The sequence below is a fragment of the Gavia stellata genome, chromosome 1, assembly GCF_030936135.1.
Source record: "Gavia stellata isolate bGavSte3 chromosome 1, bGavSte3.hap2, whole genome shotgun sequence".
Lineage (NCBI taxonomy): Eukaryota > Metazoa > Chordata > Aves > Gaviiformes > Gaviidae > Gavia > Gavia stellata.
The window spans coordinates 130,891,517-131,179,874 of record NC_082594.1 but is presented as its reverse complement, the minus strand read 5'-3'; the positions used below and the strand labels follow the sequence as shown (position 1 = coordinate 131,179,874).

Here is a 288,358-nt window from a genome sequence, read left to right as displayed (position 1 = left end):
TCCTCACAAGCACATAATACCTCTCCAAAATGATGTCAGCAAAACCAGGGGTAGTCAAACACTATGTTGCTGTGCACCAATATTTTAAGCACCTTTCCTGACCATTGGAACTACAATGGCTTATTATGCTGAGCTACACAGAAAACTGTATGCAATGAGGAGATCAGCACAACGGGACAAACAGCAAACGTAACAAACAGAACAACCAGCAAGCACAACATGGAAATCATCAAATAAGAAAAGGTGCTGTAATGGGAAAAACAGGTATTTTCAAGTTGAAAACTTCGGACAAGATTTCTTTTCAGTTCAATTAATGCTTCCCTACATAAGGAAGTTACACTACATTCCTTTTCGTATATTTTTTGCATGTTAATCCTTTTTTTCCACTTGATATTTATTTTTCAGTTCAGTTTTTCCTTTCTTTTTTCCTTTAATTATCTTTTCATTCTACGGTTTATTTCAGCATAGTGGCATGCTTGACTGGCCAGCCTGGCAGGCATGTAACATTCCAGAACTGCATTTATGAAAGCAATGGATGAATTGGTTTCCCTGCTCACTATTTTTTTTTTTCCAGTTGTTGAGGATGCACTAAAAGACATAACCAGGTTTTGCATTTTGATTTTTGTAAATTTGTCTTTTGTAAACTTTTTTGCCTTCTAATTTCTCACTCCTGATATTCCTGGTTTGATCTGTAGGCAGTATTGTGGTCTTCTTCGTCAAGTCTCTAGTAACCATCATATAATTTCTCTTGTTCTTGCTTCTTGCTCAGATTTTATTCTCTTCTTCATCCTGCATTTGAGTTTCATCCTTGTACTTACAAGCCTGACAGAAGGCTTGGACCTAAAGGGCCCTGAACACCATGCCCCCACTTGAAAGACGCACCACAGCAAGTGCTTGGAAGATCTGATCCCAAACATACGTGTGGTGTTTTCTGTACAAGAGTAAGTCCTTGGTTTGCTTCTGATCACTGTACTCATTTTTCTTGAAATAGTTTTGAATCTCAGTTTCTGTAACCTCCCTTCTGCATCCATTAGAATTCTCTTACTGTGTTTTTTCCTCAATTATCGCAATTTTCTCCTTTTTTGTGGTCAGTGCTGTTTCACTTTTGTGTGGGCAGAAAAAGAGGTTTTGTGCTGACAATGTTGATTAATCAGTATGGCCACATGTTGGGATATTTTTAGAGAGGAAAAGAACCCCAAGTTTTGAAATGTTTTTTATGTGGAAAAAGAACAAATAAAAGCATTGCAACCAGAGTTAATACTTAGGTAACCATTCTTAAAAGCAAATAATTATTCAGTGTAAAGGATGGATGAAATTAAAATAATTTTGAAATTTTCCTCAGCACTTATAAAACTCCTTCGGTTCTGGCTGTTTTAAAATGGTTCTGGTAATGCAGACTGGAAAGTGAAGGAATGTATACAGACCATGTAATTCTCTGTGAAAAGAGAGAACAGTGAGGCTGATATTTCCATAGCCTGATTCCTTCTTTAGAAGGAATTGGAAATGAGTTTTCAGGACTCAGCCAACTTACAAATTATAAGCAAACACAACGAAGATCCCAGAATGCAAAACCTATTTAGGCACGTAACATCCTCATGAATGCTAGACAGAAAGGGCAACTAAGTGAGACTTTTTAAATTAAAGTGACTTTTTAAATGAAAAATCTGAATTCTCTGAACTGAGAGCTCTGACTACAGACTGTAAAGTGACCGTTAGCTAAAAGCATTCTGTTTGCCAAGAAGCTTGGGTTTATGTAGCCCTTAAGATCCCGGAAATTTAGCAAAGCCACCTAACGTGGACAAGGGTCAGTGTCCCAGCCAGATCTTACACTTTTGATTGCACTGTCTGCATGGTTTTCCAGATGTTCTGCTTGCAGCTGGCTGGCATGGCAAGTCCTCATCACCTGCTAGCCATTCTCCGCAGTCATGGGCCGCTGGGCTGCTCTACCGGACCAGAGGTCCAAAGGTGGCCAATGGTCTTGGCGCATGGGCTTCTGCCAGCCAGCTCTTCCCTTTAGGGAGTCAGTGCTTCAGGTTTGGCTGTTGCAGGCAGGTCACCAAAACTGAATCGCTTCACTTTGCTTGTGCTGCTGGGGCTTCTGGCACTGTTAAATTGGACTCCTGCATCAAGAGACATGGTTTGAGGATAGCCAGAGAATTACAACTCCTCCAGATAGACTTTTTGCACAAGAAAGGTGTACAGCCCTTTTCTTGTCATACCTCCTGCCTTGTCAACCAGAAAGTCACAACTCAGGGCTGCGTTTCACCATCAAATGCAGAGCACCCGGAGGACAGCAACACCCTTTCGGTCTTGCATACAACATCCAAGAAGGGGTCCGGAGACTCCCAGCAGAGCAGGTGCGTTGGCACCCTTTTCCTACTTTTTCTATTTCATCATTCAGGACTCAGAGAAACCTCTTTCTCCCTACAATTAGGAAAGTCACACAGATCCTAGTGAAATAAGAACTGAGTAGGGAAACTTTTGTAAATGCATATTTGAATCATCATAATCTGCAACCTTAGAGCTTCTGACAAAGCCTTTGATCTCTACCAACAAAGCTCATGGGTTTTTGTCTGAGTGACTGTCTTCCACAGTCTACATTGCTTCACAGATGCAGTGGTGGTGGTGACACATTGATCCATGATAACTACTGGGACACCGCAAAAATGCCTCAGAGCGTGTTTTCCAACATGTCCTGAAAGACTGGGTCTACCTAAATTTCTTAGAAGAGACTGAATATAATCCCCTCTGTAAACATAATGTCTATCTCCAACTCATTCAAGAAAGACTGTAATGGTGCAATAATCTGGCTACGCAGCCTACTCGACTGAACTTCACATGCAAAAGTCACATGCACAGCAAATGTTATCTTAAGCAACAAGATTATCCTCTATTCAACAAAGCAGATGAGAGAAGAGGAAGAGACTAGGTCCTGGAAAATCCCCAGGGTGATCCTGGTATTTCCCAGTGGAATGAGGAAGCAGCAACATTAAACTTTGTACAGGTGGGCTTTGGAGTTATGGGAGAACTTGGGCTGATGCAGGCTGAGGGAAAATAAAAGCTTTCACTGGCCTTTTCAAAAGTGCCTCTGTGTTAGCAGCTTACATTGCATTTTCAAGAGTATTTCCAGCCTGGCTTTCTGAGGTTTTGAGGTGCCTGCAGGTACAGAAAGGTATTTCTTGAGAATTTCAACAACACCCTGTCACATTAAGCACTTAAATTCCCCTGAACTCAAGAGGCACAAGGTACCTAATCTTTTCAAATGCTGGTAGATACCTGTTTGCATGTGAAAATATGATCTAAGTCAGCAGGACTCCCAGATCCCCGATACGTTCAGTCGCTTAGATGCCTAACTCCCACTGATGTAGATATTGGCAGATTTACTTTTGCAAGTGGCACCTAATCCATGATGGAGTATGTACAGCATGCTTCCCTAGGTGCTAGTGGAAGCATAAGTCCCAGGAGAAGGTCGAGTGAGTAGGGGAAAGCATGATCTAAACTGCAAAAAAAATGCTTCTGTTGTGAGGACTTGAAGACTTACTAAAAATATCTGCCTTAATATAGCACAAATCATACCGTAGAGTTGGAAATAAATTGGAAATAAAAAGGAGGAAAACTGATAGGAAGAATAGATACCCAGAGACACTGAGCCAAACTAAAAAATATGCTGGATGCATTAGAAACAAGAAGGCTCAAGGTACAGCAGGGAAAGATGGTGGTGTAAGAGCAATTTCCAGGAAGCAGAGGAGCAGCAAAGGACTTTAACGAGTTCTCTGTACGTTTTTATCATGGAAAACAATGGGGAACTTCTTATTGCAAGGGTCCTTTTATGGGAAATGAATGCAACCATAAAAAGTGTAATCTGCAAGGTCAAAGTTTCAGAGCCATCTGAAAAACTCAAGTGGAGTAAATCACTGCGAGCCGATGGCTCTGTGAAAGGGTTTAGAAGGGAAGAAAATATAAAATTGCACAGGTATTGGTAAGGGTGTGGAGTTTATGCAGAGGTATAGCAACTGCGTCTGAAGACTAGAAAACATCTTGCATGTTACCTTGTTCAGCTTTTGAAAGGGGCCAAGAGTGAGCTGGGGAACTGGAGAACACTTACCTACTTCTGTGCTAAAGAAAGTAAAGACTTTCTCCTTAAGAGCAGACAAACTTGACCGTATCACAACACAAACAAATATTCATTTCTTTTCCTTGGGGAAGGTGGGTTCCAACAAGCAGGACATATCTTTTGCAGCATTCCTCTGAGATGAGAACATATCAGCATGACCTTTTCACCACTGTTTTTTACTGCAGTACTTCAGTGAAAATGGTCCTTACATATGCCAGGATAAACCACAAATTTTCTGCATCATAGATAAGAACAAACCATAATCTGATTTTGACAACAAAAATCTCTGCAAAAATTTGGCCGCTGGAACGCACACATCTTTACAACGTTGTATGTGTTCAAAACATAGATTGCAGAAGACAATTCCCAACTGCCTTTTCATCTGTTTTTCTTCTTCAGCGTTACTTGCAGCTTACTGTTTGCAGCAAGATAACTTAGTTCACCAGATCTGTTTCTAACTTCAGAAGGCCATAGTGGTTGTACATCAGAAACTCAAAGTGGAGCAGATTTGATGCATACAGGACGTGGCAGAACCACATTGGACAATCATGTATTGAAAAAGGCCGTTATTTTTAAATAGCCGCAAAGCTATCCTGAACCTTAGCAACAGCCTTAACTTATAAAGGCCCTACAGACTCTCCAAGCTTCCTTCAGTGATGCTGCAGGCACCAATTCATATTCATAGGCATTGAGTGTATAAGCAGGCTATCAAACTTTGTTAGGAGTCAAATAAATAAGCAAAGATGCAGCCTCCATACTCGCATTTCCTGACTTGATGTTTAATGAGTAATTAATGATGTTTAATCACACAACTTAAATCACACAACCTAAATAGTCACTTCAGAGATAGTGGTGGTTTAAAACACCAACACAGTTATCAATGATCCATTGAGCAGGTAATTCCAAGATTATTTTGTTGTATTCTAAAGCCTACAGTTAATCATGAAAGTATATAAAGGAAATAAATATGTACCACGGTCTTTTCAAATGTTAAAAAAATATTCACTTATTAATACCAATGTACCGTAAAGTAAGCATGGTGAATAATGGGGGGATTCCAGAGGGAAGAGGGTGTCTGGGCACCGTGTGCGAGCATGCTATTGCAGAAGGTGTTGCATGTCCAAAATACAACCATCTGAAATTCGTTAAATATTCTTTTTGGTGAAGATTCAAATTACAAAAAAATGTGTTGGTAAAACTCACAGAATTTTACTTCACATATACAAACACACACACTCAAACCAAAACTTTTGTTTGTGATTTTCTTGAGAATAACTACTAAGGGAGAGAAAGAAGAGGTCTTTCTATTCTGCAACTACTGCTTTCTGTCGTTGTCCTGCTCTTCTTTTTGGTCCATCATTTTTTGTCACCCTAGATCTCTTTTGGCCCTGAAGCCTGAAGAATCACAGACCCTTCCCTGCAAGTCTTGTATTTCTCAAGCATACCCTTTTGCAAACCTTTCATCCTGTTTGCACTATGGCAAGAGATACCTGTAGGTAGAGAAGAGAAATACGGGCTACAGCCATCTTCTCTTTCCAGCCACATACCAGTCATCAGGTTGATACAGCTGCCTCATGCAGACCTTTCTCTTCTGAGCTTAGAGCAGGTCCCAGCAAGAGCTGTTTCCTGGTCCTGGAGAGAGGTGACTTGACAATTTGTTATGGTCTAACACAGTGGAAGCACAGAAAAAACCTTCACCTCAAAATTTGCGATAACAGTAAGATGCTCGAGTGAATAAAATGAAGAATTTCCGCAAAAAGGACTGTAAGTGGTTTTATTCCAGCTTTGGGGGTATCTCTGAACACCCTGAACAGTAGAGCTGACCTCTGTTTTCTAGTGTCTGCACACAGAAAAAGATGAATGAGAAAAAAAAAAAAGACATTCTTTAAAAAATCAACTCCTTTGCAACTTAATAGGACTCTGATCACCCATGTAAAATGAGTCATGTTTTATTACACTCTTCTCTAACCCTGACCTCCTCCACTCAGACACACCTCATGGAAAGAGAGGTGGAAGCACAATTTCAAGGGAAAGAAGCAGGTAATAATATTAAATGGCCACGGTGGGACTCCAGCAATGGATTGAGCAGATTGGATTTGCCCAGTGCACCAAAATGCCCATTCAGCCCTCACCTCTTTACAGGCTGCCTTCCCAGTCCCTCTGTGCTATATTTCATGGTCAAATTCAGGTGATGACATGGACAATTTAGTGTCTGAGTTCTTTCTAACCCAGGACATGGTGTTGTAATTACACGCTCCAGTGCCGGCCTGCATTCCGAGATAACAAACAACCTTGTAAAAGAGGAGAAAAAAAAAATCCTTTAACAGAGTGCAGTTCCCTTCTGCCTGGGCTGAGAAACCAAAATGGCAAAGGAAATTTCACAGCATCACTGAGCACCTGGAAGGGCCAATCGGAGTGCGCCCAAGTAACGTCAGAAATTATTCTTCCAAGAGCTAATGACCACTAAAAGTATAGTTTCTTCCTTCATCCTAAGTGTTTTGCTATAGGCTTAATGCACATGTAATTTCATAAGCAGCTTTTTCCCAGATACATTACCTCTGACGATACTACTTCAGTCTCTGGTCTTGCTCAAAACACTCCTCGTTGAGCATCAGAGGCTTGTTCCATAAAGCAGTTTTCATGCAAGCAAATTACCTCCCAGCACGCACTTGATAAATCTACACCCAAATCATCTGCATTTCCATGCTTTGGCCTCAAGACAGTGGTAAAGGACTGCGGGTTAGGACTGCAAAGTAATGTGGGATGCAAATCACAGGAAAAAATACCCGTGTATCGGAAGGCAGAAAAAACAGGAGAGTAGAAGATCACAGAGTTTCTCTTGAAGATATAATTAAGGGAGACGCGGTAGGGGCAAGATGGGGCTTGTAGGTAGCAATATCATTACATAGCTGCTTGAAAAAGGTGCCAGGTTTTTGCCAGGATCAGTGTTAACTTACATTAAAAAGTTAAAAATTGTTGCCTGATCCGTTTGTTGAAAAACGTATGGTTACCACTGCCTCAGCCATAGGGTCAGTCTCTTCTTGGGTCCTTCAGCTCTCAGCCCTTCACCCAAGTATGACATATCAAAATACTTCCATTTCTAGACTGGGTTCTCAAAGGTTATCATCCTGCCATTGACTTTAACAGCCCTTGGGTATTTCTGTTCTTTAATTTGAGCCCCTTCCTGCTTGGTCCGTCATCCCCCCCCGCCCCCCCTTATAGTCTATTTATACACATGAATGCATTCACAGCAAACATCCCAAAAATCCAGTCAAGAGACAGTATTCGTGCATTGTCATAGAGAAGACCCCTCCTTTTCACTTACATTTTTTCAAACTCTGTCATGAACAGATGTTACTTTATCTTCAGGCCAGCTGGAACAACAGCTCTAAGAGGTATGAACTGTACCGTTCATCTCAGCACGCTGTTAATTCAGGGTTGATCTATACATAGGCTGGAACTAAAAAAAGACCAGCCCTATAAATCATACCTGCAGTTCAAGTGTATACATGAATATTTTGGAGGCTCACCTACATACTGACCTGATTTGGTTAAATCACTGCCAGAATGGGGGATAGACAAACTCCTATATTGGCTCCAGTGTCTTTTGTGCAAATTTGGCGGAGACAGTCCCTGTGCTTAAGAGGAAAAGGCCACTCTGAATGTAAAAGCACAGCGTTGTCACACCAAGATTCACTGGTAAGTTCAGATTTAAACCCAAGTTGCTATTTTGGTTCCAGTTTGGGTGCACATAAGCCCTCCAATGCCCAGAGATAACAGCTTGAATGTCACTACAATTAACCTTTTCATTCCTGATCACAGGTCTCCGTAACTTATTTGCTGTGCGTCACTCTACTGCGACATACGGACAGGCATAGGAGACATAATGCCTTATGTTTCTCCTTATGTTCCTCAGTGAAGAACCAAACTTAACAGAGCCTTGGGCCCTCCTGGGATACATCAAACTCAGGGAACCCAGGAAAGCCCAGAAACACTTTGCATCATATATGAACCTCTGTACAACCATGAATAAGGGGGGGAAATAATTTTGCAGCCGCTGTCCCTTCCTGCCTCCTCACCTTCATGTCTTTTCCACACGGTTTTGGCTCTGTTGCTACCCTGCAAATGGATTCATATGGGTGCACACAGATAGAACTGACAGACATTGAGGGCTGTCAGGGATCAGTTTGATTCTCCTGGTTTCAAGCAGCAGCATGTAAAGCTCTTTTCCCCCTTTTGTGCCCTTAACAAGGTATCTCTGCATTCTGCCATGTGCTGCTGGCACATCCAAGCTGGCTTTAGGCTACCTAACACAGGTACAAGCGGCACATGTGCTTAATATCAGGTGCAAAATCCAGGCTAGGGATTTGGCGGCTTACCTATTGCATCTACAACTGCCTCGTCTAAAAGCAGCCGAGCACGTGAGCCGAAAGCTGGACGGCCTGGACACGGTGCACTCAGAGCAGTCACGAGAGAGTGGATAGATAGACACACCGGTGAATGGCTCAGCTACTCCCTCAAGCTGGAGGGGCTGCTTGGGGCTCAAAGGGATGCACCTCCCTGGAGCCACCTCTTCTTCTCCCTGGGCAGCCCCCAGAGAGAGACGGACAAAGAACTTGGACTTCCCCCATGCTCTCTCCATAAACCTCTCTCCCTTTCTCCTCTACAGCAAATGTTGGGAGAGGAAAGACGCAAAGCTTTTGGGGTGCAGGGAGGAGGAAGGTAGTTGTGGGCAGAGACTGGAGGAGGAAAAAGAGCAGAGTGAACGTTCACCGGTAGACCTGAAACAAGGCGACAGTGCAGCAGGGCAAAGAGGCAGAAACCAGGCACGTAGGAAAGGATCACTAGGAGTTTGGGGATGCACAGCCCAGAGGGAGGTGAGAAGACTAAGGTGGGGAGGAAAAGAAAATCAGTTTCTCGGTGAAGATAGAGCAGAGAGGGAATGAAGATGAAGCAGGGAAGGAATTAACTGGTGATGACAAAATGCTGGCACCAGCAGAGATTTGGCCTCACACTGGTGGCGATTAATTACAGTGGCATTTTTTAAGCACAGGCTTATTCCTTTTGTAATACAACAATGCATAGTTTCAGCATATGCAGGCTCTGAGAATAAACGTAAAAAATGCATCCTCACCCACGTTACTGCAAACGTGGCTTTAGCACTCTATGCAACACCGGCTCTGTGTTTTATGGGCGCTGAGCCTCAAAAGCGGGCTTGATACATAGCGGGACGTTATTTAAAGGCTGGGAGAGTAAAGCTACTAGTGATGTATACAAAAATGTTTACAATATTTATTATGTGATCTAGCACGTTGCATAAACACACCCAAGCTCTGTGCACAAGCGATCACTGATACATTTACACTGTGGCTCTGGAGCCTAAGTGCAAAAATGTACAATAAAGCAGTAGACTGAGGCTTTCAGGCATGAGGGAACAATCAAGTACCCTGTGATGAAACAAAATTGGAAGCTGTTACATCTCCTGGATTCTGAAAGTAGGCTTTTTAGAATACTTTAGTGTTAAATGCTATTTTGAAAGGCATCGTAAAAACTTGCTTTCAAATGAAAGAGGATAAAAAATGGATCCTTCCCTTTTGAAATGACAAACATACCTAGGCACTGCACTTCACTACAGAAGTTTCCAATGACAGCAAACAATATTGCATTGGTAAGCTCTCAAGTGGCAGGCTGCATTGCACATCAAAAACTGCTATCTGATGGTGATTTCACAGGAGGAACAAGCATCTCTTATGCCAAGTCATTATCTTAAGCCTATGATACCAAAACTGAAATGACTGAATATAAAATGAACGCTAAACAGCAGGGATAAAGTAAAAGAATTAAGTTGGACGATGACCTTACAATTCAACTAGCAGATGATTTAGATAAATGTGACTGTTTTTCCATTCATTTCGATGAGCTCATTGATAAAAGGTCTGTAATATAGCTACACACACGCACAGAGTAAAGAAAAGAGAGAGTACTATAGCTATACCCATATATCTACCAGATGCTGAAATAAAAAATACACTAATGAAGTTGCCTAACCTCAAGGGCCAGCTGAAGTTTAAGATGTGTGTACAGAGCTGCAGTGAAGTTAATGTCTGAATTGATATTGATATATTAAAAGTTTTAAACATCACTACAGATGTTTATGAGATATGATTGCCACAAAAGTCAAATTTGAAAAATCAGTTTGATACCGACTTGTGGCCTCACATGTTACTTCATATAAAGAAGCATTCTGGGTGAACAAGAATAAAAAAAAAAAGGAGAGATGGTAGTGAGAACTTGAACAAATTTGTGTTGCTTCACACGGGTTGCCTTTTCACCTAGGGTGAAGAGGGTGGTTAGCATCTTCTCCTAGGAGCATCTAGGTGAAGACGTTCCTAGAACAAGATAGCACTCAACAAGTAAGATCATTGATTTGTAACAGCAAGCAATGCCTTTGCTAAGTGTTTGGAGAAAACGAGTCCATTTCTGATCTCCACAATTGTTCAGTGACTATCATTTTTTCACTGCAAGCATCAAAACAGTTGAAGATGATGATTAGGGACGCTCTTCCAAGAATGAGAAAAACCAAACATTATCAAGCTCTGTCCTCATCTTCCCTCTTCCATAGCCTCTTTTTGCTTCTTCTCAGGCCTTCTGTCCTTTGCTAGTGCAGCTGTCTAAATAGTCTGGGAGAAAGGAAAGAGAAAAAAGTTCCTGCCTTTCTTCTTTCTCTATACCACAACACTTTCTCATCTTGAATTGCAACCACAGCAGTCTCCATTTTTTCTGGCCTAGTCTCCCACAAACTTCTCCACACTAAAAAAAAGTCACTAAAGGTAAGTTTCAGGTCCATAGTTTTGGCCACTAACCAGTGATGTGCTGCCTAAGTTTTACGAAGAGGGCCTCCCACTCCTGCCAAACGTTCTCCATTTCAGCCGGGTATATGTGACGTACAGGCTAATCCCAAATCATGACCCTCACTCCATCAAGGAACTCATTTTTAATCCCTCATGACTCTCACAGACACTGTAAATCTCCCACCTCCAGCATCTATTTCTCCTCTGTAAGAAAAGTCAGCACCGGCGTTCCTCTAATACAGCCGCGCTGCGAGACTAACGGAGCCGGTGCAACTGCTTAAGGGTCTGTTTGCTCAACTTACAGGGTAAAAAAAAATCAAATACAAGAAGCCTGTTACAAGAAGTAATTACACAGCCTCATTTTGCTATAAAGCTGTGGCCACCCAGAGAGAAGAGGCCCCACTCCTCTTGTTCCTCAGTACGTTCCCACATTTCCCCAATGTCTGCTAGCCCCTGAAATGCAAGATGTCCTCCTCAGTGCACTCAGACTTTTCTTCTCTGACTTTGTAATTTTTTAATCTCATCTTAAAATAAATGGCCTTGGCATCACTTCCTAGATTCATCAGCATTTATTACCCCATAGGAAGGTCGTGTGAGTATGTGAGATCGTCAGGAAGCAGAAGAGTGGGGCTGCCAGACACGGGAGGACAAGTGGGGAGCCAAGGGTGATCCCAGCCCAGGCAGGGACCTGGAGAGGAGCTGCAGAGGGAGGACAGTGCCGGGTGGCTGATAACCATGTCTGTTGACACCCCCAAGCAAGGCAAGGTGATGGGTCATGTCCAGGGTCCATACGGGGAGCTCAGTGAGGAACAGAAGGAGAAGGGGGCCAGAGATGGGACTGGATATGAGACTATAACATAGGTCTATAGGTTCCTGAGCTGAAGCAGAGCCCAGGGCCCATGGGCAACGTGGGTGGGTGGAGTGACCTTGCTGCTCAGGCAGCAAATATATCTTGGTAACTTAGGGTAGAGTGAATAACTTCTAAAATGAAGTCTCTGGAGGAACTCCCCAACAGTGAGCTCTAGTCCACAGGCTGCAGTTTTTGTACCTCCCACACAAAGCATCAATGAATTATTGGAGACGCAGCACACCACCCTCAGTAATAATAACAACGATGATGTATAGTCTCTTGTGTGGTGGACTGAAAGAGGCAGTCACGGCTCAGGACTCCTCAGTGGAGAGTGGTGGAAGCCAAGAATACTGCCGGGGAGGGGAGGGATGATCCTGTGCAATGCTGGGATGCCACAAAGATGAAAAAAGAAAACTTTTCTGTACAATTTTTGTGGGTTTTTTTGTTTTTTAAAAAATTCTTACTGTATCTCTGAGCTGAACTATTCCTTTCCCTGCAAGCAGATCTAATTGACTTCAATTTTCTGAGGCTTTAATGCACCTGACGCTTTGCAGGTATGTTAACTTGTGATATCTTCTGCATCTCAAGCTTGGTATTCTACAAAGCTCTTGATTTTGACATGTAACCGCTGTAAAACATCTGGACTGTAAAGAACCAGTTTCTTCTCTCACCAAATAAGGAACTGTCCTACATTTAGAGGAATGTCATTACTTTTGTTTTCTCTCTCACTGACTTCTCTAAGAAACTTTCCTGACCCCTTTCCTGTCTCTCTTCTTTGCAGGGTTAAAAGGCAAGAGACTCTTACGCCCCTGCTCTTCTAACCCTGACTTACCCCCACTCCTGCCACGGATTAACCTTTCCGTGGACTCACATCTCCCTTTGTCTGTGATCCCACTCACGTGGGATCCCTATTCATCCTTAGTCTGAAAGAGGACACAGGTTTTTCATCTGAACATCACACCGAACGGGCTGCAGGCCAAGGCAGTACCCCACGCAGGGCAGGCAGGTAATGTTGTACGTTGACATCACTTTTCTGAGCAGCAATCCTAAGAAACATTTATTTGCTTGGTTTCTCTCCCTGCTTATTTCGCTTTGACACATATCTTTGCTGTATCTTTTTTTTTATTTCATACAGTCTTCATCAGTCCAGCTTTTTCTCTTTTGCAAAACCTGATGAAATTTTCTCCAAGAAAGACTGTGTTCGTAAAAGGCATTTACTGCACATTTTGTCTTCCCCTTAAGGAACTTATTGACATGGGTTGCTTTTTTTCTTTTTTTTCTCTCTATTTCTTTCTCTATTTTCTCATTGCAATTTGCATATTTGCTTTGTGAGTTGCTTTGCTTCTCCAAGGGTGAATCCATATTTTACTTCGATACTCCTTATTTCCCCTTAGCCGCCTTGATCACGGCTCCTCACGGAAAAACAGACTGTCAGTACTTTGTTAAGGCTGATTCTAGCTGGTTCATGTGGCTCAGGAAAGGAGAAAATAAAGGTGAGGAACCAGATCAGTAGTGGAAGAGGATATGATGTTTGGAGAAGCATGTTCCCACCATCCTCACTGTTGTGTACCCAACCACTTCCCTGTGACATCCTGCCAACGCTTTTCGTGTCCAAATTTGTCACTTTGAAAACCTGGAAAGCCTGCTAGGGGAGGACAGAAAGGTGGAGGTGGAGGTGTGGTGGAGAGGGACAGCCTCTTCCATTAGTTTCTGCCACCGGCTGTGCAAGATGAAAGACCCTGGGGTTTAGGACACGGAGGGTGTATCTGCAGGGATAACTGAAATTCAGGCAGAGGAAGACGCTTCCAGAGGCAGCAAGGCGCAGGTCTGCATATTGAAAACAGAAAACGGGTGTCAGATGATACTGATTCCTAGCTGTCCCTCTCTCACCCGTGTATTCTTCCCATCTGAGCTCCACTCACATTAGGAGGGGCCAGTGTAATCTGTCTTCCATATGTTGTAAAGGGAAACTGTCTCTTCAATGGCAAAACCATATCAATTGTTCCCTGCCAGACCCCTCCCCGCGGCTCGTGATGAATGGCCCCAGCATGCAGCCTGCTCCGGGAGATACGCACTTTGCTCACTGGAGATTGCAGCCTTTCTCCAAACCTTTCAGCAAGGTTTAACAAGTTCATATTTCTTAACCAGACCCTGTTCACAGAACTCTGTCAGAAGTGGATAAATCAGGCTGGAGAGTTACAAAGAGGCATTATCTTGTCACTTGGGCTAAGTTTCTGATCGGTACTTGGGAACCTGACTCCCACTCGCACTGCAATCAATAGCAGAGAGGTAGTAAGCAAGCTCTTTGGGACTCTGGGCCTTAGTGGCCAAAATAGATTTGCTGCATATCAGGATTTTGCTGTTGTATTTTTATGCTGGCAAGAAACTATTTTTAATCATCAATATTTTTTGTGAAATCACTACGTGCCGTTATCACTATATTTTTAATTGAGGACATTATTCAGTTCCCTGCTTAAAAATCTGGTTTTAAAAATGAGTGGTTTGAGTTACCACAGTTTGGGTCCTACAAAAAGCTCAGCAAAATCTGAAATCCTGTACCAATATGTAACCTCTCGCCTAAAGAGATTTCACATATTGAAAAGCACAACTTTTTTGTCATTGCCTTGTGGAGCTGTAAACACCAGTTACCACAATAGCAGGAAAATGTTAAGTATCTCAGGTCAAAGCTCCTGAGCAGCTGCAGCATCCCTGGCAGAGTGGAATCAACCGCACTGTGCTCGTTGTATGGGTGTCTATAACATAATCTCACCCAAAGATGGTGTGGTTGGCCCTAATCCACAGTGAAGACAGCAATGTTTGGGTAAGAGTGAACGCGAGGGGCACAGTGTGGCACAGAGGGGGACAGAAGGGCGAAGTGCTCCTCTTCACAGGAGCACCATGACCTTGCCTCTCATTCCTTAGCATCCTTCCCCTTGTCTACCAGGCTTCCTTTCTCTTGCTGTTCTCCCCACCTCGCTGAAACCTTTGTTTCTTCTATTACTTCTTTTTTTTTTTTATGTTCTGCCATGCTCACTCACCGCATCTGAGAGTTTTGCACCCGCTGCTGTCTGCCCATGCCCTAAGAAAAGTGCTGCCCCCTCCCATCAAAGCCCTTCTCCTGGGACCAGAACCTTCAATCAAACTAGGCAAAGCAGTTGCATCAGCAAAGACTCCCAGAAAGTCATCGTCCCTGGCTTCCTCCTCCGACAAAAGTACATTCAGGAGGGTAGGTGCTAGCGCATCCCTCACCAGCAGGTCTGAGCAGTCACTCGCAAAGGAACGGGAACAGAAATAAGACAGGAACAGCAACCTGACAGCAACACGACCAGGAACAGAAGGCAAGTCTTGCTCCCCTGCCTGAGGTCCTGTGGGTAACGGTGGCAGGAACGAGGACGTGCTACCATCATCTGCGTGAGACTGACAAAAAGGCAGTGTGGTGCTCCTGAGCATGGCTCGCTGAGGGGCCCACAGCCCGGAAAGCAAAGGTTTATAGGATGGCTTCCCCTCCGACAGCTTCAAGCCACATGAGTAGCAGGGACACTCGGTCTGTCGGGCTGCAGTAATTCTAGTACAAAGCCAAGCCCCCAAAATATGTACAGTGTTGACGTAGCGGCCTTGGCACAAGCTTTTTTGATCTATTGGTTTGCTCCTCCTGTGCCACGCTAGTTGCTAACATAGATGTAAAGATTTATAGGGGAAATACTGCACTGGTGTGTGTGGAGTGTGAGTGACAGTGCACCGGTACATGGGCATCAAAAGACAGGGCAGAGCAGGAGTCAAACACTGCTGATCGTAGAGCAAGTGAAGAGACTGAGACGCGCTGTGAGACCCAGAAAGACTACAAATAACACAAAGGAATTGGGAGGCACTGGATGGAGAGCTGACTACAAAGAGGCCATCACAGAAGTGGAGCAACAGTAGTGTGATACAGCTCTACCTCACCCTGAGCCTTCCTTATCCGCAGGGATACAATCAAAAATGACAAAAATCACTTAGTGATGTTTTAATCTCTTTTCTCCTTTTTTTCACTGAGTAAAATGCAACAGCTAAGACCACGTACCAGAGTGCAAGCTTGTAACATCCCCTAATTCACAGGGCCATGTCAACGCTGGAATTACCAAATAGATGCGTTGGATTCAGAAATAAATGTAACGTGTAGCACCGACTAGTTCAGCCACTAGCTGCAGGCACATCAAGAAGCCAGGGTAATGGCTTGGCAGCCCAAATGCCTCCTTTCCCTCTTGAAGCAGGGCAGGCACAAGGCAGAAGGAGCTGAGGCGAGCGCTCCGTGCACAGCTCCCGTCACTGCGACACAAAGATGTAGCTGCCAGCGGGAGCATCTGAAGGTCTCTGTTCTCACCATGTATGTGGCCAGGTGCAAATTTTCTGAAGGAAGGCAGTGGGGGGCAAAAGGAGCAGGGCTGTTGTTGCTGCAGGCCATTAACACCTCCTGGAGCTGTAGGACTCCAGGTCATGCAACACGGGTCTGGCCAGGCTACACAGTCCTCCCTCTCCTGCCAGCTCCGCTCCCTCCCATTGTCCATGCACGCGGAGTGTTACACATACAATAAATTTGACGTGCCCGTCTACCCTCTCCTTAGGGAACAAGGGGCACTGACTACACCCATAAGATTATGAGTTTAAAACTGAAGAAGTGGAGTGGGGAAGATCGGGGGTTTGTTGGTTTTCTCGGTTTTAAGCACGAATGCTGAACCTGTGGGATTCACTGTATCACTGAGGTCAACAGTTTGTTGCTGTTCAGAAAGGGATTAGGGATTTATATGGATAATGAGAGCATATACAGTTTTATTAGACAGACTCGGAAAAAATGCTTTGAGAGGAGATCTAAGTCCTACTCAGGTTTCAGGGCATAAGCCAAACATTAAGTGATAGAGGCTGGAAAGAAAAATGCTGTATTCAATAATCGTCTACTTCATCATTCCTTTCTGCCTCCTCTGATACAGCGGGCACTGAAAAGAGACCGTGTACTTCAGATCACCCACCGGTCCTTCCCAGGTCATGCCAGGGCTGTTCCTAAGGCAAGGACAAAAGCAAGGGTCTAGAGCTTTCCTACACAGCAGTGCATGTGCGACTACCCACCCCAACAGGGGCAAACAAGTATTCATCCCTACCCAGGCACGAAATGCAGGTCTCTTAAAAATAGGCACAGCGTTTCCCCATTTTTTTTACAGCAGGATGTTGTTCAGTTTGTGGCACGTTAATTACTATTTACGGGGCTGCTATAAAAATTAGTTACCTTTTTATAACAAAAGGCCCACAGCCAATATTTTATAGACAACACACAAAGAGGTTTGGAATTGATGATTTACAGATCAGGAAATAACACTTAATCAGCTTCCCTACCTTCCCAAGCGGGGCTGCGCAGTTTTACGCCACCTTGCTGTTTTCAACTCATTATTTATTGATGTTGATTGCTTGACATTTCACGACAGGATACGCTTGTTCTGAGAGGTGCACTCTGGGATTTATCCCGACGTGGCAGAGAGGTGTGGGTTATATTATTTTGCCCGCAAGTCAGCTGTATCGTATGTCCCAGCACATAGAGTGGTCTCCAGCGTTTATGTCACACAACATAAAACCCGCTTTCACGGAGGGCGACCGCTTTCCCTGCACCACACACGGAGGGAGCCCAAGAATGCGAAGCGAATACCTCATTTACACCATCCCCACGGCGTGAAAAGCACATCACCGTCCTGCCAAAACACCACATCTGCTTACCGCCGCTTACTTCTGTAAAATCTTTCATCGGACGATCTTAAAGCTCCTTACCCCCATGAATCAATTAACTGCACACTGTCACTGTGATGTGGAAAGACAGGGGATAGCTGTAGGTAATTTATAGATAAGTAAATGGAGGCACTTCTTATGATCAGATTCCATCTTAAGTGCTACAAATCACAGTCAGTTGATTAATGTCTGGAAACCACTCGGAGTGGCTTGCGCTTAGTGCATCACTGCTGAAACCCTGCTGACGTGGTTTGGGCCATTACGGAGCGGAGAATAGCCCGATGTGCCGCCGGCCGCAGCAAGAGCAGGCAAGGACCTGCTCGGTGGCACGCCTGACGGCTCTGCAGAGCTGACAGTAACGCCATGCAGGGGGACGTGTTACCGCTGCTCTGCCCTAACTACTCCGCATCCCTCCCTTGCTGGAGAAGATACGGAGGAAGAATAATTAAATAAAAGCCTACAGTCTCTGGTCCTGCAGACTGCCACCTGCACTGAACACGGGATTACAGCGTGATCAACCCTACCTAGAGCTCAGCACTCCGAACACAGGCAGTTTTATCTTGGGAGCTTCCAAACCACAGCTGTCAGCATCTTTTGGGAAATAGTCATTGTAAAAGGACGTCTGTAGCCCAAGTTAATCCAAAGCAAAAATAAAATAAAAAAATGCTTCTACTAGTTCTACACTCTCATGCAGGCTCATACTAGGTTTTGCAGCTACATGTTGTCCTCTGGGAAGAGTGTGATTATTCTTGAAGTAGGCACAGCTTTACATTCATCTCTGTCATACATGCTGACAAAGCAAAGTATGGGACCACCGCTCATTCCTTTACCTGAAGTTAGTTTTTAAAGTAATACTACTTTATGGCCAGCCAAAAGATAAAGAGTCCAGGGATAGCTTATAGACGTATTTTGCTAACTGTGATTTTGAGAAGAGAGCTGTTTTTCAAATTTGACTTCAGTGACTTTTCTTTTTACTAACCAGGTGAAAGGATTATTTTGCATTTGTTATTTTATTTCTATTTTTATTTAAAATTATTTATAAAACTATTTCTTATTTGTTCACAAGTATTTTTCTAAGACAAACGAATCAACACACATCTTTATGAAGCAGTACAAAACTCATTTCAGCAGTTTATATGTTACAGCTGGTTGAATTGGAAAAAAGGCATCTGCAAACATGCCAGCAAACTCCCCTCCTATGACGCAGTCCCACAGCCTGTCCAACCTTTCTAGTCATTTTCCGTCATCTAGTAGTATGCCAACTTTTTGTTTCTTTGAATGCTTAACCCAGGGCACGCAGAGGCCCAGGCATTTGTTACAGCTTTTGTTTGAAAGCACTTAGCACCTATTTAAACTCCACTTCACATGCTTGCACAAAGTAATTACTCACAGTTCATCTCATCATGAAAAGGAGATAATACAGACATGGAAAATGAAATATACTGTAATCTACAATTGGTAACTTTCTGGGAAAAATAAATCCATGAATGTGCCTGAGCATGAAACAGATAAGAGAAAATCTTTAGGAGCTGCAAGTCATGAAGAGAAAATGTATGGCCAACTCAGTTCAGGTTTTTGACACCTTCACAGTAAATGACATCCTGATTTTCAGTGAATGTCATCTATTTCATTAGCAAAGACTTCCAGTGACACTGAGGTGGGAGCACAAGTCTAAAATCCTGGTGAGCCTCCATAACTGGACAGAAGACAAAAGCTAACGAGCATGTTAAATCAGCAACTAATATATCTACAGGAAACATTTAGTGGACAAAAGGAGGTGGTCTGCAAGACTTTATGAAGAATGATAAACCATTGCGTTACACGGGAGCGTGCAGTTTCTGGTGCCCCCACTTCAAAAGACCTCTGGAAAACCTAAGAGCGTCTATGTGGTGTATGTACCGATATAATGAATCTATCTGAACTCATTAATGTTACAAAACTCGAGAAAGGAGTAGCAACAGTAATTCCGAGGTAAGATATTTTAATATCTTGGAATACGTCTATTCCAAGACGTCTTACTGTAAAAGCCATAATCAACATGGATTATCCAAAATAAAGTTAAGAGCTGACTCGATTCACAACCTCGGAGAGCTAAAGAGCATTTAGACACATAATTGTATCTCGTGGTTATCAGAAGATCTTGAAGTTCAACCCTATGTGTTGCTCATTAACATACATGTCTAAAGACAGGAAGACATAGAGAGTCCCAACATTGTTCCTGGTAATTTGTAATTACTATCTTTACTAACAAAATACATGCCTATTTTCAATTTGGGTTTCATAGAATCATAGAATCATGGAATAGTTTGGGTTGGAAGGGACCTTTAAAGGTCATCTAGTCCAACCCCCCCTGCCATGAGCAGGGCCACCTTCAACTAGGTCAGGTTGCTCAGAGCCCCGTCCAACCTGACTTCGCTTGGTTCCAGGGATGGGGCATCTATCACTTCTCTGGGCAACCTGTGCCAGTGTTTCACAACCCTCATCGTAAAAAAGTTCTTCCTTCTATCTAGTCTAAATCTCCCCTCTTTTAGTTTAAAACCATTACCCCTTGTCCTATTGCAACAGGCTCTGCTAAAAAGTTTATCCCCATCTTTCTTATAAGCCCCCTTTAAGTACTGAAAGGCCACAAGAAGGTCTCCCTGGAGCCTTCCCTTCTTCAGGCTGAACAACGCCAATTCTCTCAGCCTTTCTCCATAGCAGAAGTGTTCCATCCCTCTGATCATTTTTGTGGCCTCCTCTGACCCTGCTCCAACAGGTCCATGTCTTTCCTGTGCTGAGGACTCCAGAGCTGGACGCAGTGCTCCAGGTTGGGTCTCATCAAAGCAGAGTAGAGGGGCAGAATCTCCTCCCTCGACCTGCTGCCCACGCTGCTTTTGATGCAGCCCAGGATACAGTTGGCTTTCTGGGCTGCGAGCACTCATTGCCAGTGAATGTCAAGCTTTTCATCCACCAGTACCCCCAAGTCCTCCTTGGCAGGGCTGCTCTCAATCCCTTCATTCCCCAGCCAGTATTGAGTCTCATTCTCATTATTTGCAGTCTGTACCTTTTCTTCCATGATCACTAGTCCTCAGCGAGCTTCTATAGACTAATTTCTATGTCTTGAAGATGGAACTTCGTATCTGAACTGTGTCTGGCTGGGATGGAGCTAACTTTCTTCATGGCAGCCTGTATGGTGCTGTGTTTTGGATTCGTGGCTGAAGTAGTGTTGATAACACACTAATATTTTGGCTATTGCTGAGCAGTTCTTGCACAATGTCAAGGCTTTCTCTGTATGTCATTCTGCACACACACACAGAGCTCCCAGCGAGCAGGCTGGGGGTGGGCAAGAGGTTGGGAGGGGACACAGCCAGGACAGCTGACCCGAATTGGCCGAAGGGACACTCCATACTATATAACGTCATGCTCAGCAATAAAAACTGGGGTAGATGAAGGAGTTGGGGGGGTGGCTGTTGCCTTCTTAGGAGGCTGTTGCTTGGAGTCTGGCTGGGCATTGGTCTGCTTGTGGGAGCTGGTGAGTGATTGCCTTTGCATCACTTGGTTTGTTTCCTCTTCGCCTATTAAACTGTTTTGCTGGAGAAGAAAAGAGAAAACTCATGAGTTTTCTCAATTTGGTCTTCCTATCCCCTCCTCTGTCCCACTGGGGTGGGGGAAATCAGCGAGTGGCTGTGGGGGTGCTTATGTGGGGTCAGCCCACAGCAATATTAGATGAAATACCTTTTGTGATTAAAAAAAATTACACGTATTTTTTGAAATGTTATTGATACGCAACTGCTGTCTGTTAAATACATGTCCCGAATTGAGGTCTCCATAACAGTGTCCTGATAAACTCTGTTGTGTCACCCATGTTAATTGCATCAACTGGACTGCTCAAGAGTTTATTGTATAATTGATCTATACGCTTAAAAGCCTCCCTGTTAAATTCTACCTCTCTCCCTGACAGGGAGGAATTAATCACTCAAGGGCTTCAAACAGTGTATATCTGTGAGAAGATATTTGATATTAATTAATCCAGCAAATGAAACAAAATCCAGTGACTGTAACTTGAATTTAAGCTAGGGGGAACATGCAATATTTAACCTTTGGAATGAGCATAGGATGCAGAAGACTCTCAGCTCCTGAAGTCTTTAAGTTACTGCTGCATTTCTTTCAAAAGTACCTGACACAGTTCAGCGCTGATCCATGGAGCACCTAAACAATTCAGCCTGCTACAGGAATGCCTTGGATGGTCCCCTCTCCTGAGTATGGGGTAAACTGGTGGTAGCTGCCTACTCTAGATGACCAGAATGACCCCTCCATCACGTAGTGGGCACCCTGAACCACATGATGAAGACTTCCGTCTCATCGGGAGGTTGATGTGGGAGAACCCAATGGTCCTTGGGGAAGAAGTCACCTGGGAAAAACCTGCATTGTTTCCTCGTGCGGCAGAAGTCTGTTCCCAGCCTGCACCTTTGCCAGAGGCTCTTTAAACTCAAGGAACAGGCAACGAGCAGGAAAGGGGTGCATAAGCTGGACATCTGAACTGTAGGGAACTGTAGGACATGTCGTACCTACAGAGCCTGCCCAGCCCAGCTCTGTATGATTCCCTGCTCCTGGAATAATGTTTGTGACTTCTTTGTTCAAAAAAGAATGGGCACCTCTAGCCTATTTGAGCCTTAGGTTATTCGCTCAGTGCAGAAGTTACTGCTGACATTCTCTGGCCAGCGCTACACAGTGTTACGTGCAGGGCTGGCACTCTGACTTTAAAGTTGATGAATCAACTGAAGGAAGACTAAAAGAAGAAATATGTCCGGCTTGATTCTGCTGCAGTGATGAGATGATTACTAGCAATCCCTCCAAGGCTTCAAAGAGTATAGGCAGAAAGTAGCATTGCTGAAGGTGACTTAGGTGGATATGAGTGAAAGCAAGGGGATATATTGAAGCAAATGAAGGGTATTGTCCATCCTGCCATGAAGGTGTGTCAAGCAGTGATCTGATCTTCTTTGGGGAGAGTAGGAACTCCACTGTCGCTGGCTTGTTAACTGGCAAAACACTGGAAACCACCGGAGAAGCTTGCCCTGTCCAAAGTCTTGTTTGCTTCTCATTAAGGATCCCAGAAGAAGCATGCCTCAGGTCCTCCCCACTGCTTGTGTGGTGGCAGGAATACCTCTTCCCTGAGAGCTAGGGCTGTTTGCTCCCAGCCAGTGAGTGGGGTCCCTCTTCAGTCGCCCTTGCACATGTGCACTTCATTGTACTAAAGCTATGTAGCAGTGCTGGCTTGATTTATGAGGGCTGCATTTCTTCCAGTGATCCCTGCTGGTACAGGACTCACTACTTCCCTTTTATGTGTCTGTGTCAGAGGGCAACTGGCAACCAGCTGTTGGAAACTGATTTTAAAAAAAACAACAAAAACCTTTATTATCTTCATGATATTATTTCAAGTCCCAGTACCTGCCTATAGTCTGTGCAAGGAGGGCAATGGAGACTGTGGCTGCAGGCTAACTTTATCAATGGTGTGAAGAAATTAACATTAAATCATCACATTTCCCACTGGGACAAGTCATTGGAGTTAGTGAACCAAAACACATTCCCTGGGAATCCCACTGCAAAGCGACAGTGATTCAGACCGAGAATGTGTTTTCCCAGTAGGGTTTATACTCAGAGACCATACAATATACATATTTCCCCCTCCTAGGTGGTTGTTAATTATGGGGATATCAAAAGCTCAGGAACAATAATTATAGTAATAGCATCCTTTTGTTGAACGTAACTCTCCCCTCGAACACCCGATCCGGTCGATGTATCATGCTGTTGTACACTGTGCAGATGCAGCAGTGGTGGAAAAAGGTGGGTGGTGCTCAGCATCAGGGATAGTTCCAGAAGCACTTCTGCCTTCTTCCCTTGCCAGGCAAACGCAAAGCTCCCGACACTCCGCAGGTGGGCCTATGGCCTCTGCCCTCTTCGTGTGCACCCACCCCGGTGCCTCTCCAGGACTGTCCCCGGTTCAAAGAGTCTCGGTTTCCAGCTGTGCCAGAATTGCTGGGGTGGCTGGCCGCGGAAGTTCGGGATGCGTAGACAGAGACACCAGCAAATGGCCCAAGCATTAAAGAAATGCACTGGGGAGAAGCAGCCAAACCATCAGCCTGAATGTTCTGGCCTCAAATGAACTTTGCAGAAATGTATATCTGGAAATCCACACATGGTGTTTACAGAACACCCTTCAGTCTACTTTACAAAGTAAAAAGGCTTTGTAATTGCAGTATTCGTCCTCTTGAGCATGTCAGTCCCTTCCTAAGACCGGCTGAACTTAAAGGACAATTGCAAGTGAATTTGAGGGAGAGTCAAATGGCTCTGAGGTTAAGTTCCTTAAATTTTTTTGAAAACTGACAGCTGAGTAACGGAGAAAGGGCTGCATTAGTATTTTCAGTAATGGAAAGGCATAGGAAGGAGCTGGGGCTATTGAGGTTGGACGGAGGGAATAGGGGAAGGTCCAGGAGAAGCCAGGAAGACCGGAGGGAGTTGGCTTCTTGCAGCAGCAGAATAAGAGAAGAGCTACAGGGATGCAGGGTACAAATCCATAGGAAACCAGGCTTGGTGAGTTCAATGGCTTTCGGATCCTACCAAAACTCTGAAAAACCAGTTTGCTAAAAAAAATCTACCTCACCTGATCTTCTCTACCTCTCAGTGAAGTATACACAGGGCATTTCTGAGAAGTGCTGTGCCACTGTAGCACAAGCGAGGAAGAACTGACAGGACAACTGAAGAGATAGGTGATTGACTTGAGATGGGCGGCAGGAATCACCTGGGTGCCCGTCGGACGCAGCCCCCGGGGCTAACGCTTTGCACGCAGGCAGAGCCGGGGGCTCTTGCAACCGCCTCGAGACCCCAGCTGAGGGAAATCACCCAGGAGCTGAGCAAACTCACTGTATCTTCCTTCCCCATGCAAGGAAGGCACCCAAAGGCAAAGAGCAAGCCCACCTCCTTCGTACTGCCCAGCGCCCTGTGCCTCCCGAGCCGTCCCCGTCCCCCCGCTCCTTGCCTCCGCTCATGCCAGGTGACAGCCTGTCTCAGGAAGGTATTTATTTTTGCATTATTGGTTAGCTTTGCTTTACCTCCTGAGCAAACCTTCCAGTATTTATAGCCTCGCCTCCGCACTTGTAGTATATATTAGCCTTTTATGCCTTCTCTGTCACCTGTTGAAATGAGAACTCAGGGTCTTCAGGCCTCTGCGGCCCTTCCCTTACATTAACTTAAATCACACCAGATGTGGGCCCTTACTGCAGAGGAAGACTAATTGATTTCGCCAGTCACAATATGCCTATTGTTTTTTAACACAAATAAACACTGTGGTGTGTGGGGTTGGGGTTTTTTTGTTGGTTTTTTTTTTTCTTTGCCACAAGAGCCAAAGGTTATTCAATTAAAGGACTCCAGAAAGTGTGACTAATAATCCACGGGCAGGGTATTTCTACAGTAAAAAAGGGGGGAGAAAAAAAAAAAGAGAGAAGAAAAAAAAAATAATCTCCTCGCTACCCTGAGAACAGCGGCCTCACCGGGGCCGGCCATAACTGTGATGGATGGCTGGTGTGTGTAAGACGTTATTATTTGTTATGTGAGTGGGGGGAGATGGCAGGCGCATTGGGTAGTACACCTGCTGGGCTCCGAGAAGCAAGAACAGCTGTGTGCATTGATTTAGACGCTTGCTACTTGGGGCTCCAGGAACGAATCAAGCGACAGCTCATAAAAAAAGAGGGTTTTATGATTTTTTCCCCCTTCTTTCTGCAAACAAACGGCCACATCATATGTTTTCCTAACGCTGCCATAACTCAAAATTAAATCCCAGCCCAAGGTGTCAGGCTGGTACCATGTCAGAATTGTAACGGCTTATTTTAAAGGTCGTTATGGATGTACCAGGGAAACACTGGGGGTTTCTGCACAAAGGTGCCATTTCGTTTTGCTGGAGCTCAGGCACTTAAGGGCAATTAGCTCCACTGTTAAAAAATGAGCTGAGAGTGTTTTAACTGGTGATTTTATGCTAATAACAACTACTAATTCATATTGTTAAAAGAGAAAGTGCAGGCTGCCAAAGCTGCTCCAAGCAGCATACTGTATGTATGGCCCCAAAGCTTCCCCTTATCCCCCGGTCCTTCCTCCACCAGAAGGTATGCTGCACGTCGAGCTGTGTATCTCAGGGTCAGCAAACCCCTTCCAGAGCAAAGGAGACCAAAACCTGAGCACAAAAGCTGCAGCAGGGACAACTAGGACCTCTTTCTCCATCCTGCAACCCTGCACACCTCCGTGTTGGTTCTGGGCACTACAGTGCTGTAGATGCTGCTGGATCCCACCTCTCTGCACCAGGGAAAAGCCACCGTCCTTCCGGAGCATCATGCAAGGCTGCAGTCTAGGCTTTACTAGCCCATGCTCATCGGGTCTCGTGCACCAGGGTGCCTGGGGGACCACAGCAGTTAAAGAATCATAGAATCATTTAGGTTGGAAAAGACCTTTAAGATCATCAAGTCCAACCATCAACCTAACCCTGCTAAGTCCACCACTAAACCATGTCCCTAAGCACCTCATCCACACGTCTTTTAAATACTTCCAGGGATGGGGACTCAACCACCTTCCTGGGCAGCCTGTTTCACTGCTTGATAACCCTTTTGGTGAAGAAATTTTTTCCTAATATCCAGTCTAAACCTCCCCTGATACAACTTGTGGCCATTTCCTCTTGTCCTGTCACTTGTCACTTGGGAGAAGAGACCAACACCCACCTCACCACAACCCCCTTTCAGGTAATTGTAGAGAGCAATAAGGTCTCCCCTCAGCCTCCTCTTCTCCAGACTGAACAACCCCAGCTCCCTCAGCCGCTCCTCATCAGACTTGTGCTCCAGACCCCTCTTCAACAGCTTCGTTGCCCTTCTCTGGACACGCTCCAGCACCTCAATGTCCTTCTTGTAGTGAGGGGCCCAAAACTGAACACAGCATTCGAGGTGCGGCCTCACCAGTGCCGAGTACAGGGGCACGATCCCCTCCCTACTCCTGCTGGCCACACCATTTCTGATACAAGCCAGGATGCCGTTGGCCTTCTTGGCCACCTGGGCACACTGCTGGCTCATATTCAGCCATCATGCCGTTATGCCCTCAGGGACACACCTGCATTCCCAAAGGCAGCTGGGGGTCAGATGAGGTGCCGCCAAGGAGAGCTCAGCAAGTCGCTTGGCTGCTGCCTCTGGAGGAGCCGGCTCCAAGCGTTTCTCTCTTGGCTGTGCTGGTACTACTTGGAAGCAAGGATAAAACTTTGCCATAAATGGTGCATCTGTACCGAGCAGGTAGAGCTCTGACATGCAAAGGAAAAAGATCTGCATGAGCTCTCTTTACACAGATGCTCTCCAGGACAAAAACATACTTTAAGCAGTGCCCTAACACCCGTTCCTCCAGGTAGGTGCAGAAGACGACATCTGAGAGGATCCTGTTCGTTGCTCTTCAGACACCCTTTTTCTCTCCTTCACTCTGTTACTGATGCAAAAGATCCCAGCCCTAAAATCATGGATTTTACTCAGTGCATTACGCTTGTGATGAAGAACTGTGCAAAAGCATGTACGACAAATAGGCACAAACGCTTAAACAAGGAGAGCCTTATAGGAAGACTAGACCACATGGCTGGGTTATCCAAGAAAATGCGATTGGTTTTGCTTATCTTAAAGAGGGAAGGAGATAATCAGCTTTCAGAATTGGGGGAAAGTTGATCTATTCCCACTAACTGCCAAACAACAAGGTGCAAAGCCATAAAAATGATACAAATGAAATTAATCTGAACATTGTAATATTATCCAGTCTGTTACACTTTCAGCCTTGCCTTTCAATAGTGAGAATGGCAACAGTGAAAAAGAACGAACGTCTTCACAAATGTAAAATTGCACTATGGGGGTTATTTATGAAGCTTCTTCTCTGACCTGCCTTATAACTTTGACGTGGCAGTCAGCAAGTCGAAAATTTGAAATAGAATAGGAATAGAATAGAAAATAGTCTAACAAATAGAAAATTTTATCACTTTCAGAATGAAATTCTGAAAACAAAACAAAACCCAATAGATTCTTCCCTTACATAGAGGTGAATCACAGAATCACAGAATGACAGGGGTTGGAAGGGGCCTCTGGCGATCATCTAGTCCAACCCCTCTGCCAGAGCAGGTTCACCCAGAGCAGGTTGCACAGGAATGTGTCCAGGCGAGTTTTGAATATCTCCAGAGAAGGGGACTCCACAACCTCTCTGGGCAGCTTGTTCTAGTGCTCTGCCACCCTCAAAGTCAAGAAGTTCCTCCTCGTGTTTAGATGGAACTTCCTATGACCAAGTTTGTGCCCGTTACCTCTTGTCCTGTCACTGGGCACCACTGAAAAAAGGCTGGCGAATGTGTATGCTGAAGCTACCACCGAGCAGCAAAAAGCCTCACAGACCTTTGCAAGCAGCAGGTGAGCCTTTGCTGCTCCTTGTTCAGACATGACATATTCTTAGGTCTTTTGGCTGCACTGTCTGCACTGCTTGGAGGTACCCTCACTCCCCAGGCAGAAAGCAACGCTGTTTATTTTTATCTCTGAGGATCTTTCTGTAGTGCTCAGTACTCCCCGTCTGAGCTCTTTGCCACCTCTACTCTAGCCATTCCTCGAAACAAATGGGCAAGCTCGTACACCTGAACCTGGGTCTGCAGAGGCTGTGGCTGGTTTCTAGTGCAACCTCTTCTCCCTGCTGCCAGAGGCTGCTCAGGTAACATCTGTCGGAGCAGAAACGGAAGATGCTCTCTGTTTTCTCTCTCTCTGTGCTCCTGTTGCTGAAGCCCAGCAGGGTTATACGAAGAATCAAAGGGATTCTTCACTCAAATGCAGAATGGATGAAAGTGGCAAGCTGTGATTTGAGCAAATAAAGTGAACCGAGATGTTGGGATATTCTGAAAAACCAGCATCCGAAGCTGAACTTCTGCAGCCAGTGGGCATCCTTGGGAGTCCTGGCTCTACCTTCTCTACATCATCTCCATTCAGCTGCTGGCAGGCAGCTCTCAGGCTCCCCTCGCCTTTTGCTGGGAACATAAAATATTGAGCTGTTCACAGAAACACCAAAGAAAAGCCAGGGAGAAATCTCAGTTTTCTATGTTGAAGGTTGGATGACATAAATCCTGGGACCACTGTCTGGATGGAGAAAATTCTTGCAAATATAATGAATGCCCCTTGGGGCCAGAGCTGAGGTCCTTCCAACCCTGTAGCCATCTCTGGCAGTGGCAACAGGATATGCAGTTTGGGACACCCAAACCTAGCCACAACCTGTGGTCCTCAGGATCCACAATCATTGAATTAAGGATGCTAGAGAGTACATTCCTTACTAGCCCTTTTATTCCATTTTATGTACCTGCTATCCACAAACTTCCCTGAATTCTGAATTCTGTCTGTCTCTACAACCTCCTGTGGCAACAGATGACAGAAGTTTACATCCATCGTGTAAAAAAAGTACTTGTTTTATGTGTTTTAAAACTGTCTGCTACTAGTTTCATCATGTACCTTGGCAGTTTTTAGAGTACCAGTTCTCAATTCATCTTATCTACCACTGACATGATTTTGTGTGCTGCTGAGCAAGGGAAAATAACACAGAGGCTTTCATGGAAATACAAAAATATGTCAGGTTACTGTTTAGATACAGATTTCAAACATCAGTCAACAGTTCGAGGGGGAAAATGGTGTCATTTGGATAACAAATGCAACTCAACATAATGAACCCCTATATTAGGCTGTAGGTAAAACCTTGGAGGAACATTGAGCCACGAGAGATGTCTAAACCTTGGGGGTTCAGAAATCTCTCTTTCTCCTTCACAGAAACAGAACAATAGTCACAGTACCCTGGTGCAATACATCACTTGTTCTGTTGTTAAATAATAAAAAAACACTGTGGAGCAAAACCTCAACTGTTTCAAATTGTCATAACGTCACTGTCTTTGATAATATAATGGACACTATCCAATACCTTTTTGTTTTAATAAAAAGAAAAAATAAAAAATACATAAGGCACAAAGCCCACCATGGTCCTGTGAACCTCAGTGTTCTCATAGACTCCAGAGTTTTATTTCTAACTTCCCTAAAAACAGGTACTAGAATAAAATATGAGAACATTCTCTCAGCCTCTTTAACAATGGCTAGACTTCTTTTTGTGTAACTGTATAAAAAATGCTAAGAAACCTGTATTTTTCCTGAAAACCTCCCCCACACAGAGAATACCTGTGAAGTGTGGTCGGCTCACGGAGTCCTTAGTTCTTCCGACGTTCTCATGCTTTTTCCATTCTCCTACCCAACTTAACAACAGGCACATGAATCTCTCCCTAGTTTTTTTCTGTACTGTGCAGGACTGATGGAAGCCGAGAGCTGCGGTAAAAGAGATAGAACGTCACACTTAGGGGCACTGTCGACACTATTTTTAAATTGCGCTAAGTGAATATCCTTATGCAGCTCTGGTAATCTGCTAGGACAGAATCCCACTTCTCAATAATTACACGTTAGATCTCTGTATAAGTATTGCATCTTAGGCATCTCTTTGCTTTCTTAGATATCTCTGACTTTTCAGGTTATAATAAAGCCTGGCGAGGGAAGGGAATTGCAGCAGCAATGGGAAAGGATTGAGGCAACTCGAGCAGCTAAAAAAATCTAAAAGTGTGTGAAGCATTTTTTGTTCCACTACTAAGACGAAGTGAAGCACAAAAGGTAACAAATTACTCTCTTAGAGAAACTGTCTCTAAGTCCTGAGCTTACCTGTTACGCAAGCAATGAAACTGCCATTTCCCATATGAATTTAGACCTGAGGTATGTTATTCCATATAAGTTACATTGGTAATCGGTATGGTTTTTATTCTATTGATTTCAGATTCCGAGAATCAACCCATGCAGCCAGATTATTACATATCATGTTATTACATAAATAGGGAAGAAGTCCCTTAATATTTTAAGTCATCCTAAAGCTGATCCTGTGTTAATTTACAGATGCCGAGAATGTGTCTCACAATGATTGCAATAGGGAAGAAACTCATCCTAAGTCTACTGTCCATTTAGGTTCAGAAAAGTGCAGCAAGTACTTATGTTAATCTGCTAAGAGCAACAACAATATCCCAAAGCAGCTCTAAACTGTGGAACTCACTTATAAACACAGCAGTACTTTTCTAGAAAGCAATCCAATAGATTTTAATATTTGTTTATATTAAAATTGATCAGTATTTTTTTGTCCGAACTATTCTATGTTTTATTTTTGCAGCAAAGACAGTATAGAAGCATAAATAAAATGTTAGCATTTAAAAACTTGAAATATGATAACTTTCAAGCATGTGAAAAACAAGTAACTTCAAGGAAAGCAGAAGAACTACAGAAGACATGCACTATAATGCGCGTACAACAGCCACAACCTAAATTTTATTCTACGCACAAATAAAATGACAATATACATGTTAGACAAAACAGTTACTACCTGCACCTCCTGAAGGACATGCTTCTCTATTGTTAGAGGCTCTAGGAGGTATTCTATGAAACACCACACTCCTTTAAAACAGTGTAGGGTGGAGTGAAAAATCCCTAGTCCTATTGGGGTAAAATCAGAAGATGAGATGGTATCAGAGGTAAAATTTGACTTGCAATTAAGGTTAATATTTTAATTTTATCAAATAGCTCTGTAAAACCTTCAATGGTCCCACTTTTTTTAGGATTAGACATTTTCAAGTAATAGGAACAAAATTCTTCATAATTTCTTTAATTGTCTGCTATGAAAAAACTGACATCATTCATCAATCTTATTTGCTCAGAAGTAGGCAGGAGATGTGTTTTATGTCTAAATTGAGAGGGGACATCTCCAGGAACCCTACTGCATTGGTTCTTCACTTCAAGAGGAGCATGGTATCTTCTCAGCTTCTGATATCTTCTTCAGATGGTCGTCTTCTAATACCTCAAGGTTTCTTGGAAGCTCCCTATTTACATGGTGACCCTAGCCTGTTTCTTTTAAGGATGCAAAATCTGATAGGATCATAGCACACAGAAGAGTTTATTTGTTTTAAAAATATGTGCTGGTTACCTCCTTCCCCTTCCAGGGTTTTGCATAGGGGCAGGCTGCCAACGTTTGACAGGTTCCAGACGGATATACAGAACGGCAGTGCAGGTCAGTGGTGCCTTGTTCTGTGGTTAGACTTCAACACAGGAGGATAGGAAACAATGGGGAAAAAGTAGAATATTTCAGGCAAAGTGTCCTAGTTTCGAAAGGGCCACGGGCTTTTTGTACATTTACAAGCACTTTCTCACATTACGAGCTGACGGGTTTCTACTGAAGCCTGTGTCAGTCAATCTCTCTCTGTATTTCTCCCTGGTGTTCTGTTAAAGCCAAATAAAACCTATTTGCCTCTGCTTGTCTCTCTTGTTGATGTATGTAACGCTATCAGCTTCTCGCAGGTGTCTGCTTCTTGCATTTGTAATGACAGTTTAACAAAAAAATCAACTAAACCTGAGGCCACAGAAAAGCCTTCACAAGAGGGGTCAAAAGGGTTTCCTCTTCTGCTAAAGGTCTGCTACATTATTAGCAGTGCCGTGCTAGAGATATTTACCTGTTGGTTGCTTTTCAATTGATTCAACATGTGGCTACAGGGAGGTTGGAGTCTTTAGATTAAACCCAATTCAAGTTAAAATCTTGAGATAATTCCGGGGGAAAAAAAAAATGACTGCTTGTCCTGCTTGGGCTCCATCGCGACTTTTCTCTCTGTTTAGCCTCAAATAAAAGAAAACAAGCAAACAACAAATAGCGAAAAACAATCCCAAACAATTAGGCTTTTGACATCTAAGAAAGCCGATGTTGGATGAGGTCATCTCATCACAGCCCATAAAGCTATCTCTTCCTCCCTTTGTAACACACATGTTCCAGTCCAAGTTCCTCCTCAGCCTTTTTGTGGCTAAAGTGAACGAAACATCCCAGGCAAAATATGTGTCTGATTTATTGCTTGTCTGGGAGAATTAATGCTACAAATGCAATAATGTCTAATTTCAAATCAAAAGGAAAAACAAACCCCAAAAGCATAGACCTCCCCATGAAAGAATTAAGGAACTGATTCATGGTTTATCAAGCCAGAGGGGAGCAGCCTGCACGTCGATCCTGATCTCCAGGATAGCACAGGCCAGACCATTTCTTCCCTGAATTACTTCCTTTTGGAAGTAAGGCACACCTTTGAGAGAAAGAGTCAACCTTAATTTTCAAATTGCCAGTGATAGAGAACCTTGGATAGCCACCAGATCTGTTCTTTCGATGATTAGCTGTCATTCACTGGTAAAAATATGTGTGCCTTATTTTTGGTCTGAAGTCACCATATTTTTATTTCCAGCCATTGGATCTTGCAATGCCTTTCTCCAGTAGATAAAAAAAAACAGAACAAAACAAAACAATGTTCTCAGTGCAGGTAGACAGGGACAATCATCTTTATAACATTCTTTAAGAGGCTAAGCTCTTTCGGAGTCTTTTACTCCAGTGTAAGTTTTCCAGCCTTTTAATTATCCTCTTGATTCTCCTGAGACTTTTCCTGCTATTCACTATCCAGCTTGGATTGTGGACGCCAGTGAATATAGATGTTATGGCCACATCGTCACGAAATACCATACCTGTATTCATTTTTCTCCTTTCTAATTCACCTCTGTAACCCTTTCCGGAGGTTCTCGGGGAGCTCCTATTTGGCTGCATACCTACCGTGGTCCCCAGCACCCTCCAGAGTACACATAGATTGTATTCTGTCAGTACCGCCTGGTTTCTTTTTTCCCCAATGAATGCCTTTACTTCCTAATGTGTTGCTTGCATCTGTTTCACCAGACAGTCTGGTCTGCATCACTGTTTTATCTTCTTATCTTTTTTTTTTTTTTTTTTTCACTCCATAATCTTTATGTCATATCCAGTCTTTGTCAGTGGTAACTGCATATTTTTCCCGGTCATCGACGATAATAAGAAATAGTTTAATTCTGAAAACTGACCCATGCAGGACTCTACATAAACCCCACCTATTTAACAAGGATTCCAGATTTATAGTATTGCTTTCCAATTTATCAATTAATTTTTAAAACATTTAGCATATACTGCATTAATTTTTTATTATGCCAGTTTCTGAATGAAAACACATAGTGACACCAAATTAAATTCCATACTGTAGGCTATTTTATGGATATACTAATCTTTATGCATTGTATTTAGAACTTGATCTCCCCTATATCTCAAGCTACTTGGACAAGATCTATTTTACATAAATCCACTCTGAACATACTAATTTTTGACTACAGAAGCTCTGTCTCAGCCTCCACTATTTTGCCTACCAGTTCTGGACAGGCATCTAATCATTTCAGTCACCCTACTTTCCCTTTATAAGCAGTGTTGTTGAAAAGCTTTTACACAGATACATACATATTTTACATTTTAAAGACTGCCAGAGTTTACAGCCCTGTTCTCAAAGTCCAAAATTCTCCCTTCTATCTCCAAGGCTCTTTACTGTGGTCCTTTGGCCAAGGAGGGCTTTTTGTGTCATTTCCATCTTGATGCAGAGCACAAAACTTCAACAATCTGGAACATCTGTATCGGCGTTTGAGCACCAGCATGTTCGGTGAGTACAGTGACCAGAGAGACAAACATTCCTCTTTTCATATCTATAAAGTGCATTTCAGGTATATGAAGGAATGGGGAGCTAAAATAGCAAAAGCAAGGCCTAGAAAATAACTGAATGAGTAGAAATATGGGCAGACAGCAACCCACACAGTCTCCAATGGCATCTTTAGCCATCCTCCTTTTCTCAGATGTGCAAGAACAAGCAAAGGAGATAGTCCTGACAGCCTTGTGAAGGGAATGAAGATACTAATTTTGATTAAGCTGTGTAACTTGTGTGTATTCTACCGTTGATACACGACAGGCAGACCCTGCTTGAGCTGCAGACACTGCTTTTGTGCCATGTTTCTTACCTCCAACATATAAACTTTGCCCTTAGGATACCAAAGAACAAATATCCACTGCAGCCAGGATAAAAAAAAGAATTGGCTAAGGAGTTTTCTGAGCCACTGACAGAACTTTTAAATAAATCTTAGATTCCTGAGGATGTTCCACAGAACTGGAGAAAAAAAGCCAGTCTTGTGCCAGTAATTATAAATGATCAACAGGAAGACTCAGGAAACGATAATCCCCTAGAAACTTGGCTTAGCAGCCCAGGGTCTGGAGCAGGTGGAGAGGAAAGATTGGAAGGGATACTCGTCGAGAGAGATAAGAAGATGTACATTTCCCAGTGGCACATCTAACATCTCCCTGTAGTATTTTCTCTTCTCTTCTCTTTGACTGAAAAGTGGAAAATATCCTTAGCTAATCATTTCTGGAAGAAATGGGAGACTCAGAGTTCAACATATGGAGAAACCCTTTGGTTCCAACAGTCTACTTTTCATGTGCATGTCTGAAGCTGCCAGACACATGCTTCCTTCACATCTAAAGTATTTCTTCTGACCACTGGTCTTCCTTTGCTTTTTCTTCCCTTGAGACTGGGCTGTGGAGGCAATACTTCATTACAGAGAGTGGATGTTTTGTTTGCCTCACACTTTTTATTTACTCCAATCTGCTGCGTATAATAAAGTCTCTTATTCAACTTGTCCTGGAGAGTATTTACCAGATATCAAATATCATAGTCAATTTGATGTGGGACTTTAATCTTAAACCACCTGCTTTGACCCTGTTTTGGCTAAATTGCAAGAGGCATTAGTCTCGGTGCAGAAGTGGGTATTTTTGGAAAGAAAAACGTGAATTTTCAAGTTACACGATGTATGGCTTTTCTGAATTGTTTTTTATGCGCTTGTTCTAAAAATATGCTATTTTTGTTCCTTCATAACTGAAGAACATCTGAACTTTGCCAGCTGAAATTTCCCAGGTGTTTACTTCATGCTGCTCTCACATTGCAAATAAACAAGTTATAATAATGGAAGCATAATCCATTTAACACGCTTCTATGCATGTTCATATTCCAAAACCTCTTTAAAATGAAAAGAGGAGACTCGGGACTCCTAGGGCTATTATGTACCTCCATGTTATCGATGATAATTCATTCCAGCATTCAGACCTTGCACAGGGGTGGTGAAAATATGGGGAGATACGTTACGAAATCAGCATAGTTCAGGAGTTTTTAGCTGCTGCTGCCATTTGGTTGCGGCTGGCCCCACTGCTGTTCTAAGCAGACTGTGACACTTCTTGGCAGGGAGTTTCAGACTGGTGAATGGAAAGCTGATAGCTAATAGGTCTCACGGATTTAATCATGAATCATGTACTTGGTTTTGCTCAGTAATTTCTCTCTAGCTTGACTGAATAGTGGGGAAATTTAAGCAGTTATAGTTCAAATGAAAAGGGTTTCGATTCCCCTTGTGTTTGCATGACAGTTTTCAATAAATATCTGAACTGCATCAGGATAATCAGTGCATTAAGCTTCAGTCCAACGATGCATCTGTTTCGCTTTTTCATCTGTGGCAGCAGTCAATATACAGGCTTATTAGGCAAAACTTGCCAAATAAATAAACAACAACCTACAGGAAACTTTTTCCTATCTTTGTTTGATTAGGAAATGAGCTTACATTTTGAAGTAGTGAGGTACGCACCCATTATCAGCTTTTATTTATTTGTATGTTATTTTTGGCACATTGTTTTACCTATGGAGCTTGGCATCATGGTGGTTCCGCACTAAGCAGTGCCCGTGACAGAACTACCTCCACTTATATCCGCATTTTTTGTTATGTGCATAAAATGGATTTACAGCTATAAGGATGTCCGCTGATTTCTTCTGTTGTGCACAGCTTTCTTCCAGCACTGAATGCTTCCCGTTCACTGAGAATTCAATGGCCATGGATGTAAGGAGTACTGGATGCCCATTCTTCAGAAGCTTCATTTTCTAACGCTTTCTTAGCAGAACTTCTGCCCACCCCAGGGAAGACCTGGGTTTCCATCCATGGTGTCCTCGCAGTGGTCGTTCCCCTGGGAGGAACAGCAGGATGTGATGCAGCAGATGAGTGGAAGCTTCCTAGGTGGTGGGAGATGCATTTTGCTGTGATGCCGTAGGGAGGCTGAGGCTGCAGCTTCCACCAGGGACGGGCTCCCGCCGAGGCGGGCTGGAACAACCACCCCTTCACAGGCAGAGCCTTTCGTCCCAGCAGAAGCTGAACGTGCTGGAAATCTGCCAGGAATTACCCATGTGAAGATTATAAATAATTGAAAAAAGAGATGTGGAAATGGCAGGAGCGTAAAAATCTGGCGTCTCCCTTTGTGATTTGCAAAGCAACACCCGGAGTCCAGCTGATAACACAAAGAAGATCCTTAGCTTTGGCTTGCCAGAGGCAGGAACCAGCAACCTGAATTATGTGAAGTCCGGCAGGTGCTGGCACTGGTAAAAAGAAGAGAAATTTCAAATAAATAAGGTGAAGTGGGCAGGCTTCCTTAAAGCACATGTACAAAATTTCATTATTGTTAAATGAGGGAGCCAAGCACAGCTTTTCATTTTCTGATCCCTGCAAGATTGATTTGACCTGTATTTAGTGAGGGACTTCAGTCTTTTGTAGCCACCTGGAGCAGGGGACAGGCAAAGGCCAAGGTATTTCTCTGTCCAGGTGGCCCTCATAAATATCTCAGTGGAATTTATTTTCTTTCATTTACTTTGGCATTGCTTGGGCACTGTTTGATTAAGGGGTGGTGTGTAGGAACTGACATGCCCAGAGATAGACAGCCACATCTGCTAACCATTTGGATTAATTATTACACCTGTACCATAAAACACATGTTAATAAAGGGCTGGTGAACAGGTTCAGGTTGCAGTTTTAAAAAGGCCCAAAGAAAGAACGCTAGCCATATAGAAGAGTGAGCCAGACCTTTTGCTGATAAGATGCTCCAACCATATACAAGGAAGAGGCAACGTCAGATACACACAAAAAATAACACACAGGAGGAAAGTGCGTATCCTGGCAAACTATGCCTTTGTAGTCTATTGGTTAGAAGGTGAACGACAGTACACGTTCTTTCTTTCCTTCTTTCTTTGCTGTTAGATGTAAAAGGAAAAAAATCATTAATCACTCTGCAGGATACAGCACTTAAATGGGTAAAGTTGCTGAAGGGGTCTGGTTAGCATCAGCCGATTTTTCATTTCCTTTCAGTGGGGACAGTGTGGTGCTCTGGAATCCCTGGAGCCCAGGAGCATGAATGCAGGTATTGAATTTTCAGGAGGAGACAATTAAGACCAAGCATGTGAGATACAATCGTATTTAAATTAATTCAGGTACCTCAGCTGAATACCTAAACCCTCTGCCTTCCTCCTTCTTTGGGAAGCATATTTGGGAGTGCTTTACTGGGCTGGCATAAATCATTAATCATATAAGTCTTGTGTCAGTTGTGATGGAACACAATGGAGCTCTGTATTTATTATTTCTTCCACTGAAAAGGTTTACCATATTCTTTCTGCCGGTGGAAAATCATTTTGCTGAACAAGCTCTTCAAACAGCCTTTGCCAGGTTTTCACAGCCCTTTATTCTGAGATTCCCTGCAGCTGAAATGAAGAGAATGTGGGCCCTGAGCCTGGTGCCAATTCTTCGTGATTTGTTTGATATCTCCTGACCAAAACCGGCTTCCATCATAGTCTGCAGGTGGGCCGAAAAGGAAGGATGCTGGTCTTCTTCTGTTGTCTTTAAGGGTTCCTTTGGCAAATTATTAATCACCGCTGCAAATATCACGAAGGAAGGGGCACATCAGGCTGCTCTGATGCCCAGCACCACTGGGCAATAATGCGTGGTTAAGGAAATCTTTCCAAAGGGAGGATGCCAGAGCACGCACCTGTCCCTCAAACCTGCCCAAACAGTACTTCATGGGCAAACCAGACAGTCCAATACATTTGGTCCTGACCTTTGCAATTTCTCTGAGAAGCCATATGATCCAGATGAACGCTGAGGTCTGTGCTGTGCCACTGTACCCTGCAGAAGCCATGGGATCAGCTGGAGAGCAGCTGCGTGCTTGACAGGTTGACCATGGCTTATGAACACCACTGCCAGGTTTGAGGCTCTCCAGTCACCAGTCTTTTTCAAGCCCATGTCTTCCCAGAGAGAATGGATTCACCACCTTGTTGTACTGTGGAGATAGCAAAGGCATCTGTGGCGGATGCTCCAGGATGCTCCTAGGAATGCTTCCTAGGCTGAGTTTCACAGAATCACAGAATCACTAAGGTGGGAAAAGACCTGTAAGGCCATCAAGTCCAACCACCAACCCAACACCACCATGCCCACTAAACCATGTCCCGTAGTGCCACATCCACATGTTCCTTGAACACCTCCAGGGATGGTGACTCTACCACCTCCCTGGACAGCCTGTTCCAGTGCTTCACCACTCTCTCAGTAAAGACATTTTTCCTAATTTCCAGTCTAAACCTCCGCTGGCACAACTTGAGGCCATTTCCTCTTGTCCTGTCACTTGTCACTTGGGAGAAGAGACCAACACCCACCTCTTTGCAACCCCCTTCAGGTAGTTGTAGAGAGTGATGAGGTCTCCCCTCAGCCTCCTCTTCTCCAGACTGAACAACCCCAGCTCCCTCAGCCGCTCCTCATCAGACTTGTGCTCCAGACCCCTCACCAGCTTCGTCGCCCTTCTCTGGACACGCTCCAGCACCTCAATGTCCTTCTTGTAGTGAGGGGCCCAAAACTGAACACAGTATTCGAGGTGCGGCCTCACCAGCGCCGAGTACAGAGGCACGATCACCTCCCTGCTCCTGCTGGCCACACCATTTCTGATACAGGCCAGGATGCCGTTGGCCTTCTTGGCCACCTGGGCACACTGCTGGCTCCTCTTCAGCCGGCTGTCGACCAACACCCCCAGGTCCTTTTCTGCAGTGGAGCTTTCCAGCCACTCGTCCCCAAGCCTGTAGCGTTGCATGGGGTTGTTGTGACCCAAGTGCAGGACCCGGCACTTGGCCTTGTTGAACCGCATACAGTTGGCCTCAGCCCATCGATCCAGCCTGTCCAGATCCCTCTGCAGAGCCTTCCTACCCTCAAGCAGATCAACACTCCCGCCCAACTTGGTGTCCTCTGCAAACTTGCTGATGGAGCACTCAATCCCCTGTTCTAGATCATTGATAAAGATATTAAACAAGACCAGCCCCAAAACTGAGACCTGGGGGATGCCGCTTGTGACCGGATGCCAACTGGATTTGACTCCATTCACCACGACTCTCTGGGCTCGGCTGTCCAGCCAGTTTTTTACCCAGTGAAGAGTGCACCTGTCTAAGCCACAAGTCACCAGCTTCTCCAGGAGAATACTGTGGGAGACATTGTCGAAGGCTTTACTAAAGTCCAGCCTATTTGTATGGAAATAGGACAACCTGCAGGGGATGAGAATATAGCAATAAGAAATATACTGTGATATAATTTTGAGAGGTAGCCCATGATAAGTCTGATAAGACTATTTATCTTTATATGTGTGTTTTATTGTCTGAAGGTTATTTTCCCCTACAGCCCCAGTTTAAGACTTTATGCTCTTCACCTGTGTATGTTGGCCAGTCTGTTCTGTCCGCAATACAAAAATGCAGAGAATTTCCAGAAGAGAGGTTATGGCTAATGACATATATATGGCTAATGCCATGCCCTTACAGAGGATAACATTAGTTTTGCTGCATTACCTTTTTTCATTGCTATGACCTTTCCCAATTGATATCAGTACATGCAGAGGTTTTAGCAGATGGAAAAAAATGAATGTTTCTATATATTTCTATCGTAGTCCAGAAAAAAATGGCTTGTAGCAGAGTGACATTAAAGTAAAGGTAACCTAATAGATGGAAAGCTTCTGGGTCTGATTTTGGTTACTTCAGCTGCTGGTTTGGGGTTGTTTTTTTTTTTATTTTTTAAATATCTCTTGCATACAATGCAGGTTAAAGCTTCCTGAAGAAGACTTTAACTCAGGGTGACATGCACATGACAGAGTAACTCTGTTTAGAGGCCCAAAGACATGCATATACTTAAACACTTTGGAGGAGTGAACTTAAAATTAGCATTTCATTTTCTTTATTTTCAACCCATACTTTTTCAGTCTTCTTTGTATTACCACTATATTATTCAAGAACATTTTTCTGGCTACTCTGATCATTAGAGTTCTGTCCAGGTAACAGATGCCAGCTTTTAGCAGTTGTAGTATCTGAACTGCAGTGCACAGAAACTACTGGTGCATCAACCACGTTCATTCTTCTGTACTGGAATAATCCTTGGAATGTATTAATTGCCAGTTATTGTTTAGATTTACTATCCAGCTCCACCTTCTGGTAAATTTGTATTAAATCTAACTTGTTAAGTCTCTTGCTACTTGCAAACACTGAAAACAAATTCTTTGCTTTGTAACTATGCTACTGATCAACATTTAAGGATTAATTTAGTGACCTGTGTTAACCCTGCCAATCACTGAATTCATACCCCATTATCTGTTTCAGGGATACACGGAATAAAAGCAGCACTTTCAGAGTAAGCAATAAGGGAGATCATCTGCATTCTCAAGTCACTGAAATTTCTGATTCGTGACATCTTTTAAAGAGTAGCTCCTGGGCTCCAAAATTATGAAATGGCTTCCTCAGATCCATGCTGCCACAGCCCTTTTAATCTTAGCTGTTCCTGAAAAAGAATGTGCAAATCTATCCAATGAGGTATCCATTCATTCTTGCATGGTTTCTCAAAAAACATAAGCATGAATACATTTATACTCAAAAGTGAGCATTGGGTTTACTTAAAAATTGCTCCCTTATCTCTTTGCTTCTTTTCCCCCTTTGGAAGGATTTTATGCAATCAGACTGTTAGCTGTCAAGTTCAGGGAACATCCAGTATTATCGATTTATGAAGCACCTAGGAGAGCTGCATTCCTATCTTGGGCAGAGCATGGGGACACTATGCATTTCAAAACTAGCTATTTAATGAATCCATTTATCCAGGCTCTTATCTACATTTTTTTTAATGCGTACACCTTGCCTGTGAACTTGCAGTTTTCTTTTGCATCCTCACCTTTTGTATTAATGTGCTTCTGGTGTATATGGCTACATCTCTACTAATAAACTAAACAGAGTTCATCACATGCTCAAGAACTAGTCAACAATCATCCGTCATGTTCATTTCTAGCGCACTCCTTGACAGTTTCCCCAAGCCAGCTGGACTGTCATGGACAAAGCCAAGGCACAGCCTAAGGGACGGTGCAGGCCAGTGAGTATTTCCCATAGGCATTTTGGGCAATGGTAGGTATGCCACGCTCCTTCACTTCTATTTTTTAAGACTGTCATAGTCTACAGCTCCCATTTTCTCTTCCTGAGAACACAGAAGACTGACAAACTGGTCCATCATGTGGCTGTGCAGGAGATGCATCAGGACATGCAGTCCTGGTATACATCTTGTGCAAAGCATGACCAAAAAGATGCCGTTTCTTTTCCACTTAGTCCCCATAAGCACACCACCTTTGTGTCTGGCTGCTGCTTACAGTGTGCTAAGAATGTGCTCTTCGTTATGCCAGTGTGCAGCTAGCACGCTTTTCAACATGCAGAAGGCTGAGGACAGCATATATTTTATTTATTTTCTCTTGAACGAAATCCTTAGCTCCTTTCCATCTTTCTACTCAAGCAGCATTCAGCTGCACTATAGCTAATGGGAATTTGCCTGAGTAAGAGCTTAGCATTTGTCGTCCTACTGAAGGAAAACATCGTATTGTTTCTTGCTTGTGTTACCGTAGGGCATAAAATGCCTTTTTTTAAACTGAAGTCCCATAGGTCTCAGGACAAAAGGAAAACATAGTTCCGCCCCTCAAAGTGATCATAAGACAAAAGACAATGGGCAGCTACAGGCAGATGAACAAGCACACAGACACAGAGAGACAAGGCTGGTCAGCGCGATGAGCTGCAACCTAACCATTGTCACCATAGGCATCACTGGAAGAAAAACAATTGGAAAGAGAACCGAGCCAAGAGAGGCATTTTGTTTGCAGAGGAATTCGCATCTCAGCACTTGGTGACAGTCCAGCCAGAACAAAAACCGGAATTGTCGCAACTTTGGGTGGGAGGGGGTGCGGAGCCCCCACCGGGGACCTTCTCCTGGCAGGCTGGCCCCGCGCAGGACTTGCACAACCTTCCAGTCGCAGCAAACCGGCCAGCAACGTGCCAGCAACCACGAAAACACTTCCGTCACAACTTTTCCAGCCAGCCAAGCCTGGAGCAGCTTTTGTCTATGATTACAGAGAACTCCTCCAGGAATGAGGGACAGAAAAGGAGAAAACATGGTCATTAGATCTGAAAATGTAACATGTGGGCATTATGGTACAGCACCATAGGCTGGCCAAAGATCCAATATCTTCCAAGTGAGTGAGAGATGCTAGGTAGTATAAGAATTGACTGCAGACAGCTAGAAAGGAAAGTCTAGCTCCTTGCATTTAATGCAGGAGGTGCAGAAGAAGCAGAAGAAGTTTGCAAAGAAAAGGTGACATGATCACAGTGGCAGGCTGCGAACACAAAATGCAAACTGACAGAACTTGGGTGAGAGTTTAGCTGTGTACATGGAAGCTCACATCCCTGTCACACTGTGCAAAGTGTGTATATGGTCTGGATGGGATTCACGAGTCACAGGCTCTGCCTACGTAGACTTGTGATCAGCAGAATGGTGATGCTGTCCCCAAGAACTGAGGAAGTGAGCTTCAGTCAACCTGAATTTGAACTGTTAATTAGCTGTATGTAAAGAAGTGCAGTCAACGCAAGTGAGATTTTGACTTGGAAGAGAAAAGGATTCTTCTCTAGAAGTGACGTGAATTGCCTACATGGAGTTGTCTGTGTGGAGGCAGGCGATGGATTTGTGCTGGTGCCTGACTAGCAGTTTGAGGGATTTTACATTGAAAGAGGTGTCAGAAAGGATCAAGCTCATAAGGAAACTTGAGTCTGACTGGGCTCTGGCCAGAGGAAAGAAAAATTACCTCTGAATTCAGTCATCTGCAGGATAACTCTGTCCTAGGGTGTTAAAAATAGCACAGAAGAATGGTTGGCCACCACCACCACCAGACTGAAATGGCGAGGACGCTTCCTCTTCTCTGAAAGCTCCTCTTTCCCTTGGGTGGACGGAGACGGACCCAAAAATGCCCTGAAAGATGGTGAAATGGAGACTGCTTGGCTACAGTTTCTCCTTACCATTTTGTGTTGTTTACAGTCTCTTCCTCTGAGATATCTGTCCTCTTTTTTTAAATCTCAGTCCTGGCAAGCAGTACTAAGAAGCTTCACACCCTAACCTAGACGGGCAGGGATGTGTCAGAGGTACAGGTGCATCAGAACATCAAGGTCGTGTCTCTTCTGGTTGTTGGAAGATATTTACTCGAGAAATCTAGGAAGAGACCACAGTTTTCTTTCTAAGTCCCTAATCCTGTTCTTTTCTCACCAACCAAATCAGATGTCCTCTGCAAAGGTTTTCCCTATTGGTCTCATTTTAGCCTATATGACTTTGGAGGTCAGTAGGAAAGCTGTTTTGCTGACCCACAGTTTTATTCTCATTGATTATTCAGTGCCTCACTTGTTTTTTGGACTATAATGACAATAGTTACCAGTCTAAAAAGTAATTCATCTTGCTTTTTCTTGCCAGTTGAGTTCAAATGTCTTACACACTATGTGGAGACCCACTATATTTAATAATTTTTAATTCTTTTCTTCAAGATTAAATGGAATTTCCACGCCTCTAATGAGTAACGGGACACAAAAATTATAACTGTGATTAAAAAAACACAACTCGTAGTCTGTCACAGTATTTTAAATTTATTTGTATTTAGATACTCAGTTCAAAATTGCACATGCTAGACCTCTTAGTGGTTAGGGAAAACAGTGGGGAGTTACTAGTCTGGAGCCAGAGGGTGTCTGATTTTCGTTGGAAGCTGGAATATCCAAAGCAGGAGTTGGAGGAGCCAAAAGTCCTTCAGAATAATTTTTCTGTTTTGCAAAATAAACAAAGGAGGATTCAAATTAAAGCAATGCTGAGACAGATTCCCATAGGAACACACACAGCATATTCTGGTGGAATCCTGGGGCTCTTTTCTGCTTTGATTTATATCAGCAGCATAAACGCTCTTTATCATTTACCAGCTGCCAAGTACCAGCAGAACCTACAGGAATAATATGATTCAGTAATCTACAATACAGCTCTTTCTTGGTTACCTTGTCATTCCCCCATCTCTGTGCTCTCATTTAACTGTCCCTGTGCACGTGATCTGGCTGATTTCTTCAGCAGGAATAATAAGATCCAGTACAACGTCCTGCCTCCTGTGACTCTTCTCTCCTTCTTCAACAAACATATTTTATAACAGCCAAGTTATGGTCCCTATAGAGCAGATAGCTACACCAATGCCTTACACCGCTGATAGTCTGTGTGTGTTCTACAAGAACAAGCTGTACCAGTATGACATAGTTGTACTGGAATAACTGTATCCACAGTCAGGGAGTGCTCTACCAATTGAATTGTGCTGAAATAATTCAGTCAGTGCCAACTGCACATTCAAATGTGTTCTTAGAAACCCTAGCCATAAGCAGGGAGTTGCCTATTTCCTTAACCCCTGATCCAGCTTCAGAGGAAGGTCTCATCTCCAGTCCCACATCTGCCCTGACATCCATTATAAATGGCCAGCTTAGATCAGCAGGGCAGCTAGTGGGAATTGGTGGTTTTCAGGATATTTTTCTGGTTACAGAAGGGTCCTGGGTCAGCACAAAATCCCACTCCCGCTCCCCTGACTCTCCCTCCTCCAGCCTCTCCACCTGCATGCTATAACCATGGCAAGCAACTAGGAATCGAGAGTTGAACGGACTTTGTTCATCTTGCATGACAGCAAGACTCTGTTCTGCACTGAAGCCTCTGCGCAATCTCTTAACAGCATGTGATTGTACTGTCTTTTCCACTTATTTAAGTGCTTTGCGGCACACAGGGAAGGTACACTGTAAAACGCAACGATGTGTACTCCTTTCTGTGTCTTTTAAGGAAAAAACACATAAAGGAACAATTTTTTTAAAAGGAGAACTGCTTTTTCCACTTATGTGTTGCTTCAGCTACTTTTAATTATTTTTCAGGATTAGAATATACCATCCTTGGCTGTTTAGAACAATACTTGAAGTAGGATATTTGTTTAAATTCCTTCTGCCAGGTACTTTAGGCTAGACAATGCACTGGTGCCAATAAGTCACTTCCCACAAATGAGAACTATTTGCAAGGTCATAGACATCAAATACCAGGATAGACTCAAGGTCTTCTATTCTCAGCTCATCATTTTACCCTGCACAACAAGAGAATGCCAGAAAATGGTCCTGAACAGGACCTCAAGAGATCATCTCCGTTCCTCTGCCTCACAGTGTAGCAACTCCACTGACGGCATCCCCAGCAGCCTTTTTTCTCTCTGTGCAGACACAGCAGTGAAAGGGAATACCGCCTTTGTTTCTTCTGGAGCCAAGAGCATTGGAGATAGGCAACACTGGAAGCTGTGAATATCAGTGAATGGAGAAAGTGCTTACTCAAAAGCAAGATTTCCCATGCAAAACATAGATGATCAGAGATTTAGGCAAATCCGTGTTATGGCCAAGTCAGTCTGCCTAGCTGCAACCGAAAGGCATTCATCTCTTGGGTCCTAGTTCCCTTTACTGGCTGCACCGGCCCCAACACCTTGTCACCTACCCTGTCGAGGTGCTTACCCGATCCCACTGGAGGCTGATGCACACAACTAGCCCAGCAGTAAGGTCAGTATTAATGTGTTTAAACTCCCTGCAGCACTGTGGGATCAGACTAGCACCAGAGAGATGTAAAAGAAACAGCAGGAGCACGGGAGTGGGAAGATGTTTATGGCATGGAGAAGAAAGCGGGCCACACAAACACCTTCCCCGACTGCTGTGTCCTAGGCTTAGCTGCAACCTGGAATAGCAGCATCAACTTGCTGTTGATGCTTTTGGTGGGCATAAGCTACCGCTGCTGCAAAACCATCAACCCCATTGCCAGCTGCTAAATCCTTCCTCCATCCTGCGCCCCTCCTTGGGCTACCCCGATGTATCTGTGCACCCACATGAGGAGCCAGGCAAAGAAACCAGAGCGAACAGTTGTCTGGGTATGAGGAAAAGGACCAGGCAGGACCTGTGCTGCAGGGATGAAGGGAGGCCGGCTCATTGCCTGCTTATAAAGCGAGTGTGGAAGCCATGCCCCAAGCTGGGACACGGGCATGCTTGAAGGACATCTGCAGCAGAGCCGTAGGCACATGTCACACCTCCCAATGCGACTGCCATCCCTCGTGAGCACCCTGATAATTAGATAGCTTCCTTTCCAACGAACACTACTTGTGCCTTGCTTGCCCCACCATTAATATGCCTCTCTAAGCATCTTTAATATGAGATTTTAATGAGGAGCGACAGGAAAATGGTTTTTTCGCCAGCAGCACGGAAAACATCCATCTATTTTATCTACAGTGTGGCACTGACGACTCTCATCACCCATGGCTGACGTCCGAGCTAAACAACCCAGGTGTGCAGGCCAAGGAGCACTTTGTGATTTTTTTAACATTCATTTAAAATGAGGCCAAGAATGGAGGGAAAAGAGAAGCTGATATGCTAAAGTCATCATTGCCTGCCATGCTTGGGGATTTCATGGGAGGGATTTCTGGAGACAAACTGATCAGGGACCAGAAGCTCCATGGTACTTTGTCTCTGTTACTTCCATGTTAGGGGTATGGCATTGGGAGGGTTGGCGAGAAATAACACCAGCCCCCCATTGCTCACCCGCCTCTGAGGTCTTGCACTGCAAAGACACTAGCTGTAGATTCACCGTTTTCTTTACCGTATAGCATTGTTTCTCCCTGCGATGAGGTACTATGACATCCTACAATCACAGTGCAACAGCATTTGTCCAAAACGTTACCTCTCACAACAGCAATTGCTGCTGTTATTGTCATCTGCAGACTAATTCTGCAACACTGACAAGACCAGAGCTATTTCCCACGGCAGCTCCAACTCACATTACCTGCTCCAGCATTATCTCCTGCTTGTGCTCAGGGAACTGCATCAGCAGGGAAAGCTTTACAGATTATAACTCTTCAGTAACATCTTGGTTCCTGCAGTGGCTTTTCATCTATTGCCATATCATCCGTACTGCACAGAGCCCAAAAGGAACGTCAGGCAGTAGGATGCAGGGGAAGACTGAGCATCTGCAAACATTTACCAGTGGCAAACTGAACTGCCCAGCCACTTCTGTTGACAGCCTGCGATACGAAAGAGCTCGGTGCAAACAAAAAGTGTGGCGTAGGAATGTTGTGTTCACAGGAAAACGCGTTTTTCTCTGTCTCTGTGAAGGCGCCGTGGCCTGGAGGATGAAATGCTACTGCTGAGTGAAGACCACCCGTCTGAGCCACAGTCTGACCGAGTGCTCCACTTGCACTTGGACATTCCTTGAACCACAACCCTGCATGAACCCCAAATTACCCTGAGAAAGAGAAGGCACAAATGAGGTGTTTGTGGTGAGACAGTCTCCATTTAAATAAACCAGAAGTGACAAGGAGTTTTCTGTGGGACTGGTGAAAAGAAGCCTTGTGGGGCAAGGACAGGGAGGTTGGGGTGACCCAGGAGGCAGGCTGCATGGGACGCTCGGGGAAGCAGGAGGGACAGCTGAAAATAGCCAGTGCTGCTGTCAGTGTCTTGGAGATGGGGACATAAGCCATGGCCTGAAGCTGGAGCAGAACTGGCTGTTACGCCTCCCAGCCCTTGCTCAGACCTGGGGGAGCGTGTCCTTGGTGCTACGAGAAGATCAGAGGGCTGGAGCACCTCTCCTATGAAGACAGGCTGAGAGAGTTGTGGTTGTTCAGCCTGGAGAAGAGAAGGCTCTGGGGAGACCTTCTAGCAGCCTTCAAGTACCTGAAGGGGCCTACAAGAAAGCTGGAGAGGAGCTTTTTATAAGGACCTGTAGTGACAGGACAAGGGGTAATGGCTTTAAACTGAAAGAGGGTAGATTTAGGTTAGATATTAGGAAGAAATTCTTCACCATGAGGGTGGTGAGGCACTGGAACTGGTTCCCCAGAGAAGTTGTGGATGCCCCAACCCTGGAAGTGCTCAAGGCCAGGTTGGATGGGACTTTGAGCAACCCGGTCTAGTGGAAGGTGTCCCTGCCCGTGGCAGGGGGATTGGAACTAGACGATCTTTAAGGTCCCTTCCAACCTAAACCATTCTACGATTCTATGATTCTACCACAAGGGATAATTCCGAGTCCCCGCCTCGACCTGCAGGCAGGAGTTCTGCCAGCTGAACGAAAACAAAACCTCTCCGACTAAGTACATAGAAACCGTACTCTCAGCTGGAAATGGCTTTCTGCAGTCCCGGGGCCTCTCTCAAAAGCCAAGTCAGCATTTTATGTCAGTCTGGGTACCAGAACTACGGTCAAATTGCACTGTTGCTTGTTGAAGAGGTCTAGCAGAACTATTTGCCATCGTGGAATTAATTTCTTTGAAGTGGAATTGTTTCACAAGTCTGTGATGATTTCACGGAGGTTTTCCTTCAGAGGTAAGGCTGGAGGAGATGGTCTAACACTTATCAAAAGTCCAGGGTTTCTCTAAACGACCTTGAAATTACTTTCTGTAACATTTTTCTTTGTAGTGTATGTATAAATATATTTAATATTTTTAGAAGAGTGTGTCAAAAATTAAATGTGTCAAGCTATCTGAAATGAGCGTTTTCCAGAATATTATTTCAGAAGGAGTGTCTATATTTCAGAGGCAGAGGAGTGGATCCTCGCTTATTAAATTCCTACATAAATAAATACAAAAAATACTCCATTTTCCACATCCCTCAAAGCTATTATCAGTCTGAGCTAAAAATCTTTATTTTCTCATTCTTCTTCATGAGCGTAGTACTATAGCAAATACACAATCCTCCTGAGGAATTCACTTAGTGGAAGCAGTAATTCAGGAGTGCCACGTCTTCCTTGGGAACGTGTCTGAATCTCCCCAAATATTTGACCTCCCTCTGATAGCCTGCACAAACACTAATGACTCTAATGCCTCTCACGCTCTGTGCCTAATGACAGCAACTCCTGTTGCCAATTAGATGAGATTAGGGGAGAGCTGTCTTGTGCATACTGTACATGACAGCCTATTCCTAGAGCCATATATTGCCTCTAAATTGGCTAATGCCGAATTCAGGATGGAAATGGAAAGCTATTTGTGGGAGGCTTGTCCTGAGTCCCCAGCAGGGTGTGAGAATTCGTACTTAGTGCTGATGGTAGGGTTATGCTGCATTGCTGATGGATGTAAAAGAGGGCTGCCAAGAAGAGACTCCAGAACCATTTCCTAAATAGCAGTGATAAAAATTACCCTTAGAGCCTAAATCTGCACTGTTTTCCTGTATTCCAGGCAACTCCGAGCTGCCTACGGGAGCAAGGACATAATTCTCCCTCCGAGTATCATTATGTGAGTTTTTGTACACTAAGCTTTTTATACCCACCTCACAAGAGGGAAGACCGAAAGGGAAAACTTGGCAGGAGAGTGAGAAAGGAGAGAGTGGAGAAAGAAGAAAAACAGCCGAGCGGGCTCACCAGGACCAGAGGCTGTGCGAGAATACCATCACGTCAGACCACATCGTATCGCTGCGTGGTCGGAGGTGTCTTATGATCCTGTGAAAAAACCTGTACTAGAGCAATCAAACCAAATTTTCATGCATTCAATTTGCTTTCTGGAGTCTAGGTGGGGACTGGTTTTAAAATGCAAATTTTGGAATAAAATATCCTCTTTTGATTTCCCTTAGCTATTTTAAACATGACACTAAATTCTTGCAGAAGAATTCTATTGGAAATTTGTATTGCAAAAAAATAACCCTTTCTTAGAAGCAGAATTTTCTTTCAAAATGTCTCTCTCAAGCAAAATGTTTCAAAATCCTGGAATGAGAGTTATAATAGACTGGATTATATGTAGAGCTTTGTTGATATTTACTTTCTTCAATTTTTCAATATTTACTTCTTTTTAAATTGCTCATAGTACTGCAAAAGTTACAGAAAAAAACCTAAAACTCAGCTGCTCTTTTCCAAAGCTGATGAAGCTGCATGTTAGCAGTTTCAGTTTCTTTTTTTTTCCTTCATAAAGCAGTTTATAAAGCAAAATTAAAAACTAAAAAATGAAATAAAAGCACTGACATTCTCAGTGGTATTTTCTTTCAGTGATTAAAAAACCCCCCAAACCAGTAAAAATAAAATTGTATTTGGGAAAAACAGAAAAAGGTGTACAAACATTAAAAACTGGAAAACATTCTACTTTTATTCACCCAAAGGAGAAACAATTTTGTATTTGGGGATTTTGTGTGAAATAGTTCTGATTTTTCTAACAGCTTTAATCCACGCATATGTTTGTGGAGTGAAAAAAGCCAAAAAGTGGACATTCAAAGCTACTCTGTTTTTCTCCGGTGTGAGTGGAAATTGTCCTTCCTGATGCCTATAGCAGATACACTTTTTTATTGCGCATATCTACCCCCGCCACACACACACATGCACTTCTTTAAATAGGGAGGGTTTTTAAAAAGAGGAATGTCCATAATAATGTTAGAAGTATATAAGAATATAAGTATATAAGAATCAATTCTCCTTCAGTTTTATTTTCACATATGCTGAGTGGCAAAGCCATGCAACAGACAGGTCATATTAAAAAAGAAAGAATATATATCTGCTAGCATATTCTCATTTATATTTTTCTATTTACACAATCTCTTGCAGAGTTTTGTGTTTGGCAATCAGATCCAGTTTTAACTTTCACCCTCCAGAAACTATATTTGTCTACAGTCTGTCCCGCTTGTTGGTCACAAGGAAGAATTGCTTTTCAGGCAATTTTTAGATCCCCTCTGCCCTCCTGTTGCAATTTAGTTATATCCTATCAGGAGGTTCAGACTGACATCCCCAGGATGGCACTCCTCTACCGGGTGGAAATGTCAGGATCTGATATTCCCTCCCCTTTATCTTCAGCTAGAGAAAAAAAAAATATTTTTAAGAAAGACTGCAAGATATATTCTTAATTTTGGGTTACCCCATCATGTTAAGATCAAGAATGCATTGATTACAATCTCAAGATTATAAAGAGGCTGATAAAATAAATAATCTCAAGAATATTCATCCCTTCATCTCTTACCTCTTGGCCACCTTTACTGTATTTGACATTTAACCATTCTGAAACATGAAACCATTATTGAGAACTTTTTTTCATTTTCCTGATGATGTTTTCCCTGTATCCAGATTCCACTCTTTTCCATTACCTTTTTCCCTTTTCCTCTCTAGTAGGCTGAAAGTGTTGTGTAGGACCTTCACCCAGAGACAGCTTTTGCTGTCTATAACCAGGGGTCTTGAGACGCTTCCTCATGAAGTTTTATTGGTGCATTCGTTTAAGGAAAAATGTTAGCCACTTGATCTTACTAGCTGTGTAGACTAGCAATTTATGTCATAACCACTGTTGCAATCTCTATCTTGCTAATTAATTTACCAACCTGTTTCTATTTTATCCCAGAAGCTCCCAGGAATACTTCTGATATTCTATAACGTTCAGGTTTGTTTCCTGTGGTATCCTGAGCCAGGTCTAAGGAATAAGCATGACCTGCCGTTGTAACATCTCTAGTTTATCTCCTGTGTTGTGATTTACGGAGGATTGTGATATGAAGATTGCAGAAATCAATATTTCTTTTGGAGAACTCCTTTGCCTCCCCAGCCCACGGCTGTGAGATCCTCGGGAAAGTCACACAGCAGATCAGATGCTGGTTCATCTGCAGCCAGTAACAGAATATTTTGGGCAAGTGTATATCCCACCAGGTCAGCTGCTAATATTTCGCTCTTGCTTTTCAGCGAGGCAGGCAGGCATGAGATACTCTGACTAAGACCCAACTTGCACATTCCCACTAAAGCTTAATTTGGCTGCATCGCAACATCTGTGTTGTGCTGAGTCCAGTATCTCTCAGTGCTTCCAGGGCCAAACTCATCTATCATCACAGGCAGCAGTTTGGAAGATGGCAACTGCTGCTGCTGCTGGTCCCAACTCACTGACAAAAAGAAAAGAAAAAAAGGATTAATTCGTATTTTTAAAGGTGCCTAATAGCTGAGGCTACCCCTCTAGGCAAAATCAAGCTGGAGTTACTCCCCACTCTTCCCACACAAAAGGTGCATACCCTTGAAATTTAATAAAAAGAGTGAACAACACCCCATAATTTTCATCCCAAGCACTGACTGAAAGGTGACATTACACAATAAGAGTAAATCTCCCGCTCCGCTTATACCAGCCGAGTACCCAGAGACATTTCTGCCATAACTCCCAAACCAAAATAGCAATTGGTGAAATACAACCTGCGTGCTGTTGTCAAAAACAAGTGCGAGTATTGTAGTTAATGCTTGGCAGCAAGCCGGGGAGCCAAAGTTCACCGGAGGGGCCCTGCTGGGGATTCCTGGAGGGACTCTATAAATCTCCGCTCCTCTCCCCGCCACCGGCAGAGGCTCACGACACGCTGTGTACGGGAGCACCCCGAGAGGTATGCCCCAGGCCGCCTGCAGCAAACACACGTCACAGCCTGAAATAAATAACGTGAATACACACGCCCTACGTGGGCAGAGGAGCGAGGGGCAGTTCTTCGTTTGACACAAACAGATAATCTTGATCTGATAATAGTTAACTGATCATCGAGTCTCTCATTCATTTGGCTCTTACTAGGTTTTTATATCTTGTAATTGTGGCCTGATCTTTCCGCCTCTCACTGGCTCGGCACGCGCCATGAATCTTCCCCCAGTAATTCGTTTCTGACTCAAAAACTCAAAGTCAATCCGCAGCACATCTTTTAGGGAACCACGCAGACTTACTTGAAAGTTTCTGAGTGATGCAGGATTTACCTTATCTATTGCTTATCTGTCCCGAAGCTTAAGTACATCCACTATTAAAAAATTTGTATTTGGTTTGAATTGTTCAGCTGTCCGATCTTGTTATACCTTTGTCTGCTAGACCAAAGAGCCCTGTAATATCAGATATCTTCTCCTCACATAAGTAATTATAGAACATGATTGAATCGTTTCTTAAGCTCTTTTACAAGTGAAACAAATAGATCCCTTCTAATCTCTCATAGTAAGCATGTTTTCCAGGCCACCAGCCGTCCTGGCAGGAGTCAACAGAGTCAACTGAAGTCATTGGAGCTACACCAGTCCTCGCTTGCTTAGGATCTGATCCCCAAAATGCTAACATGAATATTTACAAACTAGAAAGTGTCTAGGTATGTAACTAGACACATTCTAGTTTCATACCTTTTATTCAGCTCACAGAACGTATTCACTGTGTTGACTGCAAGTGCTCCCATTAAATATAGCTTATTCATACACCGACTCAAATACACAGACTACCTATAAATAAAAAAAACCCACCTAAGCAAAATTCAGAATATTTATCCAATAGAAAATGCTGATATCTCATCTTCTTATTTTATCCCTGCTCATTAGTTGAAATGCTAACATTTATCAGAGACAGAAAATTACTTTTTTACAAAAAATGTCAGAACTTTGCACTTTCATATTCTTCAGTGTAGACATATCAAATCAACATTGCCCAAATTAAAACACTTCCATGTGGATCAATGCTGTTGTGAATCTACTTTGCCTCATCGTTGTAAATTGCCTCGCAGGGACTGCAGGTTGGTACCACAACGTCCTCGGTGCTCTGTGAAGGGCCATGCTCCCTGATGAGACCATGCTCCCTCTCCCTGGCCAGCCCATGCCTTCCAGAGCCAAGCAGAAACTGGGCAACAAGAAACCTGCAATGGCACTGTGGGAAACGGGGATTTCCAGGGAGCTTAGCTCCGGGAAAAGGTTAACAGGCTAAGTTATAACACCAGCATTTGGCTTAATGCTGTACTGAGCTGCTCTGAAACATTTTAGATAAGCGGAGCATAGCGGAATTGTCTGATCCGAGTTGAACGAAGGCTGAAGTATTTCATACTCACAGTATGCTCTGCAAAAACTACTGCCAACTGCTTTTCATGCAAATGTATATACACAGACATTTCACATGTGTCTACATACATATTGCACATACAAACAGAACTGCCATATGGACTCCAACATATATATATAAATCATAAGCAAACACACGTGTCCTGAACGCATGCAGTCAGTATACCTAAGACTTAGATGGCTAGTCTAAATAGGTGTCTTGTCCAAAGTGCCTCCACCATCAGAGGAGACGAATCTTAGGACAGGATGAGTTGCTTGCTTTGAAAGTTTCTCTCTACTTACTCTGAAGTGCGTAAGTGGCTGATTTAGACTAGAAGCTAAACTTTAATATGGCTAAAATGTACATTATGCACACCAACATGTGGTAAAAGCACATAAACATTTAGTTATCCTACAGATGCATGCAAGCACAAAGCATGAGTATATAGTACAGCTAATACAAGCACATACCCAGATGTCTACTCCACAAACAGAAACAGAAACCATTTTTACTAGCTTCCAGAATTTCATGCAGGTCCTGCTATTTTCTTCATGCCTTTTCTTAAACCTCAGCTCTTACAGCCAAATGATCACTGCAGAATCAGAAATCTACGTTTACAATGAAAATGTTGCTCTTCTATTCTCAAAGCTGTAAAGATCAGATTGAAAACATGAACCTGATAAGCTAAGGAAAAAAAAGAAAAAGTGGACAAAAGAAACCAAAATCTATCATTTTCCCCAATCTTATGACTGACTTACTCAGTCTTGCTCCGTTGTTTTTAACACTGTTGGCAACACTGCAACAAGCCCATGCACACTAAAAACACATTCACAAGGAAAACCTAAAAACATAAACACATGTAGATATTACTGGCCTGAACTCAACATATGTGTGCATATCTTACGACCACTGTGCAAATGTGGATGTACAAACTATACGGATGAGGGTACATTCTGCAAAATGTATTTATGTGTAACACCTGCAAATACTCAACACGCATCCTACACAATACAGTCACACTACCACAATTATGCACACGCAAACATTGCAAACCCACATACCTGCAATTTTGGAAGCACGAAATAGTCTGACTTTCTGAGGAGAAGTAATGAAAATATTTTCATTTGTAATTGATACTTTGAAAGTAAATGAAAAATTGTGTTTTGGTTCAAATTAAAATGTCAATTTTTGGTTAGAAAAATAAATGCTTTTATGTCAAAATAGCAATTTAAAATGACAGATTTCCTTCGGTTTCAATTTAAATTGTTGTTTTGTTTTGAAAAAAAGAAAAAATATTTAACGCAGAAAGAAAACAAAAACGAGCATTGTGTTTCAATGGGCCAACCCAAGACAAAAATACTGCTTGGAGAAAATGAAAACCAACCGGAAAAATTGTAATGAAAAATTTTCATTCAGGTTTTCTCTTGGGAACCTTTACTTTCTAGGCAGTGGTAATGCACACGTACAACTCCCTTCTTATTCCACATACACATATGCTCTGTAAGAGTATTTCATAAGGGCACACTCTGAGCACTTTACACACACACACTCACGGGCACTTTGTGTTTGTGCTTTTGGCATGTGTGCAAGCATCAAACACACGTTGGCCCGCAGCAGACACACACATGTGGTCTCTGTTAAGAAACCCGAGAAATAAAGCCAATTTTAGATCAAGTGAGCTGTGGTCCCCTGGCTCAGGTTCTACTGCAGGTGATTCTATAAACAAAGTTTAGTGCCAATGTGAAAGAACAAATACGCTATAAATAGTTCATGACTTCCAAAACCCCTCGTCTCGTTCCAGTCCCTGTTCTAAACCAAACCAGCAGATGGGCTGAGAGCACTTCAAACCCACTCCTTGAAATAAAATGCTGGAAATAAAGGAGAACAGCATGAAGGCAGTAAAACAAAATAGGAAAGGGGGGGGGGAAAGGCTTTAATTTATTGGGGAGAGCGCTGGGAATGTAAAAAAAGCAGGAGTGGAAGGAAGAAAGGGGACATCACCCTGCCTGATTGCAATTGTCATTAACTTGCAGCAAGGGTATTAAATTGCAGCGTGGGTGCAAGTGCACGCAGCCCACCTCCAAACCAAACCTCCTCGGCATCTGATTCTTCTCTGCACTGAGTGATTTAATGCCCTGGCCCATGCGGTTTATTTACTGCCTCTTGCTCCATTTAATTGAACCCAGGGGCCTTCACACCCGTACGGGTCAGTGACGAAGCATTTGTTACCTGCGCCAGGCAGCACACCAGAGGCAGGGGAGAGGGAGGGGATCAGCCATTCAAGCACAAAAAGCAACAGTCGGAGTCTGTTGGGGGGGACGTGGTTCGCTGTGGATTCTGATTAGTTTTACAAAGCAGGAGGTTACTCTGACATCTGGAGGGAGTTTGCGAGGAACTGAGACAACACGGGGCTGATGCAGCAGACTTTGCACGTAATGGGCATTTACACGCAGATGGAGGTGTTAGAAGAACTTGAGAAAATCCCCAAATTCTCCAGTGCAAATTAAGTGCCCTAAACACAGTTAAGGAGGCAATTGGTTTAACTATAACCTTTATAGCTGCTGAATGTCAAATAATGACAACTACTGTCCATTTAAGAGTAAGAAAATGAGAGCATTAAGGTATTTACCTACATGGTAATTTACCTACACAGTAACCTACACCTACACAAAAAATTGGTGGTTGCAGCAACTAAACAAGGTGAGACAGCATTACTATTAGGTTATTAAAATTAAGATCTACTGAGATTAAAGAAAACCGGAGCTGTACGTAATTCAGTATTTCCATGTGCTGAAGTATAATTCTGCTGGCTGAAGGATGAGTCTTCAGCGCTGCTGGAAAAGTCTCCACAGAAGTGAAGCGGCAGTGACAGAGCGATAGTTAGTGGATCTCCAGGAGAGGTCACTATAATATGATAACATGTAAAATTTAGGGTACACACAGAGCAGACAGCGCCATGGAGAGATAGCGAGGCAGGCTCCAGAGACGGTCACTCTTGCATTAGCACAGTGCTCCGTGCAGCCGCATCCGCTGCGCTGAGAAACTGTGTTACGCCAGGGCAAGCCCAGGGCTGCAGGACTGGCTCAGTGCACTGTGCTTCGCAGACACAGCTTTAGGAAATTCTCTTTTCAGGAAGTGTGCTGTGAAAGGAACAGTAGGGCTGGGAACACATAACTCAGGAATAGAAACAAGTTGGTCACAAATGCCGTACGGTGGATAAATACAACTACAGGTACCAGAGACCTGTTGAAGAGCCGCAGGCAGTGTAAGAAAACAGTTCAAGTAGAAGAAGAAAAAAAAAGGAAACACTTAGTATAGTCCTGAGCACTGTGCTAAAGTAGAAATGGATTTTTTCCACAGGAATCTATACAAGCTACGTTGCTACCGTTAATTGCTACATAGACGTCTAGCAGCTAGATGGACTGTCAGACATTACAACAGTAACTATCAGAGATTAAGCAAAGAGATTCAGCAGGCATGGCATACTCAAAACCATAAGACTTCGATTTTCTTTCAGAAAGGTTGTGGCAATTATCCATGAAAAGGAAGACCTCATCTCCATCACACAGCCAATCAAACAGGGACACTGTTGAAATTGCTAGAATTCTTTCAAAGTTGCAGAAATTACTCACTACCCTATTCCAAGGCAGACAAATGCCTTGGAAAGGCACTAGTGAGAATTTTTGGTGCTTAGAGCTTCAGCATAAGCAAAGCCAAGGACAGTGAAAAGAGTAATAGAAAAAAAAAGAAGAAAGAGAAAAGCAAAAAGTTGCCTTGACGTGTGTCCCAGAGGTGTGATATCTGAACAAGGAGTGACCCAAATTAAACTGTTCTCTCAGGAGAAATCTCATCCTGGGGAAAAAAGTCACAGGTGTCAAACAGATAAAACTTTGTTCATAACTGTAAGAGTGGATAGTCTTTTTTCCCTGGAAGCACAGATAAACCTGTCCACCTCAAACACACATTCAAGACATAAGAGCAGAAGAAAAAAGCCCATTGCACTTGTCAGCAAGAAGCGAGATGAATTTAGCCTGGCAGGTTGGCTGTATGGAAACATACTGTCCAAACACCCACACCACCACAACAACTGAGGGCAAGGTGGTGCCCTTCAGTTACGAGAACAAGTTACATTTACACCTTTATCAAAGCACTCACAAACTATACACAAAATTCCACACCTTTTAAAGGCCTGAAAAAACAACCCTTCTTAGCCAAAAGAAACCTTTTGCCTTTGCCCAGGCAATTTTACAGGGAGCTGCCTTTAAAAAATCCACATTATGCCGTATGTCAGCCAATATAGGTTTTATGGGAATATCACACAATGTTAACTAAGTAAACAGATTATCCTCCTCGTGTTTTGTTTTATTCTAAATAAATGTGCCAAAAAAAAAAAAAAAAAAAAAAAAAAGACAGGACAATAAATTATTCTGTAGTGGGACCATTTATATAAAAATTTGCACTCTAATTCCAGATGACAATACTGAACATTACGTGGGCATGACTGAATAAAACCTGAACATTGCAGTATCTTGGCATGATATCACACAGAATCAAAACACATACCAGAAGGGTAGGCAATTCCAGTCAAATGTTTTGAGAGGATGAAGAATGACATTGGAGTTGCTGGGTAAGAGCAGAAAACTAACAACACACTCATCTGCCACTGGTCTCAAGCTTGCCTGGGATGGTAAGGACTCACGGTGCTTCTCAGGCACGCCTCAATGAGAAAATCAATATAATCTTTGCTATCAGGCTGGAAGCAAGATGAGGATGAAAACAGAAAAACCCTGAGCCACTACTCCTAAATTTTAAAACTTTGAACCATAGTACATGTAGGGTGGTTTAATGGCTGTATTACCAAACATGTGGAAAGTTTCAAAAGGAATACAATCTGTAAAATCAGATCAGTACCTAGGCAAAGTTGACAGCTTACCACACAAACTTCTTCAGTCCTTCAGGGTAAGTTCTCAGCTTTAGCCTGCAATAGTACAAAGGTGCTATACTTGAAGAAAGTGAATCGCAGGGAATAAAGGTAGCTAGGAGGTAAGATATGCTCAGTGAGACCTTTCAAAAACCATTCTAAAAGCAGAGACAAGCGGAATGTCTTTCAACACCACAGGAGATTATGGGTTACATACACAACACTGTTTAGACATCTAACTGGCTTTAGAAATCTGTCCCTGTGCTCCTCTGAAAAATAAGGAATGTAGTTATGTAGTGTCTTCCCTATAAGACTTTTTCATTACAGAAAGAGAGTACCCCGTGACAAATACTGCTGAAAAAAATGTAAAATTGAATGGTTTTGGGTTGTTGTAGAGCTGAGGAAAAGATATTTAATAATGAGTGAACCTGGGGGGGTGTGGGGGTGTTCAGTTATATTGCACGCTTGATTAGTAGTGTTGGGTGTTATTTGCAGGGTGCCCAACCATAGCTGGTTTTACCAAGTGAAACGATTTCAACTAAAGGGTCTTCTGAATTTTATCAACTGGAGAGAGAGCTGAATATAAAACATCAGGCTTCAATTGCTTCAGAGAGAAAATCTGAGAGAGGGATCAGTGATTAGAGAGAGTTGCCAGGAAATATTTGATAAGCAGCAGACCTAAGGAACTGTTATGTGTCCATTTTCAAAATCCCCTTCTTTCCTGGTGTGCAAAAACAAGAGCACTATTTGGCTGTGTGTGAACCACAGAATATGAAACATCTGGGGGGGCGGTTTGACAAAAGGAAGGACAAAGAAGGAAGCATGTATGTATTCCTGTTCCCTCACCAGAAAGGATATTTTTCTGCGATATGTGCTCTGTAAGTGCTGGGTATGCTGCAGCATGGGGGAAAGAAAGGGGCTTGATTCTACCTAAGTGTCTGTTGAGGACAGCACTTCAGCTTCAGCAGAGCAAGTGGCTTTGCAATCACTCTGCATGTGTAGTAAGAAATATACTTCTGGCACCAGACCAAATAAATTAAGAGAAAGCTGTCTCCCTTGGATTCACAGATTTACAGCAAAGACAAGAGAGATGAAAAAATGGGAGAAAGCAGGTGCCAGACACTGCCCATTAAAGCTGTTCTCACTTTGGCTGAAATGGGAAATATCCATGTAATGGAAGTCCACACCCCAGGTACCAGTCAGAGCTCCCTGTGCCATCGGGCTCCCTAGGCATTCAGCCTGCCCTGGAGCTGGCAGCCCCAGAGGGACAGTGTGCACTCACTTGGGCTTCTGCGGGATGCATAAGGGTTTTGAATGTGTTCACATGGTAAGATAGAACAGTCAAGGCTGCCATGATAGTATGAGGGAGCATCAGGTAAATGTTTTTTTAAGTGCCTTGGTTTACTTTTTTCTGACCTTACCAAACAGCTCCCTGTTGTGGTAAAAATTAGGTGATTTGCTTCCTCCTCCTTCATCCCACAGAGCATCCTTCTGTGAGAAATTATGAGACTTGCCACCGCCCTTTCCACCTTGTTGCATCCATTCACTGTTCCTGTTAATCAATGGGGTGGCAGCTTTAAGCAGCCAAGCAAGCAGTGAGGAGCAGAGGAAAGGAAACAGACTCTAAGTGGTGGGGTTTAGCCCTTGAGGACTCCTGCGGAGAGAAATCTCACAGGAGAGAGCCTCCCTTGGTAGCTCCTCTTGCACCACCTTTGCTGTGGGTCTGTTCCATCAGGACTCCGCATGTCACTGATTCTCCAAGACAAGACCTGAAGCAGAGCAGGAGCGATTGGGAGGTGGCCACCAGCACAGATCGGTCAGCACAGAGAGGTAGGAAAGAATAAAACTTGGTGAGATCCATAGGGAAGGACGCTCACCTTGCTCTAAGTTGCGAAAGCCACATAAGCCTCTTCAACAGAACATTCCCTGTTGAGGGGGGAACAAAGGATCAAGCCCCAAACAAATGCTGTCCTGTAAACTCAGATTACAAGCTATGAACAGGGTACAAAGAGAGACAGACAACAGCTTTCATTATTTACACAGAAGGGGGAGGGCAAAGAGAGGTTTGGAACTACTGCCTGCATACTTTGGGAGTAGGAATCTCTCCCACGGTGTATTGCCTCAGATTTGGTGACTTGATGTATCACAACAACCCCTTCTACTGACTGCTATTGATTTAAATCTTTCTATGCAGCTCGCAGATAGCACAGTATGTCTCATTACTGACTCTCTGGACAGAATACTTTAGCTTCCACGTTTCTGGGTGTGGGCTCAAGGTGGGGTTTCCTCACATCCCCTACAAACTGGACCTCATGCTCATGTTTGGCACTATATCCATTTCCCTCGAGTCTTTTTCTGATGACAACATGACAGTAGGAGAACCAGGGAGAGAAACGATGCCCTGAATGCTAGGTTTGACTCCTGCTTGCTGTACCTCTGCAAACAATCTGTCCTGCTCTGCTGCTGAGGTGGAGACCTGGGATAGCTGTGTCACCAGCTGCTACTGCCAATTTAGGTACCATGTCATTGAACCATGCTTGGAACAAGTCTAATTGACATGCTGCTTAAAACAGTGGTAGCAACAGATTTTCCTCCATTTACACAGGGCTTTAGGGGCAGCAGGAGTGCCAGCCCAACACAGGTGGCTTGTAACCTAGTGTCACAGCTCGGTGCTCGAGTGAGGAGGTGTAACCCCACTCTTCGGGGGGCCTTTCCAGCTGAGTGTAATGGGTCAATTATTTGTCCCACAGCCAGCAGGGCACAGTAGAAGAGCTGACCATAGACCCTCACGTCCCATGCCTTGCCTGTTGGGTTTGGCATAAGAGAGTCACTAAGCAAAGGCAGTACTTAAAATAGTTGGTATAACAGGTGAAAGGAGAAGCAACTTCTATTCAGACTATACAAGATTATTTTCTATTTCATTTTGTCAGATTCCACCTTGTGGAAGTGCTCCATTCATCAGCCCAGAGAAAAGGTCTTTAGTTAACAATTCAACATATCTTTTCTATTAAGAATTTTTAATTAGCATTTTTAGGTCTTTCCAGCGAAGAATTTTAGCAAGCATGAAAAACATGACTTGCATGCATGATATTCCTAAGGTTTAAAAAAAAGCAGTAAAACCCCAAACTTCTCTGACTAGACATCTTCAATCGAACACTGTACTAGTTTATAAACCTTGTAGACTGATACTCTACATAAAATGGAATTGGAGGGACATAAGATGTCACATTTTTTTCCATACTTCATTTCAGCTGTGTTACAATGATGTGTTCTACATTTTAAGAAGCCCATGAACAGATTCAGGTGCTGTCACCACAATAGCACGTGACCGTGAGAGCAAGATGAGGAAATACAGACTACATGCTTTCTCGGCTTTTGTGAACCAAAAGCATCCTTAGCAAGTGGCATGGCCATTAAAGGAACCAAAACCACACAGGACACATCTCTTGTAGTTGCTTGTACAATAAATGAATGGAAGAACCAGCCTCTGAGTCCCGCATTCTTGCTTCCCCATGCCTTTCCCTATGCCATTAGCCAAGGGAATTCAGCAGGGAAGAAGCCTATAGGATTAAATGGTCATCAGTAAATACAGAAATTAATTTGCACTGGCTTTGGTGGGGTTTGGGAACTAAACACTGTTGGGTCAGACCCATACATAGCATGTGCCATCAGGATGTGAAGCACTGTCGAGTATGCTAAGTTTCTAGCAAAGGTGCTTCAGTTGATCAGCCAAGACAGAATTTCACTGTAGCACTGAAAGCCACATCAGTTATTTTCCTCACATCATACCTCAGATCAGGTGAGTTCTAGGCTGTGATGAAAATTTCCAATAAATGTTTAAAAATTGGAACTTTCTCTCTTTCCTGCTCCATAAAATGGATGCTGCTTTCTTCAAAAAAACATCCTATGCAAAGAGTTAGATCTGAAAAGTTATGGTCTAAAATGTCCTCTGTTGAAGTGAGTTGAACAATTCCCATTTCCATGACCCGAAGAAGGCCTTCATGAAGGAATTGCCCAGCAACCTGGGACTGGCCTGGAAAGTAATTTTAAAATACACATACATTCTCAATTTGAAGTTTCCAGCCCATTACAAATCTAGATTTTCCCTTGCTAAAGTGACTAGTGACAGGACAAGAGGAAATGGCCTCAAGTTGCGCCAGGGGAGGTTTAGATGGGATATTAGGAAAAATTTCTTTATGGAGACAGTGGTCAAGCATTGGAACGGGCTGCCCAGGGAGGTGGTGGAGTCACCATCACTGGAGGTGTTCAAGGAACGTGTGGACGTGGCACTGCGGGACATGGTTTAGTGGGCATGGTGGTGTTGGGTTGATAGTTGGACTTGATGATCTTACAGGTCTTTTCCAACCTTAGTGATTCTGTGATTCTGTAATTATACTCCTGGTTGAGAAGCTGTACATTTTTTCAAATTTGCATTTTTCTAATCTCAGTTTCCAGAGGCCACATCTAATTATATCCTCATCAGCTAGATTAAAGGGTCTCAGAATGACATACATCTCCTTTTTGGAAACATCTACCAATCATGATTAATTTACCCATTAATGTTCCCCTTCATGGGCTAAGCAAAATAAGCTCTTTTAGTCTTTCATTTTAAGGCAGGTTTTCCAGACTTCTTCTTCCTTTCTATTCTTCATACCTTGTCAATATTCCAACTTTATTCTCTGAGTCAACACTGAAATTAAACACAGGTCTTAAGGAGTTATCTTAGCAGTATCCTACACAGAGGTTTTGTCACCTCCTTAGTAAAAAATAATTTGAACTGCTTCTGTTTTTCTTCGCAGACCCACAGGCTCCTGGTCTGCAGTCCCCTCGAATGATCAAAGTCTCTGTATTAATTTGCAAATCCAGAACTTAGTCACTGAGAGGATTCAGGCTGTGTTGCTTTTTAAAACGGTTTCAGCTACTACACTACAGGTAAACACTCTGATCTAAACTTGGTTTAACATTAAGTGTTGGTCAGTAATTTTACAAAAGAAAGATACAAAGGATGTTACAATTAATCATTAAAGTGAATGGAGCTAATAATAACGTGAAGATCACACAAACATATTGAACACTTACATTCATACATTTCAGTTCATAGATTTTTGAATAAATGTTCCTGTTTAGAAATGATTCTGCCGTAAAGATCTGTGGGAGCACAGCTTAGAATAAACACAGGGGATTGTTTTGTCAAAAGTGTGAATAAGCCATTTTGCAAATAAGAAACATATACAACGATTGTTGAATACAGTCACACGTACGCAATAAAAATTCACAGAAACAGGCATACCCAAATGTGAGGTTTTATGTGATTACATGTTGCATAGTCTCCGCTACTGTCAAACAATATTTGCACTGACATAAAGAAACTCAAAAACGTACAATACCATGAAACAAGTAAGCTTTTCAGAATAAAGAGGGACTAATAAAACACTGAGCAGGAAAAATCTTTTCACTTCAGAATGCCTCATCTCTTTTTGCCTTGGGAATAAAAAATCCCTTTACAGTCAGACTCGCAGCAGCTCTCTCCAGACAGGCTACAGGGTGTTTATTTGTAACATTCATGTTTGCATAAGGCAGTCCGTTCAGTCAAAGATTTAAAAAAAAAAAAAAAGGCAGCATACATAATCCTTTTTTGCACTTACTAAAATCTGCAATTGTTCCCTAAAGTGATGTGTTTCTGCAATTAAGAAGCTTGAGACAAACCTTTACAGGCAAATCTAACTGATTTCTTTTTCACTAATTAGGCTAATCCAGGAAAGAAGTGTTTTCAGAGCCGTCCTGATTGTTAAAGAACAATCAATTGACAGCAGTATAACCTGAGAGACAGTCTTTCTTTCCACTGTATCCGACTTATGGTCTCATTTAGTTCAAAAAGAACCACTGTGATCAGCCAGGAAAATACATGTGCACGCACAGGCAGAGCAGAATAATTCTTTATAAAGGAATCATTTCTAGTAAACCTGGAGAATAAATATAGATGTCACGTCAGTCTGCAAATGAACTTTTGGTGAATCGTTAAGTGGTACTAATTTGTTGAAGTCAGAAGTCAATGAAGAGAGTGAAGTCATGAGAGAATTGTGTTCCAATGATTAGATCACTGATTATCTCATTTTAATGTCTATGAACCAAAGCTATCAGGTTGTCCCAGCATTCGTGCAGGACTCTTTATGGAGTATGCAATAGCCAGTGCCAAGGCTGCCACTGGCTTTGAGATCTGTTCTTTGCTAACTTTTTACCCGTCACTCATCATTTCCTACATATTTTTTCCAAACGGTGATAGGAACATAAGGATGAGAGGAATTCAAATGCTCTGAAAAGCGGGCTGTTGAACAAGCCAGGAAAAAAGGGATTCGGTTTCTAATAGATAACAGTTACCCTAGATACGCTTCCATCTCAAAATACCATGTGTACAGAGAACAAACATGCTGATGATGTGGTAAGCCATTTGGCCCAAAAAAGGAAATTACATTCAAGTACAAAATATTGAATCACTTGGATATGGTTTTCTTACTGAAAAAGAAGTTATTTTTGCTGCAATTGGCTCTAAAGAAAACAGTTTTTAAAAGGCCTGTCCTTGCTGCTTTTTGTAAACCGCTGTAGCAGGTCTCCCTCTGAGGGTGAGGAGGGCACTTTGGGGTGGGAAGGAGGAGGAGGCACGCAGCAGCACGGGGCTACCAATTGCAAGGATGGACTTCATCCAACTCCATTATGTCAGCCCAGGAGTCCTGATGTTAAGGATTAGTTCTGCTTTGTATGACCTCCTGAGTTTCTAATATCACATCTGACAAAAATCACAAGATGTTACTAGGTCTCTCAACTCTAACTGGTACTGATCTACGTGAAAGTTTCTGGTACATGTCGGTTAAGACAGTCTCCCATGCAGAAACCAGTTGTGAACATGAAATGTTACCACTTACAGTGAAATACCTACCCATTTCAGGAACTACATGGGTCAGGATTTCTTACAGTTATTGGTAAACCACTTACTACGCTGTCTTTCAACCTACAGTTATTCTACGGGAAGAGATATTACATGTCACCGTCTATGACAATAAGCTATCCATTGCCACAGCTCTAAAGTAAGGGAGAGTGCAGGGTTTTATTTCTTTTCAGTGACCCACTGTATCGCCTTTAAGAAGTTCACTTCTCTCTCTTGAAATAATGTTCATGAATTTTGTATGAAGTATGCTATTTTATTACAGGGAAAAATTCTTTCAAGCTCGTCGTGTTCTTATATGATAGCACAGATGTCCCACCCGATCAACAGCCATTACTTCATGCAAACCCATCAGGACAATGCTAAGCCTCTTAAAAGCTTTCCTGTATGTGCATGCTACCTATATGTAAAAAAAATATTAAGGCTAGGAGGGGTTGGTAAGTCATTTGTTTGATTTATAGACTAAAGAAGAAATGTCCAGAATTGCATATTGGCCACTGTTATGTTATTAAATATTTTTTCTGGGCCATTCTGAGCTAATCTGCTGTCACACTGCCAGGAAAACAACAGTGCTATGCTGTCAGATTGCTCGGGGTTAGGATAACTGATGACATCAGATGGATTTGCAGCAGACTCGAGTTTGAAACTTTGTGGTGCATAAGAGTGATTCTCAGAGAAATTATCAAGCCTCTCAGATCAATGCAAAAGGCACAAACTAAATAAACTCTTAGGTCAGTGGGCTGACAAGCCTAAAAAATGGCAGGGAGGGCTGACACAGTAGCAGGAGGATGTCCTGTTGGCACCCAGTATCACCACTCACATAGTTGACTGCATGGCGCTTCTTGTGTGGTGGATTCCAGTGGATATGGCTATCTTCACCACCACAGGAGAACAACGTTGTTCACTGGCCAGTACCGAAGACTGTGTGTGTCCATGAACTCCTGCCTTCCCAAGAAGCCACTTTTTCCATGATGTGCTCAGAGAACCTTCAGCATTCAGTCTTCTGTTCTGTCATGTAGCAAGTGTTGGCAGAGAGTGTTGCGATGAATTACAAACTTAAAATTGCACATGCTTTGAAACAGCTAATGACTTAAAATTGTAAGTGGTTGCTCAGACACTGGGAGAATACTGGCTGTTGCTGGAAAAAATAATTTTCTGTGCTGGTTATGCTGCACAGAATAAGTAAGAAAGAAAATTCTACAAGCACAATGGAGGAAGCAGAAACCACTTATCAGAAACTCAGATAAGAACAAAGTTGTCAATCCTTGCCCAAAACTTCAGGCAAGCTCCTGGGTTTACCACCGCAGTGCTTCATTGATGTTGTCTACCCATACCTGCTTTCCCCTTTTCAACAGCATTCAACTGCCTGACCTGGGAGACTATGAAATCTCTTGTCCACCTTCCACTATCTATAAGAAGTGGGGCCCAAGTTGCATTGATATACCTCCTTCACAACATAATCCTGATCAAGTCCCTAAGCCCCCTTTATTTTGTGCACTGAATGTAGCAGGTAACCTGCAAAAAAGTAGAATAGCAATTAAGGTAACAAAGCCAACATCATAACACACTTCCAAAAAAGGTTGAGCTAAGCTTGGGTGGGCAACTTTAAACCTGGGATTTCTTAACTTTTGAACACATAACTCCTTAGGCTTTTTATTCTTTCAATATTTTTATGTGATGTGGCATACAGAGGCATAACAAGTATGAACTTCTGCAAAAGAGGTAGCCATATAGCCACTTCTGACAGGATTAACTAGCTGCAGAAAAGAAAAGATGTACTCCCTGCCTGCTGCTCCAACCGTGGCCAGCACGCTCAGTGGACAACCCACTGGAGTGACACATCTTCTAAACCTCGCCCTTCTCACCCCAGCCTGAATGGAGCCTGCACCTAGCTACCTGTCTGAAAACCCACTTGCTCTCCCAGTGATAAAACTGTGTCTACTGCATCTCTTGCATCCATTTGCGGGATTATTTTTCGAACTGTCCCATTCAAGTCTAAGTATTTCACCGCACTTACAAGAAGGGCAAACATAGGCTCAGCCTGCCCACCACACGTGTGTAAATACCAGCTAGTGCTTGCACTCAGAGCACAAGGCTGCAGCCTGTAAGCATCCATCACATCCTGACTCACACCCGGGGCTATAAAATGCATCTTGAAAAAAATAGCATTAGTTCTGTGCTTTTTGAAGGATGGATTTTAGTTTAGAGAGACAGACAGGGCCCTGGGGGTGCGTTCTGGGCATTTCCTGCTGGACTATGCAGCTGTAAAGATCAGTCACATTATAAGGCTAACCAACTTGACAGAATCCCTTTAACTAAATCTGCAAATGAAGGCAACCCCTGATGGGAAGGAAGGGCCACTGTGGCTTAATTAACTGTTAATGAAGAGCCTGGGCCTTTCCAATACTAGTACAGGACAACTTAAAGTAACACAACCAGTTGGGGATCACTTTTGGAAAAACAAAGATTGCAGCCCCCTTCACAGAAATGATACTTCTCTGCCTTTTAGTGTTTCTGGTGTGCCCAGCAAGCCTCCAGAATATGAGATGTAAGGCACAATTTTAACCGACCATTGCCAATTGCCCTCTTATCCTACCCTGCCGTCCCGCTGTCCCCACATCAATGTACTAGCCATGCTTAAAGAGTATTCTGACCTAGAAATTATCATCTCCTGTAAAATACATTGTTAAGTGCAGAAGTCACTTAAAGTCTGTCCTCTGAATCTCTCTTACCATCACCTTGAGTGATGGCCTCAATTCATTCACCCAGATAATTCCTGGATATCAAGCAATGGTTAGATGTTGTCAGGTCCTCAGTTGCAAACCTTCTGCCTGACAGTCTCAGGTAGTGACCTGCTGAGAGACTGAGTGATCAGTTTCTCTGTCTTTCCACAATAGTCAAGTAATTGATGATCACCAGCATTCACTGATGTACTGTGGCAAATGAGATGAGGAAGGAGAAAAAAAATCGGGGGTGTTATCAGCTTCCACACTACTGACAAAGGTTCACTACAGGGATCCAAAACATGACCATACCCATGGATGTTCAGTCATCAGCAGTAATTTTCCCATGAGCCAGCTCTTCATTAATATTCTCCAGATTTTGCACACTGTCATAAAAATCACGGGAGTAGAAGTGGAAAAGTCCATTGTTTTAATAGTCTGTTGGGACCAAAGAAGGCACACTCCTTTTGCTATATTCAGCAATTCTGTACTTCTTTTAAATGCAGCACTGTTTCAAATGACTCAAGAACTGGCTCTCACCATCTCTTGGAGACGGAGTTCCACAGCTAATAAATGTCACTGAAAAGGGGGTTTTTTTTTTCCTCAGTGGCCCACCTATGTTTTGGTTTCTTTATATTTATCTCATTACTCAAACTGTAATACTTTACCCTCTTTGGCGTTTCATGCTGGAAGTACATGTGGATGGCTCACATAGATTTATAGAGTCTAGAAGGGAACTCTGTGATGATTTAGTTTGACTTCTATATAACATACTAAAAAAATTTTTGTCAAGCAGTCGCTTCATCTCAGCCATTAATTTGTGGCAGAATCAAAGCATACCTTTTAAAAAGACAATGAGTCTCCATCAAGAGACTTCAAGGGGCAGAGAATTTATGACGTCCCTGAGTGAATTGCTACAATGGTTCATTATTCTTATGGTTAAAATTTTAATTCTGAATTTTAGTGACCTGAACCCTGAGCCACCAACTCCTGTTACAGCTTTCACCATTAAAGAATTCTCCATTTTCAACTCTGCTCGAGTAATTTCTTAGTTTTCATTTAGCTTATACTAATTGTGAGAGTTTAAAGCTGTCTGACTATGGTATTGCAGTCTTCATAGAAACAGAGGCCTTGAGATTACTCAGAACTACCCAGCCGAAGTTGCTCAATATGATTGACAGAGACTCCTCTCTCCCCGTATCTTAAGAGATCTCAATCTTTGTGCCTCCTGTCTTTCCAGCCTCCTGTCTTTCCAGCAAAATGACCAAAAAAAGAGAAAAATAATTTTGAGTGAGTAATTATTACCACTTTTTCTGTTCTACCTTTGTGGTACTTTTCATCCAGAAGATCCAAATTATCTGTGCTAAGGAGAACAATTATATGCAGAGTTCATTTTCATGGAGAGTGGGAGTTCACTTGTTATTAAGTGAACTTGTTATTATAGAAACTTACATATGCCTGTTTCATGCTAATGCCCACTCTGAGTAAATAGGAACTTGGCTTTTAAGGATCCCTCCCAAAAGCCTTTTCACATGCAGAACAGAAGGGAATTCATCCTAAGCACCTAAAAAATATTGACCATAATAATAATCTTTCACTGTGGTTTACACATTTGGCCTTGTTGGGCACACATGTCTGTACCAGCATAAACTGTTTTGGTTAGAGGCTTGACGTTATTTTTATCTTTGAATTATTGCCTCAGCTGTGGATACAGTCACACTTTATACTTATCCCAGTAGAGATTATCTTCCTCTAGTAAAGGACTAAGCTGCACCAGTAGAAACAGGTGTGGATTCACTCACCATAGGTGCCCATGGTGCCCCCAGCAGCACCACCTGCGGTCTGTGCTCCCCTCGATCACTCCATGAGTTGGTGGCCAAGCAGCTGCACAGCTGCCTCCTCCATCCACCCTGCCCAACTGTTAGCACCCTTTCTTGAGCCTATTAGCATGGATACAAGTGAGTAACTTGAGAAAACTTTAACTAAAGCAAGAGAACAACTACGTCTAAGTAAGAGGGTTGCATAATAAGTCCACTGTTCACAGAGGGTCTTTTGGATACAAGCAGAAATTGGGTACCCCAGCATGAAACAATACAATGATCTCATATGATGATGTTAGGTTCATTAGATAACTCCTAGTGAAGCAATGTTCCCCTTGCAGGCTCCTCTGCCCTGCTGCTCTCTCTGACCTTATTCAGAGATCTTACAGGTAGTTGCTTCCCTTGGCTTGTTCTTGGCTCCACCGTTCAGCTGGGGCTCTACACACAAATGCACCTGCCTCGGCCTGGGCATTTGCCAACACATTTTTAGTGTTTTGGTTAAATAGATTTGTAGAGGTCTGGGAGAAACAATGCAACTCCTTATCACCTATGACCAAACTCTCCAGGAAATTCAGTCGCTCAGGCAGCATATGTTTTACATCTGACTCTGATAAATCAGATGTGGGCTGATTATTCCCTATCATTTGGCATCATTCAAATAACACCCTTATAATTAAAGACTTACAGACTTTAATTTCAAATTCCAAGTACTGTCCATTTTGGGAACTGGTCAAAGTGTAGCTGGTAGCTCACCTCCTAGGCTGATTCAAACTCCATTTTAAAGGGAAGTCATGGGAACATAAATGTAAATTCACAGAATTGAGATCAAAAAGCAATTAGGCCATTTTGTTCAGTCTCCTACAGAGAATATTGGAAGGTTTCAGCCTTGCTACTCTTCTACAGAATCCAGCAATGTCAGTTTGACTGATGCATATCAGCCAAGAAGAGGGGTGTTACAGAAGATTATTTGTTTGGAAACAAAGGGAGCAAAAGGGTTTCCGATGCCACAGTAGCATGACATCCAAGTAAAACTGAGAAAAGACAACAAGCACAAGCCACTTCTCCATCTGTAGCAGAGTAAGAGAGGGAAAATGCTCCAGGAGAAGTCAACAGGACTATTTTCTGTAACGCAGCATTTTCAGCACATTATACATCATCAAGAGCTGTGCACAGCCCACTACCACCTACTGACTGCAACACCTACCATCTTTCTCGGACACAAGACAAAATCCAAACATGAGGCCATCTCAGCTCTGCAGAGATAAGAACTAGTGAGTTGGCACTTTGTGATGGCACATCTCAGGTAACTGAAATGACATATCAAACCTACAGAAAATCTTGTTTGGTGGCTGGGCTGAATAAAACATAAAGCCCAGATTCTCTGCCACAAGGTGATCTCTACTCCGTACTGTTTCAGGATTTCTGCAAGTCTTAAAGAGCTATTTAAGTGAAATAAAAATAACTTTTCATAAATAAACAGTTTACTGACCAAACTTGCCAAGGCTGCATCTCCCCAAACCTCAAGGGAAGAATTGGCTGTACTGAATCAGCTACACTGAGAAAGGTCCCTCTCTTCATGCCTTCAACACCTACAAATCTTCCAGGGCCTGCCAGGCTGCCCACAAACTGACAGCATTTCTGCAATTAAAATAAACTGGCCCAGAGTCAATTTTACAAAAGGAAAGTGCAGGATTTCTTTCCGGCTTATAGGAGAGAAGGCTGGGGGAGAGGTCTGCCAAAAGATAGGGTAGGAGGTACAGAGTAGAAGCAGCGTAGCAAAGGAGAGACAGGGTGCAGTTGCAAAAAGGTGTCCTGTGTTGCCCTCAATGCCTAGAATTAGTTGAGCTTTGGCCACGTGAGAAAAACACAAGTCTTTCCACCTAACAAGAAAAAGATTTTTTTAGCCTTTTTTTGGGGCGTTAAACACCTTGTTAATTTTTCAGCGATTAACAGCCGTTTAGCACATGGAGAGTGCGGTGGGCAACTTATGTAGACGAATAAATTAAGGCTAAGAATGCACACTAAGATGAAAATCAAAGCTGTCTGTTTTATTGGAAAGGCATCTGCAAATGAGAAGGGAGGAAATTGGTATCTCATTAAAAATGGGAAAGAGAGCGACAGCAAGAGAGAGAGAGAGAGGAAACTGAAATCTCGTTAAAATAACTGGACAGTCTGTCCTAATTATACGTTTCCAATTGCTAACAAGAGGATATTTGTTAAAGGTTCAGAGTGCTTTTCTTCCAACCAAAACAAACAATATTAATGGCATTATTCTGTCTCCTTGGTGCAGTAGCAGTGACAGAATCTTTTTCAAAATAAACACTTCGGAGCTGGAGATCAGCAAAGTTAACACAAGAAAAAAGTTCAATTGCTTTTTCTCTTAATGACTAGTTCGAGTGTTGTGGCCTGACCTCTAGCCCGCTGCACGTAAAGTGGCAGGTAAGGCTTAAAAAAAGGCAGCTCAGCTTAGTAATGAACTAGTCCACAGGGCAGCAGAGGCACCCTTGCCCTGAACTACAAAGCTAACAGCTCCCTTCAGCCTCCCCAGGTGCCTGCGTATAGCACTGGAAAACGGTGAGACTCGTCACTCGCCTCTGAACTCAAAGATAAGCCATCGTGTCTAGCAAACAGAGAAACGGACTGAACACCAGGAATTTGTGACGTTTATTCCCAGTTCTTCCACTGGCTGATTCAATGACTTTGCAAATGTAGCCTCGCCTCAGTTTGCTCCTGTATAGACGGAGGGTAAAAATACTTTCCCATATTATTTCAAGATCCCAGTAGAAGTGAAACAGAAATACAAAGTTCTACCACAGTGCAGAAGGAAACCTGGAACCTACTTTGACTGCTGGACAAACTGCAGCTCAGCTTGGCTGCAATACTCCAGATACAAAACTCCCTCAAATAGCCACAGTCAGGTTTAGGAAACCCATCGCAGGCCATAACAGGGCCTATCTCAGATGTGCCAGCGAGAGTGACACAAGCTCCAGGCGCCAGTTGGACCACTTAACTAGGACTGAGTCTAGCCCCAGTTAAATGTTTACTTAGCAAAAGCCATCAGCCTGCTCCAAGCAAAAGTGAGAAAGGCTCAGTTTACACAGCATGGAACAAGGAAGCTAAAACACACTAGAAATGGATTTACATGGCTCAACTATGGTGAGCTGGTTGTCATGACGTGCCTTTGCTCAGGACCCCTCTAACAGATCCTCAAATCCAACCCAAACCACAGTGTCCCTGTGACACATGTTCACTTTCCTCCTTTTCAACTCCAAGAATTATCCATCATCCAAGCAACACTGCCTTGCAGGTCAAGAGGCTCTCCACACAGTGAGCACTTAGATAACTCCCAGTAGATGGGGGTAACACTTGATTTGTCATGCAGGACATGTTTCAGGCATAAGGATGGTGGAAGGGATGACCTGAAACAGCACAGAATTCTCAATCTAGAAATTATTAACCTAGCGTGCCATCACCTGCCTCCAGCTGAGGAACATCTATATTCTCTGGTGTACTATCCTATCCAGAGCTCTTCTCCAGGCTATCCAACCTGGTCTGCCAAGTAGCAAATCTAGACAAGGCATCATCCTACAAAGCTGCAAAGTTTGGCTATGGGATACAGGCATCTCAGGAGGTTCCTGGTGAGCAGCTGCACAGTGTACTGGTCTCCAGACAGTATCTTTGCCTGCACATGTGAATCTAATGAAAGCTGAATACAGCTACACCTTCATTGCCATCTCCTCCCTATGCCAGCACCCTACAATAACGCACTTAGAGGTAGTAGGTGATGAGGAGAGCTAGCCTGCCTGCGGGAGTAATCCCAGGCAGAAGTAAAGATGGAGGATGCTAACTGGACGGAACAGAATGAATGCTGGGAGAAAACCATAAGGAATTCTTAGCAGGAGGCAAGAGGATGGTCACACCCCTGCTCAGTATTTTATCTTCCTCTCCCAAAGAGCTTGTGGTCCTTCTCTCAGGAGGGACAAGCTGTTTGTGTCCAAGAGGTGTCTTCAGATCCTCAGGCAGCAGAGCCCTCCAGCCCAGCTATCCTGAAGGAGCTAAGACCCAAACCCTCAGAGAGGGCAAGAGGTGGAGTGGTTGTGAGCACTGCCAGGAGCACCTCAGGTTTTGTCCAAAAGACCCCAGGTGTCAAGTGCCGTGCTGTTCTGATGCCAACCTTGGTTTTCATGTGCACAGACAGCATCACCTCAGCATCACAATGTGTACTCTCTCCCTGCCCCATGAGCCAACCAGCAGCAAAGCCAAGTTGTAAATAGATGGACCGGTGGCTCAGCCCTGATGTTCTCTGCTTGGAAAAAGTAGCCAGGCTTCTCACAGTGGGTAGTTCTAGAGGGTTCTGCAGCATGCGTCTGCTCCCAAAAGTATACTCCACCTCTGCTCTGTAGGAGCTTAGGGGCAAAGTACAAAGGGCATATGGGTCTGTGTGGTCGGGAGACAGCTGCATGATTCAGGGCAGCAGGTCATAAGCAACATTCCTTAAATCATAGGGGGGGTACCTTGAGGCCATGACGACTGATGGGAGGACAGTGTGCTGGCCTGGCCATGTCTGTCCCAGGTTGCATAAGAAAAGTTGTAATGAACTGAGCTGTTGTAGCTGGTGCCAGTGGCCATGGGTCGCCAAAGTAATCCAAAATAAGTTATATATTCCTTATGATTAACATGATCACAAGAACATCATGGGGGCAGCGTGTGGGGATGTGAATGCTATCCACTACCCCTCCTACTGTGCTGCTGTGAAATCTTTTTTGAGTAAAGAGAACCATTCAGTAGGTCCTGGCCTGGAGCAGAACGGCTGAAGGCCAGCTTGCACCACTTGGCTAGAAGACACAGTTTGTTCTTTTTCATGGAGAAAAAAAAAACACCAGAAAACCCCAAAACAACAAAAAAGGATGTAGACAAAAATCTCCCAAGGTAAGTCTAGGTGGCACATTGCATGAAACTCACAGGCATTAGAAACAAGCATAGCTACCTCAAGGCAACACTTCACCAAAACCATTATCGTGCTGCCCAGAAGCAGGAAACACTAGCTTGGGGCGATCCTATCTAATAACTTAGCTATACTGCTCTTGAAGCTAGTTTTGAACACGGATTCTCATCTGTCTCTTCCAAACTGTGTACTGGGCCATGTAGGCGTATACTTGGGTCCTCCTGCCCTGTCTCAAGGGAAAGAAAACGTATGTGGCAGACTGTGAGATGTTCAGACATTGTGAGTGGGTGAACAGAATCAGGCTCAAGTGAACATCACTTCAAGCTAGTAATCATTTCTGACTTACAAGGAGCAAACTGAATGCAGATATTGACTACTTAGTGACTTGGTTTGATAATGTTACTAAAACCGATGTACAAAATAGACATGTCAGATTTTACTAGAAGGAGCCAACAGCAAGCCAAATTCAGTTTATGATCTCTTAATTATAAAACAAAATCCACAAGTACCTTCCCCACTGCTTATTGTTTTTATAGACTATAGCCAACCTGTCATTAAGCTGTATGTGAGTCTAACAGGGAAGGCTAGCTCTAATTTATGTTGCTATGAATCATCCAGTAGACTTCTGCTATCGTATAAATACTTACAATGGTAAGTACAGACAAGGCCTTGAGTTACTTCACTCTGTTCAAAGAAACTCGATGAGTCTGTTCTAGAAACCATGGGGAGGCGAAGGAATGCACTGGTTAGAGCGGATGAGACTGCCCATGCAAATGCAGTGTGAGCCTCAATCAGACGACCTTCCTTCCAATTTCCTTTCTTCCCTTCTCCACTTTTTTTTCTTTTTTACAGGCGATTTCTCTGATAATCCTGCATGCTGGTATTACCAGCAGCACACAAGTGTGTCTAAAACCTTGACGACAGTAATTAATGTATTCCATCAGCACCCATGTCTCACAGCCAGCTGTTTTGTTGTGAAATCTGCCAAGGCCTAGAGGCAGAAAACTGTGCCCCCTCCTTTCACTGCATACAATGTCTGGTGTAACTTTCACTTAACGATTAGTGGCTTTATTCAATCCATCAGCATAGGGCAGGGGTTACACTACTCTCAGGGGCATCCAGCAAAACCTGATCTGATAGAAAGCACTCTGCTGAAGGAGAAGTGCCTATCAGAAGAGTAGCTGCAGGTGGAGAAATGAGAGAGGGAAGAAGGGAGGCCTTTTAAGGAGAGAAATACCACTTCTGTTCTGCTTAGTTGTCAGAGCATATACACCAGGATGCCTGGGGAAGAGAGATCTCGGCTGTCAGAGTAGGCAGATAAGATAGGAACTATGCTTGATTATTGCAGGGCCCACCAGACTGTCCATCTGGGCTTTCGGTCTTATTCTATTCCAAGCAAAGCCTGAGTAACCTGTTTTTTTGCTGTCAAGCCCCTGTAACTTCCTCGTATGGAAAGCTCCTTTGTTAATTGCACTTAAAATACAAATGGATCATGTTTATATACCATACATATTTGCCAACCTGCAAGTAGAAAAGGAACTTCTGATCATCTATAAAGAAACGCACTTGTTCATCCAAGATTGAGAGGAGCTAGAAATGGAAAACCACTTTCAGAAATCCTCTTGAAAAAAACCTTTGCACTGACTAATGAGTTTATGAGTGATTAAGGTTACTGTTCTCCTTCTCTAATTCATGGCAAGAATGTGCATACAAATGAATTTTCCATTACTATTGACTCGGGTCAGCGCTACACTGCCAGATGTTGCCGACAGCAAATGCTTTCTACCCTTGTGAGGCTAGATGTTTTCCTATGCTGTTGTCGTCTGCTTGGAAATATCCTGAACTGTCCACAGTTAGGAGCTTTGTTTCTCATCTCCCAGGTTTTTTTCATTCCAGGACTCCCCTCTTTTAGCCAGACTTCGAGTCGTCTTATTCTCTGTTATCTAACACATAGCAAAGTTAAATTACTGTCATAAAGTCATGGGGGTAAAAAGGGAGAGCAATAACTTTCTTCTTTCTAGCAGAAAACTAAGCTTGACACTTCACTGTGAAACGACCAGTGATGCTACTGTGTGTGTGTAATTTTTTTCATAGACTTTCCAAGTTTCCGGAGGCCTGGACCACTTTGACCAAAAAGCGTGCAACCCCATTTGATCCACCCCTCTTTTCCAGAAAAAGCAGACATCAGCCCTTAATGATCATAATTGTAGGTGACAAATACCTTCAGCAGATAGGTGCGGTATTTAAATATAGGTAAAGACTCCCTCCTGTGGAGCTTGTGAACTCTGCAAAACCCTAACAGGTTTTGAAACTGCTCTGCAGGGGAAGTTGTTATTACTAAGCAGTGTTTGGGACAGGCATTCATTTTGGGGACAAATCCCTAAAAAGATTTAGGCAGTCAGTCTGAGTCGGTGGCGTCTAAGTCTAAATTTGTTAGCCTGAAAAAACAGATTCAGCTGCTGCCTACGTCAGTGGGCGGCTACAGGGTGGTGGCTGTACATCACTAAACCATTTTCAGAACAAAAAATGACGGCTGCGATGCTGTCCGTCGCCACATGCCTGATCTCACGCTTTTTGCACTTTTGATGTCATGAGAGGTGCAGGGCTGCGAGAGCTGGGGGCATTTGTGGCTCATGGGGGAACTTCTGCCCCATGTTCACGCTTCTGTCGACTGCTTGGGCCTTCACGAAGACCTTCTTCCAGTCAACGGGCGTGAAGAGCAAAGAGGGCACCTGTGAAAGGCTGCGTGGATGAAAACTGGGGGTCTGGCAGCTGAAGTCTGAGCTCCAGAGAGAGCTCAGGTTTTAACACCTGAAGTTTCTCAGGTATCTCCACGTGTGTGCAGACCCTGCTCCGGCACAGCCAGCGTGGCTCAGTGCCCACCTCACACCGAAGCCCCGCTCCGGCTCCAGAAACCAGGCACCGCTCCCCACCTCTCCCCCAGCGCCGGGGCTGACACATCCCCTCGGGTGGGCTCCGCTCCCACCCCGTGGCGGGGGCCACCGAGAGGGGACTAGCAGGCCCGGCCAGCGTGTGGAGGCCGCTGTGGCTGCTCTCCCTCTGCCTCACCCCAGGCTGCAGAGAGCCCTGGGGCCGGAGGAGCTGCCGCCACCTGCCCGTCCTCACCCGGCAGGCCTTGGCAGCCTGTGCGGCGGCCCCAGGCCTGGGCCTTGCCTCTGCCCACCGGGGCTGCTGCCTCCTGCCTCAGCCAGACTGCTTCCCCCTGCCCTGCTGCCATGTTGCCCCAGCAGGCTGAGGGCAGGGCCGCTGCGGGGGCAGCTGGAGGAGAGGGGGATGCCACCTCCTTGCTGCCCCTGCTCAGCCTCCATCCCTCGTCCAGGGAAGGCCACAGTCCTCAGCTCCCTGAAGCCCAAGCGACCCCCCCTCAGGCCGCTTATCCCTTCGCCGCCGTCCCTCTGCCACTGCAAAGGTACTGCTGCCTCCATGGCATGAAGCCCTGAGGGGGCCCCGGCACATGGCAGCCTGGGGGGGCTCTGGGTGAATCAGCTCAGGTCCCTGCAGGGCAATGGGCAAGGCGGCCAGTGGGCAGAGGCACAAACACATCGCCCATTGCTGAGCAGACTTTGCCATCAGTTTCTCTCCCATCACAGCCCTGGTTGGTATTTGAGAAGAAACACGGGATGGCCACAAAGAGCTGGATGTTGGCTGAGGGGAGAAGGCCTTGAATTAGCCAGGGCTCAAAGCAAGGCAGGACGTGAGGGTGGGAAGCCCCCAGTGGTGCTCGGTACAGCGGGGATGCATTTGAGGGTAGTTCAAGACCAGTAGCAAGTGCATTTCCGCAGCCCAGAGGAGCCGGCTTCTTTAACTCCTTCCTGATCCAAGCCTGGCCATTTAGGCTTCCCAGAGGCAAAGGAGGCCTTTGTGCATTTTATTTCTCCCAGAAGATTTGCAGTCAGCTCTACCATACACCTGCCACCCTGCCAAAAATAATGCAAACAAGGTCCTTCTGTTTAGTCTGTAGCCAAGAAAATCTCTGTATATTTTGAACAACTCTGGCCCTGATGATCAGGGTTTTTTCAACACACCTTTTTTTTTTTTTTCTTCCCTTTCACTTCTGCTGCATTTAATGGCTTGTAGCTGGTGTGTTCTCCTGTATTTATGCTTCTACAGGCCCAGGGTCAAACTCCAAAGCATGGCTCAAAGGACTGCAATACTGCATTTAGGGGCATCCAAGTTTGAAAGCAAAATGTGCTGGATACACTAACAGCCCTGCAGCAATCTTGGTGCCTCATGTAGAAGACCTGTGTAGCTTTGTGAAAAGAGAAGGATGCTTTCACTGCTTCCTTCAGCTACCTTCTTTATATAGACAGTTACGTGCTGCTGAGGAAGGGAAGTGAACCCAGTAAGTAGAAGGCTGAGTTTTAAAACATGATAATTGCTTTTGCTGCAGAGAGTTATTTTAGTATGATTTAGGATTAATTTCACATTTCAAAATTCCTCTATTTTGGTTTTTTTTTTAGTATTCCTTGAGCAAAAAGCATCTAAACACATCATATAATGGAAACTTTCTTCACTTGCATAACTAAGAAATAAACAACAGGACTGTGGTCAAACTTTCTAAAAAATTTTACCTCCGGAGCTGAGACCATGCACTGAAATGGGAGATTATAATAAAAGTCCAAACATAACCTTAATGATAGGTTTTGCTGTTTTGAAAGCTATAATATAGGGTAACTACTTGTACCAGCCCAGCATATGGGGGACTTCTTTTGTCTCTGACACTTACAAAAGCTTCCTTTGAGCTAGGAAAACATCTTTGGGTTCCTTAACTGAATCACCAAAAGAAAAGAAAAAATGACAAAAGAAAAAGACTTATTGACTCCTTCTAGTTCAACAAGCTCCCAAAATAGCAAGAGAACTCTGCCAAACCTCTAATGCCACAAGGTTCACTCATTCCCTGACCTGATCTTGTATTTTTCGTTCTACACTGGGATAGAAAATGTCACTAGCACCTTCTGGAGCTGCACGTCTTGTCATGTGTTGTCTACTCTTTCTGCACTGGGAACACCTATGGTCATAGAATGATAAGAGCAATGAAGAAGACCCAGAGGAGGGAAAGACAGAGAAGAGGATGGTTATGTGGAAAAGCCAGAAGACAGGAGAAGCTGAAGGGATACACAAATTGAGAAGGAAAATACAGGAGATGGAGAAGAGGGGAGGAAGGTGATGAGAGGAATAGAGGTGGCCCTCAGAAAGAAAAGGAAATTATGGAGAGATATTTTTCTTTCCCATCCATCTGTTAGAAGGAGAGAAAGCCATAGAACTGCACTCCTCATTTCATTGTGCACTCGGTGGAATTCTCCCATCTGGTTTGACATACCAGCTGAATCTACAATCCACTCTGTAGCCTCTACAAATACGTCAATCAAAATGACCTGCTGTGAAAGCTGTGAGAAGGCACTCTTTTGTGTTATCCTCACATGCATGTTAGACGCACACAGAATCCCTGCTGTATCTCATTTTCAATCACAGGACGTTGGAAAGCTCCTGCAGATGTTATTTTTGCCATGCAAGTAAAGGAATATTGCGATGTGACTAAACCATGAAAGATGAGGAAAAGCCATGAAATGGGGTCTGGTGTGCGAGCTAGCAGAAGGGGATCAGTCACACATGGGAGGTTCTGACACAGGACAAGCTCAGCACTCTTTTACGTGACTCATTCTGGAACCATGGAGACAACGAGCTTTGCAAATATTGCTAGAGAGCTGATGATGAAATTGCTACAGTCAACCCAGATGTTCCTATAAAGAAGCTCTTCAAGAAACTCCTGAAGCATCAGTGATGGCCAAAGAAAACTTCCCCATTACACCACAGAGCGATTGAAACAAGTTTCACCATCCAGCTGCAGGAGCTTTCTCGGGGTTCTGGTCTTTCTTTTGTGCATCTCAGATGTTCTTGGACCCACAAAGTCAGTTTGGTGATTCGATAACAGGTCTAAATCCCTCACCTCACAGGAAGTTTGAGGAATAGCTTCACTGTATTGTAATGTTAAGTTTAGATTTAGTTAAATTCTGAGGAAGCTGCCAGACTTGGTCTGCCTGCTTGGTCTGCCATTGCCAAGCTGCGCTTTGTCTGGATACTCACAGTTATATAGGCCAGTCCTAGAGCTGGCTCTTACTTGTGTAAGTAGTACTTGCAATAGGTAAATGCAAATTGTTCAGGTTTGCACATGTCTATTCAAATGACATATACCCGGACTCCCTGTTGGTACTGCAGATCACATGAAACTTTAAGCTATATGAAAGTAATTTGAGGAATTTGCCCTGTAAAATGTCAGATTTTTTTTTCTCATCTTATGACCAGGCTTCCAAAGGAGAGACAGAGCTTTTCTGCCTGAATAACAGCCTTATGTTTTCTTAAGATCATTCCATGCTACTACCTTTTCATCTTCTACCATATGATTCCTTCGCATTTCCATTCCCATCAGATGTAGTGGGACAGAGTCCTATCTTTTTTTTTTTTTAATTTAAGCAAATTATGCAATTAATTCTAACCCCATGCTGTAAACTGACCTCAGGTGAGAAATTCTTGCATTTCTGTGAAGGGGACCGAGTCAGTATTTTCACATTTCTGGTACACAGTGGCATAAGTGAAATCAGAATTATTTTGTGAGCATGCTGAGGGGGAGGATTGCAGTAGGACATCCATCATCTCATGGAGCAGTGGCAGCGTGGAGACCAACAGGAAAATATATAACAAATACATAATTAAGAGGCATTATTTGTCCCTTTTTCATAGACAGATAAAATCAGGAACATAGTTTTCTTGGAAGTCCTTCATACTGACTCAGAGAAAAGCATAAATGCCTTACTCCCACCTCCTAATTCGGAACATCAGATGCTGATGCCTTTTCATTAGTATCATACTCCTGGTATGTGGTCTTCTGCAAAAACAAGGTGGCATATAGGTCTGTTTAGGGCTCTCCTGTGAAGAAAGGCACATTATTTCAGAATAACCAGAACCTTACCAGAGGAGGCCTTAGGAAACGTTGCTACTATTTCCTTCTGACAGGTAGTCAGAACTTAAATAAATGTGTCTGGGTGGAAAACTGATACAGCAGTGAACACTTGTGTATGATCCCTGATAGAGTCCTTGGATGCTTCACTGATTAATTCATTTCAGCTTTAACTGAGTTGCTCTACTGGCCCTGCTGAAGTTAGTTAAGTTTTCAATTGGCCTGCAATTGGATCTTAATCATCCATCTCCAAGGTATGGGGAGACAATTTGAGCCAACCTGATGACTCACTGTCATGCTAAGCAGGTCACACTTGTCCTAAAGGGTTGCGTAAGGGTAGGGGGAGGGAGTTCACTGGGATGAAGCTAAACTGATCTATGCTGATCTCAATCAAGCCTCCGTCCAGCAGTAAATCAGATCCTGTGACACAAGTAATCAAAATAGAAATCTGATGTGCAAATGTCTTTGTGAGCTGAAGACTGTTCCTTTCTTTAGACAGCAGACTGGTAAAATGACGCCTCATGTAAACTGAGGTGGAAACAGTTTTAGTTAGGCCTACTGTATCAAGCAGATTTTCTGTTCATAGTGAGAACATTGAAAGTACCACAGGAGTTGGTTTTGCTGTCAAGTTCTGATAGAAGGAATGCCAGCTCTCTCACGCATGTTCTGAGAAAACCAAGAGTCTGTGTTTTAGAAGCAATAAAGAAGAAATGAGAAAAGCCGACTGGGGTTCAGTTTGTGCTTTCTGTATTTACATTGGGTTCTTGAGCATTGGATAAATAGATTTTCAAAACCTAAATAATAAGCAGCCTCTTGACCTCTCCTCCTGGAGGATGTTTCCCTACAGTATCTTCCCCAGGAGCCTTCCTTGCTACCCTGCCTCACAAAATTCCACTCTCCATCCCCTATCAGATAACCAAGGTGAAGTTTTAAATAGGGGAAGCCTGGGGCCAGCTACATAGCCTCATATGGGAGAACTGCTCTGCCTTTCCTCTTTTCCTGTCATATGATCAGATGCAAGGCCACCGCGTGCCAAAAATGCCGGCATCCCACATCATGTGAGGGGCACACATGCGGTCGCATAATGGGGAATAACATTCAGCCATGTGACCAGCTCACTCCTTGTCACTTGATGGAAGGAAGGGCTATGGGGACTTCAGAAAAGATAGCAAAGAAGAAACTAACAGAACAATTAATCCAGCCTGCAACACGCTCCCTCTCCAGCCACCTCCAAAACCACTTTCAAGTGACACTTCCTCCTACTGATGGGCAGCTGGAAGGCTGTCCTAGAAGAAAATGCCTTGGCCATGTCTTTGTCATCACGTGGCTGAACTATAGCAGTCTCATAAACTTTGGGAAGAAGCCTTTAGCCCATAAGAAATTCCAGCTCCATACAGAGGGGAACAGGCTATCATTTCATCCGTACAGATTTGCAAGACATGATGTCTGATCCACCTGTGCTGTGGGTGTGTACTCAAAAGACATGCAAAACAAGAATCAGGGTATAGGAAATTAGGATCAATACCTTCTTTACCATCTGCTGCTCCACATACCTGTCATGCTTTTTGATATAGTCTTCTCTAATATAAACACATAGCAGTATTTTCTTCTAACTTTTTAAAATAAACAAAAATGACAATAAATGTGTTTCTCCCCATGAAGCAACCTTTTCCCTTCCAGCAGCAGCTTCTTCCACTCCTATGTCCACTGTTTTGGATCACATCCTTCACCCATGCATTCTCTGAGCCATCTCTGGTACTGCCTATGGCACGCCTCCTTGGATTCCCATCCCTTCTGTGCAAGGAAAGATGATATCTTCATTTACACTTTTCATAGTAGTTACAGGTCCTATCTGATCAAGGTGCAAGGAGCTGCATAAGCAATAAGCGGTATGGTTGATGCTAACAAAGGGGAATGCACCTCAGTAAATCCCCTCCTGAAATGCCTCATCTGGGTTCAGATCATGTGATGGCCTCAAGCTTAAGATAACTAAAGCATAGATAGGAAAGGTTATATATTTGACCATTCAGAACAAATCTTACGTAGCAGGCTATGAGGACCAAGAGAGAAGCCTAAGCGCATACAACTTTCAGGTAACAAGTCTTTGCATCAGATAAGACCACTTCTCCTCCCTCCAGTACCTTGTCTCCATCATAATTTTATCTGGAAGGGGACTATTTTGTGTTGTTTGTATGACACTTAGCATAGAAAGATCTCTGTCCCGTCACAGAGGCCTCTGAGGTAGTAAGTACAATGATGATAGTGATATATATTGAATGAAATCTATTGTGCCGGTCCCATTACTTCGCATGTCCCTGGACAAGAAATGGGAGATGTTTGGGAGCTGCTGCTTTAGCAAATGGCAATGCAAGGATGATTGCTCCTTTGGGGCCTTGTTTTCTATAACTTTTGCCGCCTCAGTTGGGTAAATTTTTGAATTGCGTTCCCCTATCAGACCATTGCTTCTTTGAACTCACAAGTGTCTGTCCTGTCAATCAAATTCCCTATGAGCTACCTTCCTCTTCATGTCACAGCGTCTCCCTTCTGACCAAAACCTTATCCTGGGTTCAGGCCGACAGCTGCAATCCAGCCACTGAGCTGCACTCAGAGCTGTGAGAGAGGGCCATCAGCCGAGCAGCTCCCCAGACAACATGTGCTTTAGGGGGGGCAGAATTCAGCGTAACGTGGGTTGATGTTTCACAGAACGAACCAGGTCAGTGCAACAAACCAACCCCATCAATTTGAGGGCAGGCATCAAGGTTTTTGCTTGGTCAAGATATTAAATAAATAAATATCCACTCTTTCTGAATGGCCTTTTTTTTTTTTTTTTTTTTACAGGAGGCGTTTTGGTGGTTAAATTTTTCTGTTTTGATTTGGAAACAGAAATGAATGTTGAAATATTAGGATCTCCCAGAATGTCACACAATGTAGATACCTCTGGTGCGTCATACAGAGTCCAATTACAGTTCCTTCTGATGGGAACTGGTAGCAACTTCATCAAATGAAGCCCTTGTGCTTGCTGTACTGCTGGATTTGCGTTCCAGGAGAGTCATCTGATCCCCTCAGGTGAAGGCTATTGCCAAGATATTTCTGTGGTTGGCCTTCGGCTTTGCAACACAGATGTCTTAGCCCTCTGCTCAACTGGCAGCATGTGCCTTTTTGTTCCCTGACATCTGGCAGAACTCTGTGATATAACTTTGTGCAATATAAGTGTGATTGAACACTAATAAAAGGGGAATTTGGGTTTGTGATTATGTGGACATTCCAGTACTTACTTTTAATTTCTGCACAAATGTTTGGACTGAGCTGAGGTATGGTGCTTCCAATATATAAGTAAAATACACCTGAAAAATTCTAATTAATTTGTTGACAGTGAGAACGGCCTCTTGATATTTATAAGCTATCCTGACATGCTGACCTGTTCATGTTAATGATAATTATCTGCATATAAAATCAACTGAACAGTCGGAGTTTATATCAGTGCTGAATCACTTTTCTATGTGGCACTTTGTGAACCACATTTCTTTTCCTTAGCTGATCATTCTTCTCAACAAATTTTCCTGTGATTTTTTACAAAGAAAGTGGAAAAATCTTGATTTGAAGAATACTTGCATCTCAGCTGATCAATCAAAACTAGCAAAACCAAAAATGAGATCACAGAATCACAGAATCACTAAGGTTGGAAAAGACCTGTAAGATCATCAAGTCCAACCATCAACCAACACCACCATGCCCCCTAAACCATGTCCCACAATGCCACGTCCACATGTTCCTTAAATACCTCCAGTGATGGTGACTCCACCACTTCCCTTGGCAGCCTGTTCCAAAATGATATGTTCCAAGAAGCTGTATATTTTATCATTTGATTCCATTATCTGTAAAGAATTGTCTTGTTAAAAAGTATTCACAAAAATAACTTTTGGGGAAAAAACCTAAAATGGTCTACTTCAAACTCGTAAGCCGTTTGCTATTAGCATTTTCCATCTTAAGATCAGACTTATGAGAGCTAATGTAGAGTGTATTGAGATATCTTAAAGGACAGTATGACAGAACAGCAAAGTAATATTTCTTTCCTACTGGGACACTAACCACAAACTGATTGAGTCCAAAGTATTCTCAATGAGCTGATCTTCGAGCTGGGAATGAAACTTCAGGCTTCTGGCTTGAAATCCACCGTTTGAACACTGTTAAAACAATGAATACAAATAACGAAGCAATAAATAGTACTGTTCCTGTGCCAGGCATCCCCAGATGATACTTGCACTCAGCAAAAAAGGGAGACATTTAATTATATGAAGATTTTCTGCATTACGAATTTCAGCCCTTGATAGCATGAGTTTCTGAAGACAGCAGCTGTGGAAGCAGCAGAAAAATTCACTCTCTGCCTCGATGTCTGATCAGAAAGAATTCTTGAAACATTGCCTTTTGTGAACTGCGCAAGAGGCTGAGATTCCTGAAGAAACAATTATGTGTCCAGCACTTGAAAGCCTGTGTTCCAGAGCATGTGTCCTGTGAACAAAGCGAGGTACATGCAGGTATTGAGATATGGAGATACCTTTTGTGGGCACCAGGCTGGGAAGCTAACAGGCATTGTCCAGGTGTCTCTGTTTCACATGGAAATGCCACCAGCACCTGAACAGAGCAAGTGCCTGAAAAAAGGGCATCAATATTCTGAAGAACCCCATGAATGAAAGAGGGCAGCACATGACTGTAGACCTGACTTAATACCATGAGTATTTAAACCTCTGGTTTTTCTGCAGTAAAACTATTATTATCTGAACTCTCCATCTTGGTTCCAAATATCTGGATTTTATCAAGTTCACCTATTTTTGAGAAATTACAAAATAACAAAATCCATTTAGAAGGAGACAAGGAATAAAATCCTTGAGGAAAGTAACAGTTCCCTTTAAAAACCTGGAATGAGGCTCCGATCTGCAGTGCCAGATTGCAACAATGGCAAAGGAAAAAGTCATCAAGGAAAATGCTGACTTCATATCACACCTGATGGTAACAAACCCAGCTGCAATTTCAAGCAGGGGAACGGTCCTTCTCCCTCATCACTTTCAAGTCTGCTCTGTTTTAAAGTTCCTGCTAAATTTGACAGTTTAAAGGGGCATTTAATGGAATTGCTCCTTGTACCTTGTGTTATGCTTTAGCTCTGGAAGGAAAACTTGCCAGTTTTGCTGAAGTCATGCCAGGAGTGTGGCAATGTGCGCTCTGCCTGATCATCCATTTGGGACAGAAGCGAGATGGTCACTTGCACAGACCTTTTATAGCCATCTGAAGATCGAATGACCTGCTGTGGTTCTAATCAGGGCTCAGCTCTGCGGGAACTGCCAAAAGGAAAAGGCCAAAGGAGAGAGAGAATTCAAAGCTCACATCATAACAGCAATCAAGCGGGGCCATAGTTACAGGCAAACCACAGAAATGAACAGGGTAAAAGAATTATCCAACTATCACAGGCACATTAACGCTGGTCGTGTTCCAAAGCACTCATTACAGCACTCCAGTGTGGCTCCCTGTACAGCTGGTCAAATAATGCTCATCAAATAAACGATTTGACAAATTTTGCAGAGTTTCAAAAATAAATTATCCAAAAAAGTGTGCTTTTTTAATTATTCCCACAGCTGTAGTCTTGCGAGTCTAGAAATATATTCAAGCTCGCCTCTTTCCCTCAGCTTGCTCACTCTCTACATTTTCTTAATTCATGCTCCCCAGTTGCACTTTCCGAGCAACCCCGTTAAAATAACTCTCTGGGTGCACATTGCAGCCTTCCTAAGCAACTCAAAATAGCAATGCAGCATACCTTGTCCAGTCCTCCCGCGCACCCCTAAGTTTTAATAATAAATCAGCATGTCAGTATGCATGGCAAAGCCCAGAGCCTTGAGGGTTTCTCCCAGACAAGTCAGGCATCCAGTTGTACTTCATCAATGCTCCACTGAAGTTAATGACATCACATTGATTTACACTGGGTGAGGACCTGCTCCATCATCACAATGACTCAGGTCAATGCACATTTGAGAAAGGGTCTTGCTTAGCTGTCTGCCTGAGTTTGCTTCTCTGTTGTCTAGTAGGCTGGAGTTTGTAAACACATACGATCCCGCAAATTTATCATTTCCCCTGATAACCTTGTTTGGAAAAAAAAAAAAACCCCAGAGCATGTATTTATTGAATTTAATTTTTTTTTTTTTTTTTTTTTTTTTTTCCCCCCCCTCCCAGGTTGGACTCGATGATCTTACAGGTCTTTTCCAACCGTACTGATTCTGTAATTGATTTTTTCCCTTTTCTTTGTGGAGCCATCAAAATGGCTATTTGTACTTATCCGTGTATACTAAGCATTTCTCCCAAATAACTATAAAATTAACAGCTCAGCAAATTTCTCCTAGTTCTTCTCAGTGACTTTAAATGACAACCACGTTTGTACAGCCAAGATTGTGCTGTCATCCCTGAATGCTAGACCTGACTGATTCAGTTCTCCACAGCTCTCACTTGGAGGCCCTTCAGGTGAGAAACATGTAGGCCAAAGTAATTCATTTTTTTCCCTATGGTTAGGAACAGAGACACAATGGCAGGAAAATAGTTTATTCCCTATAAACAAACAGAATTTAATTTTCTAGCCCTGCTGGACCAATGCCTTCAACAGCATTAATTGTACATTTAATTAACAAAAAGAAGTCAATGTAGAAACAATTCAAAACTATGCGGATACATTTATTAAATTGCTTGATTTTGATTGCAGACTCAAAGCTCTTTTACAAGAGGTCCCAGATACCTGGCAGATCAGCTCCTGCTCTTGTTTCTAACCAAAGCTTCCTTCTCTTGAACAGGGAAATTGTCCGTCGATAGAGGGAGGCTTCTGACCATGGGAAGCAGGAGCCTGGCCAGGACCGGGGCCAGGCAGAAGAATTTTGCTGCCTGGTGAAACAAAAATGAACATTCAGTTTCACTACTTTTAGGATTAAATGCAAAACCCACCTGCTTGGAAAGGTTTGCCTCTTTTTTTTTATTAATAATACTCTTATTGTGATGCATTCGTTTAGAAAATCAAGCCAAACTTATCATTTCCTCATAGCAAGGGAAGAGGAGAAAAGTTTTTATCACTTACTCACTGCAAAGGATGTACAAGCATCAAGGTTATTAGCAAAATTATATTGGAACATCATATTTAGGTTCAGAAAGACCTTACCACTTCACTGCTAAAAAATGTGTATTCTGCACATGCAAAACATACAGCCTTTCAAAATTTCTCATCTCTTTTTGACTACTTGTTTTTAAATTTGACTTGATGAATCAACTTTGGCTCAGTGAGGACAATGGAGAGATGTGCACTATTTCTTTAAATCCAGAGCAGGGCAATAGTAAACCTAGAGAGCAGCTTTGGAGATAGATCGATTTTCCTTAATCTAATAAAGTTAAGGGGCAGGGGGAGGGTGCCTGTACTGATCCATATCATTCTGGTAGTTCAAGCCCCTCACAAATCCTCTATCAAAATGGGTGTTAAGCAATGTTGCAGTCTCAGTGGGAAATTAAGTTGTGGATTGTTCTTACGATTAGGACAGGAAGAGTGGTGTGTGCTGATGAGGGCTGTGTTGGTGATTGTAGGCACACGGCCAATATATATTTGTTAGGATCTGGACAAGATGTGCCAGTTCACTCAGTAAAAACTCCTGAGCAGTCCAAGTAGTTCGGTAAAGTCAGTGGAAAATTAAGCATAAGGAAAAAAGGGTTCAGAAACAGAAACGAGTAAAAATGAAAACGTGTCTCTAAAATGGAATCAAAATGTTAAAAGCAGAAGTAAAAAACAGAAGAGCGTTTTGACATGTCTGATTCTGTATGCATTGCAAGAGTTCTTAAAACACAAAATCTTACGCATTTTACCTTTCTTTCTCTTTCCTCAGTTGTGTATTTTTTCACCTTTTTATATCTTGCTACACAGGAGTGGGTTCCAACAGCATTTTTATGATCCAAGGACAAGCTTTCAATTCCATCAGAATATTCAGTCTTTAAAATATGGGAGAGGGAGGGGAAGGGAAAAGGGTCTGGGAGTGAAAGATGCCAGAAGGCACCAGACTGTTTTTTCTCCAGACGGAGAATTACCATCTATTTTGATTTTTATAGGCCAGTCTTGAAACACAAAGGGTGTGCTTGCATCCTACAGGATTGCAATTTGGGACCGTTAGACTTGTAGATCCAAAGGTTGCAGCCCTTTTGCTGGGCTCCCTCATCTTGCTGTTCACATACACGAATCAGTTGGATGTGGGCCAGGTAGGTCTGGGCTCAGGTGTAGCTGACAGGCAGTGTCAGGAGTCTTCCCAGAAGCCGAGAGCAGTGCAGCAGTGTTTCACAGAATCGCAGAATCACTAAGGTTGGAAAAGACCTGTAAGATCATCAATCCAACCATCAACCAAAAAACACCACCATGCCCACTAAACCATGTCCCACAATGCCACGTCCACACGTTCCTTGAATACCTCCAGGGAGGGTGACTCCACCACCTCCCTGGGCAGCCTATTCCAGTGTGTCACCACGCTCTCAGTAAAGAAATTTTTCCTAATATGCAGTCTGGTGGTTCTCAGCTAAGTGGTAAGTCAGTGCAGGTACAACAGCTGCTGACACAGCTTCATGGGCGAGGAGGGCTGTGAAAAGCTTTCCTTCCCTCAGCCACCTACACAAGTCCTAAGGGAGACTCAGAGAACAGAGTTGGAGAGACACTTCTGTGGGGCAATGAAGGAGTCAACAGGAAAAGAAGGCAAAAACCCATGTCAAAGGTAAACAAAACAGAGTAGGCGTGAGCACAGATGCTAAAGAGGTTGTTAGGGAAGAAGACCCCATCGAGATACTAAAAGGGCTGAGAGATAAGTGAGGAAGAAATGGGAAGAAGAGAAAGAAACTTAGAGAAAGAACTATAAGAAGGCAGTGCTCCACAAAAAATGTGCCGTAAGAGCAGCTGAGTGGGTGAATAAGGGCATTGGGCCAGCACTGAAGAGGATGAAAGCAAAAAGAAAACTACACTCAGATCAAAACATAACTGATGCAACCAGTGAAGTCATTCAACATAAGGACTGGGCACCATAGGGTGAGGGAGAAGAGGTGGACGGATAAAAAATTCAGAGAAAGAAATTAGAGAGGTTGGAAAAGGAGCAAGGAGGAGGTCCATTAACAACAATCAGCCACAGTCCTCAGTGCAGAAGTTGAGTCAGTCTTGCTATCAGGAGAGGACTTGGTCTCAGTGACAGGGAGCAGGACCAAAGAGAGACTGCAAGGTCTAAATCAGCATTTTAACTGCCAAGCAGGGATTTGGGAGGAAGCAAGTGGAGGGAAGAGGTAAGAGGCATAAAGCTGGACAGACTACGTCAAGGAGAAGGAGAGGGTGTAGCGAGAGCCTGGTATTTAGAACCTGTGTATTTCTTTCTGGAAACAATGAGGCAATTTATTTTGGAGAGATTTATACTTTGTGGAGGATAAAGGGGCTGTAGATGATCTATCTCATGCAAGTTACATTTGAGCCGTCAGTGTCAAGTGGCACAGGAAGGGTTAACTTGAAGTCCCACCAAGCGGCTGTACAGCTGGTGAAATGCATCTGTCAACAGAACTATTACTGTCATCCCCAGATCAGCACAATGTCCTTGACCCCAGAGGTCAACTGAGAGGCATTAGCTGTTACACAGACAGAGCTGTCATGCTCCGGTGGGAACAGAAAGGTTGCAAGACCAATTGGATCAGCCCAAGAAGTAAAACCGCCCCTCCTTATCCAATAGTGGCTTAGACGTGCAGGTGAAGCACAGCGTGATGGGGTTGCTCCAGCGCCTTTTCCCTTTGGAAACCTAGATTTAACCACTCCCTTTCAAACAGGCAAGGAGAAGGACTCCGGTTATCGTCCTTCATAGTCCCCATCTATGCACATCACAAAACTGCCGTGTAGTTTGCTGTGTGCAAAGCCTGCACTAGATATTGAACGGCTCAAGGCTGGAAGGGGGTGGGAAGCAGATTTCGAGGGGGGGGATCCCAGGGGTGGCACAGCTGGGGGGAAACAGGCAGCACGGGACAGAGATTGTAGGACTTCAACAGTGAAGAGCTGCAGGACAGGATTAAGAAGTTTGTGCTTTTTACCATAAGAAGATGACCACAGGCATTACAAAGTTCTCCTTTTTGAAGTAACTGGTGGCATTCCCATTGACTTCAGCAATGCTTTTTTATCATTTTGTTTACAGTGCAGTCACAGTAACAGCTTCTTGGTCATAACAGAGGTAGCGGGCTCTTAATGTCACATTTCTCTGAAGGGATGTGAAGTCTTAAACTAAGATTTCATTAGTGAACAATTTCATTAAACCTCCTCTGATGATATATATAGACATATAATCCAGTGCTGTTCAATTGCCAGGACTGGCAATTACATCCTAGCTTAGCTGAAATATTATCTACAGTGCATTTTTAAACGGGTGATTGACAGTGGAATGGCAGCATTTCCCTCAATCACAGAATATGGCAGCGTGGAAGGGAGATGAGAGAGCTACGGAGAGACACAGGAAGCAGAGAACAAAGGTAGAAAAGGTGAAAGGAAAGGGAAAAATAATCAGGTTCTCCATTTTTTTTGTAAATTGATTGTAAAGTGTTAATCGGGCAGCACATTGTTTAGCCTGTAGAAGTGCCTCCCCTCTTCCTCCTCTAACTTACCCCCACCCAAGTATTTTTTTTTCTTTTGAGGCAACCTGCTTTAGCAAGACATTTGTGCATTACTTAAATCGGGGACAACCTCCCACTGCGTGCCGCGCGGGGAGAGGACTCTACCCTTTTTTTTTGTCCCCGATTTCTGCAAATCCTGCAGCGTTCGTGAAGTTAGCTCGGTACTCGCAGCAGGTGGAAGCTCCCAGTCCCACAGCAGCTGTGCACAGCCTTGATCTTCAGGTTTTCACACACAGTCCTCAACCTCCCCTGCCCAAGCCTCCTTTCCCTGTTTTTTTTTTTTAATGCGGAAAGCAGTAACCCTCTGGCCCGGCGAGCCCCCCGCTATCAGATTCCACCAGAGGAATTCTGGGCACGAAGCTTCACAGGGCAAACAGGTCTCCTGCCCTCTCAAAATGTCTCTCCCTCCCTCCCTCCCTTCGCTGTCGCTGGGAATCCACCCTTATCCACTGCAGCGGGGATGATATTTTTGAATTGTGTTTATTTGTTGGCACCCTGGTGTGAAAGCGCTTCCCATCAACTGCATATTAATCTTGTCAGCAGTTTGTGAACATTTTCCTCCCTCTCTGCCCTAACTAATTTATGACTTTTGGGTCTCTTGCTCTCTTCCATCCCCACCTCGCTGTAATTAAAGAGAAATTAATCATCCTCGTTTTTGTTAAAGTGACTCCAACCATGTCAAAATGGTAAGAAAGGGACTACTTTAGCCCTAGGAAGAGTGAAGTTAGGAAAGCTGTAAACTGACTTTTAGAAAAACCTAGGAGGTGATGCAGGTATCTAGCCATTACACTTTCACACCATATTGAAAGTCCTGGGTCATTTGTGCCTGTACATTTCCCATTGATCTATAGCCACTGGTTGGAACCTCTGCTGGGTTTTCCTTATCCTGAAATCCCCAGGGACACTGCAAATACCCAAGACTCTGTTCTCCATTATCCTGAAATCTTTGAGGCCATTAGTTATATTCATTCATACAGCCTTTTATTCATTATACCCATTAATACATTAATACTTCTGTTACTTGATTATCCAAACACACCTGGGCATTTTTTGCAGTCCCAGACTCCTGGTCCCTATTTCTTGGGTACATAGCCCACAGTGATTTTTATTTCAGGGCAGTTTTGGGGAACTGAATTGAACTTAGTTGCACTGAGCAGTCTTCTTCAGGAAAAGGCACTATTAAAAGCTCTCTGGCTGATGGGGGCAAGTGCAAATGGTGTGATGCTGTTAGTGCATGGGAACATTGACTAGCTGGAATTAGAGAGGAGGTGAAAGTGCCCACCGCACAGGGAGTGCACATCCCCCCCGAACCTCCATCAGAGAGAAAGGAGGTCCCCCCACCCCCGTGGCAGGGTGGAACTAGAAGAAACCCTGTTCCTTTTTTTTCACTCATTTGATGGTCACTTCTGATGAGCTGCTCCAAGCCTTTCACTTCCTTGGGCTAGTGAAGATTCACATGTCCACATCAGTATGGCCCCACATGGGTCCTGGACCCACTACCAGAACACTCAACTATATCTAGGATGGGTACTGCCAGCTTGAAATAGCTGATTACAAGTGGAGCTGCTTGCTTATATAGCACCCCAGGCTACATTTACCATCTCATTTTCCCAGGAAGAGCTAAATAGCCCAACCAAAAGCAGAGCTTCGGGCAATACCTTCCAGTTCCTCTACAGTAAGAGCCCCAGTCATCTGGAAAACTCAGCACATGTAGTCTCAGCCTTCCAGAGATAGGCATAATTCAGAGAAGCCTCTGAACTGTGCCGGTCTGTGAGCTAAATAAATGTCTTCTGTAGCTGTTCAGCATTCGTACGATGGTAGTAGCTCTCACCCTATACCACCTACATCAGGATGTGACTTTTGCAGGGACCTAACCACTGTGCCATTACAATTCATACTTCCATTACTTCAGGAGCAGATCACTGTTATGTGCTAGGGAGGGGGCCATCCTTGAAAAAAAATCTGCAGAGATGGGAGCGTGAAGTGAGTACTTGCCTTGCAAAGGAGCATCTTCCTGAGGCCACGTGTCCCCAGGGCCCTGGGATTTGTACCACATGCCTATTAGACTTCAACTTTTTCCCTTTGGCCCAAAATAGCCAGGACCAACCTGCATGAAGCATCCCCTCTTCCCTGCATCCTGTCCCCACTGAAGCTAGGGAAGGTGCTTTGACAAATCCAGACTCCCTTGGAGTATCAAGAGAAAGATCATGCTAAGCACTGAAAAGTGCAGCAAGGTGAGTAATCTACTGGTTGAAGACTAGAAATGCAACAGGCAGAAGATATGTGACCCTCTAGATGCTTTAAAGTCAACTAATTCCATAACTCAGCCTCTTCCTGCATAGATTTCATTTGCTTCCTGCCCGAATACTCGTCTCCTCTCTCTGCTAACAACTACAACCTTCCCTTCTGAGCTCTGATAGTGTCTCTGCTAGCAAATTTACATCAGTTGCAAGTGTGCCACTTCGTTATTTATGTCGGCATCATCCTGGCTGGGATTGATAAGGCTTTGTGTACCCCAGGGCTGCAGCTATTTCTCTTATTTATGTTAATGAGTCCTGCATAAAAGATTTTGCCAAAGTCAAAAAAAGTGTAAAATTGATGACATAATCGTGGGAGAGTCTACGGGAATATTAAGGAGGATTAGGATACTATCAACAAATCAGGTTTTAAGTATTGTTCCGCTGGGCAAGGAGTGTTTTCAATTAATTTGTAATTAAATAAGGGAAGCAATTTAGTGAACTGAGAGAGATATTCCAGCAAACGGTTTATCTCATCAGTCTGAACCTCACATTCCTCCAGAACAGGATCATTGTTTAGATCTTGGGCATGTTATATGATCCGACCTACAGGAGTAATTTAATAAAACATCAATATTTTCCTTCTATTAACCCTCAGTGTCATGCTGAATGGAGAGAGCTGCCTCTGCCTCCCTTCAGAGTCCCCATTAGATCTGCACCCTCTCTAACTGGTTGGACAGGTGTTATCACTAAGCACCCTGGGGCTTTCAAACATCAACAAAACAGACACATTCTCCAGCAAATTCGCAGCACGGCGGTAATATACGGAGGAATAGAGATGAAGCAAGGGAGGGACAGATAGAGAGGACAGAGACCAATGAAGAGGAAACACACCCGGCTTTCACAGTGGAAAACATAGTGTCACTTGAAGAGATTTCCAACTAAGATGATGAGATCTGCTCATATTTTCCCAAAATGTTCTTTATAAAATCATTTCTTCAATCAGACACAGAAGTATAAGGTAGTTTAAGAGGACCTGAGAAGAGATGAGCAATTCCAGATGGGGTTCTATGCATGAATATATTCAGGGCAGGCAGAGCAGGGATTTGTTGATTGCTTAAAGGGCTTAGTGCAACAGCTGGGCACATTTTGTGTATGACCAAAAATAAGAGTACAAATGAACACTGATGTCCAGACATCTGGCCTTACAGATATTGTTCTTGGCTTTTTTTTTTTTCTCATAGTCAGAGTTATTCCATGGAGCAGATTGAGGGGGGAAGAAAATTATGACATGAGGGAAAAGGAGCCAAGAGAAGAGATTTAGGAGATAATTAAGAGGTAGAGTAGGAAAGAAAAACAAACTTAGGTGCAAAGGGAGTATAAGGAGATAGAGTAGGAGATGAAACAGGTACAGAACTGAAGAATAAAGATGTTGTGGACAAGGAATTAAAGAGGGGAGTGAATGAAGTAGGAGAAGACAAGACAAACAGAGGGGTGAAGAAAGCACTATATCACAACTATGTTGTTAAAGACTTACTGCAACCACTGATAAAGAAAAAAAGACATAAACACCTTCGGTATAGATTTCTTCCTTTTCAAGCCTCCTTTCACTTAGACTTCTCCCACCCTTTCTGTCCCTAGCTTACCCTGGTCATTGTCATATTCATGATAAAACACTTGTCTAGAAAATTCAACTTAAAAAATTTAACAATTTAAAAATTTAAAAATTAAATTATGGACCTTTTCTCTTTTTGATCATATTGAACACGTTCCGATAAATTTATTTTAGAAGCTGTAGTGGTACTAAAGTTCAAAAGGATAGTGTGGTGCTGTCAGAGGGAACGGCTTTTGAGTCCGGAGTATTCCTCTTTCTCTCCTTGTGAAAACTATCAAAGCTTGGCCAAGTTGGAAAGGTCTCATTTTGACATGCACAGGTCAAAGCTGTGCAGCTGAAGTCACCAAGGATTTTGTGCATGCTTTGCATGCATAATAAGTCAAGTAGGTTGCTTCTTACAGATGCTGCTCCTAGAGTTAATAGTGGTAGGACAGACTCCCTCAGGATTGCAATGATCTGCAACTGGCACTCAGAAAACATGGTGGAGAGGACCTGCTGAATGGAAGTGGATGTGGAGGAGAGAGGGTAAGAATAAAAACCAATTGATACAGAGCGGGCGATTGACCGGAGCACAGAAATTGCAAAGAGGAGTTGTTTGGCTAATGCTCAGGGCAGGGTTCTGAGGAAAAGGGAAGGCCACATTCAGAGGAGAAGAGGAGGAGGAATCTGAGGAGGAAAGACTCAGCTTGAGGCGAAGGCTGGAGCCACAGGCTGCATTGGAAATCTGTCAGATGAAGAGGTGTGGCAGGAAAGAGATCAGTTCTAGCAGGAGTTGTGTCCAAGGTAAAGGACTTGGTCTAGATAAACCCAGAGGCTGGAGAAGGAGCAGAGAGTAAGGAAGGCAGAAAAGAGAGTGAACGCCAAGGGTGAATGAAGAGTCTGAGAAGCTGGAGTGGCACAGGGCAACGGAGATTGCGAGAAACGCAGGTAGGGAGAAATTACTGTAAACTCAGAGCAGCAGAGAAACAGATTGATCAGGGAGCGAGTCAATGCTGGTGACACAAATCAGAAAAGGGAGTCAGAGACAAGCTGAGCCAAGAAACTGGGGCAGGGATGGGCAGAAGGGATTGAACTATAACATGTGTCTAAGTACGGGGAGAAGATAGAACTGCAGCAAGGACCAGGGAACAGCGATGGGGCACAAGGATTTGTTTGGAGCTGGCAGAGGGGATCCCCTTTGATCACAGTCCCCATTGGAACACGGTCCACATCTCACCACTCCTTCATTGCCATGGAGTCTCTCTGAAAGCCAACAGTATGTGGTAGTAAGAATTGTATGACCTCATCTCTTTTTAATGCTCATTCACCTACCAAATAGCAAACCTCTGCTGTTACCAGTTATTCCAGTTAGCTCAAGTGACAGGGGCTGCTGAAAGTGATCTTAAGTTACCAGTTGTGGAGTTAAGGATGTCGGTGTGATCCTACATAACTGGTTTATTTTTCCTCAAGTTCACCTTTCCTCTTTGAGGCCTAGGAACATAGACTCAGAAAAATATTTTAAGAGAATACTATTAAGCTGTTAAGGTCAAAGACTTTTAAGTCAGCATTGTGAGGCACGCATCATGTCAAAAGTATGAGGTTATGCTACTGTAAGAATTTAATGCTGTTTTTCTTACAAATTCTCCTGTGATGCTGTATTAATTTCTATTTTTTATCTAACAGTAAAGTCAATGTCCAGTTTGATTTTTAGTACCCTGAGACACAGTGTTCAGCATATCTGGAAATGGTTCCAACAAAAATATAATTGTCTGTGCCCTTCTTCCGCTACACATCCTGCAGAGAAAATGCCTATGACAAGAAACATCTCATATAGCTTTCGGGGGTTCTCTCCTTCTCTAGAAACTCCTCCTTTCCCATTCCAGCAGCTCTGGTTCACCCTGTCCCTCTCAAGCTCCTAGAGGTAGGTCCCTTTAAGCTATACAGTGGCCTGGGTACTTTAAAGTTAAATACTGCTTGAAGAATTGGATCATATTTTCCACTTCCCATTTAGTAGTGGCTCTTTATCAGAGTGTGGCTCAAGCAAGCCCAGCTTCTCTGCCCATACCTGAAACAACCATGTGCTGCTATGTCTAATTTGCCTCAGGAACTTGGAAAGAGATTGCTTTCCTTCCAGAGAGACCAGGCAGGACTGGGTTACAGAGCAACGTGAAACTTTGGGCACATAAGAATTGCCTTGGTTGCGGTGCTGGCGTTTTGTATTTATAGGCTGCCCAACTTCAGGCGTGGAACGCAGCCACGGACTTCGCTTGTTTATCTTTGTTTTGGTTGCACCAAAACCTATAAATGAAACAGGGTTTCTGGGTTTCTGAGCTTAACCGCTGCTGAGCTTTTGCCCGGCTGTACAACCTCTGGCTTTCCCTCAGATAATTATGGAAGGACCAGAGGCTTGATCCTCAGTCATATATGAATTTTCTCCTCTGTGGAAGGGGAAAAAACAGTTCTTAAGAGAGGCTAAGCAAAACCAGAGGATGTGCTGTAGGAAACAACAACACATGAAGCCCAAGTTATGGATTAGGCATAGCCTGGCTGCATCATTCACTTCCATTACAGATGATAAAGACAGAAGAAGCCATTGTGATCACCTGCTCCAGCCTCCTGCATAACACAAGGCATAAGGCTTGCCTAAATTAGCTTATCTTAGAGCTATATTGTCTGTTACTGGAGGAAAAATCATCCAGTCTTGCCTGGAAGCTTTCCAGAGAAGGGCATTGATCACAACGCTTGCTAATTGTCCCCAGCCATTAGCTGCATTCCACGTTAAATATGTGGGGCCTTGCCTCCAGCCTGAACCAGTCTGTCTTCAGCTTCGCCCACTGCGTATCATCATGTTTTCATTCGCTGTGCTGAAGAGGTCCAGTCCTCAGTCTGCTTCACCTGTCGTGCTTGAATGATAGGATGACTCCACTGAACGGAGTCACCTTAGCAGTGTTGCTCCGTGAAAGACCGTGGACTTGAACACCAGTCATGAACGACCCTCCGTCTCCTCACCGAGGGTTGCAGAGCATGGCTGAGAGAGCCTGTTTCTTTTAAAGCCCACGGGGACTCCTGGCGGGGAAGGCACGATGACTTTCAAAACACTGAAAAGGGTTTATAATCGAAGTGGTCACTTATAAATAACTCTCGCTCGTCGTCGTGTGGCCAGCTTAATTAAGCAGTGCCGAGCGTGTGCGGTCACTCACCTCATAGAAAAATCTCTATTGGGCCTTCGCCCTAATGCAAATTTCCTGACCTGACAGATGGGGATTGAGTGTCTGTTTATGCCAAGAGGAGTTTGCTAACATTTTTCCTCTAATTACTAATTATACCAGTGAAAGGGGCTTTACGGCCGGAGTCCTGGAAATGTGAAACTCGATCATCAGAGATTTGCAGGAAAGATGGAAGATTGATGGGTGACATCAAACAGCTGACAAGGAGGCTGGGGCAGCCAGACGGACAGCAGCTGCTCCAAGGGGCTTCAGGGGTGGGGGGGGCAGCTGCCCAGGGGGGAGAGGGGTCCGCGGGGGAGCAGCATGGAGGGGGCTGAGCCATTTTAACAGTTCGCCACCCCCCGCCAGTCATTTCAGATATGAATGGGCCTAATCTCCCCGGGCTCGAGGCTGCGCGTGAGAGCGCATCTACCAACAGGTGGTAAGGCAAAGCAGCGGGGCCGCAGAGAGGGCGATGGCAGAGGGCTCCACAGGGCGCTGCAAACACCGGACGGAGGAAGAGGAGCTGGAGGATGTAAATCAGGTCTTCTGGGCCTCAGGTGTCCCAGATCCAAGCCTAAACATCAGTGTGTCTGTTCCCTGAGGCCCCAGGAAACCTACCTTCCCACCCAGCTATGGAGTAAGCCAAGGTCACTGCGAAGAGATCCCCGCAGGGCAGTTTCCTTCTCTGATGGAGAAAGGAGTTGCACGTTCTTGATAAGCTGCATTGATTCCTGTTTAGAGGTCCAAAACCAAATCAGCGTGGTGGTCTCTGACTCGATGGTGGGACCAGCACATTGCCCGATTCTCCGAAAGATGTTTGTCCCAGGCTGGGCTGTGCTAGCCCTACTCCGTTAGCATCCAGCAGGCTGGAGACTGGTGCTGCATGGCGGTGGTTGTACAACCTCAGTCTCCAGTGGTCCTGCCACGGTGTACTTCACGGGGCCTCCAAACCACTGGTTTCTTTGGCATTCTTGGGAATGCCAAAAAAACTCTGCCAGAGTTTCCCCCACACGCTCTCTTGTCTAAACCGCAGATCTCCTCCCAATTACAGCCACTCTGCCAGCGTGACTGTCCAGACGGCGACTCCCATGCTGACAGGAGGCCTTCGTCTGCTGGAGGAGTTAAACCACCATCTTGAATGACATTCCGAGTGGACATAAGAACCCTGGTGCTGGGACAGCTACTCTTGCTCCCAGCATTACTGCCTGCTCGCCGGTGCCACGCTGAAGGGGATTAATTATCATGCCATAAGCCCAGATCACTACGCCAGCAAACTGCAGCCCATATCCTGCCCAAACCCACTATTGTAGAAAGCGAGCAGAGTCGCCACTGGACATGCATAAATTGGGAGACTACTGGGGAGCTGAGAGAAAACAGGCTTTCACTGTCCTGGGGCAGCAGGCATCTGGTTGATTTGTATAATGTTAATTAGAACTTTATTCTTGAAAAGGGCCAAGCAAACAGTGTTTGGTTTTGCATTCCATGAATGTGAAAGAAGCACATAGATAAATAGTGAGCCGTCCTTATGAAAATTGTGTTTTGCTGGATGTAAGAGAGCACACAGCAGCGGTAGAATAGGGATGAGCAGATTTGTGGTAATAGGAACTTTTTCACCAGTACAATGAGCTAAATTTCAAGCTGGTATAGTAAATAGTGCCTGTGTATTAATACATAAATAACCTCTGCTGCCACCTAGCCAATAGTCCAGCTAGCTACCACAGGCTCCATCTCAGACAACAAGTCTGCCTTCCAGAAGATTGCCTTCCAGAGATTTGGCATATGTAATATTCTGCCTTCCAGAGATTTGGCAGAATATTATAATAATTATGAGTGTTTTCCAGAGCTCTAGGCTGCGAGTGTAAGTTTGAAACAACCAAATGATCACATGGGAAATATTACAGTTTCATGGTTCAGCATGTACACTCTCATCCCACTGTTTCTTGTCCAGGTGGGTAGCCTTCATCTGAAGTGCAGTGGGAGGGACAACACAGGGGATAACTCTGTAACACATCTATTCTCTTCCATGAATGACCCTAATTATCTATCCTACCTAGGAAAGGCTGTGATCTCCCACACTGATGTTCGCATTTCCATGCTTGTACTTTTCTTCTCATAGATAGCGAGTACTGAGCATCTGTTAGCTTAGAGTAGAACAGCCTTCCTCTTTCACTGTGTGAAGAAAACTGCTATCAAGAATCTAGCCTGAGTTTTGCAGCTCCAGCTTTACAAATGCATACAGAACCACACTGAAAATATGGATATTTAACATTACAACTAGCTTTGTATTGTCTTATTCTATCTTTCTTCCTTCAAATTATGTTTTAGACATACTACTGTACAGAAGTGTCCTACCTTCTTTGAAAAAAACAAAAAAAAACAAAACCAAAAAACCCCATATGCTTTTTGAAGCACCATCATCAAATCCTCATAAATATCCCATAAAGCAGATGGGAAAGACATCCTCAGCTTGATCTTTATCAGACTGATAAGCTGTTCTTTTAAAAAGTCTAATGCAAATGATTTCCAGGGCTTCCCGTCTAGGTCAGCAGCCTTTCAAAACTCGATTAAAACAGTCTATTTCCCCTCTGACTTGAGGATAACAAATGGATGAAAGTCTGGGCATAATGTTTCCCCCCTTCAACAATTCTTTAAATTCCAAATATATAAGCGGAGGTCTAGAGCCCAGTGTGGGAGGATGGGCAAACAAATGGGTTAAGGCAGGTCATAGTAGCTCAGTTTAAAAAGACATTAAACACATAGCGCAGTCCCTAATGGTAATATTGCCATGCCCCACAAGCAGTGTATTTGCATGGGCAGAACTGGAATTATTTTCTTCCAGCTTCAAACGCCCGCCTTTCAGAGCCTTCTCACCCTCCTCACACTTCCAGCTGCATGGACTGCTAGTTTGTGTGTAGCAGCACCGATGCAGCGTGCCCCAGTGTTCTCGTTTTGGGCTCTGTCACTCCTTTGTTCTCTCCATGCCTTCACATCCCCTCCACAGATAAAATCAGGAACAGGAATGTAGTCATTCTTTCAGAAGAAACACACTGTTCCTGACTAGTTGATGGAATAATCGATGATAGCATAAATGCAGCCTTGAGGAATGCCTCCCAAGGCCAAGCTGCATCATCAATAGTCCTTTCTCATGAACACTCAGACAAAGAATTTGGTTTACGGCACTGTGAAGCTTTCCATCATTCTGCCATATTTCTGAAAAGCAAAAAGGATAGCGCTTTCTACAGGGAACTCCGCTGTGCTTGGCAGTAAAGATCTCCAAGTCTCTGATTTGAACAGCATCCTAGTACATGTAGCGGATCAACTGACTAATGTTTCATTAAAGTCTATTAGAACCACTGGATGAGAAGCGCTGCCAATCGTGTCTACTACGTGTCGCTAATCCACTTATTCTGGGCAGAAAAGAAGGCTAAGTCAGCTCAGTCTGCCCTGTTTCACCCTATTAAACAGCCCTCTAATGAGATGTGAGTGATCCAGGATGTGTGGCCGAAGGTGTGCGAGCCAGGTACATAAGCTCAGATGGTGCAAGGTACCTGGGGAGCTAACTGCCTACAGATCTGGGCCTCAGCCTGTTGTTCAAAGCATCTAGAATTACTCGAACTCTGACGGCAATGTCTGAATGAGGTAAGCGTTGAGCTTCAGTAGTCAATATTCTCCTTGCTTCAGAACTGATCAGCTTTTCCCACAGCTAACTTACTGCCCCAAAATAACAGCAATATAGTTTCACCAGCTTGGAATCTCAAGTACTAAGCTCTAAAAAGGAAAATAAAGTGCTGATTTCACCTTTTGTGCAAAAGCTACATTATGATCTCAGAAACAAAATTCCACCACCTCTGAAATGAAAACTACCCTAGGAGCGATTCAGTTTCAGAGTAGCCTTTTATTACACCCAAACTCTCACACTTCTTCGTGGCATAGCTCTGTCTTTCTAGCGTTGTCTAAACATCATTAGACCAGAAGACGGCCTTTCAATTTCAGTTTGTTAATTTTCTGTCCTGGAAAGCAATAGTTGGTGTTGCAAAAGCCAAAAAAAAAGTTCAAATACATCTTGCAAATGCCAGACTTCTTTTGTATAAGAGGGAACCAGACAAATTGCACTTCATTGATCCACGCTGGTAGTAATGGCACTCAAGGTTTACTGATGGGAGTTTGCAGTAAAAAGATCTAATTCCTCAGTGCTTTCTTTAAATTGTTATTGCTTAGTCATCACAGGATTTTGTGGGATGACGAAGAAAAGCAAAGATAATTCAAGGCAAATGGAAGACGACGTGTTCACCAAAAAAAGCTTTCTGTTGGCATTTAACATATATTTTAAAGAAAGCTAAGAAATTCTGCTTTTTTTACTTTGTTCACAGTCTTACTTTGTCATACCTGATGACAGACAGTCAAAATGACTTTATGATGTTTGTGTACTCAGAATACATCCGCACAGAAGAGACACCACGGATGGTATATTGGGCCAAACTGCTGAGCTCAGCTGTTTATATCAAATCTCTCCCCATTATCACAGAATCACTAAGGTTGGAAAAGACCTGTAAGATCATCAAGTCCAACCATCAACCCAACACCACCATGCCCACTAAACCATGTCCCGCAGTGCCACGCCTACACGTTCCTTGAACACCTCCAGTGATGGTGACTCCACCACCTCCCTGGGCAGCCTGTTCCAGTGCTTCACCACTCCCTCAGTAAAGAAATTTTTCCTAATATCCAGCCTGAACCTCCCCTGGCGCAACTTGAGGCCATTTCCTCTTGTCCTGTCACTTGTCACTTGGGAGAAGAGACCAACACCCACCTCACCACAACCCCCTTTCAGGTAATTGTATTTTCAAAGGCTGACTAGTACCACTCTTAAAAATCGGAAGATGCAAAATAAGCATTAAAGATGGCATGGTCTGAAAGCTCTGGCACAGGCAGGTCAATACACCAGGAGCATGGCCAGATTTTAGCTAACTAGCGTACCTGGTCCATTGATGGCCCTCAGCGTCTTGCAACCCTGCCACAGCAAATGTTTTGCTTTATCTGAAGTAATGAGCTGGCGAGAGATGGAAAAAGGCCTGGTTTTCATTCTGACTGATGTTACTGTGAATTAAGGAATTGGGCTGATGGGAATTAGTGCTAATATAGTTTGTTAACTAAGAAAAGTGCTAATTAGAAAGCCTTTTAAACTTGACCAACGTAATGATTAAACACAAACACTTGCTGCATTTTATTTGCTTAAAGCTTATGAAACCCATATAAATGGATGGTCATGGCAGAAGCTGTACTATGTTGATGATAAGGTGCTAAGGATTGTTCTTTGCAACTTTTATTTATTATTCAACACCTGTCAGTAGTAAGTGGAGCTTTTACATTAAAGCAGGTGTTAGCATCTGATAGGGATGAAAATATTGTTTACCCTTCCTAAAATTACGTCATTTGCTCTTTAAATAAAGAATTAGTTTTCTAGGAATTTTAGATTAAATCTGCTCTCCTTCAAATAGCTAATTTAAGAAATGCAGGAAGTCTGACAGAGCCTTGATTTTGCTGTCATTTGCAGAAACAAAGACAGCACAAATTCTTTCAACTTCCCATACTGTTAAGACTCGCTGAAATCTTACACGTAGGATATACATGCAGACTTTCGGGGCAGGAAACTGTCTTTCTTTGTGGTTACTTTGCATAGCTGCACAGTATCCATCCAAAGAAGCAGAGGAATAATACACTGTTACAGGTAATTCCACAAAGGTAAACCACCTTTCATAATACTTCCCATCTGTCACTTATCTCGGTAGGAGGGTGCAAGATGAGGCCCTGGCAGGCAGAGACTGCTCATCCCCATCATCGCTGGTTTTCACCGTGCTTTTCCTAATAATAGCGGGCACTACAGCACTTGCAGCAGGCATATATACGGTCCTGGCTAGATCCTGATGCCGCAGGAATAAGTAAATTTCCAAATTATTTGAGTTTCTAATAGGATGGCTGACCAAATTTTAGGTTGTGGACTCAACTCATTAGCTACTGCATTACCCATTCTTTCATATTCTTTTATTTCATATGTCACCCGGGAAATGGTGGTGGTGGGGTGCTCGATGAAGTGTGAAGGAGGAGGCACTCCAGCACAGCTGATGAGGGGGAGGACCACCGAAATACTTTTGTTGGCGTTGGCTGGGAAGCTCGGCAGGTGTATCGCAGCTCACAGGGACCGGCTGCATCGAAAAGCAAGGACTGGCAGGAGAGAGGTGCTGGTCCTTCAGATGTGAGAGATCTGCTCCTGCCTCTGCTGGGAGATGCTGGCGTTGGGGCTTTATGGAGCCACAGTCTGCTGAGACTGCGGGATGGCTGGGAGGAAGAATTTCAGGAGGCTGGGGTCCAGCTTGAATTTTGGAGATGCAGAATGAGGAAAAGTTTGTGAAGTAGGAATGATGCAGGTGGGAAAGAGAGAACCCCAGGACGCTGCTCTGGTCTAGAGATAAGACGACTATTAGTTAGACTTCAGGTTTATGGAAGAGTAAAGGATTTAGTAGATGATAGAGTAAAGTGTGGCAGTGTTTTGGGATACAGTCCTAGGACTGGGAAGTTTAATCGTGGTTGTTCTATAAAGCAGATTTTAGGCAGAAGTGACCGAGAGAGACAGGTGCCAAAATAAGGCAGGAAATAGCCATTACGCCATGTACTTCTTTCCAAAACCTACTCATTGAACTAGATCTACTGGGGAGTGTATGTACGCAGGGAAATAGATTGGAAAGAAAGGAGGGGGAATTAAATTTGAAGCAGCAGTTTCAGAATAGCATATATTTTTGCAATTTAGTTATTCTGCAATTAGGCATTACCCTCAGAAAATTCAGTTAAAAACCATCCGAGTTCACAGAATTGGGATACCAAAGCCAAAGAATTATGGTTCTAGCCATTTAATTACTTCAATTTCAGTTCAGAATGCAGGTATTTTTATAAATAATCTCCTTTAAAAAATAAACAAACCTATCATGTCTTTCCACCACTTATGGTCACTATTTTCAGTGCAAACTCCAGCATACATCTCAGGTCTGTTTACCCTCCATGGTGTTAACGTTTGTTTTTAATGGATTAGAAACATTTTAATTTTTGCACCAGTAACGGTATCATGTTTCAAATTCCACTTATTTAGACTTTGCTTTGTTTGGCTGTTGAGAAAGGTTAGTGCTCAGCACTACTGTGTAAGACTCCCTTTCTTGATGGTGGAAGGAGTGGGGAGTGCTGCAGAAGATCTCCAGGGAGGACCCTCAAACCCTGGGGAAACCACACCTTTTGTGCCAGAAGAAAGCAGGCAACGATACAGGACTTGAAAGTGTGGGAGAATGGGGTGGGGGTGAGGAGTTTGGCTTTCTGCAAGGGTGGGAAAATGTTTTCTTTGGGTTTCTTTCATTAGGGAGAAGAATAAAACCTTGTGATCTGTTTTGGAAAGGGGCAGGAATAAAGCCTGAGATATCTGAAATTGGACTTTTTTGCTGACTGGCAGCACTGAACTGCTTCCAAAATTCAGTTACCTAGAGACAGGAGAACTACAATACCAAATGAAGAGGGAGTCTTTCTTTAAAGAGACTTGCACAGCATCCAGCTGGAATTTGGAAGTCATTTTACTGACAGATGATAATGGATTTCATTTTGAGCTTTGCCAGGAATCCTTATACCATTGGCTATAGAGAGGAAAAAGCATTCTCCTCGCACATGCATGCACGTGGGAGAGAGCAGACTACGAAAGCATCTTTTCAGAAATTAAATGCAGGGCCTTGTAAGGTTTTTTTTTCGCCAGTAAAACAAAGTTGGTGGAGACTCTTAAATGTAAACTTGTTTGTATGCATAAAGGAACTTTGATCCGTTCTGCATGTTACGCTTGTGATAAACAGCAGAGGCTACATACATTTGTAACTCAGCTCAACGGGAAATATTTGAGCAAAGAAAAAACAATGACTGGCCAGGCCAACACTAAATGCTAGAGCTCGAGGGAGAAGGGAATATCTACAACTTGCTTTGGTTTTGGCCACGTTATTAGACGGACAGGCTTAAATAGGTTAGTTCTATTGATTTTTGCATGCAGTGGCCCAGCATTTGAGGGCAGGCCTTGCCACGTGGCGGATAGACTTGACCGAATTGTATTACTTTTATAATTTACCTGTTCCCTTTCTCTCTAGCCATCCCTGCATCTTCTCACAGTTCAGCAAGCATCTAGCAACCCTTATCTTATTAGGAAAGCCTGTTACAAGCTGAGGAGGAGAGAATAGTTTATTGTTTCACTATGGTTAGAACTCAGTCTAATTAAGAAATTATTGACCTTTGGCGCTAGAAAAATTATAAACGCACCATGCCACATTCAGAAGGGGAGTTCATTAATATATTGATGCTCAGTTTAACCTTTGTCCCTTTCAGGGCATATGCACTTACAATTTACTGATGTAGAAATAAGCTTTCTGGATCCTAAAGCCAAGACAGATATTTGATCCTCATCCACAAGGCCAATGCAGTCCATGTGAGAAGCTTTATGCAAATTATATAAATGAATTTAGAGACTGAGTAATAAATTATAAGGAATCATTTGGTGACCAGAGCAGCAATTGTAGGCAAAGATCTCCTACATCCAACTTGGTATGTAAGAGTTCAGGGAGGCTGTGGAAACACATGCCATAGCTGCCAAATCTGTGTAACTTGTGAGACGGTTGTGTCCTGGGGGGTTGCAAACTTCAAGCAAAAGCTGTTCCCAGCCCAGATGCTGCAGTGCTGTGAAACTGGAAAGGAAAGCAAAATGAGTTTTATGTTCCTCCCCTTCTTCCTTTTTGAGGGGGGGAAAGGACTGAACAGCATTCTCTTAAAAAAAAAAAAAAGTGTACTCTTTTTTTTTATACCTTCTTCTTCTTTTAGAAATATAAGGAATATGAAGGACTGTTTTCCTTCGCAGTGCTGAAGGCCGTGTTAACTGTTCTAGACAACCTTCTGGAAAGTTTTCTAAAACGGAAACAGCTTTCTGAAGCCATAATTCAGGAAGCCTCCCCGTTTAAGAAACATTTAAATCTTATGAAAGCAATATAAAGCAATTAAGTGTGTTCTTAAGGACTCAGGCAAAGAGGACTCTCTGCTCACTTCTCAACTGAAGGCGAGAAGTTGATGGTTCTTACTGAAAACTGAAAAGATCATTTTTTCCAAATATTTGTCAAGCACTTAAAATAAGCACTTTGGAAAAAAAAAAAAAAGCAAGCACGATTAAAATTAATTCCCCTCTTAGTCAATCAGGCTTTAATTATTTAAGATCCAAAACCTTTACTAGTTCTTTAGTCAACTGTAGTCTTTCAGGAAATATCAGGTAGAGAAGACATGACTTTCACAGCTAGTAATGCCTTTCCACTCCCCACACTTTACTGGAGAACAAGTAAGTGCAAATGTTCTTTAAGTCACCCTAAAATAAAAGGCAACCAATGGTTCTTCTTCCTGAAGGAGGTAAAGACTATACCTAATTTTTAAATATTCCTTATTATTATTAAAAGTGTGAGCACAGGAACACGTTATTGTGTCTAGCTGCTCCGCAGTATTAACCACACATGCTTTCTTACCCTACGGAAGACCCTTCCATAAATTCAGAATACACAGAGTCATTAACCCCTCTCCCAGGGAAAGGCAAGCTACCTTCTATTTACACAGAGTATTATTCAGAATTGCAAGTGTATTGTAAATTCACGGCTTTGGTTACTCCACTCTCATTTGTTCATGTATTCACACACTGTGTTTTCTAACAAGCCAGAAAATAAAAGGCTGACTTTATGATTTTTAGGTTGCCACTCTCCCTGAAAATGTCACCATAAACATTCTTGTCATACACAAAGCCATCACAGATTCGCCCATTAACTCTGGCACTAATGGTAGACCCATTTTCACTACGTGGAAATGTCAGGCTTACATGTGCGCATCCCTTTTTTGTGCAGAAGGTACCCCAAACTGTGCATCGTCTCTCTGGAGCCTTAATTTGACTATTCTTCTCATCTGTGGCTTATCAGAATAGTCAAATCACATTCATTTTTGGTAATACAAGTTTTAAGACTGCAGCAATTTCATCTTTCAGTTCTCAGAAAGAAGCTGGAAGTTTTTGGGTGGCTCGGAGACAACTGGGTGTTTTGTAGTCCAGACCATTTGGAGGAAACAAAGGCTGCAGTTTCTCCGTATTTTCGATTTGTCTCTTTTTTCTGTTGGAGGATTTAACCAAGAGGGTTTCAGTGATCTGGTTTACAGCTTGGCCTACAAGCGTCTTTGGCAGCACAACCGAACAGACAGGGACAAGAAGCCAAACAGGAGACGTCTTTAGCTGACTTCACTGCTGGAATACCTATTGTAGGACTATACGCTAGGGCCCTTTGTAATAGGGAATAAATACAATTTCTTTCTTTCCTTTGTTCGGGGGAGCAGTAGAGGTCATTTTAAATGAACTGGTAGAAGCTCCTAGTGATTGGCTGTCCTACTTCAGCTTGACTCGCTATGTGCTACAGCATCCAACAACAATAAACAGCAAGTTATATAGATGCGTTTACTAAGACGGTAAGCAGCAGAACAAAACGATTTCCTTCAAACAATCATTATTCATCCAGGCAAACACACAATAGATACAAACAGGCCAGTTCATGGTTCTCACAGCTACTGTTCGTGTTCTCAGAGTTGTTTGTAGGCTGACATCAGTCTTGCTGGTTTTTTAACCTTCCTAACGACACTGAGCATACAGATCCAGGTGTGGGCATAATTAAGCAGTTGTCATCTCCTACGGATGTCACGGCAGTGCGTATTTCCAGCCATACCATTAGGACCTGGGTGTGCAACCCTCTCCCGTTGGTCCTCCTGAAGCTTACACCCAGCCCTGAAAACCGAGCCATGAAAAATCAGAAGGGTGGTTCATGATAAGGATAATTGGCACCATTATCTGTGCATTCTGCCCCATACCTCTGTCCTGTTCTTGCATCCTGCCCCATTCCTCCTTCCCGTACTCTCTCAGTGCACCTCAGCAGGCACAGGCTGTGTATCCAAGACTTTAATGAAGAACAAGGGTATGGTGGGAATGTCACACTGCCTGTTTCTGTGAACAATTGAAGTCTGATCTTTTTCTGGACAACAAAAGAAAACCTCAAAAAGAGAAAAATGGACACCAGCCAAGAAACAGGGTGGGGGAAAATCTTTATGGATTGTTGGCAAATCTACTGTGCAGCTTTCCCATGTTATAAACTACATCACTGTCTGCAAACCCGGGGAAGATACCCTTCTGCAAACTAAGATGATATGAGACCTGCCTGTTACGTCCCCTATGAACCTAAATTCCTACTTCTCCACTAAAACCGTGTAGTTAAAGGTGTTTTATTCAGCACATGCACTAGGTCAGCATCATCCCAGAATGAAATTCTCACTAAAGCAATAACGCGCAGCACAGCAAGGCTTTAAGGCTCCGACAAAATTAAAATACAGATTTGGAGGCTCTGAGCAACCCTGGTCGGTATAAGCGGGTGGGGGAAGGGCAGCATGTGGTTTGGGATATTTTCACCAAATGTTAAATCACACAGAATATTTCACTCGTCTCCAGTGTGAGATCACGACATGACTCCTCTGTAATGAATTCTTTATCTTGGCAGCTCTCCTGCTTTCTCCCAACCGTGCCTCCCTCTCCCCTCCTGGTCCCAGCGCCGTAACATATGGTAGTGTTTGGGGAGCCACTGCGGCCTGGGAGCAGGCCTGGCTGCCCGCACCTGCCCGCTCCCCCGTCTCGCTGCTCCGCAGGCGGCCGCGCTCAGGTCACGCTCCTTCGCCCTCCTCCCCGGGCACGCCGAGAGCTGCCGGCAACTGGTTTCGTGCCGCCCTTCGGACGTGACATCGAATTCGGCGGCGGTGTGACTGTGCAGGGCCCGCTGCCGTCCCCCCTGCGAGGCCCGAAGCCTTCCCAGGCGGCCTCGGCGAAGCCTCTCCGCTGAGGGCGGCTCCAGGTGGAGGGCGGCTCCGCTGAGGGCGGCTCCAACGACGGGCAAAGCTCCTGCCGACCCACCAGAAGCCCCGCTAGCGCGCTGCGGCAGCGGCTAGGCGAGAAGGGCCGCCGCCGGCCCAGGAGGGGCCCGGGCGGGACACGCACACCCAGTCCCACCGCGCACGGAGGCTCCCGCGGGCGGGCCCAGGAACCCCCGCGGAGGGGCCCGGCCGCTGCCCGCGGGCGGGCCCAGGAACCCCCGCGGAGGGGCCCGGCCGCTGCCCGCGGGCGGGCCCAGGAACCCCCGCGGAGGGGCCCGGCCGCTGCCCGCGGGCGGGCGGCACGTACCACACGAGCCGCCCGCCGCCGCCGCCCGGCCGGTTGGCGCGGCCGGAAGGCGTCGCCCCGCGGGAGCCGGTCGCCACGGCGACGCGTGGGGCCCTGCCCGCCGCCATGGGCCCGAAGCGGCCCAAGACCGGCGGGGTCGCCTCGACGGGGGCCGCGGCCAAGAGCTGGGAGGCCGCGCTGGTGTGCGCCCACCTGGCGGAGGTGAAGGCAGCCGAGGGGCAGGGCAGGGGCCGCGGCGGGCCGGGCGGGCCCCGGGACTTCGGGGCGCGGGAGAGCGGGCCCCAGGCGGCCCTCGCCGCTCCTCAGGCCGGGTCGTGGCAGTGTCGCTGCCGGCGGCTCCGCGGGGTCCCCAGGGTCGCCCCGGGGAGGGCCGTGAATCGTCCCGTCGTGCGGCGGAGCTGCACCCCCCCCCCGCCCCTCAGCAGCGGCCCGGCGGGTTTCTTGCTTTTCCTCCTCGGCGCTTTTCTTTCGGGGGCTCTGGGTGCCAAGTTTCGGCTCGGAGCGAACTTTTTATAAACTGCTGAACAACGAGGTTTGATGGAGGTGCTGACACAGCATTAACTGCAGCGTTGAAAATGTGAGGCTGTAATTTTCCTGCTTGAGTGTGTGCAGCTAAAAGGCACTTTTTTTTTTCCTCCCCCCCCTTCTTTTACAGCGTGTGAGGATCTAGAGGCATATTTAGGTTTCCAGGTTCTCTGTAAGCAATGTAATTCTAATAAATCTTGACTTGCAAGGGAGAATTTGGTTTCAAAATAGGGTAGTAGTTTAGCAAACAATAATATTTATCTAGCATGTGTTTATCTAGCGCTGCTTCTGCAAGTGAGACAAATGACTTCCACGGCTTCCTTGTTTGGTGGGTTCCTGTTGTGCCCCATTACAAAAACCAAGGGTGGTGGCTGTTGTTGTTGTGGTTTGGGGTTTGGTTTTTGTTTTTTTTCTAACACGCCAGCAGTTCTGGTTAAGTATGAGGACTTTGGAATTCAGGAGGAGGCTTTTCAACTGGCTAATCGGTTTTCCCGAAAATGCCACAGATGTCCAAAAATCCCTTAAATACTTACTTGCTTTTACTTTTATTTGGTGGTAACCATACGGTAGAAGTTCAGCCGAACAAAATCACTTTTTGAAGTAAGCTGCTCAGCTAAGGCTGTTTCCCATTTTACCCTAGAAAGTAGATTTTTCAGTAGAGTTCAAAGGCCCTTGAGCCTTTTCTTGCTTCTGAATCCTGCCCCGACTCTAGGAGAACCTCCCTGAAGCATGAGAAGGGGTGGAGGTTCAATCTCCATCACCTCCTCAGTTCCTGACCTTTCTCCCGAGCTTATTAGCAAGGTGCCAATTAGTGATTTATTTATTTTTTACAGTGGTGTTTATTGCGGTTGTGGATATTGTCCAGTGAATTCACTGAACAAAGTGCTTTGTTTACTCCGCTGCTTCTACATGTAATTTATTACATTTGTTAAATGCAAACCATTATATTGAAGATTTTAAAAGGTAGGAAATAAAATGCTCAAAATCTAGGAAGTGCCAGAATTAGGATTATTCAGGACCACACACTGAGGCAGACAGAAAGAAACGTTGAATATGTTCACTGAATGGGTCAAGAATTCCGTAGGAAAAAATACGTGATCACCTAATTAAAGATTATCGTAATGCCTGTACCCATGGGGGCTGAATTAAGATTCCTTGGTTCCTTAATTCTGGTATTGTCCAACTGTTTTCTGTTCCAGTTAAGCTAATTCCGCTTTCTCTGTCTCGCTGTTAGCAGGCAGAGCCTTGAGAACATGGGAAAAACCGTCTCCCTGCTGCGGTCAGCTTGAACTCGGGCTCTGTGATGCTGGGCAGCCGACGAAATTTCTTATTGCAGGAAAATTCTTGTTCAGCTTTTATAGTCGTGGGCAGGAGCACACTCGGTGCAAAACTGTCAAATACCAACAAATCTCTTCTGAGCATGTGTGAATGAAGATTCATCAAGTATGGCCAAATGTGGGTATACTTAATGTAAATAAACGTGCTCTGTAAAAGCACATCTTTGACACAAGTATGGCTGTGCTGCCAAATTTTAGTTCCTTCCTCTCGAGCACAGAGGGAATTGAATATCTTAATTACTTAATCACATAGGGTATTTTATTAAAGGGTAAAGATGATTTTTAAAAACCAAATCTCATTCTGCAAATAGTCTAACCACACTATCCTTCCCCCCCTGCCCCAGTAATCTTACAGCACAAGATTTAAACTTGAATATATAAAGGTCAGGAACTGAAAGCAGCCTGTAAAAGAGAGTGCTGAGCAACTTTAATTGTAGGTGTCACCAGACAGACTGCACAAAATTATTTCGTACTCTTCCTCAATATTGTATGTGATATACCATATGAATCTGAAATTATTTGGGAGATGAGAGGAACTCCTATCAATTAAATCAATTTCTCTCCTGGTAGTTCATGTATCATGAATTTTAAAATCTTTTATTTGTGTCAATTTAGAGACTCTTCTTTCCCTTTAGTGGAATCAAAGGGAATTTACTAGAACTGGGTTTAAATTGTACCAGATAGACTGAGCAATGAAATTTCACATTTTAATGTGTGTTTATGGCTTACAGTATTTTATTAGCCTGATCTGTGAAAAGGAGTCATTTTACCAGTGGTGTTAAGATTTTATGGATGGGTATGCTAACTAAAATATGATTTAAATGGTATTTACTAACCAAATAATTGCTTTTACTGAACGCGCTGTGAAAACTGGCAAACAGACAACTTAGAAACATGTACAGAGGAAATACGGATTTTGCAGAGCTTCACATTGTAGTTTATATACATCTTTTTTGTTTCTAATGTGCTACGTGGAAGAACATGGAGCTGCAAGTTGTATTTGCCTTCAGGTATTTATCAATATATTTTGATTGGGTTCACTGCAGAATTGAATTACAAAATATGAATTAAGTTTCTTAGTTTTAAACTGCATGCTTTAAGTAGTTAAAGGGCAGTATTTGCTAAGTGAAAGGTGAATCCTGGGCAAATACAACCCTTAACAGTTGAAATAATTGTAATCTACTGTATCTTCTTATTGGCTAGTGTAGCTAAGCATAGCAACTGGAAGCAACATTCTGCTCTGACTTTCCATCTGTATGGATTCTCTCATTTTATTGGCGTTTTAGGGCCTGAAAATTGGACTGAAATTAAAGCTTGTAAAACCGTTTTTAAAAGTTCTGAATAAGATGGCTCCGCTTTTGATTACTATTCATACTGCTTCCTCTTTGGAGAGAAATTAACATTCAATTGAGTTTTGATACTCTCTCACCTGCCCAGATTATACAGCGAAAGCTCAGTCTCTTAAAACCGGAATCCGTTAGTGATATGGGTGTGCGTCAATCAGCAGATAATGAAAGTGGACTTGTAGATTTCTTAGCAGTGATGCCCTACACGTTAGGGCTACAAAATTGCCGATGAGCACCCTTTCCCAGTAATGTCGGCTGTATTTAGTGATTTACAAGCCCCCTCGTTGTTGAAAGCAAAGAATGCTAGAGGTAATATTGCCCTAGGTGTTCATAAATCACTAATAAATCTCATTATTTCTGAGGCGTTACTTAAAAATCTGGAGATTAAAGAACTCTTGCTGTTTGATGCTGAAGTGTCTGGAGTTTAAGTTTTCAAATGTTTCTCTTCAGCCATTACAGTTAAATTTGAAATTGTGCTGTAATGAAATGAACCTACTAGTTGTGGCCCTAAGAGAAAAAAAAAAAACAACAAACAAACAAAAAACCCCCCATTAAATACCACAAGAATAAGTGATGATGCAAAATGACAGATACTCAGGTTGCCTGGAAAGGGGACGGGGTGAGATGGCTGCTCGATGCTTTTCCTGGCCAAAGAGTTCTAAAAACTGGTACTGCAAAAATAAACAATATACCTGATTTTTTTCAAATGTCTACTCTAGAACAGCTGCCCTTTTGTGTCTAGGAAATGAAGCAGAGGAAGCAAGGTGTGTTTAAAAAGGAAACAAAATTTTGTGAGCTACGTCTGATTTTTTTCTTCAACCTGAACTGGTTAGAGGTTTTTTTAACATACCTCTGCTATTGCAATACTACTGTGACAAATAAGATATGTAGGCTATGTGTGCTGGTTTTTAACAGTTGGGAAAAAATCACATTACAGGGGGACACAGTGGAGGCTTGAGAACCAAATCAGGAGATGATGAGACACCTTCTGTGTTTTGTGAAAACAAGGATTTTGGAAAACTGCTAGCTGCTTACGTGGAGTTTTCCAAGTTAGGTGGCCTTTGCTAGGATTGGAGCCTCTTCACCTGAGGGACATACAAGCTTCCCACGTAGATGGTTGTTTCTAACACGGAGCGAGACTTTGGTACATTTCAACTCTTGACATGGCCAAGAGTTTTAAAACAGGGGGACAGTGTCATTCATGACAATGATTGTCACTGGATGTTTTCCAGCGAGAGTGGCCTGGCCTCCCTTTAATTGGAGCTCGTTTCAGATTGTTTAAGGAGCATCCAGTTACCAATGCCACATTTCCAGCTTCAATTTTTTTTTCATTCATGTTTGAATCAGCGTTGTTGATTCTGTAGCCTATCTACTCCTTGCATTTTGGTCGTCTTCGTTCACAGTACATAGTGCTTGCGTTATACTCTCAATGGCAGCCTCCCTAGACTGTTTCCGTAGTAGTTATTTTTATGGTTTTCTCTATTCTGTTCTTTAAGCTGGGAACCTCATTTGAAGTAGCCTTAGGGTCACTAATCTATCCTCTTTCAGATCCTTTCTCAGGTCTCACGTCTACAATAACATCTGAAAGAATTAAACTAAGTGGAGGAGCAGTTGTATATTGAGGGAGAAAATATTTGTAAAGTAACCATATACATTTTACTACTTTTCCTTCTCATTTTTATGTTGTGATTTTAGGTGGTGAGCTGTAGAAGCAGGGTCTGTTTCTTCTCTATCCTTTCAGTGCCTTGAACATTAAGGATACTGTTACAGTATTGATAATGTAAGAGCAATATTGCAAAAATAATGGATTTTTAAGGTCAGAAAAGAGCATAGTCAATCAAACACCTTAAACTATGTACTAGCGCTGCACATTTACTGCCTTTATTGACTTCAGTTGCTGTTCTCAGCGTTCAGCTTTTCTGAAAAATGATCTTCAAGGGCTTCAAAATTGGTCAGTCTGGAAATAGATGACACGCTATTAGTGACTCTGAGAATTCTGGATCGTTATTCCTTGTTACAGTCTGTGTAGCTATTTCTGGTATTTATCCAGCTTTGATTCCCAAGTATTGCACCTTTTTTACAAAAGGATTTTTTTCTTCATTTTGCAGCTAGAGAGGTATGGGCTATCTCTAATACTGTTTAAATTTTTACGCAAAAGACCTTGTATTGAATCGCATATACTTCTGTAGAATTAAGTAAGGTGGGGTTATAATTTTCACTACCAGTTATCTTGCAGACGCTCATTCCATGTATTTTATTTTTAATATATTAGCCAGTGTTTTGCCTGTGCTATAAATATTCTCATAGCTGTTCTGTGGAGAAGCTTTAGCAGCTTGTTTCTTTGAAGCAAAGAATTTAGGCAGGGAGAAGATGTGCCACAGTGATGTCAAGAGCATGCTTATGTCAACTGTTGCTTTCTCCCATCCCAAGTCATCAGATGCTCAAATTACAAACATTTAGGTAGGCTTTTTTCAGCTAAGAGAAGAAACAAATGAAGAAGGGTACAGTAAAACTGGAAAAAGAAACTTCTCCTTCTACTATTTACATCTAAGAGGTTTTTTGGAACAGTCCTTTCCCTCACTTTACCATCAACTGAGGTTTTGTTCCTCTTTTCCAAGGACTTTGTATGTAATCTACACGTATGAAAATATTTCCATCAAAATCCTAAAGTTACCACCCTCTCTTAAATTTGTCTTTAAAATCTTTCCCTGCTATGATGCACACTGGACTGGTATGTGACTCTGCTTAGCCCGGTCCTGATTAGCGTGACAATGTCTTGGGACTAACTTGATCTTATTGAAGATATTTCCATAAATATCTTTCCATATTTACCTTTATGCAGCTTTATTGATATCCTTGCAGTTTACACACGCAGATGCGCAATTAAAAAAAATAATTTGCTGATTCCTGAAGAGCATACAGCACAACCATTGGAAACGTTGATGGTTCAGGCGCCACTGATGCTGACAGAGAACACTCTGGAGTGAGATGTAGGTGTGCTGGAGGTAGCCGTTGACTTTGTGAAAGGCATTCTGGTCGGTTAAAGCAGAAGAAATGGAAGAGTAACCAGTAAAAGTTGCTTAAATGACATCGTTTTGAAGCTTTTGTGGATGTATATCACTAAATAACGGGTTCCAATCTTTACTTGTTCTGCATTTCTTTAATGTTGAAATCAGATTTTTTTTTTCCACAAAAATATGTGTATTTTACTGCAAATGTTTGAAAACTGCTAGTGTTTTTCATTTGTCAATATTGTAGTGAAATATAACTTGCCATTGATAAATATTTTTTCTAAGTTCAGAATACTTAGTGAAACCGTGTAAGAACCATGGTATGCATAAATATATCCTCATAAAACTTCATCGGAAAAATGCTACAACTTTCAGAAAATAGTATCTGGGTATTATCTAATTCCCAAGATGAGGGAGCTGAAATTTGCTTTTTTTTTTCTACAGCAAATAATCACAATAATACATACATTCAATGACAAGAATACATATATTCAAAATGCACTTCTTGTTTGCTTACTGAACTGTCACATCTGTAAATGACATTTCAAAATTACTTTATTTTTGTGTGATGCTAATGCAGCGTTTGCCTGCGAGGAGGTTTGTAGAGGTTGTTAGTAGGCATTTGTGTTTTCCATAGCATAATGCTGCCACCCGATGGCAGAAAGAATTGGGACAAAGTAGTATGTGCTTTTTCGGGTTGTATATAGTTTATTTTGGTGTAATTAATACAGTGATGTTGAATATGTCTTAAAGTGATGTTGAATATGTCTTAAAGGGAGTAACCATCTCTACAGGATTACTCCTTGAAACTGCAGAGAAGTGCTTTTGCTTGCTTGTGTTCTAATACTTTAAATATTTTATTTTGGAAAGTAGGATGACTGGAAACCTAGCATCGCTTTCGTCGTCGGGACCAAAATTGAGGATGAAATCCACACCAAGGCCCTGTCTCTTGCTGTGCAGGTGCCACAGCGGAAGCTCTTCAGCGTGGTAACACGCGAAGACATTTTCAGACAGGTATTCCAAGAATGGAACTTTTAGTAACAAACCAAACCCTAGATCTCACATCTAGCTATTAACTTCTTTGGTCTGTGGTAACTATAAATTTCGTATTCAGTTGAATCACTCTGTGGAAGTTTAAAAAAATTACACTAATTCATAGGAGTTAAAAATGGAAAAAGAAAAGCTTACTGTATAAGTTGGTCTGCTCCCTGTAAATAGTGAGATTTTGTTACAGACTTTTCTTCAAGATGCTGATCACAGAAGTTCCCTCCCTAAGGTACAGGGGTACCGTAAGATGATTCCTCGCTATTTTGGAGTGTGAGTGTAGTGTTTTCAAAAGGGAATAACGAGTTAAATGATTTGTGTAAACTTAAAATCTTCTGACAGGAGAATGCTTTATTTCCTTGCAGATCAGAGAATCTGGGAATCAAAAGGGAAAAAAGGTTAAGGATGTGCCTGTGTACTATGAGGTAGGTTAAAACATACATTGCAGAGTCAGTGCTCTTTCACACTGAGGTAAATACAGCTGAGTAGCTGTGTTATGCATACCTGAGTAAATGCAAATCTATGGGATGTAGCTGGTAAAAACATGTAACCATCTAGGTACTCAAACTGCTTTCTTTTTGTGATACCAACAATGTTCTGTTGGACTTCTAATTAAGTGAGAATCAAGATGTCCTTTTAGGGATATGAGTTCTGTTATGCTAAGAATATGCTATGTGGTCATATTTTGATGGTGATGTCACAAATTACAGAAAAACGATTAGACGCTGCTCTCCCAGATGCTCCCAGTAATTTAGACTTACACCTTCATTTATGGGAATGGAGTCCCATAAATGAAACACCGCCTCTGTGTGTTAGTATCCATTATAATCTCAGTTTGATGTTAAATTCTAACCTGGTTCCTCTAGTGGGGTATGTCAGCGGCATTAGGAATCACGCTTAGTACAAAGAGGACTTCCTTCTCCCTACCTTGTTAATGTTTTACTTGCAGCTTGTGAGAGGTTATAAAATCCCATGATTAATTAGAAGATTGTTTAAAATTTTCTCAGGTAGAGTTTTATGGCCCTACAGACCTGGAGCATAAAGAATTTTGGATCCCTCTAAAAAGATCTTGTTTGCATTTTAGTTCTGCAATGACTAATAAAGTTTTTATGTGTCTCAGGTTTTGGTGGACTTTATAACAAGTCTTTTTAGTTGCAGTCTGTTTTTCAGTAATGCCAGACTACTATCTGAACAAGTCCCTTTGGAATTATTTACCACTGACATGACTGTGAATTTTATGCAATTAACCCTCTTCGTTTAGGACTAGCCTCCCAGGCAAACTCACCCTTATATTACCTGGGATGTAAAACCCCTTCAGTTCTACTGACAGAAGGATTTTGAAGTCTGGCTTTAAGCAGAAGCTTTGAATGATACCTGTATTTAATTACTAAGAGCAATTTTCCTTGTGAAGTGGATACTTATTAAATTCCAGCTGTCAGTGCTGTGTCTCATTAGCTACTTACTTTACTCCTCAAAGACATTTTTTTCCTCCCCTCCTTTAACAGAGAATATAAAATGCCTGTTCTGACCTTTTCCTTGGACTCAGTTTCCGTTCTGGCTGTAGCAAATTAAAAGATTGATCATGTTGCCACAAGCGTTAAGATCCTGCCTCTCTGGGCAGAATTTGCTCCTGAGCGTTCGCTTAAAGTCCAAGTGCCGTTTGTGCGTTCAGAGCTTTCGCTGCAGCAAGGATAAACGAGTTCGAGGTTAGCACAGAACACAGGGTTGTGAAATGTTCTTCTGAGAGGAGCATTTCTATCTTCACTGCTTACGGTTCTCTTCTCTGTGGTAGGATTCAAGACACTGGCATTTCAACAAGCGCATATTCATTTCTAGGGAGACTGTAAATAAGGTTCCTGACGTTTAATGGTCTTTGAACATGTGATGTGTACATGCGTGTGAATTTGGGACTGATGACATGCATAGTAATGTGGTTATTAATGGTATTAATAGTAACATTGTTACCCATGTCATTGGTCTTGCACATTGTGTCTACTGAAATGCAGGGGGTTTTAATAAATTTCAGTCCAGCAGTCTGCAGTGCCTGCTTTAGGTCAAGAAATGTTAACAAACTGCTCTTGGTATGTTGTAAGCTAATGATATACCATATTAAAATAATTCCATTTCTCTATTCTACATTATTTCCCTTCAGGGTTTCTATCATCTTACTGTGTTTTATTTCCTATCACTCTTCTTGTACAAAGTGAAGACGATCAGGGCAGGGTTTATGAATATGTAGCTAAAAGATTTCCAAATCCAGGAGAATTAGGTGTCTAACACCTTTTCTGTCTCTTAAGTGACTTGATGGGATTAGGAGTCCTGATTTGCAATTTCGTGCTAATTCCAGCACTTAATTAAATCATATTAGGCTGAGTCTCTCATAAAGATGCTGTGGAAATTATTTTTTTTTCTTTCTATATGGAAGGGAAAATGTTATGCTTCCTGTAAAAGATCAACATATTTTATAATGAATCAGATTAATTTATCAAGTACAATTTTTCCAACAGACAAGACCTAAAATTACAGTATGTTTGCATAAAATATATGCATTTTATAAGCAAGGTATGTGTCTTTTATTGTTTATGTACCTGCTTGTTTTGTCAACTTTCTATTGAGGTTGGAAGGTCATGTGTAATTAAGGTGCTTTACCACTACTAAATATGATAGTGTTTTAGTTTCCAAACTTTGAATTTTGAAAATCTATCCAAGCCTAAATTTTCCATACTACATTTGTTGATGAAGCTGATTTTTTTTTTTTTTTCCCTCCTTGAAAATTCTGCTGAGATTGAGTTCAGGGCTGTATGGATGGAAGGGTTTTTTTTTTCCTTGTAAGTGTTGTTTTCCAGTTTTGTTGGACTCACTGGGACAGGGTCAGGAAAGTTGCCTTTACGTTAGCCGGGAAATTTTGAGAAGGATTCTTGTCCCATGCTCATAAGGGAACAAGCTGGAGCTGCGGAGTAGTACCATAGTGAGAAAAGGTTTTGAAAGAAAACGGAGCCTCATGTGGTCCCTTCATGCGATAAGACTGGAAGTAGATTGATGGCGTTGCTGAAAATGGACAGTTGAATAAGGGATGTGGCCATGAGAGAGAGAGGGATGGAAGAGAGAGAACCACACTTCTGTGGTTCTCTCGGATAAGCTGAGATTCTTGGGATGAAGGATTGTGGAAAGATGAAAAAAGCACGAGCGGCAGAGACCAGAGCAGTTTTATTTGGATGTGGATCCCAGAACACTGCCTTCAAAATGTGTCCTTGTGCTTTTGAAACTTGTGAAGCAAAACTGAAGTCTTGTAACAGCAGCATCCTTCCCCACACTGCTCTGACTCATCTCCTGGGCAAGCCATCCCGTGTAACCAAAAAGGCTTGATTGCAATTAAACATAATAATCTTTATTCCACTACCTGTCAAGACTTAATATATTAATTCTGCTTTCTCACAGCATGGCTCCTACCTGTAGTTGTCAAACTGAAAAATATTGTCAGATCAGGGGCCAAATCTAAATCCTGGCCCATTCTCACGCTGGAATTCTGTGAGACCGGAGTGGAATAAATCAGCTGTGAATAAGTATTTCCCAGCTGTTAATCACTGGATAGATCGCTCGCTCTACCGGTGTCTCCTGCATTTTAAGGATGAGAGGCGGCATGAGCAGTGTGCGCTACACTCCAGAAATCCTTGCTATACTTATGATTCTTTGAGGACAGGTATAGGTAAAACAAGTTAGAAAGGCTCCTAGGCACGGCAGAATTTTTACACAAGTGCAGTGAAGTCTACAATAGCAGCAAATCCCATAACTTGCAGCGGGTGCAGGGAGGAGGTGGTTGGAGAAGGCATTCATATTGCAAAGGAAGAGGTAAATGGACTCTCTGGTCTTTGGACCTCCAATGTGGTGGAAGCATTTGATGGAGTTGAAAGGAAAGTATCCTGCAAGTGATCTTTTTTTCTGGTCAGGTGTGAAAACTTTGGACTTCTTTTTCAAGTGTAAATGTGATCTCTTCCCAAGAGACCATGGTGAATGCTACAATAATATATATATATGTGCACAAAATAAGATCACTAAATTGATTTGATTCTTCTTTTTTGGTGAGAAAGGATACTAACAGGAAAATTTGTAAACAATGTAGCCCTGGAGTTGGCTTTCCTACCAATGCTGCTATCACCAGTTTGTTTTACGTTCTGTAAAATTAGTAGATAGATTCGATTGGCAAAAGAGACGATTGTGACCTGTACCACTGGTCGCAGTACTTTTTTTCAACAAGAATCTGTGTGTTGAAGTTTTTTAAAATCAAGATTGGATGTTTTTTCTAAATAATTAAAAACAATTGCTACAACTTAATTTGTTTCTGGGGACGACCTTTCCTGATAAAAGTTACTTCTAGTTTCAGTGTAAATGTCTGTTTCAATGGATGGCTTACAGCCATATTTACTAAATTAGATAAAATCTTGCAATTAATCTTCTCTGTGTAGAAACTTTGAGATTGTGTTCAAATTGTCCCATAATTTTTCTCTCTATTTAGCAATGTGTAATAAATTCTTTCATGTTTTTTTTCCAATTCTTTAATAATTTCTGTGGATCTTCTCTAACAAGCATTTACAATTCACTCTCTTTATTTAATTGTAGACACCGAATGGACTTAGTGTTTTTGTTGAATACACATCAAATACAAGCACAACACAATGCATGCTTATTGTATACAAATACGAAGATTGTGTAAGTTATCTTGGCTGCTGCCTTGTGCTGAGAGCTAATTTTGGGTTGATTGGGTCACCCTTGACCAATGAGTCCTTCCCAAAGTCACCAGTTTACAGGTTCTCCATCCTGTAAATTTGGCCTGTTTTCTTCTGAGATATAAGTCTTGTAATTTAACAAAATCTAATCATATTGCTTTCTTGCACTATACTAACTACATTGACCAAATTTCTGTGTATGAATGAGTTTTCCACTACATTCTTTATATCTCCCGTGGTTATTGTGTCTTCTGGAGATCTTGCAATTGAAGACTTTGTGTCTTTTCCCAGATCACTGACAAACTTTTAAATAGATTAGTCTCTATATGTTGTATGCTTCAGACCCACAAGAAACTCAACTGTTTGATGATGACTCTTGGTTTGCAATTGCATTTTCAAATCTCTCAGTTAATGAGTTTTAATCTTTGTTACTGCTTTACTAACTATAGAATGCTTGTTTCTAAATCAATAGTCAAAGAATACTTAGGGAATTGTGCTTTTCACTATATCAGAGTTATTATCTGTTTCAACTAGAATTACAGTCTTAGCAGAGAAAGCTATTCTCTTTGTGAAAAAAACACCTTTTTTTTTTCCAAAAAGAACAAAATTGAATTTGTTGTTCATTGAGTCCTCTGTTAGGACATTAAGGAAATAATATCAGCTCCTCTGTTATTCTGCAATGATCACCATTACATTGCCAGTACTTAAAATACATATGTTATTCTAGTTTCCCTTTTTTTAAGCATTGGTGTGACATCAGCTTTCTTTCATTTGGTTTAAAACAGCCCTTGTTCTCCAAGAGTTGCTTAAAGATTATATTCATCACGTAAAGAGCTCCTCAGCTACCTATTTTTAATACTTCTTTGATTATGTTGCCCAGGTGTGCTGGTTTTTAATATGCCTAGCTTTAAAAGCTGCCTTTTTGCAACTTTCCATTGATAGAGTTGGAAATAACTGCTTATTAATGAAGTGATACAGCCAGTTTATCTGTTGTTTTTCCAACTGTAAAGCAGAAAAATCACTGATTAGCCCTACTTGTACTGCATCTTTATTGACTCTTCTACCATTTCCATTTAATACAGACCAGTGCCATGTTAATGATACTTTTTTCCTGATACAGTTTTTTTAAAAAGTAAATCTGTTATTGTCCTTATCTGTGCTGGCATACATTGACTTTCCCTTGTTTTTCTTGCTTTTCTTCCTTAAACCTGAATTAGTGAGGACTTTAAATCAGGCAGTCCAGGATCTTGTTACCCATCTGATTGCACTGAATTATCTCTGTTTGATCCTTGCTTGTGACAAGCAAGAAAATATTAGCTTGCATGTCACATGCAGAAACTGTTAATATTTAAACAGAAGAGAATATAGAATTTTGATTACAGGTTGTTCTGCTTCTTGTCATTGTTGGCTGAACACAGGATCTGTTTGATTCTCCTGTTGACTTGCTTCCAGACCTGCATGGTAAATGGTTCTCCTACAAAACCTCAATTTCTTTTACCTCCTTGCTGACAGGGAAGGAGTATCAGCTCAGATACTTCAAACTTAAGGACTGATAAAAGCAGGACAAGTGCCAGTTTTACTATCTGAATCAAGATACATAACAGTCAACCCATATCACCAGGCACATTGTGATATCAACCTAGTTGTGCAGTTTCAACAAACAAACCAGAGAGATCCGCAAATTAAATCCTTCTACTGCGAAGCATAATACGCACAGTTTTGCCATCCAAATCCAGTTCAGTTTAGTGCGTGCATATAAATCTTAATTAATTCATGCTTGGTACAGCTCATTTTGAGGGCTAAAAGGTTATTGGTTAGAAATAGAATCTTGCGTTGTTTTAAGATTATTTTTATGGTACATGGGCTTTTTTCTTTGGTTTGTTTTTTTCCCTAAGATTGTATTGTCAGAATCCTTGCGAAGTTGTGTAATGTTCACAGTACTTCTTGCCTTAATAGGCAGTAGGCTGTAGCAGAGACAGAAGGATCCTTGGGTTTTCTAGGTGTAAGTGAAACATTCCTCTGCTATCACTTCCGACACAAAATACATAACCCAAGATATTCAGAACTTCTGTAGGATGGTAAAACATAGCAATGAACAAGCTGAAGTGGAAAAATTTGAATTAATTTAGCCAGGAAACAGGGATTAAAGGGAGTCTTTAAACATTTCTGTGAATTAATGCTTCGCTACAAGTGTGTAGAATGTAGACTTATGAAGTGAGGGTTGCTGCTGGTAAGACTATTTGACGTGCTGGTCATGTCATGATGTGAAGAGAAGGTCCACTTTGGACTGGAACTGAGCATGTAAATCCTGGGATAGGTGCTCTTACTGTATTATAAAAGTTTATATATATAAAAATATTATGCATGTAATTTAGTATATATGATTATATTTTATCTAATTACATAATTAGATAATAAACATATTTTAATATGTATTTAAAACATATATGTGCATAAGTATTCAAAGCTACCTTATTCTATTACTCCCTCACCCCAATGGCATGAATTTTGTTCAAGAAACCAGTTAAGAATAGCTATTCTGTTTCTAAATAACTTTTATATCCTCTCTTCAGTAGGTCTTAAATACCTCGTATCTTTCTATTATCTTACACCTTTCTATTTTCTTCTGTAACTATTTTTTAGATTCTCTCATCATTGTCTCTAACCATATCTTCAGTAAAAAAAAAAGAGGGCAGCACTAGGGACAAGGAGCATATGTTTATTTTGTGTCGAGTATGTTATAGCAAATTCCTAGGGCAGAAAAATCAAAAGTTTTGGGTTTAGCTTGATGTGAAACCAAAACTCTTAATGTCACAGACATAGCACTTGTGGCAAGGAGTATTTTCACCCAAGAAGATACAAGCTGTTGTGAGTCGTGTGGCATTTGGAGGAGAGCAAAGACTGGTTAGTAGCCAGAACAAGTTTCAGAAATAATATTAGTCAGGAGTACTTTTAAGGAAGCCTTTTGGTTTCTTGTGGAAAGCAAGGTCAAATATTTTTGTGGAAGTGTGTAGATTTTGAGAAAACACCATCAGAAAGGTTGCGATCAAGAACAAGCTTTCTCAGAAGTGGAGATAGTCATACTAAAATCCATCCTTCTCAGTCTAAAAGTGTATGTCAGTAGAATTCTATTTTGTAATAAAAGTTAGAAAGATTTTGTTTTCATTCTGCTGTAGACCAAAATTCATTTTGGAAGTAGTTGTAAAATGGAACAGTTCAGGAGCCAAAACTTGTCTGGTGTCATTGTTTTGATGAGAGAGTTTGACAGTAAAAACAACTTTGGCAGCCACGCTGAATGGTCAGAAGGATAGAAAGATTTAATTTTATTTTTCATTCCAGTACAGAGCAAAACAAATACAGCAGTCTTAAATGTCGTAATAAAATGGAACAATTCTCCAGTCAGCCTTTGTCAAGTGCTATTGTGTGGATGTAAGAGAATTTTATTGCAGAAGGACTTGGCCCTTACACTGGATATGCAGAGGATTAATGCTCAAGAAACAGTTGGGAACTGTCGTTAAATGACGATGCCTTTTAGGGAGGTACTGGCTCCAGGGGAGGGTAAGAGACTTTAAATCCTGCTGTAGGCACTACCTACTGAGCTGTTTTCAGCTCTGTTGTATCTGTTACCGAGCTCCTACCAGGTACATCATAGTACAGAATATAGTATTTTGTAAACGATCCCACTGCATGAGGTGGTACATTTACCCGAGATATTTGTTGTCTTGTCTTCTGAGGAAAGTTCCCTCCTGGGTCCAAGTATTTAGGTCAGTTTACTTAAAAGGATGTTAAGGAAAAAATTTGTTACCTTAGGTTTAGCAAGTGTCGTGGTTTAAGCCCAGCCGGACTAATCACCACACAGCTTCTCACTCACTCCCCTTCCTCAGCTGGACAGGGGAGAGAAAATATGAGGAAAAGGCTCGTAGGTCGAGATAAGGACATAGGGAGATCACTCACCAATTACCATCATGGGCAAAATAGACTTGACTTGGGGAAATTAGTTTAATTTATTACCAATCAAAATCAGAGTAGGATATTTTTTTTTTTTTAGTTTAATTTATTATCAATCAAAATCAGAGTAGGATAATGAGAAGTAAAACCAAATCTTAAAAAGCAACACCTTCCCCCCCACCCCTCCCTTCTTCCCGGGCTCAACTTCACTCCCGAACCTCTTCCCCCCCGAGCGGCACAGGGGGATGGGGAATGGGGGTTGCGGTCAGTTCATCACATGTTGTTTCTGCCGCTCCTTCCTCCTCACACTCTTCCCCTGCTCCAGCGTGGGGTCCCTCCCACAGGAGACAGTTCTCCACGAACTTCTCCAACGTGGGTTCTTCCCACGGGCTGCAGTTCTTCACGAACTGCTCCAGCATGGGTCCGTTCCACGGGGTGCAGTCCTTCAGGAACAGACTGCTCCAATGCGGGTCCCCCGCGGGATCGCAAGTCCTGCCAGCAAACCTGCTCCAGCGTGGGCTCCTCTCTCCACGGCTCCACAGGTCCTGCCAGGAGCCTGCTCCAGCATGGGCTTCCCACAGGACCACAGCCTCCTTCAGGCATCCACCTGCTCCAGCGTGGGGTCCTCCACGGGCTGCAGGTGGATATCTGCTCCACCGTGGACCTCCATGGGCTGCAGGGGGACAACCTGCTTCACCATGGTCTTCACCACGGGCTGCAGGGGAATCTCTGCTCCGGCGCCTGGAGCCTCTCCTCCCCCTCCTTCTTCACTGACCTTGGTGTCTGCAGAGTTGTTTCTCTCACATATTCTCACTCCTCTCTTCTCCGGCTGCCTCTTCCTGGTTTTTCAGCCCTTCTTAAATATGTTATCACAGAGGCGCTACCACTGTTGCTGATTAGCTCAGCCTTAGCCAGTGGCAGATCCGTCTTGGAGTCGGCTGGCATTGGCTCTATCAGACATAGGAGAAGCTTCTAGCAGCTTCTCGCAGAAGCCACCCCTGTAGCCCCCCCTGCTACCAAAGCGCTGCCACGCAAACCCAATACAGCAAGTTTCACAACTCCCGTTGGTCTTCAGCAGTTTGTGAATATCAATATTAATGAGCCTTATGAAAGACTACCAGTGTCTGCCTATTGGCTGAGGTTAGATTTACCCCCACTTCATCTCACAGGAGACCTTTACAGGCAATTGTTTGCTCTGCTGCCAACTGAATAGGGACAATTTATGGCTGTGCCAAACTATTCCAAACAGACACTATCACACCCCAGGTCACAGATCTTTGGCATCATTAGATGAACTGCATACTTAAGTTATCTACATTCCTCCTGGATAATGTTAAGGTATTCTAGGATTTCCTACCTCTTGAAGATTTCACTAGAACTCACTGAGAAAAAGCTACACAAGCTTCTACCTGTCCTGCTCACCTTAATACTTACTTCATAATGCCTTTCACTGGTGGACTTCTTAGTGCTTGCTGAATTGCTCAGACAGACAATTGCCTTGCTAGCACCAATATACAAGAGAGCACAATATCATTTGCAAATGCCTTTTTAGAACTTGGCCAAATGGAAACAAAAGAAAATGTCCTGAGAAAAGAAAAAGCATTCACCTGGGTTCAGCTGCCCTTCCAGAACATCAAAGATATCTCCTAGTTCTGTGTTCTATATGCCAGTCCAGTACTGATGTCTTAATGCCCTAGGTCATCCTCATGGCTTTAGAGGTATATGTGTGATCTAAGCCTCAGATAACAGCAAAGGGATTTTTATTTCAAATATAGGAAACCCATGCCACCTAAAAATAATAAAATATTACCCAGAGTAAAGACATACTACCATGTCTTTGCATCAGCCTTTGCCATTGTCAGAGTATCCGATGCCACTGCGTGATCATCGGTGGCACGTGTAGTAGTCCTTCGAGTTATCAAATTACATGCCTTCCATTTGGGATGTATTTATTTAATGAGACTGAACTGTTGTTGCTATGACCCAGTCAGTCCTAGGAATTGTAGTTTTTAATCAATTTCTGAAGTCTCTCCAGTTCAGTATCCCTTTCCAGGGACCCCTCTGAGGACAATATGTCATGTTAAGAAGCACCAGGATTTCTAAATGCTGAAACTGGGGCAAAAAGTCTTGAGCTCCTGCAGGAAAATAATCTGTGTCTTCTAATTTTCTGTTTCCTAAAATCTGAAAGGTCGGATTCTATTATTTACATAAGACAATTGAACATGTTCATCTTTTCTTTCCATTTCAGAATAGCGACTCTTCTTCATAATCCTGATTCTAGGATTCTAGAAGCAGTGCCCTCCGCATGTATTATTATTTTACTACTGTTAGTTGTAATTATTTGGCCTGAGTCCATTCATAAAACTCAAAATTGCTGATGATTTATTTTCTAGGAAAGAAATTTGATACCTTTTGAAATTCATCTATCTGTTTAAAACCTGCTTTAGAGCACTGGTGAGACCTTGGTTTTGCTTCCTAGATTACAAGGTTTCCTGGGTGTGTGCAAGTTGGTATAAAATTTCCTGCTTTTTCTCTGCAGGTTTTGTTGTAATCCCCGTGTAACTAGAGCAAACAGCAATTATGTCTGTAAGAATGTCGTCCTTAACTTGGTAGAGGGTCCTTCTGGAGTAGCCAAAGGAAGTGCTGTTCTCTGTTGTGTTGCATTCAAAAATTTCAGGTGACTATAATTGGTTAATTAAAGACAATAGAGTGAAAGAAATTTTTCTCAAGTAGAGCAACTAATCCCAGAATCCTTTGTCACCAAAGGAAAAAAAACAATTAAAAAAAAATGCCCAAAGCCCTGTTGCAAAGCTGGACCAAGGTGGAAAGATCCTGCCTAGGAGTTTTGTGGTGCCAAGCCTATGAGGCCGTTGGGACTTCCTGGCCCACAAGTTCTGAGGCAGCTTAGGAAACTCTGGCAAGAGGTAGCTAGATGGGTTCTGCCAGCACAAGGGTTGATGAGACAACTTTGCTTCTTAAATCTTTTTGTTCCACCTCTGACTGGGTTCTCTTCCTAGCCAGACGCAAAGTTAGAGAAGCGTGACTAAATCCTTTAGCTTTGTAATGTTCACTGTGTGGATCCAGTTGGCTGGAATTACTGGAGACAATTTACTTCTTGGGAGCGTAAAATATTCTACTCCACAATGGAACGACTTGCTGGGCAGATTCATACCACTGAAATGTAAACATTTCATGATTTGATCATAGCAATATATCTCTTCTTCTGAGCACAGATCACAGCAGACTGGCCTGTCCTCTCTTTTTTAAAAGGTCTGGGTTCTGTAGGAGTTCTTGAAATCACTTAAATGCTATTTCAACTATCTCCCCCCAATCAGTGTTAAAAGGAAACAGGTATTTGAAGAGTCACATGAGAAAACCTTCCCTATGCATCAAACTCCTTCCTGAGATAGCAATGCTAATGACTGATCTTTAGAATCACTGGATATTCATATTGTACTTTGTCTTCCCTTAAAGCAGTTCGTTTTGGTAGCAGTTAGGTGGTCAGGAAGCCATAGGAGGTACATGTCATAGATGGTGAGAGCTCTTGTATGAGCTCTTTCACAGAGTCACAGAATCATCAAGGTTGGAAAAGACCTGCAAGATCATCAAGTCCAACCATCAACCCAACACCACCATGCCCACTAAACCATGTCCTGCAGTGCCGCATCTACAAGTTAATAAAGCCAAGGTGAAAAGTCATCCTCATTTTCATGTAATATATTTTCTCATTTTTACTTCAATTAGGTTATTCACCTGTTTGTATTTCTCTTAAAACATTATTGAAGTACTTGTAACACTAAAACATGTACGCTGTACACGTCTTAGAAAGTTCTTATTCTGCATTGCTGAGATTAAACCAGTTAAGGTATGCCCTCAGGTTGCACATTTTCTGTAGAGAGAGGTTTAAAGAACAGACCTTCTTACAATGGATATTTCTAACTAGGTTTCTGCTAACCAGATCAAGCTGTGTTGTGATTTGGCAAAAACCAGACTCAGTCATATGAGTGACAACGTATTTTTCTAGCACACAAGCAGCCATTGCTGCTGCTTTGAGAAATATTCTCAGAATAAAAAGGCAGATATTTAGTACCTGAACAGCATATGTATTTGCTCAGTATTGCTCAATAGTGAAAGTGTCCTATTCTTATTTTAGTAGGTTTGTTTGAAAAGGACTCTGAGGGGCAGAAGGAGTCGTCAAATACACATTTATTTTTTTCAGTTCTCTGGAATACATGTTGGTAGAGTCTTCATTGATTAACGAAGATGATTCATTGGCTTAGCTTAAGTTTTACAGTCTACCTTGTGGATACATAAGCTCTGTATGGAGCTCTGTTCCGATATGCAATTGATTTACTGATTTACATGAGTCCTTAAGCTCAGTTTGAATTGTGAGTCATTAATTCACCAATGAAGGATAATGATTAAGCAGGTGATCTTTTGACATCATAGTTGGGAAGATGTTCTGAGAGGAAAAATGAAATTAGATGAATGGTCTGATAGTAGAGACTGAATTGCCTTTCAACGCACTGCAGGTGTGATCTGAAAGAATTTGTTTCAGGCAGCCCAGTGCCTTCCTGGTATTCTTCCAAAATGATTGATCGTAGTATGCTATACTCAATGACACAACATCAGCAGATTCAGAAATATTTAATAGTATGTGTAAAGAAGTCTCTTTGAACAAAAGAAATTTGTCAGTATGACACATGCAGCTTTTGTTCCCTAGTCTGTCTTGAAAGCTGCTTGTGAGGGTTTGCAATACTGATGGCAGATCGGAATAAGCGAAGATTGCTTTTTTCCCCCCTGCTTTTATTAGCTTGCTCAGGAAAATACATTTGAACAGGAAATAATAACTTGGTTGGTACGTGTAATCCATATAGCCTCTTGACTGATGGCTCTCCTGCTTCAAATTGACTTGAACTGTGTCAGCTACTAAGGGATTTGAATTACTGAGGAGTTCTTCTAGGAGCCATTATGTTAATTTTAGGAAGTGTTATGTGAGTCTGAGGTATATGCGATGGCCTGCATTTCTTACAGTTTCAAGAACAAGAGGGAAGACGGCTTTAGAAAGCTCACCCTGGATATGGGAGAACTACACTGTGAAATGGGCTGACCACTGTTCAAAGCCAGTGATGCGACTGCTTCTAGGTAGTGATAAAGCTGTGAAAGATGATAATGCAATTTATCACTTTGAAAGCTTTTCTGATTATGATTTAGCAGCCACAATGGTTCTGTATATTGAAGAGGAGGCATTTCAAAGAAAGATACTGTGAAGGCTCTGGCTTTAAATGTTTTCCTAACTTTTAAGACCCGTCTCCTATCTCAATGGCACTGGCATCTGCCAATAGTAGAGTGTCACCTACAAGCACTCAGGCAGTGTTTGAATGGCTTGAAATACATGCCCTTTGCACCAGGCAACTAAATCTCTGCGTGGTTCACACTGCCACCATATGAGATCAAATACTGCGTCACTGAAGCCTTGCTGCACTTCACAAATGTGACCCCCCGCTGTGTATGGAATGCTAAGTTTCCTCTTCCTTTAAAGGAGAAGAGGCCCTACCTAACTGAGTTTGTCCATCCAAGTTTCCATGGTTTCTCGCATAAGAAAAAGGTCATCACTGGCAGGATGAAGTATAGCCAATCTGAAATGAATCCACCTCAGAGTATCCCAAAAAATTCCTTCTGTACTCCTACCAAGTCTTTGTCTTCAGCTTTTTTTTTTTTTTAATTGAGGCTCTGTGGATTCTTAACTGTTTATGCCAGGTGCCTGCACAATTCACAGGGCCACAAATGAAGTAAACATGCATAAGTGTAATAAATTTTATTTCTTTTATCTACTGTGCCTGGATTGATCTATGTTTTGTCTTCAAACTAGCAGTGATGAGGAATTGGGGTTTTTTTGCTTATGCATAAAGCAGATTTTACATTACTGTATGAAAACCTATTTGCTTTCTTTGTATTTTTTTATTTTTATTTTATCTTTGTCTTATTTGTCTGATCTCCCTCCACAGTCATGGAATCTACTCCTGTTAAGTAGAGTTTGGTTTGTACTTCTCAAATGCCTCACGTAAGAAAATTTGTCCTTCCCACCCACTCAGAGTTGTCCAGCTCACTATGGACCTTGGACAGGTCTCTTCATTTCTGTATTCTCTATCTAGAAAATAGGAATAATCATGATGCATTGCTTGTGACTGGTAAAATGCTTTGAACTTCTCAGGAAGAATGAGTTGTAAAAGAGTCTGAGCGTTCCTTCCTTCTTCCATGAACAATAAATCAGCAACTGCCATTGAGCTGGGTTACTATATATACACTTGTCAGGAATCCTTCCAGAATCCCTCCATTTCCCCTCTATTGTGTTTCAAGAAATGTGCAACTCATCTAGATTAGGCAGTTGGGAAGCATCCCTTCCCATAGGCTGTTAACACCACTTCTGCAAAAAAAACCTATATGAAACTCTTTCTCTCTAAGGGAAATTACTATGATACTTCTACCAAAGTCTCTTTCTTTCAGAGCACAGATTTTTTTGTAGCTAGTTCTGGGTGACTATTTTTTGTTGGAATAGCTAGTAGTTTCTGGTGTGCCTACAGTCTGTGAGAGTTTTTAAGGCTGTTCTTAACATACCCTTGATTTTTCTGCTGTGACTCTGAAGTCAATGGGAGTCTTTCCAGTAAGCCTTCTATGGTTGGCTTGTTGAGATAGCGACCAGTAAGTAGTCTTACTCTGAATACGAAAGATGTGAAGCAGAACTGATCTTAACCATGATGTATTTTCCTATGTGTATGTTAAGGAGATCATCAGGTTTATTAGTGTTGGAGGGGCAGGATTGTTTTGGGAGGGTTTATAAATGCAAATATTTTGATTGTTTTGTCTCCGTGTTAGGTGATTCAGAAAAATATGAATTTTAAGAGATTTCTTTTTCTGTACTTTGCTTTCATTTGTATGAAACAATAATTTGACTTATAATAGTCTGGATTCCACTTTGACTTTGTTTTATTCAGAGAAGCATTTTTAATGGCTACATTTGCTTGCCTGGGTTTTACTTGAGAAGTGAAAATTTCTAAGCTGGGCGAGAAACTATGAAAGCTCCAAGCTAATGGTGGTGTTTGCGTTAGACAAGACACAGTTCAGTGAGATGCAGTGTGCACCTTCATTGTCTGAATGTTAGCAAGCAAAATTGACACCATATGTGCCCAACTGTAATTGCTCCAAGAGGGGAAAAGAGAAACATGTCAGAACATTTGAGTAACACCTAATTCAGTCCATGGTTATAAATAAAGCTGATGGTTGCTTAAAAACAAAAGTAGGAAAATATTATGGTTATATTATTCCTCAGCAGCGCTTCCTACATAGGTGAACTTTATTACAGAGACAACACAAGTGAAAAGAAACATGTAACAACTTTTTATGGTATTTTTATGTTATTTTATTTTTTTCGCAGTAAATAAAGTGGTTATGAGGCTCCAAGGAAAACGGCCCAGATGTTAGTGAGTTGTATGAAATTTAGTGGAAACAAGCTGTAAAAAACATAGTCATAAAACAGCCTGTCAATGCCACACATCTGGACAATGCAGCTGTATGTTCCCGCTGCTGTCATCACCGTAAGAAAACTCAATAGCCTTATTTCACCCCAATTAGGCTGCATACCAACGGAATCAGAATTACACAGGGAGGGGGTGTATTTTTGCCAAGACAGACCCTCTCAAATTCCCTTCAAGAAGTTTTTATCTTTCATTCAGGGCTAGAGCCTCAGACACTAGTCACTTTGTAAACAGTACTCCAAACTATTCCCCTTGATTTGATATCTGTTAAATGCTTTTTAATTTATTACTTTATAAGTAGTTGCTTAATGTTGCTTCTTTGTTTAAAACCTAAAAAAAATTACATTTTACTGTGAGAACTGTGTGTCTGTTGACCCTCACATCAGTCATAGAGGTTTTCTCCATTCTAGTTGTATTTCAAACTATAGCAGATATAACTTCATTTGAGGTCTTAGGAACCAAAGAATAGCTATGCGTTTTACTGATATGTTGTTTTTCTGAAAGTGTGGCCATTTTGACCCACACATTGTACAATGCGAGATAGCATTCCTCATTTCAGCATGCAAAATGTGTCAAATGCAATATTAAAATTATTTAAGTAATAGTTATTTTGTTTTTTTTTTCTTTGCAGGTGATAGAAGTAGCCAAAGCCATTCTGGATAGTGGTGAAGAAATTCCCGTAACACTAACTGGAAAGCTGTTGAAATTTCAACTGCTTTGTCTCAAACAGAAGGACCTTCAGAGAAGAGAAGCTGAAAAGAAGGTACTATAGTATGCCTTAGGGAGGATGCTTAATTAACTTTATGAAGACACTTCCATTCTAGTACTGTTTGCATAAATTCAGCTTTCTCCTCATCCTTAACTTCCTAGATCTGTAATTGAAGAGAAATGTGGATAGAAATTTATCTTTTTAAGTTAATTAGATTTTGGAGAAGCAGCTGTCAATTACTCAAATGCAGGTGAGACAGGGAAAAAAAAAAGAAAAGAAAAATATTGTGCAAGAACTATTTGCTAGAGTAATAGGTAGTAATGTTTTAGCTGAGTCTTAGAACCAGTAGAAAATAGAGCTAGAATCTGGCTTCAGCTGAATATATCTCTGCTGAAGTAAAGGTAGGAGAGGTTATTACTTGAAAGGTATCAAGGATACATGCAGAGCAGCACTATGAAGAAGTTATTATCATGAATCACCTCTCTGGAGGAAATTTGGAGAAGTTATCTATTCCATCCTCTGGCACTAAGGCAGGATAAAATACACATTAACTATTCCTGGCAGATGTTTGTTGAACCTGTTCTTAAAACCTTCCACTGCTGTGCTTTCACTTTTCTGCGGCAATCAGTATTACTGCTCAACTAGCTCTGCAACATAGCCATTTGGAAAAGGTTTCTAACCTTATCAACTCTGCTCTAATTTAAACCCATTACTGCTTCGCTTCTCACTGCGTATGGGGGCAACAGTTCTTACTCTCCATTCTGCAGAAATCTATTATATATTTAACTAAACAAATCAAAATATATGTTATGGTTTCTAGTTTTTGATTATGCTTGTTCCTCTCCTCTGAACTCTCTCCAAATATTTCATATCTTGAAGTCTGCTTCTCAGAACTGGGTACCACATATTCCAGTGTTCCCAAAACTCACTTCCACATATTCTCCAAGATCATCACTACTAGCTCCAAGATTGCCTCAGGCAGATTGCATATGTGTTCTAGGAGGAATTTCACCAAACTTGCACAGAATCCCAGTCAGATCAGACCTCTAATTGCTTTCTAACATCTGTAATTAAAAAAAAAAGTTGTCAGTGGTACATTTCAACAACTTACAGAACAGTTGGTCTTTGCTATAGTCCTTTTCCAGCAAACATTCATGCAGCTGAAGACCATTACCAGAAAGTCATATAATTGCTCTGATAGTTTACCCTGTTAATTGATCAAAAACTATAAAGTAAAATGTGATGACACAGAGACCTAAGCATGTAGAAGATGCAAGAAGAAAATGGTTTTGTGGATTTTGTATAATTGAAAAGTCTGTAAATTTCTTTATCAAGGATTCTATTTGTGGGAATAATTGGTGGATGAAGTATAACGCACAAGCACAAGAACACTAAATGCTAGGTGATAAATTAAAGTTGTGTCCTGTTCCCACAGAATTCAATTGCAAAATTGATTAGCAAATGATAATGTAAGCCACAGAAATATATAAAGAATCTGAGAAAAAAAATGCATTTTCAATCTGAAGAGAAATTGAGAGGCTGAAGCTATAAAGCAGATTTTTTTGTAATGAATGGAGAAAAAAATTACTTTTCTGTTAGATATCAGTCAGTGCTCATAAGTAAACTGTCAAAAAAAATTTTGAAGTTTAAAGATTAGGCACTTCAATATTAAAATGGAGTCTTTAGCTTTGATTTGGCAAAATTACTCTTATAAGTATAATTTTATTTCCCTGGAGAATCTGAGGATAGTCAGTATTGAAGGTTGAAGAATCTCTGGAACTTACAATTTCTTCTCTGTTTTAGTCAAGCAATCTGGACAAAGTTGTCAGCTCCTCTGGATTATATCTATATCAAAATGTGACAGGCAAACATGAGAGCAGCAGTTGAAGGACAAAGAGTCAAGAATTGGGAGGGCTCTTGGCTATCAGGATGCTCTGCAGTACAGAACGGGCAAAGACTAGCTTTTAGTTTAGAATTCTAACTCTAAATTGTCTGCCGTGAAATTTTTAATCCTTTCCAACTAGCTTGTACAGTACAAGTTCCATTGCCAACAACTCGGGGGTTGAAACCAGGATTTTACTAGCAGATGAGTTCTCAGAAAGCCAACGTAACTGTCCGTTGTTTTTTAGAATAGACATCAATTAATTGAATGAATTGGCAGAAGAAAAACAGCAAGCGAATAATAAAAAAAAAAATTATGAAATTTCTGTATTTCAGTAGGAGCAGAAACTTGTCATAAATTGACAGGTGTATGCATTTAAACTAATATGCAGAAGAGAAGAAATACCTCTAAGTTAGAGAACTGTTTGAGGCAGTAAGATTCTGTAATATGAAGCTTAAAATATCAAAATTACAAAATGTAAAGCTAATGGAAGATTAGAAACTCCACAACAAGCTGCACTTTGTAGGGAAAGGGAGATATGATATTGAAGGGAAGAGGAAAGAGTCCTAGAAAGGAGAAGCTTTTACTTCCTGAGGTATAAAGGTCAACTAGTGTTCTTTGCTGGAATCTTGGCAAGTTCAGAAATGTCTCTGCTTCTTTGAGACTTAATTACATAAAATGATGTGGATGCAATAGATAAAGCTGATTGTGAACTTTGTAGCCTGATGATTGTATCATCTGTTTTGATGTGTTCATCAGCTTAGAATCAAAGTAGTACTATCAAAATCTTTGTTTTGAAATGTCCAAAGGGGAATAAATTTGAAAGAAAGTCATGCAAGCATCCAAATCCCCCATTTCACAGCACAAATAGTTTTAAAACTCTCTTGAAGGTGTTTCTAAATTTTACAGGAAGGAAATGCATGAAGAAGGGAAAGCAGGAAAAGATTTTCTCCTTTGGTTTTGAATTTAAACTAAACACAACTTCTACAGCTGCAAAGTCTGCTTTTCCAGCTGAATCTAGGGAAAGCAACTGTGTAGAGTCAGCTGCCCCCTCTCATTTGCATGGAGAGCTTTTCTCATTGCTTTAAGAGCCTTTAAAGTAACACCAGCAGGATGGTAACAGTAAGTTAAGTTAATATGATTTTATTGTATTTAATTTAGCTTTACAATCCTTAAATGTCATTCTTGCATAGTTAGTGCATAGTCCTGCCACTGGGTAGAAATAAGGTGAAGGTTTTCTTGCTCTTACAGCACCTCGCTTTACCTTAATATATTTTGGATTATTTTAATTTTAGTCTGGCTCTGAGCTTTCTGGATTTATAGTGTGAGGCTTTGGGATACTTACAAAATCTTTTTTCATTCCTTACTCTTAAATTACTGAGCAGAACTTAATGTAGGTGTTTTTGTTTGAAAATAATGAGAATGGTCGAGTAATATCCTGTGTGAAATGAGCACAAGACTCTTGGTTCTAGTTTATAGTAGACAGATATTTACATCAAAGAAAAATAGTGCTGGTACTGTTTTACACCATACTCCAGAGTGTTAACAGAGATGCTAAAGACTTAACAGAAATTGAATTTTTGTCTTCTTTCCCTTCAGTCCAGGGAAGGTTTCTGGCTGATGCAAGTGCTGCAGTGGCAGTAACTGAAGCACAGGGATTATTTACTTGTCTTTCTACCAGTTTTGTAGGTATAATGTCTACCTACTTCTGACAGTTCCTTTTAATGTGAAGTCTTAACACTATGATGTAGTAAGAATATGATAAACTGAGTGGTGTGTTTGATAAGGATAAAGCAGAGTGTTCGAGATAGCTTCACCACATCAACATTATAGTGGCTGAGAGGGGAAAGTATTCAAAGAAAAAAATGAACCACTAAAATTTTACAGCAGTCTGCCCTTTGTTCTGCACAAAGGCTATGATGAGAACTTGGTTTCTTCATCTTGTCAGGCTGAAGAAGAGCAACAAAAGCAAAAAGATGGAGGGAAAGAGAAAGCTAAACCTCCCAGCAAGAAGGAGAACCTCCCTAGTGCCAAGACAGCTGAGAAAGAAGGGAAAGGAAAAAAGACAGAAATAGGCCCTCTAGCACCAGTCACTGTTAAAAAGGACACCCAACTGAAGCGACGGGGAGAAGTGGAAGAGGAAGACAAATATATTGGTATGTAAAAAAATGTAGATATACTCCTGATAAACTCGCTAGAAATCTTGCAGCCTAGCTTCTAACCGAGTACTTTGTTTTGTTCCATGTTGAAAAGTCAAGATTTATTTGGCAATATTAAAGCATTGCCACTTTGTGTTTGAAGAGGGCACTGTGTTCTGCTCAGTATTAACATAGACTGTACAGTCCGAGAAATAAAATACAGAGGAGGTATATGTAGCATGTCGACATCAAAATGTTTTAGCATGTGCAAGACTAAAAGAAAGTGGCTAAACAAATCCTACAGAAAACCTTTCTTACAGAAAGATTTCGGAATAACTAAATGCATTTGTATCACTATCCAAAGGCAGCTTTCTCCTTGTATTATAAAGTATAACAGAGCTGTCTACCATTGTCTGGGGATGAAGCCAGGTTCTGTACAAAGGGCAATACGATTTCATTTGTTGTAAAAACATGTGGATAGACCTGAGACCTGAAGAAATCTACTCCAGAAATGAGCTATACAAAGTAAGGAATAATACACTAACTAGTGCTGAGAAAATCTTTATTCTTAATATATAGCACCCATGGTTACAAATTTCAGTGGAACAAAAAATATCGGAGAATGTGCATAGCTCTCCTCATTAGATCACAGTTATATTGAATTTGGACCGTAATATGTTTGAGCTACATCAACATAAACAGGATCTCTCCTGCTGGAGAAGCACTTGCTGATTTTTGGATGCATTACGTGTACCTGCTATTCCCTAGTTGAACTGCTGCAGGCTTTCCCCACTCTTTCATCAGACCTTTGTCTGCATCTCATTCGAGATCAATGGCACTCTTCAAGCATCTAAAAAGCATCAGTCCAGGTGTTTAGAGCAAATCTTGAATCTTAGTGAAGCTGACAAAAGTACACAAGAACAGAACGGTAGCTATCTGTGTATAGCTCCTCATTTTTTTCAGATAAGGCTTGGCTATAACATCATTCTTTTGATAATTTTAAGGTTTTTCAGGGCCTGAAAGAAGTTTTCAAAGAAACATCAAGCTTTTAAGAATCCAAGCTAAAGTGAAGTAGAGAACTCATGTCATCTTACTAAAATTTGTACAGAATGTACATTACAGAGTGGCTTTGGGTGGGTATTAATGTGCTTCCAGTAGGCCCCGTAGAAACAGTTCTACCAACTCCAAAGTTTTTGCTCCCTACTGCCTTGAGAGGTGGGCAGAAAACATGAGGTATCTGTGTAAGTGCTTTGCTGCCTTGTTAGTCACAGCTAATGAGAAGACAAAGGAAAATACAAATTGCCTCCAAAAACCAACAGCCATGAAATGTATCCTTGTTTAGTCTGCTTAGTAGCTTTATATTATGAACTACTAGCACTGTTGTTAAACTATGATTTTATTGGCTGGGATTTGTGTCATTAGTCCCAAGGATATTTACAAAATAGCAATAGTTGCAGATTGCCTCCAAGCAGAAGTTGTTGAGGTATTTTGCGCTTGGTCACTTGTGCTGTGTTTAATTTTACAGTCATAACTGTACTGAGCCGAAGCGATTCTGAACAATTTACCACATCCATTGTGCATCCACACAGTTGGGCTTAATAATAAACAAATTGGTTCTGACTTATACGAAAAAAATTGTGTTCAGTGGATTGATTTCTAGTCTGAAGACAATAAGGAACTACCTAACAATGGGAAAGGTAATCTGACCTTGCTACTTCCTTCAGTCGCGCTGAGGAAGAGAGTGAGGAGGAACCTATAGCCCTAAGGAGGAACAGCACCCCGCAAACCCTTCAGCCTAGGCTACAGGAAAAACACAACTGTTGTTTTATGGAGAGGGAATTGTTTCTTCATTCTCCCTGATGATTCCACCTAGAAGTCCATACCAAGAGAAAATTAAGTCAAGTATTGCTAAAACTTCTGGAAACCATTCTAAATGAACTTTAAGCGTGTGAAACAACTGCATCAGGAATTTCTATCTTTCCTCAAGAACATGGCAATTAAGGTTCTCAAGGACCTCACACTAAAGCTTTGTTTTGTGTCTTGGGACAGAGTGGTGCCAGCTCCAGTTCTCAGTGTCAAGAACATGTAGATCTATGAAACTTTTCTACCGAGAATATAGTACTCTAAAAATCTTCATGCATATTCCATATTTTACAAGAGTCTGAGCAGAAGACACGAAGAACCTTGATTGATCCTTAAAGTCGATACAGTGAAAATATTTTTTCAGCACTCTTGGCAACTCTAATATAGCTGTATCAAGCAAAAAAACACCAAGAGAGAAAAATGCCACAATTTTTACTCGAGAATAGTCTGAGCTCTTGCTTATATATGACCATGTCTTGAACTCAAAGAAAATCTGTATCTGTTTCTAGTAGCTAACAGTCATTTTATCATTCATCCCTAGTACATTATCACCTTTCTGAAATGGAATATTTCTGCTTCTGAGTAATCTTGAGATTACATGCATTGATGTCTTCCATCATTTAAGTATGAACCAGTCACCGATTATTAGAACTGACTGATTATTATCAACTTGTCATGATTATTAGCATAATCAGAATTATAACTGTTGAATGGTAGGCAGTCTTTCTTTTCAGCATGTATGCATTGGAATTTTTGGATCTCTGTAAGTTACTATGCAGACATCTGTCTTCTTTGTTAGAAATCATTAATGCTCAGTAATTGCATGTGCTCATGCTTTTTCTTGCTGCAGTAACTGAGGCATCAAAATACGTAGTTCAGTTTCAGTACTAGCAGTGATATGATGGACTAGTTTTTTCTTCTGGTTTTGGTTTTGCTTTATGCAATATAGGTACTGGACTGTGGTGGCTGCTTCCTCAGTCAGTCTTTCTCCAAACTCCTAAGTTCTTTTATCTTTACCTATATTACAAGAAGAGGAGAGACAACCATGTTGCCAGCCTGCTGCTCCAGGTAGTAGCAGCATTTGCACAGCCCTGGCTATACACCTGAGCACAGGCAGGTAGGAGTCAGTACCAGGCTCCATTTTTTTCCTGCCCTTTTTTCTCCCTTGGATGAATGAGTCCTGTGAGCTGAGGAGTGGCCAAAGGACTTTTAAGTGTGCTGTGTTAGTAGGCGTAGGAAAGAATCTTAATGCTGAATAGAATATAAAACTGTGTTTTGTTGTTAGTGCAGGATCTGTGTTAATTGTATGTGTTCCATAGTTGATGGAAAGATACAGGAATGTCAGCAGGCAGTTTCTGTTGTCTTAGGATAAATAACCATGCTGGATGAATTCAATCACCTGATAACTGTCTGAATACCTGTATTTCTGCATGGGCCATAAAGGGAATCTACGCAATTAACTTAGACTAGAGTCAAGTTTCTAGAGGGCTCTTTTTTACTTAATGCTTAACCTTTTGCTTTAATACTGAAATGTTGCTATGCGTATTTCTACAGAAGTAATAAGCCCAAACAGAGCAGGCACTCAATGAAACTTCTCATCTGTACTTTAGGATTAACTTGGATGTACCCCTTGCCAACTAAGAGGACTAGTGTGAGCTGGTATTACCAGCTGATGAGGGTTTTGATGGGCAGTCCATCTAGCAAACATGAACCTGTTGGGCCAGCAGCAGTCAGCAGTGAGTCAGCTAATACCTGCAGCTAATCCTTCAAAACTATTACAGCTAATACCATCTCTCAGCTAAGACACAGTAACTTATTCTGTGTGTGCTCCCTGGCCAGCTTTATGCAGGATGAAATAGGATAGCTTAAACTACCATTAGAACATGTAAGTATGTCCTGACACTAAAGTTCTTCTTAAAGAGAAGCTATTACAGAAATGTTGCTACAACTACCATTCTGGTTATAATCAGCTTCTCCAATTTTTCTCCTGGTGCTTCTCCAAACAAGTTTTACTTCTGACTTGTATTCTTCCTGCTGAGTTCTAGGTGGTTTGCTACAGAAGACTTCAGTCTAATGCACTTATATGTAGTTATCCCAATGAGGTTATAAAAGAACTTTTTTCTCTGACCTTAATTCGCAGTATCCCTATATAGTCAAGAAAAAAAATTAATTTTGTTTAGCTGTTTAATGTCCTTGCTCTAATCTGGTTTTGTTGTGTTTTGAACAGATGATGAACCAGATGATGGTGCCCATCATTACTTTATAATTTTGGATTTCCACAACCCTCAGCTGTTGCCTGTGATGTCTGAGCTTGGGATTAACATTTCAAGTGTAATTAGAATTTCTTCAGAGAATTATAAGCCGTTGCAGACATACTTGGAAGCAACTAAACTTCAGAAACAACCTTTACTTTCACCTGAAGGTAATCTGGTCATAAGAACAAAATTTGTGTGGAAAGGAGACTATTTTATAACCAAGTAAAGACTATTCCTGCTGTGGTTTTCTCCCTCTCTGTGCCTTGTGTTTGTGCATATTACCTGTGAGCAGCTGTGTTTGCCAGTGCAAAAATGATGTTGCCATTGGTTTGGTCACCAAACCAAATGGTTTGCCAGTGCAAAAACTTGCCTCAGCTGGAGGGTAGAAAGAGGGACTGACTAAGCAGGCAGCGGTTGCAACCATAATCTTCTGCAGTAGCTGCCAAAGAGCAACATTTTATCAAATGCATACTTGTATGAATCATTAGCCAGGAAGGTGTGTTGCTAAGCAAACTTGGCTCATTTGGTAATTTCAAGGGAAGTGCACAGCTGGCCACTTTGGGACTGTGGCCCCAGCCAGAGAAGAATATGCCACAGAATAACACCCTGCAATTGTACCCAGCTGTCCCCAGGCTGTAACACCTCTCTTGAACTGGGATCCTGGTGAACAGCAAGCTAAATATGAGTTGTCAATGAAAGCTAACCATACTGAGCTGTAGTAACATAGCCAGTAGATCAAGGGAAGCGGTTATTCCCAGTTACCTGGCTCTCATGAGACCAGAGTTCTGGGCTCCACAGTACACGAAAGATTCTGATAAACTTGAGTGAGTCCAGCAGGCAGCCACCCTATGAGAACTGGCTGAAGGATCTTGGCTTGCTTGATCTGGAGAAGAGAAGGCTTACGGGGCACCTAATAGCATCCTTCTAACACCTCTGAGAAGGTTACCAAAACACAGAGCAAGACTCTTCACTGAGGTACTTGGAAGAAGAAATAGACGTTGTCATCATGAGTGGCCTTTGAAAATCCCAGGCCCCAGAGACAAGGGGAAAGTCTGGAGCAAGGAAGACATACCCTTGGTGGAAGAGGATCATGACAGGAATACTTAAGCAAGCTGGACATATGTAAGTCCATGGGACCTGATGGGATGTACCTATGAATACTGAGAAGGCTGGCTGGGATGTCACTGTGAGGCCACTCTCAATAACTTTTGAACGATCATGGCAACTGGAAGAGGTGCCTGAGGACTAGAGGAAAGCAAGTGTCACTCCTGTCTTCAGAAATGGTGGGAAGGAAGACCCAGGGAACTAAAGGCCGCTCAGCCTCATCCCGATCCCTGGGAAGATGATGGAACAGCTAATCCCGGAAGCAGTTTCCAAGTACATGAAGGACAAGTAGTTGGTCAGTCAGCATGGATTCACCAAGGGGAAGTCATTCTCACCAAACTGATAACCTTCTATGATGAAATGACTGGCTTGGTAGATGAGGGGAGAGCAGTGAATATTGTCTGCCTTGACTTTAGTAAGGCCTTTGGCACTGTCTCCTCATAAAGAAGCTGTTGAAATATGGGCTGGATAAGCAAACGCTGAGATGGATTGAAAACTGGCTTAATGGCCTGGCCCCGAGGGTAGACATCAGTGGTACGAAGCCTAGCTGGAGGCCAGTAACTAGTGGGGTGCCCCAGGTAGCAATACTGGGTCCAGTCCTGCTCAACATCTTGATCAGGACAGCAGGGCAGAATATACCCTCATCAAGTACTCTGATGATACAAAACTAGGAGGAGTGGCTGAAACACTGGAGGGTTGGACTGCTATTCAGAGGGACCTTGGCAGGTTGGAGAAATGGGCTGGCAGGAACCTCAAAATTTAACAAGGGGAAGGGCAAAGTCCTGCACCTGGGGAGGAATAACCCCATGCAGCAGTTCATGGTGGGGGCTGACCGGCTGGAAAGCAGCTTGGCAGAAAAGGACCTGGGGCAGGGTCCCTGGTGAACACCAAGTTGAACATGAGCCAGCAATGTGCCTTTGTAGCAAACAAGGCTAATGGTGTCCTGGGCTGTGTGTCAGGTCAAGGGAGTTGATCCTTCCTTTCTACACAGCACTAGTGAGGCCACACCTGGAGTCCCGTGTCCAGTTCTGGGCTCCCCCGTGCAGGAGAGATGGGAAGCTACTGGAGAGAGTCCGTCAAATGACCGCAAAGATGTTTAAGGGACTGGAGCATCTCTTATATAAGGACAGGCTGAGAGACATGGGAATGTTTACCCTGGAGAAGAGAAAACACAAAGGGATCTCATCAATGGGAGAGCCGTGGAGTTGTAACAGATGCCCTCCAGAGGTCCCTTCCAACATCAAACATTCTGTGATTCTGTAATTGAAATAGAAGATTCTGGTAAGATAGAAGGTGGGGGCAAATTACCCCAAAGACAGTAAAGCATTGCAACAGGTTGCCTGTAGACATTGTGGGATCTCTGTCTTTGGAGATTTTCAAGACTGAGCTAGACAAAGCTCTAAGCCTGTTGTCTGAATTTCGTGTTGACCATGCTTTGAGTAGGAGATTGAGGTCCCTTCCAACCTGAATTATTTTAAATCTCAGTCAAAGTCTGGTGATAAATAAATGTAGGTGAGAAAACTGAGTTAGTACCCATAATTGTTCATACATGTGTTTTTTGGCTAATAATTATGGTTCTAATTATAACTGTGCATATTGACTTGCTGCAATGTTCTCTGTGGTGCTGGGAAATCCCTTGTGATGGATTCTGACACTGTTGAAATGGCACGAGCAACCTGGTAAATGAGAGGAATGGTGTCCTGGGTATCTTGGGCAGGAGAGAGGGTTATGAAGGTTGTTTATGTTGGAGTGCTGAAGGACATGAGACGGGATGGTGTGATGCGCTGCCATTCTGACCACTGATGAATACAAACCATTTACCTATGAGTGTTGTGAAGGCTGAACTACCTCAGCATGCTATTCCTTCCTTCCCATTTGTCTTGACAAAATGAGATACTCATATTGCCTCATGGCAAATGCTGCAGGTTAGATTGTGTGGGCACTAGGGAATCTGTCCCCAGTGGGGCCAAGGGGAGCGAACATGAATCATGTAGATTTAGCCTTTAAGACTTAGGCAATCACAGACTCAAAGCAACAATGCTGTGTTTGAATTTGTTTGATGAGCCATCTTATCTCTGGGAAAAGAATGAGAGGAAAACATAATTTCCAGCTTCTTATAGAATCATAGAATCATTTAGGTTGGAAAAGACCTTTAAGATCATCGAGTCCAACCGTAAACCTAACACTGCCAAGTCCACCACTAAACCATGTCCCTAAGTGCCACATCTACCTAGTTTTGTTAGAACTTGTAAAATTTAAAGGTAATGTCTTACTAGAAAATAGTGCAGAGAGCAGAAAGCATTGGGTTTGTTTATTTTCATTTTATTTACAACACCTGCTGGGGGTGAGGGGGCAGGGGCAAGTTTCCCCAAATATTTCCAAAGCTATATTATCTTTTCTTTGTCTTGTATGTGTAATAGCAGGAAGACTTTAGTAAACTTAGATAATTAGTAAGTAAAATTTGTGAGAAAACTTTAAAGGGGAAAAAACCCGTAAGTATAGGTGGTAGTATCTTGTGTAAGTAGTATTATAGGTAGTAATGCAAGTTTTCCCCATTACTAAGAAAGGATAGGTTGCATAGTAAGAAAACAGCTTGGCTAAACCATGCATTCTTTGTGGACCTCAGATATAAGGAAGCATTTAAGAATTAGAAATAGGTTGGGTCACTAGGAATGAGAGTATATGTTTTTTATGAGCCTGTTGGCACAAAGTCAGAAATGCCAAGATACAAAACGGGATGCGGGAGGAGGACCAAGGAAAATGTTTGTCCGCCGCTCAACAAAGCAGAAGAACTGTCAGGAGGTGATCCTGAGAAGGCTGGCAGCGGTTGATATTTGGGGGGGACTTTTGGTACTTCTTGCTGACATGTGTTTTGGGGGGTTAATCTGTTTTCACTACAAATACCATTGCAGACAGGTGATAGTTATAACTAACCACAATTAATGCTGGCAGCAGAAAGGTTCAGCTTCAAATTGTGGAGGAATAGGTAAAGTAACTGAGGTTAGGTAAGGTAGAGAACTTTTTAGGTCAGCTGATTCAGATTAACTTAAGCTGTATTCTGTTTAAAGATCCGCCTGCCATTCTCATTTATATTTGAGAGCTCATAAAGAACAGGTGAGATAGTGGAAAAAGAGCTGTGAGGAAGAAGGAAAGGAACACAAATAGCCAAGGCACTGTAATCTGCTTAATTTCTGTGTCTGGAAAAATGCTGGAACAAATAATTTGTAACCACTTAAAAGAAAAGTGAGGAGGTGAGTAACAGCTAGTGTATGCTGTTCAAGAATGAATCATGTCAGACAAGTTTAATTTCCTTTCAAAATGAAGTACTGGCCTTCTGAGCAGAGGAGTGGTCAGTGTTGTATATTTGGGTTTTAATAAGGCTATTTCACATGGCCCACAGTGAGCAAGGTAGGTCTAGATGAAAATAAATATTTAGTAGGTGGAGTTTTATTCAAAAATCTTGGCCTCTGTAGAGTAACTGTTAAAAGTTTACTGTCAAATAGAAGGATGCATGGAGTGGACTCAAGGGAATTTGTGCTGGCTCTGGTATTATTTGGTATTGTTATGGGTAGTGGAATAAGGGGGTGTGATTCAAATGCAGAATGTTCTTGACAGAACAGAATATTCTGGAAAAAAAACTATTCTGTTTAATATGGACAATATAGTATGCTTATACAGGAATAATTAAATGTACAAATAAAGGCTAGGAAACACATCGCTAGATGACAGGTTTGAAAGATAAGCTATCATGCTGACTTCAGAAAATGAACATAAGTCAGCAATATCACTATGCCACTAAAAAGCAAATATCATCTCCAGTTTATAAATGAGAATATGTCCTTAAAAAATACCTGAAATATCGTGCAACTCAATAATGAGGTAAGACCTTCTAAGACATGTGTGCCAATCAGAAAAATTCCAAATGATGAAAAGAAAATTTTTAGGGATCTATAATTCCATTTTTTTCCTCATAGGTAAAATTTTCTTAAGTTTAAGAAAAGAAGGCTGAATGATGTAGTGGAGAAATGGTACAAGTTATTTCAAGTTTGTAAAAGGCTAGAATAGAAAATGAAGAGTTTAAGCTGTAATAGAGAAAATACAATTTAGCAGGAAGAAACTTTCCACGGGTGAGGCTAGTGAGGTACTGAAGTAGACTGAAGAGGAATATTATTGAGTCTTTGGGGCTTTTAAGGTTATATTAAGACAAACATTTCCCAGCAGCAATACAGGTATAGTTAATTGTGCCTTGGAGCAGGCATTAACTCAAGTATTTTGTAGTTGAACGACTTACAAAATAGAACATGGTTGATCATTTCAATAATGTACGGAGATACTTTTAGAAGGGAAGACATTAACCTGTAAATGCAATCATGTTACAGTGTTTCTGTTGTTCCTGGCATGAATGCACGTGAGTCATGGGTTAGGGACCACAGCTTTCATGTTCTTTTCCTCCCCAGGTGTTTGCATCCCCTGATGGCTTTCATTTTGTGATGTTACCAAGCCAAGCCCTCTTAGTACCCTTTCATATGGTTACTTTTCTGTTCCTCTAATGGCTCTAGTAGCTGTGCTACTACTAATTCAGCTTTTCTGAGAGCTAATGAGAGAACTCAGACCGATTTCTCAGCCTGACAAAATGGAATTCAGTTTTCTCTGTTTCTGCTGGAAATGTGTGACCTGACACATCCTAGTGATTCTAGGATTTCTGTTTTCACAGTGATGGATCAAAATTGCTATGCAACGTATGAGTATATACTAGATGCTTTTCTTCCACTGTTATATGATGATAACAGGTTATTATTTTTTTTGTTGTTGTTCCAAAATCATGTAGTATACTGCTGGGTACTGTCTCATTTCTATTACTGAAGACTTCAATGCAATTCAGTTCCTCTGTGAGGTTGTGCCGAATCTCTTCTGTATTGACAGTCTCTCCCAGCTCCTGCACTTTCTTTTGGGGTTACTCATGAAAACTTTAATTCATTCTGATAGGGTTTATGTGATGAAAATATACTTGAGGAAAGAAAAGCCTTAGGACTGCAGGCAAAAGAATTAAGAGGGAAGGCAGTAGTCAAGGGCAGAGCATCTAACAGTTGATCCTGGCAAGCTGTAATGTTTCTGTGAAAGGGGAAGCCTAAGTGTCACACACATTTTTGTGTGGGGCGGAGTTAGTAAAATGGTATTATTCTTCTATTGTAAAAGAGGAATGTCTAGCTACAATGTTGTTAGCACAGTGCCATTCACCTTTTGTTCAAAAATGCGAAGAGATGAATCCATTGACTGAGCAGCCCTCGATGCTGTTACGCTGCTGAGATGTGCTTTCAAAGCTGAGTTTGTGAGGGGAACATTGCCACCGGTGAGGTATTGTCCTGAATTAGAGGATATCTTTCATGAGCAAATGAAAAACAAAGAGAAAGGATGACTCTGTGACTGAGATGAGCTGTTAGGAGCATAGAACTGTGTAAGATCAAGGGACCATCTAGGCCAGTGATCTGCCTCCAGAAGTGCTCATAAACTGATGCCCAAGGGAGAGTAAAGGAAAGGAATGGAAGGAAAAGAGTAGTAGGAAAGGCACGTATGAAACTTCTCAACGCATACATCACCTAGCCACCAGTTATTTTCAATTCAGGGGATTTTCCTGATCCTGATTTGTTTTGTCTTTTTAGTAAACCTCAACGGAGTTAGTTTCTTTGTTTTCTAAGTACTTGTTCTGTCTCCCCTTGAACTCATGAGAATGTCGTATACCTACAGAATCTTTTGGCAGAATTACCAGTCTTCTACCCAGTTTCTGCAGTCGCTTAATGGGACATATCTTCCGAATCATGATAAAACCATTTTAAAGTTAATTGGCAAACACTTCTGATGGCTGCTACAGGAGGCATATATTGCTTGGAAAACCTTAAGGAGATCAGCATTTTTGGAAGAGTCCACAGCCTCACTGAGTTGTTTTGTTTTAAACTTGTGGGGCCACTAGAATTACACAAGTGAGGTATTTGGGCCTCATACTTAGGTTTTAGAAGTGCTGAGCACCCATAAGTCCAAATGAAAGCAAGTCACTGCAGGTTTAGTGTCCTTACATCCTCTTAAATTAGGTGACAAAAAGTATGGTTGATCTTGGATTCCAGAGTGTGATCATGAGGTTGGCATTAAGAGAGAACTTTTTTTTTCTCTGTAGCTGGAGCACTTTTAGAAATTGATCATTACTATGCAGTAAAAATGGAAACCATACAACTTCTAGGCTCGCTATTTGTAGTCATACTGTACCTTAATCTCCTTTTACCCCAATTGCCACACTAATAAAATTGTGATAATAAGGCTTGCTTACCCTATACTTAAAGAACAGCTTTGTCAAGGCATGTGTTGGCAGCTTTGGGAAAGTGCAACCTGGGATTTTTATATTTTCTATGTTTCAGACGTTCTCTGGTGTTGTTTAGTTGGGGGGGGAGAGGTAGCGGGGTGGTTCTCATTTTGGGGTTTTTTTGTTGGGTTGGGTTTTTGTTTGTTTGTTTGTTTGTTTGTTTTTGAAAGAACTACCATGCTTTGCTGAGGCTTTATCTTCCTGGAGTTTTTTAATCCCAAAGCTGAGTGTCAGATTTTTGCTGAGACTCTGAGGATAGGAATATTTTAACAGTACTGATGGAAGACTAATATGTGATTTGTGCTTTCTGTAAAAGGGAGACATTGTACCATGATTTATCTCACACTCATAAATTTTAGTTGTAGAAGCAGAGAAAAGAAAAAAAGATGAAGCTATCAAAGACCTGGAAACATTCTGGAAATACCTGGAGCCAGTTCTGAACAGTGGAAAACATGGATCAAGTCTCTTTGATGTTGCCAGACTTCATCACCTGGTTAAGGAGAGTGCCTTTCCCCCTGATTGGTCTGACAGAGAAATGCTGGTCAGTAGATTCTGCTTTCACAATGCATGGCGTGCTTTGGGGTTTGTAACATTTAAGACCAATTTAGAAACGACAGGAATTTTAGCTTCTATGAAACAGAACCAGAGTAGTCAGTATATTTGTAATCTTGAAAAAAATTATTTCCTATGTATCCAACAAGTTTATTCAGCATGTATTCACAAGGAGTCCTTAGAAGAAAAATACCTGACTTGAAGTTTCTTAATATTGTAGGCCACAGCAGCGGAGTTTTAAAACAGTTTGATTTATTAGATTTATTCAGCATGTTTACAAAGACCCAGTTTGGATCTCATTAGAGAGTCAGATGTCAGTACGAAATAACACAAAAATTGTGGTTTTGTCCTCATAACAGCAAGTCTACTTACTGTACCTCAGAACCGTCACATGGAATGCAAAAATGCTTTTTGATATAAAGTGTTATTTTAGCATACCCAGTACCGCTTCTTTTTGTCCAACCTAAAACATGGTTCTGGCTTATTACTCATTATAGCCTGCTGAGTCAGGTCTATTACTGGGCACTGGAAGACAAAGTGAACCATTAGAATTTTTTTCCAACCTAGGTTCTCAAGTCTAGTGAGGTAAAAGGGTCTAGTATTTTTCAATCCACAACAGCAGCAGTAAAAAATATAAACTGCTAAAGCAAAATAAAGCAACATGCCATAATTTAACCTACTTTATTTGTGGTCTATATTATTAGGGTTAAAGGACAGACTGCACCCTCCTAACACTTATTTATAGTACATTAAATCCGGTATATAAACAATCTGGTGAGCTAGGAAGTACTCTTGATCCTGAAGGGATGAGAACCGAGTTTGGCTAAAACTAAAAATGCCTCAATTGTGGAAATGTGTAGGCTTACTACTTACAACATTACTTATGATTATTCTCTTGATCTAATCTTAGACTACAAAGCCTATTTTGGGAAAGAAGTTGTTTAATCTTGTCTATCTTCCCCATAATCACATCTTACAGGGGACTGTTGATACTCATGAATATCCTGCAAGCAGCTATATTATAACTGAAATAAAAGGAAAATGATTTGTCGCTGAAATTGTTCCAGCAGATTGTAGTTGTAATTTCACATTCTTCTGTATCTCAGAATTCAGCAGAGCTCTAAAGAAGTAGGAACATTTGTAAGTTTTTAAAGAAACAGATGGGAAGAATATGAGTTGTGAAATCATAGGTGGACAGAGTAAGTCTGTTCTAGTGGAATTCCTGGAGAGTCTCCGAGTCCTAGCTTGCTGCATCTCAGAAGTCCAAGATACACAGAAGGAAAACTGTTGTGACAAATTGTTAGACATTGATAGAAAAATGATAGAGTATTATATACAGCAGGTAATCACCACTTTCAGATTTCAAATATTTAGAAAGGAAAATATTTTCAAAAATTTCTTCCTTTGTTGAAGAGACGCTAGTGGTTAGACTCGGAGGACTTTTGACAAGCATCTGTGTCTGTCCTGAGAAGAGGAAAGAGCAAGTAAATTGAATCACAAACCTGTGATTATACATACAGTATGGTTATACATGTAATGTGGCTAAACTTTGCATGTGTCTCATTGAGTAGAGCCAGGTTGTGTTACTTGTAACTTTTTTAAACAAAACAAGAATTTACAGGTTGTGCATTCAAAACACTCCAATACTTTACTTGAAATTTTCATGTGCTCTAGTGATTTCTTGTAAGTAATATATTAATGGAAGGTTTTTATACTAACCCATTTTTAGAAGAGTATTGAGTTGGAAAAACAAAGGTGCAAGAATATTAACTCTGAAAATTCTGTTTTCACAAATAGAGCTTCTCTCCCAAATACCTCCTGTAGTCTTTAAACATTATGAAAACCAAGACGAGTATTCCATAACTGATCAGTGATTTGGGGTGGTTGTTTTGAAGTGCCATAAAGAGGGTCTGAGTTGAAGAAAGCAGATGCTTATCACTTCTTAAGGGTCAGTTAATGTATTCAGTGCTTAATGACAGTTGTGCTTCTTCACCATTTTTCATTTTAGGAAACTTAAAATTGAGACATCCAATGTTGATAGCCACCTCTTAGAGGCAAACTTCTTAATACAAGAGACTTCCCCTGCTTTCACAAAAGTGAAATAATCACTCAGAAAAGGGCTGTTGACAGAAATTATCTAAAAATTATAATAATTTAATCTTTTCCACAATGTCTAGGATTGTACAGGGGAAGAATACTCCCAGTAAAGCCACTGAAACTTGAGTATGGCATGTGTTCTCAGATAGGTTTTTGGTATTTGTACAAAAGCATTTCATATTTAAAATAGCGGTTGGTATTACTCTTTTTATTCCTCCCAAGCCTCGGTGAAAACCACAGTACACCACCTCAAGAACCTTGACTCTTTCCTTGTCAGAATTTTGCAGATAGAGCACTCTCCCTTTGGGCATTCGGCTGGTCTGCTGACATTCCTTTGTTTGCACAACTATGGAATTCAGAGTTCAGTACTTGAGGCTTTCTTTGTTTTAAAAAGGCAACAGAAAGAAAGAAAATAATATGAGATGACATTGATTAGTTGGTCAGGGTTTTTTTTTTTATTATTTTTCATCCTTCTAGGGCAGGAGACTAGTTGACCTTGCAAATATGCTGCAGGTTGATCACCAGTAGAAACATGCACATATGATATAAAACAATTATTTTAAGTTACCTCTCCTGTTCCTTCCCATCCAAAAAAAGAACTTAAGTTCCACTTGCAAGAGAGCAGAGCTTGAATGGTTACTGTTAAGACAAGTTAAACTTCATAACAACTAAAGCAGTTGGGCAATACTCAGTCCATACTGTGGTGTGGCAGTGTTTAGGCAAATAAAGATGAGGAGACCTTGTTTTCTTAGAATAACTCTATAAAACATTTTGAATTAGTGGAGAAAAATATCCTTTGGAAGATTTTTAAATAGTTGTAGACCTGCTGGTTAGAGAGCTGATGACTCTTGTGGTAAGTTACATAACACTTCTGTATGCAAACTTCATCCTTTGTATCTGATTTTCTGTCATAGCTTGCATTTGGCACTGCGCTGTTTGAAAGCATTGCCTGTTTAATGTATGACTGCCTGGACTGGAGAAGACAGCATTGTAACTACTTGGAAAACACCAACTTTATTAATGTGCCTGCATTATCAGAGAGCAAATCAACACAACCACCTGTAACTGAGGCAAGGATCCTTTGAGCTTTACCATGCTTTTTGTAGAGAATAACCAGTTACAGGCTAGAATTGCCTGTCTTTAATTCTGTGCTCAAAAATTCCCCTTGGACCGTAACTCCATGAGTAATTTTTTGTGAATGAAATTGGGATTTTTGTCTTCAGCATTTAAAACCTAAAAAATGGAAAAAAAAATAGCAGAGCATTGGGGAGCAAAAAAAGGAAAATCTGAAGAATCATACAGGTGCTGGCATAAAGTACCACAGGTGTAAAAATTACTTAAATAGCTTCAGATGACACCTTCTTGTGTCTGGAAAAATCACTATGCCTGCACGGAGCTACTAGGTCTTGTTGCAGATCTGTGAACTATCCAAAAAAGATTATTAGTTCTATCCAAGATCAGTTTCTTTATTTTGTTCATGGTAGACGAAAGCTTAAGTGGGCAGAAGAAAGTGGCTTACAGGGCATAAACTAGTGTCAGGGAGAAAATGGGCTTACTCCATTTGTAGCAATACTGCTGAATGGTCATTTAAAGCATCTATAAAACTACATTCTTACTATCTTGTTCCGTTCAGTTGGGTGGGATTTGCCTCCCCTAATCCCAGTAATTTAAAAGTTTAGCATCTAGTCTAGCGTAAGTAACTAAAGCTAAATGAAATTAATTTCTCCCATTTGTTCCACTGTTTTGGAGGTTTTTTTATCTTTATTTTTGTTCCTTCAGGTACAACCAGCATCACAGATTACACCTTCAAAGAAAAAAGGGCAAGCAGAAGAAATTCTGCCAACAGTAATTTTGTCACAGGGTATGTCTAAAGGATTAAAGGGCTGGTCTGTAGCTGTTTGCTCTGTAGTACCGTTCGTTCATTTGACAGCACAAATCCTTGAAATTATTTGCACACTAAGCTGGAGATGTGATTTGATGTTGTGAGAGTAGTTTCTTGGTGAATACATTGTGAAAGTCTCTGGAAACTGCAGTGGTGATAACTAAGTTCTTTAGAAAATCACTTTTTCTGTCTGTTCCTAGTCACAGTCAGATTTAAGAGCTCTACAGTAATGGACTTCGTTAGTCTTTGTTAAGAAAAATTGTCTGAAGGTTGAACTGGTTGGTAATATAAATGGGCATTTCTGAAGAAATCGATCTTAATGTTTTATCTCTTATTACAACAGAGGAAGAAGCCTCTATTTTGGCTACTTCTGTGGATATGAGGTATTACAATGACTTGCTGAGTCAGATTCCTGAGGAATACTTTTCTGTACCTTTAATGCTGAACTGCATGTTGGAACAGGTGGGAATATTCTCTTTATAATTCCTGTGGCTAATTCAGCTTAGACCTAATACAATGAATTCGTCAAAGATCAATAAATCCATCTATTTCAGCCTAAAATAAGAGACTGTGCATGGAGGCACTGACCAAGGAGGTTCAATACGAAGGAATCACAACTTGAAAGTGGCTTCTTTTGGTTTTCTTTCATGTTGTGCTTTTACCCTGTATATACAGTGTTAGTCCAAAATATTTTTTTTCAAGAGTACAGATCCAATATAATCAAATATGGAAAAAGGTGTAATTTTTTACCTAAGTCAATAACAAGTTTTCATGTCCTGCAACAATGTTATTGATACCGAACTTCTACTGTTTTACTCAGTACAAAGGTCTTAGGGCAAGCCTAGCATAGGAGTGGTGTATATCAATGCTAGGGCTAGACAGGTCTGACTTTTGTTGAGTTCAGCCACGATCTACGAGTTAGCAAAGACCCATGGCATGATTTGGAAATCTTCCTTCTTTTAGAAATAAAATTTCAGAGCAATCTTATTTTTTTACTTTTTGCAATTTAGTCTGAAAATAGATTCAGGCAAGAATACTCAAAAGAAGGTCCAACACCTGATACACAATCAGTTTTTAATTATCTATGTTTGTTAACAATTCTTAACATTTCAAGTTGGAAATATTTTTCTTCTCATGCTTCCAAAAGTGAATAATAGGAGAAAACATTTAATTCCATTTTCCACAATCTTTGTTTTGGGTAGGAACTAACATGAGAATTGCATTTTTACTACTTGTAGAAAAAAAAATTACGGTTTTCTTTCCTGACAAAATTTATGGATGTGTGTTTAGCTTATAGCAGGATCTGCTTGGTAGTTTTAATGAAGTTAAGCAGGAGTCACACTGTAATGAAAGCTAACATCTATCATATTTGCCAGGTTATTGCAAGTGAAGAAGACCTTACACCACCTAGTCTGCTGGTGCCAGGGCCCCGGGCAGATGGGCTACATCAGACCATTGCAGATCATATAGCATCTGTCCTTCCTTCTCTTCCGCTTTCTAAGAGCGAAAAGAAGGTTTGTGTTGTCTTTTGTTCATTTCCTAAAATGACAAATAAATCTGATTATTGGGGTTTAATACATCTTTCTTTTTTAACAGAATCTATATGACTACTTTTCTCCTAAATACAGTGAAAAAAAGACTGTGACCCCCAAGTACCCTCTCTTATTTAACTACCATGACACCCTGGCTCAGCGGTTGCACCTGCTGAAGGTATAGTGCTACCTATCATATATAAACAGTTCTAAAGTCCACAGGTAGTGAATACTCAATGCCCTAGAAAGGATGGAGTGGTGTTTTTACAAAGCAGAACAGTATAGCCTAGATTTTTCCTGCTGAGATAGATAAACTAACACATGTGTTTAGTCTGCTTAAGAAGCAATGGGTTACTGCTGCTGACAGAGAACACTTCACAAACATAGAGCATTATATTGATTTTAGTGATCTGTTTGCATTATTAATAAGAATGTTTAGCCTTTGGCATAGATGAGAGATATTACAGAACTCTGTTGATTTACTCTAGTCAAACACTGAGGAAACTGTGGAAAATTAGTTACTAACTTGATAACAGTGATTTAGCGTGTAGACTAGATTAAATGCTAAGATGTAGAGAAGTATGAGAAAAGATACAGAGTTTGTTAGTGAACACAAGAAGTGTGCTCAGGTTGGCTAAACAGTTGGGGCGCAGTGCATACCCAAGACATTGCCAAATTCTAACAAAGGCAGAAGGGTTCAGAGACTGCAAGGTTTGGGATTATTTCAAAGTAACAGTTCCCAGACTTTCTGAACGAAAAAACCACTATGAATTCCTCAAATTCTTCCAAAGCCAGGGTGTAGTTTTACCATTAAACTTTGAAAGGCAATACAAGTGATAGTACAGTTCTAGATTTCACAGCTAAGGTGTGTCTGCCTGGCTTCATGAATTACAAATTGTCTGTGGAATACTTTGGCAACCACCCATTAAAACAGTATTCAGAAACAAATCGAGCTTGACACGCTGAAGGTACTCTGCAGAAGGCAGGACTGAGTAATCACCAAGAGAGATGCTGTTAGCAGGCATATGCATGATGTATATAATGTACTTGCTGCAGAGGAAATTCAGGATATAGCACAATGTTTGAGGAGTGGATGGAGGAAAAAGGTTTGGAAGATAAGGTCCAAGAAAAGGGTACTGTAAGTGCGTAATACTAAAAAGAGCGAAGCTGAAAGGTACCGGTAAGTCTCAAAAGATAAATCCTTAAATATATAGGGTTATATAGGCTGAGGAACGAGTTTACAGACTTCATTACTATGAGAAGTAGCACAGACCAGCTGAAAGATATGTGGAAGGTACCCGCTGCCTGTCTGAATAGATCAGTACATATTTCTGTATTCCAGAATTTTTAAGTCTAGCTAGCACAGGCAAATATCTTCTAACAAGTGTCTGTTGTTATACTGTCAGTTATTCTCTTATATCTCAGTTTTTCTGCCTAAAATATCTGACACCATGATTCAATAACACACTGTGAGCACATGCTCAAATTTATGTTTATGTCCAACTGACTTAAGCACATGCTCATGTCTTTTGCTATAAAGACTTCTTTATTCGAACATAATTTTTAGAAATCCACTGGTGTGAAAGTTTACTTTAACTATGGTACTTTGGGTTTTGTTCCAGGTCCAGGAGAACTTAAATCCAGAAAAGATTGAACGTGAAATGATGGATAAACTGCCTCTTACAGAACTTATCCATTTCACCCTTCCTTCAACTGAAAACAACACTAAACGCTTGGCCAGAGTTCATGAGCTCATGCATTACTGTACAAGTGGTAAACTGATTTTCTTTTTCGTTGATATAACTTCCATTTTTTTCTTCTGGTTGATGATCCTATTAAATAGCAGGAATTTTGGGACAAGGTTTTTTCAGCTGCCTAAAACCGTTGCAGAATTTCCAATTTTCACATTCTTGCTTGTACCTTAGCCTATGATACAAGTTAAGGCTAACTTTAGACCTCAGTTTCATGGTTAATGGGCAAGGCTATGTGAGTATTAAATACTGTGTGACTAAGAGCTGGAAGTATGTTAGAACTCATGTATTTATTTATATTCACAAACATAAAAACACTTATTAAATCTGAGAAAAAGAAATAGTTGTACAAATTTATTTTTTTATCATAGGGCATAGAATGCATTTTGGGAAACGCTGACATAAGCTGTATGTTTATTTACCAACACCCTTTTGGTGGAGGAGCACAGGTGTCTTAGGCAGAAGATTTTTATTCGACAATAAATGGCTTTCAGAATGTATTCTGTGTAAGCTGTTGGTGTTAATAATGAAATGGCTTCTATAATAGTCTCTTTATCAAACCAAGAATACATTCACTTCTTCAACCATAATCACTTCTGCAGTTACCTTTTCTTGGAGTGCGCATACCACCATGACGTACACTGTGAAACAATCCCAAAGACTGCATAAATACCCTTAGGTAGTTTTGAAAGTTTGCACTAGACTTCTAAGAAATATAAACATCCAAATCCCTTTGGTTACATTTATGCTATCATAGAAGGCACAGGATTTGAAGGTACTTTCACAGCCGTTCAGTCCTGAAATCCCTTGTGTTGGATTAATTTACGCTCGCTGTGTTGTTTCTAGTTGTTGGTATGTTCATTTTGGACATTAAGTTATTAAGGTATCCTGTATTGCTGTAGCATTCCAGCTGATGGGTATCAGATTTGGTGGTCTTCACTGGACCATACTATACTGCCAAACTCTCCCAACTGTTAACTTAGCTAGCAATGTCTTCACTTCTATCAAGAAGGTGATTGATTTGAACAGGAGATGAGATATCCAACATCTTCAAGATGTGTGGCATGCTTGGGTGTTTAACTACCGTAAAGAGAAAACATTTCAAACTGAAGAGACTCTTCGTATATTTGGGCACTGAACTACCTGTCTTAAAAGTCAGTCCTTCTTGTGATTATCATTGTTACATGGACACCAATGCATACAATCGTAAATAGGATTTATTATTGCCTTTGCACCTTCCATACTTCTGTACAAATTATGTGTAAAGTTTTGTCTGAAGAGAAGAAAACGTTTGACGCTTGGTTTGAGAAGCTATAGATAATAAAAAAGCCTTTTCATGAACTGAAAATAACTAGTTGTTAACTGGTTTGATAAAGTCTACTCAGTATTTTAAAATCAACATCATTTATATAAAGTTAATGAGCCAAGAGGTATTCAGATGTAGGAAACACTTCATTTAAGACGGATTAATAGCTAGGCGTATCGTTTTGCAATTTGGAAGCATTCAACTTTGAATGCAGCGTAAAATGTAGCTCACATAATTTGATCCAATACCATTAAGGAAATTGTTGTTGGCTTTTGCAGAGTTGCCAAGAACAATACACTTTCATAGTCTTCTATTTATCTTCTGCTGAGCCATAAGGACATTTTCAGTTAATGATTGTAATTCTTTTCTAGAACTTCTGAGTTGGGCTGAAGTAGAAAGAGCCTTCAGAGTGTTTACTTTTGAAAGCCTGAGGCTGACTGGGCTGAGTGACTCTGGTCTCCTGGAGAGCTCTGGATCTATGGTTGGAGGTGATTCTGAAGTGCCTTATATCCCTTGGGATAATCCAGCCCGGTTTGCAAGACAGCTGAGACGACTATTCCTTATGGAAAAGAAGCTTAGTGGGAAATCTCCAAGAGGCTCTGGTAAAAACCTCTCTGTTTACATTACTCCTGAAGAATTTAAATCTGCTATTTATTTTACTGTATCATTTGCTATTTCAGGGCTGTGATTTTTCTTACTTGTACATATCACTGAATTTCAAGTATTGTATAGTCTGTACATTGAGTATCCATGTAGGATTACTAGATAAAGACAAAAGCTAGCTATTTTGTATGTCAACATTAACAGCTTATTTAAGCAACTCTTTAGAATAATATCTGTAGAAAAGTATGTACTAGAAAACTGTTTTATTGCTTATGGCATCAAATGTATTTTAGAGACATAAGACGTGCTTAAATACCTTTCTGAATACAGGCTCTTGTGAGTTCTGATGGCAGCCAAGTTTTTACACACTCAGCAGCAACCACGGAGTGAAATCAAAAGTGATGTATAAGGTTAATTAGATGATTACTAGTGAATAAGTATTAGGAAGTGGTAAGGATATATAACTTACACGTGAGGACTCTAGAAGGTGATATAAAAAGTTGAAAATTAAAAAAAGGTGTGCTATATGTTGTAATTACACATGCATACATACTTTTTCCTGTAAATTTTTTTTCTTACTTCATTTGCAGTCTGTGCAATTAGTATCTCTTCAGCAAGTTACTGTGTGACATTTGAGCCATTATAACTATCTCATTCATGTTAGAATGGGAACATTTTAGATATAAAGATCGGAGATGGAAATCTCTTGTAGACAATACAGAGTGAATTTTCTGCAAGTTCTACATCTCCTTCTGCAGGTTCTAGCATAATGAAAAGTTGTTGGCCTGGAGCAGTGTTGGAGCAGTGTTGGCCAAAAAGCAACGTTAAAAACAAGAGATTATTTTTTTGGGATGTGAGAAAAATAGAAATTAGGTCAGTTTAAGCTGCTATACCTTTAGATTCATGACATTGCCCATGCTTTCCTAATATAGATGCCTAGGCAACCAGTTTAGATGGGATCCTTTCCTTAGAAGGTTGGAGCAGACAAAATGAATCCTGCTTATCTGCCTCTCTTCCAAATTTTGGGAACCTTTTTTGGGTGTTAGTTTATTTTACTTTTATGCTAGTCACGATACTAAATATTGCAGTTACAAACATAGCCTCCAACATTTCATCACTTCTGCAACACGAAAGCAAATACCAGGAAGAGAAAACTTTTGCTTTCAGATTTCTTAAGTCTTCTAAAAGCAGTCAGTAAACAGATATATGTCTGGAAGCTGAGCTGGTTATGAGCTTCTTACAAACAAATATCCTCCAGAGTATTTTCTCCCAGGCAGACTATTTTTCTTGTACATGTGAATTTTGATCAAATATTAGTGACCTCTGCCCTAACTCTGGGCATAAATAATTCTATTAAAAGGAAATTATTTTAAAAAATTATGAGACCATTGAAGTTAGTCTCTGTGTGATCCTATTCATATCAGGTGCCCATTGTAACGATACTTTATCAGGAATGACTGGTCAGATCCTCAGCAGAAGTAACATTCTGTCAGTAGCTTGTAGAACTCTATAAATCCAATTAATTTGAAGTTTAAAATTCTGGATTTTTCAAAAATACCTGAAAACATAAAAACAACTGATTTTGCCTTCTTTTTTATGTCATTTGTGCAAAGGAATGCTTGTTATTGATTCTTTTGTATAGTAAGCAGGAAAGTGGTTCTTCATATATGAGTCTTGAGGACACTTCCTAAAGTATTGTTAATCTTCCTCACCATGCAAGACCAGCATAGGACAAATAACAGGATGATTTAAGTGGGTCTTATTAAAGAAATTTTTTTTTTTTTTTTTTTTTCAATGAACTGTCTGGCACTTGTCCCTGGATTTTAAAGTGCTCTATTAGGAAAGAAGTGTGGCAGAGCTGATCATATATTTACTGGACTGGTGTCATAAAAGAAAGCTTCAACTTGATGGCAATCTCATCAGGGAGGCTAAGGAAATTGCATCACTCTAACCTTAGTGTTTAGGGCTGAAATTTCTGGAACGCTTCTTGAAATTCTGCTTTCAATTTCCAGGACATACAGAAACAAATGGCAAAGATGGAAGAGATGGTCTGGCTGATCCTGGTTTGAACAAAGAATTGGATCTTTTCATTTCTGATATGGCAAGTGTGAGGAATGGAAAAAACTGCTCTGTAGCATGAGACAGCAGAAGATACTATTCAGTGCCAGGACATGTTACTGGAGATTCCTTTGCAATGCTGCATACAAATGCTAGTTTTGTGATATTTGGCTAATAGTGCCATAAGCACTATGAAATCACTTTCTTTGAGTTCTAAGGTGATGGGTCTTGGTGAAGCTACTAATGGCAATTCTATGCTGGTTTTACTGAATACCAGGGGTCCAATAATAGTGTGACAGATTGAGAGAAATTGCTAAATCGTGTCACACTAATAGACTGTGTAGTTTGGCATCTTCAGAAACACCTGCCTGCCATACAGCCCTGGATAAATATAGCAATTTTAAAATTACTTCATAGGACATGTTTAAATATTCATAATTGCTTACAGAACTCAAAAACATATAACCTAATAATAAAAATATTTAGATTATGTTTGCAATAAAAAAGCCAAGACCAAAAACCTTTGGGAGTAATTGTGTTTTTAATTAAATAGCGTCATACGGGTCTACACATGTGCAGCATTATGCAATTAACTGTGATGCAACATGGGATGCTGTCTATTAAGTCAACAAGATTATAGTTAATTTAATACAACTGACACTGAAATGTTGATATTCTTTATTTTGTTCTGGTGTATTTTGAGGTGAGTCCGGAGAATTATGGCCTAGGACTGAACTTAGAAGAAATAAAAAAGACACAGAGGCGTTGTTTAACAGACTGGAGTTTCGCTGAGCATTTTCAACCCCATGTTCTTCTTCAGGTATCTGTGAACTGACAATATTATACGTACAGTCACCCCTCAGAATGCTGTAAAAGAATTAGTAGCAGAGTACAGGGTATTTCCTTGCTAGATAATTAATTCAGTTTTATCTCTTTTCCATTTTTACCAAAACCCATTGTTCTTTAGCTGCTTTTCAGTTTCTTCTGTGAAATTTAGTTTGTAATGGGTTTTTATTTCCTGGTTTGGCCAAACTGCAGCTGTCCTTTTTGGAAGCGAGTCTTTTAGCTAAACGTTTGATGGAGACAAAATGATCTTGCCCTTAGGGGTGATCCTCCCTGGCAGTTACGGCACTCATTAGTGCAGTGTATATGAAAGCATGCTTTTCAAATACCTATTCAGTATATGTTTTGTGGGCAAATAGAAAGTTTTGTTGTAATGGTACTTCACCCTTTCAGGGCTACAAGCTTCATTTGTAGAAATCTTGCAAGCTAAAGACTAAAACTCATCTTGCAGAAAGACAGAACAACAAATGTGAAAGATAAGTTCAAGTGTAGATGGCTTAAGTTGGTAGGCATCTTCTTGGGAGGAGTGTATTATTAGTTCCTGCGCTGCCTTGAGCTTCATATGCTGCAATTCTTATTTCATCCTGACACATGTTGCAGATGGGTGAAGGGAAGGCTGCTTGGAGTTTTTCAGCACCACTTTAGCATCACAACTTTAAAATCTGTTCATACATTTCAGTACATGGGAAATTCCTTCTTATGTAACATAAATAGCTAATACTAACTGAACTGTCAGTAGTTAGTGAATCTAGTTAAAAGATTCTGATGGAAAATAACTGCAACAGAAAATAACATTTTATTGCAACAGAAAATAACATTTTGTAAGAACATTTCCATAGTTCCTTATATTACATGTCACATCTGAACATAATTTTTGCACCAGCTGATATTAAGGTTTTCATGTTTAAAGAGAATATTTGTTGTTTGGAATGATTTCAGTTTTACCTCAGTTGCATAGTTCTGTAAAAATAATAGTTTCAAAGAAGGCTTTCTTCTAGTTATAACTACAAAATAAGTCTCAGCCTGCAGACAATGTAAACATTGAAAACGGGGCAGTACAGATCAGAGTGGAATAATGTAGAACACAGTAAATCTCAGAGATGTACAGGTCATAGTATAGCAAATTATATTATTAGTATATATTACATTATAGCAGGTAAACTTAACTGAGCTAAAAAAAGTGAATTTGCTTTCTTTTTACCTGGTATATGATAGTTCTACTTTTATTTACTATTTATTTATTTAAATACTTTATTAGATTTGTTCAAGTATTTATTTAATATTTAAATTTATTTGTTTATTATTTAGCCAAACTTTTTCATTTATGGTCAGTCTCAGAAGATGGAGCGTAGTGCCTGCCTCTTCTCAGTATGAATAGGGGTGGAGTTTCAATTTCCACCTGCCTGAACACTTGAGATTGCTGGAATCCAAATGCTTTGTGTACATCTTGTAGGAGAATGATGTTCTGAAGCCCCTTTTGCTAAAATCTGCACATATGCTTCTGTCTGCAGGGAGGATGTACCTTTTATTTCTTTCCTTTTCAGGTTCTTCATACTGCATCCCAAGAATATAGATGTATTGATTCCTTTTATCATACCCAAGATAACTCTTTGCTAGTGGTCCTTCACAATCCTATGAATCAGTATCGGTTGTGCCAAGAGACTTGGGATATTGCATTGCACTCTAATGTTGGATTCAGGTAATTGATTTTATCTTTTGTGTCTCATTCACAGTCATTTTCAATTAAAGCCTGCATGGCTATGCTTGGGGCAAAGCTTTGAAATTGAAAGATACCGTGATGTAACACATTTATGAGAAAGCAAGTCACACAGGTGGAACACAGTCCTGTATCAAAAGAATTCTGTTGAGACAAAGTTTTTCCAAGTGAGGAGAACTATGTGGTAACTGTCTGTGACTCCTTACCACAAACTATAAAAATATATATAATGCACACATACATGCAAAGTTATATTAGGGATAGCCACATCAAGGAAATTATGTTGAGGACACTTCAGGTGAGGGAAGTTAAAAAGCAAATTCTGTCTAAGAATATAATTATCATGTTTTTCAACTATGTATACATAAATTCGGTGAGTGTCCCTGGGAAAATTTTTCGAGAAAAGCTAGAAGCCCTTTATTAATATTAGAGTAATTTTTTTCACAGAATACTACATTCTTCTTAATTCCTTGTCACTATCAGCTTACCAGTTAGAGGTATGCAAGTGGTTGATGTGTCCACTATTAGAGCTTTTGTCAGTGGACCTATTCATTTTGGAATACATTTTTGCACTGAAACAGCGATATAAATGACGTGGATCCAACTGCTATTCCAAATAATTGACCGAAAATAGAATATGTGTCCATGTACTGATATGCAAAGAAGTTACAATGCCATGGAGAGACAACTGAGCTATATTTAACTATGTCACTCTGGTGCTCTATGGATTAATTAGATTTGATTTAGCAAACAGAATTTCAAGCAAATTATCCAACACCACTGCCCCCCCCCCCCCCCCCCCAATTTGTCTGCAGACATCCCTTTCTAAGTTCAGTGCCTCATTTATCAGAATATGGGAATCTTTTAATGGAAACTTTTGTTGGTACCTCTATATTTGAACAGGTTTGAATGCTAAATAGGCAAAGTGTGCCTTCCTGAAGACATATTTTGCATTGCATTTCATATCTTTACTCTCAGTCAAGGGACTCTGTGCGAGTCCATCTCAGCTTCCCAGGCACTTGGACTTAAATTATTTGCCATGAAAAGAGGCTGTTGTGATAAGCACTGACTGGGACCAGAGCCAGAAGAGATTTACCAGCAGAAACACAAAGTTTCTTGGAGAAAATGCTGGCTGTTTTGTGGTTGTTGGGCAAATCCACTAAATGTCTGGTTAATCAATTTTTTTGCATGTATGTAACAGCTGAAGTCTTCCTCAAAAGATAGTGGAAGATGGTGTGTTCAAGTAAACCTGGGTCTGGCATTCAGATAGACCCAGGCAGAGGGTCAGTGGTCTCAAAATCTATTATACAAGTCTACTGGAGCCCAGAGCTGTTTACTTTGCCAGGTATTCTCACTCTTCTCTGGGGCATTGGACATCAAGGGCCTGATTAGAGTTGCTTAAACATAAACACCTGGTGTATCTGAGATGTCTGCACAGGGCTGACACATATGGCGTGAGACCCATACTCTTTTGGAACAGACACTGGAGACCAGGTCACATACCCTAGTACATCTAACATGTCACGTGGTGTTTACATACACCGAGTGACACCTCATCGCAATGGCATATGTTGTTGTGTTGTCTGTAGGAGCAGATAATGAGGAACCAGACCTCCGCAGGAAGCATTTCTCCTTGAAACAACAACTCTTCATCTGTGGGGTCCTAGAACAATTTGGCTGGTCACCTTGAAAGGGCATTGAAATAGTCAGTTCAAGGCTAATTGAGAAATGGGAAGAGCTCTTGATACCTGCAGAACAAAAGTTGCTAATTTTGCATCCAAAGAAGGAATGAAGCATGTTCTCCGGTAGATGTATTATAATTCAGTTGAGGATGAAATAGCTATGTGTTTCCTCCTTCTTACTCTTCCACATACACTGGAAACAAGGCTTAGACATTAAAGATATTTTCTGCTTGGGCATGCTATCTTTGTTCAGTGACACTTCATCAGGTTCTGTTTTGAAGCGGCAAGGAGTTCCTAAAGCAAGTGGCATGAAAGCTAACAAGGAGGTTTGGCTTTGCTCTTGTTTCATAGAAATATTCAACTATCAGTGCTACATATGCTACTTAATATCTTTGAAGAGCTGTGGGCTCTCATTTGGTTCTGTTATGTGGCACCTATACCTGCCTTTTCTCTGCAAAATAATCAGCACATTTTCTGACCTTATTCAACCTTTTTGCTAAAGATAATTTCAGATTTCCAGACAAAGTATCATAAATATTTGCTAGTGTATGTTTCCAAGCAACATAACACTTCTGTGGAAGACAGTCTTTAAATACCTGGCGTGCTTCAAGCTCTTGCCTGCAATTAGCTTCCAGATCCTGCTGAGTTGCCAGAAACAGGCACAAACCCTACTTACTAATTAAGTGGTAGTATTACTAGTTTTTACCTTTGTAAAACTCCTGATGAGTTTACTAACAATTTATTGATTTTCCTTTTATTAAAATTACTATCATTCTAATTTGGGGGATGTATTTAAGAGTCACACTTTCACTGCAGGAGAGTTACAAACACACGACAGATGCTGTGTTTGAGAACTAACAGAGAGATGGTCTACCTGTGTTTACTTATTACTTCTTATTGTGACATCTTGTAGACTACAGACCCACTTTGTAGGGTTGTTCCGTAGTTGCTGTCTGGAATATACTTCTGTTACCTGCTAATTGGTTGGTTACAGTGCGTCCTGTTACAGCAAATTCTTATGCAAGGGGGAAATTAAATTTCTTACGTTGCAGCAGCTTTTGCTCCTGGAGATCGCGGTTACCCTTCCTTCTTCTCTATGATATATCAGGTCCCGTAGTTCATGTAGAACATCCAAAAAATTCAGGAATTGTGCTATTCAAAGGGTAGGCAGCAGGAGGCTGCGTGTGAAATCCAGTGGATGCTACTGACTAAGGGGATCCAAAGGCATGGACACATGTACCTGCAGTGATACGTGTGTATAAAATATTTCAACTCTGGTTAGGATAAATGGCCACTCTATCAGGAAGCCAAATGAATTCAGACATTATCAAAAGTATTCTTTTGCTCAAAGTTAATCTTAATGACATTTGTTTACTGTTTCATAGTAAACACATTACACAAGTTACTGGAAAAGAATAATCCTTTCTGAGAAATGATTCTGAGTCAGACGTTGGCAGTAGTGACATCAGAATACATATTAATAGAATGTGTATTTTTGACTTTGAATGACTGTTTCATTGCCCTAAAATATTTTCCATGTGAATAATCTCTTTTGTATTTATAACGTATATTCATCTTTGAGTTATTCCAGTACTGGCAACTCTAGGTTCCAGCCTAATTTTGCCTTTTGTTTTCAACACCTTTGTTTTTACATCTTCTACGCTTTTCTTCAGATACAAGCAGAGTCACCTTGTCCCTATTGAGTATATGATCAACAGTTTCTCCACGCAAGTTTCCCAAAGCAGGCTCCACCTACATTGCAGAAGCTGGGAGAGATTCGTGTACATGAACTTTATACATCTACAGTGTGTGTAGATAGCCTACATATTCATTCTCTTGGACGTACAATGTAGTGCTGCAATAAGAACTTTAAAACTGTCACGAGGTCAAGAATTGGTTGTGCTGCCTACATGTTCGCAACCAAAAACTGTAATGCATACTGAGCTTTTGAATACAACTGAATCATCTTGAACTTATAAATGCAAAACATTATGAAGACACAACAACTGAATCTCATGCATTCTTTAACAGCCCCTTTTAGCTGGGTACACATGAAGAATTTTACTTAAAGAATTACGGTAACACTCCAAACAAGGGGTTGAGTGGCAACTGCATGTAAGACTTCCAGGCTTCATCCTACCTTGGAAGCAGTTGTTCACAGTGAACTATTTTAGCAGTCATTTCAGACACCTTTGGAAGATAGACAATGCAACTACAGATACCAGCTGCAAACTCTGGATCAGTTTGTCATTCAGTGCTCACTTCAACTTAATTGTTAAATGTGAATATTCTTAATTTACGTAAGGCTACGGTGCACTGATTCTCTAATCTGGATTTGGATGACAATTTCCAAACACCTTTCTTGTCACACCGGTAAAGAAGAGCTATAAATTAAATAGAATAACACCTCAGTTGCTGAACAAACAAATTAAGTGTATTCTGAAAGACAATATCAATCAAGAGCAACTAAGAAAATAATTTATCCTGGTGGTAAAACAGTGAGGAGGAGAATGAGTCTGAACCTTTCTTAAACTGAATGTCTCTATGTTTTCTGACTTTCTGGATTTTCTTTGGGAGCAGGCATTCTTTGGAAGACAAGTTTCTAATACCTCTTTGCAGAAAGGGTGACCAGAATCCCAAATGTAGGATATATTAAGCAAATACCAGCAGGCAAAAGTACGAGCCCCTGTAAAAACTGAGAGAAACCCTGTCAAACGCAAGCCTTCTCTCAAAGGTTATAGAATAATATTTGTATAAGAAACTGAGAAGCCAAGTGATCTCGTTTGACCTGAAATCATATTAGTGAAAAATGTATTATGGTAAATAGAGGAATGTTGTGCTTTTCAGGAACTATCTCGAGCTGGTGGCCAACTCAATTGAAGACTGGGTGAAAGAGGAAGAAGTCAAATACCAGGAAGAGAAGAGGGCTAAGGAAATAGAGTCTCTTAAACTGGAAAAAGCCATGGCAGAAGGACCTTTTGAATTGTCTGCATGTGCTGTCAAAAAAACTGGCTTCCCTAAGAAAGCCAAAAGTGGGTATCTTTTTGTTTTATCCTAGAAAATTCATTTTTCATGTTGAGTGCTGGGACCCAAAGTTGTTCAGAGCAGAATTGCATGTATTTTTTCATAGGGTAGCCTTGTTTTGTCATCTGTATAGACATAAATATAGACATCTGTATAGACAAAATTAATTAAATACACGTATTTAAATATTCTGCATCATCCTCTGTTCTGAAAACTGAGACCTTTAATGTCAATTTACACTTACAATAGCTGTGTTTATTTAATGGAATTACTTTAAGGACTACATACAAATATGAATCTCTGTTTAGACAACTGAACATATGAAGAGATGAGTGGTAGTTAAAGTTGTCAACATGGTTCAGGAAAATTCCTTTTTAAAAGGGCCGGATAAAAGCTGGAAGTCAGAAGCTGTGGGCTGGAAGCTAAAGCTGGAAACTGGAATTGACTAGACTGCAGAGCAAACTTTAATTACAAGCAAAATTTTGGGTAGCGAGAATTGTAAGCAGTTCACCCAGTAACTGTTGAGCAGGCAGCAAAATCTGAAAACCCCTTTTGACAAAAGAATTTTTGTCCAGATTGTCTATTTGTGTATTTAAATGGCATCAACAATGATTCGTTGTTATTTAGCTGTTGCTTTGTTCACCTTGAGAATGCACTTTGAAACCTTCTAGTACTAGCAATGAGCGTTTACAAAAATAGGAATGTTATTTCTCAACTCAATTAATACGTCTGATCATAGTTTGGAAACCGAAAGGACGGTTATGACTTCTAAATCATAATTTGTACCTATCTAGCTGTCACAGGAGCTAGATTTAATCTTGCCCATCTGGTGCCTCATGAGAGATATGGTTCATAGAGAAGTTCACTTGCTGAAAGAAGATGATCACCTCTAGCTGGGATGTGCAGATGGGCCACAGTGTCTTCAGGTGATTTCAGTTTCCCTGGCACTGCTGTAACCCACACTGCAATTTCTACTTTTTAATACAAAGTAATTTAACTAGAAGTTTCTGATAGTGTACTTTATCTTTTCTAGCAGGTAAATATTGGGTATCCAAGCATGATATAAAACCACACACCTAGAGAGATACCCTTTTCATGTGTCATAGATGCTATAAAGCCCTAATAGTAAACAGGGGATATGGTAAGTGTTTCTTTAGTGAAGGTTTGAAGGTTCAGACAGCATTTATTCACTTTTTTGTCATACCTATGACTCTGGTATTGAGCTTGTTCTGGCGTTTGGTGAGCTGGTTAAAGCCCTGGGTCTGAATTCGAGAACAGTGATACTAGCAAAAGTAATAAATACTGCTTATTGTTTATTCAGCGTTGCTTATATGCATTAAAAAAAACTTGTTGCAGGAACAAAGCCTTCAACAGCAAGAAGCAGAGAGTCAGTCTTTAAATATATTGATATATTGTTTAGCATAGTTGGTCCCCAGTTATGACTATCAAGTGATACTAGTTGTCAGATAAGTTTCTTCTAACCTAAACAGACTTTCTATTTTATCTCTAAAAATATTTTAACATTTTCTTTATTCTACTTTTATTCTTCTACTATTTTCAAATATATATTTTTTATTTACTTGCACTTATTTTATTTTTATTTTTCCATTTTTTTAATTATTCCATTTTCATATATTTATAACCTCGTTTATTCCCCTTTCATATCTCAAAGGCAGCACATCAGGACCTGCGAGCGTAACAGACACCATTCCAGAATCTCAATCCAACAATGAAAAAAGTCCTTTTATCAGAGAAGGTTCTCTAAAGGTGAGGCAAAAATATGTATGTTTCTGAAATGGACTAAATAACACTGCTTTCCCAGGGAGGTAAATCTTCATTCTTACATAGGCTTGACTCAGTCTTCTTAGTTTTTCTGCTCTTGGCTATTTTTTGTATACTTTATTTCCTGTTTTCTTTAATTTATTCCTTATTGATTCAGTTATGTTCTGTTATTTACTTAAGGGAAAACTGTTTGGAGTTAGACTAGACATTCCAAAAGCAATTCATGATTGCAGTACTAGGAAATGAAAGTTATGGATAACATCCTACTTCTCTTCGAAGTTTTCTGATTATAAAGCTATGAAAACGTAAGATCCAGATTCATGGAAGTACATTTATACCCAACTCCTACGTTCACTATCTACAGCTCTTTGAAATTAAGGAATGTAAATATGGTAGCTCAGAGTTCCCTTATGACAGAGAGTCCCATTTTATAGATGTAGACCATGGTCATGCACTACAGATGAATTGACTTGCCTAGGTTCAGACAGTAAGTTTCTGGCTGAGGTAGGAGTTAAGCACACGTTTTTAAGTCTTAGCATTGCCACTATCTGTTAATCTGCCCAAACCTAGCTTAACTGATGTTGTACTCCCCTGGGTTTTTTGAATCCTCACAGACATCGTATGTCTCATATTTCTTATCATGTGTAATGCTCGGCACTTAAAGTACTGATACTGGAATGTAGATATGAAATGGTGTTAACCAATTCCTGGGTACTCAACTTGAGCTGGCACAGCTAATGCCTAACTTGTAACTGTGAATGCTTACCATTTCTTCCACAGAAATGCTTGTGCTTTGGTATGCTTAGAATATAAAATGCTACAAAGCCCTAAATATTCCAGAAAATCTCAGATGTCTTCCTGATGCAAGTTGGTCATTCTGGCATTGATACCTCATTCCTCTTTCTGTAAAAGAATAAAATCATTTTATCTCACAGCTGCATTTTGGGAATAAACTAATACCAGTGATGCATTCTAATTTGGTGGTAAACATTGTGGAAAAGTGCGCAACAAAATAATTCTTTTATGACTGAATGTGTAAGATACAAATAATCATCTGATGCATCTCCTGTGGCCAAGAATGACTGATCCTGTGGAGTGAATGAGTCAGTAATTTCACGCAAAATATAGTGAGTAATATTGTAAAACTGTACACACGTTTGGAAAACATGTCTTAGAGTGACTTAGAGTTACTTAGAATATTGGTTCCTTTGAGTTTGTTTACTTGTACTCTTTTCAGCATGCACATATGAAATATCTTGTAATACAAAGAAAACCACAGTCTTTTGAATTCCTAACATTAAATGTAGGCTTGGAAGGAGGAGCAGGACCGATTACTAAAGGAGAAACAGCTTCAGGAAGAAAAAAAAGGGAAAAAAGAAAATTTGGGAGGTAAAAAGAAAGGACAGGAGATCATACATGAAGAAAGTAAAGGTTCCAACAAGAAGTCTTCCAAAGAGAAGTTTAAAGATGAGCCAGCAAAAGCCTCTGAACTTGAGGAGGATCCCAGTATCCCAGAACCACATTCTGAGAAAGCTTATAAGGTAAGGAGTCGTGTTATTGCACCACATTAGGAAAGTGCTAACTATTTATATATAGAGTCAAGATTACAGCAAAGCTATTACCCATTGTGAAATTGGAGTTCAGGGCAAATTAAGCCTAACTAGGTCTTGTTTAACTCCATCATTTTAGCAGGGGATCCTTTCCTAAAAGTTTTGGAAAGCAATTTCTGATGTTTATTATACTACACAAGACTAATTAATTAACTTGGATGGTTCTTAGCATATATGACATGAACATGAAGATAAGGTGATTATGTTGTTGTGCCCATGGAAATATATTTATGGGATGAATTTTGCCTAAAAATGTGACTTTAGTCTAAACTTGCTTGAGTACAGACTTCAAACTCAGAGATATATAACATTTCAGTCTGAACTTACTTGAGTACACTCACCTAATTTTTGTCAATTTGTAGCTCTTTGGAAGGCACAGCAATCTAAGAATCAGACTTACAGTGTCTGAATTCCAAAATCTAGAGGGTGGAAAGCTGAATCTTTATCTGCCCTTTATCTGATCCCACGGCATTGTACTTTGTCTCTTTGTACCTGGCCAGAATTCTTGTTTCCGTCCCATTATATGTTAAACAACAGTCTACTTGTTACTCTTCAGTTTCCATGGTGGCTCCATACCACTGAAGGACCAGATTCTGCTCTCGTGTGTAACAAGTTACTTCAGTTAGTAACTGAAGCATGCTGTGTATTTGCTAAAGTCATTATTACATGAGTTAAATATCTAAGCAAAAGATGTTGACCAGAACAGTGGGATCCTGATGATCTGTCCTTCATTTACCTCCTTCATAGCTTCTGCCTTTCTCATTTATGCATAATCTAGAACTTGTTTTTGCAGTTTCTTGGCTACAATACAGGGGAGGATCTCATTCAAGTATCAGGAACCAATCAATATCTTTTCCCATCTGATGGAGGACAGATTCAAGTAGAGAAGATAGAGTTTGTAAAAGGTGATTCTTTAATTCTTTATGCTTTGCCTTGACTCAGTTACTAACTGATGGCATGATTTTTTAATCCATAAATGTTTTTTCATGTCTCAGTAGTAGAAATTTAGTTACAGACACTGTGAGAGTACCATGTAATTCCATATTAGCCTCTATCACTACTAATGTTTACATTTTCCTGTAGTATGTTAACAATTGGTAGATAAATAAAGTACCAGGAAAATTAGAAATGGAGAAAAATCAGTTCATATTTATCTGTTCAATGGCAACCAATGCATGGTATTTCAAGAATGCATGTTCCAATAATTTGTCCAGTCAAATGCAGTATATCTAAGCAACAGGGTTATTCTGCAGCCTCTCAGATCTAATTGTCAGGAAGTTTTTGAATATTTAGTCTAAACTCAGCTAACCTTAATTTTGTCGTCTTGGTCTTCTACTAAGCAATTCAGTCCACTTCTGAGCAGTTTTCTTTTTTGTGTGCTTTGTAGTTGCAGGTGCAGGGTTTTTTTGGGTGCGTAGTTCAGAAACCTGGTGGGAGCAATAATAGTATTCCACTGCTTTGCAGGTCTAACTTTGGTAAAGGTGAAAGTGATAAAAGACAACCACAATTTCTTCATTCATATCACAGACCCCAAGAAAAACTTAAAAGAAATCAAAGTGCAAGAAATTAATGAAGAACAGAAAATTAGATCAGGTTAGTGGATTGACATGTCTGATATAAAGAATTAATAGTTTGACATATTTAGTAATTGGATGCAAACCTTATCAACTAACAGAAAATAAATCCCTACTAATAGCAGAAGGTAAATAAGATCAGTGTTCTGTAAATAGAAGTAAAAATCCAGCTGGCTGACTTAAGCACCATGTAGAGAGATCTTACCAAGATGTAGAAGCACTGTACAGGTCAACAGGTGCAAACCAGTCTCTTATCCAAAGCAAGGAAATCAATGAAAAGAGTCACCATTCCTTAAGAGAAGAATTCTCTTCTTTAGTGGACAACTTCTTCAGATCTCAGTGTGGCCTGAGGAAGCCTAAGAAGATGCAAACTGAATCATGTCCATTGTGACCAGAATAAATGTCCACCCTTGAAAGGGTGAGTTTCCCCCTTTGAACTGGACCTCCTTTTCTGGATCAGATGACCATAGCATTAGTGCCTTCTCAAGACCTTTGCTGTAGAAACAGATCTTTCTGCAGTTCAGCAACTTCTACTGCTGGTTGACATGTTGCTTAAACTCAGAAGGCATTGAATCCAAATCCTTTCTGAACCCAGGTGAGAGTGTTTCCACTCTGACGAAGGAGGCCAGTCTGTAACAATTTGTGTGTGTGTTTGCCAAAAGCGCTATGGAATTGCTCTCACTGAACTGAAGAGTATTGGAAAAGTATCTTTTTGTAGGTGTGTTAGCTCTTTTAATCTTCATCAGTGTTAGAAAGCATCCTGCTCCTCTCCTTGGCTTCAACTGCCACCAGTGATGTAATTTTAGGTTGACTGAATAGAAAATTTACGTCTCTTCAACAAATGCAATGTTTCTTGTCTGCCCTTCTGAAAGTAGACCTGTATCATTCTGGGGTCTGCCAAATGGTACTTTCAATCACCCATGTGCTAGCATCTGAGGCAAGCTGCATGCACTTGGCACGAGTGAGGCTTTCCTCTTGTGTAAACAGGAGTACCTTATAGAAAGGCAGTAGGGAAGAAAAGAATCAATCCACTCTGAGACTTGGCAGTGGCTGAACGGTACAATGGTAAGCTTTTAATGCAGTCAAAACAGCAAAACAGCATCCTGCCGCTGGTACTCACTGATCAACATTGCAATGACAGGCGGTAAATAGGAGCAGATGAGGTCTCAGCATATGTGCCTTGTTGATGAAAGAACTGGGAGATGGCTGGGTGTTGGGTGCCTGCCTTAACCTTCTTTTGTAGTCTTCTCTGCTGCTCCTCACAGTTCTAAGAAACTGTTCCCCATATTGGAAATCCCAAGAACATTTCTTTAAGGCAGTAGGAGTTGAACTAGAGGCAAGGTAGGATCCAGTGTCCTGTCTCAGAGGTGTTACCTTGCATAGTTTATGTGGTTTTCAAGGATGACGTACTCATCACATGACGTCATGTCCTGCACCTCTCAATGAGCTTGTCTCCTGATCCACTTTCACAAACGCCAGACATCTTTGGATCTAATGTCTCAATTTTTTCTCCTTTCTTTTACTTTCTCCTCAAGGTATGGTCCCTGTGACAATATCTGAGAGACAGTGACTTTTATGAGTGCCACATGTGATACAAATGAGCAGTTTAGCATTCTTGTCAGCCAAGGAGGGAGCAGAAACAAGGATCCTTGACTCCAGAACTAGGAGTTAAATTCACAAAGACTTTTCACTAGTTGTTGCTATTAAACCTAGCTAATTAGAATGCAATTTCTAGATGAAAAATCACAGCTATATTACACAAAACTGACTATTATAAACTACCCTGTGAATGGAATGATAAAGTTTTCCCCGACCTCTATTAATCTATTTTACAAGTTAGTCATTCACATTGAGGTCCCACTGTTCATACCAGTCATTGGTTTGCAGGTCAGGTGGTTCTGGTATGTGTTGCTATCTTTAAAATTCATTCTAATTTTTTTTTAAAGGAAAATTGAAAAATCAAAAGAAAGCTGTGAGCAAGTTTGGATCTTTTTCAGCCACCTTGGAAAATGGAATCCAGCTGTCCGTGAGCTATTATGGACCTACAGGGAAGACAGCAGGTAAAGTAAGCAAATAGAAGATGATATTTGAGAACCATGGGGGGAATTATTTTTTCTTTTTTTTTCTTTTTTTTTCCTTCATACACTCCTTAACCCAATAATTTGTTGCATGCAATTCTGCCTTTCTCAGCAGCTGTTACCACATGGTGGGGAATTTTCAGCAAGGCTTGAGATGAGATTACATTGTCAAGAATATTCTATGATTCGAATTTCAAAATGGAGGGAGGTCTCCATGCTTTTTTACTTACTGTGAAAACAGAACAGTGCAGGGAGAAACTTGCAAGTATTGTTATTAAGTAGCCCAGCAAAATCAGCCAATTAATTTGAGCCAAAGAAAATGTGATTTGTTGAGGAGTCTTCTTGGTTTTCCAAGAAATAATATTTTTGTAAACTTATATAGGTGATTATGGAACTTACCTTAGGAGTTGGACTTTGGGTTACAGTTGTGCAGACATAATGAGGGATTTCTCTCAGCCTTTCAATAAGCACATTCACCAACTGGAAGTAATTGCTTCACAAAACCACAGTGAAAATAGCGTCTGCTTTTACCAAGAGCTTTTTGTTTCCATTACGTTTGAAAGGCCACTGAAACCATCATACGGATAAAAGTGAAACCCTCGTCTGATCAGAAAATAATCCTAGTACTTTTCAGCTCTTAAAATATGAAAACATTTAATTGAATGCATCTTTGTGTGGACTGTGGTAAACCATTCAACTATACACTCAGTTTTAATTATTCAAATACATTTTACAAATTAATTACTAAAAAAGGACTTTTTAAACTTGGGCCAAGAGAGCATTCACAATGTAGTGGACTGTGAACACTTGTATTTTGGCATAAAAGACACACGTCTGATTAAACACCTACATGTCAGCTTTTTCACATCTACCATAAGCATCCTATTCTACATTAGAATAATCCTTGCTGTGTTGAGCTTTAGTGCAGCACTGCTGACTGGCATTCTTTGATTGCAGTTTTTATATGATCACTTGCTTATGCCTAATTCCCCTTGTGGGTGTTTGTATTGTAAGTGCTCAGAAAGATTCTGACCAGAAATATTCTGGCTTAGACTATTCTCATATGCCATCCATCCCTAATGTAGAATGATATGCCATGTAATCCGCAGTTTCTCTCCGCTGATTGGTTAAATTGGGTGCAAATTACTCATTTTCCTTGCATTACTGAAATAATTTTCTGGAACCTCTGTAATTCTCATTTTTCTTACTGGTTTTCTCATTTTATGTCTTCCATCTTCCTTTTACGGAAGCTAAAATGACAGAAGGCCTCAGGCTGTTTGCCAGCTTTATGCATCTCTTTTATTTCTTGGTTAAATGCTAATATTTGTTTAAGTTTTCAATTATTTGTTTTCTCTAGTATGACCAAAATCTGACTTCAGACCACCTTACAGCCAGGCTTAGAAGTAAGCTCCTCATCGCTTTGTGAATCTAGCACTGCTTGAGCACCTGCAGAGGATATTGTAGAACCTTTGCACTTGCTCTTTGTGCCTTGGCGAAATTATGAGAGTACAACTGCAAGTGCTAGAAATCTGCATGTCTGTGCAGAAGGAAGGAAACCTTCCTTAATCTGACAGTCCTCTGGAATTTCCCATCTCTCTCAAGATTTCTAAAGACACTTTCCCTCAATCTCAACAATCCACCCTTTTTCATTGTTACCCTCAGATGCGATGTTCTCATTTTTCAGGGCAACCAAAATAAGAGGTAGGTGAAATTTCCTTAGGGGTCAAGGACCTATAACAACTTCTATTCCTAAATTCAGCACTCTGGAAAGTAGCGTCATCTGAAACTGTGCATGCTCCACTTCACAGCATGGGTAGCTGTGAGGGATAGCTCCCCTCACTATGTATAAGAACTTGCTTATACCCAGTTTGCAGTGTTCACATGGATATTTATACTCACCTGACAAGATGGGCCTACCTTCACTAATGATTTTACTGGACAGTTGCCTCAGAATCCTTCATTTCGGCTGTCCTACTTCTCAACGGACCCCATGGAGAATTTTAAAATCCTAAAAAATTAATTAATTTTTACACTTCCCTATTTTATACAATTAACTGAGAATTTCTCTCTCGCATATTACAACTAAAACAGATTTGTTCGCCTTTCCTCGGACTTCGAATAAGCTGTAAAAGCCACGCAGCATAAATTTCAGTACATGAAAGGAGAGCCACCTAACAATGCATCAGATTCTCATGCATTGGGCATGCATCAGCTAATGAAAAGGGGGATTTCAAAAATCTTTGTGGTGATCTAAATTCCCCTTTCAGGCTAAAGGTCGTGAATATATTCAGATATCTGTGCGTTTCCCTAATGCTAGCAGCAAGACAAAAACTGAGACTGAAGGCTTAAAAACTGAGGTGGAAGGCTTGTTACCCATGGACTCCTAAATAGGACTTAATCACCAGATGATCTAATAGTTTCTTCTAGCCTTAAGAGTCTTAAATTTTGGGTCACCATTGCAGTTGCCATAAATCCAGAATCAACCATAAGACAAATGAGTGTGCGGGCAGCCTTTCTAATAGTTTAGAACTTTATTTTTAAGGTGGCCTCTGCATTTGCTTATCTGCAGAGCTAAAACCATCTATGCCAAAACCTTTCTGGAAATGGTGGACATAGTAGCACTTAGGCCTACCTTTTATCTTTTTCAGCCAAAAATATACTAACACTTCATCTGCATTACAGAAAATGCTATGATCTCACACCAGAATGGTTCTATTAGCATGCTTCTGGATGCATTTTGTTCCTTCTTTGTCTGAATGTGATCTGGCTTGCAATTTGTCAATGAGTCATTTAACTTTTCTTTGCCTGATGTATCAGTTTTCACATTAAATAATATTGTTCATTGGAAGAAGTGGAATTAAGATGTAATTTTACCAAAACAAAAAAAAAAGGGGGTTTGGAAGTCTTCCTAAAGACATTCTTGAAATGACTGACTTGTTGTTGAACTTCATATTTTGTAGAAAATTCTAGGCAAATAAAGTTTGCTTTATTTATTTAAAAAAGGTTTTCAAAGTTGGTTTCTGAGATCATCACATTTTGCTCACTGGTGGTTTTGGTTCTTATCTATATGGGTGTGGTTAATATGTGGATAATAAGTTGCTCCATCTGGGGTAACAAGTTCTCCAGAACAAACAAGAATTCAATTGTTTAAATTGTCTGGATTGGAAACAAGGTGCTATTTCATGAGTTGTAGGTTTGGGACTTAGGCTGCCTTCAAGCAAGAAAAGATGGTTAAGAAAAATCTTGCAAAAAAGCATTAAGGTTAGATCTGGCCGGGGTTTTCTGGTTAAAGAAAAGTGTCAGTTCATTGAAACAAAAATGTTTTACAGAAAACCTTAGTTTGTATTAATTTTATTTTCAAGAAACTGTTTTGGAAGGCAATCCGACTACTTCCTGTCAACATGCTTAGCAGGCTGCCCTAATGCTTGGCCTTTAAGAATCAGGAGAGTCTTAGCAAGTCTAGATCATCAGAATCTTTCTGAATCATTACAGCAAAATAGAGCTATGTAGTGCAAAACTGCTGGAGTTGGTCCGTGCTGGATCAGCCCATAATAAAGCAAAACAACAGTGATCATTTCCTAGATACTAGACTCAGAATGTCTCCAGCTATCTAAGTATTCTGGAGGTAAAAGAGAATTTTAAAAATTGTATTTTCTATTTTTGAGAGAGAAGTGATGACCTGTAGGAATCAATAGTTTGAAGATGTCTTTTAGGCTGACCAGAAGTCAGTCTATGGAAAGATTTTCTAAATAATTTCATATATTCAGTCCCTTTATCTGAAATAGTTAACTCCCCCACCAGGGTTACTATTTGTAAGGTAAAATTTAGTGTACAAAATCTTGTTAAAAAATAAAATATGGCCATCTACATTTATGAAACTTAATCGCACTAAAAATACTGCTTTTCCCTTCCTTAGATGATGAAGCAGATCCTGTCTTAGCAAGAATTCTGAACATCCCTTCTGTTCATATTCCAACCATAATTTCTCCTGTTACATCAGCTTCAGGAAAAAAAGATAAGTCCGTCAAACAAAAATCAGGAAAATCTCTGCCATCTACAAAAGCAAGCCATAGCAAAAAAGGCCCTCCACCACCTGATGACCTGGTAAAGCAAGAAGAAGGAAAGGTGAGAGAATAGACGATATCCAATGAACACAGAAAAGTAACAAACAAAAATTCAAATACACAATCTTATGTAATAGAAACATATATTCTTCTCAGAGGGCTTTGAACTGTGCCTTAACAAATTCCTAACAATTTATGGTGCTTCTAAGGATATCCTTTACTCTTCCGTTTGTTCTCAGATGTACATATTGGCAGCTGTTAATGAAGCCAGCCTTTACGACTCCATGATGTAAAACAGTGTGTCTTCCATGGTCCACATACTTTTGTCAACTTTGGCTTTATGCTTACACCTGTTACATTATTAATATCTCAGTGACTAGAACTGCTCTAGAAATTAATTTTTAGTTTAACCAAGTAGGAGGACTTTTCTGTGCTTTCCAAAACCTGTATTGGAAAGTCTAACCAACCAGTAAATTACCAGAGACAGTTTTGCAAAAGCTTGCTCTGCAGTTTGGTCTTTTCCAGCTGATCGCAAGCCAGGGACCAGTAACTTGAGGAAGTTACTTTTGCCTATAACTGAAGTACTTCTGTCACAGGACAGGTCTTTAGAAAGGATGGATGACATTTCAAAAGCAGATTCTGAATTTCTGTTCTAGAATACTTAGCACAGAGTAATACAGGAATTAGAGGACCATGTGCCCCAGAAACGCACAGCATTTAATCTTGAACATCTTCCACAGACCTCTATGAGAAGCTTTTTGGCATTAACACATGTGAGTGGAGGAGGCCATATCAGTTCAGAAATGGCCCTGAATCAGTTCCCCTCTGCAAAATGACTAGCCTAGATAATTTCAGGTCGTTAGCTAACTATTGGCAGAATATTGTGCACAACCATAGGAGGTTTGTTTGGTCCAGTGATCTCACAGATCAGCCAGAATATGAGTTACGTGAAAAGTTCTCAAAGAAATATGGGAGGAGATATTAGCAGGATGGTGGAAGAGGATGCAGGAGTTTTCTATTTGAGATGATTTAATATCTTTTATTTTTTGATGCTGTTTTCTCCCACCAGCAGCGTCCCAGAAAGGGACACAATTAAAATACAAAACAAACTCTGAGAGAATGACAGAAATGAACATGAATAGTATAGAGAAACAGTTTACTTACCACCTTCAGTTTAGGAAAGGACAGTATTCTGAAAACAGGCATAATCAGAACACAAAGCAATGAGGTCCATAAGCAGTTTCATGTAACACTAATGCTCCAACATATACTGTCTGGGATAATTCTTTAATGATAGTTATGATAAAAAGCTATCCCTTTTAACTCAATCAAGTTACAAAAGAGTAGCATTCCTAGATAGTGTGCTTGTTAAATGTGGTTCTTCATATCTTTCCAGACTAACTGCAAAAATACTTGAAGCATATAGTAGTGTGTTTTAATTTTCCCCCTACTTTGTTCCATCTTTAATCAAGTATGGCTGAAATGATGCAGAAAGAACTGCTAATAAAATATCCCGGTTCTCACCTTGAGCCAAATTTAAGTCCAATCTACTGCATATAATACTTTTCATGACCAGTTATTTTCCATTAACCCAGACATTCCTCCCTCTTATGTTCTGCTTCTTCCATAGACTGGTGGGTAATATGTAAAGAACATGAGTGGCACCAGGTCTGTCATCTTCTCCTGCACTGTTTTCTCTTTTGTCCTGTTCCTCAGAATTTCTCCATGGAAAATTGACGCTAGTTCATCCAACTGTGGTGGCTTCCAAGTCCAGAGGCATTTCATGAAACTCTATTTCAGTTCTTGTTACCGTTTTCTAGGGTACTGCCCTGAAAAGGTTCTTCACCACGTTCTGCTCTAAAGAACTGAACGTTTCTTTTTCGGAACTATGTCTTGGAAAACTGATCTTTTGTCTACTCTGGTTACTTTTGGCCACTTCTCTCAAAATTAGTCTTGCTATGCCCTCACCAGAGACTTGTGCGTTATCTTCTCAGCTTCCTTTGCAAGGAAGGTTGAATGGAGATCATAATTCTGTTGACAGAACTGGGCTGAACTGTTTGATGAGGTAGAATGGGCAATATGGAAATGAAGGGTTAAATGCGGTGCAGGCTTATTAGAAACGGGAGATAGCTTCCATTACAAAGCAAATGAGAGGAGAGAGTAATAAGAAAGACAAGAATGATAACATACTGAGAGTTGTAAGAATAGCCTTGGAAGACTCTCTAAACACAACATACCTATGCTGCTTCCGTGGTACCTGGTGGATGAGGTAATGCTGTGGCTCTTGTTTCAACATGGATTCTGTCTATATCCACAGAAAGTCCTGCTGACTTAATTTCAGCAAGTTTAGCTAGCTATTTAAAAAGCATGAGCATGGAAAGTGGTGTAGGGATTTGCCAAATAGCACCTAGCATAACACATAGCAATTGTGTGGCACAAACAAACCCTATGCAAATAGCCCTACCATTAAAATTCTGTCTGGTGGACATCTAAGTTCCTCCTCTCCTTCCAAAAGGCTTTTTGCTATTTGGTTTAGAATGTCTTCAGACAGAGAGTATCCATATTAGTGCATACAGCACCCAGCTGTGTGAATCTGCAAGTATTTTGGAGGACAGGATTAGAATCCAAAGTGAACTTGACAAATTCACGTGGATATGGTCCATAAAATAGTATGCAATTCAGTGAGAATAAGTGCTAGGTTCTACAGTTACATATAAATAATCAATATATATCTAAGGATGGGTAACAGTTCTATTAATAACAGTTCTACAGAGAAAGGTCTGAGACTTGCAATGGATCACAAGCAATACATAAGTCAACAATGCCATCTTGCTGTGAGAAGGGCAAAGACCACACTGAGGTGAATAAACAGGAGTATAGCCTGCTAAATATATGACGTTATGTTCCATTCAGGGCTGGTAGGGCCTCAGTAAAGTATTGTGTCCGGTTATGGATACTGCACTGCAAGAAAAATATGGGCCACACTGGAGAGTTTTGAGGAAAGGACCAAGAAAGATCAGAGGTCTAGAATACTTGACCACTGGGGAAAGATTAAAAGACTTGGCTTGGGTTTGTTTGATCTTGAGATGAGAGACAGAATAGCCTTCTGTAAAGAGCTAAAGGGACACCATCATCTCTTATGCTAGCCCTCGTAATCAGAAGAAATAATCGGAAGTAAACTAATGTTCTGCAAGAGAGATTTAGGCTAACTGATAGGAAAATATCAGTAAGTTTAATCAAGGTAAAGCACGAGAATAGTTTGCCAGGAAACCTCCATCCCTGGAAATTTTTAGAATAGATTACATTAACAGTTTTCTCTAACTATATAAGTATACTTGATTTATTTTTTTTTTTTTACTATTAGACAGAGAGACGTAGATGACAATCGAGGGTTACTTCTGCCCTATTCTGACTTCTACCTCATGATCCTGTGACTATAATCTTAGGGTATTGAGAGTAGCCTTAATTACCCCGTAATATTATGTAAAGTAACTAAAACGTACAGCTTCTTTTACACTGAAAAACATGTGGCAAAACATCTGTAAAATTTTCCCTATATTTCTATTCCTAAAAATCAAGAAAATGGGGTAATACCAGGACAAGTTCTCTCTGTTACCTCTGTCTGCAACCCAAAACTGTTTTCATCTTACGATTACTGGCATAGTGTAGTTGTCACATAGGTCTTTGGGGGGATGACATCAAAGGGTCCATTGTTGTATTTTTTCCAAATGTTCCAGGTCTTCAGACGTTCCTTAGGTCAAACTCATCTTTTCTAGTCAGCAGAAGAGTTTTCACTACAGAGTAGTGCAAAGAGGATTACACGGTTTTGACTGCCAAACATTCCTTCCTGTCCCCTTCTGAAGTCAGTGCTGTATTTGCAGCAGCCTGGAAGTACTCTTCTACTTCTCTTTTGTGCTCTTTTAGTGATTATAGGTAAAATAACTGATGTGCAACTTCAAGAATTATTTCACGCTCTTTTGCTTCACCTTCTCCATTTATTGTCATGTCATCTTGACACTGTGCACAAGATAGCATAATGACTCAGAATGAATACAGTTAGGAAGGGTTGTTCTTCAAGGGTTAATAAAGAGGAATGAAAGAAGATAGCATAATCAAAGAAAATAAGCTGATGTTTCCACTTCAGAATCCATAAATTCTCAAAATGTTAAAAATAAGTGGTAGAAAGAACTTTTTAAAAAAAAATATTTTGTTACAACTGAAATGTCTAGTCTTTTTTTTTTCTTTATTCTTTTAAAATGTGGAATAAAACTAATTTGTGTTTCATTCTGTAGACGGAAATGGAAGAATCAGCTTCCCAAACACAAGTGATGTCAAATGCTCTTGCTTTCCCAAGTTTGAACGTCTCCTGTCCGAATGGACTAGTATTAACTTTCCTTGGTGAAAGTTTTGGAGGTTAGTTTTCTGAGCGACTGCCAAGTAAAAAATTTAAAAGAAGTGATGATTACAGAAGAAAATTATTTCTGCCTTGATGGGTTTAGTTGTAATGATATGAATTTTTTAATGTCTCAGATTGCTAAGTCTGTCATAATCTCTATTTAATAGTATTTGCAACATAAATAATGTGTTTTAATTCAGACAAATGTAAAATCTAGAATTGCAAGTTGTTGGACATAACAGATTGGGGACAGGGAAGCAGCAACCCTAAAAAGCACCTGGGAGTCATGTTGGATAATCAGTTGAATATGCATGTATATTGGATTACTAAAGAAAAATGAGCAAATTCAATTCATAAATGCATATATATCGAGGAATCTTGAGTGGTAACAAGAAGATTGTTACGTTACCTGTATCTGCACCTCCTCTGGAACCGTATGTACTGTTCTTAAGTCCACAAGACAAGATGTTCGTATTTTGATAGATTCAGGGAAGAGCAACAAGAATGATTAAAGCATTGGAAGATTAATCTTATAATGGGCTCATGTCACCAGAGAACTCAATTTAATTGCCAAAGGTTGAAGGAGTGACTGGTGCCAGTCTGGAAGTACAAGGAAACCGAATTTTGGTGCTAGCTTGTAAACACAGTATACAAAGGTATTACATATTTCAGGGGCTTGAATCTGGAAAGTAGTACTTCATACTACATTTAAGTTATACTTGTTTTTTAATGGTAAGAATGATTAACAAAACTAACCCAGGATGTGATGGCTACTGGGTATTTTACAATCAGGTTTTGTTACTTTTCTAAAAGATATGATCAGTTTCAGACAGGAATTATTTCACATAAGTCCTTTAGTTTATGCCATCCAGTACATACAGAGAAGATGGTCATAATAAGTCTTTCTGCCCTTATTGTTGAATTTCCTTTAGAAGACAGATGGGATGTATAGATACTTAGAGGTCTCTGTGCCTGACATATCCTTCTGCAATGAGTCTGTTTTCCAGTGTTTTTGAAAACCAGCATGAGATTCATCATTGCATATTGTAAACTGTAGTAAATCTTGGGGTTTTGTAGTCATGTCATTAGATTTTGCAGCAGACAAATGTGGATTATTTTGTTGTTGTTGTCATCTGGTCAATTTTAAAAACAGCCACCTACAGATCATAGAATCATAGAATGGTTTGCATTTGGAGGGACCTTAAAAATCATCTAATTCCAACCCCCCTGCCATGGGCCCGTACACCTTCCACTAGACCAGGTTGCTCAAAGCCCTGTCCAACCTGGCCTTGAGCACTTCCAGGGTTGGGGCATCCACAACTTCTCTGGGCAACCTGTTCCAGTGCCTCACCACCCTCCTGGTGAAGCATTTCTTCCTTGTATCTAATCTAAATCTACCCTCTTTCCATTTAAAGCCATTACCCCTCATCCTATCACCATGTGCCCTTGTAAAAAGTCCCTTTCCAGCTTTCTTGTAGACCCCTTTCAGGAACTGGAAGGCTGCTAGAAGGTCTCCCCGGAGCCTTCTCTTAATACCTGTGTACAACAAATCTGTCCAGCCCAGGCTGTATGGGAGATACTGAGTATGTGAAAACAGATCAGCACAACTGTGGAGGTGCCCATAGCTAGGAATAAACCAGATTTATCACACGCACCAAGTACATGCCAGCAGTAATTCCAACACATCCTATGCATGAGCTGTTGCATAAAAACTAGCAGAATTATTGTCTTCCTGGCAACTGATACAACATACCTCTTAAAAAACAGTCAAGTGGTAATGGTAAGCCCAGTGTATATAAATTAATAAAAGATAAGAATCTTTTATGGAATAGCATTAATAAATGTAGTGTGGTACACAAGGATCCAGGACAAATTTATAATCATGTGAGAGAGGAATGTCTTGATTTTTTTTTTTTTTTTTTTTTTTTTGGCCACATAGACCTGAACTGCTAGTAAAAGCTTCCCTTATTTTTTTCTCAGACATCTCTTTCCTTTTACTATCAAAATCATAGAACAGCTCAGGTTGGAAGGGACCTTGAAAGATCACCTGGTCCAACCTTTTGTGGAAAAGGGAGCCTAGATGACATTATCTAGCACCCTGACCAATCGCATCTTGAAAACTTACATCAATGGGGTCTTTTCCACATCCCTGAGGAGGTTGTTCCAGTGAATGATTGTTCTCACTGTAAAAAAATTCTTTCTTCTATCGAGATTAAGCCTCTGTCCTCTTCGTAGCTGCCCTTTAAGCACTGGAATACTGTGATGCGGTTCCCCCTGAGCCTTCTGCAGGGACAAGAGACCTAACTCCTTCAGCCTTTCTTCATAGGACAGGTTCTTCAGCCCTCTTACCATCTCTGTGGCCCTCCTTTGGACCCTCTCCAGTCTGTCCACGTCCTTCTTGAATTGTGGGGACCAGAACTGGACACAGTACTCCAAGTGTGGCCTGACAAGCACTGAGTAGAATGGCACGATCACATCTCTGTCTCTGCTAGTAATGCCCCTGCGGATGCAGGCAGCTTGGCAGATTTTGCCAGTTTAGGGTAAATGTGCTCTGATCAATCTGGTATGAAGTAAAGAAAATGCAGAGGGTTTTCAAACATACATAGTTTGACAAGGAGCAGAAGTTGAAATGCTGAATAGTTGAGGTGAACAGAGCAATTACGGACATATACATGTAGTCTCTTGACACAGATGCCATAATATACTCATTAACATACTCAACACACTGCCATAATTTAACCAAAAAACCTTATTTGTTCAAGTAGACAAAATATTTAACTTCGGTTTCTATACAAACTGAAACTTAGTGAAACTCAGTGACTTTTTTCACCTTTATGGGCAGTTAGGAAATTCCTCTCACCTAATGTCAGTCTTCCAAAAGTTCAGCATCCAGAATAAATCCATCTTCAAATTTCCATTATTTTTGTTTGGAAAGACAGACACCTCCACAGGAGGATGTAGAGTTTCTGAGTAGATGACTGCATTGAATTGTTCTCTGAAAAACAGAGTCTGTCCCTTACTCTGTGGATTACAGAGGAAGCCAAGGAGGGTTAGTCTTACTCACCTAAAGTTGCATACCTTCTGTAGACACCATGATGCTGGGTGTTTAGCACTGTTTGAACGTGTGCTATGCAGTATTAAATAATTCAGAATTTGTTTGCAGATTTGAAAGGTGAAGCCACTACAGCTGAAGCTGAGAAAGGGGTGGTAAAGAAAAGTGAGGCCAAAGCAGATGAAGCCAAAGAAGAGGAGGCTGAGAAAGGTCAGCCCAAAGCAAATGAAGCAACAGAGGAAGAGGTTATGGAAAGTGGAGAGAAGGAACTTGAGGTTACAGAAAGTGAAATAAAGCATGAAGACACCAAAAGAGAACAGACCAAGCAGCCTACTCTGGAAATTCTGGTTAGGCAGAGTTATCCCCAGAAGGTAAAGAACTCTCATCTATATACATCTGTGGCAAGGCAAACAGAACAGGAGGTGTCAAGAGTCATCACCAGTCAAGGGACTGTCATAAAGTACATGATGGATGGATCTACCCAGGTATGTTTAGTAGAATTCATTGAAAGCAGCCTGCACATGTAATTACCCTTGAACTTGTGGTTGTCAGCTGAGATAGAGAAGTGTCCAGTTTGTAGATGAAGGAGTTAAGTAGCCACTGAGCTATGCAGCCATGTCAAGACTAAAATGCTCTTGGCTTTTTTCAGAATCAGAACTTAAGGCACATAGGGAGCTTTAATGATGAAAATTTTAGGCATGTGAAGATTCTGGGCAACTTTGGGGTTAGGAAATAGCTGAATATGGTTTTGAGAACTACATTCCTGGACTTAAACATCTGAAGCGTGGATTAGTTGGGCTTTGGGTATTTTTGGCAACACAAAAACATCCATATATTTTTTCAGTCACCTGTACAGTCATATGGGATCCAGAAAAGACCTGAACTGTTCTTCAGTCCTGCATACACCTTTAGGTATCCTAAATTTTCATCAGAAAGACTTTGTATTCCTAAGTACCTTCTTTGTTTACACGTGTTTAGGTTGCCCAGAATTTTGGTTCCTTTTAGGTGCTATAGGCTAGATACCATCTTTGCAGATACTGTAATCAATCTACAAGCAACTGTCTTTTTAAAGTCTAAGACTCTATGTGTATTTAGCAAACAGATGAAAAGAGGAGTCATCTGTTTTGACTCAGAAACTGTCAAAATAATTCCTTATTTCCTCAAGTTTCTTTTCTAATTAGACGACAACTCCTAGTACAAGTTCTTTACATTCATTCATGACATTAGATCTTAAACCATTTAGCCAGGATTTCTGAGAAACATCTTCATTTCAGAAGTATGCAAAGAAGCTAGTTGCTGTATGTCTATATACTCTCCACATGCTGTCTCCTGACAGAAGAATATAGATCTTATGTGCCTAGCATGATTGTACCATAGTCTTTCTATAAGCAGATTATGAGTGCGTCCTTCTTAATATTAACTTCATGTTTGTGACTCATCAAGAATGTATTGCATATAGATAAGCATTCAGAAATGAAGGGATAATTACTTTACAGTAACTGTAACTCTTGAGATGTTTCTATATGTTGTCCATCTGTTTTCCATGTTGTACCGTCTTCTCCCTAGAACATCTGTATTGTATTTGTAAATTAATTCAGGGACAATTCTTCCCTGCCACCCAGGGAACACGCGTATCAAGAGTTGAGTGTAATGGACACTAGATCTCAGAAACCAGCTTTAATAAGAAATAACCATGACTTTTTTTGTTAGCTGTCTTGATGGCTAAAAAATTAACAGCAATCCTAGACATGTGGAATACCTGAATACAGATCAATATGGTGATACAGATGCATTACCGCTGCTACAAAAAAAAAAGTCATCAACCTTTGACCACTTAAATAGTCAAATAATGATCTTTACTTTTATAATGCCTATTTATTACTAAATAGAGTCCCCATTAATTATATATGTGAACTGCAGCAATTAGCAGTCCTTTCTTTTTGAGACAGAATGAATAGAAGAAATAAAGAAGCTGAGTTTTTTACTATTTTCCTCTCCATCGCCCACAATATTCTAGTGACTGTTGCATTTGCGACACATTCTTTTGAGATTTTCTATTGGTGTTTGAAGTGATTTTAACCTCTAGTATGTACTTGATTGCTATAGATTCTGTTTGCTGATGGCACAGTGCGTGGGAGTCCTGATTCTGGCCCTGTCCTACCACCACCTACAATTCCAGTTAACATGCAACCGTTACCGGAATTGGAGCCTTCACCTGAGACCACCACCAAGAAAAGTAACATTTCTAGTGTTTTGGACAGATTTAAAGTTAGCAGGGCTGATGATACTTAATAAAGGGCATATTTCTTTAGTCTGAAAATTCTACCAGTGTGAAAATGCAATTTTGTCTGTACTCAGCTGCTGCACACTACTGATTTGTAACCTTCATATCACATCATTTCTCTGCTACTCCAGATTTCTTTTTCTTTTAGCATGCTCAGACTCTAATAAGTAAAAGGGTGTGTAAGAACTACATTGGTAGCAGAGTGATTCAACACAAAGTATTTTAAAAGAAATCCTCTTAACTACAGTAGTGTCAAATCCTTACTTACGTGTTACACGGTTTTTAGTCTTGCTATTCAGAAATGCTTCTCTGGCAGAGGACTTACTATATTTTTCTTTCTCATTGTATGTATTCCAAGGCATCTACTTTTGGTCATTATTAATAGGTTGTATGGACTTATGGTCTGTCCCAATATAACCATTCTTACATTGTTTTGTTTGGCTGAGAAAGAACCAAATAAAAGTTTACTCTATACCTCAGAGTGTAGTCAGAGATCACTGTCAGTGCTCCTTAGTGCTAAGAACAATTGTGACCTGTCATAATATTAATGTATGATTTATTGGAAGTATGTGAATAAAAATTGCTGCCAAAGAGGAAAGTGCTGTCCTTGTTCTTAGGATATTCCTTAGGATAACTGGAAGGATGTTTGAGAACTTCCCTGACAAACCATCTTCTAATTTTCAGTCTCAATATCTGTGGCCGGTGTATATCCTTCATTCCTTATCCTTTATTTATGATCACTTTTTTACCCCCAACTTTCCTCTCCACTGCTTAGTCTTGACAAATTTATAGTGAAAAAGTTTCATCTCTTTTTGGCCTTTTTTTTTTTTTTTTTTTTTTTGCTCAGACGTTTATGCTCTAAGCCTTTTAGACTCCTCTCCCCTGGACTATGGTGTTGTCTTTCGCATACACTTAGTCTAAGTTCCTTTTCTTGAATATGGGAGGCCAGAGTTCTCTATCACATTCTTAATAAGATCTCTCCATGAGCTTTCACAATGGAATCTCCATCCCTTTTCTTTTGATGCACCATAGGATTGTGTTTGCCTTTTTTGTCACTGTATGTTCACACTAATAACTTGTAGTCATTCTGTATGGATGACACCTCCATGTCTTTCTTTTATTGTACTGTTGTAAACTTGTCTGAAGTGTAAATTATTTTTATTCCTTTTTGCATTGAATTTCATTCTAACAGGCTGTATCAAATTCCTATTACTTTAATCTTCAAGCGCATGGGACAGTTTTGGATGCTTTTTTTTTCTGTAATCCATTCAGATTTTCTTCCACATTAATAGTCCCTTCCAAAGTCATGTCATAATTGGATGTCATTAGCATGCTGTTTACTTTTTCTGTGTCATTAATGAACACATTAAATAAGATTAGTTCAAGGGCACACCTTTGAGTAACAGCACTGGTAATTTTCCTCCAGCCTGATAAATAGTTCTTCTTTCAATTCTGTCAAAACCAATACTCACAGAAACTCTTCACTTTATTGAGTTTGTCTTTTGCCTTAGAGAATACCAAGTCTGATACAGAAATTTTTGTTTCTGCAGGAAAAGGCAGTGACAGAAGCAGTGTATCACACCCAAACAAGGACGAGTTGTCTGAAAATACTGTGCAGGGTCTGGTTAATTCTGAGCAACCTAAGGAGAACCAGGCAGGAACCTGGGTAACAACAGCTCCATCAGGCATTCGAGTGGGCACTGAGGGAGCAAAGAGAATGGATCTGAAGCCACTCTTAATCTATCAGGCAACTGACCCAGCTGATGGAACGGTATTACTGTTTTTGTGATATTACAGCACTGTCTACTAAGCATCATATAAGTTGTAGGATTTGTTCTTTGAACATATATCTTACAGGTTGTGTTATTACACTGTTACTATTACAAAAGCTTTAGATTTTAAAGAAAATGTGATTCCTCAGTCTCTGAAATAGATAAAGTTGCAGTAGTCTAGCTTCATCAGAGTTTCAGTACATAATGCCTTGTTTTACTGTCGTTGCTTTTACAAGTGTCACAGAGCTAATATAAATGAGTACTCCTTCATTCTTTCAGGTTATGACTGTACGAGATGATGAAGTGATAATTGTTGAGAAGCTGGATGGCAGCAGAGTAGTAGATCATCCTGATGGTACTAGGATCACGACTTTTTATCAAAACTGTGAAGAACTTTTTGTACCAGAGGATAGTGAGGAAACAGGTAAAATCAAAAGAGGAGCACTTATCTCTGCTATATCTTGTGAAGCAGATAATTGTCAAAGTACACTAAAGAAGGTTCATACCAATAGCCTAGATAACAAATCCACTAGTGCAGTCTAGGCTTAGTTTGTCTGCTTGGTCTTTTTTTTATCAGTATTCAGTGCAAAAATTACATTGTAGCACACAAGCAAATTTTCTTCTTTCCATGCGTATACTTACATGACCCACCTTCGCCATGAGACCACAGTGCCTGAGTTCTAATATGTTCATTGCCCACTCTACACCTACCCTGAACAACAAACAAGCTGATTTGAGTCTTAACTGAATAGGTGTATAAGGACCAGGGCATCCCCATATTCTCCAGAGAGGCCATGGACTCACCAGCCTTGGAGGTATTCAAAATTTGATTGAATATGGCCGTGGAAAATGCCACACCTAGGAGAAGTGAAACTACATTCGCCTGAAAGAAGTGGGGCTAATGGTCGTGTTTCTTCTGGCTGGCGGTATATTCTGTATGCTTAGTTCAGTTGCTGGATAAGTTCTGTAATTAACATCAAGTGTATATTTACTGTGTGGGTGTCAGGACTGTTGTGTTCAAACACAGTAGAAAGTTCTGGTTGTAGAAGGTCTCCTTGTGGGATTTTAAAAATCAAAACAATGACCTTGAAGTGGTCTGTCTATTCAATGGGAAGGCAATGGCCAGATTAACATACCAGTTTGATTTGTTTTCCCTGGCTTCTGCTGCTGAAAAGGAATGTCTTCACATCTTAGAGTTTGTATCACAGGCATAAAAAATTTCAGTGGTCCAACTTGTATGTTACAAATATCCAGATCATTATGGTTAGTTCTGTATTTGATAAATTAGAGAGTACTCTCCCGACCACACCAGCCACAGATGGTTACAGACATTTTTTACTGTTGGATTTTCCTATATTCAGTGCACAGTCCAAAAATGTGAAGGTTGCATATTGTTTATCTAACATAAAATTATGTGATAAAGGATGTTATGAAGTCTGAGGGTCTTTTACTGAGGAGCTAAAGGTCCAGCCTCATGAGAGAAAAAGCAAATTGAATCCTAAGACTTTTCCATGGTTCATGTGCTCCTGTCTAGTTGTTCTGTATTAATTCTTAGATGAACCCTCGGAAGCCATCACAAGGAAGGTGAAATGTATGAAAGTAGAGAATCCTGAGTTTGCTACTGTTGTAACAAATTGTGAGGACGGTACCTGTTGTACCATCTTTGGAGATGGGACATCTATTATAGCAAAGCCACAGGGAACGTATCAGGTGGGAATTATTTTTAGTTTGTGACAGTGAAATGTATCTTTGTCTTCCAGGTTCCCTGTGATCAGTGTCTCTCACCTTGACTATTTTAACTCCCTTCTCTATAGCCTTCACAAATCCTATGATTCCATCGCTTTTATACTCTGCCAATATTTAGATATTAGAGGTCCCAGTCGACTGGAAGCTGGTAAATGTTGTCCCAATTTTCAAGAAGGGTCAGAAGGAAGACCGTGGTAATTACAGGCCTGTCAGTCTCACTTCAGTGCATGGTGAAGCTATGGAGAAGATTATTCTGGGAGTTGTTGAAAAACACTTGAGAGACAATACAGTCATTGGTCATAGCCAGCATGGGTTCACGAGGGGAAAATCCTGCTTAGCTAAGTTAATTTGCTTTTATGACAATGTTATGACAATGTCACCCACCTAGTTGACCAAGGGAAGCCAGTAGATGTGGGGTTTGTGTTTTTTTATTTTAGCAAAGCTTTTGATACTGTCTCTCACAGTATCCTTCTGGACATAATGTCCAGCGTACAGCTAGACAAGTCCATATTAAGTTGGGTCAGCAATTGGCTGTCTGGTCGGGCTCAAAGAGTTTTAGTAAATGGGGTTACATCAGGCTGGCAGCCAGTCACTGGTGGGCTTGCCCAGGGCTCAATTTTAGGGCCAGTCTTTAACGTTTTTATAAATGATCTGGACGCAGGAATCAAATGTACGTTAAGTAAGTTTGACAATGATACTAAACTAGGAGGAGCTGTGGACTCCCTCAAGGGTAGAGAGGCCTCACAGAGAGATCTGGATAGACTAGAGAGCTGGGCAATCACGGACTGTATGAAATTTAACAAGAGCAAGTGCTGGATTCTCCACGTGGGACAGGGTAATCCTGGTTATGTGTACAAAGAGGGGGATGAGACGCTGGAGAGCAGCCCTGCAGGAAGAGATGTAGGGGTTTGGGTGGATGGCAAGTTGAATATGAGTCAACGATGTGCCCTGGTGGGGCCAACTGTGTCCTGGGGTGAATCAAGCACCTCGAGCTGTTCGAGGGAGGTGATTGTCCCACTCTATACTGCACTGGTGCGGCCCCACCTCAAGCACTGTGTGCAGTTTTGGACGCCTCAATATAAGAAGGACATGAAACTATTAGAGCGTGTCCAGAGGAGGGTGACCAAGATGGTAAAATGTGTCAAGGGCAAGACTTGCGAGGAGCGGCTGGGGTGGCTTGGTTTGTTCAGCTTGGAGAAGAGAAGGCTGAGGGGTGACCTCATCGCAGTCTACAACTTCCTCAAGGGGGGCAGCAGAGGGGGAGGCGCTGATCTCCTCTCTCTGGTGACCAGCAACAGGACACGAGGAAATGGAATGAAGCTGCATCGGGGAAGATCAGATTGGACATTAGGAAAAGGTTCTTCACTGAGAGGGTGGTCGGTCTCTAGAACAGGCTCCCCAGGGACGTGGTCATGGCACCAAGCCTGTCAGAGTTCAAGGAGCCTCTGGATGGTGCTCTTAGTCATATGGTTTAGTTTTACGTAGTCCTGCGAGGAGCAGGGAGTTGGACTCGATGATCCTTATGGGTCCCTTCCAACTTGAGATATTCTATGATTCTATGATATTTCCACACAACTGTATAGCATATTTAAATCACAAGCTTAAATTTCCTGAAGTTAAAGAAAATATTACAGAGACTAACATCAGCCTAACTCCTGGGCCTCATCTTCCTTCTTTCTGTCCCTCTAGTCCCTCAAAACTGGATGATTCAGTAGTAAAGGTCTGAGAGCTCTCCACTTGATTTGCATCTGTTCCTCATTTTCATGGTACCTCTAAACTGAAGATTTCACCTTTCAGGACTGAACCTCTCCTCCTTACTGTGATAGGTTTTACCCATCAAGACAGGCTCTCTTTTCATTGATGAAGATTGCTCAGCAGTTTATACCCATGAAGTTTACAATTTCATCAGCAAGAAAGAAGAGAAACAAGCAGGGAGATACATTATGAAACACACTTCCAGCACTATTTGTGAGATGATGGATCCTGAAGGAAATCTTTTCAAGGTAAAATACATGGAAGGAAATAAGTTTCTGCATTTTAAGTAATTTTATCTTATAAACAACTCTCAAAGTCAGCTTGTAGCCTTGTAGTACTTACTCTTAAAGTGGCCTAGCCAGCCAGAAGGGACAGCTCCTGAATCAGGTCTCTGAAATGTTCTTGAGGATGTGATGGGTTTTCCTTTTTTGGTATTTCCCCCTTTTTTAGAGAGATTAAAATAAAACACATGGTCTACAGATTACCTCACCTGCAAAGTTACCTTAATTAGCATGACTTGTCTTATAGCAAAAAATCATCTCTGCAAATGAGGATTAAAAATGAGAGAGGATATTGGCTTTTCAGAAGGTCCGCAGAAACACTCTAATCTGCCTGGTAAGGCAAATATTGTTGTAAAAGCAATGATTCAGTCTTTAAAGTCATACTGATTGTGCTGTGATCCTTTCACACCTAGGAGGTATTTTTGAGCTAGGTTGGTGCTTAGTTTTGAGTTCAGGAGAAATCATCTAAGTGTCTGTGACCTACGTACTGTTTTCTAATTAAAGGTTCTAGTTAAAGATCCTAAATGTGACATCCTTAGAGTATACTTTCTGTTGTTGTAATTGTAATCATTACCATTTTCCCAGATTGCTGTGAAACAGCACTGAGGTTCCGCTGGATATACGCGTTATAGTACAGTTTTTAACCTAGTTTCCTAGGCTGAAGAAACAGTGCTGAGATAAATCTGTGCTATCTGTCAATCTCTCCCTAACAAATTCTGAACTGATCAACAGAGGGATAGAAATTTCAAAGATATCAAGTTCCTACAAGATCAATGCAATGCAAAGCAGCGCAGAAGTTGCTTGGCATCAGCATCAGCACATCCTGCTTTTGCTCAGCTGACACTTAGGGAACAAAGGGAGGAGGTTGGGGAGGCTGTGGGGCAGTTGAAGGTGTTGTGGGAGCAGTGGTCACAGCGGATATGGGGAGTGTAGTAAGGAAGGTGAGATGAATGGTTGGTAGGGATGGCAACCAGGTACAGGTGTAAATAGGATTGGTTCTTCCCTTTGAATCACTCTGGCTTAAACTGTATCTTCCAAAGGCATCTGTCCTTCAGCTGACTATACTAAGAATTAGAGACATTATTATACCTTGTGTGCATATGTTAATGGCACATAGGTTAACAATCACAAGAAGGAAATACTGTAGAAATTCACTCGGTATTATCATAAGGTGATCTGAGACCATCTTTTTGAAGTGAATAAATGCCTAAAAAGGGACCCCTCTATACATATATACCGATATATATCTATAGGTATATATAGGTAGATAGATATAAATATATAATCTGTATCTATATCTCTTCACATATCAACATATATGTAGATGTGTATATATTTACACACACATATATACACCAGGTATATTTAAGTAGATATATATATGCATTGTATATATTTATCTCATTTATATCTCTTCCTATGTCAACATATAAAAATGTGTGTATATATAGGGGTATATATTTATACATACATTCACCTACATACCTATATATAGGTGAATATATACACACGCCTGTGTGTATATACACATTTATATATATACATGCACGTTTATATTAATATATACACCTATATATGAGTATATATGTATGTACTATGTAATAATTAACTAACATGTTAGCATATAGACATATATATAATTAAGTATCTATTTCTGTTTATCTGTGTGTGTAAGTGTATATACATAGACACATATTATACCTCACAGAGGTACATCAGTACCTGTCTGAGTATACAGTTACCTGGCTTGACCAGCAAGTGAATATTTTTGTGTGAAGTTGCCTGTTGATGCCAGCAGATAGAGATGTTGAAGATGGAATGTAAGCATGGATGGCCCCATTTGACGACAAACAGTCCTTGAGCGTTTATTGAATATCAGCATGTGATACTAGCATTTATGTTATGGCATGTCTTTCTAGAAATGTTTGGTTTGCTTTTTTCACTATCTTTATGGTTTTCTTCATTTCTTTTGCCCGTGAACTCCAGGTTGCTCAACCTGAAATGTGTTTTTTCTGTTTCTTTCAGTGGGCTAGGTCATATTGCAGTTCAGCAGCAAGTTACTGTTTTAAATGAATCATGTAACTCAAGTCATTGTATATAATTTGTATTACAGGTCATGGCTGATGGCAGCACATCTGTGTGTGTTGCTAGCTTTGGCTCTGATGACAAGGAAGACAGAAGTTCAGCGTCAGCCCTCCCAGAAGTTAACAAACCTATCACTTATGATGAGCATGCCCCCAGGTAAACTGCACTGGAGTCATAGCTTTACACTTTCTTTCTTCACTACTACTACTATTTGTACAGGGTTTGTAGATTTGCGCTTCCTGTGTTCAGTGCTCTGTATTTGCACATTTGATGTCATCATCTTGGAGTTCCATTTTCTCGTCATGTCATCACAGTACTTTTACATTTTTGTCATCTAGAATAGAATGCAATTTGAAAGCCATTGGATTTGATCAGTGTAGTGGGCTGACCTCAGCCAGCTGCCAAATGCCCACCCAGCCGCGCTCACACTCCCCTTCCTCAACAGGACAAGGCGGGAAAATAAGATGCAAAAGGTCGTGGGTCAAGACAAAAACAGGGAGATCGCTTTCCAGTTGCCGTCACAGGCAAAACAGACTCAACTTGAGGAAAATTAATTTAATTTATTGCCGATTGAAATAGAGTCGGATGGTGAAAAAGAAAGACAAAAACTAAAACACCTTCCCCCATCCCCTCTTTTTCTCAGGCTCAACACCACTGCCTCGTTCCTGACCCCTCTACCTCCTGCCCACCCCAGCAGTGCAGGGGATGGGAGGTTGCAGTCAGTCCATAACAGTTCCTCTCTGCTGCTCCTTCCTCCTCACACTTTTCCCCCGCTCTGTCGTGGGTCCTTCCCATGGGCTGCAGTCCTTTTGGTTTAACCTGTTCCAGTGTGGGCTTTCCACGGGCTGCAGTTCCTTCGGGAAATACCCGCCTGCACTGGTGTGGTCTTGTCCACAGGCTGCAGGGGAATACCTGCTCCAGCATGGTCTCCTCCACAGCCTGCAGTGTGGATATCTGCTCCACCATGGTCCTCTCCACAGGCTGCAGGGGAATCTCTGCTCTGGCTGCAGGAGCACCTCCTACTCCTCCTCTGACCTCAGTGTCTGCAGGGCTGTTTCTCGTACTTTTCCCCTCACTCGTCACTGCCTGTGTGGCATTTTGCCCTTTCTTACACGCACTTTCCCTGAGGTGCCACCATCTTGGCTGCGGAGCTCAGCCCTGCCCTGCGAGGGGGTCTGTCGGAGTGGACTGGGGCCGGCTGTGTCCAGCACAGGGCAGCCCCGGCCCCCCCTCACAGGGGCCACCCTGCAGACCCCCACTGCCAACACCTTGCCTCCTACGCCCGATAGAATCTGATGTATGTGCGTGCCTGGCCGTGTAGGTTCTTCATCATCTACGCGGATGGTTCTGGAACCGAGCTCCTGCGGAGCAGGGATGTAGACGAGTATCTTGCCGAAGCCTGTAGTGATCCCACTGCTGCTGTCCTGCAGGATCCTGTACAAGAACATCCAGGTAGGAAAATTTTATTTCTTTTCTGACAAACTAAAACCAGAAATAATTACAAAGATGGAGTCAGAAGTTGCGAAACTCTTATTTGGACACGAAATTTGAAAATGTTTTTCCCTATGTAGAGATGCACCCACACTTCTGGAAGTGAAGCATGGGGAAGAAGGAGCTTGTGGAAAATTCTGGGAAGCAGAGAATTAACTGAATGACACTGTGAAGGGATAAGTGAACAAACACCTGGTATATCTTTATCTGCTCTCAGACACGCAAACAAAAGCGATTACCAAATGCATAGATTCTCTGCGTATTTGCCATCAAAAAACATTGAATGTATCACGGTCTTCATTAATCATATAGGTCTACTTATCAATGAGGACAGTGATACTCTCATGTTGACCCTTAGTCTGGCTGTTGGAAAGGATAAACGTGTTATTAAGAAGCTGGAAAAATATGACTGAAATTGGCAACAGTACATGGCACCAACCACCTTGTAGTAGCAATACGAGAAGTTACATCCTGAAATGATTAGTTATCATTGTAAAGTTAGTTCGAGATACTGTGTTTCTATAAAATACACTGTGGTGTAACAGGTAGATCCAAAGAAAACAAATATATCTTTAAAAAGACAGGAACATATGGTTTCCCTGGATATGGGGGGATGATAAGGATAGTTTGCTTCAAGCCATAAAGTACTATGACATTCTTCTCAAAGAGTTATATCATAAGCATGGGGAACAGCTTGCCTACCTACTACTCCTATCAGGTTTTGCACATTTTTAAATGCTGCTTCTATTCACAATAATGTCCAGTCCCCCATTGTATAAACTGAATGAAATAATTTTGCCATGGAAAAAGGAAAAGAGAAAGGGCACTGAGGGAAACCGAAAGATAGGGAAGGTGGAAAGATCAGGAAGATGGAGAACATATCTACCCAGTGAAAATCCCAGTCAATAAAACCTGCTCACAACTAGCAGTCATTTGTAATAGTAGCACGTCTGCTTTTGCAGACTTCATACTCTACCTTTCTAAATACTGGCTCTATTTGCCTTGACACCAAAGCTCTACAATTTTGTATCATTGTGACAATGTACCTGAGTGGTCATATCCATCTTGAAGGCCACCTATGGGGTAGATAATAGTAGATTAAGTAGATTTTTGGGTTGGGTTGGAAAAAATATTTTGAAGAACATTAAAATTAATCAGAACAATAAAAAGAGATAATAAACCATCTCCAGTGGAATCCATCCAGTGATCAGACTGTGGAGTCTAAAATACAGTGAAGAATTATGCATGCTTTGAATATGATGTACTTCTGAGATTAGTATTCAGTAAACATGGGTCAATGGTCTGCTCTTCCTTGTTTGGGATACTCCACACACTACACAACTGAGCTGTTGTATACTCAAAGCAAGTAGCATAGGCAGTCTGTTGTTAAACATGGTCTGAGTAATCTGAATTTGTCCAACTATTCTATAATCACCTGAGTGATCCGATATTACCTGTAGCCACGAGTATCACATTTTCACATGGAGTTTTACCACTTGATAAGGTTTTTTATACTTAGGTAAGTATATTTTTCTGGAGGTTTGAAACCGTTGTCCATCATTTTTGGATTTGAACTGATTCTTCGCAAAATGTGTCTTTGAACCAGGTGTTTTAAGTATTACTATCCTCCGCCCTTTGACTGAAGCCTCCCCCTGGGTAATGAAGAAAGAACCAGAGAGTATTGTTCCTCCAAATCTTCAGTCAAGGACCCGGGACACATTTTCTCCTCCTGAGGTATAATTGTTTCAAAATTGTCTGTTGCTGCTTAAGCAACAGATGTTTGTCACAGGGGTGAAATCGAGCTCTAAACAATGTGACATTGTTAAGTCCAGTTTATTAGGCAGACAAAGCAAGGAGCTGGCTGTGTCAGGGAAAATGTAGTCACCTTGGGCTTCTTCTACTCTCTGTAAGGTGATGTAGCAATTTTAAGGGGAGTTCATCTTGCCAGATGAAGAAGTTTTAGGATAGATAAATTGTGCCCAAGAATCTACTGACTTTATTGTCTAGATCTATGATGCTATAAGGAGAGCATGTGCTTTTCAGCTGAGACACACATTGCCGATATCTGCATTTAGTCAGTAATATAAGTAGCCTCTTGCTCTTTTTGCTTGTTCTTGTCTATGTTCAGAGGAAGATCACAGGTCCCTCAGTCAGAGCACATGTTTGGAGGGGTCTCTGCATTGGATCCAAAGAGCAGACATACTTGCCAGTACCTGTGCGAAAATGTCCTAATAAACTGCAAATCCGTCAGCTATTCCAGTATGAGCCACTCAGTGATGAACTAAGAGAAAAGCTGCAGCTTTCCCTTAAGGTAGTACAATCACATTTATTCATTCTTCCAGTAAGCAATAGAGAACAGACAAATTGTGTGACATGAATTTGCAGTAAATGCCTAACACAAAAATTCTGGTACTTTTGAAGAACAATCAGCATTTCATACATAGACAGGTGCTCTAAGAAAACTGTATTTCTGAAGCAGCTCAACTGTTTTCACTCATCTCTCTTGTGGAACCTACTTTTCTGTGCAAATATGTGGGATCCTGTGCAGTACACCTCACAGACAGTACACTAACAAATAGTTTCCTTTCTGTCAATATTGGTATCTATTACTTTTGCTTTTACTCTGCTTAGGGTTTGCTTTCCTTCACAAAGCCTTAAAAACTTAAATCTATAAAGTTGTACAAGAATTTCTAACCCACCATAATTCTACAGTTAACTTGGTGACCAGGTCACTGAGACACACTCTAGTTTTGGTTATGTATTTGTTTTCATAAATCAGTACAGTTCCATGCAAACCTTTAGAAATCTATATAAGCCATTCACACAAATTCACAGAAGGGGCCTTTATGACATTGAGAAGAAGCATATACCTCCATTACTTCTACAAACTCTTTTCTCTATATATGTGACCCTTAAGTCTACCTCTGCAAAGAAAACATCCGCATCTTTCTGGTTCTTTTTCATTGTTCCACCAGGAATATATAGACAACATTTTAAAGCAGGATAATGAGCTGGAAGAGATGAATGTAAAAGAGCCAAGAACAGACGAGGAAAAGGAGAATGCTGCAAGTCTCTTTGAACTGGTTACGGTGAGAAAAATACAATTTTTAATGACTTTTTCCAACAAAACAATTGTATTGCATTGGAAGTGTCAGCCTTAAAACACATCATTATCCATTAATAAAATAGCAAATGTTAGGAGAGCGCAGTGCCAGCTCTGCTGTAGTTTAATGGTAAAGCAGAGCCACACTCAGCATTCTGCTGGGCTACTGAATGGTGCTACTGCCATTTGGGGGAAGCAATGCTCAAAACAGTTCAAGAGTTTGACTCCACGGAATGATACATTCCCAAACAGACAGGCCAGAATTACTGAAATGTGTATATCCCCCAACATGAGGATGAGAATGTTTCCAGTCTGTTGTCATTGCAGCTGGGAGACTTGTCTTTCAACCATAGCCACCTCCATAGTGAGAGTTTAAACCCTGCTTTTGCGATAATCCAAAAACAATCTGGAGGAATATTGTTATTACTGCTGAGCAGCACTTACATTTTTTTTTGAAAATGTACTCTGCTAATTTGCACAGATAATTAGAGCATGAAAAGAAAAAAGGGGAATAGGTAATGGGAAAGGTGGGTAAACCGGGGAAGAGGGATTTGGGGTAGCAGTCAGGAAACAGTACGGTTAGTGGGAAATGATTGGTAAAAAAAAATTAGAAAAGTTCAAGCAGCAGAAGTGGGTGGAATGAATTAGGATTAATGAGAGAAACACTGCTTACATCTTATGTAAAGAGGGATCCCTTTGCTCTATTTCAGTTCTTTAAAGAATTTGTTTCCTACAGCTTCCTTTAAATTTAGTACCTTGCATGACGTGAATTCACACACTAGATTTTTAATAGTTATTGAACACTGTTATCTTTTTTAGTTTCATTTAGGAAATACTTTTATTTCCATTTAATCAAATAACACGCTTATAGTGAATTCAAACATACTGAATTAAAAAATCTGGCATTTGAAAAATAAGATCTAGCCATGTTAGTTTAAATACTCACTTCCAGATGATCTATCGAGCTTTCAAAAGTGAGTGTATTCTAGAAAACAAACATCATCTTAGCCTTATAGTCTACCTTTTAAACCTTGTCTCAACATACAAAAACATTAGGAGTGAGATCTTTCTCGGTTTTAAATGCTGTTAATTTCCTTTTCCTAGCTTTTTGGATAGATCTAGAACTTTACCCTTTTTTTTTTTTTTGTACAAGCTTAAAAAAACCCCATGTAATTCTGGAATTTGCCCATGAACTTTTTAGCCAAGTTAGCATTTTCATTTGCTGAAACTAAAGCCTATTTTTTGATATTACAAGCTTTCATATATATTTTTTGCTTGGTACTTTCAAGTGACATACAAGTCTTAAAAAGAGAGTAGAGAAAAAAAGTACCTAGCAAAAAAACCAGGAAGGAGCTCACAACTTATCTGGAAAGAGGAACATGGAGAAGTGATCTATCAGTAACTCCATCTGCCTCTATCCTCTAGGCAGACATTTATTTGTTTTGATGAGATCCAGGTGCTGAATCTCACATGCTGCTTGGTTCCAATGCACTTGTCTAGTGACTAATTATTATTGATTGTCCTGGCTGCCATGAGCACATTTCCAGGTACAGATTTCACATGGGACCACTCTTTTCTGAGCAGCAGAGTCTCACTGTGGACCTGCTGTCCCTCAGGAATCAGTGTCACACTCCTCTCAAGTCTCCACTGTTCCCCAGCTCTGTTACAACCTAGACTGCCTTGTCACAGGAACTCTGGTTTCCAATAAACTGCTTCAGGGACAGCATAAGAATAAAGGAAAGAGCTTAGTTTAGAGTCTCTTACCCCTCGAACACTTTACTGTGAACCAACCACAAGAGAGCTCCTCAGTAATGAAGCCTACAAATTCCTGAACGCATTTCCCGTTTGACTTCTTGTTGTGACCATGAGTTTTAGATCTGGTTCAAGTCCTTTGCAGAAGGATTTGAGTTTGAATATGAACTGGATTAGTAGACTTAATAAACAGCAACCATATAAAATACAAAGCCATCTGTGAAGTAGGTCATCAAGAAGGAAACAAATACCTGTATAGACTAGGGAAACTGTACTTAATTTCCTTTATCACCAGCTCACATTTTCTAGCGCGCTGAAATACCTCCGTCTTGTAGTCGCATTTTGAGGTAACAAGTTAACACTTGCTTAGGCTAGAAATCCTTTGAACAGGATGCTGCTGTTGTGAGGTCTGTGTCTCACATGGTCACAGTTATTCCTTCTTCATTGCAGTCCTTCCCTAACTGGGAGAAGTCATCTGAAGATCTCAGTGCTAGAGGTAATAAAAATTTAATATCTGTCTTTTAAAATTGTGAAATACCGTAGTAAATTACGAAGTACTGTAGTATTATTTTTAAAGAAGGAACATAAAGGTGAATTCAGATCTGTGCTACATACATTCTTTTGTCTCTTCTATTCTGAGTATGATTTTCACAGGTAATTAGAACTTGTTAGCATCAGTGATTGACTATCTCTAAAAGCCACTTCCAGTGTTTCGGCATGTGCATTTGTCATTTTGACCAACTTTTCTACACATGTGGAGTTTTTTCAGGTATAAGAACTATGACACCACTCAGTTTTATACAAGTATCAACATTTCAGACAAGATTTCAAAACAACTGGATAAGTCCTGGTTGTTTATTACATTTGAAAATCTGATCCTAAATGATCCTGTGTTTTGGTTACATCAACCTTGCCTGAGGGAATAGATGGAACAGTATATTAGTTTTCCCCTGTGAATTTCTGTTAAAGTTTTCGTAAGATACCTGTTAATACTTATTAACGTTTTCAAGAGGTACAAATGAAAATTAAGATGTTTCTTTCTTTTAAAAATCTGTAAGCCTTTCCCACAGAAAAATCCATAGTATTCAATCCCATATTTTTCTGGCCTTCCTACCTTGTCAAGACTATTTCTGCTTGTTAAACAAAGCACGCTATGCAATGTAAATGGAAACTGCTGCAACAAATGCCTGCTACACAGTTTCCTGCTTTAAAAAACATAATTAAATGGGAGTGTACTTGTAACATACCATTAATAATGAAGAAGCCAGTGGAAAAGAGAAGCTCTTTAAGAAAGGGAAAAATAGGAAAAGTGGGAAGATAAAAGTATATTTTATGGTGAAAAAGCTGACACACAAAAACCCCTAGTTTTGAAGTTTGCAATTTCATACTTCCTGAAACACTAAGAGATGTCATAATCAAATAGGATCATATCTCTCAAATACTCAAATCTCCTAAGTTTTGCCACAGAAATTTCTTTTCAATCAAGGAAATTTCTTTGGACTCACAGTTGAGGTACGAGGCATGAAGTAAGCAACACATTTTATAGATGATGTCAGAGGACAGTGAAAGTCTTTAGTAAAGCCCCAAAGCTGGTCACAATCTTAAATATGGAAAGATTGGCTTTTCTCCACTATACATATTGAACTAGTAGTTCCTTCCATGAGACTGTTGATTACGGTTCCTTCACAGCCACAGTTAAGCACAACCTAAGTAAGCTAAAAGTAATAAAGGTTCCTGAAAGCCCACATTATTTTCTTCAGCTGGAGACAGATACATGAAATATTGCTCCCCAGTCAGAAAGTGGCTGAATATCAGCAACTTTTCCTATTCAGAGGTATTTGATTTGTATCTTGAAAGCACATAAAAATATTTCAGGAAATACAGGGTAGGGGTATAAACGTAATCTGCTTCTGGTTCCTTCTACCTTGAATTGAACTAATTTCCCATCTGTTAATGTTCTGAACTTGATTTTGGAATGAAGTTCTCTCTTCCTCTTGCCTCACACTAATGAAGAATCTGTAGGTTGTCATCAAGTGACAGAAAGATGCTTTAATAATATATCCTTCTTCATTTATTATTCATTACACTTAGCAGTGCTTAGCAGAATGTGCACATTCAATAATACTCTTTACCTTACAGCTCACATAACTGAGCTGTATGAACAGGCAGTGGCTTCTCATCGCCAGTGTCACACAGAGAAGACAATCACTACCCAAAGAGAGGACCAACAGCAGAGGTTCAGGTAGGACAGACCAGTGAGAACCAATGCAAATGTAGATAACACAAAGGATGGAACCAAGAACACAGGCAAGGCAATGTACTTTACTGACTGTCATTAAGGACCGGGACCTACATCTCTAGATACATATAGCAACGTTTTACTAGCATTTCCTATGATTATTTTGCCCCTCTGTGCCTCTCTTTCCTTATCTCAAAGATACTTTAAAATTTGCTAGAAAAGGATTTTGGGGATTTCTTTGATTGAATAATATAATAAAAATGTACATATGAGCAAACAATTTTGCTGCAAACCATACAAGTCCAAGTCAGGAGTCACCTGAGATGTTAATATAACATACTTTCATAAAGAGCATTTTCTTTCCAGGGTTATCTTGTAAATTTTTTTGTGCTTATAAAGCATTATGCTAGTTTTCTCATTTTCACTACTTTTTTCTTCCCTGATCATTCAGCCCAGAAGGAGTAACACCAGTGTCCAAGTGGCAGAGCAGACTAGAAGAGCACAGGTAATAGTATTAGTAGGACAGAAAGTTAAGTCTGTTTTGAGAAAGACTGATACTGGTTTCATCAGGTCTTAGGTAACGGTCCAATGGTTTGCTAGCAAATAATGGGGTGTTTTCTGCAACAGAAATGCTGAATGGATTGAATGGATGGTTTAACTCTGTTATTTTTTTCAAAACCTAGCAGTGTTGCTATTAACTTACGCTATTTAAAACAAGGCTCAAGTCAGAAATCTTGTGTTCTATTTTCTGACTCTGCCACCAGCGTGGAAAATAATTTGTATTACTATTTTCAAATGCTGATGCTTTAGGTTAAGATTCAGGTACTCTACAAATGCCGGCTGATTTTTCAAATGGAAACCCAGACATATGTCTTTGAAGCTTGAGAAGCTTCAGAGCTTCTCAAGGCAAAACAGTCCCAGCTCTCTCAGCCTCTCCTCATATGAAAGACGCTCCAATCTCTTAATAATCTTTGTGGCCCTTCTCTGGACTTGCTTCTGTAAGTCCATGTCTTTCATGTATCGGGGAGCTGAGAACCAGACACAGTACAGCAGATGTGGTTTCACCAGTGCTGAGGGGAAGGTTCACCTCCCTGCCTCCCTGGACCTGCTGACAACACTCCTCCTCCTGCGGCCCAGGATTCTGCTGGTCTTCTTTGCCACAAGGGCACACTGTTGGTTCGTGTTCAATTTGGTGTCCACCAGGTCCTTCTCTGCAGAGCCGCTTTCCAGCGGTGGGTGGGGTGACTTAAGTCCCCTGTGAGGACCAGGTATTTATGAACGTGAGACTTCTTCCAGTTGTCTGAAGAAGGCCATGTCTACCTCTTCTTCCTGATCAGCTGACACCCACAACAATGTCATCGACGTTGGTCTGCCCCCTAATCCTAACCTATAAGCTCTCAACTGGCTCATCACCCATCCCCAGGCAGATCTCCATGCTTTCCAGCTGCTCTCTTACACACTGGGCATCTTTCCCTCCTTGCCTTCTTGGCCTGCCCTTCTTAAAGAGCTTCTATCCATCCACACAGCACTCCATTCATGTCACCTATCTTTCCACTTCTCTGTGATACCAATGAGGTCATCGCCCCGTAAGTGCACACAGACTTCTAATTCCTCCTGTTGGTTACCTGTGCCACGTGCAGTAGTGTACAGGCATTTCAGAGAGGCACCAGCCATGCCGATTGCCACGAACGGGTCTGAAAGCCTTCCCCATAATGCCATCCCGTAGGCATTTTTTTATTTACATGCGTATGCTTGGCGTGACCCCACTTCAGCCCTGGTTTGTTGAGTGTGATGTCCCTTCTTTTCGCATCACCCCAGGCCCTTTGCTTGCCTACCACATCCACCGCTTCCTCACTTGATTGTTGAGGCTTCTCTCCCTCACCACTTCATTGTGGAGTGCACTATGAAGTGCAGGATACGCTCATGGTTTACACCTTGGAAATGCAGCTGCATTTCTGAGGACATTTTAGGAAGTAAAACATGTGGACAGTAGGTAAACTCATTATCTTTAAGAAGAACCTTAAGATTAGGATCATCTTAAAAATCAATGCCTTACTAAAGTAAGACCCATTTTGCCACGTTTCAATGTTCTACTTTGGGAATTACCTGTATCTCAGTTTCCTGTTGGTAAAGTATTTCTCATGGGAGTTCTGAGGCAGGTGCTATAATCTTCAGATTAGAAGTGCTTTTACAGGAGGAAATGTGTGTGTGCATGTGTGTATGTGTATAAACATACAAATCTTTGTAACACTGAAAGTTGTATTTAAGGCTGACCCTCAATTTTAATTCTAATCCCCTTGATTTCACTTGCTCTCAAACTTATAAAAAAATGCCCTTTATCTCCCACTGATGGATGGTGAAGCTGTTTGATGAGTTCAAGAAAAACATCTACATAGACACTTTGAAAATTTAGCATATATTGCAAAAAATGTACATTTCACAATCAGATAGATGAATTTTCATGAGAATTTCTGCTCAGTGTAAATTGAAAGTCACTGGATTTCAATCTGCAGATATGGTAATTCGCAAGCATTTGAAAAAAAATAGGAGTAATCTCAAAGCCACTATTAATTGAGAGAAAAATATGAATTTTTGAGAGTAAATTTACAGACTTTTATTCTATTATATTGCTGCATTATATACTACTATACTACTATATACTGCATTATATACTACGATACTACTATATACTACTTTAGTACCACACAAAAACTTCTCATTTAAGCATTCTGCATTAAAACCGTTATCATTTTCAGTTCTAGAGGAAGGGGCTTTGTGAATCTGATAGAATGTCAAATTCCTCAGTGTAATCCAAGCAGGAATGTTTAAATTTAAAGAATTAAAAATATGCATTTAGTTTATGTTGAAACAGAAAATCTGATACATGAACTAGGATTAACATAGAGAAAGTTATCAGTAACATACATTAATTCACAATGGAATTAAAATAATTATATTGACAGCTATTTAGGTCATTCACTATTTCTTAGATTAAACAGAGTAATTTGAAATGATGACGAACTAATATTATGATCAGAAACTTGCTTTTTCTTTCTTATTTTTGTGAAAGGTTAAATAGCAATTGAAAACTACGTTCTCTTCCATACTACTTCTTAATTAGTTTCTGACTTGCATGAGATACAGAAAATTTTTTATAATTTCAGATTTATATTTTAATATAGCATTTTACACTGTTTTGCATAATATTTAAAGAATTACTTTAAATATATATATATATGAGTAGCCAGCACCCAAGAACATCATGTGCAATTCTGGCTCTAAAGCCAGTGTCAAGACTCTCAATATAATTAAGAGTGATAATTTCATAGCCGATATTAGACCCTGCAAGTCAGTGAAATTATAATACTGTAAAACTGGACTAAATCAAGCTGAAAACTTAACTGGTCTTTACTCTGGTGAGGCTTACCTTCAGAAGTTTGAACAGCTTTTTCTGTATCCACAGAGCCGTCAAGTTTTTATGTGATCAAATAAGGAAATTCGATTAATTTTGTGTTATAAATTTTAGCAATGCATCTGAAATACCAATTCTCAGATTTAAGTGTTTGTTGGAAGGTTGGAAAGACACTATTGGCAGTCTCAGACATGTTCCACAAGACTTAGAGAACTGGAGCATGTTTGGAAGAGGAGCTCTTCGTAGCAGCCAACCCACTGTCTACGTGCATTTTGATCAGCCCCTTCATAAATCATATCCTCTGTATCCAAGGAGGACATTGTCTGTGTGTGCCAGACTAGCACGTTCTTGATCTATCACTGAGAAAATTGCCAGTTACAAGAATATCGTCCCATGTGATTAACCGGGGGGGGGGGGGGCGGAAAGCCACTTGGCTTTATCAATTCTGTTCCTCAATGTTTTAAACATAACACTGAAAAACAGGGTGAATTCACTTATAATGCTTTTTTCTTTCTTTTCCTTACCAACAATGTTAAAACTTACTTAGGAAAGAACTTGATGAAGAAAGGAAGTCCTTAATGGCAATGAGAAACAAAATAATTCCTCCATATTTTCAATCAGAATTCAGCAAGGAGTTTTTCACAAAAAAGGTAATGTAGCTGAAAAGAGCATGAGTTTGTGTTAGCCTAGGTGGTTTCTGCCATAATCCCACAAAGACAGTTGTGGGTTTCCATCTCATCCTCAATTTATCTCAAGAAACCATTACAGAGGACAGTCATGGCAGAATTAATACTGGGAATTATATGCCCTTGTCGAAGGAAACATATCTTGGAGATGGTATATGTTTATTGAGTACAAACTCTGTAGATTCCTTACATAAACTCCGTAGAGAGTCTGATTCCGAGACTGAAGCTGAACCTCAGGTCTTTTCACTTACCCCTCAAAAACCTCTCTCTGCTAACTAGAAAGGGAATTAGTAAGACTAACCCTCCTGGGTTAAAGGTGGCCTTGGGAACTTTCCTGTTGTAATCTCACCTGATAAATGCTCTAAGTGCATAAAGCATACTCAAAAATGTCCTTTGGAATCTGAGGTGTACTTATGTATATCTTTTTCTATAGTTACCACTTTGGTTCTGCTTATTTGTTTCCTTTGCACCCCTTTTTTTTCTTTTTTTTTTTTTGCGGGGCGGGGGTGGGGTGGGGGGTGTGGGGGGGTGGTGTTTCTAAGTGTTTAGTTGGGAGACCTAAGCCCTCTTTCTTACTTTTCTCTAGTTTCCTGATGTGGAAGCACTGTCTATGGAACTTCCTCCAGTTCAAAGAAAAGAAAGTGGGAATTTCCCTCTAGAGACGATCAAAAAACCCAGTAGAGGTAATCTACTGTCTGGCGACATTTTAGTATCATCTTCATTGTTTTATCCAGTTGTCTTATTTCATACTGCAGTTAAATTTAAGATTACATTATCTGACCCCATTTATTCCCCGTCATTTTGACACATGAACTACTTGGACCACAATGGCTGTATCTGTTCTGATACATGACCCATACTCAGCAGCACTCCCTGTCGTTAAGCTCATCAGTAGAATCATTTAGGTTGGAAAAGACCTTTAAGACCATCAAGCCCAATAGTAAACCTAACACTGCCAAGTCCACCACTAAACCACCTCCCTAAGCGCCTCATCCACATGTCTTTTAAATACCTCCAGGGATGGAAGATCCACCAGTATGGAACAGGCTGTGTAAATTCAGACTCCCAGAACAAATGGGCCTTTTCCCGGGCCAAAACTTGCATACCCAAGAGTGTTTCTGGGGAGACCGCTAAGTTGCACAGTCAATATCATACCAGTGTTCTAACAATTAACAATATAGATTAGCATGTTCCAGTATCTGGGAATGTTCTGTTCAATCCACTAAGACAAATGTGGTCTATGAGACTTCTATATTTGGTGTGTTAAAGGAGCCTTTGCAGAATCATTGAATTGGGAGCACGATACTTTGGTGCTTTGGATGCAAAGCTGAAGAATTGTGCTATGAATGAGGGGGGATGGATGCAAAATACTCAAGAAAAACTTAAATGGAATAAACAATAGTTAGGGGTGGATGAGCAAGAACCAAGGAGGCCAAGTTTAGAAAAAGACTAGTATGACTGCAGGAAAAAAATGGGAGATGGAGTTCTGAAACTCAGTGGTAAGAAGGGCAGCTTGGGGACTGGGGCAAAAGCGACATGGAATAGGAAACATGCAGGCTAAGGATAGTTTGGAGGATACAGGAGGAAGGCAGTGACTGGATGACAGGAAGCAATGAAAGAGTGAACCATCATCTTAGGTTTGGGCTTTACAGCACTGAGAGGAATACTTCAGTTCTGTTTGAAAAGCAGCCCTGACAAGTTACTGAAATCACATAGTGAGATTAAAAGTCATACACAGCAAAGAATCGTATCGGGAAAGCAGTCGTCCACGGGACTTTATCAGACCCCCACTAATTCCCATATTTCCTCATTTTGCAATCACCAGAAGACCTGCGTTGGGTTGTCCGTTAGCCCTATAAAGGGCTTACTGCTCAGTTAGCCAGAGAACAAGAAATGACTAATCACAAGATGATAGGCATTTTTGATCCCTGATGCCCGGTGGAGCAAAATGTCACATGCAGAATTTGCCTAGCCTCTCATGGTTATGTAGACAGCTTTCAAAGGCTGTCCAAATTAAAGTGCCAAAGACTTCGTGATTTTTTTTATGCGTTTATGAAAATGATGATGATCATGAAAAACACTTGTCACAGTATTCCATTATTTTCCCTTTAGCATCTGAATGTCTCAATACCATGAGTGATTCCTCACCTTCACCTGCCCTTCTGCTGCAGGCTCGTTCCAAACAAAATGAAGATTCCAGCAGCACAACAGGTAAAGCTGCCTTCCAGAAGGTAGTTTGGAGCAGGTTAATATCTATCTTCTTATAACTTTTGATCAAATATTTACAATAGAAATTTAAATCCACCTATCTCTGTTCAGCATTCTGAATATATCTGAATGCAAGACTGGCAGAAAGGGAGAGAGGTATAAAACTAGTGGGAGAGATTCTGCTATACCAACATGGGGGTGATGGGGGCGGTAGAACTCCAGACAAAGCCAAGAAGTAATTTCTCTACTAAAAAAATTTCCACAAGCCAATTTTTCCTGCTCATTAAGTCCTGTAAAGAAGACTCTAGAACCGATTTTGCTGTGGTTAAATGGTCTTTGCCATCGAAACATCCCTGTTCTGTTTTTCTTTCCTTGCTACGTCTACTGTCATTCATTCTTCTTACGCATCTGCTTGTGGTGACAGCCTTGGATGATCGCCACTGGAGAGCCACCAGTTTGCTTTAATTAGCCCCAAACTTTGGCTCTCACATAATGCCCCACCAGCTGAGCTTTGGCAGTGCATACTTGCAAAATCTATCCTTGCATCCCATAGTTACCGCTTCCCTTCTCCCCCTCCTTTCCTTTCCACACATACTGGTACCCTTTCTTAGTAGTGGGACTTGGAAAGAGCCATTGCCTTCAAACTTGCTAAATTTCCTCTGTTATTTATGCATAATCCATAGACCTCAGGGCAGATGTGCTAACTTGTACTTCCAGAGCCACAGGGTAGGTGATGAAAGGAACAGCAGCTTGGGGGGGGTGAAGGGAGGGGGTGTGTGGAGAGAGAGATGCCAAAACTACACTAACTCCTAATGTCAAAGCATACATGTTGCTTACCTTTAGGCAAAACAAGAAATGCTAGTGTTTTTTCCCTAATGTCCATGCTTAGCTTTTTTTTATAAGCTCAGGGCCGTTTGCTGTGTAGATGGGAAGCCCTTCTCTACCACCTGCAGTTCTGTTGCCTGGAAATAAGAGGGCAATCTAGAGAAGACGCTATTCTCAAATAACATTTCTGCCTCCTCACGATGACTAACTGACCAGACTTAGCATTCCAGCTAGACCGTGCCTGCAGTCCAAGCTGAGAAAAAACAATTCTCTTGTGTACAAAATACTGATCTAGAGGTTGATCTCTGGTGAGAAGACAGCCACCGTAATTGCCTTGTGTTTTCCCTTCAGAGGAGGGAAAGGTTCAGAGGTTATCAGACTTTACAATGAACTACACGAGTCTTAGGCTGTCAAGCAAAAGAAGGTGTATTCAGATCTAAGTTGCTCGGGCCATCCCTATGCTCAGTCTATCTCCATTATGCAGTAGAGCATAATGGAGTAGAGTTCAAAGATAAAAAGATAGCTAAGATCATCTTAACCCCAGAGTCAGAAGCACGCAGGTCACCCATGGGAATGAATTGTTGCATTCAAGACAATAAATCCCGCTCAGACCGGGCTTCCTAGTTGGTTGTGCTGGCAGAGCTGTACTGCTTTGGGGCCTGGACTGGAATTTGTTGTTATATGGACATACAGATTTCACTTGACCAGCCTGGGTGTTTCTGCACAACTGATCATTGTGCTGGCAGGCATGCCTTTGGAATAGTTATGTCCTCGATTTTGATTTTAGTGCGTGGGCTTTTGTACCTCCCCTTCTGTTTTTAATCACTTTCACAGGTGTTTATATCTTCATTGCGAGTTTCCACTGAGATGCTTCCAACTAATTAGTTCTAATAATTACCGTACGACTTTACTTATTAGTTAAATTTTAACTACTTGCTACTATTAGGGGGTTTATTGATGCCTTTCTTGACCTCTTAAGTAAAAATAAGACCAATTCTTCTGTCCTTGTGTTAATCAAAGGCTTTCATAGAAAATAAAAATCTTATCTGAACAAGAACTTCAGGATTAGGCTGAATATCATGCTTACTTTTTCATGCTTTTGGAAATCTTTCCTTTCCAGACCTAAACAAGGCTGCAAGATCACAAGAGACACCCTTTCAATGTAAAGGTCAGAGTCTGCTGGTGAATGCTTCAGGACAGCCAAGAAAAGACAAAGTGAAATTACCGTCATCCCTTCAGGGGAGAAAGCCAAACTCCATACCAAATAAAAAGGTAAAATAACATCTTTTTTGTTAATATTAAGAATCGTATCAGTCATCTCTTTTGCATAAAATCTTCACTCTGGAGCAACACTGGAAAGTATTTTGAATCTGTTTACTGAACCATAGCGGTTGCAATTTACATATAAGTTTACTGGCAGTTCTAAAAGTACCTTTTCTCTCAACTGCTAGGACAAACTCTTACGCCAAAAGCATAGTTCTGCACCAGGCACCCACATGAAAGCTCTGATTTCCAAAAGAGCAGAGCTTCCCCCGTTCCCCCTGAGACATCTCAATGGCTTAATATGTCTGAAAACTCAAACCAGTATAAATTTGCATACAATACTCAAATTGCCTCTTCAGTTTTTACTCAAATTAGGATGTCTTTTTGTAATTCTTCAGGACGAGTGGACAGAGGTCAAACGTAGGTTAAGTAACTCTGAACCTAACTTGATGGCCACCAGCTTTCTCTATTGTCTAATATCTTAATTCTGTTTGCAAAGATAGAAGATCCTGTCGCAGGAAAGGTCAACACATCTTCTCTTGCAACAACAAGACAGCATCTTGGTGGCTTCCATCTCATTCCACCCAGAGTGACGCTTGGAGTGCTAAAGGAAGGCTGCACCTATGCAGCCACTGTGATCCTGAAGAATGTTGGTGTGAACTTCTCAAGGTCAGTTTGAATTTTTAGTGCCTTGGGTTTTAACTGTCTAAATATGCATCGCTTGTTAATTGTCAACCTTCTGGTCTGATTAACATGAGATAACAAATGGTATTTTTATTTTTGGAATCATTTAATAATGACTGACTGGATACAGGAGAGGAGATAATATTAGAAATACTTCAGCATTATTTACGTATTAGTGTTATTAGGGAGATGGAAAGCAGTAAGGAACAGGAGGTCCTGTATGCATGGTCCTGGCCCCTCGCAGATGATTTACTGGTTCTTATTGAAGTTCTCAGGTTCAGGGACCAAAGTCTTTCACGGTAACCAGTATGACATTTGGCTTTGCGAAATGGTACTGGGTGCTGCAAGTCAGACAATCTAAATGGGCACAGCCGTATTCAGGCAGACACATGTCTTTAGCTGCATTGAGAAACAGCTCCAGTTCCAGACACTGGGAACAAGCAGAGGACGAGGATGAAATAAAGCATTTATTTGTGCACGTTTCCCTTACTCAGTGTCACCCCTGTCAGTGAGTGGGACAAAATAGCACTGCCCTATGTTCCAGTGGGGTGAGGACAAGTAAGTCCATTTCTAGGTCTGCAGTCCAGCAGATTGTCTCTTGCCCTGCATGACAAATCATAGGAAATAATCATATTTACCCAGCTGCTGTTTAAAGAATACATAAATACAGTAAGAAAGTGCTTGCAATTGTTCTTCTGTACTAGAATTCCCCTTTTTAGTGACTGCACTTGTGTTCATTCAGTCACTCCTGCACCAGCACAGTTCCAGTGGGGTTACTTTAGTGGTATTCAGGCAGGGGTGCTTTTGACCCCTGTCCTCCCAGGTGCCATACATGTGACAGAAAAGAGGGCAATGCATATTCTTCCCGCTCAGTTTGCTCAGCTGCACTTGCCTTAGCTCTGCTGTATGTACCTTGCTTTTTAGCTTAAAGGAGAGCCTGCAACAACAGTCTCCAAGTCCTTACAGCTTCTGGGCTTCCACCTAAGGTTTGTCACTTCAAAATAGCTTCATTTGAATGGTTACAATCCCAGCAGATGGTTTCAAGAATTGCAGTACTTGGTGGGAAGCTTTCATTTCAAAAGCCCCAAAGCTAAACCCAAGCTTTTTAAATTCCTGTGTTCTAAAATAGCTATTCCCACCAAAGTTTTCCAGTGTCAGCCTCTCACTCCCACCCATCCGCAATTACCTCCTGCAGCTGGAAAGGTTCTTATTTTATTTAGCAGTTAACTGAAAGCTGCTATTTAGGCCAATCTTATCTGTTTGTCCTAATGGACAGTTATGTACTGTTCTTTCAAAAACGTAGAGTAAGCCAGGCTTGGACCACTCCTGTTACATGGGCCTTTTTTCTGCTAGACCCACAGGTCCCAGGAGAGGGAGGCTAACTGAAAACATGGAAATAAACATCCTACTGTCATATTGGTCTAGGTCATTCAAAAGTTCGTTCCTCTTCTTAGCACTGGAGATAAATAGCCTTTGTTTTTTCCTGCAACATTAGCACTGGTTAAGGAAAACACTAAGGAGGGCATTAAACATTCTTGGGCTTGAGTGTTCAAGTCTCATGGCCCTGATGTGCTGCAGCTTCTGGATGCTGTTTCTTTGGAGCATTCTTCATGTGAGCAAGCACCTGCCAAACTTCCCTTTTCTGGATGCAGGTGACCTACAGTTTGATGTCCTCTTGAAAAAGAGTAGCGAGAGGTATCACAGTGACACTATCATCTCAGCAGTCACAGCATCCCTTTACTAGGTACCACAGTGCTGGAATGAAATAAACAAACATTTATGATGTCTGACATTTGTTGTTCCTCCTCCTCGGGTAGGTAATTATCATCAAAAAAAGGAGCTCACAGGAGACTTACCCTGCTGGGATCATCATGATCTCTTCTTGAGTACTCAGCCAACTAGGCACTTTAGAAATCTGTTCAAGACTAGCTGAGACACTACTGTACAGCTTCTTCCATCAGGATGGATGGCAGAGATGGTTTACTTTTTTTAAATCAGGCTAGTTAGATATGGCCTCAAAGAGACTTTTTTTTCCTTTAATATACATTTAAACATCATGGTGCATGCCGTGATAAATCAGAATCCTAGAACTCAAGATGTGCATGTTACTTTTTTTTTTTTTCCATGCCAGGGCACTATATGTAGACAGTCAAGGAAAATACCACCATGGTTCTTATAAAGCCAGCTTATCTTTTAAGCATTTTACTTGATGCTTTGAGAGTAGAGCTAAGCGACTAGCTGCTGAATGACAGCAGAACATGCCGAGGGCAGGGGTAGGGCCAATGGCGGACAAGTCTGAGCCATGTCTGCCTCTGCTGAAGCCAAAACTCTTCCGTGACAGGGTCAGTAGTTAACTATGTGCCTTCCAAACGGTCCATACCATAGCCTGAATTTGTTGGGATATCCTGACAAAAAATCAAGTCCAGTTTCTCATAACAGCCAGCACTCCAGAGAAAGCACAGGGATTCCAACAGCCAGAGCTTTCCATAAGATGGAGCCATATGCTAGGAATGTCTCTTCTACTGCCTTTCCCTTAACAGCATCTGGTGCAAGTGCATGCTGGTAACTGTTCTTCAGGTGGCAATGAAAACCACAGGATAAAGTCCAGAGCCATGTAAAAGTAGAGGCCGTATCTGCTCTAATGATCTTTCGAGATCTTAACAGTGGAAGTTGCATGTGCGAAAGGACTGCACAGATGTGAAACAATCAGTGAGAAATGAAGAAGTGAAACTACTGCCTTAGTGGGTACTGTCAAATGGAAGATTATTTACACAAAATTTATACCAGTATCATGCCTTCTGCAATAGAATCATATCAAAGGACATTAAGTAAAGGTTGTTAAGGACTTCTGGGTGTGCAATGTACAGGTGTTTGCCAAGGTGTAGTTTGTACTTCAGCTTCCTTTGTGTATGCAGGCTGAGACTGCTGTTGTTTCACATGCTGTTCTAAGTACCAGGCAGTGTAACGAGCTCTTTGGAGACTTACTTTGGCCCATTAATCTGCTCGTTTGGGGTTTTTTGTTAGAAACCTGAGCCTTGGCGAGAAGCCCGGGAATACTGCTGTAGTCCAAGTTGTACTCTGTGATGGGAAGGATGAGCTAACAAATTCTGCCATCATTTGCACAAGCAGAGGAAGAGCGGACAGTCTGCTTCCCAGCAGTGCCTTCTGCCTGCCTGAAACAGTTTCTGGCAAACTGATTCTCTTCTCTTTCTGACAGGTTTCGGGTGAAGCAACCACCTCCGCAGACAGGACTGAGAGTGATCTACACACCAGGACCTGTAGGTTACACAGAAGATCTTTTGTTTTTTGCTAGGCTCAGCTGGCCCTCAGGCCATCTAGGGCTGCTCTCACACCAGCTGTCTGGGAAGAGAGCTGGCAGGGTACATGATTTGTTTAAAGTTATTTGAAGTGATGCTGCTTTCCGCTGTCCCTCTGCTGCCTTCAATCAAGCACCCTGTGCGCTCCGAGTCTCAGAGCCTGTGCCAGAATGCAGAGGGATAAACATACTACGTTCAGTGGAAAGCAGCAGGTCAAGCACTGAGGTTAAAGAGAGCTTTTTTGAAGCAAATGGGATACTCTACCACCATCTCTGAGTTTTCCCATCGTTTAGGGTATTTGTTATATCTGCTCTTAGGCCTAGACTTTTATCTCCTGTCCTGATACCTTCAAGAGTTGAACCTAGTAAACTCTTACCTCAACCATTTCTTCTCCTGCTTGCAACTATTCTCCACCTGAAGTCTTTTATCTAGCAAAGCACCACAGCATGTGAAATTGTCCCATTAAGTAGGAAGCTTTCATGCTTTCCACTTTTGTTCAGTCTCTCTCTTCACCTGCATGTTGTATCTAAGTAAATACCAGGCAATACCTTTGCCAATGCTTTTACAGGCATGGAATCAATAAGCAATGACTTGTGCAAGGAGGCACTGCCAGGAGGCAAATTAAACCGCCTAATCCAGAGCCCTAGCCACAGCTCAGTACTTATAATCACAGAATCATGGAATAGTTTGAGTTGGAAGGGACCTTTCAAGGTCATCTAGTCCAACCCCCCCGCAATAAGCAGGACCACCTTCAACTAGGTCAGGTTGCTCAGAGCCCCGTGCAACCTGAGCTTGAATGTTTCCAGGGACGGGGCATCTACCACCTCTCTGGGCAACCTGTGCCAGGGTTTCACCACCCTCAGCGTAAAAAATCTCTTCCGTCTATCTAGTCTGAATCTCCCCTCTTTTAGTTTAAAACCATTACCCCTTGTCCTATTGCAACAGGCCCTGCTAAAAAGTCTGTCCCCATCTTTCTTAGAGGCCCCATTTAAGCACTGAAAGGCTGCAATAAGATCTCCCTGGAGCCTTCTCTTCTCCAGGCTGAACAACCCCAGCTCTCTCAGCCTTTCTCCATAGCAGAGGTGTTCCATCCCTCTGATCATTTTTGTGGCCTCCTCTGGATACGCTCCAACAGGTCCATGTCTTTCCTGTGCTGAGGACTCCAGAGCTGGACGCAGTGCTCCAGGTTGGGTCTCATCAAAGCAGAGTAGAGGAGCAGAATCCCCTCCCTCGACCTGCTGCCCACGCTGCTTTTGATGCAGCCCAGGATACAGTTGGCTTCCTGGGCTGCGAGCGCTCATTGCCAGTGAATGTCGAGCTTTTCATCCACCAGTACCCCCAAGTCCTCCTCGGCAGGGCTGCTCTCAATCCCTTCAGCCCCCCAGCCTGTACTGATACTGGGGGTTGCCCCAACCGAGGTGCAGGACCTTGCACTTGGCCCTGTTGAACCTCATGAGGTTCACATGAGCCCACTTCTTAAGCTTGTCCAGGTCCCTCTGGATGGCATCCCATCCCTCAGGCGTGTCAACTGCACCACTCAGCTTGGTGTCATCTGCAAACTTCCTGAGGATGCACTCAATCCCACTGTCCGTGTCATTGATGAAGATACTGAACAGTAATGGTCCCAGTACGGACCCCGGAGGGACACCACTCGTCACTGATCTCTATCTGGAGATTGAGCTGTTGACCACTACCCTCTGGATGCAACCACCCAACCAATTCCTCATCCACCGAACAGTCCATCCATCAAATCTACATCTCTCCAATTTAGAGAGAAGGATGTTGTGGCAGACCATGCCAAAGGCCTTAGAAATCCAAATAGATGGCTGGAATAATTTCCATTCTCTTTTCCTCTCCACACATCCATCCCTCTTGTATCTCCCTTTTCTCCCTACCTCTTCTTCCCTACCTCCCTCCCTACCTTTTCTCCCTCTCCCTCCCTCCCTATGTTCTTTATAGAATAGCATATTATATTTCAGTTGGAAGGGACCTACAAGGATAATCTAGACCAACTGCCTTACAGCTTCAGGGCTGACCAAAAGTTAAAGCATGGTATTAAGGGCATTGTCCAAATGCCTCTTGGAGCATCAACCATCTCTCTTTTTCATTCTCTCCCAGCTGTCCCCATTCCCCTTTTCCCTCTGGAACCTAAAAGGAAATTTAAGGGGGAAAAATTCTTTCAAACTGCAATGTGAAGAGCCACTGTTTTGTACAGACCTTTCTAGTGAAACAGATACTGTACCCATGTGTGCTGAGCACTAAGTCTTTAATTTCATCAGACAAGGCAGAACAAGAACCAGCTCCAAGGGCTGCTGGAGGGGACTAGGGGTGAAACATGCACCTTCCCTGGGAGTAATCCTCTGTCTCTCCTAGGTGGCAGCAGGCTTGCAGGTTGAACTGGAGATAGAGATTTTTGCCATGGTAACTGGAGGGGAAGACAGTGGTGGCCTTGAAGAAGTTTCCCATGATATTGAAATATTAACAGAAACAGAGACTCTTCTCCTGCCTGTGAGAGCAAATATCCTTTGTTGTCTTACTTCCCACACACACCTTCTAGCATCAACCCTGGGGACTGTCCACCCGTCAGGCACCTTAAGCATCGTTTCCAATGCAGGCCGCTGAGGTAGCAAATGAACAATTTAAGATTCTGACACCAAAAGCAATTTACACCAGAGTAACAAGGTTTTGAAAAGTGGGGAAAGGAAGAATGGTAAGCTCAGAAAGATGTGGCTTTTAAAAAATAAATGAAACTAACAGGAACTCTTTCCCACCACCCCCAATGGAAAATCCTTTATAACATTTTTGAACCTATGGTAACCTCTGATGGTACAGCCTCATCACCAACAAAATCATGTATCACCCTGGATACTAAACAGACAAATGAGAGAATCCCTGTGTCAGCAGAGATGCAAGCACAGAAGTGCATGAGAGCTGTCCGAAATCAGCCCAGTGGGGGTTCAGTGGGCTTCTCAGTTGTTTAATTGAGGACAGAGGTAGAGTAGAAGAAAACAGCAAAGTCAGGAACTGTTGTTTCTCCTTCCCTTGTGCTCTAGAAACTATAATTATTTTTTAGATAAAATTACAGGCTCATTTTTTAAGGGCAAGTTCAGAAGAAAGAGTGAAGTTCTGTTTGATTTTTATTAAAATTTACACTTAAAAGCCTGGGAGAAGAGGTATTCTGAAAACCTATAAAAGAAAGAGCAAGGCAAGATGCATCCAAACATGCCAGAAACTCCAATCCTGGTAAGGGCCACCCTTACCAAAGAAAGGAGAACTTCAGGGTCCTCGGAGACTGACCAGAGTACTATCTAACAGCAACTCCATTGAGGCTTTATATGCTCTGGAAGTGACACTGAAACTCGCCAAATTTACTTCATAGTGACCCAAAGAAGTCTTTCATGCCTGTTATTGCGGAGCTGAGCTAGACAGGACTGGTGGCATACCAGCAAAACCAGTTCCTGCCCTGTTCCCACTGGTCCTCAGACACACAGTTGCAGACCAGCCTCCAAAACACGTGCCCTTCCCCAATATTTCACCTGGTCTTTAATCTTTGAGCTGAGGGCAGTAGTCCAGATTCAAGCTGTTTTACAGCCTTATTTCCAGAATTCATTCCAGCCTCCACACACATTATTTTAGTTCCATAAATGTACAGAAATGGGTAGATCCTTAACATGATATTCCACCTGTGTTAACTGATGACATTTATGAGTGCCGCCCACAAGGATACCCCCAGGGTGGGATGGCAGCAACAGTCCGGGCAGTTCCTACAAGCCCCAAGCCGTGGTTCCGGATTACACTACCCCGAAAGCTTTCTAGTTAATGTAAGTACTGGATGCAGTGATACCGCCATAAATTAAAATACAGTTGTTTTACCTCCTCTTGGCTTCTGTTCCACGTCAACAAACCCCATGCACCCGACAGCAAAGCTGTCATGCACGCAGACATGATGACCTGAGACAAGAAAAGGGAAGCAGTGGATGACATGAACCAAAGGACTCGCTGCAAGAGATTTACCAATTACTACAACTGCTCAGCTCAGTGGAGGCACTCACAGCAGAGCCTCCCCAGTCCTGTCCCCAAGCCTTCACTTAACCGTCTCCACATTAAACAAGTCATTGAGCCTCCTGGCAGCAGGAAACTGGATTTATTGCAGTTAAGCCCTAATAAATCAGCCTCTCTTTAACACTCTTCACTTTCTAAAGCCAAGTCTTACTGCTGACCCTTTGAGGCTGACGGCAAGTCTAATAAGGGACAGGAGTCTTACAGATAGACAGGGGAACCTTCACATGCCAAGTTCAAGCACACACAACTCTCTGCACACACTGTTTCATACAGCACATTTCTGTAACCTTAGAGAATCAGACTATGCAGAGAATGGGTAAGTCTTCCCTGGCAACAAGAAAGCCTTGTTGGGAATTTCTCCTTAAACCACCAGCCAACATGTTTAACGTTAGGCTGGTGTTTCATCTTACCCGTATCAGCTCAGGTGCTCTACAATACAATCGATGGTGACAGTTCATAAACAGGAACCCTATGGATGTTTCTTCTCTCCTCTGCTCAGGAGTCCCCATTTGCCTCATATGTGTAACACTGACATCATCTTTTGCTTTCAACTTTAACATCTGTAAGTCTGCCATGTTATCTAACAAGTCAATAAAGAAATCCCAGCTGTATCTCATTTCCTCTCCTCTGGAGAAAAAGAAAAGCAACCACATCAGTCAGTTCTCAAAAGAAACTTTGCAGAGAGACATGCACCTCTGACTGCTGCATCTGCTCTAGGACTGCCCAGAGTACATCAAACATGGCTTTTTTTTTTTTTCCTCCCCATTTAAATATCTTCTTACCTTTTCCAGAGTGGAATTTTACCCCCAGAGTAATGTGGTCTAGAAGAACAGCAAATTTTAATGCCCTCCACCTTAGGAGCTTACAACCTGAGGCTCATCAGTGAAAGCAATTTAGACAAACTTCTCTCACTTTGTGTTGAAATGGAAGAGAAGTACTCACCCAGGCAGTTCACATTTCAGTGAGACACCCCCCTGTCCCAACAGTCCCAACAGAAATCCTGATCAGTGTCGTCTCCCATTAAAAGCTCCAAGTGGAGAGAAATCAACTATGTGGTATTCTCCTCCCACATGGTTAATCCACCTAATCATAGTTGCCATCACCGTAGCCCAATCTCCCTTCTGTTCTGACAAAGTCTTTTTGTGAATTGATTGATAATTCCTACTGAAGCTTGCTACAACTACCCCATGCGACCCATGCAACTGTACCAAATGCCTCTTTGAACATTCCTCCCCAGAAAATCTCTTGGACTCAAAACCATATCCATCTCAAACATGTCAAGGAACTCTGGACTGGTTGGTTTAGTCTCGCAAGATATAAAACACTGACACTCCTAGGTTAAGTCCTGTTTTGGTTAAATAGTCTTGTTCAACCATCCAGAACAGAAATAGTTAAGTCTTTGCAGAGGCACTGTAACAACATTTTAAGTTCGTATCAGCTTTCCCAGGTGGTTATCACCAGAGCCAGTGATTCTCTCCATTGAGACCGAGAAACTTCCCTGCAATATTAGACTTGATCACAAATTTGCCACACCTCCTAATAGAGACCAACAAGCAAAAATCACTGATGAAGCGTCATCTGACCGAACTTAGTCATATCTCATTTATATTTAAAACATTTCACAAAGATCCTCTTAATATACTCAAATACTGCATAGGAAGCTGCCGTGAAAGCCTTCAGTATTCCTAAGTAGACTGCCCATCCTAAACTCATGGTCATTATTTTTATGCCACTCAATTTGTGAAATAAAAGCAAACTCTTGATCTAGTTGAAGCCCATGTGAGAACCCTTTCTCATGTTGTTCCCTTCCAACAGCAAGAGTAGAGGCCAGTTCTACTGAAACCAGTCCATAGCAATCACAGTGCCTGCACAACACTTGCAAAGAATCTGGACATAATTACTGGGTTTGCTTCAACAACTGTGCAAAGGTAGAGTTGGGGTTTGTTTTTTTTTCTTTCCTTTCATGTTAATTTTCTCTCCTCTTTCACTACAGGTCAGAGCCCTAGAAGAATAACATGAAGATCAGCAATACTGCAATATCCGAATTCTAGTCTAACGTTATGGAAACATCCCAATGTAGACTTTTTCATTTATTTAATCAGATTAACATGAATAAATATTTTGTCTGTCTCTTATTAATGGGAAAGGTGGTCCAAACGTTACACAGCCTCCTGACATGGCTATCTGAAATGCAAACAGTGGAAAGATTACTGTATTTGAACCCCAATGTTTGATACTCTGCACTGCAGAAGAGTGCTGAATGGTTCCTGATAGGTTTATTTTGTTTTTAAAAGGGGTTAGGTTTCTATAACCTGTGCTGAGGCACCTGAAATCTTTAAGTACTGAGCATGCACCAGGTTTCACTGAAGTCAACTGTGATTCTTCAAGAAAGAGCCGGTGATCTGCTCTGTTCCAATTGCTAAGTTTCTGTTTGCTTTCACAATCATAGGCTTAACTTTCTGTCTGTTCACCTACCTTTAATTAGCTGCAGACACCAGATGGGGATCATGAGTACACAAAGTTACACTTCAGAGAGAGGGATTCTCCTTATATCCTCTTGTTCACGATCAGACATGATCGTCTTCAAATGCTCATCTGCACATCTGCCTTAATAGTGGAAGACTGAGCCGCTTAGCAATGGCCTTTTCCCCCCCTTTGTTCCTACTTACACAGTAGTGACTAAAAGAAACATCTCAGTCTCTTTGTGAGACACCACGTTTGTATATCCCAGTGCAGTTCTGCTTTCTTTTTATGAGTTTATTTCCAATGAGGTGTTTTCCCGTGCTTTGCTTTCCTGTGCTTCATCCTTTTTCCAGCATGTGACATCCTGAGAGATGGGGAATTTTCCTTGATACGTGCAGATGACTTGTTCTCTCAACACTTCACAGTGACTGAGAATCCCATGATTGGGGATTAAATAGTGGCTTTCACCAGTGTCAATGCCAGTTTTGGACTCTCCCATCCACACTATTAAGTAAGACATATATTGGGAGTTTTCCACTGCCCCACCAGAGATGACTATTTGTCCATGAGCTCTTTGAGTCAGATTTGACCTGAAAGCCAGCTCAGGAAGATGCTGAAACAGATACACCCAGCTGTGGATGTTGTTTAAGCCCTACCCACAGATGGGAAAAAAACGAAAGCAGCAGTGCCAAACTTGATCTAGGATTCTCTAGCACCAATGATTTTGCTACTGACCGTGCCGATTTCTGCCCTGATTCTTTTCAGTTTTCTGTAAACACAGCCAACAGTCCTACATCAGTCCCCTTGGCAGTGCATTCTGAGCACTGAGGCAAGCCACTACTGCCGGTACAGACTGGTGACAAGCAATACAAATCAGAGAACCAGAGGGGAAGCTCAGTGGGGAAGCCTGTGTCGGAACCTATGGAGAGAGGACAACCACTTTCCACCACCTCAAAGACCTTTTCTTCCAAGGATTTTTCCCAAATCCCAGTGACAGCAAACAGGGACAAAGGTGAAGGAATTCCACCTCCTGCAACTTTGATCAAAGGAAGCACCCGTCATCATCATGAGATGACTCTGCATCCCAAGTCACTCTTCTACACCACCGTCTACATCCTTTGTCATCGGTCCCTGAGTTCATGTGCACCTGTGGCCATGGCTTTTCTCCCAGGCCTCCCAGAGGATCATCAAACAGCAGCTCATTATTTAGGTTCCATAATATTTATCTCCCTGGCATTAAGGTAAATAAAGCACATCACATGGAGGCACAAGAGTCAGCCTTCCCCTTGTGGTACCTGGTTTTGGTATCTCTCTCCTCAGTCACCACTCCTGAAGATGCACTGTGGTGTCAGAAGCCACCCCTCCGTTTGTAACACTTTTCTTTCATTATTTTCCCAGCAGGCCAGCCCGTTTCAGCAGCAGCTGACATGGATACAACATGTCAACTGAAGTTAACAACACAGTTTGTCATCCTACAGTGCCTCCTCTCCCTCCCATTGCAGTAATCCCTCTTATGAGGGTCTCCTTTGGGAGGAGTAAAGGAATACAATAGAGTAAGATGGAACAGGACAGAGCAAGATGGAGTAGGACAGGATAGGACAGAGATATGTTTGAGTGGAGCTGTTTGTTCACAAGTTTCATCCGCATCTGAACAAATAATCAAATTACAGAAGCACCCAGAAACAACTGGCAGAGCTGTATGAAGACTGCTATTTCCATAAAGAGTCTGAGACCCATCTCCTGGAATTGGAGCATGAAGTGCTGCTGTAAATTACCCAGACTGAAGAAGCAAGTGAACCATCAGCCTCCTGACAAAGTTATTTACTAACAACAGAGGTGTGGTTATTATACCTGAGGTGCTGCTAAAGATTAACAAACTGAACTGTTTGCCTTGTGCATAACTGCTAGTAATAGAGAACCTAAGTCAGAGACCATAGTCAGTAACAACTGGGATGCAATTATAAACCCGTATGAAGCTCAAGTTAGAAGTCCAGCTTTGAGTACCTGGTCAGACCTGTAAGTCCAACAGTCAGCAAAGTACCCAGAAGCAGCCCCCACCACATCCACCAAACCTGTAATTACTGGTAAAAAAGACAGCATGTACTACAAACTAGTAACTTAGCAACAGCAGCAGAGACTCGCTCACTTTATCCTGCCCCACTGCCCCCACTGTGAAAATAAATCATTTTATCTGCTATAGGACAAGTACAACATTGCAACAATTCAGTGCAATTTCTAAAAACTGGAGCAAGTACAATGCAAACAACCCACACTTCTTATGCTGAGTCTGCCAACTCTATGGAACACCACAATCCTGGATGGCAGCCCTTTCATTTGCTCCCGCAGATTTTATTCTCTGGAAAAAAATCCTTTGAGAACCGACACACAGGGCAAGGCAGCTGAGGCTTTACTAGAGAAATATCAGGACAAACCTCCATGAACAAAGTTGTCTCATAAAGCATATATAAATATGCCTTTAGCAGAGTGCAGCCATGTTTTTCCCTGTCCCGCTAAAAAGCGAGTGGCTGTAGACCAAGTTCTCACCCTTTGGCAGAAGTCACGCAGCTTTGCCCAGAGGCTCTAAGCACTGCCACAAACCACCAAGTATCAAAACTGTGAAATCTTGTCAGATGCCTTCCCTGGATGGTCCCGTGAGCAGTCCACATGCTGAATTCACTCCATTCAGTTAAAACACTGTCCGAATGAGCTGACCTCTTCCGCAGGAGAATTCAACTCAATTTCTAACAGGCATTCCGCTGGAGGAAAAGCATAAACCTTTGACAGCCACCTCAGAAATAGTTCAAATGCATACATTTGCAGCAGACTACAGAGTTCATCTCGGAGACAACCATTCTGAGTTGGGGCTATATGCTGGGTTATACCACATGGGGAGAGGACAGGCTTTGTCCCAGTCACTGGACATCATCACAGACGTTCAGCCACAAGAACACTTCCATGGCCAGCACTGAGGTTACATGACCCCATCCAGGTGCTATGGGTCTTGCACAGCAGATGCTAGAGCACTGCAAGAACCATCTTCTCTTTCTTCTTCCTCTTCCTCTTCTTCTCCTCAAAACGGTCAGTAGCATCAGCAAAAAATGTCACCTCATCCTTGGCCTCAATCTCCCTCTTCAAGTACTGGAGTCCCGCCATGTTGAATCCCAGCACATCCTGTAGAGACAGACCAGCACCACACTGTTGGGTACATCTCAAGCTTGTTAGGGGAAGAGGGTCCTGCACTGGCCACCCGCTACTAAAAAATGATGAAAGGAAGACAATCCACACGTTTAAAGAAACATTATTTAAATGTAAACTTCATCTGAGTAGGAGAACAATCAGTCCTGCACTCTGTTCCCCACAGTTCTCTCTTAAGAGCAGCTAAGATCCACTGTACTTTCTGAAAGACAAGTTGCTGGCAGGCACCTGAAGGTGCCTCTGGGAAGATGCACAGTCTGCATTAGTTGAGATGTTAGTAGCCCACAGAAAAGCTCAAGAGAAACAGAGAGTTTATTTACCTCCTATATATTTGGAAACTAGCAAGCCAAAGCCCAAATACATCAAAGAAAACCAAGAGTAAATGAGGGAGGGAGCACAAGCGCAGGATCATCACTGGGTAGTCTCACATCAGGAAGAACGTATGGAAAATGCAGCCTGTTTGCGCAGGAGGAAGGTGAAATGGGCTCTGACGCCCAACCAGCTTTCCCACTGGACACCCCAGACAACACATGCTCCTAGACATTGGCCCATCCTGTTATTCCAGACCCTGGAAAAAGGGAGGCTGCAACACTCACCCGGGCCTCACTGACTCTGGAGATGGTGGTTTTCTTCAGATTTTCTATCACTGTCACCAGCATGTGGTTGCTTGTGATCTGCCCAAAATGTATCCTAGGAACAAAGCAGTCAGTGATGTATGGCAGCGCTGTTCTATATCAGACAGCCTCTCCTGCGACTCTGTATGTTCTGGACACAGGATTTTTCTTAAATTAGGCCTCCCCAGACCAGCCTTATATAACAGACATTGGCAGATTTATCTGGAAAAGCTATTCTCTGAAGCTTCTCTTAAACGTACAGTGGTTCAAGGGGACGGTCTCTCTGGGGTACCCTCTAAAGGCATGGGCACTACAATGACTCTGCCAGTGAACGGTGACGTTTCAGCCTTCATGCAGGATCTTTCATACCGGTAAGATTTGGGGGACCAGGACCAGCAACCCCATCTGGGCATGTCAACACTCTGCATCCCATCAGTCCATTCCCACACACCATTCACTGTGGGCTGCAGTGATACCCTATCTCCTTCAGAGACGTCTATATTCCCAAGGATGCTTCCCAAGCGCTTCAGAGCCAGAGACATAGGAGATAGCCCAAATTTTCCCCACATTCTTATCTACATGCGTTCGCGGCAAGCAACGTCATCTTTGCAGCGCCAGGAGACGGGGTATATTCCCCAGCTCTGTGCTGTCCCAAAGCACTGTCTCACAGCACAGGAGCACGGAGTACCTCTCCGTTCACGTAACTGGCGCAAACTGAGTTCATGACATGTGCCAGCACGAGGGGCCCAGAGGAACCGGCAGGCCTACTGCTGACCAGAACCCTGTTAGGGCGTCCTCGGTCCGGGTTCTGGATAGCAATAGCAGCTAAACTAAGACCAGCAGATCTGTCTGGGCAAATAGAAGACTCACTTGAGCAGGAAAAGGAGAGCTCGGCACAGCAGTTCAACTTCCAAACCCAGGTGAATATATTCATTGAAGAGTCTGAGCAGGTCAGGGACATAGGAGAACGGCAGCACCAGGAGAGACTCTTCCAGCTCACTGAGGAGAAAACAAAGGGACAGAAGCATTAGTCTTGGTCACTGCACTGCTACAGATGAGCAGGAACCACTTCCATATAGAAAGGCTCTGGCACAAAAGCTGTGCTAAGCATTCATCACTGCTGGTCTGTGACTGCCCACAAAGCACACAGACTACAGCCCAGGCCAGCAGACATCTTCCGGCACAAGGAGCAGGCACACAATCTTCCCTCCTTGACATCCCCAAGCTGCTCTTCACATACATGTGCATACACCTACAGAGGCTTCACCCAGCACTCCCCGTGGAAGGAACAATTTCCATTCCCCAATTCCATGCATGCTCCAAAAGAGGCTGCCAAGAACATACTCCAGACTCCCCAGCACTGCTCATACCCAACACAAGAGACCATCCCTGCCAGGCCTGGGCCCAGAAATCCAATACTCAATCACAAATCTTTTTAGCAATAAGGCTTTTGGGACTCACCTCGACTTGACCTTCTTGAAAACTTCTAGCACATACGCAGAAGGCTGTAACAGAGGAAAGAAACCAGCTCTGCATATCAAGAAACACTCCAACGCAAACATGTGCCTTAAGATCCATTTCAGCCAGTTAAAAACACGCAATTACATCTTGTGAGATGGACAGATCAAGCTGAATATAACAAAGAGGAAACCCCTTCAGCGTCAATCAGCTGCCAATCTGGGAAGTTCTCCCTCCACAACACATAAACCCAGCCTTCTCAGGATACTCTTAACTGGTGAAGAAGAATATTGTGAAAAGTCTAATTTACATTCAACCAGCTGAATTATCCCATATTCAGTTCAATGAATCTTGTACAAACTGGATAAAAAAACTTGGTCAAACAGCCAAACACATGCAAAACCTTACACAAACTCATCTCCCAGAGACTTAATTCCTGCTACTCCTGTTTATCTGCTGAAAGTGTTTGGCAGATGCAGAGCACAGCTAGGAAGTCTCTCCCAAGAAAGAGTATAACAGACTGTCACTGCATAAAGTATTTCTGTTCACGGTCTGACATACTAAATGCTCGTCGTGGTCATTTCACCATGTAACAGGACATGTCATAATGTGCCGTGTTTTTACCCAGCAGCCTAGTGCTTGGGCATTCTTCCAGGACCTTGGAAACAGGTTCAAATCCCTTCTCTTGTACAGTGGGATTCAATCAAACATCATCCGCCTCCAAAGAAATTGCTAGCTGCTAAGCCACAGGATTTAATTCACCGCTATTCAATCTATTCAACTTGCAATTAAATACGCCCGTATTCACAGAGGAAGGGAGAGAATGGCTCTGGCTAAGTGCCTACCGATGTCACATGGTGGAGGGCACAGTGACAAGGATTCTCAATTACCCATTCCAGAGGATGCTCAGGTATTTTGTGTTAGATGACACAGCTCCTCCGGAATATACAATAGCACAGCAACTGCACCCTCCTGGCAGCAGGAAGACATGCCCCAAGGCACAGGAAAGGTTTGAACTAGCTTTCCCATATCTTGGAGAATACTGGGAACTGCTGGCTCATGATAAGGTACGTGATAAGGTCATGGCTACCATCAGGGTTAAGCACAACTTTTGTAACACACATGCAAGATATTAAAAAAAGATTTGTTTGGTTATTGGTTAAAGCAGTAACCAAACACAAAAGCAAAAGTGCTCAGTTTTCATTTGAAATTGAACCAAGTAGTCCTCCTTCCTCACAGCAGCCCAGTGTTGTGGAAAATCAAACAGCCCCACTCCAGTTGAGAATGGCCCACAGCCTGTGGCCTGAGCTTTCCACTTACTGTAATATTTCCATAGGCACGGAGGATGGGATTGACAGGAAAGGGAACCTGGAGACACAGAATGGCTTAGAATGAGGCAGGTGTGTGCACAGAAACGCATATTCCCATAGAAACCTTTAACCCGCAGTAGGAAAGAGCCTTTATCAAGTGTCTTCCTGCAATTCCCACACCTCCACCCTCCCCAGAACATCACTGAAGGCCTCATTTGCAGCCACTAGACAATGTCATTCTCAGACGTATATGACTAACTCAAACACACATGAATTTTCTTCCACTTAATTGTCACTTTCCCCACTTATATCTCAGCCCCTTATTTAGCAAGGAGTGTTGAGAAGAAGGCAAACAATAGGCTTTGGGATGAATTTGCAGCAGCATGCTCTCCCAGGGACAAAACTTGCATCCTACTGTGACTTTTAACGTAAAGATTGTTACAAAGAACACACACTAACCATGCCCCAGGGCATGGTTTGTTCTCCAAAAGATTTCAGCAAATCTTTGTTACATCCAGCTGTCTTGATTTTATCTGCATGCTGAGCCTTTCCACCCAGATGACAGAGCTGGAAGGATACACCCACACACCTTGGGACTGGTACATTCCTCAGTCTTTTACCTCTTTTCCCGCAGCTTTGCATATGGCCTTGTGCTCCATTAGTTTTGCCATCTCTTCTCTATACAGCTCAATAGCTTCCATGATCCGCTCCGCCTGTGCGGCACAAGAAAGGCACATCAGTGACACCACACAAGCCAAAGCAAAGCTCAAGTCCAACTGGACAAATGGAGGGGGAAGCAGGAGAGCTGACAGGGAGCATCACAGGACATCTCGCTCAGAAAGGTAACCTCCACTCCAGACTGCACCACTACTCTGAGCACATCAATCATACCCTGAAGATGTCACACATCACCCATATTCCCCCCACTGCCCCAGGTGCTCTCTGCTGCAGATTCAACTGTTGCCTTGACACTGAACTATACCCCAAACAAGCAGTACCCCTTCAAGGCACAAGCCAAGGTCAGACCATTTTGAGTATACAGACTGAGGATTTCCTCTGTATTTACAAGAGCACCAGGCTGCTGAAATCTGCAGCCATGAAATTACCCACCGCCACACCCTTCTGGTACACCTCCCACCTCAGGCACTGCAATAAACCTCCACCTGCCACGGATGCCCACGGGACAGGGCAGCCCTTGGGGAAGAGGCCTGATGCCTAGAGAACATCCAGCTGCCTTGTGCTCCTTTGGGCTGCAAGCCACAAAGGGGAAGAGCAGCCCTGTCTGTCCCACACATCTGCAGAGAAATCTGCAGCCTGACTATCTGCAGGAACCTCACACTTCGTTCCCTGGAGAGATAATTCCCGACTCCTCCAGAGCCAGACCCCTCCCTGTGGGCCGTGCAGCAGGACAGACTGCTCTTGCAGGCAGAGGCAATTCTGCCCTTACGTGACAGCACAGGTTACTCCTCTTCAAACTGATGCTCCAACCCTGTGACAGCCCCCCCCACTGACAGATTGATAAGGCACAAAGCAATGCTGGGGGACCCACACAATCTTACCGCTTTGATGGTTTCAATAGTCTTCTTTCCTGCCAGCCCTGTCTCTCCTTGCGTCTCTCCAGCCACCTACAAAATACAGAGTTTGCAGCTTCCTCCTTCAGCAGCTGATACACATAGGCACCCCCTGCATCCTACCACACTCCATGCTAAGAAAAACCATCAGTCCCATTCCCTAAACTGGTCACTTATCTCAGGAAGTACAGGATTTCCCAAGTGCACAGCTCTTCGTCAGGAACAGAGCTAACGCTGAGCTCTGGGAGGCAAGTAAACACAGCTCTTGTTCTACCAACAGAGACTGAGTAATCCGATCAGTGGCAAAACTAGTGGCAACACAACCCAAGCATCTGAGCAAGAGGGATCAGGCTTCCCCACCCGTCCTGCACTACATAGACCTGGAAGCAGCTGTCAGAAGGCAGCCCAGCCTTGGTACAGAGCTGGTGTGGATGTGAACTGGGGAGATAGGAAGGCTAACAGCACAGCAAGGTTTCAGCGTCCACAGCTACTCTGCAGCAGTTTGGCCAGCTCCACACACTCTCCTGAAGTTGTCTGTAGGAAGTACCAGAGTCAACTGCATCAAGGGGCAACCACAGCTCCACCAGCACCTTCCCCCCTGCACCTCCTCAAAGCAAGAAGATTAGCAGTCCTCTCTGAGCCCTCTTTGCCTCTTACAGAAATAGTTATTCCAGACTCTACAGTCAGACTGACACATGCTCAGATGGCGCAACTCACCACAGGCTGCTCCTCCTTTGCCACACTCTCTTCATATTCAGCTTCTCGTTGCTACAGTGGATAAGAACACAACATATTAACACAGGTGAGCAGGCAGCAAGCAAGGGTACAAGTGTCTTCCAGACAGGCTGAGCAAGGGAGCCTGCAGTTTCACGCAGGCCATTGCGAAATGAGGACAAATCACCAGAGATCAACAATGCTAGTACAAAATGCCCACTTGTCCCTGGTCCCAACCCCACAGAGAACTCTGGAATCTCCCAGACAAAATGAAATCAAGGTCTCTGCTCTGGATGTGGGAACAGCCCTTAGACAGCCCACCAAGCTAAGACAGAGACAACAGCAATTCAGCACCAGAACTTCCATCTGGCACACAGCACAGAAGAAACAAGCCTAGAAAAGTCCAAGGGTTGTCCTAGCCTGCAAGAGGAAAGAGCCTCCTGTCTGGCATCTCTCACATGAATATCAGTGCGTAAGTCACTACTGGTGTATTCATGCCCACCTTGTTACTCAAATTTTCACCCAAAACACTTTTCTGGCATCTGGAAAAGGAGCTGCCTCTGTCTCTCCTTTTACCACCATCATTCCTAGCACACTAACTACTGGGCATCAAGATGCTGCCTATGGGTCACCCAGCTCTCTGCAAACAGGCTGGGACAAAAAAAAAAAAAACATTTATTGCTGGTTTCTCATCCACTCCTGCTTCTGCACATGTTTCTACATCGTTCCCTCATTGTGGTTTGAGAACTGCTTTAAGCAAGGGAGACAGAGCCAGACTCCTCTGAGGGATATAGCAAAAAGACAAGAGTTACAAATTGTTCCAAGGGAATTTCCACTTGGATACGTGAAACAAATGTGTCCGCCAACTCCAAGGGTGGTTCAGCACTGGAACAGGTGCTCAACAGCCTGGAAAATCTCCTTCCTTGGAGATGTTCATGTATCAAGACAAGTCTCTGAGCAGTCTGATACAGCTTTAAGGTTATCCTGCAATGAGCAAGGGGTTGGACTAGAGACCCCCAGTGTTTCCTTCCCATTGAAGTCCTTCTGTGGGTCTAAGATTCCTCACAATACACACTCAAATGGAGTAGAAGGGGCTTCTTCCAGCACCCCTGAGCAATAGGGCCTGCTACTGAGATAGAATGGACCTCTCACAGTTGGAAAACAGGAAAGCAAGACAAACTGCATTTAACAGGAACAGTGCTCTCCATCACTCCACAACAGCCACCTGCTGAACTGCCTCCAAAGCACACTTGAGTTGAATAAAGCACAAGAGAATAAGAGGTGGTCAAAGACTATAGCCAACAGACCTGTAGAAAACCACAGCTATAGAGGAAAGTCTGGGAAGCAAGAGAGAAGCAAAGCAGAGAGCAAGTTAGCCAGGCATCTGCAATGCAGTACAGACAGGCAAGCACCTGCAACACCAGCGGTGTTGTCTCCAAACAGCTCAGAGCCAACAGTCCCATCATGCAAAAAATGCCTGTCAGCCCAGGGCACCTCAACACCAGGCTGCAGTTAGTAATGAGCAAGTCTGCCAAGTGTGGAGCCAGACTCTTCCACAGTGAAAAATGAGAGGAATCTGCCTGCTGGGGAGAAAACAGGCCTGGAAGTTGTCTTTGGCAGGAAGGATGCAACTCTCACCATCTCCCTCTCCTCTTCCAAAACAAGCGGCTCCCTCGTCCTTTCCCAGAGGCGCAGGGACTTGTCATGGGATGCCGACACCACGTAGTCTCCATTGGGACTGAGTGCCAAACACCACACCTCCTGGTGATGCCCCTGCATGGCAGACAGAAGAGGTAAGACATGAATACCACCTAGCCCCTGAGGGAACTGCTGCTCATGCAGGGATAATGCTTCCTTTCAACAGTCTCCAAAACTTCCTACCTCCAGTGTCTGAATGTGCTCAAATTTATCTGCATCCCACTGCTTAATCTTGCTGTCCTTCCCAGCTGTGAAGAAGAGATGGGATTTCGCCACAAACTGCAGATACATCACACTGGAAGGCAAAAAGGCTCAAATTCACCCACTTGGGGAACACTGCTGACCTCCCCCCACTCTATGCTGGATAAAAGGGTTATTGCTGGATCACAACCCCCTGGAGATAAGACAGCCCAGAGATGCTGGGATTTGACTGACCTGTCATCATGGGCAAAGAGAGAGCGGTGACAGTCCCCAAAATCCAAGCCCCAAATCTTCACATTCCTGTCAGCAGAGCCGGTCGCAATTAGAGTGCCATCCTATGAGCAACAAAGAGCGAGGAGGGTGTGGGTAGCTGGCTGGCAGCCCCATGAGGAATTGCTGCTGAACCAGTGACTAAGCAGTGCTGAGCAGACAGACACCTGGCTCCTGAAACACACCCTCCTGATCACTCCACCTCCTCTCACCAGGGTAGCCCACGCTTGTGGTACTAGCACAGTCCACTGACAGCACCCCAGCTCTTTTCTGAACCTCTGCAGGCATTTAAGACCTTAGCTATAGCTTTACATTTTTGGCTTCCCATGAGCCTCATTCCAAGGACACCCTCGAGCAAGATGCAGCCCAAGAATGAACAGGCATGAAAAGGCGGCTCCACCTCGGCACTTGCTCTCTGCTCCCACTAATGAAGAATTCAGGCTCCTCTCACACAGTTAGTAACTTTAGCAGAGAGCAGGCTGTACCTCTTAAGATAACTGTAGGGAACCAGCACAGCATTTTGATTTCCAATCGCTCACAAAATGCCCTGGTCAGTTCTGTCATGACCGCTACTCCGTGACCCCTCCCAGTGAGCACAGGACTGCGGGATAAGGAGGGGCTTGCTGTGTCCCATCAAGAAACTGAAGTCGGGAGCAAGGAGGTGACAAGAAAGCATTATCCTAGAGGCCTTGCTGCCAGCAGAGGTTCTCACAGTCATCTATATCACCACAGTCCCATTTAACGCACAGCCCTAATGATACTTACATAGGAGATGTCCATACACAGCACTGGCAGCTTGTGTCCGTACAGAGAGAGGAAAAACTGAAGCAGAAGAAAGGTGTCTCAGTTAGACTTGCTGGGTAGAGATGTGCGAAAATCTCAAGCTCCAGGCTAGTTCTGCTCTGCCTCAGGAGCTCTGTCTTTCTAGCACTGCCCCACTTCCACTCTTGCCCTGAACACTGTTAGCAGCAGGGCCATGATGGCAGAACTGAGGAGGGTGGAAGTACCCAAGCAAGCTGAGCTAACTCTGATGCTAATGACCACTGCCTATGGAGTTTATCTTGGTTTCTCTTTGCCTATCTGTCAGCGCTGGTCTGTCTTGTGTCATTCCCTGACATTCATGTGCTAATACACAACTCACAAAACCACCACACACCGCTCACAAGGAAGATTCTCCTCCCCCAGGCTTTGCCTCTGCTATGCCCTATTTAATGCCATGTGTGACACATCCATCCCCACCCTTGCAGCGCCTCACAAGCTCTGGAGTACCACCATGTCCGCAGGGTTTAGAGTGAACCTTGCCACCTGCAGGTTCACGACACTTTCCAGATGAAAAATGGATCTTCTCCCCAGTGTGGGCCAGCCATGGGTCTGTCAGGTTTGCTAGCAAACAGGCACCTGAAGTGGGATGCATGGTCTCTCTTTGATTCTTACTAGTGTCCCGCAATAGACAGACACTTTTCCTATGTATTCCTCATCTTTCAGGCTACAATTACATCACTCCCTGCACAGCCTCGCAGCCCATTTGGTCACACACCTTGAGCGTGTCAACGTAGAAAATCTTCACAGTGCAATCCAGTAAGGAGACAGCCAGCAGTTTCTGGTTGGGGCTGTACCGCACACAGAGAACATCTTCATCCAGCTGCAAGCTGCGCACATGTTTCATGGAGAGCCTGGTGACAAAAAGAGGAAAAAACCAATTGTTATCCCAAACAAACAAGTTGGGAAGAGGTATGGATACAACTCCCACATCGCATCCTGGGAAAGCAAGTTAATTCTAACACGCAGCATCTCATTCCTCATTACGACTTGAAGAAGACAGGACTGGAAATAAGCACGGCACTGCAGGTCGATAAACTCACTGCTAAATTTACTGCTGAATGATCTGGAGGCCCATCCTGGGATTGGAAGCTAAACTCACACACAAGCATGGGATCAGAATGTGGCAAGTGCCCTTCCCCAGCTAAGCTCAGACCTTCACAAAACAGCACTGAGCTCACACTCTTCTCCACATGCTCCACATACATGTCATGGGCGCTTCTTACAGGGCACAGCAAAGGCCAAAGCATCCATCAATGACAATGGATACTGCAGCTGAATGTATTCTAGAAAGGTTTATTTTCTCACCTTTTCTGAACACTGCTCTCATCCTTCACAAGCTCGAACTCCCAGAACTTGACACATTTATCAGCGCCTCCTGTCACAAAGCCACGCTGCAGGGGAAAACAAAAAATTGCTTGTGAAACCAGTTTTGCTATAACCCAGAGAAATTCTACAGCAAGGAATTGTCAACACACAAGGAGGTTTTGGAAATGTCCCACATTCCTAGAGTATTCATGATTAAGTGGACACCACCAGAAGCACTTGCTCTGGTTGGAACATGCATTACCCACCGGCTGAGCAACAACAACAATTTCAAAAGCTCCGGCGGGGAGGTCTAAGGCAAAGACTCCAAATATAACTCAAGACATGGGCTGAAACTTTGGGACTGAAAGCAGTCATCTCGGCTGTAGGTAATGATGTGCTTGTGTTTTGTGGGCAAGTTGACACTCTCACTGTTACTGGATCACACACACATTACCACCACCCCCCAAGCACGGCGTTCTAAAGGAAGAAGAGTTCAACATTATCCCTTTTACATTAAGAACAAGGGTAAAAATCTGTCCCATGTTTTAATCTATAGGGTGAATGAAGGCAGGTTATTACTTGCTATGGTTTTGATTCCACTAAAAACCACTCCAGCTTCTAGTGCAACATGACCATGTAAGAAAAATAAGAAAGGCATACACAACAAACAGAAGAAAGTGGAAATTGATAGAAACCAGTATGAACCTGAACTGTGGTAATGGAGAAAAACTGATACAAGGAGTAAAAGACACAAACAGATTTCTACAGCCAGAGTGGTTAGGCCAAATAGAGTGACTGTGCGCATGTAAAATGGGAACATTAAAAAAAAATTAAAAAAATAAATCTTTTCAGTAGTACTGACCCATTTCTAGAGGGAAACATGAGAAATATTAAACAGCAATGCTCAGTAAACATTTCTTATCTGTCGTGCGCAGGGAAAAACCACATACCATAAGCACATTACGAGACAGTGATGAACAACTGCTCCAAAAACTCACAAGGCTGTCAAAAAGCAGCTGCCTATGTCAGACATTTATAAATCAATGGTTCAGGTCCCCCAAATCCAAAACTTTTACAGAGCAGAACGTCTGCTGTCTAAATTGTCAATGGCCATTCTCAGCAACTTCGGAAATACTGGGCGAGATCCAGGAAGAAATTAATGTGACGCCGTAATTCAGACAGAGTAAACAGGCAGGCCTGGTAACTGTGAGCATGGTCAACGGAAGTAACAGGTAATTGCAGTTTCCATCGAACAAAGTAAACTGAATATGGAGAAAAGAGCTTATGGAAAATTAATTTGATGAGGATTATCCTTTTCCTTAAGATTAAAGCTGTAGTTGATAATAGTAACAGTGTTGCTCATGTGAGGCATGCCTCTTGATCTTGTGTTACATTTTCATTACAAAACTAGGATAATCTATTTCAATAGAGCAGATACTCCATGGATTAAAGACCAGCCAAGAGGTTTCAAAGCTTAATTTTAAATGAGAAATACCTAATAACTTGACACTATGCTGCTTACAGATTGTATGGATTACTAGAAAAATAACCAATTAAATATATCTATGTAATGTCAGAGCTATTCAATCTATCTGAAAAAAGAGTGCCCAAACAGAACGAAAACATTAATTTATACGTTAGGAAGCAAGGATCTAAGCCCCACATATATTCCTTCTGCAAAAGTGCCCCAAACTGGGCTTTGAGTGACACAGTGGATTATAATCTGAACACAAATTCTCACTGCAGAGCTATCACCAAAAGAGCTAATTAAGTCCTTGGATGGATTCAAAAGGCAGTGAGTGGTGCATTTGGCACTGGTATAATTCCTAGCACACAGTGCACCCAGATCCTGGGGCCACCAGCAAAAAAAAAAGACTACAGTAACTTAAAAAGTACCACAAGAACAATTAAGAGCCTGGAAAACACATCCTGCAGGGACAGAAGTTCATCCACCAGATAGCTGGGGAGGGTAATTTGGTCACTCAAGAAGAGTGCAACACGAAGAAAAAACATCACTATGTTAACAAGATCTTTAATCCAGCAGATAAGCAGCAAATTTAACAAGGACGATAATCAGCCACTGCAGCAGGTTACGAGGGTGGCACTGTGGGACATGGTTTAGTGGGCATGGTGGTGTTGGGCTGATGGTTGGACTTGATCTTACAGGTCTTTTCCAACCTTAGTGATTCTGTGAGGCGCTGAAGATCTCCACAGCTGGAACACATCCACAAGGTATGTATTGCTGCACACACAGACTCCACCAAGGAAGTCCAAGCTTTCTCAATCATGCAGAAGCTAGAGGAGGTGATGAGGATGGCCCCGCTCAGCCCAAAGGCTCGTTGCCATGTGCCACACAACTAGACAGATTATTCATCAAGCTGTGCATGTATCCTCAGTTAAAGTTCTTAGACACTACCAGCTACATCCCCCACCTTCCAGGATGAGGGGTTCCCATGCTCCCATCAGTAGTGCAAACACAGCACTATAGGAAGAAGCTACATGAAAAGACGTGCAGCAGATGATGCTTGGAAGGGTGGCTGAGTTACCTGGTCTGGTGAAAGAGCAATGGACCACACCGCCCCGTCATGGGCATTAAGTGCCTCCATCAGACTCCCAGAAGCCAGGTCATACAGCTGCAGCTTCCCTGTCTGCGGAGAGAGACACACCACAGAGGACAAATCAGCCCCTCCACCTTCACGACACACGATAGCAGGAGAGCACCTCTAACACCCATCTCCTGAACAGCCAGCTTCATTAGACGGCTGTTACATAGAGATGGCCAAACTCTTATGCTCCATCAGGGACTTCCCAAAGCTCTCCCCAGCTGTCCCGCCACAGGAGCTACATAAAGGGTCTGGGAACAGAGCAGAACCTGACCATCAGAGAGGTTTTTACACCTAAACCAGAGTGCTCCAGATCAGGAGACGCAATGCGTTTTCTGTAAGGCTGCCTTAATGACATTTTCAGAACATTTCCAGACCTGGGCAGGCTGGGGTGCAGAAGGGAGACTATTTACCTTGGTGCCAACGATGACCTGCCGATCTCCTGGGACAAAGAGCGAGCAGAGTGCGTACTCACAGTCCATTGTCCGGATGCACTGCAAGGTCACTCTGTGGACAAAGGCAGAGCCCAAAACCTCTTATCGCACACAAAATCTGGCCCACTAAGACACACTCCAGAGTGGCCTCTGCCCACAGCTCTTTTCCAGATGGGGCCAGAAGATAGACCACCACCATCCTATGACCCAAATGCTATCCAGCATTACTGCTAAGAACATTTTCCATAAAAACATGCAGTTACATAGTTCGCCATTGTGACTTACTGCTGTTATGAGCAAGAACAGAGCTCCTGTTCTCCAACAGCAGTTCCTGTCATTCAGGAGAGCAGGGAGGACTATAAGATAGCACACTCAAAGCAAACAGAGCTTAAAATCAGCACCACTCGGGAAACATGGGGACAACACTCTAGATCAAAACAGCAGCCTACTCAGTCTAATACTAGAACCTTCAGATAAGATGCCAAGAAACCCACATGTTCCCTAAAGAACAGGCAGTAGCTAGTTTAGGGTAACAGTACCTCTTATTAAAAAGGAAAGAAAAAACCCAACAAAATACAGTCTATACTGGACTGCTATGTATGACCTTTGTGTTTAGAGATTTGTCTTTCCCGATCTGCCACTAAACTTAGCCTCAGTGCTGCCTTACAGCATCCAACTCCACGAGTTAATTATGCAGTTTTAGCTCTATAGCTTCCCAGTTTCCCTAAGAAGGAAAGAAGCCAAACAGTTTTCTATTTACTTCCTTTACTTCACTCGCTATTTTATATTTCTCCATCATACCCTCTTCCTTATCACTGCCTCTCTGAACACAGCACCCCTAAGTTCTCTGAGACTGCCACACACAGGACAGAGGGGACTGACACAACTGGACTGCGTACCTGTTCCAAATCTTTACAGACTCTGCAGCTGCTGAGAGAATGGCAATGTTGTCGGAGCTAAAAGCTAACGTCCTGACATCACTGCGGTGGCCTCCAATGGTTATCTTGGATGCACGGACAGCCTGTGGGACTTGGGCTGACAGATTCAGGTTGTACGACTCAATGATGTTGTTCTGGAGCAGCAGTACGATCTTCAGCTCTCCTTTTGGAGAGAGAATCAAGTCAAATGACCTGTTTGATTAGACAAAATCAGAGCTGTACACAGGGGCAGTAAGACAAAAAGTAGGAGGGATTATGGTGGTGTTGAGTTAATGGTTGGACTTGATTATCTTGTAGGTCTTTTCCAACCCTTAATGATTCTGTAATTCTGTGAAATATCAAGAACAACTGAGAAAGAGGAATATAGACAGAGGCATGCCACAAGCAAGTGCACACTAAGCCACAGAGGTGTGCAAGAAGGGGACCACTTGTGGGAGAAGTGTGAATGGACTGAAGATCATGGTAGGCCTCTCCCCAGCTCCAAGCTGAACAGTTGTCGAGGAGGAAACTTCTTCCACCTCTCCCTATATTAAGCTGTGCAGAGCTCTCCCCAAGCAGCTGCATAACCACAGCTCAGCCTCTACAACAGGCTTTCCACTCACTTGATTTTAGAAGAAGCTCTGATGTTAGTGACCCGCTGAATCTCCTCCTGCAGGCTCAGCTCCACACTCCTTTCAGGCTCCTCTTCAGAGTTCTGTCTAGAAATGTCAGATAATTGAGGAGAGTCAAACAACCCAGCACAGCCAACACAAACTAACACAGAGACAGAGAATAACATGAGGAAAACACTTAACCTGCTGAAAACAACCGTCCTCTCATCCAGCAGTGCTAACTACATTTAAGACCAGGGTGAGACAGTGAAGTTCACGCTGGTATGCAGACTACTAAAGAGACGAACTGTCCTAAAAACTAAAAAAGGCAACGTCCTCCAGAGCCAAAGCACTTGAACAAGGCACGTTAGAAAGATGGATACAAAACAGACAACAGAAAGCTGTGTTTGAGTGGGAAATCAGCTTCTACTCATCTCCTACCACTCACCAAGAGTCCTCAGCCATTGCCAAAATGCATCTCCAGATTTACATGCCCTGTGCTTCAGTTTCTACCCTGGAGCCAGACCTCTCCCTAAGGGCTGCTGTGAGGCACCTGTCAGGTGCCAGGATACCCAGAGAGACACTTAACATGAAGTAAACATTAATAAAGCTCTCAGCTGTATCTCTGCCTGCTGTAAAACAGGAGGTGAGGTATCAGAGTCACCCTGACTTCTCAGGTGAAATTCTCATCCCTGTACATCCTATCAAGGACTTTATTTGATGCACCAAACAGTGTAAATATGAATGTCAGGTAGAAGTGAGCAGCTCTGAAAAACCCACTTTATGTCCATTCCTTTGCGCACATCAGCTTTTTTTGCAGGTGGAAGACTCAGAAAGAAAGGTACTTCCTTAGTCTCTGGGAGCAGAGGAGCGTTGCTTAGATAAGCACCAAGGATGCACGGGAACAGTGCCTCCAAAATACAACAGCTAGCACAGACAGAATGACCAGTAGCTTGGAGTTCAACCACTGTGTCATGCTGCTGAAGGGGTATTCTAACAATTCTCTGGACACAGACAGCATCCAAATACATCCAGGACTGCTTACTTGGCTTTTTTCTTTGCTTTCTTCATTTTCTTTTCCAATTTCTTTTGGACTTCCTCTTCAGAAAGGACAGCGAACACTTCCAGAACAACATCCGTTCCCTGGAGACAAAGCAAGCAAAGTCAAGGCACGCTAAGCCCTGGCTGGCCCTTACAGAAATTACCCAAGGTCTCCAACAGCCTCCTCTACAGCCCGATAGCAAAGCCCCCCATTACTTACATGGCAGGCCAAAATCTTGCCTGTTCGGTCTGTGGCAAGAGTAACTACTCGGTCTCTCCCTTCCCGCATGATGGATCCAACTTTGCTGCACTTTACGAGACGCTATAGGGAAAGAAGGAAAAGAACTTTGGTCTGAAAGGTCAAGTGATCTTCTCAAGCAAACTCAGAAACCCACTGGCAAGGGAAGTCAAGAGGAGAAGAGGGGGAAATGAACCTACAGTGTCCTGGTAGAACAGCTAGCAGGGATAATCTAGGGACAAAACAAGCATTTGTGTGAGCTACAGACTTATCTCCTCATGTTTTGTTGCATTATCTCCTCCTGTTAGCTGCAAATAATCATTGACAGTCTCAGTGGAAGAATAACTTAACTTCATTGGCAAACCACAGCTATTTAAGAGACAAGAGCTGAATTTTTATGCTACAAAGGCAGGAGAGCTCAGTTCGTCTGTCAGAAGAGGCAGAGAAGGTGAGAACAGAGACTCTTAAACGGGTCGTTGAAGGGAGAGAAATCCTCTGGAGAGGAAGTCTGAAAAGTATTTAACAAGGTCAGGTATCTACCATAACTACAAACAGTCTGAAATCTGAGGAGGACCCCAGAAAGTTCCACGGGAAAGACAGATTCAGTAAAGTCTCCACCAGCAGCACATGTGGGAATGGCTTTCTGCAATCTAATCGCACACCATACTTGGTTATGGTGCAACTCTGACCTCTCAGCTTCTGCTACGGACCTGCAAAGCTGAGCATCAGCACTGAATTCAGCAGCTGCCAACCAGCTAGTAACTATTTTATTCCCATGTTGTTTGATGGAAGAGCCCTGTTAGCACTGTCAAACTTTAAACATTTGCTAGTCCTCCCCAAACAGAAGGCAAAGAAAAAGCTTTCAGTGGAAATAACATGTGTATGTGTTTTGGCACACATACTTCTGCTGATGTTTTGCAGATAGATGAGTCAGCAACTGCTGCTGAGGAAGATGTTACAAAGCGAGACAAGATTACAAGATACTTGGGGTATAAAACCAATACAGAGAAGCAATGAGCAACTCTAAAACTCCTGCTGGCTCTGCACACAGCACCATGCAAATGGGGTTAGATACACCATCCTGCAGACAGCATGAAAAACTGCGCTTACTTCCTCAGGATGCTCATCCAACTCTAGGGTCTCATCCTCTTCAGTGTTTTCTTCTGCTGCAGGTGAAGACCCTTTGCTTTTCTTGGATTCTGGCTCATCAGGGTCTTTTCCCTGTTCACAGACAAAAAAACCGTAAGGAGTACCTTAAACCACAAGAGCTACGGTGTTCTGGTTTCTGTCTCACCTACACTTCATTCCCCTGGAGGAACAAGCAGTTAGCATCCACTGCAACAAAGGAGTGGCCTACAGCATGCCTGTAGGCACCGAACACTCCACGTACTCCCCTGCTTATCATCCACCCACAAGACTGTCTTCTCTAGCCATAAGCCAGAAGGCAGGAAGATCTGACACACTCTGGAAGTCTTGTTCTGGACGTGCTCACAGCTTCACTTGAAAGCTCAAAGCACAGAAACAGCAAAGTCTATCCCGAGAGCAGCTTCTGGACCCCTCAGACAGCAAAGACATTGCTTTGGCTCTGTCTCACAGAACGTCAATCAGATTTAACATGTTCCAGTCCCATCTTAGTCCAAAGACAAGCAGCTGGGCAAGACAGCTGCGAGGCGTTACAGAGGGAATGTCTTACCTCCTGGATGTACGTGATATCCCACACCCTCAGCTCGCTGTCAGCACTCCCAGTGATCAGACGCTTCTCCTCAGATATCAAAGCCATCCCCCAAACCTGTCCAGAGGCATAATGTGAGGAATTGGCTTATGGCTCCTTTAACTATCACAACAACAGCAGAGCATCTTTAATTGATTTATTTAAACGGCAACCAAGAAGAGACTGGATCTAGCCGGGACGTCCTCTAGGGACATTTGTACTAGAACTGTCACCCGCTGCATGTTGATGACAGCTCCTGGAAAGTTTGGAAGTTTCTCATTTGCTCATCCTTAAAGCCTAATGACAAGCAAAATGTATCATGGTGCCAGTTTACAACTCCTGAGAGCAGGGAAAGCACAAAGTGAGCCATGACATGTAATCCACAGTCCCTCCACCCCAACAGCTCCCCACACATCCTCTTTACCTCAGTACGGTGTCCAACCAGAGTTTTGAAGCAGTGCTGGGTGTCCAGATCCCACCATTTCACCAATGTGTCTTTGCCGCTGGAACGAAGAAGAAAAACTCAAGATGTGAGGAAAGATTGCCAGAGCTCACATGCTTAGAAAAGAGGTAGAAATACCAAAAAAAAAACCTAAAACACGCCACAACATATTACAGAGCAGCTGCTCAGACACTGAAATTCACAAGCTATGCAAGGACAAAGTATAGCAATACAAAGGTATCCAGCAAGTCACTGAGAACTGCTTCCTCCTCTGGATTCAGCTGCAAGCCCCGGTGTCACGCAGCCTCCTTTCTCGCTTATTTAAGAATACTCTTTACTTAGGGTGACAACAGTAAGCACAAAGTGCTGATCAATTCTAAAGCTGCCTCTAAAACCCCCCTCCACATTCTCAACCGGTGCCATGCCTGTGCACTGACCAGGCTACAAGAAACGCGGATTCCTTCAGTTTGAACAGTGATTTGGAGCTGCTCCTAATGGGGAATTACAGCTGTTTCAGTCCTTCAAAGCCCCCATGGGATTAGATCTCCTTGAAAACACATTTCTGGCTATATTATGCTACCCCAATACTACAAGAGCACCTGAAAAAAGTCATTTGAACATTTATATAGATTCTTCAGGTACACCCGAAAATAATTAATATTTTTTTTTATTTATTTTTGGTAACTTTGTTAGAGCCTGTTTTCCCCAATAAGTCTCAACTAAATCAAAATATAAAACTTGTTCCATTACTAAACTCTGTCAGGACAAAAAAATTCTGATTACAAGTGATATTTATTGTTAATCTCTTTTGTTACATAGGATCCAAAGGTACTTATAAATTGGACATATGAAAATATCACAAAAAATTCTGTACACAGAGGACTGCAGCTAGCTGCTTCGACAAAAAAACAATCTAAAGGAAGCAAAACTTTCCATCTTCAGAAAAACAGGATAACATCTCTACTCTGTTAATAAAAAAAAATAATAGAGAGGAATTCTTTCTCTCAGTTTAGCTACTGAGAGAATTAGGAAGCATTTCTAAAGCTGGCCTTGAAATTGTATTAAGAAACAGGCAACATCTACCAAACCAACAAAATACTTTTTCCATTTGAAACAACAAAAAAAGCAGAAGAAACTTGTTCTGATTTTACACTGAACTGATTGCATGCACTTTTCTATTATGCTATTAGGCACCATATTAATAAATAAAAAATTATTGCCTGATATTTGAGCAAGGGTATCTTCTGTCAACCGTTCATTATTAAAGGGATACAGTCAACTAGCAGCTCACGTTGAATAACTAAATACCAACTCTAAAAACTATCTATCATCTTTTAATTAATTCCTATAATTACAACTTACTAGGAAGCAATTTTTCTGTCACGTCGCTGTGTAAATTACACATACAGAAGGTAAGTCTGCTTAATTCTTCAAGATAAACAGCAAAAATAATTACATAATGAACACATAATCACTATTCCTTGTTACAATAAAACTTGCTATATTTCCCAGCAAGTTAAACCCTTCTCCATACACTATTTTCCAGGAGAGCCATTTCAGTTCCGCTTACCACATTTGGATTCAGGCACCGGACTTAAGAAATATGTGGACGTGACAAAATCATATTTTAAGATGCTGGTGGGTCTGAGATATCATGAGTCGAGAAGGAAAGTACAAATGGCTGTAGCCTGGCTCACCTGGTGACTAACAGGTTCTTCTCCTTCAAGAAAAGGACTTGAGTGACAGCATCCTTATGTCCTCTCAGCCGGTACAGACCGCTCTCATTGATGACATCCCACACGATGACATCTGTATCCTGGAACAGACAGAGTGTCTCCAAGGGACTGGCATTTATCTCTACAAAACATCTACCTCTGCTATGAGGCTGTAAAAGATTACCTGAGAGCATGCTTTCTCACTCTGAATTTGAATGTCAGGGATGATTAATGCAAGTGACATTCCTTCCCCAAAGGTGCATTCAGACCAACAGACGCACCTCTGCCTGCGCTTGAGTCATTTTCACTATTCCTGACCTCACAAGCTTCTTCACCTTTAATAGCTCTACTAGGACCTCACTCCTGCCCTGCAGAGGTCCCATAACCCACTTAAAACACCAAACATTTTGGCACAAGTCAGCCTTCTCCATGGAGCATCCCTGTGAAAGAGCTGTCCTCCAGATGTGCAAGCCTCACCTTTGAGCCAGATACCAGCTGGCCACCCAGATGGTCATACTGCAGGGCTGTAACTGCAGCCTTGTGTCCATTGAAAGTGATATTCGCTTCTCCACTTAGGAGGCTGAAGACACGGATCGATCCATCTTCATACCCAACAGCCAAGTGCAATCCATCTGGAGAGGGGCAGAGGCAAGTGACCTCCTGCTTGAGACCCTTAAGGATAAGAACCTGCAATTTTCAGGAGACAAAACATGTATAATGTTGATAAATGGCATGTCCGAGCCAGATACTTACACAGCAGAAAGAATATACTCTGCTCTTCTACTGAACTTCCAACTGAGCTCTTCTGCCACTTCAGAAGTTCATTTTTCAGCTTCCTGCACCAAATATGGTGTCATTAGCCCCATTTTACAAGGCAGACAGCAGCTAGAAGGGAAGTAATTTCTCATAATCAAACAGGAAACTGGTACAGAATGAGGCTTGGACCTCAGAAGCCCAAATTTCTGCCCCTGCATTTTAAGTGCCAGGGAGCAAGGAATATTGTTTGAGAGTAAAGTCTGAAATCTTCTTCCTGACCCAGCCTCTCTCACTTGGCCTTTCTCAGGTAATAGGACAGAGCTGCTTTTCCACAGCCTGCACAAGAAGTTGAGAATGATGAAAGCATCTCCAAAACAACACGTCAGTAGGGGCCATAAAGCAAATCCTGAATTCAGTTTGTAGTGGACAGTAGTAGTTACAGTGAGTTCAGAATCACACAATCACAGAATCATTAAGGTTGGATAAGACCTGTAAGATCATCAAGTCCAACCATCACCCCAACCCCACCATGCCCACTAAACCATGTCCCGCAGTGCCACGTCCACATGTTCATTGAACACCTCCAGTGATGGTGACTCCACCACCTCCCTGGGCAGCCTCTGCCAGTGCTTCACCACTCTCTCAGTAAAGACATTTTTCCTAATTTCCAGCCTAAACCTCCCCTGGCGAACTTGAGGCCATTTCCTCTTGTCCTGTCACTAGTCACTTGGGAGAAGAGACCAACACCCACCTCACCACAACCCCCTTTCAGGTAATTGATGAGGTCTCCCCTCAGCCTTCTCTTCTCCAGACTGAACAACCCCAGCTCCCTCAGCCGCTCCTCATCGGACTTGTGCTCCAGACCCCTCACCAGTTTTGGACACGCTCCAGCACCTCAATGTCCTTCTTGCAGCGAGGGGCCCAAAACTGAACGCAGCATTCGATGCGCGATCTGAATCTGACAGGACACAACCCGTGGCAAAGTTCTATAAAGTTACAGCTCACAAACCCGCTACGGGATACAACTTTCACACGGGAAGCCCAGTTCCACAGCCGAAACGCAAACTCCACGACATCCCCGTTTCATCCCAGAACTTTCACGCCGCGGTGCTGCCGGTCGCCCGGTAAACGGGGAGCAGCTTTGCAGCCCCTGTGGCAATAAGTACTCTTCCCCAACTGAGGCACCGAAGACAAATTTCAGAGAGGTGCAGCCGCGGCGCACCCAGAGCCGCTGCCTCGCACCACAAGCGGGCCCAATCACAGAATCACTAAGGTTGGAAAAGACCTGTAAGATCATCAAGTCCAACCTTAAAAAAAAAAAAAAACCAAAAAAACAAAAAAAAAGCAAACAACAACAACAACAAACCACAACACACCAAAAACCAACCCACCCAACACCACACAGCACCATGCCCATCAAGCCACATCCCACAGTGCCACATCCACACGCTCCTTGAACACCTCCTGGGAGGGTGACTACCCCCAAAGGCGCGCCCAGGCCGCGGAACAGGGGGGAGGCTGCTGAGGGGACGCTCCGCGCCGGATGGCCCAAAAGCACCGCAGGCTACACCCCCGCCGCCGTCCCCCGCCCCGCAGCCCCGGGGACGGCCCCGCTCTCACCTTCTCTCCCTTCCGCGTGTCCCACACGAAGACGTGCTCGCAGGCCGGCACGGCCACGCAGCGGCCCCGCTCGCCGCGCAGCGCCACGAAGGCCGCGTTGCCCCTGGCGCTGCCCACCAGCCCGAAGAGCGCGGCCGGCCCGTACCGCAGGTACTGCCGGGTGAGGCCCATGGCGGCGCCGCGGGCAGAGCCGGGCTGCGGGGGAAGGCGCCGGGGAAGGCCCGGCCCGCCCCGTGCACTCGGCCGCCACACGTGCCCGGCGCCCGCACGCTCACCCGCCGAGGCCGGAAGTGCGTCGGAGACGGGCGGGGCCAGCCGTCACCGGAAGTGAGGCGCTGAAGCCGGCGGCCGGGCAGCCCGCGGCCGGGCAGCGCGGGGCGGGGGGCGGGGCTACTCCCGGAAGCGGAAGCGCGCGGCGGCCGCTCCGCTTTTCTGGGTGATGTCGCCAAACCGGCGCCGACCGAGACCCTGTGGCCGGGCGGGGCCGGCGGCGCGGCCTGCCCGTGAGTCGCTGCGCGGCCGCTCCGGCGGGGGAGGGCCGCCGCCGCTGGCGCTGAGAGGGGCTTGGCTGGAGCGGGGCGGGGCGGGGGGCAGCCGTTGGCCGCTCGCGGGTTACCGGCGGCCCGGGCGCCGGCCGCAAGAGGCGGGAGAGGCAGCGCCCTCCTCCCGGGCGGGCCGCGACACCCCGCCCGGGGGCTCTGGGGGCTCCAGTCCCGCTCGCAGCGCTTTGCTCCCCGTCCCCAGCCTGTGGTCCCCGCAGGGCCGCCTCGGCTCGGCCGCAGGAGGCCCCGGGCAGCAGATGGGGGGAACGTCCAGGAGGAGCTTATGTGCGCCCCTTTTCTTCTGTCTGCCTCCGACCCTCGTGCTTAGGTCCCTGTTTGTGGCTGTTCGTCAGAGGGAAGACACCGCTGTAGATGAGCTTTTGGTTGGAGCCACTCCAGCTGCTCGTACCTTCTTGTTCATTGCCTTTCTCCTGACTCCTCACGGCAAAATTCAGCTTTAGATGCTCTTATCGGCATCTTTGTCCTGGTGTCGGCATTTATTACCCTTCAGTTTGGGTTTGGATGTTTGGGGTTTGGGTTTTTTTCCTAGCTAATGAATATACTTCATGTTTCAGAGTTACCGCTTGTGGATGCAATCTTCCCAAAATTCTTAGCAATTATGACCCTGTGAAAAAGGTTAAATAGTAGGTGTGTACATGGCAAACTGCGGTTACTCACATGAGCGCGTTTGTGCTAGCTTAATTCGCTAGTCCGGTTTAGTAGTTAAAAATGAAAATGTAGTAGCCTAGGTGTTACGTGCTGGCAATTGAAAAGTACGTTTCAGCAAGTCCGAGTCTTTATCTAGCGACCGGTGTTATCTCAACCTTTTTAAAAAAAAAACCACAAAAGGTCAGATGGCTGAGTTCAGTCTGCAAGTTCGTTGGCCAGTGTTCAAATTTACATCTTTGCTCTCTCTTGCAAAACCTTTTTGGGCGAGGGGGTTTTGTGCTTAAGTGCATGACTGTAAGAACGGAGCGATGCTTCAAAATACACCGAACTGCAAGGGTTGCGCTATTTGGGGGTGCAGGAGGGTGTTTTCATTGGTTTGTTTATAAGGGGGGTTTTTTGCGCTTAGGGTTTTTGGGGTTGTGGTGGTTTGAGGGGATGCGTATTTTGTCTTGGTGGTCTTTTTTTTTTCTTAAGTATGACCCAGGGCTAGCAAAGTCTCTGAAGGGATAGATTATACATACCCTGCTACAAATTTGCTGTTCGTTTCGATAAAGAAATAATAATTTACAGAAAAACTAAGGTCCTTTCTACACTTGGGAATTTGCATTCAGCATTTTCAAAATGCATGATCGCAAGTCAGTTGGACCAATTTAATAACGAAGGTGTTTTCATCTTGCACTATTGGAACAGGTTTGTCTTACTGCAAGTATTTGCATTGCCTTTTTCGCATACAGATAAAAAAGAAAGGGAGAGCGGTTGAGTTGGAAATCTGTTTTTGTGTTTTCTGCTAGCTGTAATTAATTGCAGTGCAGCCTTGCGAAAGGTCTGGCTCCACAGGAATTACTTTCAGTGCACAGCTGGTGACCTGGTTTGATTTTTTTTCTTCCTTTAAAGCACCTGGAAGACTCCAGTGAGAATTGGAGTGTGACAAGTTAGCAGAGGAAAGGAGTTGTTGTTTCCATTCCATGGATCCCTTGGGTGCTCCTTCCCAATTTGTGGATGTTGACAGTCTGCCAGGCTGGACTGATGCCTATGAGGCTAAGCAGCTGGACTCTCACAAAAACCCTGTTGAAAAAGCTCAAGTTGATGTTAGATCACCTTTTCCATACAGGAAGGACATCAATGCAAAAATAATCTTATGGTAAGTTCTGTGTGGCTCTGGTGTGTTTGTCATCACTTCTCCATTTATGGCAGGATCTGATTGCCTCGTATAACGATCACCGATGTAGAATAAAGCTTTTAAACCCTCTTTTCTTGAATCAAACATTACAGATCCGAGAAAAAAATAATCTTTTTGTTCATTGTAAATCTGCAAGTCTGAGATTTTGCTCCACCATAGGCTATAAATTGGATGTTCATAGGCATTCCTTGATGCAGCAGACTGGAGCTGTACTTCCTACTGTCATACTGTATGCTTAATATCAGAACCTAGTTGGGCACTTCAATACAATTTTTTAAATTTTTAAAATATGTGCTTGCTGTCTACTAGCTTTTTCTTTCTTTGCTGACTTTATTCTGCTTTCACTTTGCTGGTTTAGATCAGCATTTCTTTCTTTCATGTGGTTCTTGTGGCTTGCTTTGGGCTTTTTTCTCTCCCCCCCCCCCCCCCCCCCCCCCTTCTCTCTCCATTCTGTGTTCTGTCTCCATGTTTTTTTTACCAAAATGTATTGATAAAGTACAGTGTGCTGAGGTGAACTTACTCCATCGGTTTTTGTTTCCTGTAACTCGGATACTCAAACCTGCTCTCTAGATAAGTAACTCTTTGTTAATCAATATGGAGAAGGGTTTCTCAGGGATGTGGATTCAGAGATCAGCCTGAACCTCTTTCTGGTTAATACATGCATGCAATGGGACTGTTCATGGATTTCCTGAACCTGAGTCAGTAAAGAAAGAGAAAAGTAAAAGGTTAAACACCTCTTATGACTTGGGTGTAAAAAATGTGTGCAATTTCAGCTGTTATTTGAATCTCTCCCTGTGTGGAATCTTTATTTCCCTTCCTATGCTCTTTGATCCCAAAATCTCTTAATGGCTGCTGCTGTGACAAAAAGCAAGTCAGAGTTCTGCTACTCCATTGTCTCTCGTGTGTCTCTGCTTTGTTTATCTTCTGCATGTCTGATCCTTGAACAGCAGAATGAACATGATCAAATTGTAGGCTCACAGTTTCAGAACGAAAGCTATGAAAACTTGACTAGCTGCAGTGTCGCTCTAGATCCTCAGTGGTCTGAGGAAGAGCAGCAGCAGTAAGGTGCCGTGAATAGTGTGTGTGCAAACTGAAAAAAGTACATTAAAAAAAACTATTGAAGTTTTGAAAATAATACACCACAAGAACTGTGCTTTTTTTTCCCAAGAGAGAATAGACATATTTTTGGAACATATTACACTTCATCAGTTTAACACGCTTCTGTGCATGTTCTGCTGGCTACGTACAACTACAACCCTGCCTTTTCTACATGCATCACTGAGTTACTGCTGAGGCTGGGAGTTTTTAAGGAAATGAGGGGGGGCACGCAGTCTTTCTTTATCAGTTAGAGGCAAAGGATGATTTTGCACGGTGAGCACGTCAGGGTACGCTACGCTGTGTGGGCACTGGAGTGCTCTTAATGCTTTTCCTTTAACTTGGCATTTCCTTGCTTGTCAGGACTTATTTGAGAATATCCTGCTTAATCTGACATTTAGCCTGCAATAAACTGTTTCCTTGTTTCCTCAGGAAAGGAGATGTAGCGTTATTGAACTGCACAGCCATAGTAAATACCAGTAATGAGTCTCTCACCGATAAGAATCCAGTATCTGAAAGTATATTCATGCATGCTGGGCCTGACCTGAGGGATGAACTCCAGAAGCTCAAAGGTAAGTGGCTGGAGACATTTTATCTTATTGAAATCTACTGTCCTTGCACACTACAAAGCATCAGGATTTGGGCATAAACTGAAAGCAAGGTATAGCTTCCCCCTCCTCTCCCCCCCCCCCCCCCCCCCCCCCCGCCCCCCAGTCTGGTGTTAGTGTGAAATAAACGGAGGAAACGTGTGCCAATCCAGTCTCTTCTCTTTTTGCCATTCAGGTTACAGATCATTGAAAATCCGTGGCAGATATTCGAGTTGCTGAGCCCTTACTTTGTGATACAATAATTCCCATTGTTAGCTGAAGCCACTTAGAGTAGTTAGCTTATCAGAGCTTTTAGTCAAGGGACCAGTCTTCTACATCTTCAGATTTTGCTCTTATCCTGTTCAGTGTGTATACACCATGGAAGACAGGAACTGAAGTTCACCATTGTAGAAATTAAGTGGGTTCTAGTATATGCTCTGTGTATCCTCTTTCAGGCTAAAACAGGAGGAAGAGTAACCGTTTCACAGGAGACAGAAAAGTCAGTGTGCATCCTTTGGGTGGAAACAACTGTTAAAATACAGCAGATGTTATAGAATAGTTAGGACCCTGCTATGTATACCAGAACTCTTCTAAAATAAATTGGGTTTCTTGTGTGCAATGTGAGGTGAGAAGAGAGGGACATTTCAAGGAGTCCTTAAAATGTGAGATCTGGCAGCTCTGTAGGGAGTTATTTCTAAAAGTTGGGCTTAGCTTCTTAAATTCCCTTTTACCATGCTGAGTTATGTAGTTTTGCATCCTCCTTTCTCTGTAACTTGTTCTGCAGGTTCACGACTCCTTATACATGACAGTTTCCTTTCAATCTTGTGACAAGAGCTCTTCAGAAATCAGTTCTTCTGTGACACTCTACTGGCGTGTTGCGTGGGGGAGGAAAGAGTTACAGCTTTGGCTTTTGTGCACCTTTAATGTGTTTGTTACAGTAGCGGAAGTGGAAGGGAGCTTAGTTAAAAAATTAGTTTGATTCTTTTGTCATGTCTGCTTCCTTTTTCTGCTCTTTCCCATTTAACCTTGAACTCTTTTCATAGGAGAATGTTCTTGGGGGGGAAAAAGTGAAAATGTATGGTCTTTGCTCTAAATCTGTAAAATGGGCACAGTGGTGACTTTCAGTTTGTTCTCTCCTGCTTTATTCCTACTGCTTGGTATAGATTCATATTTCATAGACTCTGAGAAAAAATTGCTATCTTAAAGCATGTGACATACTGACCTTTCAAAGGCCTGTGCTTTCTTTAAGGCTCAGCTAAATTGTGCATTCCTGGGAACAGAGTGTGGTTTTGATTAACACAGAAATGCTACAGCCAAGGGTCCAGGCTTGCAAATGAAGTGCTATTGATAAATGCTTGCCTATCAACACATACTTGTTGCAGTCTAATAAAGACCTTCTGTAACAGCAATGCTTAGTAGTCTTCCAACTCCAGTGAGACTTTTTCTCCGCTGTGCACTTTATATGGAAGATTCAGACTTTCCATTTTAAACTTGGAGAGAAAGCTGTTCTAATGTTTGAAATCTCATCGGGTAAAAAAAATAAGTTCTTGACTTTGTTCCCAGTTTTGCCACAGAGCTTGACCTTGGGCAGCTCACTCTACTAGCTCACCTCACCCTATATCTGCAAATAGGAATAATATTTGCTGCTTATTTTAGTTTTATAAATTTTGTAGCTATCTCCAGGCAGAAGGCGTTGGGAAGTACTAAGTGTGCTGTAAGTGTAGTTAGAGATTACTGATGCCGCATCTGGTTGTCTGAACTTATTCGTTTCCCCACTGAATTCACAACTATACCTCGGTCAAACTTGCTTCATGCTTTTTCACGAGACAGTTTTTCCTACAGGCCTTTGCTTGTTCTTTTGAAGTCGTGTGACTTGGATGGACCATGGAGGAAGAATAGTAATTTGATATCTTACATATTAAGTGTTTCAGGTTTAGCTTCTACTTTTTCCACATTGTGCTTATTTAGTTGCTCTCTTGAGCTGAGGTGTCTTAGAGGATGTGCAGTAATTCAGAAAAGTATGCTTAGTTTTAGCATGCTCTTACATTCCTTCTGATTAACCCAGAAGAAACAAGGTGGAGGTCTATAGAAGCTAATGATGTGATTTATTGGATCAAAAAGCTTACAAGATGTTGACTTAACGGCAGTGTCTTGTTGCCATTAAAAAGGCATGCTTAAAGTTTTGAGTAAGAGAGATTCTCAACCTGGAATATCTCTGGCCATAAAATACACTTTCACGCATGCTGATAGCCTGCCTGAGCACTACAAGAAGCAGAGTAGAGTGGGAGAGGTGAATGCTTCTGTTCAGTGGGCAGCTTCATGATGGACTTAAGCCAAGCTACTGCAGTGCCACTGCCAGAAGGGTGGTTGCAGGCGCTTGTTCATGTCTTGTTCCTTTTCGTGGGCACTGGCAACCTCTAAGATCAGTTGAAAGCTAATCCAGTGAAAATACTTGTTTTCAGCCAGGTCAGAAAACTGAAGTGTGGCTGTACGTGCAGAAGGAAGAAGGTGGAAAATGCTTGTCTTTGAGGGTAGGGAAAGAGAGAGACTAGGAGTACTTGTACTTCTTCAGCTGTCCAGAACTGGAGTGGACTAGGTTTGGGTGAAGAAGAGAAGAATTAGCAGACTTTTCTTCCAGGTGCTGAAGAAAAACTGGTCTTCAAACAGAGTAGCTGTTCCCGGATTTTTTTATTATCAGAAATGCATTGACAAACTGAAGGGAATAAAGAGGTCTATGGATGTCATTGAGGGTTCCGACAAACTGATTTCCCTTACGAAAAACTACAGGAATTGAGTATGAGTACCTTGCAGGGGATAGCCAAAGAGAAGTCAAAACCAAAAAGAGGTAGAGATGTAAAGTACGCTAGCATGCAGCGAATAATCCTAGAGTATGTAACTGGAGGGTGCTGTGAATGGAACAATTAAATGTGGTGCTTGAACTTCCTTGCCTTGAGACTAGACACGTAGTCTGTCAAGAAATTATGATCTCCATGAGAATCATACTCCTGCCTTGTGGACACGAAGAAACTTGCAAAACAAAGAAAGCTGCCTTGTTCTGGGAGCATAGATGAAACAAGTTCTTGATGTATTTATTTTTCATAGCTTTGCCAATAGCTGATGGGTTAGATTAAGGACACTTGTAGTCCTTTTATCCAAAAAGTAATCTCCCCAAACCAAGTTGTTAAATTCAGAAGTACTTTTTATTTCTGGTTGTATAGCATATTTGTGCGTTAGTTCTCTGCACATTGTTAAACCATTTCTCCCTTTGGCTCTGTAGTATAGTAAGCACCGCAATTAAGAGCGTGTTTCTAGCAATTTCTGGTTTGTCCTTATATGCATAGTTTTAAAATTGAATCCTCAACCTGACTAGGTGATACTAAGCAGCTGTTATGAGACAGAATGCTATCCTTAATATTTGATGTCTAAAACACTTCTATATACGAAGTAGAGTTGTCTGACTCTGGAGGAAGTCAAGGGCTTGAATACTTCTAGCTTTCTTATCATGACATTGGTGCGTTTATCCTTGTGTTTATTTTTTTTTCAGGGTGCAGGACAGGCGAGGCTAAACTCACCAAAGGATTTAATTTGGCTGCGCGTTTCATCATTCACACAGTGGGACCCAAATACAAAAGCCGGTATCGCACAGCAGCCGAGAGTTCTCTATACAGCTGTTACCGCAATGTCCTGCAGCTTGCAAAGTAAGCACACGACCACTTTCATGAGAGTTTGCCATCCGTGGCACATCTGTTCTCGATATTCGGGTCTGCAGAGAGGCCAAATGGCTTTGAATATCATCTTATATATAGTGGATTCGGTTAAGGACATGACAACATTAGGCTTCATGGTATACCTCATGCCTTTTGTTACCTGTGTTGTGGTGTAGATGAAATGCGCAGCGAGATCTGAGCTGGTTCAAGTCCTGAAACAGTGTAGCTAGAGCTGTGCAGCATTCAGTTACTCTGAGGAGAAGCAGCATTGATAATTGCGCTGGGTTCCGTGCTGCAAAAAGCTTTAAATGAGCTTGCTCAAGCGGCAACCTCATGTGTCTCGGCAGCTACATGGACATACCCACAGGCAGATCTGACTGCTGTATCAGGTCATATATGTGGCCTCTCTGCCTTCGTACAACAGCCATGTAAAATTCTGAGTCAGGGTGCAAGGTTATTTCTAAATCCACAGTTGCTGCAGATGGGTTTGTAGTTTTTCCTCTTTCATCTGTGGTATTTTCTACTTCCTCTTAGCTAACAGGTTTTTTTCTTTCTATTTTTCTGTGTTCTTTCCTGTATTCTGTTCTTCTCCTGTGACGACTGTTGTAATGGTAACAGTCACAAAAAAACCACCTGAACAAGAGCAATGTCAGAAAATGTACTTAACAATTTCTTAGGGTTGGGCTTCCAAGTCTTCACTGTGCTTTACAGTGCAATAGTGACTGTTTCATAATCAAGATTACACTAAGGTATCTAGTATGTGCCAGTTTTGTTCTGCCTCAGAATTAACAAACAAAGTCAGGCCTGGATTGAAACACGCTAAAAACAATTAAAAAATTCTAATAATTCTGCTTACTGCATTCTGAATGCCTTTCAGTCAGTCTGTTCTCTAGAGTAACTTTTGACGCTTGTGAAATTGTCTACCAACTCTGAGCTTGCTAAGGCTCCTTTGATGTTGGCAACACCTCTGCTTTACTCTTCTAAAAATGTGGCTCTCTGCTGGAAGCATCTTACTGATCTTAAAGTATGTATCGCTCCATGCCAATGATTGTCTAATCATACCTAGGATTGAGTAAGCCACCTTGGTCTGTGTCCACACCTCTAACAAAACAAGTGATAGGTCAGGTGGAGGAACAGGAGAATGTTTGTAATAAAGAGCACCTTCTTTTCCCCTCCTTCTCCTCGCTGTTAATCCTATACAGGAGGGAATGTATTTTGGAAAGGATTGCAGGGAGCTTGGGGGAAGAAATTCTTCATTCAGGATATAAGACACTGCAGGAACAATGTATCTGAGGTAGGAGGAGAAATCTTGAGAACAAACAGAAGGGGAAACAGTGTGGAATCGTTAATGGTTCCCTCCTTCTCTGCTTAATGGTGGTATGTATACATCTTGCTAGGAAAGAATCCTTCTGCAAAAACCTGAAAGAGGGTGGCTGCTGCATAGAGGCAGGAAAAACAGTACTGGTGTTATCTACTGTACTGACAGATGTTTGTTCTCATCCGACCATCTCTTTTTCTGGATTTCAGGGAACAGGCAATGTGTTCCATAGGATTTTGTGTCATTAACTCTCTGAAAAGATGCTACCCCTTGGAGGATGCAACCCACATAGCACTGCGTAAGTTTATTGGAAAGTGATATAAACTCAATATGGCAGTATTCAGCTGATAGCTTACCTCTGACAGACTGCTGTTGATATGGGGAAACCCTTTTTTTTACGGGGCTGTAGTTTGTTAGAGGCTGTAAAAAGGCAAGGCCTTCCATGGTTGATCAGGAAATGGAGGATAAAAGCAAATGATCCTTTCTCTGTTGAGAGGCCATCAGTAAAGATCCATGGGAATCTGTGCTGGAACTTGCAGTCTTCAATATATTAGTTAATAAGCTGGAAAAGATGCTGAACAGTGAGGTCAGAGAGTTTGCTGGTAGTAAAAATTGTTTAGAATAGCAAAGATGAGGCCTTGCTGTTTAGCTGTAGACAGACCTCAAGCAATAGAGTGAATTTCATCTGCCATTTTAGTGTCATCAGCATATCCAAATGTAAAGTGATACTCTTCCCCCACTGACCCACCCCACATGCTTCTGCCTTCGCATGCAAAATGCTAGGCTAGGCCTAGGGAGCAAAATCTTGAGATTATAATAGTTCCATGAAAACAACAGCTCACTGGAGTTCAAAACAACAAGCTGAGTAAGACACAACAAAATTAAGAATGTTATGCTATGAGTCTGTGTTTGTCCACCCTTTAAACTACACATTCAAAAAGAATATAGTAGCAGTTGAGGAAGTCAACAAGAATAGGGAAAGGCAAGAAATAGCTAAGTAAGCTAAAGTCTTTTTCAGGCTGGAATACGCTGAACTTGAAGGGAGTGTGATAGATGTCTCTAAACTCATGAGTGGCATGGAAATGGTGAATAGGAATCAGCTGTTCGCTGTCTCCCAAAATAAGAACCTTCAAATAATGCTAATATTAATCGGGTTCAGAACAAACAAGGGGAAATGGTTGTTATGCTTACACTATTGGTTTTGTGGAACTTCTTACCAAAAAGCATTGTAGATGCTAAAAGTTTTCAAACTTGTTTGGGTCCAAGAGGAAACTCTATTAAAGAAAAAAATGAAGACGACTAAAAACAAATCAGAAAATTTCCTAGGCTGAAAATACTTAGAGACTAGAAAAGTGCTCAGAGAAGAATATTGTATACTTGCCTGGTTCTTACTTTTCCCTTTTCTCTTTTGACTTTTTCATTTCTATTGGCCTGCTCCTGTCTGCTTTCCACCACCACCACCACCCAGTCCCTGGACCTTCCTGCATGTTACTCCTGCACAATAGGAAGGTTGTTGCAGGTGGAAGGAGTGGGTTTTCCTCTTGCTGTGCACATTGACTGGAGAAATGTTTCCTACCTTCTGTTTAGCAGAGGTGCTGACACTGGAGAAACAGATTAGTCCATTGTTTTCTCTGTTATCGCCTGTTGAGTGAGACATCTGAAAACATCTGCTCACATAGGTTCAGAAAACTGTTTGGTGTGGAACTGCACGACTGCATTTGTCCCGTAAAGCAGTGTTGCAGGTCAACCCAATTATACATGAATTTCTGTACAGGAAGTATTTGAAAATAGCTCTTTTTTTTTTTTCCCCTCTGCTGTTTCTTGAAGAACTCACGCTAATGTATTCTCTGTAGAGTAGCCTTCTTTCCTTTATTGCTCTCTTCTGTTGTCTCTGTGAGGCTATATGCTACTTGATAAAATAATGCTAGACCAACCTATTTGTTTGGACACTTTCTCTCTTGGCAGTCTGACAGGAAAGCGCTTGAAAATTCTGACATGTGTCAAGATTATTGCAGCTCAAGGACCTCATCTGTACAAGGATATGTCTGCCTGGGAGCTTGGTTACAAAACATCTTTTTCCCCTCAGCTGCAAATGCTTAGAACATGACTGTGTCCCTGGATTATGCTAAAACTTTGGGGGAGTCCAAAAAAAAAAAGTAATAGAGGAAATAAATTCTCTCACAATTTACAAATACAATTTTTATGTGCTTCTTTGGCATAGATCACCCCAGAGGTTTTTTGTGGCTGACTCTGTCTTGTACCAGCTTCTGCTGTAGCTTGCTTATCATCTTGCTTTCCTGGTAACTTAGGGCATGGGGACTTGTTCTAGGAATGTCTGGTTTTGGCAATTTGCACAGGACTCTGTAAAGGAAGGATTTGGCTTGATTTTGCAGGACCATAGAATCACGTTCCACAGACTCAGGAATACCTAATAAGCTAAAATCAGAGAGACACTTTTCCTCTTTTTGTATCCATCTCTAAAGCGGGCAGCAGGAGAGAGTGGAGATGGAACTTCCAATATGGCCAGCAACCCATTTGGTGTGTTGAACTACCACTTAATCTGCACTTGCCTGTGGAGCTATTTTGTATGAGGAGAGATGTGTCTCTCTCTTCTGCACTCTGACTTCCCCACTTGTAGTCGTGTGTGTGTAAATTTCTCCTCCTGTTTTGCTAACTACATTTCATCTTCTTCCTTGCAGGCACAGTTAGAAGGTTCCTGGAGATTCATGGAGAGACTCTGGAGAAGGTGGTGTTTGCAGTCTCCGAGCTTGAAGAGGTATCTCCTTGGTGTTCATTCCACCAAAATTCGTGGGCATGTTTGATCTTCTCTGCAGCAGTCTTAACTCCTGCATTGTAGAGCTGGTTTTCCCCTTCAAATCACATAGACTTTTGGTCCCACAGCATCCTTCTGTCTCCTACTAGCATAGCATCTTTCCCGGTACTGTTCATGCTCTTAGCAGTCGCTATGGACATGTTCAGAATCTTTCCGTTTCTGGCTTCCATGTTCCCAAGCCATGAACAGGAACCAATACCAGAGATTATAGCATGCAGTTGTGCTGGATGGTATCGGCCAGCCAGAAAGGAAATTCCTCATACAAGATTTCCTTCTTACGCAATGCTGATTCCATCGTGCTTTAAAAGGGCCAGTTTAGCCTGCCCACAGATCACCTACAAACATCTTAAACATTGCTTGCTGTCTTGTTGAAATAACAAGCTTGACGTTTAATGATCTGTGTTCAGACAGACGCTAGCAGGTTGAATATTGACTTCCCTTGTATATCGGACTTGCTAATGGCAGTTCCTGGGCAGAACACCCACACTGTGTTCAGGTTCTGTGGCATCTGGATGAAGAAAATAACTTGTTGCGGGTTCTGAAATTGCTAATCACTTGGAGAGAACACATGAAGTATTACAATGTTCAGTAGAGATTTTCACTATTTTCCTCCATGTGGGGAGGGTTTCTCTTGGTTGGTTGTTGCTTTTTTTCTTTTCCCAGTCAGATCACTAAAGGTGATCTGTGTAGTGGTGCATTTTAATACAAGCAACTTTCGCTGAAGTCTGTCATCCATGCGTATTGTAACTTCATTACAAAGCTCAAGTATCTGCAATCTACCTCAGTTCATGCAGGTTAAAGCAGAGCCCTCTCGAGGTCATTTGGCAGTATCGCAAAAAAAAAAAGTTAGCCTTTTATCAAGCTTACCTGCCTTTATTGCCAGGTAACAGCCCAAAATAAGCCATTGAGGGAAGTGGTACTTTGCCTCCAAACCGCTGAGAAGGTTCCTGCTACAAGGGCAGGTGTTACTTAACTGAAGAGTAAGGATGCGTGATAGACCCTTCACGCATTTTTCTTATTTGTAGGCTACTTACCAGAAGTTGCTGCCTCTGTATTTTCCAAGATCATTGGAAGAAGAGATACAATCCTTGCCTTACCTCCCTGCAGATATTGGCAATGCGGAAGGGGAGCCTGTAGTACCAGAGCGGCAGATCAGGATTACTGAAAAGCCAGGTGTTCCGGATGGTGAGTTCTTAACTGAACTTTGGAATAAGTATCTCTGTGTGAAAGCTAATGGAAAAACAGGAAAGGCACATGGAAAGCAGAGAGATGTTTTCCTACCCCACCTCACCTAAGGCAGGCTATAATGAAGACAGTCATCAAGTTGCCTTGTTGGCTTCATTTGTTCCACAGCAGTTACTTCTGCTTTCTGCCTTGTGTAGAGTGACGTGGTTAGAGGATGCAGTAGAGTTGTTCTGTCTTTTTCTTGGGGGAGAGGTGGGGTAGTTCATTCCCTTTGCAAATTTTTCTCCCAAAGCAATTAGGACCTTTGCAGGTTTTTTTGCAGAATCTTGTGCAGCTCCTAACTTAAAAAGGCATTATTGTTAATGGTCTAACTACATATTAGCAAAGTGTTGCTGATATATTAGCAAATGCTGCCTCAAATGATAAGATTCTGTTGATACAGCATGTGCATCAAACTCGTAGATGCTCAATGAAAACTAGCAGAAAATCCCTAAAAGATAGAAGAACTAGATCAACCCAGAGATCAGTGTTTGGGAAATGGCTGTCAAAGCTCAGTGAAAGAAGTCTGTAAAGAGGTTGCCTAGATGTCAGGGTTGAGGAGGTGAGATACCTATGGCAAAACAATGTAATATATAAATGGGCATAGCTGGCATGTTCTGCCTTATTTATTAAGCAGTGCTGTGAAAGTTTTACGCATCTTCAGGCGAAGCCTTAAACCATCAACAGCAGATAACTTGGAAGGGGTTTCAAAGGTTTTCTACTTTTGCGTGGCCAGTTGGGATAAGGCTGAATATGCAATGAGGATACAGACAACTTAGTTTTCCTGTTCAGAGTTTGATACCTGATGTACCCACTCCTGCTGATCAGATTCCAGTCTTTTTCCCCCCCTCCCCATCCAAACTGCTGCTTAGTGTGGTATTTGCAGCTGTGGCTGATCAGTGTGAGGCATTCAACCACTAGCTAATAATTTGTGAAATTACTGGTTTTGCATATGTACGAGCGAACGGGCATAGCGGAATCCTGCACTTCTGTCCCATTGCTACTGTAGCATGTCACACTGAAACTGTGAAACTCAGTTCCCGTACAGATTGCCCAGAGAGATAGTGCTAGAAGCCTTAGCAATATTCCTTGATGGCATCAAGGTCAGTGGAGCGTTCCAGTATTGTCACCAGCAAGCAAATCTGTGCTCTTGTATTTCATCACACAGTCGTATGTAAACAATGCTATAAAAATATCTTAACTCAGTTTACCGCCAGCTCTACAGCATCTGTTCCAGCAGTGTCAATGATATAAAAAGAGGTGAGCCCTTTCTACAGTACGGCTTCTAAACCGAATAAAGCTGCAGCATCTGTCCCTCTGCATGCTTATTTTTCGTCCTGTGACAAGTAGGACAACTGTAAAGCCCAAGTCACTCTCTCCAGACCTTGTTTTTTGAGAGTGTGAACTGTTAGCCCTTTGTTACAAGCTGATGACAAGGACTCGCCCAGTTAGTTTCCAGGCAAACCAATATTTTAAGGGAGTCCGTAGTTATCAATCACATGCTATAATCTGTCAGCGGTACTGGTGAGATACCAGAGCCACATCAGGGTACATTGTGGTTTTTTGTGTTAGTTTGCACCATGATGACTGGGTTGGCTCACTGAGATATATAGCAATTCATCAGCAGCATTGCTGTCTTGTACGCAGCTTGAACATTTTACGCTACCTTTGTTTCTACTGCAGATGCTTCAGATGAAGAGGGTCTGGAGGCAGATTTGTCTTTCATTGGTTCCCATGCTTTTGCCCGCATGGAGGGAGACGTTGATAAACAGAGACGCCTCATCCTGCAGGGACAGTTGTCAGAGGCAGCGCTGCAAAAACAGCATCAGAGGAAGTGAGAATTTCCTTGTCTGTGTGAATGTTTTGGGTTGGTTAGCTGTTCAAAGGACCAGCCCTTATGATGATTTTGTTATCTGTAAAGCCTAATCTTCTGGCAAGGAAATACAGATAAAGCCTGGTGTCACCCTGGATCGCTATGGTAGCCTCTTGGGCCTGAAGGGAGAAGGGAAGCTAGTGATGAACCCACTAGCATGCCCAGTGCATCCAACCAGCTGGCATGTCTCTTTGCCACGAGATGTCACTGTTTTGTCACCACTTCTTGTAGTGGGGTCATCTGCTTTCAATACTGCCTGCTTGCTCCTGAGGCTCTGGGCAGATAGCAAAGCATTTTTCCTCTGTCTTTCAAAACAGAAAGATAAATAAACGAACGCTGAGGCTTTTTTTCCTCCTTTTGTTTTTTCCCCGTTAACCCTAATGTGCATGATCGCTTTCTTAGAAGCCAGTTCCATGCTGGAGTCCTCTTAAGGCACGATGCTTGGCTTGTTTTGTCAGATGAGGCACTAAGTTGTTCACCATTCAAAGAGGGGGGGAAGGTCATATGTGACTCTGGTTGTTATGTAGTTGTGTTCGGCTTCCAGTCTGTTTAAAGAAACTTTCTTTTTTCTTATTTTTTAAACTCTGACACTGAAGTCCCCAAACACAATGCCACTGTAGTTACTAGTTGCTACATGTTCATTGCCCCAGTGAGAATCACTAGGTATGTAACTGACACTCAAACGTTTTTGGGTTTGTTGTTTGTTTTTTTCCCCATCACTTCTTTCTTTAACAACTTGATAGTTGCTCCATAGGTCAGAAAACCACAACATTAGAGAGGGGGCCTGGTCAGAAAGAGCTCATTTTGTCCTTCCCTTCCCATATACTTCCTCAGGCTTCTAATGCTAATCCAAAGGGGGATTAGCTCTGACCAAATGTTCTTAACTTTCTAGTTATAATCGCTGGCTGTGTCAGGCAAGAGCTGAAGACCTCTCTGATATTGCTTCTCTTAAAGCCTTGTACCAGACAGGTAAGTTCAGGCTACCAATAACTGATGTGTATCATCTTAAAGTAAAAATACAAAATAAAAATACAGTATTTTCTTTGCACTTGAGTAGACAATACATCATAATATTAAGCTAGAAACCTGGCCAAGAACTAGGTAGAATCTCTCCAGTAAAGCAGGAATTCTGTCTTGATTGGCTTTGAAAGACTGTGTGGTAAACTCCAACACTGCCTTGCTTTAACAGTCTGAGGATACGTGCATATCCTGAATTATCTGTAGCTTTAGATGTAAACCAGTACTGCGGATTAAGACAATACGTAAGGTGCTCTGTATGAGATAGTTCAGACCAAACAATGAACTATCTCCACCCTTTTGTTACAAAGAATTGAATGTTGCTTTCAGATGATTAGTGTAGAGAATAAGCAGTTACCAAAGCAGCTTTTAATACAGGCAGCACATCTTGCAACCTTGAGTTCAGCAGATGGGGAGATTAGGGAGAGATTCAACAACCTGACAGAGTGTTCCATGGAAGAAAATAGCTGCGAGGTCCTTGCAGCCTGGGAAGCAGATATGGGGAACCTATACTCTTCAGTTCACTCTGGGTAATGTCATACCCGGACGTAAAAACTTGCCATAGTCCCAGGGCCTTGTTGCTGCTTTACACCATGACAAGAAGAAACAGGAAAATAGTCGGGCTCTCAAAAGCATAGCTGTTTCTACAGAGAAAGCCTTTTCAGCACTTTGGCTGATATCTTTGACCTCCTGAAAATCCAGATACTTATCTTGATATTTGTGCAGTTGTCAAGTCTGTTTGATACCTTCTGCTCGGTAGCTGCAATTTTAAATTCTTTTGTTTGCCTTAGACAAGGCTCTGTGGGCTGCAGGTGGTCCATAAGGCGTGCTCGGGGAATCTGTGCATTAGATTTCAGAGCGTGTTTTCTAGGAAGAAGTTTTCGTAAAAATAAAAAACATGTTATTACTTGAGATTTAGGTAAATGTGGAGTATACAGGAAACATAGAATTGCAGTCCTTAAAACTTTAAGTTTTTGAGATGTGATGCACCCTTCTCTTTTGAACCAGAATAGCTACTGGTCTGGTGAGAACAGTAACTCTAGTGTATTTCCTCTGTTGTTAAGATGTTAAATAGATGCATTGCAAAAACTCTGAGCTGTGGCTGGTTCTCCCTAGTTTGAAAGGGACCAACTCCAAAACCTGGCATGACTGAGAGAAGTTTTGAGGCATATTTTTCTTTCTTTTGTAGGTGTGGATAACTGTGGTCGCACAGTGATGGTGGTGGTCGGAAGGAATATCCCCGTAACATTAATAGACATGGAAAAGGTAAGGCTTTGTAAAACTAGAACTGTGTAGGTTGAATACGAATATTCAGGATGTGAAAGTCTGATTATAGGGGTAATTCAGTGTTAATACTAGAAATATTTTCTGTGGAAAACTTGAAAGAGATTACATAGAAACTATTTCTGTTGGCAGATAAAAATTTATTCCCTTACAAAACTTTTTGTGTGTTGAGGTGGCTTTTCTCGAGAAGAAACTGGACTATTTTTAGAGAAACAGGCCTAACATGGACTCCTTTTTTCTTCTCAAGAAGAAAGAGACTTGGCCTGCTTCTATAACTGGCAAGACATGAAGAGTGAAATGTAACAAGTCAAATTCTTGCTGTTTTCATGAAAATCTAATTTATCTCCATCTGTGAGGTCAGCTGGACAAAAGACATCTAAATGATTACAGTAAAGTTGAAGACTTGGAATGTTCACCTTGCTTTCGTCACTCAAACATGGCCCCCAGCCTTGTGATTCCTGATTTGTGAATGAATTAAAGGAAGCATATTGAAATGTAATGCAGCTGTAAAAGAGTTCTTTGCAAATATAAATTTAATTTCTTTCTGTCTCAGGCTCTTCTGTATTTCATCCACGTCATGGATCATATTGCAGTGAAGGAATATGTCCTGGTGTACTTCCATACACTCACAAATGATTACAATCAACTAGATTCTAATTTCTTGAAGAAACTGTATGATGTTGTTGATGCCAAGTGAGTGTCAGTAGGAGAAGAACTCCTTCTAGTCTTCCTCTGTGCTGTGCGAATATTTGTCGTTCCCTGTATCTCGTTTCCCATTTATTTGTGAGAGTCATAATTTGTCCATAACTTTCACTGGCCACATAAAAGACTGCAGGCTATGATGTCTTCACCTGAAAAATGATCATTCTGCCTTTTTCCCTTTACATTTACTTTTCTGTTATCTGCCCTTATATTAGATCCAGATTTGTAAAATTACATCACAGCCACTTAAGCAAAATGATCTGTGTTTTGACTCTTACGTTGTGTAGGTGAGCTTAATTAGAAGTCACTTTTAAAGAGTTTTTTTCTTTCTTTAAACCAGGTACAAGAGGAACTTGAAGGCACTGTATTTTGTCCACCCAACATTTCGTTCAAAGGTGAGGTATATAGTACAAAAGAAAAGAATGTTTTTGGTGTTGGCGGGGTAGCATGTAATACCATAGTATGAGGAACATGGAGGTATGTAGAAGACCTCCAAAATTAGGCAGTATCTTCTGGATCTACAGTCAGAACTTGAAATTCATCCCCATCTTTGATCTAGCTGTAGTCATCCAACCTTAGTGATAAGCTGAACTCGAATGCAGTGGAGCTATCTGTGCCTTGTTTTGCACGTGCTCTTAACAGAGCGAGGTGGAAGCTTTGGATCTCGCTTCTTTCAAAGAGAAACATTTTGTCCTTTTTCCTGCTGTCTGGTTGATAGGGTGACAAACCATGGCCAAAACCTCTTAGAATTCTTTTTTTGTGTAGTTCGCTTCCTGGATGTTTCACCTTTTCTCTCCCCGCAAGAGGTATTGCATGTGTGCTGCGTATCACTTAAGAACCACCCTGGTAAGGGCAGAGGACCGTGTGTCAAGCAGCAATGAGATTAGTCAGGATAATAGAGTATAGAGTAGCAAAGAAAGGTGGGAAGATTACCTCTGTGACATGGAGTGCAGAAAAATCCTGTTAAGCCTTCAGGAGATGACAAACTGAACTTATCAAGCAGTAAGACAGTATGACTATGATCTGTGTGGGGCAACAGAAGATGGAGCTCGCTCCCTTCTGTACTTCATACACACTACTCATATTGCAGCAGTACGAGTACTTCAGATGAACCAAGTGTCAGCAGCAGCCCTTCCTAAAATTTTTGTTTGTCCTGTTAAAACAGTTAGAAATGTGATCCTCCGTGTTCACATCAGATTAACCTCTGTGTTTATTTTGCTTCGTGCTGACATTGATCAAATTTGAGAAACTTATACGCCTGCAAAAAACATCTGTTTGCACATGTTCAGCAAGAATTTCTTTGCTAAATTTCCAAAGAGTCCTTTCTTTTTGTGTGCACAGCTGGGACAGCATGAGACTTAGAGCTTCCTTGGTTTTTATGCAAATGAGACTTGAGTCTTCCCAACAGCATACCTTCCAGTTTCTGTCAGGATATTAATTATTCCCACAGGGTACAGATCTGAGGTCTGAGTGCTAGAATTAAAGCTTCCATCTCTGATGCTCCTGAAAACATAGGAGCTGGCATAGAACATTACTGAGGTCACGAAGTTGAGTGGTGAAGTTGAAGCTAGGAAGTACTAGTGTTTTAGATTCTGAGCAGCACTTAATCCCCCTCCTCTCTTCCCATGCATTTATTTCTATTTGGTTGAGAAACTTTTTTTTGTTGGAGGATGAGAATTTGTGTTTACCAGTCCATTGCCATGTTCTCTGTCCCTTTGAGAACAGCAGTGGAACCCGACAGATCTGTGGGGCAAGCAGATGGTGGGAAGCAGGGAGGGTGAGCGACGTAGAGCTCTAAATTGCTGGAAATGGAATTGGTTTATATCCTATTCTAGCAACACAGCTGGAGGCAAAAGAAGATGAGTGCCCATGTCTTTCTGCCAAGCCTTTTCTCTAACTGAAAGGCAAGTGGGATTGCTGCTGGCTGTTGCAGAGACCATCAGCTTATGAAACATGGTGGGGAACACTCAGCACAAAGTCCTGGTGGAGAAGGTGGCTGCTAAGAGGGAATGATTTTTCTCTCCCCTCCTTTTTTGGCTATTTCAGGGCTGTTGTCCCTGTGGAAGATTGCTAGCCCAGAAGCCTCAGATCTCTTAAATGTTTGGCACATTCATCTTTCTACTTAGAGCATTGACTTCCTTCCCTAGAAATAGTGGAAAATACCTGATGTCTCAAACGTCGGAGGAAGGCTTGTGCACTCATGCAGCTTCCCAAACCCATCACCCTTGTACATGTATCTTATTCTTAAATCTCTGATATAAATGGGCCATTTAACTGCAGTATTGAATCCTGCCACAGTGGATGTCTGCCATCTGTTAAAGTCACACTGCTTATTTCTGGGCTAAAAGGAATCAAGAGGCTTTTCATCGTGCCTCTTGGAAACTTCTGTGCCCCTAGAAAATAAGCATAGTTCTGCAAGTGCTTCAGAGTGCCAACGATGATTCTTTGTTTGGTTTCTAGATGTGAAACTTCTAAATTATGTATATTCTGAGGATAATTGCCTGTCTAGAATACATGGTTTTCAGCATGCAGGGAGGAGGGTTCAGCAGTTTTCCTGAAACAGAGTAACTGAAGCAGGGTGTGTGGCTGCACAATCCTTTTTTGTACGCTAATCCTGCTTCGATGTGAGCATTCTTGTGATCTGTGAAGAACTTGATTCTCTTGTAGCGCTGCTGAAATGTAACCCTTGTTATGATGAAATCGCATCATAGGCAACAGCAGTTTTTTAGGCTGGCAGCAGCTCTTGCAGTGTGAACACTTCACCAAGCCTTAGATCAAGATACCCTTGAAGTGCTATCACAAATTCCTTCATACTCTTGCATGTAAATGTACTTCTGCTGCTGACATAAAGAAAAAAAAAAGGGCTTTTGGGGCATTTTTGTGTGAATCCTCTTGGTTCCTCTCTTCGGAGAGCTCTCCAGACAAAGCTTTATAGACCTTGGTGTGTTCGGAGTGAAGTGTCAGTGGCTGGATCTGAAACAATCTCACCCAGAGACATTCTGTTTTCATAAATTTAGTAACTTGGCTGTGAATCAAGAATGTTTCAAAACTGAAACATACCTGAATACTCAAATTATATAGTCATAATCATCATAATCTTCATATTCATCATGAACAATTTTTGTCTGGTTTTTCTGTAACAGTCATAAAAGCAGTTTCTGGAGATCAGATACCAATGTAAAGGTTGTTGCAAATCACTTACGGCTTTTTCTACACAAGATCCTTCTAACTGTAATAAAATTCCCCAGATCTTAGTAAGTTTCCCTTTGGGGTATGACCCAATTAAGAGATTGGCGACCCTTTATCGGTGTTGTGCTGTTTTGTTGAGGGAAAGACATCTGATACTTTAAGCCTGTGGTTTTCTAGCTTGGCAGAGTGACTTTGATAGCCTTTTATTCAGATCCAGAACTGCAGGACAAGAAAAATGAAGGAAAACTTCAGCAGACAACTAGATTTTTAACTTTTTTGACTGCTCTGGTATAACTTACTCTACTTTCAGTGCATTAACAGGGATTTGATTTAATTTAAAGTTCTCTGTCCAGACCAATAAGGAAACTGCTCTTGTATTACTGTTTCTATAACTTGTGATTATGGAGAATGGAGATAATAGAAAAATTCTCTAGAAACATTTTTGGCCCCCTCCCTTTTTTCTCTGTTTCTGGGTAAGATGTGTTAAACTGCAATGGCTTGTATACTGAGAGGGGGGAAAAATAAATTGCTTTTCCTGATATCAGTTCTCGTGATGGCTGCAGAAATATTCCCTATTAGAGTTTTATACATTAAACATCCGTAGCAATTGCATTTCATGATTGTCATTCATAATACACCTTGGAATGCATGCTACTTTGGTACAGGATCGAGAGGGTATTTTTCACACATTAAGCTGCCATCCAGTATCACTCATAAGAGGTCTTGTTAGAAAAATAGTGTAAATAATAGATAATAGTCATAGTCTGTCTCCCCGCTTTCTGCTAGCATAAATCTCTAATTCTGCCCTTAAAATAATGAACCAATCTTAAATGTTCTGTCCTGTTCTTTACCTCCTTTTCACTTTTTCATTGTTCATTTCTCATGAAAATACGCTATTTTGAGGAGGCAGCATAGTTATTCCAGGACAGTTTCTAGGCATTGACTTTTTTTAAGTGTTGTATTCAGGCAGATCATTTTTATTGACCTAATGTTTTAGTTTATTTGAAACTCCCACTTTCCTCAAGACTTTTCTTTGGTGTTGCTTCTTTTCTGTTAACTCGCTGCAGGCAAAGTACAACTATCTTTTCTTTTTCCTTCAATCTGCCAGGAAAAGACTAGATAAGAAATAAACAAAAGGTAATATAGTGCTTGATTTTGGAGAAGGTGGGTTGAAAAGTAAAAGCTTGTGCAGTCAATCTAAACAGGAATGTTTAATAACTTGTAGAAGTATCAATGGTGTCTTACTGGCCTTTGCAAAACAAAAACTCCTTATCCTGTTTACATCCAAAAGAGACAGAGGTATTTATACTTAAAGTAAAACTTCAACTTAATCTACAAGATTTTACTTTATAAGGCTTATTCTTGTAGAATAAGATGATAAGGCTTTGATAAGAAATGTGGTAAAAGAGAAGGATATACTCAGCCAACCCTAAGCAGAGAGGAGACTTCAGTAGAACCTTTGAACAGCTGAAAGTCTCTCTCTTTCTCTCCCTTGAATTGCCTTTTCTGTGAAAACTTGAAGGCAGACAGTTGAAAACGCTTCCGTCAGATATAGTCAAATAGGTCATATTCTGAGCTGGCTAAACTGGAAGGGAAAACGTGCCACTATACAGATGTTTTTTTGAAGACAAATAGCAGATAGCTGTCACTCTTGTACAGTAGAAAGGGACCTTAAACTGGCAGTTGGAGAAGAGTGACTGCGGAGTCAGGAAACACTAGCTTGAAAGCTCTCAAGACAGTGCTTGCCAGCAGTCAGTGGTATGTACTTCCTGACTTTGTTATGTTATTGCCATGATATTAGTGTTTCAAGTTTAACTCAATCTTTTTAACTGTGGAGTATTATGTTGAACTCGAAGGTTTTGAAACAGCACCATCTTCATTTGTTTTTGTTGGGGTTTATTTTCAGGTCTCGACATGGTTTTTCACAACTTTTACAGTCTCAGGGCTAAAGGACAAAGTCCACTATGTGGAAAGCCTTCAGCAGTTATTCGCAGCCATACCCCCTGAACAGATTGATCTCCCCCCTTTTGTCCTCGAGTATGACGCCAGGGTAAGTGACTTCACGTGGCAAGCATCAGTCTTTGCTTCTAAATGTAGTTCTTCTGCGTATCGCATTCTGCTCTGCAAGAGCTTTAAAGGGGCTGACTTCCACATCTTAAGAAAAGGAGGGTTCCTGGAGAGTCTAGCTTTTCTTCTGTGAGTAACAATTTTCTTAAATTTTCTTTCTACATCAGTCCAAGTAGAGGGCTTGGCCAAGAAACAGGCTCCCTTCTCATAGAGCAGTCTCCTATGTGTGTAAAAGGCAGACTACCTTTCTTCAGCCAAGAACTGTAACAAAACATACTAAGAGCCTGTGGGCAAGATAAAATTCATGTTATGTACCTGCTATATATCTTACACTGACTGCAAAAAAAAAAAAAAAAAAAATGCTATCTGTTTCATCTTCCCTGCCCCATGTATCAACAAGCACACGGGAAGGGGGAAAAAAAAAAAAGTGGGGAAAAACAGAATTGTAGCAGGGTGCCTTGCCTTTGGTGTTGGTCCCTTTTCCTCCTCTACCTTCTCCATCCCAGGTCTCTACCCAAATAGTGGAATGAATATGGCTTGCATTGGCCAAGTCATTCCAAAGAGGATGTGCTGGAACTACAAAGTGACAGCCAGAGTTGTGTGTGTCTGCGTAGGCAACTTTGTCTCAAACTGCATGGCTGGCTGTGCTAGCATTTGTGGCTTCCTTGCATCACAGCTTTGGCTTAACGGCAAAATTTTAACCTGCGCTTTTTGCTTAAAACAGAGGCAAAACCAAGGCCTGGTTTTGCCTTGTTACCAGCACAGTCCTCTCCTGGGTGAATTGTGGCAGTCACTGTACTCGTGGAAGACAAAGCCAGGAGTACCTATTTATTTCTGCCTCTGTGTCATCATCCATTGCACCAAGGTGTACTGGAGAAGACTTTTGTTCAACTGCTCATTCTGTTCTCATTGCAGGAAAATGGGCCTTACTATTCTTCTTATCCTCCATCCCCTGACTTGTGATCTGCAGTCCTGCCATGCTGCTGGTTTCCCATGGATCCAATGACCTGATGCCTGCCAAAACCTGTGCATTTGCCCATGTACAGAATTCAGAGAGAGGGTTTTCCTCCCCCAGCTCTGGTATTTTTTTACTGATGAGATATTTTCAAGCACTCAAGCAATCAGAGAACTTTATGCCACTGTGAACTGTACAACTATTTCAAATATATTTATCCAATGGAAAAGTTGATTTAAAGATCACTAGGTGCATTTTATTTTGTTTTTCTTTTGAAGCTGTTACATTTATTTCTGAACAGACTTTCTCTTTTCTGGGAAATCCATCAAAAGCACTTGATCACGTTTTTAACTATTATTGTTTCCCAGCTGCATTTGTAATACCCGTTTCTGACTGGTCTGTACAAATATTGTGCAGTACCAGCCTGACGCGTTGCTCATCATACGGTCTCTGTTTCACATCTGATTACTTTCCCTTTCTGTTAGTGCTGATTACTTTGGTCTTGACCCAACAAAAGTGTCTGGAATTGGGAATGCCATGTCAGCAGGCTGAACAAAGCACTACAGCCAAGCCAAGGTTACTGCAAGACTTGGTACCATAAATGTTAGGTGAGCCAGGAGCCTTGATAAAGTCCCTGTCAGTTATCATTGGATGATGTGACATGTCAGGATGCCACTACCCTCCCAGTAAGAATAAAATTGAAAAGCATTTGCGGTTTCTTTTCTCTAACTATAGTTGTTCTCCTTTGACATGGCCAGATGTGTTTGTATGATAAATGAATGCCATCTGCCTGACGTGTATGTATGGAGAGGAGGGGGAAACGGTGCCTCCAACCCTAACCTCTGGTAGCAGAGATTGTTTCTTAGAGATATCAGTGTCCCTTTTATTTCCTGTTGCACTAACACTCACTGATTTTTTGATGGACACAGTACATGTAAGAGAGCTTAGCCACAGGGTACTTACAGAACTGGAGGTGAAAAGTTTTTCAGCCTGCCGATGGCAAGCTAAAAGAGGAGGGAGAAGGCTCCCTTGTAAAACATAATCAGGGATGGCAGTCCTAAATACAGAAAGATGGAATCCCTGGTAGGAAAAATGTCACAACAGTACTGAATATGAAAATGGTGGTGCGATTTTCATGTTTTCATTCTAGCTGCTTTCCTGCCCTGACTTGTATCTGCTTCTCTCTCTCTACCAAACTTCAGTTTTCCTTGTTGTGCCGCTTCTGCAATAACTACCTTTTTTAAGCATAAGCAAAAGTCATCGTGATATATCTTAGAAGGCGGCTATTCACACCCATTGACTTGATTGGAAATAGATATTTCTCTCCCATTTAAAGATACTGTAAATTGTTGGGAGGATTTTTTCCTGTTTATCCCTTGGTCTTGATCATCTGATTGCATGTCACAATTTGTGTTTGCAGTCTGAGAGTTTGGGCTTTCCTAAGTTCGGAGTGCAGTGAAAGATGGGCTGTGCTGAGTTTCCTTTCCTTCCTACCTTGGCCTCCTGGCTTAATGTGTTTATAGTCCACGTATCCTCAGCGTGTTGGTATGTCACTTACAGATGAAGATAATCACTTGGCTGGGGTTTAACAGTGATGCTTATAAAACATATGAAAAGCAAGTGGGTTTGCTTTTTAAGTGTCCCCCAGGGTCCTTATGTGATTTCATTATCAGATCCAAGGTGGTGCTAAAAGCTGGAAACTGTAGCACGATGGAAAACCACCTCAGTGATAATATTTGGGTCTCTTGCACCTTATGGTCCGTTCACACGTGATTCTTCTAGCACTTTTCTAGTGTTTTTTTGAGAAAAGGAAATCGCAGCAGTCTATACAGAGCAGCTACCACGTGTCCCTATCTCCTCTTTTCACCTAGCTGTTTACAGCTGCCCTTGTCTGGTGACTTTTATAGCCAGCAATGAATTTTCCATGCTTCTCTAACGATTTGTATAGCTTTCCACCCCCAGTAAGCATCTGGTGTTTTTCACACTCATGGCATTTTCAGCGGGGCTGTTGCAGAATAGCCAGTGTCCACTTCCTAGGCAGATTAAAGGTGATTCAGAGCACATTGTGAAAACCGAACTCTGAGCTTCACAGTTCTTAGATGGTTTCTGTCCCTTTAGCTCACAGATGGCTCAGAGTCGTAAAATCTAAACAATTCTTCTTAGGACTCAGTCTGCACGTTTTTCAAACCCTAGTCCAGTCATTTTAAGAAATTACTTGGCTCAGGGAAGTGCGAATCTGCCTCCAGAGCATTTGCAAAGCAAAAGGGAGATCTTGGCAGTGTGCATCTTATTGTGTATATTTTTCCCTTGAAAGACTTTGCTTTCAGGTTTTTTTTTCCTACCCAAGTCTTGCAGATCTCAGTGGCAAGACAGACCTGTATTGTGCTGCAAAAATCCTGCATTTTTCAGGGAGTCTGGAGTTGTGGCAATTTACCAATTTATTTTGTTTAATGGAGACTTTTAAATGTAATGTGCCAGTGGAAAAAAAAAAACCCAACAAATCATTGAAGTGCTCAGGATATTCATTGCTATTAAAATGTTTAATTGTTTAATTCTAATATGCAAAAAAATTGCATTAAACCAGCTGAACTGTATTTGGTTTAAGCTGAGATAAACACTGGCATGCCCTAGTTAAGGGTGGGTACAATGTTTTCCTCTTTAAGAGGCCAGGGAGGCAGTCTGTGTGTGTCATAACTCTCTGTGCATTTTAACACCCCTACTCAGTGCGGTCATTGCAGAATTAAAAGTTCTGATGAAGTTTTATTGCAGTGCTTAAAGCTATTTCACACTGTCTGCAGCCTCAAAAGGGGAGTCTCCATAGGGAAGTGATTAGCGTAATTGTGAGTGTCGTTATTCCCATTGTAACTCCCTGCGTGTTGTTGACAGCAGAGTGGCATTGGTGTTGTCAGTAAAACTCAGATGTGGTGTTTGGGCACTCATTAGCTGCACCTCTTCTGAAAGCATCCTATATTTCCTTGCTGACACTGCGATTAGGTATTTTAAGAGCCGGAGTCTGTCAAGCTGATGTCTGACCACGGACAGGTGACTCAAAAGTATCTTGGCTTACCTGTTGTCATTCCGCCAAGCCAGAGTTGAAGCAACTGCCAAGGCAGTGAAAGGTAAAATATCTAGTGGCTGCTTCTCTTCCTCCTGTTGTGTTTTGTGCTTGTTTCTTAACTGGATGCTGTTGGGAATAGAAAATGGCAAAAAAAAATGTGGGCAAAGTTGGAACATCAGCTTTCTACAGGCCATTGAGCCGGTGTGAATTTGCCACACACGCTTGAAGCTGAGCTCTTCTTATGTGTTCCCCTGCTTACAAGATCGTAGAATGAAAACCGAGCTGCTGAATTTCTCTGGCACCTTCTCTTCCCCAGCAGTAGTCTAAAACCTTGTTTTTCCTATCGTATGTGCCTCTGTTGCCTCAGCTTTGTGCCGCATTAGGCCTTCTCCCTGGTCTGTCCCTGAGCACTTCTGTGGCTGTAGGGCTGGGAGGGATTAGCATCCCACTGCTGAGACCAGAGCCTCCATGTGAAATTAATTTAGATGGTTCTGCTGTTGAACAAGCTGATATCAGCCCTTCTCCTTTGTCAAACTGAAAAACAAGAGCAAGAGGAGTTATCCCCTTTCCTTGGCCTCTCTGGGATGAATCTCCCGGTGCATCTGTGACCAAGCACCCGAATGAATAGTCCTGATCCGAAACTTGTTTGCTCCTCTAAGCGTATTACAGAAATTCCTGAATACATTGATTCTGGCTAAATAGGAGCTGATCCCAGTGACTTCTGTTAGCAAGTGCAGTCGTGGGAGAGTAAGGGAAGTGTTTCAGCTGCGTTTGGGGAAGAGGGTAAGATGTAGTCTACCTGGAAGGGCTCAATTTGTGATCCTCCAGTGCAAAGGAGGGTGAACACCAGTACCTAGCCTGTACTCCTAAGGCAACTGGCCCTCCGGATTTTCTTCAGTCTCCCATGGGGAAAGAATCAGTCCCGAATTAAAGGGATAAATGACTGAGCACATAGACCAGCAGTGTGCAGCCTCTGTGCTAGGGTAAGACGAGGATATAGAGGAGCTAAAGCAGCCCTGAGCCACACTGGAGCAGTGGGAGGCGAGCGAACCCGCTGCTGCAAGGTGCCGTTTCCTTCCAAAGTTGAATGAGAGAAAGATGCTTTATGCCTCGGTACTGGGATGCTCATGCACTTAAGACTAAAGCAAAGCGTGTGGGGTGGTGGGGAGGGTGTTCCTCCTGTGGTCCCAGAGTCGATAGAGCTCTTTCCTGCAGGAGAAGGGGGGAAAGTGCTGTGTAAAGCTTTAAGGACTGCAGAGATGAAAATGCTACAGCCCCCGGCCCTCTGCAGCGTGGCCTCTGCCTCCTTTGAATACCAGGTGGATTTCTGGTACGCAGTCAACTGCTTGACACTACAGTCCCTCTAAAATATTTTAAATGGCAGAACCATTCACAACATGTATAACTGAAAAAATGCCAAGATTCCTAATGCAGTTTAGACATAGCTATGGGGGAGGTAGCTTTGCTTGGAAGGACACCATGTACAAAAATGAGGGGAAGGGGATTGTATCAGATGATCCACGGCAGCCTGTCTGCCAGCGCAGCATCTGTTTTTAATCGGCTAATCAGATGCTGTTTGAAGCCTTTCTCAGCTGTGCTTCCCTTGAAAACCAGATTCCTCGTCCAGATGAGGCAGGACTGCTTGCAATTACAGTGCGGTTAGCACAAGAGCAGCAAAACTCAATGTAGCGTGTGCTCAACACTTTCACCAAAATGTTACGAGAAGAAGCTCTTACTCCAAGGAGGATGTAGGCAGCAGAGCCTCTTCTCCTTCGTTCCTCCCGTCTACTGGAGGAGTCTTATTCTCCCCTTTTTTGGGGGTGAGGAGAAAGAGGAAGATTGTTAAATGCCCACCCTTGTGTGCTGTGGAAGGAGGATGGCCTGAGGCATCAAGCAACAGTTCAGTGTCCTCCTCTAATACTGATGATTCTGGGTGGAACTGGTCTTAGGAGCGAGATCTGGCTTTGTAGGCGGGGATTCAGTAATGGCATGAGTAGCCTGAGCCAGGTCCTGGAGCGATGATCTGGAGAGACTGCACCTGGACTAGAGAGCCAGCGTACACACCAAATCTGCATTGTCTGTGTTAGCGTGGTCCTGGCTCATCTCTGCCTGGTGCCCGCAGCTGAATTGCTAGCTGCGTATGTGATTTTCAGATCACCCGTTAAGGAAGCTGTGGGAAAATGTGATGGGCTTAATCTCAGTCCTTTGGGAAAGTCCTGTAACTCTCTGAGAACTGGCATGAATAGCAAACACTCCGAAGAAAGGCTCAGCATGATTATTTTGCTCTTGCTGGGTTGTTTGGGTTTTTTCAGAAAGCAATGAAAAGCAATTTTTAAGTAGTTGATAAGGAGAATGACCGATTTAATCGTTGACCTTTTAATGAAGCCTTGGCGTGACGTACTCGCCACTGCTGCTGGGACCAACTGGGCAGCCTGTCGCCGAGCAGTAGATGTCCTGTGTTGTGCATCTTTTCCCCATAAAAACCTCTATGCCTGGTACCTTCAGGAACGGTGGTTCCTGGGCATGACTGGGGAATGCCTTGGGTAGGAGGGTCTTCATGGTTACCATAAACCTCAGCTGCTGCCCAAGCTGCAGTTCTTACCTGGCACATGGATACACCAGTAGTTAGTCCAACTGGGCTGTAATCCGGCCTTCTGCTTGAAGAAAGGGGTGGAGGTGAAGTTTCGAATGTGGCTGTAGTGCTAAGTAGAGTTACTTTATCAACAGGATCATTCACAATTTACTCTTGTTTGTAGGACCGCTTTGGTTTCTAGCATGAGGCTGTAACAAACTCACCCCTACCATAAAGCAACACTGCACGAAACCAGACAGATGCGAGTGTCCTGTGCTGGGGTTAGGCGCCCATCCCACAGAACATGCCCGGTGTTGTCCATGCAGTTTACCATGCTTATTTCCTAGAAAGAGCTGATCACAAACTCTCTTTCACATTCTCACCAGAATGTTTGCGCAATAAGGAGCCCGTAACTTGCATGGTTTAAAATGTTAATAACAGCAGCTGGCTGGTGTCACAACTTGGACACGCTCAGGCATTGCTAATATTTTGGCAGGAAAAGCCGTATTTACATCATCTGAACAGGTTTGCTTATTCACAAGTAAGATGTTACCCTGTCTGCCCAGGAAGGGCATTTTGAAGGTGGCTTTGCATATCAAAGACTAACAACATCGTCACAGGGAAGGTGCAAGTGGCCCCTTGGCTGGTGGGTGGGTGTTAGCTCTGTTCTGCTAGTCCTCTGGCTCGCTGATCCGTTGGCATCCTCTTCACTGGATCTTGCTGAGTTGGGTTTCTATCGGAGCAGCGAGCCACCATGTGCCTGCTGGATCGAATGCAAGGGAAGTGGCAGAAGCACACAAGAGAAAGTGTGCGGTTTGGGGCAGGTGGGTCCACAGCAAATGAACCTACTCAGTAGCAGCCAGGAGCAGTAACAGGCTCAGTGTAACCAAACCCTGCCCTCAGAGTCGCATACATCCGATGCGGATTCAGGAGTTCCTAGAAGTCTTTGGGCCACCTCCTCAGCAAGCTGCAAGGACTCGGAGATAAGCCAGCAACAGGAGATTCCAAAAGAGAGTCACTGAACCAGCCTGGCAAGTGCTCAGCCAAGCACAGAAGAGTGGAGAAAGAAACCTCAGACCCTGAGATCACTTGAATCTGCCGCCATCGCTAAGTAAAGCCTGATCAGACGATGCCCATCAAACCCTTTGAGTCTGCAAGGGGGGAAAAACCAGACAGAAAACTGCTGGGCGTAGCTGAAAATCTCCCCGAAAGTGCTCGGCGTTGTGCCCCACGGGCAATCCCCTTTCTCTGTTCCCAGTGGACTTCAGAGGGCCCTTCCAAAGGTGGCTGGACAGTATGACATTTCAGGAACATGGTTTGTGATGAAAACACATCCAGAAGCTCGTACACACAGTCAGTATGGAATGTGAACTTGGTAAGATGTTACTGAGCAGAGACCAGCTGGTGGTCAACAGCGTGGTCAGAACAGTAACATTAAACAAGAATTTCTGTAAGTCCAGAGCCATAAGAAAGACCGCTAAGCAGAAGAGCTGCTCTGTTATGAGACCAGACAAGAGCATTGTATACCTGCATTTCAAAAATGCAAACATATTTTACGGTAACGGTAAGATAGCTTCTTTTGGCAGGTCCTAATTAAGTAGTTATGTTAAAGGAAAAACATTTCACGTCCTACCTCGGTAGCTTCATTTGCACTTGAGGGTCTCTTTGAACTTAAATCTGTTAACAGCAGTATACCAAAGCATTTTCGAGGGAATAATCCAGGAATATTTTTTTAAAAAATAAGATTTTAGACCCCAAAGCACAATACGTAGAAATGTTCTGCAGCCTGGCTGGTGCAGTAGCAGCCATCAGCGGGACTTGCTGATGTGCCAGGCCGGGACAGCAGAGCCCAGGGGCGTGGGATGGGTACTCGGTACAACCGAGCGTACCGAGACCCGAAGAAGATGGCGGAGTTTGTGCAGATGGAGTGGCCGTGAGCAAGATGCCCTTTTAGACATTTTCGGAGCCATCGATGTAGTTAGGCATGTTCTCCTCCGCCGCATCACATTTAAATGTTTCACTCTACACGCTGTGATCATCATTGCTATCATTAGTGAGCAAAACTAGTTAAATAGTAATTACAGAAGCAACAGCACAGAAATATTTCACAATTAGCGATAAGCCTTCAAAGTGAGTCGCTAAAAGCAGATTCTGGGGCTGCCCCCCCTGCAAACCCCATTGCTCCATCCTCCGGTGGCCCATTTCCAAGGGGCTCAAAGCGCAACAGGAAAACACCTGGGTTGGAAGGGTGTTTGCTGTTGGATGCAAGTTGTTTTACTGATCCAGCTAGGCAGCAAGCAGGAGAACTAGAACCAGTCCTTACACCTGTGGAAAATACACCGCAAAGTCAGCAGCAAGCTTTTCTGATGGAAAACTAATTTGTTAGCCTGGTCTTGCCACGCACCCCCGGCCCGAGGCAATGCTCATCAGCTGGCCCGAGGAAATACACTGCAACCCTGGAGCAACCAGCAAGGACGGCAGGGGCAGCCAGCAGTTCCAGTGGCACCCCACCCCAGTGCACGGTTCGGGGCAGTTTTAAACCAGCATCATTAAATTACGCATGTTGACTCCAGACACCTCGTGAAGTTTGGAGGTTTCGGGGTTTTGGCTTGGGGTTTTTTGGGTGGGGAGGAACAAAGCTGTTTAGGAGCCCCCCGGGCTCTTTGGTCGTTCTTTGATGTGCCACGGCATCTGTGAATGGAGCACGTGCCCGCACACAGGCACCGCGAGAGAGATGGGGTCGTGCCCACGGCAGCGCTGCACAGCTGGGAGCTCACGCTGCTCCGAGCCCTCCACCTCCAGCTGCCAGCACCCCGTGCAGTCTAAACAGCACGGGGTTTGCTGTGTCTGGCAAATCCCAAGAGAGGAACAGCTGTAGCAGCTCCAGGACAGTGGTAGAGGGACGTGCACATGAATCCAGAGAGAAATATTCTTTTCTCTTGGCACTATAACAATCCCTAATGAGAAGCAGCCCACCCGAGCTTTTGAAGAATGAACTCACCAGGAGACTCCTCTGCTCTGATCAGCCTCCAACCCGCTCATCCGCTTAGGAGAAATAATAAACTGGGACATACAAGTTATTTTCATGCGCACAGTTGAGTAACCTCACATAGGGAGGACTGGCGGGGAGGACGGGGGCGATGTTGGGGCCACTCGCCCCAGGATCAGGCAACGCAAGGAGGAGCCTGTGGAGCCTGCAGAAACTCTTTTGGTCACTTTGGGGAGATGTGGGAGGAGGGCAGGAAAGAGGGGACAGGGTGCTTTGTTTCCCAGGGCCCAAAAAGCTGTATTTTTATCTTTTTTTTCACCTGGGCACATGTGGGCTGCTGTGCTCTGTCTCACCGTTGTCCTGGGACAGACGCCCGCCTGCCTGCAGTGCTACAGCACAGCCAGCCAGGTCCTGGGCGGTTTTCTGCCCAGAAAACCAGCCAGAAAGTCCAGGGTCTTCTTCAACTAAAGAATAAACTTTGAGAATGTTATTTGATTATTTGATGGCCCAAACTGTGATATTCACGGGATTTCTTTTTTTTTTATTAAATTTTAAATATTTCACTTTTTTAAACCTTTTTTTTTCCCCTTTAGCGTTGGCTTTCCTGTTGGCAGACACCGTTTTGAAAGGTCACATCCAGTCAACTTCCTCCCATCCTATTCTTGCCACTTTCCAAGCCGAGTAAGGCAGATTTGACTTTCTATTCTGGGGAGAAAAAAAAAAAAAAAAGAAAAAAAGAAAAAAAAATTGTCACAAAACCATTTGTTTACCGAGGGACGCCAGTTGCCAGGAGCAGCAGCACAGTGAATGGGGAACCGCGGTCCCTCATCCCTGCCCTTGGCACTAAGCTTGGCGCGGCTGGGCCTCGGGGCCGGCAGCCCCAGGGCTGAGGCGGAGGGAAGCCGAGCAGCTGCCTCCTCAGCGTTGCTTTGGGGGGGCAGCGCTGATAGGGGCGACCCTGAGCCCGCTCGCTGGTCTGGTGCCCGGGGCGTCTCTGTTTGCGCTGCAGCGAGGCATCGAGCTGCGGAGGACGGTGGGAACGGGCCACACGGGCCCCGTGGCGGCCAGGCTTTCTGCAGGTTTCTGCTCAAGCTGTTCAACCCATGACGTGCAAATGCAATTACCTCTTTTTTCCGAGCGCAGCAATGCAGCTATCCCCCTTTTGTTCCCCATAACTTTAGCAGCAAAAGCTCCAGTCGCACTTTGCAAAACCTCCTCTGCCAGGCAAAGCCAGCGGTCGAAGAGGCAGAAGGTTTTTCGAAGCAAGTTTCAATCTTTCCCAAGATACAGACCTTATCAGTTAAGCCGAAGCGTCCTCCCCGGGCGGAAGAAGGGCTTGTGCTGTGGAGTGACTCAGCCCTTTGCAACGTCGCTCCCAGGGCAAAGACACGGCGATGACAGTCACTTATGGTCTCCAAAAGGTCACAGGCAATTTGTGGCTTTGTACAAGTTTTATTTGTTGTAGGGCTTTTGCTTTCTGTCTATAAAAACCCAAGGTAGCCAAGAAGGGGTTTGGGTTGGTTTTGGGTTTTTTTTAGTCATAGATTTGCTTTTAAATTGTGAATTGGGTTCTTTTTGCATGAGCTGCTTTCCCTAACATCTTCTTTCTCCCTCCTGCTTCCCGCAGGAAGACGGTTAGATAAGGATAATCAGAGACGGAAACCTTCTCCATTGCTAGCTGAAGCAGCGACTGCTCTTTGAATTTTCACATAAAACCCTTCTTCCGACCATTTGCCAGACATCTGGAGACAAACAGCTGCTAAAAGGAACCAACATAAAAACATGTATGGTTTGAATCGTTTGATTGACTAAAACATTTTTGGAGCCTCTTGGTTGCGCTTGCTTTTTCCCCTTGCTTGGGTTGTGTCAAATCCATCTTCTACACCACCAGTACAGGGCAAAGGCTGCCAGGAAAAAGAGAGCAATCAAGACCTAATTTCCTAAATCGAAAAAAAATAAACAAACAAAAAGAAGAAACCCAAGTCTGCCAATGTTGCAGATATTTGTGTCTGCTTGTAAAGAAACAACCAACCAAAACCCATCCCCCAAACAAAGCAACTCTCCTTCCTCCTCCCTCTCACAAGATGGGCTAGAAAGCCAACCCTCCTTTCTGTTTTAATGCTGTTTTTCAAAGAAAAAGGAAGTTTTCAAGTTGGAGACAGAATGAAATGGGCTAATATATGCCAGCAATTTGCATTGAGACTTCCAAAAAGCTTTAGCCCACCATTTTGGAGAAGCACAGACCCACAGGGCTTGTAGCCCTACCTGGCAAATCACCGGAGGCAATAAATAAAGGTGAAGCAAAGCCACATTTAGAAAATCATAAAACCACTGACTGTAGCCAGGGGATGCATGCTGCAGAGCAGATGCCAACATCTCACAAACCCAACGGATGTTCAGCTGAGTCAGCCAAAAAGTGGCTAAAAGGGAATGAACTGACATTTATTTGGGTTTTCAAAGGTTTTTGGTAAGGTTTTTAGTAAGTTACTCTGCAGACACAGTGTATGGATATAGGGTCGTGGGGTTTTCTTTCTTTTTAGCCTTTCTGCCT

The 288,358-nt window shown here is 42.1% G+C and overlaps 3 protein-coding genes across 3 annotated transcripts; 2 read left to right on the top strand and 1 right to left on the bottom strand.

The window, feature by feature from the left end:
• Positions 1-113,001: 113,001 nt before the first annotated feature.
• Positions 113,002-224,995, top strand: SPAG17 (sperm associated antigen 17). Its single transcript, XM_059819935.1, has 47 exons — positions 113,002-113,097; positions 119,989-120,129; positions 120,525-120,584; positions 136,998-137,129; positions 140,906-141,113; positions 145,186-145,380; positions 153,029-153,210; positions 156,233-156,388; positions 157,098-157,179; positions 157,544-157,662; positions 158,577-158,714; positions 158,797-158,910; positions 160,355-160,505; positions 162,161-162,391; positions 164,405-164,493; positions 165,154-165,270; positions 166,838-166,992; positions 171,540-171,724; positions 173,389-173,483; positions 174,806-175,039; positions 175,902-176,013; positions 176,573-176,701; positions 178,629-178,742; positions 182,677-182,885; positions 187,117-187,237; positions 190,384-190,757; positions 192,379-192,508; positions 194,107-194,327; positions 194,608-194,752; positions 195,884-196,038; positions 197,901-198,077; positions 200,224-200,351; positions 201,517-201,647; positions 203,293-203,420; positions 203,815-203,997; positions 204,662-204,775; positions 206,992-207,037; positions 208,681-208,783; positions 209,232-209,285; positions 212,740-212,842; positions 213,465-213,561; positions 214,991-215,089; positions 217,032-217,183; positions 217,674-217,843; positions 221,076-221,136; positions 223,549-223,693; positions 224,859-224,995. Exons 1-47 carry the CDS (start codon positions 113,002-113,004, stop codon positions 224,993-224,995), a joined length of 6,618 nt encoding a protein of 2,205 aa, XP_059675918.1.
• A 5,089-nt stretch (positions 224,996-230,084) lies between these two features.
• Positions 230,085-253,117, bottom strand: WDR3 (WD repeat domain 3). Its single transcript, XM_059816923.1, has 26 exons — positions 252,947-253,117; positions 251,048-251,257; positions 250,553-250,671; positions 248,838-248,916; positions 248,396-248,491; positions 247,813-247,923; positions 246,685-246,786; positions 246,469-246,566; positions 245,436-245,531; positions 244,795-245,025; positions 243,875-243,968; positions 243,405-243,506; positions 240,859-240,944; positions 240,269-240,404; positions 239,497-239,553; positions 238,696-238,796; positions 238,444-238,555; positions 238,201-238,335; positions 236,566-236,616; positions 235,837-235,902; positions 234,898-234,990; positions 234,288-234,335; positions 232,971-233,014; positions 232,380-232,508; positions 231,492-231,585; positions 230,085-230,871 (listed from the first exon to the last, which is right to left on the bottom strand). Exons 1-26 carry the CDS (start codon positions 253,115-253,117, stop codon positions 230,716-230,718), a joined length of 2,817 nt encoding a protein of 938 aa, XP_059672906.1. The 3' UTR covers positions 230,085-230,715.
• A 1,945-nt stretch (positions 253,118-255,062) lies between these two features.
• GDAP2 (ganglioside induced differentiation associated protein 2) lies at positions 255,063-277,890 on the top strand. The gene is made up of 13 exons (XM_009809270.2): positions 255,063-255,298; positions 256,865-257,004; positions 260,564-260,717; positions 262,254-262,342; positions 264,744-264,820; positions 265,903-266,062; positions 267,785-267,935; positions 268,867-268,943; positions 270,181-270,257; positions 270,829-270,968; positions 271,318-271,372; positions 276,073-276,216; positions 277,149-277,890. The coding sequence occupies exons 1-13, from the start codon at positions 255,123-255,125 to the stop codon at positions 277,194-277,196; spliced, it is 1,488 nt and encodes a 495-aa protein (XP_009807572.2). The 5' UTR covers positions 255,063-255,122; the 3' UTR covers positions 277,197-277,890.
• The last annotated feature ends 10,468 nt before the right edge of the window (positions 277,891-288,358 follow it).

Bases quoted from the DNA above. Each gene is read 5' to 3' on its own strand.
- SPAG17 (XM_059819935.1), top strand. From the start codon at position 113,002: ATGGGCCCGAAGCGGCCCAAGACCGGCGGGGTCGCCTCGACGGGGGCC. The intron at 201,648-203,292 runs GTAGGAAAATTT...TCTTTGAACCAG, and splicing joins TCCTGTACAAGAACATCCAG to GTGTTTTAAGTATTACTATC. The intron at 221,137-223,548 runs GTAGGTTACACA...TGTCTCTCCTAG, and splicing joins TGATCTACACACCAGGACCT to GTGGCAGCAGGCTTGCAGGT.
- WDR3 (XM_059816923.1), bottom strand. From the start codon at position 253,117: ATGGGCCTCACCCGGCAGTACCTGCGGTACGGGCCGGCCGCGCTCTTC. The intron at 245,026-245,435 runs GTGAGTGGAAAG...CTAATCAAACAG, and splicing joins AGAGCTTCTTCTAAAATCAA to GTCATTTGACTTGATTCTCT. The intron at 239,554-240,268 runs GTGTGTGACCAA...CTTCTGCTTCAG, and splicing joins TCTACGTTGACACGCTCAAG to TTTTTCCTCTCTCTGTACGG.
- GDAP2 (XM_009809270.2), top strand. From the start codon at position 255,123: ATGGATCCCTTGGGTGCTCCTTCCCAATTTGTGGATGTTGACAGTCTG. The intron at 255,299-256,864 runs GTAAGTTCTGTG...TTGTTTCCTCAG, and splicing joins AATGCAAAAATAATCTTATG to GAAAGGAGATGTAGCGTTAT. The intron at 267,936-268,866 runs GTGAGAATTTCC...TTAACTTTCTAG, and splicing joins CAAAAACAGCATCAGAGGAA to TTATAATCGCTGGCTGTGTC.